Source organism: Dendrobates tinctorius, unplaced genomic scaffold (assembly GCF_039654945.1).
Source record: "Dendrobates tinctorius isolate UK_male_01 unplaced genomic scaffold, ASM3965494v1 ptg000250l, whole genome shotgun sequence".
Classification (NCBI taxonomy): domain Eukaryota; kingdom Metazoa; phylum Chordata; class Amphibia; order Anura; family Dendrobatidae; genus Dendrobates; species Dendrobates tinctorius.
The window spans coordinates 25958408-26221970 of NW_027361917.1; the positions used below are offsets into that span (position 1 = coordinate 25958408).

General features: G+C 45.4%; 1 protein-coding gene across 16 annotated transcripts; it reads left to right on the forward strand.

Annotated features, from left to right (window-relative positions):
* Positions 1–327: 327 nt before the first annotated feature.
* Positions 328–188270, forward strand: LOC141063498 (heterogeneous nuclear ribonucleoprotein L-like). 16 transcript variants are annotated; one of them, XM_073557567.1, is made up of 24 exons: positions 330–1066; positions 21679–21797; positions 63863–64097; positions 67845–67930; positions 69400–69496; positions 69575–69647; positions 86960–87016; positions 88047–88121; positions 88712–88768; positions 95214–95270; positions 96081–96137; positions 105304–105360; positions 116377–116433; positions 117177–117233; positions 119189–119245; positions 124237–124308; positions 133654–133725; positions 141364–141456; positions 142322–142512; positions 164909–165030; positions 171438–171639; positions 171825–171882; positions 172875–172973; positions 183968–188270. In XM_073557567.1, the coding sequence occupies exons 1-24, from the start codon at positions 470–472 to the stop codon at positions 184021–184023; spliced, it is 2703 nt and encodes a 900-aa protein (XP_073413668.1). In that variant the 5' UTR covers positions 330–469; the 3' UTR covers positions 184024–188270. The 16 variants fall into 16 exon arrangements, with proteins under 16 accessions (XP_073413683.1, XP_073413671.1, XP_073413673.1 ...); XM_073557570.1 differs by lacking the exon at positions 96081–96137 and having other exon boundaries at positions 329–1066; XM_073557568.1 differs by lacking the exon at positions 116377–116433.
* The last annotated feature ends 75293 nt before the right edge of the window (positions 188271–263563 follow it).

Genomic DNA, 263563 nt, shown 5'->3' on the forward strand with positions numbered 1-263563 from the left:
TGTGTGTAGGCGCCTCAGGATGGGTCTGTGCGGAGGCGCCTCAGGATGGGTCTGTGCGGAGGCGCCTCAGGATGGGTCTGTGTGGAGGCGCCTGAGGATGGGTCTGTGTGGAGGCGCCTCAGGATGGGTCTGTGTGGAGGCGCCTCAGGATGGGTCTGTGTGGAGGCGCCTCAGGATGGGTCTGTGTGGAGGCGCCTCAGGATGGGTCTGTGTGGAGGTGCCTCAGGATGGGTCTGTGTGGAGGTGCCTCAGGTACGTGTCACCACAGTAACCGAGTAAGCTTTTGATTCTCACAGAAAGCCATCCCTCTCACACCCCGGGCTCACTGTCTTGCGGTTACTTAGCAACAATCTCTTCCGCTTTCCTTGGCGCTGCCTACAGAACTAGCCCTGCCTTTTCCTCTCCGGTCACGTGACCTCTTTGGACCCCATTTTCGTTACAGTGAGCGCGGGACAAAGAGGCCTAAAATATGTCATCACCACCCGCCGAGCAGCCCGAGAAGCTGAAGAGCAGCCCGGAGGACGGGGAGAAAGGAGAGGCAAGCGCTACCGTGGAGAAAGGAGAGGCATGTCATCCTGAGGAGAAAGGAGACGCATGCGCTACCGTGGAGAAAGGAGAGGCAAGCGCTGCCGTGGAGAAAGGAGAGGCAAGCGCTGCCGTGGAGAAAGGAGAGGCAAGCGCTGCCGTGGAGAAAGGAGAGGCAAGCGCTACCGTGGAGAAAGGAGAGGCAAGCGCTACCGTGGAGAAAGGAGAGGCAAGCGCTACCGTGGAGAAAGGAGAGGCAAGCGCTACCGTGGAGAAAGGAGAGGCAAGCGCTACCGTGGAGAAAGGAGAGGCAAGCGCTACCGTGGAGAAAGGAGAGGCAAGCGCTACCGTGGAGAAAGGAGAGGCAAGCGCTACCGTGGAGAGCAGTGTGCAGGCCAAAGAGACCGGAGATATCTCCTCATCAACCTCCAAGCAAACAGAGAGTCAGGCCAAGAAGCTGAAGAGCAGCTCGGAGGACGAGGAGCAAACGGAGGCGTGTGCTGCTGAGGAGGCATGTGCGGCCAGCTCTGCAGGCACCGGGGTAATGTATCCATGTGTCATGTGGGGTCTACAGCACTGGGCTATGTGTATTGTGCTTTGTGTGCGGACGGTGCTGTATGTAATGCTGCTCTATGTATTAATATGGCAGCTATGGGTACAGAGGGGTGCAGGGGCCGGGGCGCTGGCCTCCTCTGGGCCCGTAGCTTGGCGCGGGCCGGGGCGCTGGCCTCCTCTGGGCCCGTAGCTTGGCGCGGGCCGGGGCGCTGGTCTCCTCTGGGCCCGTAGCTTGGCGCGGGCCGGGGCGCTGGTCTCCTCTGGGCCCGTAGCTTGGCGCGGGCCGGGGCGCTGGTCTCCTCTGGGCCCGTAGCTTGGCGCGGGCCGGAGCGCTGGTCTCCTCTGGGCCCGTAGCTTGGCGCGGGCCGGGGCGCTGGTCTCCTCTGGGCCCGTAGCTTGGCGCGGGCCGCGGCGCTGGTCTCCTCTGGGCCCGTAGCTTGGCGCGGGCCGCGGCGCTGGTCTCCTCTGGGCCCGTAGCTTGGCGCGGGCCGGGGCGCTGGCCTCCTCTGGGCCCGTAGCTTGGCGCGGGCCGGGGCGCTGGCCTCCTCTGGGCCCGTAGCTTGGCGCGGGCCGGGGCGCTGGCCTCCTCTGGGCCCGTAGCTTGGCGCGGGCCGGGGCGCTGGCCTCCTCTGGGCCCGTAGCTTGGCGCGGGCCGGGGCGCTGGCCTCCTCTGGGCCCGTAGCTTGGCGCGGGCCGGGGCGCTGGCCACAACTTCACTAACCACAGTGATTTGAGAAAAAATATCCAGTTTGCATGATATTGCACTTGCTCGTTCATTTTTTTATGTGGTCGTCTACACCTGGGGTTTTCAGGTGTCATTAGCACAGTTTATTTTTATGAAAACAAACTGCTTTCTTCACACTACCTGGGTCCAGCGCTGAGTCTCTGCTCCCCGTGTTTGTTATTGTTTGCAGCTCTAATGGCATATCGACAGCGCTGCAGCCAATCATGGTGCCGTCTGTTCAGACAGAGCTGTTGGCTGCATCACTGGTCGGGTAATGTCAGTTCTGCAGACAATAAGACACTTGGGGAGAAAATCAGGGCTGTGGAGTCGGTAAGCCAAACCTGCGACTCCGACTCCTCAATTTCCCTTACACCGACTCCGACTCCCACACATATTGCTTATATTTAAGTGAAAAATTTATTGTAGTACAATGTGAACCTCAGACATTTAATCATTTTTATGATCCAATAATCAAGATATTTAGATAGAACAGAATATATATTGGTGTACTACCCGGTTTTCATTCTTTTTGGTACAGATACGATATGGATAGACAGATATGGATAAATGGATGTATAGATAGAGCAGATTTCTAATCTGCTTTTGCTATTGAAAACATTATCTATGAGCTCAAAAACCTTTCAGGTGATGCGGTTTTTTAAAAAGATGATCAGCTTTTGCAGCGGAAAAACGTATCCTCAAAAAACACAGGAAAAACGCTGTGTGTGAATGTAGCCTTAGATCAGGAATATAACAGCCATTTATAGGACATTTCATAACTTTCCCAAACTCCTATGAAAAAATATTCAGCACATCCTGCATTGAATTACTGTACCCAATTTATTATATATTTTAGGAGTCGGTCCATTTTATACCGACTCCAACTCCGACTCCGACTCCACCAAAATGAGCACCGACTCCGACTCCGACTCCACGACTCCGACTCCGACTCCACAGCCCTGGAGAAAATAATGATTTATAGTCTGTCTTAAAGTTAGGTAATTGCATCCTCAGAAGGACTGCACATGACAAATTACATCCTGTCATTATTTAACAAAGACTAGGGTAGAAAGCAGATGCCTTTTCTGAAAAAATAAGTACACCCAATAAATCTATATAACCACCTGGAGCAGTAATAACTTGAAGTAATCGTTTTCTGTGTGACTTTCAGTCCTGCACATTGTTCTGGAGGATTTTTAGCCCACTCTTCTTTATAACGATGCTTAACCCCTTCCCAACATGCGCCGTACTAGTACTGCTTTGCGGGAGATGCGTTCCCATAAACAGCATTACGAGTACGGCGCACCGATTGCGCGGCTTCATGTTGAGCGCTGTGAGGATCGTGTGCAGGTGTCGGCTGTATGTGAGAGCTGACACCCTGTAGCAATGCCCACAATCGGTCCTAGCACCGAACAAGGGCATTTAACCCCTCTGATACTGCTGTCAATAGTGACAGCGGCATAGAGAACCTTCCATCAGGACAACACAATGCGATCGCGTTGTCCTGATGGCCTCCATGGAGACCCCCGGCTCCAAGATGGCCGCAGGGTCCTGCAGGTAAGGTGGCTCCTGAGCGCCTGCTGGGAGCAGGCAGTGGCATGCTTCCTTCCCTGCCTGTCAGATCATGATCTGATGCTCTGCAGTGCAGTGTCAGATCATCGATCTGATATAAAATAGTAATGTCCCATGCTGAGACAATGTAAAAAAGTTAAAAGAAAAAAAGATTACAAAGTGTACAAATATTTTTTTAAATCCACAGTTTGTACACCTCATCATCACTGTCCCCGATAGGGATTCTAGATTGTGAGCCCCATCAGTACATCTCTGGAATGTGGGAGGAAACCCACACAAACACGGGGAGAACATACAAACTCCTTGCAGATGTTGTCCTTGGTGGGATTTGAATAGCTTTCAGAATAAAGTGATGCAAAAAAATATTTTTTCTAATTTTTGTGTAAAAGCGCCAAAACACAAAAAACGGTGTAAATGTGATATCGCTGTAATCTTACCGACCTGAAGAATAAAGCGGTCTTATCAATTTTACCACTAGTATAAAAAAAAAAAAAAAAAATTCCTGAATTGCTGGTTTTTGTTCATTCTGTCTTGCAAAAATGTCGTGCCTGAAAATGGTACCAATAAAAATGTCGCTCGTCCTGCAAAGAACAAAGCCCTCATGTGACTATCGGCTGAAATATGAAAAAATTATAGCTCTTAAAATATGGTGATGCAAAAACTAGTTTTCGCAATAAAAAGCGTCTTTTAGTGTGTGACAGCTGCCAAACATAAAAACCCAATATAAATCTGGCATCACAGTAATCGTACCGACTTGAAGAATAAAGTTACCTAATCACTTATACTGCTTGAGGAACAATGTAAAAAAATAAAACCAATTCTTCACATGCTGTTGATTTTTTTTTTCATTCTGCTTCCCAAAGACCGCAGTAAGGCTTGGCGCACAGTTATCCTGCACTCTCCGCTGAGCGCTTTCACCGGGGTTTCCATGTAAATATTTCAAATACGTGACTCAGACAGAACCCCCGATGGAAAATTCCATATAATGAGGCACTGTGGACGCCGTCTGACCTGTGAGGCTATGTGCCCACGTTGCGTGTTAAAACGCACACCAAAAACCGGACTCCTTCCCAGAAATCGCGCATTTTTTTCCACGCGATTTCACCGCGATTATGATCGCGATTTTGCCGCGATTTTCGTGTGCGATATTCAAGCACTTTCCAAGCGATTTGAAGCATCGCTTGGAAAGTGATTGACAGGTTGGTCACACTCGTCAAACATAGTGTTTGACAAGTGTCACCAGGCTTTTACTATTGAGGCCGCCTATGCGGCTTCAATAGTAAAAGATAGAATGCTAAAAAAATAAAAAAAAATCGGTGTATATTTACCTTCCGGCGTCCCGCGCTGCCATCCCGGGCCTCAGCGTTCCCAGCGATGCCTTGCGAGACCTGTGATGACGTAGTCTCGCGTTGCTATAGCGATCTCGCGAGACCACGACATCACAGGACCATGCCACACGGCATTACTGGGAACGCTTAGGCCGGGAATGCAGCGCGGGACGCCGGAAGGTAAATATACACCGATTTTTCTTTTTTTTTTTTTTTTACAGGGGTATGGTACCCAGGGCCTGGAGGACAGTCTCCTCTCCTCCACACCGTGGGTACCAACCGCACATGAGACGCTTAACTTCCCGCATGGTGGGCATAGCCACATGCGGGAAGTAAGCGATTCTCATGCATTCCTATGGGTGCGGAATCGCGACAATTTTTTGCGATTCCGCACAAAAGAATGAGCATGCTGCGATTTTTTTTTTTTTTTTTTTTTTTTTTTTTTTTTTTTTTTCCGCGATGCGATTCCGCCGCGGAAAAAAGCGCAGCATTAGCACAGCATGTGCGGAATGCCATAGGAATGCATGGGGGGCGTTCTGTACACGATTTTTAAACGTTTTTGTGCCGAAAATCGCGGCAAAAATGCTTAAAAATCGCTACGTGGGCACACAGCCTGATTCGGCGATGTCCCGTCTTTTAAAGATTGCATAAAAGTGCAGTCGGACATACTTTTGTGCACTTCTGAAAAGGACACTCCTGAACAGAGGCCAGGCAGAGTCCAGAGTATCTCTGCTGCCTCATTATTGTGAATAGATCCCTCGGGGGTTTCATCGGAATCACGTCACTCAGAGATTTAGATGGAAACCACAAAGTAAGTGCTCAGCGTAGAGTGCCGGATAACTGTGATCCCAAACATTATGTAAAATGTTTCCAATAAAAGCTTCCACTCATTCCACAAAAAAATCAAGTCCCCGCTCAGGTCCGTCATCTGTTAACCGAAATATAGTGGGCTTCCACGTTACTGGTAGCACAGCTCTGGAAAAGCGAAATGACTCTCCTCCCGCCAAAAGAAATTCAGCAAATTCTCTGCTCCCAAATCCAAATGCCCCCCCCCCCCCTCCCTTCTGAGCCCCAGTGTGCCTAAACAACATTTAGCGCCTACATGTTTGGCATTTCTGTAGTGATGAGAACCCGGCTAATTTACAGGTGCGTATCTCCAGAAGAATGAGCTGGGCATAATGTACTGGTCACTACGACGGCAGTTTGTCATTTTCACTCGGCAACATCCAATGCTGCCTGTTCATGGAAAGCACCCATGGAGTCAAAATCGTCACTACAGCTGTAAATTCCCAAAGGGTAATAAAATAATTTCCAAAATGGGGTCACTTGAGTGGGGATTCTGCTTCTCTAGCACTTAGGGGCTCTTTATATGGAATCCACAAACTAGTCTAGGAAAATCTGTGCTCCAGGAGGCAAATAGCGCTCTGTCCCTCCCGAGTCACTCCGTGTGGCTAAGGCTAGTTTCACATTAGCGTTTACGGCCGCAGCGTCGGGGTGCGCATGGCCGCCGCTAGCCCCGCCCCTCCGCTGGTAGCTCCGTCTACGGACGCATGACGCTGCATGCGTCCTGCGTCCCCTATCTTTAGCACTGGGGACGCAGGCCGTGCGCAGTATGCGTTTGGCGGCGCATGCGTCCTTTTGACGCTGCGCCAAACGCAACAGGTTGCAATTTGGTGCGCTCGGCGCAGCTTAAAAAGGACGCATGCGCCGTCAAACGCATACTGCGCACGGCCTGCGTCCCCAGTGCTAAAGATAGGGGACGCAGGACACATGCAGCGTCTTGCGTCCGTAGGCGGAGCTACCGGCGGAGGCGGGGCAGGGGCGGGGCTTAGCGGCGGCCGTGCGCAGCCCGACGCTGCAGCCGTAAACGCTAATGTGAAACTAGCCTAAGTAGTACTATATAGCCACATATGGGGTATTTCTACATCCAGCAGAAATTGTGGGACTAATTTTGGTGCCAGTTTTACCCATTTCCCAGTGTGAAAATGTACAACTTGGGGCTAACACACAATCTTGGTGGTAAAGATGTAAATTATTTTTTTATTTTTCACTTCCCAATGCGCGCTGCATGTCCAAACACCCAGTCATCCCAGCCTGCAGCAATACGCCACTCTTGCCTCCTCCAGCAGCAATCCTGGGACCCCGCTTCACTGCAGCCACCACCCCTGGTAAGCAAGAAGAAGCATGGATTATAAGAAGCACCACCATTTTATTTAAATTTTTTTTCCTATTTTTCTCAAATTTTGGGGTTTGCCTTATAATCCGCAAAATACAGTAAATGTATGTTTTTCCTTGCACATTCTAAAAATTCCTGTGACACACCTGAAGGGTTAATAATCTTCTTGAATGTGGTTTTGAGCATCTTGAGGGGTGCAGTTTTTAGAATGGTGTAACTTTTGGGTATTTTCTGTCTTATAGGCCCCTCAAAGTCACTTCAAATGTGATGTGGTTCCTAAAAAAATGGTTTTGCAAACTTTGTTGTAAAAATGAGAAATCGCTGGTCAACTTTTAACCCTTAGCTTCCTAGCAAAAAACAAATTGTTTCCAAAGTTGTGCTGATGTAAAGTAAACTTGTGGGATATGTTATTTAATAACTATTTTGTGTGACACCACTCTCTGATTTAAGGGCATAATAATTAAAAGTTTGAAAATTTCAAAATTTTCTAATTTCCGTTTTTTTTCCCACAAATAAAAGCAACCCGTATCAAAGAAAATTTGCCACTATCAGAAAGTACAATATGTCACAAAAAAACACTCAATCACCGGGATCCGTTGAAGCGTTCCAGAGTTATTACCTCATAAAGGGACCTGGTCAGGAAGGTGAAAACAGGCTTTGGGGTGAAGGGGTTAAAGAAATTGTCTCAAGTTCTTATTGGTTAAACGGAACCTGTCACCCCGTTTTTCAGCTATAAGCTGCGGCCACTGCCTTTCGGGGCTTATCTACAGAATTCTAAAAGGCTGTAGGCAAGCCCCCGATCTGACCTAAAAGAAGGAAAACAAGTTTTATTATACTCACCTGGGGGCGGTCTGGTCTGATGGATGTCGCAGCTCCCATCTTCATGCGATGGCGTCTTCCTTGCTCCGTGTCGTGGCTCCTGCGCAGGCGTACTTCTCTGTCCTGTTGAGGGCAGAGCCCAGTGCTGCAGTGCGCAGGCGCTGGGAAAGGTCAGAGGCCCTGCGCCTGCACACTGCAGTACTTTGCCCTCAACAGGGCAAATCAGTACACGACACGGAGCAAGGAAGATGACGACATCGCTTGAAGATGGGAGGACCCGGACCTGCGACGGCCATCGGACCCCCGGGGAGTATAATCTAACTTGTTTTTCTTCTCTTTCAGGTTAGATCGGGGGCTTATCTACAGCATTACAGAATGCTGTAGATAAGCCCCAAAAGGCAGTGGTCGCAGCTTATTACTGAAAAATGAGGTGGCAGGTTCCCTTTAAGATAGCAAAGTGCTTGGAAAAACAAGTAACTTTGCAATTTATTAAAAATCCTCTCCGTTCTCAAGGACAAAGGAATGGTTAATTTTTTAGTGCACAACTCATTGACTAGGCTGCAGGCCACCCTGCAGTCTGAGTGGCAGGTCTCCCAGCTAAGGGCACAGCGCCCCTAGCAGGCTGTATACGTCAAAGTTTGATCATGGCACTCTGAAGCTGGTGTTATCAGTGGATCCGATGTTCCACTGCGCTTCTCCCATGTTGTTGAGGCCAACTGGTCTCTAATAGACTGGGAGAGCGCTCAGTTTGGACCAGCGATGTGACTGCTGCTCATCCAATCAATCATTCATCATGTCTCCCCTGCTATCTTGTCAGCACACAAGCGAGCACACAAAGCACTTTGTTTGCAGCTGTCATCACTATCCAAACTCATTTTCATCACTCAGATTTTTTTTTTTGTCTGAGAAAATCAAATTATTCTGCTTCAAAAAATTTAAAGATTTAAAAAGAGAAATTGAAATTCTCCTTTCTGACAGTCCATGAACATTTGACCGTATAGTAGTAAGCCGTCAGCAGATTGGTGTCACTATACCCGGTGTGCAGGAGGACTAGCGCTGCCCCCTGCAGGTGACATCACTGGCCTCTGTGGGGAATAGTAACACTACTTGGCTGAATAGTAATAAGCTGTCAGCAGACCGGATACCGCCTTCGTCGTACAGGGCATAGGGGAAAACACTGTGCAAAGGAGTTTACGCTCTGGCATAGACCCCTGAACAGAGCGTCACTGATGATGAATCGTTTCCTAAGGCTATGTGCACACGTAGTTTTAGGTGCTGCGGATTTGGAAAAATCCACAGGTAAATTCTCTGGTCAAAAGACCTGCGGCTTACCTGCGGAATAGCCCTGCAGTTTCACACCTCTACAATGGAGAAGGTGTGAAACCGCTGCGGATTCCACACAAAAAATTGACATGCTGCGGATCTGAACCCGCAGCAAATCCGCGCGGAAAAATCTGCAGCATGTGCACAGTGTTTTCCAGTTTACCATTGAAAACAATGGTACTGTACAACGCAGTACAGTAACTTTATTGTAGGATTTTGGGAGCAGGCATACAGAAGAAGCCCCTTGAGGGTCAGTTTTTAGAATTGTCACTTTTGGGGATTTTCTGTCATATAGACCCTCAGTCACTTCAAATGTGATGTGGCCCCCAAAAATAAAATTTGGTAAGTTTTTTTTTTAAAAATGAATAGTTGCTGGTTAACTTTTCCTCCTAACAAGAAGACATTTTGTTTAAAAAAAACTGTGCTGATGTAAAGTGGTCATGCAGGGAAATGTTATTGATTAACTATTTTGTGTGACAACGCTGATATAAGGGCATAAGAATTCAAAGTTTGAAAATTGCTACATCTTCGCCAAATTTCTGTCCCCCCCCCCTTCACATAAATGAAAGTCATATAGAAGAAATGTTACTACTGTCATGAAGTACAATAAGTCATGAAAAAACATACTCCGAATCGGTGGGATTCGTTGAAACGTTACAAAGTTATTGCCTCATAAATTGACACTGGTGAGAATTGTAAAAATTGGCCTGATCCTTAACATGCAAACCACCTTGGGGTTAAAGGATTAAGTTAATTTGTTAGGTGCCAGATACTTTGTTTGATGTGTGTAATCCCAAAATATAATTAAATGAAAAACGTCATCACTCACCTGAGTAGATTAATTGATAAAAAAGCTAGCCATTATTGAAATACTAGTATATTAAAAAAAAAAAGTAGTTACTTTTCCGCTGCTCTGCAGCCAATATTACATCGTGTGTCCAGTTCAATGTGAAAAAGTTGGTGAAAGGTGCTCTTTAAGCCCTTCATCACCCTGCTGCCTGTTTTCACTTTCACCAGGCCAAATTTGACAATTCTGACTATTGTCACTTTGTGGTATTTACGGTACTCTAGAACACTTCAATGGATCCCAGTGATTCTGAACTTGCTTTTTCATGACATATTGTACTTCATGATGGTGGTAAAAAATTTTTCAATATGACTTGTGTTTTTATTTGTGAAAAAATCGGAAATTTTGTGAAAATGTTGCAATTTTTAAACTTGTCACTCAAAACAGTTAAATAACCTCTCCTACATAATTACCAGCATAATTTTTAAAACATCATTTTATCTAATCCCCTGCACGACAGCACACAGAAGGTTGCCTCCCCATTCTAATTAGGGACAGGAAACAGGTTTAAATAGCCCTCCCCTTCGCGCAATCTCCCGTGTTTTCCTGTCCTTAATCGATGAAGAGGTTTTTTCTGTGTGTTCCTGAGAGCTGGGCCGGCGACACTCTTATATATACCTTTTAAGCCGGGCAGCCTTGGTTGATCGTCCCAGACCTTCCTCCCGCAGCTGCTCCTGCCCCGGGCAGGATCACACCAACCTTCGGCGCCTGCTGGCAATGCTGGATTTTGTGAAGTGGCTGAGGGCCTACCGTAGCCCCCAGCCTCGTAGTTTCTCTCCGCCTCGCACCTGCATTCTGGCGTTGGCTTCCGCGTTCTCTGGCAATCCTGGGCATGTATAGGAAGTGATGTACACTGCCGAGAGAGATGGCGTGACATCACTTCTGCCCTGTGTTCCACTGAACCAATGTGGAAGGAAAAAAAAATGAAACTTTTAACTTTTCACTAAAACGGTACTTTAGACACACATTTTTATAATGGTAACAGGAGAAAAAAGACCCCCACATTTGTTGTGCAATTGCTCTTGAGTACACAGTGCAAAGCTAAAGTAGCCTACTTTATTCTTCAGGTTGGTGCAATTACAGTGATGCCAGATTTGTATATACTCGTGTATAAGCCGTGTTTTTCAGCATTTTTTTGTGTGCTGAAAACGCTCCCCTCTGCTTATACACAAGTCAATTGCCCCAGAGGGCCGGCAGGTGAGGGGGAGCGGCGGGTCACACAGGCAAGAGTCGGCGGCTGCAGCCAAAGCCTGTGCCGCTGCTGTAATGGCGCACTGTGACAGCCACCAGCTTCCAGCACACATCATACTTGCCTACCTGCGCACCCTCGCTGCTGGCACTGCATTTAGTTCGTTCCTGCACCAGCAGCTCTTCTGGCCGAGCGATCACATGGCACCGCTCTTTAAGGTAATGAATACACACGCCTCTCCCATAGGCGTGGAGTGCATATTCATTACCTTAATGAGCGAGGCCAAGTGATCGCTCGGCAGGAAGAGCTGCTGGCGGCCGGAACGAGATGCAATGCCTGTGAGGTGGGCGTGCAGGCAGGTAAATAGGATTTTTTTTTTTTTTTTCCTTTAAAGGGAATTTGTCACCGGAATATGGCAGCCTCTGTAAATAGCCCAGTCTGATGGGCGGTGTTTCGCTGTGTTCCGGGACATAGTGTACCGGCGCATGCGCAGTAATGATTTTCGGCTTTGCCCGCAGTTGGGCAAAGCATATTGAGCGTGTTCGAAGCAAGATTGCCATGCACACGCGCAAACTATGGAGTTGAACTTCTCTAATACCGGCAAAGATCGCGGACGGGGGCCACGGATGGGATGGAGAAAGAAGAAGAAACACAGACCGCACTCAGGCCATTTACAGAGGTCGCCAGCTTCCGGTGACAGATTCCCTTTAACAGGAATCATACATACAAGGATAGGGGATAAGGAGCCAAGCATGCAATGACAGGGGAGGCATGCATACCAAGATGGGGATGGGGGAGCCATGCATACCTGGCTTATACTCGAGTCAATAAGTTTACCCAGTTTTTCGCGGCAAAATTGGTTGCCTCGGCTTATACTCGAGTATGTACGGTATATAGTTTTTTTTTTTTTTTTGTTTTTGTTTTGACGTTACACAATGAAAACTATTTCATACAAAAAAATTCAACGGTTTATTCTGAGAGCTAGAACTTTTTTTTTTTTTTTTTTAATTTTTACGCTGCCTGCGCTGTATGACTGCTTGTTTTGTGGGACAAGATGACATTTTAGCGGTTCCATTTTTATTTTCATTTGTCTTCTTGATCACGTTTTATTCTACTTCTTGTTTGGTGGAATGATGATAAAATATATATATATATATATATATATATATATACTGTATGTATGTATGTGTGTGTGTATATGTATATGTATATATATATATATATATATATATATATATATATATATATATTTATTTATATATATTTATTTATTTTTATTTTTTTTTATTTTTACTGCGTTCACTGAAGGGGTAACCAGTGGGACAGTTTTATAGGTCGGGTCGTTCCGAATGCGACGATATCAAATAAATGTACTTTATTTTTCCCTTTACTTTGTTACATTCTAGCACCCGATCATGGACGTTGCTGCGAGGTGTCAGTTGTCGTATAGAGCTGATACATGTACGTTGCATGTCAGGAAGCGGTTAAGCAATCTAGAAAAGCTATTAAATTCTTATTTCATTTAGCTTTGTATAAATCAATAGTACAGGCTAAAATGATGGCCACTTTAGATGAGCCAGTAATGTTCAAATGAACATTCTCAGGTGCTATAGTTGGATCCTGTTTAGCTAGCCCATCCAAACATGACTGCAATCACCCGACAAACTTATAAAACATACAATTTTCCGTTATGATTTTTATGCAGGGATAAAAATAGCTTTCAATAGCATCGCATTGCCCCGTGTAAACAGGTGAGGAACTGCTATTAATGTGGTGATGTATGCAGAGAGAAAGTTAATCTAATATTTCTAAACATTGTTTTTCGGTTATTCCTTTGTATCCCCGTTCATACTGCACCCACACACACGATACACCATTTGAAAGGTAAACTTGCTCCCTTCAACAAGAAAATGGCCAAACAAACCGCACATTCACGATTTTATCACTGAATACAGTTTAAACATTCATTTTCATAAACCTGCAGAAAGGCACAATGACCTGCAGGTGGCACCGCAACCGGAAAACATTTTTTGCTCTCAACTTATCAAAACAATTTATTGTATTACCAATCTACATATATAAATACCTGTCTGTGTTCATTATCTCATGAAATACATTTACATTCGACCAGCTTGCTTTAGCTGAAATTGCCTGCGCCCCCCGACAACCAGTGTGCGAAAGTTTCGCATGGGCCAAGCTAGTAGGATATAATTTATCATTCTGTGCACGTAGGAAATTCCTTGACCCATCTGATCAGTGTGTGTGTATATATATATATATATATATATATATATATATATATATAATATATATATACAGTGCCTACAAGTAGTATTCAACCCCCTGCAGATTTAGCAGGTTTGATAAGATGCAAATAAGTTAGAGCCTTCAAACTTCACACAAGAGCGGGATTTATTAACAGATGCATAAATCTTACAAACCAAAAAGTTATGTTGCTCAGTTAAATTTTAATAAACTTTAAACATACAAGTGTGGGTCAATTATTATTCAACCCCTAGGTTTAATATTTTGTGGAATAACCCTTGTTTGCAATTACAGCTAATAATCGTCTTTTATAAGACCTGATCAGGCCGACACAGGTCTCTGGAGTTATCTTGGCCCACTCCTCCATGCAGATCTTCTCCAAGTTATCTAGGTTCTTTGGGTGTCTCATGTGGACTTTAATCTTGAGCTCCTTCCACAAGTTTTCAATTGGGTTAAGGTCAGGAGACTGACTAGGCCACTCCAACACCTTGAGTTTTTGCCTCTTGAACCAGGCCTTGGTTTTCTTGGCTGTGTGCTTTGGGTCGTTGTCTTGTTGGAAGATGAAATGACGACCCATCTTAAGATCCTTGATGGAGGAGCGGAGGTTCTTGGCCAAAATCTCCAGGTAGGCCGTGCTATCCATCTTCCCATGGATGCGGACTAGATGGCCAGGCCCCTTGGCTGAGAAACAGCCCCACAGCATGATGCTGCCACCACCATGCTTGACTGTAGGGATGGTATTCTTGGGGTCGTATGCAGTGCCATCCAGTCTCCAAACGTCACGTGTGTGGTTGGCACCAAAGATCTCGATCTTGGTCTCATCAGACCAGAGACCCTTGAACCAGTCTGTCTCAGAGTCCTCCAAGTGATCATGAGCAAACTGTAGACGAGCCTTGACATGACGCTTTGAAAGTAAAGGTACCTTACGGGCTCGTCTGGAACGGAGACCATTGCGGTGGAGTACGTTACTTATGGTATTGACTGAAACCAATGTCCCCACTGCCGTGAGATCTTCCCGGAGCTCCTTCCTTGTTGTCCTTGGGTTAGCCTTGACTCTTCGGACAAGCCTGGCCTCGGCACGGGAGGAAACTTTCAAAGGCTGTCCAGGCCGTGGAAGGCTAACAGTAGTTCCATAAGCCTTCCACTTCTGGATGATGCTCCCAACAGTGGAGACAGTTAGGCCCAACTCCTTGGAAAGGGTTTTGTACCCCTTGCCAGCCTTGTGACCCTCCACGATCTTGTCTCTGATGGCCTTGGAATGCTCCTTTGTCTTTCCCATGTTGACCATGTATGAGTGCTGTTCACAAGTTTGGGGAGGGTCTTAAATAGTTAGAAAAGGCTGGAAAAAGAGATAATTAATCCAAACATGTGAAGCTCATTGTTCTTTGTGCCTGAAATACTTCTTAATACTTTAGGGGAACCAAACAGAATTCTGGTGGCTTGAGGGGTTGAATAATAAATGACCCTCTGAATAAACTTTTCACAATTTAAAAAAAATTAAGCAAAGAAATAACATTCTTTTTTGCTGCAGTGCATTTCACACTTCCAGGCTGATCTACAGTTCAAATGTCACAATGCCAAGTTAATTCCGAATGTGTAAACCTGCTAAATCTGCAGGGGGTTGAATACTACTTGTAGGCACTGTGTATGTGTGTGTATATATATATATATAATATATATAGCAATTGGTAAAACATTTCGAATCTGTCTTGGTTAAATTGCGATGGTCTGACAACACCTATTAGGCTGGGGTCACACTAACCGACGCAAAATACGGTCAGTATTTTACATGCGTAATAAGGATGAATTACCCCTAAATAGTGCTCCGTATGTCATCCGTAATGAAGGTGTGGTCACGTATTTTGCGCATGTCAGCATCCGTATGTAATCCGTATGGCATCCGTATGGCGAGATTTTCTCGCAGGCTTGCAAAATGGACATATAATGGAGCCCTATGACAGGGTTTCTAAACAGAAACTAAAGAATAGATATAGACACATAGAATGTGTGTGTGTGTGTATATGTATGTATGTGTGTATATATATATATATACACACATGTATTCTATGTGTCTAGATCTATTCTTTTGTTTCTTTATTAAATCTGTCAGTGTGAGTTTACTGTATAGCGCACTGAATTGCCGGCTTTGCTAAAAGACACCTGGTGCGTATTTCTCGCAAGTCACGTGTGGTCCGTGTGTAATCCATATTTTTTGCGCACCCATAGACTTGCATTGGCGTACTACGGCCATAGTACGCTGACAATCGCAGCATGCTGCGATTGGCACGGACCGTAGAATACGGATGAGAAATATACGGCTGGTGCGAGGGACCCCATAGAGAATCATTGGTCCGTGTCTAATGTGTGCTTTTAGCGCCTCTCACTCGGCCGTATTCCTCGCCAGTGTGACCCCGGCCTTAAACTCTGAGAAGTGCAATAATGATTGAGGAGCACCCAACACAGTTGGAGATGGATCGATGCAGGCAAACCAAGCTGCAGATTCAAAGAACTACACTGCTCAAAAAATAAAGGGAACACTTAAACAATAGAATATAACTCCAAGTAAATCAAACTGTCCACTGAAGCAACACTTAAACAATAGAATATAACTCCAAGTAAATCAAACTGTCCACTGAAGCAACACTGAGTGACAATCAATTTCACATGATGTTATGCAAATGGAATAGATAACAGATGGAAATTATTGGCAATTATCAAGACACCCTCAATAAAAGAGTGGTTCTGCAAGTGGGGACCACAGTCCACATCTCAGTACCAATGCTTTCTGGCTGATGTTTTGGTCACTTTTGAATGTTGGTTGTGCTTTCACACTCATGGTAGCATGAGACGGACTCTACAACCCATACAAGTGGCTCAGGTAGTGCAGCTCATCCAGGATGGCACATCAATGCGAGCTGTGCCAAGAAGGTTTGCTATGTCTGTCAGCGTAGTGTCCAGAAGCTGGAGACGCAACCAGGAAACAGGCCACTACACCAGTAGACGTGGAGGGGGCCGTAGGAGGGCAACAACCCAGCAGCAGGACCGCTACCTCTGCCTTTGTGCAAGGAGGAACAGGAGGAGTACTGCCAGAGCCCTGCAAACTGACCTCCAGCAGGCCACTAATGTGCATGTGTCTGCACAAACGGTTAGAAACCGACTTCATGAGAATGGTCTGAGTGCCCGGCGTCCACAGATGGGGGTTGTGCTCCACCCGCGCCTATTAGTTAAATGCTGCTGTCAAAATGACAGTGGCATTTAATGCGCGCTTCTGGCCATCGGGCTGGAAATACGAGCGCCACTGACCCCCGTCACGTGATCTGGGGTCATCGGTTCGTTGGCCTAACAACCAGAGGTACCCTGCGCCGCTTTCCAAGACCCGCAGCGTCTCCATTTTTCGTGATCTCTGGTTGGGTGAGGGCTTATTTTTTGCATGCCGAGCTGACGTTTTTAATGCCACTTCTGTGCAGATACATTTTAATGCAATGTCGCAGCGACCAAAAAAACGTAATTCTGGCGTTTTGATTTTTTTTTCTCGCTACGCCGTTTAGGCCAGGTTCACATAACGTTAAACATAGCGCATAGCGTTGACGGGCTGCGTTAACACTATAGCATAACGCGATGTGCATTATGCTATACCGCTAGTGCTGATGATTCATCAGCGCTAGCAGTGACATAGCCTCAGACGCTGCAGCCCGCGTCCGAGGCTCCATCAGTGAATGACGGCACATCGCGAACGCGTGCCGCTTTACGGCATGCGTTACGATGCGCCACATAATGGGGGTCTATGGCAGCGTTAACGGACTGCGTTACACCGCGTTATACCGCGGTGTAACGCAGTTCGTTTAACGGACTGCCATAACGCAGTGTGACCCCGGCCTTAGCGAACAGCTTAATCTATTTTTTTTTTTTTTTTTTTTAATTATTGAAAGATCAGCCGATTCTGAACGCAGCGATACCAAATATGTATGTTTGAATTTTTTTTTTCACTGTTTTGAATGGGGTGAAAGGGGGGTAATTTAATCTTTTTATATTTTTTTAATTTTTTTTATAGTTTTAAAACTATTTTTCTGTAAGTTTTGGCATGCTAGAAGCTGCCACATCTTGATTGGCTCTGCTACATAGAGGCGATGCTCAGATCGGCTCTGTGTTGCAGAATTACTGCATTGCTATGAGCGCTGACCACAGGGTGGCGCTCATAGTAATCCGGTATCAGCAACCATAGAGTTCTCCAGGAGACCCTCTGGTGGTTATGCCGACGAACTGATGACCCCCAATCACGTGACGGGGGTCAGCAGTGCGCGTATTTCTGGCACGATGGCGCGTTAAATACCGCTATCAGATTAACAGCAGCATTTAACTAGTTAATAGGAGCAGGTGGATCGCGATTCCACCCTCGCATATTGCGGGCACATGTCAGCTGTTCAAAACAGCTGACATGTCCCGGCTTTGATGCGGGCTCACCGCCGGAGCCCGCATCGAAGCTGGGGTACTACTATTGGACGTATTATCTTGTCCAATGGCAGTAAGGGGTTAATTATTTATTTTTATTTTTTTGTCTTCTTACCACTGGTGCATAGTCTAAAGCCCCAGCTATGCCGTCTGCCTTTACTAACATTTGTGAAAGAATGGCTTCTTCTAAAGTGTTCACTGAATTTTAGTGTGGTACTGATATAGGAAGCTACAGCAATCAGTACATCAACCATGAAGTGACAGACAACGTAAAGTTCCTGAGTACTGCATGAAAGAGAGCAGAACATTAGCCAATCAGTTTTAGATTTCTAAACCTCCTTTTGGCATCAGCAAAAATCTGCACCAGTAGATTCATTGCATGAGTTTCCAAGGCCAAGCAGCCTCACATCGCCAACGTCTGATTGAATTGAAGCGAAGCTGCTACTGGACTCAACAGGCTTTAGCAAATGCTGGGAGAACGTTGCCTATCTGAATGCATTGTGAAAGCTGTAATGTTTAATGCAGGACTCAACCTTCTGTGAGGTTGTTTTTTAGGGACTGGTCAAGGAAACTTTATTTCAGTGAAAATAAACCTTAATGCTGCAGCATACCTAGATTTTTGGGCAATTGTATTCTAACATTGTGAAATCAGTTTGGGAAAGGCCCTTTTCTGTTTCAGGAGGATTGTGTCCAGTGCACAAAGCTAGGTCCACAAAGACCTGGTTAGATGAGTTTGGTGTGGAAGAACTTGAATGACTGCACAGAGCCCTGGCCTCAACCCCACCTTACACCTTCGATGAACTAGAAAGTTGATTCTTGTCCAACATCGGTGTCTGACCTCACAAATGCTGTTCTGGATGATTGGGCAAAACTTGTCACAGATGCACTCCAAAATCTTATAGAATGTTTTCCTAGAAAAGTGGAAGCTGTTTAGCAGCAGAAGGAGGGCAAACTATGGATTTAGGATAGGAGGTCATACAGTGGGTACGGAAAGTTTTCAGACCCCTTTATTTTTTCACTTTGTTTTATTGCAGCCATTTGGTAAATTCAAAAAACTTAAATTTTTTCTCAGTAATGTACACTCTGCACCCCATCTTGACTGAAAAAAAGAGAAATGAGGTTTTTTTTGCAAATTTATTAAAGAAAAGATGAAATATCACATGATCATGAGTATTCAGACCCTTTGCTCAGACACTCATATTTAAGTCACATGCTGTCCACTTCCTTGTGATCCTCCTTGAGATGGTTCTACTCCTTCATTGGAGTCCAGCTGTGTTTTATTTAAATTGATAGGACTTGATTTGTAAAGGCACACACCTGTCTATATAAGACCTCACAGCTCACAGTGCATGTCAGGTCAGACCGAATGAGAATCATGAGGTGAAAGGAACTGGTCAAGGAGCTCAAAGACAGAATTGTGGCGAGGCACAGAGCTGGCCAAGGTTACAAAAAAATTTCTGCAGTACTCAAGGTTCCTAAGAGCACAGTGGCCTCCATAATCCTTAAATGGAAGAAGTTTGCAACCACCAGAAGTCTCCCTAGACCTGACCATCCAGCCAAACAGAGCAATCATGGGAGAAGAGCCTTGGTGAGAGTGGTAAAGAAGAACCTCAAGATCACTGTAGCTGAGCTCCACAGATGCAGTAGGGAGATTGGAGAAAGTTCCACAAAGTTAACTATCACTGCAGCCCTCCACCAGTTGGGCCTTTATGGCAGAGTGGCCCGACAGAAGCCTCTCCTCAGTGCTGGACATATGAAAGCCTGCATAGAGTTTGCTAAAAAAAACACATGAAGGACCCCCAGACTATGAGAAATAAGAGTCTCTGGTCTGATGAGATGAAGATGGACCTTTTTGGTGATAATTCTAAGCGGTATGTGTGGAGAAAACCAGGCACTGCTCATCACCTGCCCAATACAATCCCAACAGTGGTGGTGGCAGCATCATGCTATGGGGGTGTTTTTCAGCTGCAGGGACAGGACGACTGCTTTCAATTGAAGGAAACATGAATGTGGCCAAGTACAGAGATATCCTGGATGAAAACCTCTTCCAGAATGCTCTGGACCTCAGACTTGGCCAAAGGTTCACCTTCCAACAAGACAATGACCCTAAGTACACAGCTAAAATAACAAAGGAGTGGCTTCAGAACAAGTCTGTTACCATTCTTGACTGGCCCAGCCAGAGCCCTGACCTAAACCCAATTGAGCATCTCTGGAGAGACCTGAAAATGGCTGTCCACCAACGTTCACCATCCAACCTGACGGAACTGGAGAGGATCTGCAAGGAAGAATGGCAGAGGATCCCCAAATCCAGGTTCCCAAGGAGACTCATGGCTGTACTAGCTCAAAAGGGTGCTTCTACTCAATACTGAGCAAAGGGTCTGAATACTTATGACCATGTTATATTTCAGTTTCTTTTTTAATAAATTTTCAAAAACTTCTAAATTTCTTTTTTTTTTTTTTTTCCTTCAATATGGGGTGCAGAGTGTACATTAAAGAGGAAACAAAAATGTTTTTTGAATTTCTAAATGGCTACAATGAAAGAGTGAAAAATTTAAAGGGGTCTGAATACTTTCCATACCCTCTGTAATTGTCCCAGTGTGTGTGCCAATACGCTATAATATATGGATTGTTTTATGGAAAGTGATATAGCTTGGCCTGATGTAAAAATTGATTACTGGAACGTGACTTAATGCTAGACTAACTCCCGCTTCTGATGATTATGTACCTTGAAACTGTTGTAGCAATGTTTTTGGGAAGGTTATTACAGAATTGTCGAGGTTTTATTTTTTTTCGTTTGCTACATTTATTCACATTAGGGTGTTTGGTTACTTGCCCTGATGTGTAGGGGGCAGGTAATCGACAGTACGTTGGATAGAAGAACGAGGAGAAATTTGGCATTATCGATCCAGCAATGTATAAAGTGTTTTTTTTTCTTTATTTGGAAAACATAAAAACTTGGAATCTAATTACATGTTAAAACCTGATGCGTTTCTGACGCACATAAGCACCCTTATTCATAGGATGTAGGAAAGAGTCATTGGGTAAGCTATTTAAGTCCAAACCAATCGTGATATGAGACCACATACTGACATTTAAAAAAAAAAAACTAACACAGGTGTGTGCTGCAAATTAGTTGAACTGAACAAAAATATCACAATAGATAGCAACGGTATAGAAACAGATATATAGGAGATAGTGTATGGATGCTGAAGATCCTGAATGCTTCAAAAAAGAGTAAGCTGTCTGCCAATTAGCACCTCTAGAATGACATGTCACCTTTTCTAAATAATGATCTGTTCTGTATTGTGGATGCTGGATATCTTATTTTCATATCTTGTGTGATATACTTGTTTGGTTTCTGTACTGTTGGTATTTATTGTGTTATTTGTGTTCAGTTCAGCTAATTTCCAGCACACACCTGAAACACTTGTTTCAAATGTCGGTATCTTGTCTCATGTCTTGATTGGTTTTGACTTATTTAATTAGCTTACCCATGAATTTTTCCTTTGACTAAGTGCGCCTGTGTGTGCCAGAAAATCGTTAAGTTTTTAACATGCAGTTGGATTCCAAGTGTTTTCCAAATAGTTTGATTACTTTTTTTTTTTTTTTAAAATGTGCATTACCGGATGGATAGTGCAAAATTGCTCTAGTTCGTCTACAATTGGCTGTGCTTCAACAGCAGGATTGGCGCCACCACACAGACTGCAACCATGATATGTGGACTATACTGCGGGTGAGCTCTATTTTACTTGTTTTCCCAGAACTTTAGTATCTTTCTATTTGTCAGACCTGTCTAGGCTGCATTTGCGCAGGAACTGAAAGTTACATGCAAGTGATTAATGACAAGTACTTGATACCTAGGAAAAATAAGTGTTGCCGTAATTTAACATTTCATGTTGTCTACAGGATACAGGGGAAAACTATCACAAAATGGCAATCTCTCCAGTAGTTCATGTTCAAAACCTCCCGGACTCCGTGTTGGAAGCCGACCTGGTGAAGGCTATCGCTAAATTTGGCACCATATGGTAGGTGAGCTTACATGTATTTTATTATTGATAAGTGAGCGTGCTCGCTACTGCTCCATACTCGATCGAGTATCTCGGCGCTCATTACTTGGTTGAGGGTCTCGAGCGCCGTGCATGGTTTGTGGCTGTTAGACAGCCAATAAACATGCCGGGATTGCCTGGCATACTGTAACGCCATAGCCATGTTGGATACTGGCAGTACTGTGATTGGCTGCATCGGGTCTTATATAAGACCCGATGATACAATCCTTGGCACCACACTCTCCTCTGGAAGTGGTTCAGGGAGAGTTGATCTAGGAGGGAGAGCTTAGATTCGAGCAGGCATACTGGTTGTGCTTAATTGGTGTTGGAGTACTTGTATACCACTGCTGCACCATTAAAACAAAAGTCCTTTTCAGTGCTACATATTGTCCTTACTCTGTAAAACTGCTATTGCCTACTTTAGGGATAGCTTTGGATAAGGAACCATATAGGCACTGTTTATTGCCTTACAGTCTTTCTATAAATATACCGCTACTACAACCTAAAAACCTCCTTTTCAGTTCTACATATTTTCTTTTCCCTATTGATACTGGAAAGTTTGCAGGCATATATTATATACCTGATCTAAAATGTGTAAGATGTGCCGTAAGGGACAGAGGAAGTGCTGATGGTGCACGCCAAGGCTATGGGTCCGGTGAAAATTTGCCTTCTGCGGGACCACAACAAACACGCACATCCATGAGACCTAACTTCCTGTCCCGCTTTGCCGGGGTCTGCGGGACACCAGTCCTGAAGCCAGAACATTGCGAACAGGTGGTCGGTTGGATGGCAGGTAATGATTCCCGTATGTTTTTCAGCACCACCATGTCTTCCACACAGTCCAGTCTTGCTAGCAGAGAATCTGGATCACATAATCGTCACCATGATCCTCCTTCCTCCCACCATAGCAAGTCCCATGAGACAAGTGATCCCACTCTCAGACACATTTCTAATTATTGATTCTAGCCTTCCACCCTGTATGTTACAAGAGGGATTTGAGATCGTGTGTCATGATGCACAAAGATTTAAGCAGCCACAGTCAAAAGAAAATGATGTGGGGGGAATAGCAAATAGCGTCTCGAGGTAGATAATGATGAGACACTGTTGCCAGCAAGTGATGTTAAGTCAACAAGTCAGGAAGACCAGAGTGGGGAAGTGGAAGACAAGGTGGTGGACGATGGAGTCGCTGACCCAACCTGCTATGCAGAGCGATGCCAGCATCGCAGAGGGGAAGTTATCTGCAGCCCCGCAACAGGCACAAAGAGGCAGTGGGGTGGCCAGAGGGAGAAGGCTGAAAACTTTCCCAGAGCACTCACACGCGGCAAATTTCCGGGCCAAGGGTTAGGTATTCCCCAGTGTGGCGCTCTTTTAAAAAAGTACAGACGATAAAAGAACGGTAATTTGCAATCTGTGCCATACCAAGATCACCAGGGGCATGAGCAAATACCTGAATGCTGAGGCACATGTCATCAAAGCACCCGACTAGGTGAACTGAATGCCTGGGTCTATCAGTGTCTGCAGTTGGCACCACTGCCTTTTCCCCTGTGCTAGGTGCTTGTCAATCCCTTATCCAGGATGCAGGTGCGGATGCCTCCTGCCCTGCACCTGTCAATGCACATTTGCAAGCAACATCAGCAACCACGTCCAATTCTTTGTCCCAGCACATCGTTCAGCAGTCCCTACCCCAGACCTTTGGAATGCAAACACGAGACAGGTTTGTGGAGACACGGGGGTCGGTGGGCGCCCCAGGTCCTCTAGCCGGAACCGCATGGACCAGGGATCGTCCCATCGAACGCCCGCATAACACGTGGGCATAACACTACTCAGACAACACAGGGTAAGAGTAAAACAGTGTGGCAATGCTTTATTGAACCACAAAACAGGCAGATAACACAAAGAACTATTCCCAGCACAGTACCCAAGATGGTGCACATTAGAGTCTCTCTCTTCTGTGGATTTCCCGGTTAATAGCAGCTGTTACTTCAGATCTTCCAGGGTCGCTACTCCACCTGTGGCACGCACACAGAGAGGAGGTAACGACAAGCGTAAGATGTGTCCATACAATGTACAATGCCAGCTCCCAATCCTGGCTTTCTCCAATCGTATCCATGGTCCAGTGATGGTCAATGGAATAGATCTGTATTCTTCCAACCGGAGCCAAAATACCCCTAGGTTGTTTCCAATAGAATGATAGATGTCATAATTGGGTCACCGAGGAGGAAAGCAAGACCAAGCTAAGCCACAGGAAACCAGAGAGGTTGGTAACTAAGCGGATTGCAGACCCCTGATCCTGTCCACACAACTAGCGGTAGCTGTGGAGCGTACCTACGATGATCCCTAGACGCTTCAACACAGCCGGAGAACTAAATAAGCCTAAAGCAAGAAAGGGGAAATCTAAACTGCCCCAGAGCAGACCCCAAAGGTATAGACAGCCCCCAAACATATGTTGTCGTTGAGACGAGATGAATACACAAACGCAGGTAGGAAAATAGACTGAGCAAACGATGGGGCCCACACTAACTAGACAGGACAGGAAAGGAAAGACTGTCTGCAATCACGCAAAAAGCCCTGCAAAAAATGCCCAACACGTCTGATAGAAAAATGCTGAAGTCACTAGACTTCGCCCACTATATCATCACTCTGGTATATTCTGAAAGCAGAGCAAAAAGAGGCCAATCTAATAAGGGACAAAAACAATCTGGCACAAGCAGTAACATAAGGATGGAAATTCAGCACAGCACCAGCCGGAGCTGGCTGACCACACAAAACTGAAATAGACAAAACCAGATCAAATGTGAACAATAGCAAAAGAACGCTTAGTTTCCAACTCAGTCCCTGCATGCTCAGCTAAGACCTCAGGAGGCAGGAAAAAATCACCAGCAGGGATAGAGGGAGTTGGCTGTCTTAAATCCAGTCAGAAACCCCAGATCTCCAGTCATCCTCCTCATTATCAGGTGGCAGGCCTCTGTTAATTAGATCAGCTCCATTACCTCCAGTAGCCACCAGAGGGAGCCCGGAAAGAGAACCCGCGACCCCTCCATCAATATAACCAGCTCCACTACGTTCACTAGTAACCAGAGGTAGGCCAGAAAGCGGATTCACAACAGTACCCCCCCCCCCCCCTTGAGGAGGGGTCACCGAACCCTCATCCACGCCACCAGGCTGATCAGGATGGGCCCGGTGAAAAGCCCGAACCAATCTATCGGCATGAATGTCAGAAGCAGAGACCGAAGAATTATCCTCCTCGCCATAACCCTTCCATTTGACCAAGTACTGGAGTCTTCGTCTAGCCAAACGAGAATCCAATATTTTCTTTACCCCATATATTCCATTGCCTTTAACCAATACAGGCTCAGGAGGCGTTGCCATAGGAACTACTGGCTCCACAAACCTCCAACAGATATTTATGAAGCACATTATGGATCTTAAACGTAACTGGAAGAGCCAGTCGAAAAGGAACTGGATTAAGAATCTCCAAAATCTTATAAGGTCCAATGAATCTTGGCTTGAACTTTGGAGACGCAACTTTCATAGGAATATTCTTTGACGACAACCAAACCATATCACCCACTTTAAACCGGGGACCAATGGTCCTATGCCGGTTGAAAAACCGTTGGGCTTTTTCCTGAGAGAGGGACAACTTATCCACCACTTGGTCCAAAATCTGCTGCATTCTGTCTACCACAGTATCCACACTTGGGCAGGTCGAAGATTCCATTTGCCCTGAAGAAAATCGAGGATAAAACACAAAGTTACAGAAAAAGGGCGACATCAAAGTGGCAGAACTAGCTCTATTGTTTAGCGCGAATTCGGCCAAGGGCAAAAATGAGACCCAGTCATCCTGATCAGCAGATATAAAACATCTCAAATAGGACTCCAAAGTCTGGTTTGTTCTCTCAGTTTGCCCATTGGTCTGAGGATGAAATGCAGAGGAGAAAGATAACTGAATTCCCAGTTTGGAACAAAAAGTTCTCCAAAATCTGGAAACAAACTGAACTCCTCTGTCCGACACAATGTTCTCAGGAATCCCATGCAACCGAACCACCTGATGTAAAAACAAGGGCACCAACTCTGAAGACGATGGCAACTTTGGGAGTGGTACAAGATGGATCATCTTAGAAAATCTATCACAAATCACCCAGATCACAGTCTTTCTCTGAGAGACAGGAAGATCAGAAATAAAATCCATTGAGATATGGGTCCATGGCCTCTTGGGCACCAGCAGGGGCATCAACAACCCACTAGAACGAGAACAGGGTTTACACCGAGAACAGGGTTTAGACCGAGAACAAGTCCCACAGGACTGCACAAAATTCCTGACCTCACGAGATAAGGCAGGCCACCAAAAAAACTGACTCACCAAATCTCTGGTACCAAAAATACCTGGATGACCAGCCAACGCGGAACAATGAATTTCAGACATTACTCTCTTCCTCCACTGGTCAGGAACATACAATTTTCCCATAGGGCAAGTTCAGGTTTGTCCTCCTGAAATTCCTCCAGGGCACGTCTCAAATCGGGTGAGATGGCGGAAAGAACTACCCCCTCATTTAGAATGTTAGCAGGGTCGGTCACAATAAGAGAATCTGCAAAGAAACTCCTAGAAAGGGCGTTCGCTTTACCATTCTTAGTGCCCGGAAGAAAAGAGACCACAAAATAAAAAAGGGTGAAAAACAAGGCCCACCTAGCCTGTCTAGGATTCCAGCGTTTGGCTGATTCAAGATAAATCAAATTCTTGTGGTCGATGAGGACCACAACCTGATGTCTAGCTCCCTCCAACCAATGTCTCCACTCTTCAAATGCCCATTTCATGGCCAACAATTCCCGATTCCCCACGTCATAGTTACGTTCAGATGGGGATAATTTTCGAGAAAAGAAGGCACAGGGATTCATTTTAGAAGTCACCGGATCTTTTTGGGACAAAACAGCTCCTGCACCAATCTCCGAAGCATCTACCTCCACCTGAAATGGGAGTGAGACATCAGGTTGCCGTAGAACCGGAGCAGAAGTGAATCTCCGCTTAAGCTCCTGAAATGCAGAGACTGCCTCTGGAGACCATTTCACCACATCAGCGCCCTTTTTGGTCAGATCAGTCAGTGGTTTGACAATACCAGAAAAATTACTTATAAATTTACGATAGAAATTAGCAAAACCCAAAAACTTTTGAAGAGCCTTCAAAGAAGTGGGCTGAACCCAATCATAAATGGCCTGTAACTTGGCCAGGTCCATTTCAGTAACTAACGGGGACAAAATAAATCCCAAAAATGAAATCCTCTGTACACCAAAGAGGCACTTCGATCCCTTAACATGCAGGAAATTTTCCCTCAAAATCCGGAACACAGTCCAGACATGTTCCACATGAGAATCCCAATCACTGGAAAAGATCAAAATATCATCCAGATAAATGATCAAAAACTTATCCACAAAGTCCCGGAAAATATCGTTCATGAAAGATTAGAAGACAGAAGGGGCATTAGTGAGCCCAAAAGGCATCACCAGGTACTCAAAATGTCCCTCCGGAGTATTAAACGCCGTCTTCCATTCATCCCCGTGCTTGATGCGAATAAGATTATACGCCCCCCCCTGAGGTCAAGCTTTGTAAACCAGCAGGCACTTTTAAGGCCTGTTTCACACATCAGTTTTTTTGGTCAGTCAAAATCCGCTAAAATGGCGGATAACAGATCCGTTCCTGTGCTGATGACAACGTTTGGCACCGGACCGTTATTTTAACGGATCCGTCAAAGGAAGAATTTTAAAGGAACCGCTGCCTTGGGAAAGAGAGAGAGAATTTTTCAGCCGGCAGAACAGAGTTTAGGGTTAAATTTGCGGCTGAGTGAAGTCTTTCAGGCATGCGCAGTGACAAATGCGGATCCGGCCGCCCGAAAAAACGTTGCATGGTCCGTTTGGGCATGTTGGCGGACGTGAAAGTTTTGGCGGATCCGCAAAAAAACGGATGCCCATCCGTCAAGATCCGCCGGTAATGCAACTCAATGGGGAAAAAAAACTGATCCGCCAAGAAAAATGGCGGATCCTTTTTTTTGCAAAACGGCGGATTTTGACTGATGGACACAAACGGATGTGTGAAACAGGCCTAACTCTGGAAAATAAATCAAATCAGGGGTAACGGGTACTGATATATAACAGTGATTTTGTTAATGAACCATCTTTCTTGGCCACAAAAAAACCCCAGCACCTAAGGGTGAAGAGGATGGTCTAATATGACCCTTCTCCAAAGACTCCTTGATATAAGATCGCATATCATCATGTTCGGGTACCGATAAGTTGAAAAGCCGACCCTTGGGAAATTTACACCCGGGCATTAACTCAATTGCACAGTTATAACTCCTATGAGGAGGCAAAGCCGCAGACTTAGGCTGGTTTCACATTCGCGTTAAAACGACGCTGCGCACTGCGTCGTTAAGCCCCGCCCCGATCCGGCTCCCTGCCCGCCCCATCCGGGATCACCGCCTACTTTCGCATTTGCACGCATGCGATCGGCGCACCCTATCTTTAGCATAGGGTGCGCAGATCATGCGCTGCCAGTGTGAAAGTAGCGTGCTGCGCACTTTTGACGGTGCGCCGTGCGCGCCGAAGTGCAACATTAGGGGAGTATAATCCCCCTAATTTTCTGAACTATGACATATTGCATACCGTAGTTGACTAATGCCAATAACTACAGCTATTTTGACACTTTAGATACAATGATGGGGTGATATGATATGCATATGCACACATTCAGACCTTTGTGAGAACCTGTGGGACGGATAAAAACCGGGGTGCGTGCCCTGGTGATAATTAGATGGTGCGTCCGTCGATTGAATAATAATCTGGATGGATGCCTGATGAATTTAGGTGCGCACCCAGAATTATTTATAGAGACCCGGCATGCAGTATTATGCTGGAGTAGAGTCTATTGGACATAGTGTGGATCGATAAGATAGGCTGATCACTTGAGTAGGTCTGAATGTGCATTATTGTGCGATGCGCTTCTGAAGGTGGCATACCAGACACGCGCGAGGCTGCGATTTTGTGTGCAGTTGCTGTCAGAGCCTGGACATGCGCATTAGTAGGAGTGACGCGCCGGTGTTGATAACATAGGCGCGGCAGAGCTTGGCCCGACAGGAGGTGATCCTGCGGGCATCCATTGATGGAGACTGGACATGCGCAGTGGCAGAGGAGGGATGCGCTGGTTACAATAACATAAGCGCGGTGGAGCTCTTATCAACAGGAAGTGGAAGTATGGGGGGAAAGTACCTCTAGGGTCCAGACAATCAGCGCAGGCGACTATCAAATGTGGAGACGTGTAGGAGGCACTAATATATTAACCCCATACTCTATTATTTGTTTTAAGTAGCGAGGTAACTATAAATAAGCATCAGCTACTACACTGACACCTGCAACCAGGCGCAACATCTGATGCTCTGAGGGAGCATCTAGGGACATCATGAGCCTCCTGATGAACTCCTTGCATGGGAGGGAAACGCGTTGAGGCGACACCTTAATGGCAACGAGCCAAGTTATACTTATATGATTTTTCGCTGATTTTCATTGTGGGCATAGTGCAATATGTTTGAGCGTGAGGGATATGGGTTACATTGCCAGTGGCCTTTATTTGATGGGGGAAAAATGTTATTAACATGTATATGACCTCTGAATTGGTTGAGACCTGTATTTAGAAAGAGATTTAATCTGATCTCCCATAGAAGTTATCAGTTGCCATTTGATATATGTTGGTAACCCACCCTCATTGGTCTGAGACTTGTGTGGGGGATATTTTTGTGACAGCAATTTTTTAATAGGTTGTAATGTAATTGCTGTTTTTTTTGGTCCTGTATACACCCTTATAGAGAGAGATTGTTGATACCATCATCACAAGGGTAAGTAAGGGATAGCCTACATGGAGCGGGGGCACCAGAGTAACTTAGGGTGAAACAGCTCCGCTATTAGGCAGTGATATCCATAAATAGGGACGGGTAGTGTAGTATAGTTTTTCGCCCATGCACTATGTTCCCATAAAATAATGAATGTTCCAGTTACTGTTTTTCACCCGTATCTAGTTTGGTGGTTTTTGGTATGAGTCTTTTTGAATATGAATTGTTGTACTCAGCCATTTTTTGCTCTGTAAATTGATATACTGTACATAGAGAAATTAACAGGGCGAGTAGGGATAGCCACCGTGGAGCAGGGGCGCCATTTGCGTCCAAGAGGGTGCCAACCTCCGCTGTTAGATAGGGAATAATTATAGGGCCCTATAGGGTCAAATAGAGTATATATCCCTACCTGACGTGGTAATACCATATCATGCAAATTGTGCAGCACCAAAAATTTACAATTTTCTTGGTGGTCCGGGGCGACCCGCATTATCACCTGGGTCCAAAAGTGGGGTTTATTTTCCGACAAAGGAGTAGCATCAATACCCCTCAAAGGCATAGGAGCCCGCAGGGGTATCATAGGAAAGCCACAACGTTTAGCAAAGTCTAAATCCATCAGATTCAAAGCTGCTGCTGAATCTGCAAAAGCCTTAGCGGAAAATGTAGACAAGGAGCAGATCAGAGTAATTGCCAAAAGGAACTTAGGTTTTACACTGCCCACAGCAAATGTGTGCGCAAAACGTTTTTCTCGTCTGGGCAGACAGAAATAGTATGAGAGGCGTCTCCACAGAAAAAACAGCTTATTACGCCTTCTAAACTCCTGACGTTGCGCCCTAGACAAAACCCTATCACGTTGCATGGGTTCAGACGTTTGTTCAAAAAGGGGCAACGCCTCTCGTGTAGTTTTACGTTCACACAAACGCCGATCAACTTGAATGGCTAATGACATAGAATCAAGACCAGAGGGAACAGGAAATCCCACCATAACATCTTTTACGGTTTCTGCCAAACCCTTCCGAAAGAGCGCTGCCAAGGCACCGTCATTCCATGTAGTAAGGACCGCCCACTTTCGGAATTTTTTTTTTTTGTAAATTCTTTATTTTCAAAATTTAAACATCACCATTAAACACAACACCAGTTCTCAGATACATCCGGCGAAAAATTAATTAGGGGTTGGTTTAGGGCGAGGAGGGAGGAAAAAATAAGGGAAAGCAGGCGGGGGAGAGAAGGGAAAAGGAAGGGAAGAGGAGAAAGGGTACATAATCATAAACAGTATCAACAACATTAACAAAATGTGGCTGGCGGTATGAGCACAAGCATTTAATAGGTGCACTTCTGAAAATAACATAACACATGAGGGCTTTCTAATTAGAACAGTGAAGTCAGGAACACTAGTACAGAAGCTATCGGGTCAAGGTAAACTTTAGGGACACTAGATTTTCTCTTAAGGAGGACTGTCTTCTAAATATCTAGTCCACGGGGCCCAAGTCAACACATAAGATCTATGATTAAAAGTCTCCCAGCTAGACAGCTCCTCCAAACGAGCGATTTGATTTATTTTAACGTGCCATTCTCCCAACGTGGGGGGGGCTACATCTTTCCAATGGGCAACTATTAGCTGTCTCGCTGCGCTCAACATCAATGGAAGAAGGCCATGTTTTTTTGGTAAAAAATCCTTCGACGGACATGTGAGAAGAGCTTCTGTAGCTTTAAGATTAACCTTTATTAATTGTAACTTTTTAAGAACTAATTCAACTCCATCCCAAAAGCTTCTCAATCTAGGACAGTCCCAGAATATATGTAAGTGATGTCCTCTAGAATTAAGGCATCGCCAGCAAGCATCATTATCCGCTAGACCCATCTGAAATAACTTTGCTGGAGTTAAATGCCACCTAGTTAATATTTTATAAGAGTTCTCCTGCAGGAGTACACACCTGGAAAAGCCCCGAGCATTTGACAGCATTTTAGATATTTGGTCTTCTGTAAACATGGTATTGAGTTCCATTTCCCAAGAGTATATAAACGAGGGTTTGAAATGCATATTCGGAGAGATAAGGTGTGAATAAATGCGAGATAAAATTTTTAGTCGTGGAGGTGGAAGTTTAAACATAATATCCAACCAGGACCAATTGGATTTGGACGGAAATCTGTCTAAACTGTAAAAGTGTACGGCTAATGTGTTGTTTTTGAAGAAAATTTTTTGGTTGAGTCAATGCATCTGTTGGCCAAACCCCTCCCTACAGGATTCTGTTGCCATAAAAGCCATTCAACGTTTCTCTAGGAAGGTTAGACCATAAATTATATGGGTCCTGAAAATCTAACTCCAACAGATAAGGTATTGAGCCGATCGGTGTTAACGTCGAGGGAAAAGTGTCCACCGGTAGCTCTTCCATCACCAATCTTTTAATACGTAATGTAGTTGAAGTTACCTCGTCTAACCTAAGAGTGATTGGCGGTTTAGCTTTAGTCCAGAGATACGGTAAACCCCTCAGGCCCAATAGAGCCCAGTCAACACTATCCCCTTCCCCACTCTCAGCACAGGACACCACCTTTAACCATCTACTGAGATGAATAGCCCTATAGTATAAAAGGGGGTCCGGGACCCCTAATCCTCCAGAGGAGATGGGGTAAGAAAGAAACTTATATGGCAACCTAGCTGTTTTTGATTTCCAAATCAATTTTCCAATTTGGGATTTTAACACTCCGAAAAAGGTCAGGGGTATCTGAATCGGAACCATGTTCATGGTATACAATATAATAGGCATTATATATGCCTTGAACACATTAATGCGACCCATCCAAGATAAAGTAGGTAGGTTGTATTTTTGCATCAGATTTTTGACCTTTTGGATTAAAGGAATGAAATTACTTTGAAATAAGTTGGCGGGATCTCTAGTTGTTGTTCCCAAATATCTAATAGAGTTGGTAGCCCAAGAGAATGGAGTCTGCGTGCGAATGGTGGAGATCTGAGAGTGGGGGAGAACAACGCTTAACACTTCAGATTTTGTTAAATTAATTTTGAAATTAGAGAGGAGGCCAAATTGATGAAAAGCTTGAAGGATGATTGGGAATGCCTGGGACGGGTTGGAAATAAGGAAAAGCAGATCATCTGCGAAAGCTAAAGTTTTAAATGACCTCCGACCCACCGACAACCCCTCTATGCGTTGATCCTGTCTGATACTTTGTATCAAAGTTTCTATAACCAAAATGAACAAGGATGGCGATAAGGGGCATCCCTGCCTAGTCCCGTTATTAATCCCAAAACTGTTTGACAGGGTGCCGTTAATCCTGACCCTGGCCGTCGGTTGAGAATAAAGTGAGAGAACTGCTGTTATATATTGAGGGGGGAAAGCCAAATTTGATCATTACTTGTTCCATGAACCTCCTGCTCACTCTGTCAAAAGCCTTCTCGGCGTCCGTCGACAGGAGCACTAGAGGAACATCACGGGTCTTGGCAAACATTATGGACTGAATGGCTTTTGTAGAGTTATCTTTCCCTTCCCTGCCTCTCACAAAGCCCGCTTGATCAGCATGAATTAGTTTGGGTAAAAAATTGCTTATTCTGCCCGCTAATATTTTAGCCCACAATTTAATGTCTGCACTCTGCATTAAGCAGTGATATTGGTCTGTAGCTAGCGCACAAATTGGGGTCTTTACCTTCTTTCGTGAGGACTGTAATGTAAGCCTCTAAGGATTGTTTAGGGGGGAGTTGGCCCTCTAAATAGGAATTAAACAAGTCCACCAGTTGAGGTAATAACGGTTTTATAAACTTTTTGTAATAAATAATGGGGAGACCATCTGGGCCCGGTGCCTTTCCATTCGGAATGGTAGAAAGAGTATCTAGAATTTCTTGGGGAGTAACTGGGGCGGTCAGCAGGGATTGGCCCTCAAGAGTTATTTTAGGGACATTTAGTGGGGTCAGGAATTCTTTGATTTTTACTAAAGCTATGGCTGGCTGTTGCATGCTATCTGGTATATTTAAATTGTATAAACTCTCATAAAAGGTTCTAAACTCCCTGGCAATATCTGCGGTCTCAAATTAAAGAGCCATCTAAAGCCCTGAGTTGTCTAATAAACGTCTTGTCTTGTTTCTTAAGTAGGGATGTCATAAGCTTACTACTTTTATTGCCATGAAGATAGAACCTCTGTTTACTTCTCATATAAGTTTTGGCCGATTGGATATTCAGAAGGTTTTTTAGTGAATTCCTCAGATCTGTCAGTTCAGATAATATCGTGTTTACTTGGGATCTCTTATGCAGTCTCTCAAAGGAATTGATTTGATGTAGGATAGACACAACCTGTTTCGTTCTTTCTTTTTTGAGATAGGAGCCTAAGGCTATAAGTTCCCCTCTTATTACTGCTTTATGTGACTCCCATACCATGGACAAGGGCGGGCCTGAGTAAATTAGTTTGGAAAAAGAAATCAAGAGTGCTTGTCAGTTTTGCAATATGGGAATCAGAGTCCAGCAATGTCTCATTTAGTGACCATGACCCTGCTGGCCGTGGTAGGGTTGTTATGTCTATGTCGAGAAAAATGGGAGCGTGATCTGAGAGAGAAATGATATCTATATTCGCACTTTTAACTAGTGGGAGATCAGCTGTACGTGTCAATAAGTAATCAATTCTATGATAGCTATTATTCGGATGGGAATAAAATGTATAATCTCTCCCCGAAGGAAAAAGTGTTCTCCAGGGATCTATCAAATGCAATTTTTGTAAAGAAAGATGTAATTTTCGCAGCGCCCTTTGAGAAAGAGCCGACCTGACCGTCGAAGTGTCTAAAGCTGGATTCAAAGATACATTAAAATCCCCTCCCACCAACAGCAAACCTTCTGTAAAGAGTTCTAGAGTATTCATTGTTTTGCACAGCCAACCTATTTGATTCCTATTTGGAGCATACAAATTACACAGGGTAATCTTAGTGTTAGCCAAAAGACCCTTAATTATAACGTATCTGCCTTCTGAATCAGACAATCACTCAAAACAAAAGGAACATTTTTTTTTTATAGCAATGCTCACTCCACTAGACGCTGAACCGCCCGCACTGTGATACCAGGTCGGGTAACGAGATCTAGACATATCTGGGACTCTACCTTTCTTAAAATGTGTCTCCTGCAGGAAAACTATACTAGATTTCTTTGAATACAGAAGATTCATTACCTGGCTTCTCTTACACGGGGAACGTAAGCCGTTTACATTATACGAGGCCACTGTCATAGTGGCGAGGTTCACCTTATCACCCATAGCTCAATAAGAGAAGCAAAAAGAAAAAAGATGTATATGTGTCCTCTGCCATCAAACCACAAAAATTAAGAAAAATACAAAGAAATGAAAAAAAAAAAAAAAGAAAAAACCTAAAAATTTCTAAGATAAAACAGCAGATATATAACAAGAACCAACTACCTGTCTGTAGCAGAGGCAGGGGGACAAACATGCCTCCCATAACAGAACAGGAGATAACATTTCCAACACACGAGTGGCACATGGTAACTTATACGGCATTTAAGTGACATCAGTAACACATAAGCAAGTATCAATCCTAGCAAGCTAAAGTGATTTGGAACATATCAGAGTGAAGTGAAGTTTCTAACTCCAGGGGTAATAAAATGCAACCGGAAGAAACACAAGAAAGCTCAGGGGGGTATCTCTTTCCCCGTTCCAGATTTCCCTCTTTTAGGAGTCGAGCGTTTCTTTCCTAAGGCCCAGTCACCCTGTCCTCGAGCATAAGCATAGACAGGGGGAGGCGTGCGATGATCCATGTCCAAAGGTAGCCAGGAAGGAATATCAATAGGGGCAATTTCAAAGGTGTCCCATATTTTGGCTAAATCTTCAGGGATCCGAACCATTATTTGCTTGCCGTCACCATGTATAGATATACCAAACGGAAATAGCCATTTATATAAAATTTTACGTGAACGTAGCACCTCCAGGAGGGGCCTTAGGACTCTTCGTTTTGCAAGGGTCGACGGCGCAACATCCTGATAAAGATGAATAACAGTTCCCTCATAAGAAAGATTTTTAACATCTCTTGAGGCAGACAAAATAGTATTGGTATCCAAATAGCTCAACAAACCGCAGATCACATCTCGCGGAGGTTCAGAAGGCTTCGGCTTGGGTCTAAGCGATCTATGTACCCTCTCTATTACAATTTGGTCACATTTTTCTTGTGAGATTAAAAGGGCAAAGATCTCTTTCGTGGATTTTTCTAATATTTCTGTAGAAACGCTTTCCGGCAAACCTTTTATCCATATATTCTTCCTGCGGCTCCGATTTTCCTTGTCTTCCAAAGCCAGAAGAGTTGTTAAGCTTTGTTCTGTGGTAGTCCAGATGCTCTCTCATGGCATTGGAGTGGCTAATGATAGAGGATTGAGATGATTCCAAAGACTCCACTCTATTACCAATATGTAGCAAGTCTGCTCTCATGCCAGATATCTCATTAACTAATGGTTTTATAGCTTGAGCTAATAATTTTTTAAAAACTGATCTAGAAAGTTTCCCAGAGTCCGATTGAGTAGCATCGCTGCCTGAACCATCATCGCTGGAATCCGAGTCTTCGACGCGTTCCTCCTCAGCAACCTCCGTAGGATTCTTTTTAGGAGTGGGCCTAGTCGATGCAGATTTATTTCTCAGGAATTTATCCATTTCACCTTGCTTGCCTCTATATGCTTCAGTAGCCAACGGTTTTGCACGCTCTTTATTGGATTTGACCATTCTGCTTAATTAAAGCGTGTTCTTAATTCACACTCGTGCATCAGGAAAAGTCTAGTAATGCATTTTCCTATGTGTAGATAACCCCATGCAGCTTGGAAGATGAGGAGCCAACATATGTAGGTATCTGAGAGGATCTGTGGGGGTCCACGGGGACAGAGCAATACCAACTCCCTTCTGTGGAGTACTAGGAATAATACAATGTCCCCCTCATTCGTGGCTCAAAAATCTGCAAACAGCAGCACTCAAAGGAGAGGGAGAACAATATCCCCTGACCCAAAAGCGCCCCAGCTCCCAGGTAGAGTCCTCACCCAGTGAGCCAAAGGGCTGTCAGCAATCTGGCCCCACAGACACAGAGTTAATGGTCACCTCTATTTGCAGCAATATCCCCCGCAGGTTCCACAGACAGCTCACCGGGAGCACACAGCGCCGCGGCCCCCTCTCACCGTCTTCTGCACCAGCGGGCGAGACCGCTCCTTATTCCGCGGCCCCACACCTCTAACAAAGACCTCCTGCGGTCTGGTGTCCAGGCCTTATCCGCCGGCACACCGGGTTCTGAAATCCGTCGGCACGACCCACCAAATAAGCACTGCAGGGAGATGTAAAGATGGTGCCCGTCTCCTGTTGGCGCCCCGGCACTCTCCACGAGGCTGCTCCACGTTCCGGTGTCTAGGCAGAGAGCAGCAGCTTTCCTCTCCTCTCCACCGCCTCTCACCCTCTTCTCCAAGCTCGAGACTGTGGGGGGTTTTTACGGTGTCGTCCGGGCCAATATAAGCGAGATTTTATGGCTGGTAGCGGGAGCTGCTGGCAGGCACGTCTTCCCTCCGTGAGATCCAGGCCACGCCCCCACTTTCGGAATTTTTGACAGTATAACTCTGCAGAATCCTGACCCCTGTTCAATGCCAATAGGGTTTTCTCAGCTTGATCAATAGCATTAGGCTCATCATACAACAACCCCAAGGCTTGAAAAAATGCGTCCACATACAGCGCATGCATAATGCCTTTTTGTATGACCAAACAACTCAATCTTTGTTTCATCAGTTCACAGGACCTTCTTCCAAAATGTAACTGGCTTGTCCAAATGCGCTTTTGCATACCTCAGGCGACTGTTTGTGGCGTGCTTGCAGAAACGGCTTCTTTCGCATCACTCTCCCATACAGCTTCTCCTTGTGCAAAGTGCGCTGTATTGTTGACCGATGCACAGTGACACCATCTGCAGCAAGATGATGCTGCAGGTCTTTGGAGGTGGTCTGTGGATTGTCCTTGACTGTTCTCACCATTCTTCTTCTCTGCCTTTCTGATATTTTTCTTGGCCTGCCACTTCTGGGCTTAACAAAAACTGTACCTGTGTTCTTCCATTTCCTTACTATGTTCCTCACAGTGGAAACTGACTGGTTAAATCTCTGAGACAACTTTTTGTATCCTTCCCCTGAAAAGCTATGTTGAATAATCTTTGTTTTTCCATTCTACATGACGGCACCACGAGAGAGGGGATCCGCCCAGCGAGGACAGGAAACCTTCAAGATAAAAGGGGCGGCTCCTCTCTCCGCATCAGTTGGTTTCCTGTCCTCGATGGGAAGCCCTCAAGATGACCCAGCATACCTCCCTAAGGTAGTGTCGAAATTCCACAGAGCTCAGGAAGTAGTCTTGCCATCCTTTTGTCCTAACCCCGGTAACAAGAAGGAGGAGAGGCTACATTGCTTAGATGTTAGGAGATGTATCCTACAATATTTAGAGATGACAAAACCCTGGAGGAAACAGAGGGCCCTGTTTGTTTCATACCAGGGGGCAAGGAAGGGCCTTAAAGCCTCTAAGCAAACTATAGCTAGATGGGTGAGAGAGGCCATCATACTAGCATATGGTAGTGCAGGCAGGGCTGTTCCAGAGGGCCTAAAAGCCCATTCCACGAGGGCCATGGCAACGTCCTGGGCGGAGAGAGCGGACGCCTCCATCGACCAAATCTGTAAGGCGGCCGCTTGGTCCTCTCCGTCTACCTTTTTCAAACATTATAGATTAGACCTATCTGCTACCTCTGATCTCACATTCGGGAGAAGAGTGTTACAAGCAGTGATCCCCCCCTAAAGAGAATACAAATCTCTGTAACTCTCTCGTGGTGCCGTCATGTAGAATGGAAAAACACGGGTATTACATACCTGGTAATGTGTTTTTTCATGAGACATGACGGCACCCTTATATTCCCGCCCTATTGATCACGTCATTAGTTGGGTGCATTATTAGTATTATACACTCCCTTGGTGTCGGAAATTTAACAGTATTAAAGTTGTATTATTTATGTGTACACTAACCTGCGGAGTTCCTCTCGTGCTCTGTAAAACAACTGATGCGGAGAGAGGAGCCGCCCCTTTTATCTTGAAGGTTTCCTGTCCTCGCTGGGCGGATCCCCTCTCTCGTGGTGCCGTCATGTCTCATGAAAAAACACATTACCAGGTATGTAATACCCGTGTTTTCAGATCATTTGAGAGTTGTTTTGAGGAGCCCATGATGCCACTCTTCATAGGAGAATCAAATAGGAGAACTACTTGCAAGTGGCCACTTTAAATACCTTTTCTCATGATTTGATACACCTGGCTATGAAGTTCAAAGCTCAATGAGGTTACAAAACCAATTTAGTGCTTCAGGAAGTCAGTAAAAAGTAGTTAGGAGTGTTCAAATCAAGAAAATGATAAGGGTGCCCATACTTTTGCACCGGTCAAATTTTGTTTAAATGCAGATTGTACATTTTCTGTTAGTACAATAAACCTCATTTGAATCCAGCAATATAACTGAGTCCATCAGTTATTAGATATATGAAACTGAAATACCTGTTGCAAAAACCAAAATTGTTATAAAGAAAAAAGGTTAACATTAATAGGGGTGCCCAAACGTTTACATATGACTGTATAAAAAAAAAATTCTGACACTTTTTTTTTTACAATTCTCTCCTGCTTTTGAGTACCCTAGAACCTGCGGTTTAGGCTGGTGATTCTGTTATGATTGAGTCACCGATTCAATCATAACAGAATCACCAGCCTAACCCGCAGATCAATTGGATTAGTCTCCACTGCCAGACCGCTCTGACCATTTTGCATCTCTCCTGATGAACCCGCAGTAGGGGGAAACGCGTTGAGTGTGCGAACTATATCTGAGGAATGATGTTATCATGGACCTTATGGATATCATTATGAAGGAGTATGTATTCAAAGATAAGTGATTTAAACTAGGGGTACGATATATATCTGATCATAGAATCATAGAACCGTAGAGTTGGAAGGGACCTCCTGGGCCATCTGGTCCAACCCCCTGCTCAAAGCAGGATTCGCTAAATCATCCCAGTCAGATGTCTGTCCAGCCTCTGTTTGAAGACTTCCATTGAAGGAGAACTCACCACTTCTCGTGGCAGCTTGTTCCACTCATTGATCACTCTAACTGTCAAAAAGTTTTTTCTAATATCTAATCTGTGTCTCCTCCCATTCAGTTTCATAGAATCATAGAACCGTAGAGAATCTGGAGTGGCTGTAGCACCCCTACTAATTTACACTGAGACTTGAAAATCTGGTACATTCAGTGGTGTCTTTGTTTGCTTTCATGATTTCTGACAACTTCTTATCAGATAAGCCGTTCCTGTTTACCTACCATTGATTCATCATGTGTCTAATAGGCAGTTTTTTAACTGGGTACTTGATGTGACAATTTTTATATATACTTCATATACATAACATAGTGGTTTTTGGAAAGGGCATAATTTGCTACAAATTTATATGTAACTGGTTCTACTGTGTGTGAGTGTTATGCATCTATTCAGACTGTCTGGACTTTCTACCTTTCCTCACATGCATATATGATTGTATAAATCTACTTTACTGCATTCATGAAGATATTCTAAGCAAATGGATACAGGCCATCTGGCCCTCTGTTTCTAATCTGTCGTCTTATAGGATGATATAGGAGATTAGGGATAGCCATCGCACGAGTGGGGGCGCCATTCTCGTATTTCTTAGGGTGCCAACCTCCGCACCTAGGTAGGTGTTCAGATAGTCATTTTGTATAGGGCCAGGTCACTCTTTTCGTCATATCGGCTGAGTGAAATTATTATCAGATGGTAGCACGTATTATCAATTTTTATACATCTTCTTTATGTCCATTTCCCCTTTATTTCCGTTTTTTGAGGTTTTTGGGCTATAATAGTATTGTGCTGTTTTTAACTGCTATGATTCAGGTTTTTCTGACTACATGATTGGATTGGCAGATTCAGCTGGTTAGATTTGGTTTGACTGCTATACTTTCTCTTTCCAGCAATACAATAGCCCGTTTTTTACTAGGCTTTATAATAGGGGACATCTGTGCAACTTTATATTGTTATTTCTGTACTTCATAAAGGTTTTTTTTTTTCAGTTAGTCGGTTATAGGTAACCCTTGTTCACATTATACTTGTTAGTTTGAGTCACCGAGGAGGAAAGCAAGACCAAGCGAAGCCACAGAAAACCAGAGAGGTTGGTAACTAAGCGAATTGCAGACCCCTGATCCTATCCACACAACTAGCAGTAGCCGTGGAGCATACCTACGATGATCCTAGACGCCTCGACACAGCCGGAGAATTAAATAAGCCTAAAGCAAGAAAGGGGAAATCTAAACTGCCCCAGAGCAGACCCCAAATGAATAGACAGCCCCCAAACATATATTGTCGGTGAGACAAGATGAAAACACAAATGCAGGTAGGAAAATAGACTGAGCAAACGATGGGGCCCACACTAACTAGACAGGAAAGGAAAGACACTGTCTGTATTCACGCAAAAAACCCTGATAGAAAAAATGCTGAAGTCACTAGACTTCGCCCACTATATCAGCACTCTGGTATATTCTGAAAGCAAAGCAAAAAGAGGCCAATCTAATAACGGACAAAAATAAACTAGCACAAACAGTAACATAAGGATGGAAATTCGGCACAGCCCCAGCCGGGGCTGGCTGACCACACAAAACTGAAATAGACAAAACCAAATCAAATGTGAACAATAGCAAAAGAACACTTAGCTTGAGCATGCAGGGACTGAGCTGGAAACTAAGACCTCAGGAGGCAGGAAAAAATCACCAGCAGGGATAGTGAGTCGGCTGTCTTAAATCCAGTCAAAAACTCCAGATCTCCAGTCATCCTCCTCATTATCAGGTGGCAGGCCTCTGTTAATTAGATCAGCTCCATTACCTCCAGTAACCACCAGAGGGAGCCCGGGAAGAGAACTCGCGACCCCTCTGTCAATGTAACCAGCTCCACTACCTTCACTAGTAACCAGACGTAGGCCAGAAAGCGAATTCACAACACACTGTGTTCTTTAGCGCTTGTATCACTTGCAAGACTGCCTTGCTCAGTGCTCGGACTAATCCGTTATGCATGGATTGCGACTTGGCTTGTGCTCAAATGCCATCCGCCGCCGCTGCAATGGTGCTCCCTGCGTTTAGTCCCCCTAAGTGGGCTGCGTCCCTGTCAGTCTGTGGAGTCACTGACCAAGGCTATAGACTCCCTCTGGGAATCCTCTTTAAGTCAGAACGCGTCATTGCCGCCCGAGGAAGGCTCTGGCGACGGCTGGGAACCGTCCACCAGCAGGGGCCGTACTCGTTCAAGGGATCCTCAGGTCTCTAGAAAGCGGACCCACAACGCGTCCCCTGCTCGTGCTTCAGCATCGGTGAATTCTGTCTCTCGCTCTCCCTCTCCTAATGTTCGCAGCGAACATGACTCCGAATTCGAGTCTGACACGTCAGTCCCTCAGAATCCCCCAAATGACCAAGAGTCGAGAGTCAGTCAACAAGATTCTGATGTTGGCCGAGGGAAATATTCCCGATCCGGAACACATTATCTCCTTTAAGAAGACTAAACGTGTACGCAGGGTATTTGCCAGCCACCCGGAGTTTAAGGACATTGTCCAGAAACATAGGGACCGGCCACATAAACTGTTCACAGGGCAAAAGCCTATCGAGGCTAAATACCCCTTTGCTTCAAATCTAATGAAGGATTGGTTACAGTCCACCTCGGTGGATCCTCCTGTATCACCTCTTGCTTCTAAAACGCTTGTATCCGTTTCTGAGGGCTCTTCAGTCAGAAACCCCCTCCGATCATCAAATTGACTACCTCACTCGCTCAGTTTCTTTGAAGCTTTAGGAGCAGCACTTTTTCCATCTTTCGCGGCTAAGCAATGGCCGCTTGGGCAGAAGTCTTAATTACTGTCTTCCAAGATAGCAATCTTCTTCCGGAGGCAGCCAGTGTTGCCAGGCAGTTAATTCACACAGGGGATTTTATAATGGACGCCTCTTTAGATGCTGCTAATTGCGCTGCTCATGCAGCCGCAAATGCAGTCTCCTTTAGAAGAGCCCTATGATTACGCGACTGGCGGGCAGATTCCACATCCAAAGGATTGTTGACGTCTCTGCCCTATCTAACCTGTCCCCTATTTGGAGAGATACTGGACCAGCTCATCTCTGACAGGAGAGGAAGAGTAAGTTCCTTCCCCAACATAAGGCTGTCCGGCCGTTTCGGAATCAACAGCCGACTCATTTTCGACCTTTTCGCAACAGCTCCAGCTGGTCCTCCACAACCTTCTCTTCCAGATCAGGTCGGTTCCCCCGTGGAGACAGAGGTTTCCAGGTCTCTTACAGACCTAACCGCTCTTGGAAACCCAGGCCAAGAGCATCTGGATCTAGGGGAGCCCGATCACATAGATCTTCTATTCAATGACTTGTTGTGGTATCCGGCGGACACTGACAAAGTAGGCGGCCATCTGCTTTCAGTCACAGCCATCCTTCGGGCCGTTTATGCGCTGCAAAGGGACGAAGTCATCATTCCGGTCCCTCAAGACGAAAGGTTCAGGGGTTTTTTATTCAAACCTTTTTGTGGTTCCAAAGAAGGACTGAACGATGCGGTCCATACTGGACCTCAAGCTGTTAAATCAGTTTGTCAAGGTACGGCGATTCCGAATGGAATCACTCCGATCAGTTGTCGCCTCCATAGAAAAAGGAGAGTTCCTAGCATCCATCGATATCAAAGATGCTTACCTTCACATCCCGATTTGCCCATCCCACCAGCAGTTCCTGCGTTGTGCAATTTGCGAGGAACACTTCCAGTTCGTTGCCTTGCCCTTCGGACTCACCACCGCCCCCAGGGTCTTTACCAAGGTCATGGCGGCTGTCATGGCCATTCTTCACACTCAGGGAGGATTGGTGGTACTGCCTTATCTGGATGACCTGCTGATCAAGCTGATATCACAGTAAATACTCTTTCTCTCGTCACCTTCCACGACAGCAGTTATCGGAGGATGTCTCCCCGCCCTACTAGGGGACAGGAAATGCACAAGAGGTTAAATAACCCTCCCCTTCCTATTACCTCCAGTGTTTTTCCTGTCCCCTATGGGGGCATGAGAGGTCCGATGGTGCTGGCGTGGCCGGCGACCAGAGCACCTCATCTCTTACCTGGAGTCGGGCGTCAGATGGTCGGGGACTCGGTTTCCTCCCTCCTCGGTTCTGGCCGCTCCCGTCTCCGCCTGCAGGCCCGACTCGGGACCCCTCTCTCGCCTTTCCTGCGCCCCATCCGCGGGGTAAAGCATGGCGATGACATGCAGCCGGGGTCCTCACGGAGCTTCCCGGCATCCTCCCCACGACGTCGGCGCATCCGCGCACCGGAAGTGACACGGCGCTGCACTTTCGGTTTCGGCGGCCAACATGGTGGCCACCAGGGAACGCGGGCGGTGTCTCTGGGTGGCGAGAGAACGCGCGCCCAGCACTCTGCACGCCCACCCTCCCGACGCTGTCCACCCACCTGAGTCACTCGCCCCCTGACGTGTCACTCGCCGCCCATTCACCCGCCCAGGGATGGGAACTGGGGGGCTAAGGTGATGCAGGGGCGGCACTGGGCGGTGGCTAGGGGTTCGAGGGGGCGGAGGGGCGGAGCGGCGTCCCCAGGCCGCGGACAGCTGAGAAGTGGACGTGAGGAGGGGTGATCATGATTACTCCCACCTGTGGACCAGGGGAGGAGGAGCACGGAAGACGCTGCGGAGCCTCGGCTATTTAAGACCCAGGCAGAGGGCGTCCAGGTAAGGCCATTTCTGCACTGGTGACTGTGACAGACTGACCATGGACGGTGAGAAGCCCTCTCGTTCTGCTTCTGCGGAGCCCAGCGTGCACCCTCCTACTGTAAGTAGCAGGACCGGTCCCCCTTTATTCTGTCCAAATGGCGAGGTGACTTGGTATGCCTTCTCTCTCTATTCTCGGGAGACAAGGCCCCTGACCCCATAAAGAAACCAAGCCGCAAGTGCGTATGCAGTACCAAACTCTCCTCAACATACAGGAAAAAACTATGTCAGCCCTGCACGGATGAAGTAATCCACGCAAAACAATCCTCCCTTCTGGACAGTATAAAATCCCTCATCAAGCAAGAAATGCAATCTTCTAGGATGACGAGTGCCCAAACCCCGACACCACAACCCCCTCCAGCTAAGAAAAGGAAAGCGCCCCCGGCAAAGTAGGACTCAGATTCGGGCGAAATTCATGCCTCTGACTCAGAGGATGTATGGGAAAACGAAAGTTCCACCTCTACCCCCAGACCCGATAACAAAAAATATTACTTTGCATCGGAAGACATTGGGGACTTAGTTAGCATGGTAAGGGGCACCATGGGATTAGAGGAGACAGAGATGGAATACTCAGTTTAGGATGAAATATTTGGGGAATTGAAACCCAAAGACTAAAAAGGGTTCCCGATCCATGAGAACATCCGAAATTTAGTTCTGCAAGAATGGGCCTTTCCTGACAAAAGGCTCACTACCCCATCAGACATGAGTAACAGATTTCCTTTGGAGGGGGATTGCTCCCTATGGGAGATCCCCAAAGTAGACGTGCAGGTATCCAGAGTGACGAAAAGGACGGCTCTTCCCTTCCAAGACTCGTCTCAACTCAAGGATCCTATGGATCGTAAAACAGAAAGCCTACTTAGAAAATCATGGGATGCCTCCACAACCCTGCTCAAGGCTAATATAGCCTCTACGTGTGTGGCGAGGTCCTTATTTCGCTGGCTGCGTACACTGGAGGACCACCTCTCTCAAGGAACCTCCAGGGAAGATATACTCGATTCCCTGCCGCTACTGCAAAAAGCAACAGGGTTCCTAGCCGATGCCTCTGTGGAGTCCATTCAGGTAGCAGCCAAATCGGCAGTCCTCTCCAACTCAGCCAGAAGGACGCTGTGGCTGAAATCGTGGGGAGGAGACATCACGTCAAAGTCAAAACTCTGTGCGATTCCCTTCCAGGGGAAGTACGTATTTGGCCCAGCCCTGGATGATATCCTGGAGAAGGCCACGGATAAAAAGAAGTCGCTACCGGAGCAGCGGAAACCTAGAAGACGGTTTTTTCGTTCCCCCCGTGACCAACCCTCCCAGAGAGAATTTAAAAGGAAAGGTAAAACGGGCAGGTGGAGCTATCCGAAGGGAGGAAGAGGCAGAAATATTCTGGCCTCCCAGTCCCAGCAACAACAAAACCCCACAGAGAAGCAAAGACTGTATTCCAGTCGGGGGCCGACTCTCGAATTTCATAGAGCAATGGCAGTCCATAACATAAAAAAACCCAGTGGGTTCTCAGTACTATTCGCGACGGACTGAGATTGGAATTCGAGAGTCCTCCCCCTCAATGCCTGAGAATAACCTCTCTGCAAGCGCACCTCCAAAGATCCTTGCTGTCAGATGTAAAAACACTCCTGCAAGCAAGAGCAATCTCCCCGGTTCCACAACGAAAAATAGGCAAGGGCCACTACTCTCGCCTCTTCGTGGTGGTAAAACCCTCAGGGAAACACAGGGTCATTATAAACTTGAAACCATTGAACCAGGTGGTAAAATACAGGCGATTCAAGATGGAGTCGGTCAAGACTGCAATCCCTCTTATAGGACAGAATTGGGTGATGGCTACAATAGACCTAAGGGATGCCTATTATCACGTCCCGATCCATCCAGACCACAGAAGATTCCTCAGATTTGCGGTATCTCAGAGGTCCCAGGTCAGACACTACCAATTCAACGTCCTGCCGTTTGGGGTATCATCAGCCCCTCGGGTATTTACCAAGGTGATGGCGGAGTGTTATGAATGGGTCACCGAGGAGGAAAAAAGCAACAAACGCTAAATCTCAGAAAACCAGAGAGGTTGGTAACTATGCAGGCTGCAGAGCCCTGATCTTAACACACAACTAGAAGCAGTCGTGGAGCGTGCCTACGGTGGTCCTGGACGCCTCGCCTCGCTAAATAAGCCTAAAGTAAGAAAAGAGGAAAACGAACTCCCCAGAGCAGACCCCAAAGGAAAGACAGCCCCCCACATGTATTGACGGTGAAGCAAGATGAAAACACAAAGGCAGAAAAATAGGCTGAGCAAACGATGGGGCCAAACTAACTTGGAAAGATACTGTCTGCAATCTGCCAAAAAACCCTACCAAATATAATGTCCAACGCTTCTGATAACAAAATTAACCCTGAAGTCACTAGACTTCTCCCACTATATCAGCACTCTGGAATATTCTGAGACAGAGCAAAAAGAGGCCAATCTAATAAAGGACAAAAAGGCAAATTGGCAAATACAGATAAGAGTGGAAATTCAGCACAGCCCAGCCGGGCTGGCTGACCACAAAAAAACTGAGTTGACCAATAAGAGCAAGTGTGAACATTAGCAAAAAACAAACTTAACTTGAGATGACTGGAGCAGAGCTGAAGACCAAGACCTGAGAAACAGACTGAATCACCAGCAACAGGATAGGGCGTTGGCTGTCTTATATCCAGTCTGATACTCCAGAGATCCAATCACTATCCTCCTCGTCAGGTGGCAGACCATTACCAATTAAACTAACCTCACTACCTCCTGTCACTACCAGAGGGAGAACGGAAGGAGAACTCCCAGCTGGTGGAGCAGAAAATGAGCTCATAACAGCGGAGGCAATAATCTTCTTTCGCCAACAGGGGATCTGCATCGTCCCATATCTGGATGACCTTCTAATAGTAGCTCCATCCAGGCTTCGCCTGAACCAGGACGTAGACAAATCTCTAGAGATTCTGAAATCCTTGGGTTGGATCCCCAACCTAGAGAAGTCAAACCTTCATCCCTCAACAAGGAAAAAGTTCCTAGGGATTCTCCTGGACTCAGAAGGGCGAACATCCTTTTTACCCAGGGAACGGCAACTCGACCTGGTTCAGAGGATCTCCAAGTTCAGGGAACAAAGAGCACCGACCCTGTGAGACTCAATGTCCATGCTGGGATCATTGACGGCATGTATCCAAGCTGTCTCCTGGGCCCAAGCCTATACTCGGACCCTAGAGTCCTACGTTCTTCGGTGTTCAAGGAAGCACCAGAATATATTGTCCAGGAGAACTCTTCCCGGTCATGTGAAGGCCTCCTTTCTATGGTGGTTGAGCTGCCAGAACCTCCAGCAGGGGGTCAGCTGGGATCAGCTGCCCCTAAAGATCATCACCACGGATGCCAGTCAGCGAGGCTGGGGCGCGACGGTGGAAAAATCACACTTCCAGGGGTTATGGGGCCCAGAAGTCAGTTCCAGCTCCTCAAATACAAGAGACCTGATAGCTGTAGAGGAGACACTAAAGGCAGCGACCCTCGTCCAAAACCATCACGTACGTGTCTACTCAGACAATGACTACGGTGTCCTACATCCGCCACCAGGGAGGTACAAAATTCTTCAACCTGAAGCGGGTGGCTGCAAGGATCTTCTCCTGGGCAGAGAAACATCTACTGTCCATATCAGCAGTGCATCTAAGGGCAGTGGACAATGTGGAAGCGGACTTCCTCAGCAGGAGGGACGTTCAGCCCGGGAATGGAGCCTGGACCAGGCAGTATTTTCATCGCTGGTCTCAAGATGGGGATATCCCGAGGTGGACCTGTTCGCCAGTGGTCAGAATGCGAAGATAGAAACATTTCTCCCTCAGCCCCACCGATGGAGCGTGGAAAGTAGACGCCTTCTCCCACCCGTGGCACTTCAACCTAGCCTACGCTTTCCCTCCAATCCCCATGATAGCAAGAACGCTACAGAAGGTACAGGCAGAATGAGTCACTACAATCTTGGTAGCTCCCTTGTTGCCGGGAAGGAGCTGGTACGGAGCCCTGCAAAACATGACTCAGGATGGTCCAATACTCCTGCCCCAGAGGGACAACCTCCTTCCCCAGGGCCGTCTACTGCACCCAGACCTGCGCAAACTGAACCTGACGGCCTGGCTTCTGAAGCCGGAGTTCTAAAAGCTAAGGGCTTATCCGACAGGGTGATCCAAACCCTACAAAGAAGTAGAAAATCGGTGACTAATGCCATTTACGGGAAAATTTGGAAGAAGTTTTCGTCCTGGTGCTCCCCAAATCTTCCAGATCCTTTCCGTCCCAAGATTACACAGATCTTAGAGTTCCTCCAGGACGGCCTAGATCGGGGTCTCACACCCAGTACCTTAAAGGTACAAGTGTCAGCCCTTAGCTCATTCTATGATCAGGACTTGGCTAGCCATCGATGGATTAAACGGTTCATGACCTCGGCGTCTAGGATCCGTCCCAGACTCCGTAGACAGATTCCCCCTTGGTACTTGAACCTGGTACTCAGAAGCTTGATGGCTGAACCGTTTGAACCTCTGGCTTCCACGACGTTGAAAAACTTGACACTAAAAACAGTGTTCCTGGTAGCAATCACTACGGCAAGGCGCATAGGAGAGCTACAGGCTCTTTCGATACAGGAGCCATACTTAACCATCATGGAAGATAGCATCATCCTAAGATTAGATTCCTCCTTTATGCCTAAGGTAGTCTCGAGCTTTCACAGGAGCCAGGACATCGTATTACCCTCCTTCTGTCCAAATCCCTCCAACGCGAAAGAAGGGTTCAATACCCTCAATGTACGCAGAATAGTTCTCTTCTACCTACAGCAGACGGAAAGTTGGAGGGTTGATCAGAACCTATTTGTTCAAATTGCAGGCCGAAATAGAGGTAAAAAGGCGGTAAAAAATACAATTGCCAATTGGATCAAGCAAGCGATCAGCCTCGCCTACTCGTCACAGAACGTTTCCCCTCCTACATCATTAAAAGCCCACTCTACTCGTTCTGTAGCAACATCGTGGGCAGGAAGAGGGGATGCATCTACAGAGCAGATATGCAGAGCCACCACCTGGTCGTCTGTCCACACATTCAGCAGACACTATAGACTAAATTTCAACAGGGATTTAATGCTTAGCAGACGTGTTCTGCAGGCTGTTGTCCCTCCGTAACATATTAGTTGTTGGTATTTCTCCGATAACTGCTGTCGTGGAAGGTGACTAGAGAAAATAGAATTAGTCTTACCGGTAATTCGGTTTCTAGGAACCTTCCACGACAGCACTAATTTCCCTCCCTACCTGATGTTTTACCGGATGATTCCTGCACCTTGGTGGTAACTATACATGCTAGTGTGTACAGAAAAAACACTGGAGGTAATAGGAAGGGGAGGGTTATTTAACCTCTTGTGCATTTCCTGTCCCCTATTAGGGCGTGGAGACATCTTCCGATAACTGCTGTCGTGGAAGGTTCCTAGAAACAGAATTACCGGTAAGACTAATTCTATTTTCTTGCCTGGGATGAAGGATAATCTTCGAAACGTCTTCCCCAACACCGGCCCAGCAGATTTCCTTTTTGGGAATGATCTTGGACACTTCCCGCGGGTTGGTCATTCTCCCTCCAGAAAAGGCCCGAGCCTTACAACAGGCAGCGCAGACTCTTTCCCAACCAGTTTCTCACTCCATACGTTTCAGTATGAGAGTTCTCGGAAAGATGGTGGCAGCGATGGAAGCGGTCCCCTTCACACAGTTCCATCTCTGCCCTTTACAACATGCGTTGCTGTTAACATTGGACAAGAACCCGTTCTCCCTGGACCATCGGTTCCTTCTCTCCATGCGGATCAGACAAGCCCTCAAGTGGTGGACACTGAAATCCTCCCTGAATCAAGGGAAGTCCTTTCTCCCAGTATAATGGCCGGTGGTGACCACCGACGCCAGTCTTCTGGACTGGGGTGCGGTTTTTCGTCACCACACGGCACAGGGTCGTTGGTCAATTCGAGAGTCACGTCTCCCCATCAACATCTTGGAAATACGAGCGATCAGATTAGCCCTACTGAGTTTCCACCATCTCCCCACAGGTCATCCCATCAGGGTCCAATCCGACGCCACGGCTGTGGCGTATATCAACTGTCAGGAGGGTACTCAGAGCAGGATGGCTATGCACGAAGTGAGTCACATCCTCCATTGGGCCGAGACCAATCATTCGCCCATCTCAGCAATCCACATCCCGGGGGTAGACAATTGGGCGGCGGATTTTCTCAGTCGCCAAGGCCTTGCCTCAGGAGAGTGGTCTCTTCATCCGGAAGTCTTTCAGAAGATTTCCATCGCTGGGGGACTCCGGATGTGGATCTCATGGCCTCAAGACTAAACATCAAGGTTCCTCGATTCATTGCCCAATCGCGCGATCCATGCGCCATCAAAGCGGACGCCCTAGTTCTGCCGTAGCACCTGTTCAGGCTCCTGTACTTTTTTCCCCCTCTTCCCTTGCTCCCGAGGGTCATCAAGAAAATCAGAGCAGAGGGAGTACCAGTGACCCTAGTCGTGCCAGATTGGCTGCGCCGGGTATGGTACACAGAACTATTACAACTAGTTGCCGATGTTCCATGGCGACTTCCAGATTGCATGGATCTACTCTCACAGGGCCCTATTTACCACCAGAACTCCGGGGCCCTGTCTTTGACGTCCTGGATTTTAGCACAAGCTGTTTTTTCTCACGACGTGTTCTCCACTATGATTGGTGCTAGGAAGCCCTGTCCTGCCGTCCTCCGTTCCTGAAGTTTCATCAGGACAAGGCAGTTCTCAGGATGTCCTCGTCTTTCCTGCCCAAAGTCGTGTCTTCCTTTCATCTCAATGAGGAAATTATTGTTTTGCCTTCCTTCTGTCCGACACCAGTCCATCACATTGAGAAGGCCCTCCACACCCTGGATGTGGTTAGGGCTCTGAGACGGTACATCTCGTAGACGGCTCCCTTCTGCAAGTCAGATGCCCTGTTCGTACTTCCAGAGGGGCATAGGAAGGGTCTAGCCGCTTCAAAAGCCACGCTAGCCAGGTGGATTCGCTTGGTTATTCAGGAATCCTACTGTGTCAGGGACACACCTGTCCCAGCAGGTATTAAGGCGCTTTCTACCCGATCAGTAGGCGCCTCTTGGGCCTTTCGGCACCAGGCGACGGCAGAACAGGTCTGCAAGGCTGCGACTTGATCCAGTCTCATACCTTTACAAAACATTACCAAAGTCATTCTCCGGCCTCTGCGGATGCAGCTCTTGGCAGACTCATCCTGCAATCGGCAGTGCCACAGTGGTAAGTCAGTGGTACATTGGGTACTAGCAGTTGTATGCTCTCCATCCAGGACGTCCCACGGTCTGTGTCCCCCAATGAGGCATAGGAGAAATAGGGATTTTTGTGTGTACTCACCGTAAAATCATTTTCTCCGAGCCAATCATTGGGGGACACAGCACCCACCCTGTTTAGCCTATTTGCTCACTGTAGCATTCTTAGGTTTTGACAGTTATTTGTTTAATGCTCCTACTGCTTTTTCACCAAACTGGGGAATTCCCAGCCAGCAAGAGGGTGTATGCTGCAGGGGAGGAGTTAACTTTTTTCTGTGTTAACTTGGTGTCCTCCTAGTTGCAAGCAGCATAACACCCACAGTCTGTGTCCCCCAATGATTGGCTTTGAGAAAAGGATTTTACGGTGAGTACACACAAAAATCCCTATTTAAGATCTAACAATTGTCCTTCAGTCCAGCTTCACAGATAAGGGGAACAATGATGATGAGATTAAGTAGCATTACTTGATTATTTAATCTGTTTGCTTAGTTTTTCCCTCTCTGCGTTCGGAGGCAATAAACCGACTCCATAACATAATGCATAATTAGCATATCAGCAAACATCACTAGTCGTCAAAGATAAGAGCACATTATGTTATATGAAATATCAGTTTACAAGTCAATATTACAGGCTTACACACGCAAAAGTTTAGACAGCATATTCTTGATTTGTTAAAAAGTTGTCTGGGTAATTAAGGTATAATCCGGTTTCTTTACAAGGCTCAAACTCTAAACGGGTACATTTCCAAACTGCTTGCCCTAGAAATGTTGCCATTTAGGTTTGTGAACACTAAGGCTTTCTGCAACCTTATGGCGGTGGCCGTCTCTTCATGGTCGAGCCTCTGTCGCCACTATTTTCCCAGTGAGCCGTCCTCTCCTGATACCAGCACGTGTCCCAGAGCATCCCCCGTGCCCTGATCTACGTAGTTACTGGGAAGGTCCACTTAATCACCGACAAGTACTTGTGGCCAGGGACTCAACATTACCTTCACAGCACTTTGGTTGAGCCTTGTGGAGGCCGGGACCGAGTCGGACCCTGGGATGGTACACGTGCTACCGATGCCAAGGATTGCAGACCCTAGTTCCATAAGAGGTTTTCTCTTCCTGCAGCTCTTCATCCTCCATCTCCAAATTGTCATCTTTGAGCACATCGTCCATATCAGTCGCAAGCTGAAAGCACTGCAGCACAGCCTCGGTGAAAGGACAACAGGCTCTGCTGAAACTAGTTTGTTGAGGTGACAAACAGCACACTGCCGCAGAGTTGTGGAAAGGTGTAACAGACCAGACATCTGTAGCTCTCGCCGCTGAACCTACAACCTGGTGGCAGCTCTGAATCTTGGCAAGCTCGCACAGGTACCATGCCGTGCCCACATGCTTAACTTGGTTGTTCAGCTGTTTCTGGAAACCTATCCAGACATGCCTAAGCTACTTGTGAAGGTACACTGCGTGTGCGCCAATTTCTGCAAGTGAGCTACAGATGTCACTGATCTGGCAGTGCTGCAGCAGCACTTGCTAGTGCCAGCTCACCGACTGATGTGTGACGTGATCACATGCTGGAACCCCTTATTACATATGTTGGCAGGGCTTTGTGAGCAGCACAGTTCAGTAGCTGAATACCTACTACAAAATGTCCGTCTGTATTCCGGTCAGCCTCCGAGCATAACAACTGACAAGTAGGCATGGATGTATGACCTCTGTGAGGTTCTACAAAACTTTGAGGAACCAACTAAAATGCTGAGCATCGATGATTCCATCATCGGTGTAATCATACTGCTTCTATGTTTACTCAAACGCTCACTGCTCACAATTAAAGAGAAAGTTTTGAATGTGGAGATGGAGGAAGAAAGTACACAGAGTGATCCAGCGCAGCCTCATTTCATTTTCTCAGTGTGGATTGGGGGTGATGATGAGAAATAGGAGATGGATATTCCTTCTCCTGGTGGGCCCAGGGAAGTCTTGCCTTTTGGCAGTCTGGCACACACATGGCTGACTTCATATCCTGCTGCCTTTTCCGTGACCCTCACGTTTTATAATAATAATAATAATTTTTTTTATTTATATAGCGCCAACATATTCCGCAGCACTTTACAATTAAGCGGGGACATGTACAGACAATAAATTCAATACAAGTTAAGACAATTCAAACAGTGACATTAGGAGTGAGGTCCCTGCTCGCAAGCTTACAATCTACAAGGAAATCGGGGGACACAGTAGGTGAAAAATGCTTGTTAATTCAGGTCTGGCAATTATAATAGGGATTTTCATATAAAGCTGCATGATCCGGTCATCAGCCCGTGTGTTTAAGTGCAATAGACAGTATCAAGTGCAGTTATCATGTGCATGAAGGGTGTGGAGACAGATGAATAGTAGGGTGCAGATTCAGAATAATATTTGGAAGGAGGGAACAGGGCAAAGTTAGCTTGCTGGGTAGTTGATGTGGTAGGCTTGTTTGAAGAGGTGGGTTTTCAAAGCGCGCTTGAATAGGTCAGGGCTAGGTATCAGTCTGATCGCCTGGGGAAGTGCATTCCAGAGAGCTGGAGCAGCACGAGAGAAGTCTTGGAGGCGGAGGTGCGAGGTTCGGATTACGGGGGATGTTAGTCTTAGGTCATTTGTAGAACGGAGGGCACGTGTAGGGCGATAGACAGAGATGAGAGAGGAGATATAAGGCGGTGCAGAACAGTGGAGAGCTTTGTGGGTGAGAGAGATGAGTTTATACTGGACCCTGTAGCGAATAGGTAGCCAGTGTAATGACTGGCACAAGATGGAGGCATCGGTGAATCGGCTGGACAGAAATATGACCCTGGCTGCCGCATTCAAGATGGATTGGAGAGGAGAAAGTTTGGTAAGAGGGAGACCGATCAGAAGAGAGTTGCAGTAGTCCAGGCGAGAATGAATAAGAGCGACAGTAAGAGTCTTAGTAGTTTCAAAGGTGAGAAAAGGTCGGATTCTGGAGATGTTTTTAAGATGCAGGTGACAAGAGCGACTGAGTGATCGGATGTACGGAGTAAAGGAAAGTTCAGTGTCGAATATGACCCCAAGACAGCGGGCATGCTGCTTGGGAGTTATGGTTGAACCCTCCAGGGTTATTTCGATGTTAGGTAGAGTGAGGTTAGTAGAGGGGAGAAACACAAGAAGTTCAGTTTTAGAGAGATTTAGTTTCAGATAGAGGGAGGACATGATGCTAGAGACAGCAGACAGACAATCCTTGGTATTTTGAATTAGGGTAGGGGTGATGTCAGGGGAAGAAGTGTATAATTGGGTGTCATCAGCATAGAGATGATACTGGAACCCAAATCTGCTGATTGTTTGTCCAATAGGGGCAGTGTATAAAGAGAAGAGGAGGGGGCCTAGGACTGAGCCCTGCGGGACCCCGATAGTAAGGGGACGAGAAGAGGAAGAGGAGCCGGAAAAAGATACAGTGAAGGAGCGGTCAGAGAGGTAGGAGGAGAACCAGGAGAGGGCTGTGTCCTTGAGGCCTATAGAGCGGAGCAAAGTGAGGAGGAGCTGGTGATCCACAGTGTCAAATGCGGCAGAGAGATCCAGGAGAATCAGCAGGGAGCAATGACCTTTCGATTTAGCTGTTATTAAATCATTAGAGACTTTAGTGAGGGCAGTTTCAGTAGAGTGTAAAGAGCGGAAACCAGATTGTAAGGGGTCGAGAAGAGAGTTATCCGAGAGATAGCGGATTAGACGGGAGTGGACCAGGCGTTCCAGGAGTTTAGAGATGAAGGGAAGGTTAGAGACAGGTCTGTAGTTAGCAGTGCAGTTCTGGTCCAGGGATGGCTTTTTAAGTAAAGGGGTTATGATGGCATGTTTAAATGAGGAGGGAAATATACCTGAAGAAAGAGAGAGGTTAAATATTTTAGTCAGGTGAGTGGTGACCACTGGTGAGAGAGACTGCAGGAGCTGTGAAGGAATAGGGTCACTGTTGCAGGTTGTACGCCGAGCAGAAGCGAGGAGCTTGGAAACTTCTTCTGAAACAGGCTCAAAGATGTCTAGTGAGCTTGAGGTGCGGCAGGGAAGGGGATCCAGGCACTGAGGAGATAGGGCTGAGATATCCTGATGGATGTGGTTGATTTTTTCTAGGAAATAAGTGGCCAGATCCTCACCGCTGAGGTTGGTGATGGGGGCCTGTACTTTAGGTTTCAGGAGGGAGTTTAAGGTTTCAAAAAGTCGTCTTGGGTTGTTGGATAGTGAGGTGATGAGGGTGGTGAAGTAGGATTGTTTGGCCAGATGAAGGGCAGAGTTATAGGTTTTGAGCATGAACTTATAGTGGATGAAGTCTTCTGCTAAGAGAGATTTTCTCCACTGCCGCTCTGCACACCTCGAGCAGCGCTGAAGAAAGCGTGTTTGCGTTGTGTGCCAGGGCTGCCGTTGTCTGTGTCGGGTCTTTCTGCGTATAGAAGGTGCTGCTTCATCTAGGGCATTCTTCAGTGTATTATTGAAGTGTGACAATGCTATGTCTGGACAGGAGAGGGTGGAGATGGGGGCTAAAGATGTGTGGAGATTGTCCCTAAGCTGTTGGGTATTAATGGTACGTGTATTCCGATAAGTGTGGTAAGTGGGGGTGTTCCGGGTGAGGAGACAATTCTTGACAGAGAAGGAAAGAAGGTTGAGGTCCGAGAGCGGGAGGGGTGAATTAGTAAAGTCGTGCAGCGACTATACGCATTTTTATACGCATTTTGGCCAACACAGATTAGTGGTTCACCCTTCTTTACTCACTCTACAAAGAGAACTTTCCATCCTTCCTTCCTGCGACAAAGAATGCTAATAAAATGATGGCCCTACTCTTTTAACACTGGGTTCAAAAATTCCCATCTGACAGCGATGTCGGCAGAGGTTCCTTGGGTAACCAGGAGGAGACAAGGGAGACACACACCAAGTCCAGCAAAGGTAGGGAAACACTATCAAAGGCTTGGGATAGTTTCATTAGACCCTCCCAGCACCTAGGCCCTGATGCATTGGGTAATCTGACAAGGAGGGAAACGTTTTGGAAAATTGTAACAGAGTACCTAGCTGACCATACCAGCGTCCTCTGATTACTGCGCCTGTACAACTATTGGGTATCCAAGCTAGACATGTGCCCCTCTATGCCTTTTATAGTTGCTGACCTGCCTTATCGCTGGTATTTTGTTAGAGCAGGTTTAGTGCTGCCTGGGGCATATCTGAAAATGCTAGCAGGCTTACTCTCCTAAAAATGAAATAAAAGTTCTGGATTGGCCCAGACTTTACAACTTCCCAGATAACAGCAGCAGAACATAAAGCCAACTCAAATATTCTTTTTTTTATTCCTTCAGGTGTATTCCACTGTACCCCTTCCCACCCAAAAAGTGTATGTTTCATGGTTTTTTTTTTTTTTTTCTTGTCCACCACCACTGTCCTATATAAACGAGGTCATCAGGTGGCCCTCATTCATAATTTTTACAGAGTGTGTATTATGCCCTCCTTCAGAATTTTTTTTTTTTTTTTGAGGGGATGTATGTGAGGCCTAACTCTACACGTCTCATGATATATTTAATATTATATATTAATTACACCCACTATGGGTAAATGTTTTTCAGCCCTTTCACTTAGTGCATAGGCTTTACCAGTCTAGGTGTCTCACTCCTTAAAAATGGGAAAAATTGCTTTCAGAGACCCTCCTCTATATGTCTTCTGGGGTGTATTTCAGTCCTTCCTAATTTTTTGCAGTTCTTGCATTTTCCGCATAGTTATTGTGAGTTTGAGTCACTCCTTCATAAATTAAACAGGATATGTTTGACCATGTCACACACCACATGCCCAGATAAGGTAGTAAAATGTTAAAATTACATTTACTGGTGACTACTACCTGTGGGTGTAGTTTTATTTCCACCTCTACTGTTGTCATAGGCTTGGAGGAAATACAGTGACAGCCCAGTTTGTAAGGAGTGGAGGAGTCTTTTTTTTTTTTTTTTTTTTTTAATTTTGCCTTTTATGCAAGTTATTATACAGGAAAGAATGTCACGCACAGTGTCATCCCCAGCCGCTTGGTTTCTACAGCGGCCTGGCGATCATGTGTGCCTGCTACTTAAGAGAAATGAATATTCTCTTCTTTCCACTCCCATGGGAGTGGAGAGAAGTGAAAATTCATTTCTCTTATGTAGCAGGCACACATGATCACCCCATCGGCTGACACTGTGCGCGCTACTAAGTAGCAATGAATGAGAGAGAATTAGAGATTTTACTTATTTGCGTATGGAATTTGGGATTCAGAATTCTACAAGTATTTACAACTTAGACACGCGTACCAAGCAGAAAGCCTCATTGCAGCAAAACCCATGCAACAGAATAAGATTATATAGCGTATTGAAAAATCCACAGGAACAGCTGGGATGATTTATCATTTATATTGGGACATACTGCATTTGGTGCTTCTGAATCATCCTGTACGTGCGAAGGAGAGGTGGGAGCGAGATATTGGTCCTATTGAGGACAATTTATGGTCAGAAATATTGGAAAGAGTTCCCGGACTCTCGCTGGGAGAAGCCCATCATTTGTCACATTTATAAGTAATTCATCAAGTTTATCGCACTCCCAAGTTTTTGTTCGATATTGGAGTTAGGCCCGCTCCTCTTTGTCCAAGGTGTCGAACAAACACAGCCACCCTACTGCACGTGTTATGGTCGTGTCCAAATCTTGAAGCGTTCTGGAGTGGAGTAATAGGGATCATTAATAGAGTATATTCGGTTGAGCTGAGCAGAACCCCGTTTGTATGTATCCTAGGATATATAGAAGACTTGCCAACAGAAGAGGTTGGGAAGTTAGCTGTATCTAGAATGCTTTTTATGGCCAGAAAATTGATAGCCCAGTATTGGATCTCCCACCAAACCCACTCATTTGCAGAATATGTAATAAAAATTAACTGGTTGGTTAATTTGGAAAGAGGTATATATCACAAGAGAGATTCTATTTCCAAATTTGAAAAAAAATGGGCATGTTGGATTGATCATTCTGGTCTTGCGTCGAGAGAGCTGACCAGGTTCAGGTTGGGTCTATCCTGATACGATGATATAAAGGTGGAACAAGATTTGACTGACAGAGATTATTAAATTATAATTTGATTTGGCTTACAATAAGGAGACTTCAGATATGTAGCTCTTTAACTGAGACTTATATTAACCTGTTGTTGTTATCTTCCTTTGTACTATTGTAACAGTTTTGGGAGCGGCACTATATGTAATCAGCTATACCATTTTACCATTAAAATATTGTTTGCATTGGGGTTGTAAACTGGGGGGTAGGGGGGAGCGGGGTTAGAGGTGTATGTACCCCTATTGCGGGTTGTTTTCTTCGTTTTTCCTTTTTGTATTAAAAATTTCAATAAAATTACTTTACTTTAATTAAAAAAAAAAAAATAAAAATAGCAATGAATACTCACTGCCATCCAAGCACATAGTCCTGGAGAGGAGAGAAGCGATTATTCCGGCAGCTGTGCTCTACTTGTAAGTAGCCCATGACATCCCTGCCATGTGCTACTTACAAGCATAAAGCAGCTGCTGACACTGGAACAAGATGCTGCGAGGGAGCGCAGGAAGGTAAGTATAATGTTTTTTGTTGTTTTTTTTGTTGTTTTTTGATGGGGGAGGTCATGCATACAAGGATGGGGATGAGGGGGCCAATCATACAAGGATGGGGATGAGGGGGCCAATCATACGAGGATGGGGATGAGGGGGCCAATCATACGAGGATGGGGATGAGGGGGCCAATCATACGAGGATGGGGATGAGGGGGCCAATCATACGAGGATGGGGATGAGGGGGCCAATCATACGAGGATGGGGATGAGGGGGCCAATCATACGAGGATGGGGATGAGGGGGCCAATCATACGAGGATGGGGATGAGGGGGCCAATCATACGAGGATGGGGATGAGGGGGCCAATCATACGAGGATGGGGATGAGGGGGCCAATCATACGAGGATGGGGATGAGGGGGCCAATCATACGAGGATGGGGATGAGGGGGCCAATCATACGAGGATGGGGATGAGGGGGCCAATCATACGAGGATGGGGATGAGGGGGCCAATCATACGAGGATGGGGATGAGGGGGCCAATCATACGAGGATGGGGATGAGGGGGCCAATCATACGAGGATGGGGATGAGGGGGCCAATCATACGAGGATGGGGATGAGGGGGCCAATCATACGAGGATGGGGATGAGGGGGCCAATCATACGAGGATGGGGATGAGGGGGCCAATCATACGAGGATGGGGATGAGGGGGCCAATCATACATGGATGGGGATGAGGGGGCCAATCATAGCAGGATGAGGGGGCCATGCAGACCTGGATGGAGATGAGGGGGCCATGCCGACCTTACTTATACGCGATATATGGTATATCGTTTCATCTTCAACTTGCTTAACTGTTCACAACAACAGTAAATTTTCATCAGGGGTGCCCAAAGCCCAAACTTACATGCCACTGTATATATTTAGTAGAGTTTTGACAAGGCAATGGTGTCGCCCATTCCAACAGCATAGTGTTAAATTTTCAAGTGGAATTGCATAACATGGAGCGTTTAAACAATAAAAAAATGCTCTAGAATTATTCTTTTAGGCTGTGTGCCCACGTAGCGATTTTTAAGCGGTTTTGCCGCGAAAACGTTTAAAAATCATGTACAGAACGCCCCCCATGCATTCCTATGGAATTCCGCACATACTGTGCTAATGCTGCGCTTTTTTCCGCGGCGGAATCGCATCGCGGAAAAAATCGCAGCATGCTCCTTTTGTGCGGAATCGCAAAGAATTGCCGCGATTCCGCACCCATGGGAATGCATGAGAATCGCTGACTTCCCGCATGTGGCTATGCCCACCATGCGGGAAGTTAAGCGTCTCATGTGCGGTTGGTACCCACGGTGTGGAGGAGAGGAGACTGTCCTCCAGGCCCTGGGTACCATACCCCTGTAAAAAAAAGAATAAAAAATAAAAAATCGGTGTATATTTACCTTCCGGCGTCCCGCGCTGCATTCCCGGCCTAATCGTTCCCAGTAATGCCTTGCGGCACGGTCCAGTGATGACGTAGTCTCGCGTGACTCTAGCGGTCTCGCGAGATCGCTATAGCAACGCGAGACTACGTCATCAGAGGTCTCGCAAGGCATTACTGGGAACGCTGTGGCCCGGGAATGCAGTGCGGGACGCCGAAAGGTAAATATACACCGATTTTTTTTTTTATTTTTTTTTTTATTTTTTTTTTTAATTTTTTTAGCATTTTAACATTCTATCTTTTACTATTGATGCCGCATAGGCGGCCTCAATAGTAAAAACCTGGTCACACTTGTCAAACACTATGTTTGACGAGTGTGACCAACCGTCAATCACTTTCCAAGCGATGCTTCAAATCGCTTGGAAAGTGCTTGAATATCGCACACGAAAATCACGGCAAAATCGCGCGGAAAAAACTTTGCGATTTCTGGGAAGGAGTCCGGTTTTTGGTGTGCGTTTTAACACGCACCGTGGGCACATAGCCTTAGGCTGCTTTCAGCACATCATTTTTCTCATCCATATGCATTTAATATTATTTTTTATTCTCATTTGCTTCTCTGGAACAGACTTGTCCATCTAAATCTATAGTCCGTGAAAACCATGAAGCATCAAATTGTTTTGCATCCGTTTTTAACTGCGTCTTTGGGAAGTGTCAGCAGTAGAAGAAATATAGACTGTTTGCCCCTTTTTTAAAAGTTTTAAAAAGCATTATGGGGGAGGAGATGGATGCAAAGTGATGTAAAGACACAAGGGCTAAAAAGAGTCCCAATTTTTTGACAGGTGGTAAAGCGTAAATGGATGTTGACAGTTCAAGTATTAAAGAGGTTATCTCATTTTTAATGGATTTTGTTACTTTACATATTAATGAAGAAAAAGAAGCTTTACTTGGCCTCTGTGGGTCAAGCGTCACTGCCTCTTGAGTTGCTGCCCTGGTCTCTGTTTGGCTGCAGCAAATGCAGTGAGGGAAAAAAAAGTATTTAGTCAGTCACCAATTCTGCAAGTTCTCCCACTTAAAAAGATGAGAGAGGCCTGTAATTGACATCATAGGTAGACCACAACTATGAGAGTCAAAATGAGAAAACAAATCCAGAAAATCAACTTGTCTGATTTGGTAAGATTTATTTTGCAAATTATGGTGGAAAATAAGTATTTGGTCATTAGCAAAAGTTCATCTCATTATTTTGTTATATATCATTTGTTGGCAATGACAGAGGTCAAATGTTTTCTGTAAGCCTTCACAAGGTTGGCACACACTGTTGGTGGTATTTTGGCCCATTCCTCCATGCAGATCTCCTCTAGAGCAGTGATGTTTTGGGCTTGTCGCTGGGCAACACAGACTTTCAAGTCCCTCCAAAGGTTTTCTATGGGGTTTAGATCTGGAGACTGACTAGGCCACTCCAGGACCTTCATATGCTTCTTATCAAGCCACTCCTTCGTTGCCCTGGCAATGTGCTTGGGATCATTATCATGCTGAAAGACCCATCCACATTTCATCTTCAATGCCCTAGCTGATGGAAGGAGGTTTGCACTCAAAATCTGACGATACATGGCCCCATTCATAATTTAGATTGTGAGCCCCATCGGGGACAGTGAGGATAATGTATGCAAACTGTAAAGCGCTACGGAATATGTTAGCACTTTATAAAAATAAAGATTATTATTGTTGTTGTTTCTTGTACACGGATCAGTCGTCCTGGTCCCTTTGCAGAAAAACAGCCCCAAAGCATGATGTTGCCACCCCCATGCTTCACAGAAGGTATGGTGTTCTTTGGAAGCAACTCTGCATTCTGTCTCCTCCAAACACTACCTACGAGTTTTGTTTCTACCACACAGTTCTACTTTGGTTTCATCAGACCATATGATATTCTCCCAATACTCTTCTTTATAATCCAAATGAATTCTAGCAAATTTCAGACGGGCCCGGACATGTACTGGCTTAAGCAGGGGGACTCGTCTGGCACTGCAGGATCTGAGTCCGTGGCGGCATAGTGTGTTACTGATGGTAACCTTTGTTACGGTAGTCCCAGCTCTATGCAGGTCATTCACTAGGTCTCCCCGTGTGGTTCTGGGTTTTTTGCTCACCATTCTTGGGATCATTTTGACCCCATGGGGTGAGATCTTGCGTGGAGCCCCAGATCGAGGGATTTTATCAGTGATCTTGTATGTTTTCCATTTTCTTATTATTGTTCCCACAGTTTATTTCATCACACCAAGCTGCTTGCCTATTGCAGATTCAGTCTTCCCAGCCTGGTGCAGGGCTACAATTTTGTTTCTGGTGTCCTCCGACAGCTCTTTGGTCTTCACCATAGTGGAGTTTGGAGTGTGACTGAGGTTGTGGACAGGTGTCTTTTATACTGATAACAAGTTTAAACAGGTGCCATTACTACAGGTAATGAGTGGAGGACAGAGGAGCCTCTTAAAGAAGTTACAGGTCTGTGAGAGCCAGAAAATGTTTGACCTCTGTCATTGCCAACAAAGGATATATAACAAAATATTGAGATGAACTTTTGTTAATGACCAAATACTTATTTTCCCTCCATAATTTGCAAAATAAATCTTGCCAAATCAGACAAGGTGATTTTCTGGATTTGTTTTCTCATTTTGACTCTCAGTTGTGGTCTACCTATGATGTCAGTTACAGGCCTCTCTCATCTTTTTAAGTGGGAGAACTTGCACAATTGGTGGCTGACAAAATAATTTTTTCCGCACTGTGTATGTACATTGATTGTGACCAGTCACTGAGCGCAGAGGACTACGTTGTCTAAATCGCCACTGAGCTCAGTGATTGGCTGCAGTATTGTTGCAACTTTTCAACATGAACTGGGGCAGCTGCAGAAAGGAAGCGTATGAACCAGGGAGGGCAAGTAAAGGTCACGGTGTTATTTTACTTATCACTGAAGATATAGACAAAAAAAATATGAAAGGGGACCAACCCCATTAGTCCAAACATAGCAGGAGAGCTGGCACGTCCAATTATAAATGTTGTGTGTATGATGTATCTGTTTTATAATGATAGTTTACTGTCTATTATATATTTTTTGCCTTTTAGCTATGTGGCGATGATGCCTGTCAAGCAGCAAGCTCTAGTTGAATTTGAAAATATAGAATTTTCGAAAATGTGTGTGACTTCTGCTCAAAAGCAACCCATCTTCTTAGGAGGCCAACAGGCATTATTCAGCTACTCCACAAGCAAAAAGATAACCAGAACAAACGCTGAAGACACCTTTGGTGGGAGTAATGTTCTTCTTATTTCTATCTACAATGCAGCCTATCCAGTTTCAGTGGTAAGTGAGAGAAATTTATGTATGAAACCATATAAGTGGCATGGCCCCTTAAAGGGATTTTTCCACTACTAGGGCAACAACGTCTCCATCTGAACATCTTCCCCTGTGAAAATAACACCACTTTTTCTCCCCTCCCGTGCTGACGTTTTTCCAGCAGTGTTGGTACTAGCATACCTGAGGTTCACAGTGCCCGCCTTCAGATACAGTAGTAACCAAGAGGAAGTGAGCGGCCAGCCGCAGCTCTCACCTTCTCTTGACTACATATACACTCACTGGCCACTTTATTAGGTACACCTGTCCAACTGTGTGTTGACTTAATTTCTAATCAGCCAATCACATGGCGGCAACTCAGTGCATTTAGGCATGTAGACATGGTCAAGACAATCTCCTGCAGTTCAAACCGAGCATCAGTATGGGGAAGAAAGGTGATTTGAGTGCCTTTGAACGTGGCATGATTGTTGGTGCCAGAAGGGCTGGTCTGAGTATTTCAGAAACTGCTGATCTACTGGGATTTTCACGCACAACCATCTCTAGGGTTTACAGAGAATGGTCCGAAAAAGAAAAAAAATCCATTGAGCGGCAGTTCTGTGGCCGGAAATGCCTTGTTGATGCCAGAGGTCAGAGGAGAATGGGCATACTGGTTCGAGCTGATAGAAAGGCAACAGTGACTCAAATTGCCACCCGTTACAACCAAGGTAGGCAGAAGAGCATCTCTGAACGCACAGTGCGTCGAACTTTGAGGCAGATGGGCTACAGCAGCAGAAGACCACACCGGGTACCACTCCTCTCAGCTAAGAACAGGAAACTGAGGCTACAATTTGCACAAGCTCATCGAAATTGGACAGTAGAAGATTGGAAAAACGTTGCCTGGTCTGATGAGTCTCGATTTCTGCTGCGACATTCGGATGGTAGGGTCAGAATTTGGCGTAAACAACATGAAAGCATGGATCCATCCAGCCTTGTATCAACGGTTCAGGCTGGTGGTGGTGGTGTCATGGTGTGGGGAATTTTTTCTGGGCACTCTTTGGGCCCCTTGGTACCAATTGAGCATCGTTGCAACGCCACAGCCTACCTGAGTATTGTTGCTGACCATGTCCATCCCTTTATGACCACAATGTACCCAACATCTGATGGCTACTTTCAGCAGGATAATGCGCCATGTCATAAAGCTCGAATCATCTCAGATTGGTTTCTTGAACATGACAATGAGTTCACTGTACTCAAATGGCCTCCTCAGTCACCAGATCTCAATCCAATAGAGCATCTTTGGGATGTGGTGGAACGGGAGATTCGCATCAGGGATGTGCAGCCGACAAATCTGCGCCAACTGTGTGATGCCATCATGTCAATATGGTCCAAAATCTCTGAGGAATGCTTCCAGCACCTTGTTGAATCTCTGCCACGAAGAATTGAGGCAGTTCTGAAGGCAAAAGGGGGTCCAACCCGTTACTAGCATGGTGTACCTAATAAAGTGGCCAGTGAGTGTACATTAAAAGGCGGGGACAGGGACACCAGTGCTGATGCACACGTGGTCAAAATTGTTGGTACCTCTCCGTCTAATGACAGAAAAACCCACAATGGTGACACAAATAACTTGAGTCTGACAAAAGTGATGATAAAAAAATCTATGAAAAGGAACAAATGAAAGTCTGACATTGCTTTTCAACCATGCTTCCACAGAATTTTTAAAAAAAATAGAACTCATGAAATAGTTCTGGACAGAAATGATGGTGCCCTTAACTTACAGTTCCTGGCGAAAGTATTCGGCCCCCTGGAACTTTTCAACCTTTTTCCAACATATGCTTCAAACATAAAGATACCAAATGTAAATTTTTGGTGAAGATTCAACAACAAATGGAACACAATTGTGAAGTTGAACGAAATTTATTGGTTATTTTTAAATTTTTGTGGAAATTCAAAAACTGAAAAGTGGGGCGTGCAAAATTATTCCCCTTTAAGTTAATACTTTGTGCAGGTATACTTTTGCCGCTGCATGCGTCCTTTTGACGGTGCGGCGATTGCACCAAAATGCAACAAGTTGCGTTTGGCGCAGGTCGCCGCACCTCCAAAAGGACACATGCGGCGGCAGAAGCATACCTGCGCACGGCCTGCGTACTCAATGCTAAGGATGGGGTACGCAGTCCGCATTCAGCGTCATGCGCCCACAGGCGGAGCTGACCGGAGGAGGCGCGGTAGGGGACGGAGCTTCATGGCGAGCATCTGCTGCGCCTCCAAACGCTAATGTGAAACTAGCCTTTGGAGCTCTGTGGGTGCAGTGGTGCTTCTGCTGGGTTCATTATCCTGGTGCCTTAATTCTGTTGTGTGGTGCTTTGCGGCAGAGAAAGCTAATTGTTTATTTCCCCTTCCCTTTCGTGTTTGACACTCTCCCCTGTGTGGAATTATCTGTAGTGGCTAGACTAGTGCCCTACGCTGGCCAGCGCACTAGCCAGAGCAGTGTTGGGTGACAGCGAGGGACAAGGGATCCTGACGGCGGTGGGGGGGGGGGGGGGGAAGGACCCACATAGGGTGTTAGCGTGCAGGGACAGGCTCAGGTTTGAGTTCAGGTGGTGATCATTCCTTATCAGTAGGGCCTTCCTCTCCCCAATTCCATCCCTTTGTGTTAGTGTTGCGCTGTTCGCTGACCGACCACCTGCTGAGTCGAGTCACATCATGACACTTTGAGCTTGAAGTTCACCTTTAATCTGTTTAGAAGTTTTTCTGGGCTCTTTTGTTACTTTTCGTATTATCGGTCCCTTTTGATTTGTCATCAATTTTCCTCCTGCCACCACGTCCAGGGAGGTTGGCTACAATCCCATGAAGCTTAAATTTCTGAATAATATGTGCAGCTGTAGTCACAGGAACATCAAGCTGCTTGGAGGAGGTGGTCTTACAACTTTTACCTTAACATGTTTGTCTATAATTTTCTTTCTAATCTCCTGAGACAACGCTTTCCTTCGCTTCCTCTGGTCCATGTTGAGTGTGATACACACAATGTCACCAAACAGTATCTGTAGCCCTCTATACAGGCCCACTCACTGATTCCAAGATTGTAGACACCTGTGATGCTAATTAGTGAACACACCTTGATTTAACATGTCCCTTTTGTTGCATTATTTTCAGGCGTACCATCATTTCTGTCCAGGCCTTTTTCAGCCGTTTTATTTTTTTTTAAATTCTGTGGAAGCGTGGTTGAAAAGCAATGTCTGACTTTCATTTGTTCATTTTCATAGATTTTTGATTTATTATTACTTTTATCAGATTAAAGTTATTTCTGTGACCATTGTGGGTTTTTCTGTCATTAAACGAAGGGGTACCAACACTTTTGATGACGTGTGTAGATGCAGGGCTCACGTGACATGACATAACCTGACAAGTGAGGAGAGTATAGGTGTTTTTACCAGGACGGCCCTCCTGACAGCACCATCACGAGGTAGTCTATCTTCATATCCTTGAAAGGGACAGGAACACAAGAGGTGAAAAGCACCTCCTTCAAACAACCACCAGGGTTTTTCCTTTCCCTATCAGGGACAGATGCGTGAGAGGAGCGCAGGAGAAATTCTACCATATAGCCGCGAAAGTTGTTTCTTGGATTTTTGTAGTATTTTCATCATTCAGTTTAATTATCAGTGCAAGCAAAAGAAAAGCCTTTTTACCTTACCTTAGTAAATCAACTTCACATGTGTACTTTGATGGTATTTTTGTTAAATTGCCTGTCCTTCCTTTTTTTTTTTTTTTTTTTGTGTGTAGGATATCATTTATTCTGTCTTCAACCCTCTTGGAAAAGTGGAGCGCATAGTGATTTTTAGGAGGAGTGCAATTAAAGCAATGGTGGAATATCCTTTTAATGCAGCGGGGAAATCAATCTGACAGATTATGGGGACTTCACATACAATTTTCTTACACAGTTGACATTGCAGTTTGTAACTTGCTATTTCGTAACAAGGTTATATGAATATACACCTTAAAATACACATCTTGTCTTTTGTCAAAAATTGAGAAAGATGACTGTATACCTGAGCATACACACTTATGCTACCATTTTGCTGTTCTTGCGGCACAATTGGTCCTGTAGTAATGATGTCCCATCTGCAGCCACTTGCCATACATGAAAACTTCACAACTGAGGCCGGTGATTGGCTGCAGTGATCACATGAACAATACATGGGGACGTCATCCTAGCAGGACGGTGAGCGACCCGAGTGATACTTCTGGAGCAGTTGGGGATTTTTTGAGTAAATAATGGTTATTTCTTTATTTCAGAAAATTACTTTTTCTCTATTAACTTTTCTAAAATCCTGGAAAACCCATTTTTGAAATTACCTATTTTCTATGATCTCTGCTCCAGATAGGAAGGAGACTGGCTGATATTTCTGTAAGCTGTGTACAGCAGATAGTGTGTGCTATATAGGATGTAAATCATTATTCCCTCACAGGTGGCTGTAGCAACCAGGGCAATACACTGTAGTACTGGGGAGTGAGACACTAGATCACTTGTAAGAAGTGGAAGCATGTCTCTCTGTGTCTTTTCCTCTCCATCTGCTCCGTCCTCCTCCATAATTGTACATGGGCAACAGATCTCTCCGTAAAACTGATCTGCCGATTTAGTGAATTCAGAGTGACTGATCAGTTGAGGAGGGAGAAGACAGATGTTCGTGCAAAGCGGTCAAAGCACTGACCTTAATGCATGGACTGGCTGCAGGTCTCCCGACCGGAGCGCAACAGCTCCATAACGGTATATTTCTGTATGACTGCCTGCAGCCAATCCATCCATTGTGGACCTATTACAAAGTTCTGCATCTTTGCTTATTTATAGAAAGGTGTTTTTTTATATGATAGACCACATCACAGGAAAATTAAAATGCAGCCCTTGTCCGGCACAAAGTAACAAGTTCATATAATAGTGCAAGTTTGCCCATTTAGAATAGAGTACAGCTTTTTAGTGTGTTAGTATAGATACAAGTCTGGAAGTCTGCAAACTTTCATGCACAGACCGACTGTGAGATAAACAGGCCCCATTTTAAAATGTGAACCACACCCAAGGGTGGAGATGTGGTGTGCAGGTGTCCCGCCCAACTCTTCAGCTTCTCACATTTAACCCAGCCTTGTCATGGCCAATTAAACCCTCTTAGGACTATGTGTGCTAGAGCATTACTCCAGGTTTACCTCACAAAGCACATCCTCTTCTGTGATACATATTTCCCATCCACTATGTGTCCGGCAGCCACCTGCTTGACGTTAGTTTGCTTTGGGGTGTTACCTAGTGTAAGTTTTTCTGCATCCATGTTCCTTAACTCCTTTGGACATTTAAGACGGTGTATGGTGCCCAGAAGGCCAAAGCTGCATTGAATGGAACAGACCTTTTTACCGGATGCGGCAAACTAAACATAGAATACGCCAGGGTAAGTGTTGTTCGCTCTGTCTACACCTTTAGTTTCCACATTTGCAGTGACATTAACCATTTATTTTGTTGCTCACAGCCCTCTCGTCTGAATGTTTATCGGAACAACAATGATAGTTGGGATTACACCATAAGTTCCATGAACAAACCAGGTAGGAGTTTTATAATTAGTTTCAGACATGGGTAAATGTTATGTATGGCTCCATTGTGGTTAAGACCATATGTCGAGTTTTAGGGCAGTTTGGTGAACATTCAGATACCAAGAGAAGCGCCACATGCTGACCTGCCTGCAGTACGGTTTCTCTGAACAGATCTATTCCCTATTTTCCCCTCACTTTCCGTCTGTATCCTGAGGATGTACTAACAATCCATAAACTTGCACACTGCATCTCATTGGACAAGGCATTCAGAAGTCTAGCGGAGGATCATCCAACAGGCTGACTCTTCATGCATCATATCGGCATCAGCTCTCGGGAAATATCCTTCTTAAAACCACAGACTTACAACTCACTGACTGCATTCTGCATGCATCATCATCACCACAGGCTCCTAGAGATAGACATGTGAAAGCCCTCTGCATTCTTGCAAGGATTGAATATGGTGTCATTGCTTCATGAAAGCTGTCACCTGGATGCACATTGACTTAAAGGGCTTTTCCCAGGCACAAAGTACTGATTTTGGAATACAAATGAGTTTCACAATTTGGTGTGTTAGAAAAAAAATTGTGCGGAGATAATCTTATAAATGTGCCCCTGCTGTGTACTGTGTAATGGCCATGTCTGATCATATCACATCTCCTGGGCAGGGGAGGAAGCAAAAGAGAATACAGACAGGGGAGCACAGCTAATTGGTTTATGAGGTAAACATATTTAAAAACAAGCAGCAAACACTTTACCTCACAGAAAGCAGCAGTTGTGATCCCCCTGTCCTGTCTGTATACTCTTTTATGCGTTCTCCCCGACCCAAGAGATGTGGTATGATCAGACTGTTCCTGCACGGTCAGATATGGCCATGATGAAAAAAAACTCAAGTAACCTAACTTAAATACTAGGTGCATAAATTCTGCAACATCAGTAGCTCATCATGGGAATGTAGCCTAACCATAAGGATGTTTAACTCTTATTGATGCATTAGAGATGTAATGTAATCGTTCCCCTTAGTTTGAAAGTTCAATAATTTGTTTATAGAATGCCAACCTATTCAGCAGCACTTTACAATTAAGCGTGGGCGTGTACAGACAATAAAGATATTAGAGTAACACATACAGTGGGTATGGAAAGTATTCAGACCCCTTTAAATTTTTCACTCTGTTTCATTGCAGCCATTTGGTAAACTCAAAAAAAAAAAGTTCATTTTTTTTCTCATTAATGTACACTCTGCACCCCATCTTGACTGAAAAAAGCAGAAATGTAGAAATTTTTGCAAATTTATTAAAAAAAGAAAACCTGAAATATCACATGGTCCTAAGTATTGAGATCCTTTGCTCAGACACTCACATTTCAGTCACATGCTGTCCATTTCCTTGTGATCCTCCTTGAGATGGTTCTACTTCTTCATTTGAGTCCAGCTGTGTTTAAACTGATTGGACTTGATTTGTAAAGGCACACACACCTGTCTATACAAGAGCTCACAGTGCATGTCAGACCGAACGAGAATCCTGAGGTCAAAGGAACTGGCCAAGGAGCTCAGACAGAATTGTGGCAAGGCACACATCTGGCCAAGGTTACAAAAGAATTTCTGCAGTTCTCAAGGTTCCTAAGAGCACAGTGGCCTCCATAATCCTTAAATGGAAGAAGTTTGGGACCACCAGAAGTCTTCCTAGACCTGGCTGTCCAAACATACTGAGCAATCGTGGGAGAAGAGCCTTGGTGAGAGAGGTAAAGAAGAACCCCAAGATCACTGTGGCTGAGCTCCACAGATGCAGTAGGGAGATGGGAGAAAGTTTCACAAAGTCAACTATCACTGCAGCCCTCCACCAGTCAGGCCTTTTATGGCAGAGTGGTCCGACAGAAGCCTCTGCTCAGTGCAAGACATATGAAAGCCCGCATAGAGTTTGCTAAAAAAACACATGAAGGACTCCCAGACTATGAGAAATAAGATTCTCTGGTCTCATGAGACTAAGGTAGACCTTTTTGGTGCTAATTCTAAGCAGTATGTGTGGAGTAAACCAGGCACTGCTCATCACCTGCCCAATACAATCCCAACAGTGAAACGTGGTGGCAGTATCATGCTATGGGGGTGTTTTTCACCTGCAGGGGCAGGACGACTGGTTGCCATTGAAGGAAACGTGAATGTGGCCAAGTACAGAGAGATCCTGGATGAAAACCTCTTCCAGAGTGCTCTGGACCTCAGAGTTGGCTGAAGGTTCAGCTTCCAACAAGGCAATGACCCTAAGCACACAGCTAAAATAACAAAGGAGTAGCTTCAGAATAACTCTGTGACCATTCTTGACTGGCCCAGTCAGAGCACTGACCTAAACCCAATTGAGCATCTCTGGAGAGACCTGAAAATGGCTGTCAACCAACGTTCACCATCCAACCTGATGGAACTGGAGAGGATCTGCAAGGAACAATGGCAGAGGATTCCCAAATTCAGGTGTGGAAAACTTGTGGCATTATTATTATTATTATTATTATTATTATTATTTATTGTTATAGCGCCATTTATTCCATGGCGCTTTACATGTGAGGAGGGGTATACATAAAAACAAGTACAATAATCTTAAACAATACAAGTCATAACTGGTACAGGAGGAGAGAGGACCCTGCCCGCGAGGGCTCACAATCTTCAAGGGATGGGTGGTAATACAGTAGGCGAGGGTAGAGCTGGTCGTGCAGCGGTTTGGTCGATCGGTGGTTACTGCAGGTTATAGGCTTGTCGGAAGAGGTGGGTCTTCAGGCTCTTTTTGAAGGTTTCGATGGTAGGTGAGAGTCTGATATGATGTGGTAGAGAGTTCCAGAGTAGGGGTGATGCGCGAGAGAAATCTTGTATGCGATTGTGGGAAGAGGAGATAAGAGGGGAGTAGAGAAGGAGATCTTGTGAGGATCCGAGGTTGCGTGCAGGAAAGTACCGGGAGACGAGGTCACAGATGTATGGAGGAGACAAGTTGTGGATGGCTTTGTATGTCATGGTTAGGGTTTTGTAATGGAGTCTCTGGGCAATTGGGAGCCAGTGAAGGGATTGACAGAGGGGAGAAGCTGGGGAATAGCGGGGGGACAGGTGGATTAGTCGGGCAGCAGAGTTTAGAATAGATTGGAGGGGTGCGAGAGTGTTTGAGGGGAGGCCACAGAGCATGAGTTTGCAGTAGTCAAGGCGAGAGATGATGAGGGCATGGACTAGGGTTTTTGCAGATTCTTGGGTGAGGAATGAACGGATGCGTGAAATATTTTTGAGTTGAAGTCGGCATGAAGTGGAAAGGGTTTGGATATGTGGTTTGAAGGAGAGATCAGCGTCAAGGATTACTCCGAGGCAGCGAGCTTGTGGGACAAGACTCATGGCTGTACTAGCTCAAAAGGATGCTTCTACTCAATACTGAGCAAAGGGTCTGAATACTTAAGACCATTTTCATATTTCGTTTTTCCTTTTTTAATAAATTTGCAAAAACTTCTACATTTCTGGGTTTTTTTCCGTCAAGATGGGGTGCAGAGAGTACATTAATGAGAAAAAATGAACTTTTTTGAATTTACCAAATGGCTGCAATGAAAGAGTGAAAAAATTAAAGCTGTCTGAATACTTTCTGTACCCACTGTAATTGAACAGTTAGTTACAAGATGAGTGAGACTCCTGCTCGCAAGCTTACAACCGTAGGATATTAGCTACTGTCCAATCATTCCATTAGAGTAACCAGGGCTGTGGAGTCGGTAAGCCAAACTTGTGACTCCGACTCCTGAATTTGCCTGACTCCGACTCCACAACTCCGACTCCCACATATATTGCTTATATTAAAGTGAAAAATTTATTGTAGTACAATGTGAACATCAGACATTTAATCATTTTTATGATACAATAATCAAGATATTTAGAACATAATATATATATATATATATATATATATATATATATATATATATATATATATATATATATGCACAGTCAGTTTTGATGAACGGTTGAATTTTTCTATTTCTTTGAGAGCAAGTGAAACCTTTTGCTGAAATATGGTCAATCTGCTTGCTATAGGAGACGGAGTGAAATCTTTTTCCTTGCGGCAACGCTTTGCTTGCTCCATGTCATCCAAATACTTGTCAAAGTCAAGCTCCTCATCTGATGAGGATGAAGATATGGCAGCAGTAGCACTGTCAGGACCTGAGTCCTCTTGCGCCTGGCAGTCCTCCTGTAGGCCACTCCTCCTAACTGCTACCTCAGTCAGAGCGTCTTTTCCTTTAGTAAGCTGTTGATCATCAAGCAGTATGTGATGACTTGGGTCCACATAAACAGCTGCTAGAAAAATTTTATTTTCCAATAGCTGTGTCTCTCTCCGTTTCATTGAAGCAGAAATGCCATCTGCGATTAAACCTCCTCTTTGGGACAGGCAAAATAGCAAGTTCTTCCACTCCCTTATGAAAATGCCAGGAGTTAAATCCTCAGCTTGTAATTTTTTAATCACGGTAAATGGTGATTAAGCAATTCCTTCAATTCAGCCACCTGTGTCCATTGACCATTATTTGGGGTTACCTGAGGGTTCGTCATAGCTATAAGAAACGGTTGTAGTTCAAGCAATCGCTCAATCATTAAATAAGTGCTGCCCCACCGAGAGGCGTGATCGACAATTGCCCCTTTCCCAGCACGTCTCTTCAAGATGGAATCAATTTTAGGGGTTCTGGCGGCAATAACCAATTTCCTCACTTTTCCAATCAGATTTCCAGCATGTCCCTCTTGCAGACTCTTATTGCCAGCTGCAGCGTGTGCACAACACAGCGCATGTGATGAATATGAAAGTGTTTTGAAGCAGCTTCAACAAGATCATCTATTTCTAAAGTATAATTTTGCTGTTCTTCTGTTGTAATATGTTTGTTCCTCAGTTACATGAACAACACTGTGGCCTTCCATCTCAAACATACTGAATCCTAAATTTTCTTCTAGCTGTTGTTCATTACTCTCATTCATCAGTTTAATTGTACTTATGTTGGAAGCATTGTCCGTTACAATAGCAAGAACCTGTTCTTGTGTGAATGTAGCCTTGGATCAGGAATAGAACAGCCATTTATAGGACATTTCATAACTTTCCCAAATTCCTATGAAAAAATATTCAGCACATTCCGCATTGAACTACTGTACCCAATTTATTTATTTTAGGAGTCGGTCCATTTAATTCCAACTCCACCAAAATGAGCTCCGACTCCACACCCTGAGAGTACCCTTGTTTTTTAAATTTTTATTTCATCAATCAATTGTACATCTCAAAAGATAAAAAATAGATCTTATCAAAGAATTGTTTATCCTGCTAGATTGATGTTTCACTCCGAATTCATGGGTAAACTGTGTGTCCGATGAAGACAGATTTTTACATTTCTTCTAGGAGATGGCAGTTGGTGTTTAAAAGATTTTATGGAGAGTAGAAGGAGGAGCCAGAGGCAGACAGACTTCTTACTGCGAGTTCTCATGAAATGAGTCACAGGTCTCCATAGAACCTCATGAGCACCAACTGCCATCTCTGATCTCAGTTATTGTAATATCTGTGTTCACTGAAATCAGATTTTTACCCATGAATTGAGAATTTTGATGAATGATCAGTCCACGGTGAAGAGGAAGTAGATTTCTATGATAAAACATAATCTAAAGTTTTTTTTTGTTTTTTTTTTAAATGTGCAAATTAAAACAACGGTAACTCTTTAAGGACTGTTGCACCTAACACATACTATATATGGAAAAAACTCAAAGAAATGAACTGTAGTATTAGTTGTATATGGATGCAGTTGCCTTCCCTCATGCAAGTCTAGGGGACCTTTTTAAAGGGTACCTGTCACCTCCCCCCCCGGGCGTTTTTAAGTAAGAGAGCCACCTTGTGCAGCACTAATGCTGCTTTCTCTCAAGGTGGCTCTGTTACTTAGCTTCCGTTCCACCGCAGAAATAATCGTTTATAAAATTGTTAAAAAATACCTGAATTTTGACAGGGGGGCAGGTCTTTCCCCCTCTGACAGACGCCACACATCCATCTGTCATTTCGTATTTGGCGCCGCCTCCTCAGTTTTCTTTTGAAATGCTGGCGCCTGCGTTGTACTATAGTTTCGTGGGCATGCGCAGTTAGCACTTCCCGACGTGCCTGTGCTCTCGGATCACATCCTGGCCTTCATATTGCGTGGCCACAGATCCCGCCCCACAGTCGCTTATGATTTATTCACACTGCGGGGCTGGGAATCTTGGGCATGAGAGCCGCAGAGAACTACTGCGTATGCCCAATTCATGTATAACATATAAGGCTACTTTCACACTAGCGTTGTGCGACGGCCGTCGCCCTGCGTCGGGGCGACGTACCGTCGCACGCTGTGAAAGGAGTGCACAACGGGGGCAGCGGATGCAGTTTTTCATCGCATCCGCTGCCCCATTGTCATGTCCGGGGAGGAGGGGGCGGAGTTTCGGCCACGCATGCGCGGTCGAAAATGGCGGAGACGACACACAAAAACGTTACATGTAACTTTTTTTGTGTGTGTCGCGGCCGCCAAAACACGACGCATCCGTTGCACGACGGATGCGACGTGAGCACAAACGTCGCAATGCGTCGCTAATGTTAGTTTATGGAGAAAAAACGCATCCTGCGGGCAACTTTGCAGGATGCGTTTTTTCTCCAAAACGACGCATTGCGACGTGCGTCGCACGACGCTAGTGTGAATGTAGCCTTAAACAGTCACCTAAAGCATTGTCCATAGTCACACACTTATTTGTCTATGGACAATGCTTTAGGTGACTGTTTAATATGTTATACATGAATTGAAGACAGCTCATGTCATTCATTTTAGATCCATTTCTTGGGCCTTAAAATTGTTTAAATTGGTCTGTCAATTTACTTATCATGTGCCTTTTGTATTATGGCATTTTTCTATGAATGTAAGGCTGTGTGCACACGTAGCGATTTTTAAGCGTTTTTGCCGCGATTTTCGGCGCGAAAACGCTTAAAAATCGTGTACAGAACGCCCCCCATGCATTCCTATGGTATTCCGCACATGCTGTGATAATGCTGCGCTTTTTTCCGCGGCGGAATCGCATCGCGGAAAAAATCGCAGCATGCTCATTCTTTTGTGCGGAATCGCAAAGAATTGCCGCGATTCCGCACCCATAGGAATGCATGAGAATCGCTTACTTCCCGCATGTGGCTATGCCCACCATGCGGGAAGTTAAGCGTCTCATGTGCGGTTGGTACCCATAGTGTGGAGGAGAGGAGACTGTCCTCCAGGCCCTGGGTACCATACCCCTGTAAAAAAAAGAATAAAAAATAAAAAATCGGGGTATATTTACCTTCGGGCGTCACGCGCTGCATTCCCGGCCTAGCGTTCCCAGTAATGCCTTGCGGCAACGCCGTGTAATGACGTAGTGAGATCGCTATAGCAACGCGAGACTACGTCATCACAGGTCTCGCAAGGCATCACTGGGAACGCTGAGGCCCGGGATGGCAGCGCGGGACGCCGGAAGGTAAATATACCCCGATTTTTTTTTTTTTATTTTTTTTTTAGCATTTTAACCCCTTCACTACCAAGGGTGGTTTGCACGTTAACTACCGGGCCAATTTTTACAATTCTGACCACTGTACCTTTATGAGGTCATAACTCTGGAACGCTTCTATGGATCCCGGTGATTCTGACATTGTTTTCTCATGACATATTGTACTTCATGTTAGTGGTAAAATTGCATTCAAATAACTTGCGTTTATTTGTGAAAAAAACAGAAATTTGACGAAAATTTTGAAAATTTCGCAATTTTCCAACTTTGAATTTTTATGCCCTTAAATCACAGCGATACGGCACACAAAAAACTTAATACATAACATTTCCCACATGTTTACTTTACATCAGCACAGTTTTGGAACCAAAATTTTTTTTTGTTAGAAGTTATAAGGGTTAAAAATTGACAAGCGATTTCTCATTTTTGCAACACCATTTTATTTTTAGGGACCACTTCACATTTGAAGCCACTTTGAGGGGTCTATATGATAGAAAATACCCAAAAGTGACACCATTCTAAAAACTGCACCCCTTAAGGTGCTTAAAAGCACATTCAAGAAGTTTATTAACCCTTTAGGTGCGTCACAGGAATTTTTTGAATATTAAAAAAAAAATGAACATTTAACTTTTTTTCACAAAAAAAATACTTCAGGTTCAATTTTCTTTATTTTACCAAGGGTAACAGGAGAAATTGGACTGCAAGACTTATTGTGCAATTTGTCCTGAGTACGCTGATACCTGATATGTGGGGGGGAACCACTGTTTCGGCGCATGGCAGAGCTCAGAATGGAAGGAGCGCCGTTTGACTTTTTCAATGCAAAATTGGCTGGAATTCAGATCGGACGCCATGTCACGTTTGGCGAGCCCCTGATGTACCTAAACAGTGGAAACCCCCCCAAGTGACCCCATTTTGGAAACTAGACCCCCCAAGGAACTTATCTAGATATGTGGTGAGAACTTTGAACCCACAAGGGCTTCACAGAAGTTTATAACGTACAGCGGTACAATTAAAAAATCATATTTTTTCCACAAAAATGATCTTTTCACCCCCAATTTTTATTTTTCCAAGGGTAACAGGACCCTAAAAGTTATTGTGCAATTTGTCCTGAGTACGCTGATACCCCATATGTGGGTGTAAATGACTATTTGGGCGCATAGCAGAGCTCGGAAGGGAAACAGCGCCATTTAACGTTTTTGGCTAGAATTGAGATCGGACAACATGTCGCGATTGGAAAACCCCTGATGTACCAAAACAGTGGAAACCCCCCACAAATGACACCATTTTGGAATCTAGACCCCCCAAGGAACTTATCTAGATGTGTGGTGAGAACTTTGAACCCCCAAGGGCTTCACAGAAGTTTATAACGTACAGCAGTACAATTAAAAAATCATATTTTTTCCACAAAAATGATCTTTTCACCCTCAATTCTTATTTTTCCAAAAGTAACAGGACCCTAAAAGATATTGTGCAATTTATCCTGAGTACGCTGATACCCCACATGTGGGGGTAAACCACTATTTGGGCGTATGGCAGAGCTCGGAAGGGAAGCAGCGCCATTTGACGTTTTTGGCTGGAATTGAGATCGGACACCATGTCGCGTTAGGAAAGCCCCTGATGTACCAAAACAGTAGAAACCCCCCACAAATGACACCATTTTGGAAACTAGACCCCCCAAGGAACTTATCTAGATGTGTGGTGAGCACTTTGAACCCCCCAGTGCTTCACTGAAGTTTATAACGTCCGGGCGTGAAAATAAAAAAAATCGTATTTTTTCCACAAACATGATCTTTTAGTCCCCATTTTTTTATTTTCCCAAGGGTAACAGGAGAAATTGGACCCCAAAAGTTGTTGTCCAATTTGTCCTGAGTACGCTGATACCTCATATGTGGGAGAAAACTACTGTATGGGCACACGTCGGGGCTCGGAAGGGAAGTAGTGACGTTTTGGAATGCAGACTTTGATGGAATGGTCTGCGGGTGTCATGTTGCGTTTGGAGAGCCCCTGATGTACCTAAATAGTGGAAACCCCCCACAAGTGACCCCATTTTGGAAACTAGACCCCCTAATGAACTTATCTAGATGTGTGGTGAGCACTTTGAACCCCCCAGTGCTTCACAGAAGTTTATAACGACCGGGCGTGAAAATAAAAATATCGTATTTTTTCAACAAACATCATCTTTTAGTCCCCATTTTTTTATTTTCCCAAGGGTAACAGGAGAAATTGGACCCCAAAAGTTGTTGTCCAATTTGTCCTGAGTACGCTGATACCTCATATGTGGGAGAAAACTACTGTATGGGCACACGTCGGGGCTCGGAAGGGAAGTAGTGACGTTTTGGAATGCAGACTTTGATGGAATGGTCTGCGGGTGTCATGCTGCGTTTGGAGAGCCCCTGATGTACCTAAACAGTGGAAACCCCCCACAAGTGACCCCATTTTGGAAACTAGACCCCCTAATGAACTTATCTAGATGTGTGGTGAGCACTTTGAACCCCCCAGTGCTTCACAGAAGTTTATAACGACCGGGCGTGAAAATAAAAATATCGTATTTTTTCAACAAACATCATCTTTTAGTCCCCATTTTTTTTATTTTCCCAAGGGTAACAGGAGAAATTGGACCCCAAAACTTGTTGTCCAATTTGTCCTGAGTACGCTGATACCTCATATGTGGGAGAAAACTACTGTATGGGCACACGTCGGGGCTCGGAAGGGAAGTAGTGACGTTTTGGAATGCAGACTTTGATGGATTGGTATGCGGGTGTCATATGCGTTTGGAGAGCCCCTAATGTACCTAAACTATTGAAACTCCCCACAAGTGACCCCATTTTGGAAACTAGACCCCCCACCGAGCTTATCTAGATGTGTGGAGAGCACTTTGAACCCCCAAGTGCTTCACAGAAGTTTATAACGCCTGGGCGTGAAAATAAAAAAAACATTTTTTTCCGCAAAATTATATTTTTGCCCCCAATTTTTTATTTTCCTAAGGGTAACAGGAGAAATTGGACCCCAAAAGTTGTTTTGTAATTTGTCCTGAGTAGGCTGATACCCTACATGTGGGGGTAAAACACTGTTTGGGCACATGGCAGAGCTTGGAAGGGAAGGAGCACCATTTGACTTTTTCAACGCAGAATTGGCTGGAATTGAGATCAGACGCCATGTTGCCTTTGGAGAGCACCTGATGTGCCCAAACAGTGGAAACCCCCAATTATAACTCCAACCCGAACCTCAACACACCCCTAACCCTAATCTGAGCCCTAACCCTAGCCCTAACCCTAGCCCTAACCCTAGCCCTAACCCTAGCCCTAACCCTAGCCCTAACCCTAGCCCTAACCCTAGCCCTAACCCTAGCCCTAACCCTAGCCCTAACCCTAGCCCTAACCCTAGCCCTAACCCTAGCCCTAACCCTAGCCCTAACCCTAGCCCTAACCCTAGCCCTAACCCTAGCCCTAACCCTAGCCCTAACCCTAGCCCTAGCCCTAACCCTAGCCCTAACCCTAGCCCTAACCCTAGCCCTAACCCTAGCCCTAACCCTAGCCCTAACCCTAGCCCTAACCCTAGCCCTAACCCTAGCCCTAACCCTAGCCCTAACCCTAGCCCTAACCCTAGCCCTAACCCTAGCCCTAGCCCTAGCCCTAGCCCTAGCCCTAACCCTAACCCTAGCGGGAAAATGGAAATAAATACATTTTCTTTTAGTTTTATTATTTTTCCCTAACTAAGGGGGTGATAACGGGGGGTTTGATTTACGATTTATGGCGGTTTTTATGTTTGGCGGCTGTCGCACGCTAAAAGACGCTTTTTATTGTAAAAATAGTTTTTGCATCACCACATATTGTGAGCTATAATTTTTCCGTATTTTGACCCACCGAGTCATGTGAGGTCTTATTTTTTGCGGGACGAGTTGACGTTTTTATTGGTACCATTTTCGGGCACGTGACATTTTTTGATCGCTTTTTATTCCGATTTTTGGGACGCAGAATGAACAAAAACCAGCGTTTCATGAATTTCTTTTGGGGGGGGTGCGTTTACACCGTTCCTCGTGCGGTAAAATTGATAAAGCGGTTTTATTCTTCGGGTCAGTACGGTTACAGCGATACCTCATTTAGGTCGTTTTTTTATGTTTTGTCGGTTTTTGCAATGAAAACTATTTTATATAAAAAATAATTATTTTTGTATCGCTTTATTCTGCGAGCTATAACTTTTTTATTTTTTTGCGGATGATGCTGTATGGTGGATCGTTTTTTGCGGGACAAGATGACGTTTTCAGCGGTACCATGCATATTTATATGCGTCTTTTTGATCGCGCGTTATTGCACTTTTTGTTCGGTGGTGTGATAATAAATCATTATTTTTTGCTTCGTTTTTTATTTTTATTTTTTAAGGGGTTCGCTAAAGGGGTTAACTAATGGGACAGTTTTATAGGGCAGGTCATTACGGACGCGGCGATACCAAATATGTGTACTTTTATTGTTTGTTTTTTTTTATTTTGAAAAAATGGATTTATTGGGGAATATTTTTTTTTTTTTTACTGATTTATTTAGCGATTTTTTTTTTTTAAATTATTTTTAACACTTTTTTTTTTTTTTTTACTTTATTACCTTGTCCCAGGTGGGACATCACTGTCCTGTGACAGATCGCTGATCTGTAACATCACAGATCACTGTGACAGATCAGCGATCTGTCACAGGCACTGCTGCAGACTTCCTCATGCCTGCGCTTTGCAGGCAGTGAGGAAGTCAGCTCCCTGCAGGCCCCCGTCGCCATCTTGGATCCGGGGGCCTGTAGGGAAAGAGCCCCCCGCAGCAGCGCTGCATATTGCGCTGCCGTGGGGGGCTCAGGGAAGCACGGAGGGAGCCCCCTCCCTGCCGATGCTTCCCTTTAACCCCCGGTACACCGCGATCGCGTTTGATCGCGGTGTGCAAGGGGTTAACGTGTCGGGGGCGGTCCGTGGCCGCCCCTGACACATTGTGCCGGGTGTCAGCTATGATAATTAGCTGACACTCGGCCGCGATCAGCGGCGCTCACCACGTGTGCGCCGCTGATCGCGATGACGTAATATTCCGTCCATGGTAATTAGGTCCATGGTCACATGGACGGAATATTACGTCAATTGTAGGTAAGGGGTTAACATCCTATCTTTTACTATTGATGCCGCATAGGCAGCCTCAATAGTAAAAACCTGGTCACACTTGTCAAACACTATGTTTGACGAGTGTGACCAAACTGTCAATCACTTTCCAAGCGATGCTTCAAATCGCTTGGAAAGTGCTTGAATATCGCACACGAAAATCGCGGCGAAATCGCGCAGAAAAAAACGCGCGATTTCTGGGAAGGAGTCCGGTTTTTAGTGAGCGTTTTAAAACGCTACGTGTGCACATAGCCTTAATAAGGATTTTTTGATACCTGCATTTATATATATTCTTCTAATCTGTACACAAATAGTCAGCTTGGTGTAATTGTGTTTACAAAGGTCCTTATATGGATCTCTGGTGGTTCTATGTGGGCCTTTTTTAGGCCTTTTTTTAATTGTTTTTATACACTGTTTGTCCATTTTGTGTGGGGTTTTTTGTATAATAAAATCTATATTATTGCTTGATAGCTATTGTGGGTGATCGTGACCCTTATACACACACTACTTCCTCTTATATTTGCAACTAGCTGAAGAGCCCGGCGCTGCCCGGGCATAGTAACTAACTGTGGATAGTTATAACAAATTATAATTTATCCTCCATCCCATAGTCCCGTGCCCATATACCCAACATACCTATCCTCCATCCCATAGTCGAGTGCCCATATACCCATCACACATCCTCCATCCCATAGTCCCGTGCCGATATACCCAACATACCTATTCTCTATCCCATAGTCCCATGCCCATATACCCATCATACATATTCGCCATCCCATAGTCAAGTGCCCATATACCATCACACATCCTTCATCTCATAGTCCCATGCCCATATACCCATCATACATATCCTCCATCCCATAGGCCCGTGCCCATATACCCATCATACATATCCTCCATCCCATAGGGCTGTGCCCATATACCCATCATACATATCCTCCATCCCATAGTCAACCATTATGACATCATAATGAGCGGCGGGGTTTGCAACCTATGATGACATCAGCGTCGCCATGGCAACCATTATGACATCATAATGAGGATCAGGGCTTGATTATACACACACTTTTTCCCCATTATGCAGATAGGGGCAAAATTTTTAGTGAATTGGAACGCGCGGGGTTAAAATTTCGCCTCACAATATAGCCTAGGACGCTCTCTGGGTCCAGACGTGTGACTGTACCAAATTTTGTGGCTATAAATATAAATAATAAACAAGGGAAAGGAAACAATCACACAATGCCTGTATATAATACAATAATCTCAGAGTGTATAATAATAGAAATATCAATATCAAGAGTGTGATAGAACCAATCCCCCAAACAAGGGATGGCAGACCATCCGGGTATAAATAAAAAGAATTCAAAGATGGATTGAAATAAAAATCACCAGGATGGAAAAAATGGTAAGAAAATAATAACAATAATAATAATAAATAATACAATCTGTTAAAAATAGAAATGCCTATATTGAAATATTGGCACAACAATTAAATGCATTAAAAATGTGTGTGTATATGTGTATATATATATATATATATATATATATATATATATATATATATATAATAAGATAATAGCATATACAACCACAAAAGCAATATATTTATGGACAATGGAAAAACCAGTCCATAACAAAAGGCTTAATTAATGATCCAGGTACAAAAAAGTGCATTAATAAAGTGACATAAAATATCTAATGAGTGTGCCCAGAGTGCAAAAAGTGCTATTGTGCAAAGGAATTATACATACAAATCGCCATGAGGCGTGTGCAAAACACAAAATATAAAATACCTGTAAGCCAATTGGCGCTATATGGGTTGTATAAGAACGTGCCCCGACGCGCGTTTTGCAAATAGAATCTCCTTCGTCAGGGGGATAGATACTATCTAGCCCCCTGACGAAGGAGATTCTATTTGCGAAACGCGCGTCGGGGCGCGTTCTTATACAACCCATATAGCGCCAATTTGCTTACAGGTATTTTATATTTTGTGTTTTGCACACGCCTCATGGCGATTTGTATGTATAATTCCTTAGCACAATAGCACTTTTTGCACTCTGGGCACACTCATTAGATATTTTATGTCACTTTATTAATGCACTTTTTTGTACCTGGATCATTAATTAAGCCTTTTGTTATGGACTGGTTTTTCCATTGTCCATAAATATATTGCTTTTGTGGTTGTATATGCTATTATCTTATTTTATTATATATATATATTATATATTATATAAAATGTGTGTGTGTGTGTGTGTGTGTGTATATATATATATATATATATATATATATATATATATATATATATATATATATATATATATATACACACACATTTTTAATGCATTTAATTGTTGTGCCAATATTTCAATAAAGGCATTTCTATTTTTAACAGATTGTATTATTTATTATTATTATTGTTGTTGTTATTTTCTTACCATTTTTTCCATCCTGGTGATTTTTATTTCAATCCATCTTTGAATTCTTTTTACAAATTTTGTGGCTGTAGCTGCGACGGTGCGGATGCCAATCCCGGACATACATACATACAGTTGTGGCCAAAAGTATTGACACCCCTGCAATTCTGTCAGATAATACTCAGTTTCTTCCTGAAAATGATTGCAAACACAAATTCTTTGTTATTATTATCTTCAATTTGTTTTAAATGAAAAAACACAAAAAGAATTGTCCTAAAGCCAAATTGGATATAATTCCACACCAAACATAAAAAAGAGGGTGGACAAAAGTATTGGCACTGTTCGAAAAATCATGTGATGCTTCTCTAATTTGTGTAATTAGCAGCACCTGTAACTACCTGTGGCACCTAACAGGTGTTTGCAATAACTAAATCACACTTGCAGCCAGTTGACATGGATTAAAGTTGACTCAACCTCTGTCCTGTGTCCTTGTGTGTACCACATTGAGCATGGAGAAAAGAAAGAAGACCAAAGAACTGTCTGAGGACTTGAGAAACCAAATTGTGAGGAAGCATGAGCAATCTCAAGGCTACAAGTCCATCTCCAAAGACCTGAATGTTCCTGTGTTTACCGTGCGCAGTGCCATCAAGAAGTTTAAAGCCCATGGCACTGTGGCTAACCTCCCTAGATGTGGACAGAAAAGAAAAATTGACAAGAGATTTCAACGCAAGATTGTGCAGATGTTGGATGAAGAACCTCGACTAACATCCAAACAAGTTCAAGCTGCCCTGCAGTCCGAGGGTACAACAGTGTCAACCCGTACTATCCCTCGTCGTCTGAATGAAAAGGGACTGTATGGTAGGAGACCCAGGAAGACCCCACTTCTTACCCCGAGACATAAAAAAGCCAGGCTGGAGTTTGCCAAAACGTACCTGAAAAAGCCTAAAACGTTTTGGAAGAATGTTCTCTGGTCCGATGAGACAAAAGTAGAGCTTTTTGGGCAAAGGCATCAACATAGAGTTTACAGGAGAAAAAAAAGAGGCATTCAAAGAAAAAAACACGGTCCCTACAGTCAAACATGGCGGAGGTTCCCTGATGTTTTGGGGTTGCTTTGCTGCCTCTGGCACTGGACTGCTTGACCGTGTGCATGGCATTATGAAGTCTAAAGACTACCAACAAATGTTGCAGCATAATGTAGGGCCCAGTGTGAGAAAGCTGGGTCTCCCTCAGAGGTCATGGGTCTTCCAGCAGGATAATGACCCAAAACACACTTCAAAAAGCACTAGAAAATGGTTTGAGAGAAAGCACTGGAGACTTCTAAGGTGGCCAGCAATGAGTCCAGACCTGAATCCCATAGAACACCTGTGGAGAGATCTAAAAATGGCAGTTTGGAGAAGGCACCCTTCTAATATCAGGGACCTGGAGCAGTTTGCCAAAGAAGAATGGTCTAAAATTCCAGCAGAGCATTGTAAGAAACTGATAGTTACCGGAAGCAGTTGGTCGCAGTTATTTTGGCTAAAGGTTGTGCAACCAAGTATTAGGCTGAGGGTGCCAATACTTTTGTCTGGCCCATTTTTTGGAGTTTTGTGTGAAATGATCAATGTTTTGCTTTTTGCTTCATTCTCTTTTGTGTTTTTTCACTTAAGACAAATTAAATGAAGATAATACCAAAGAATGCGTTTGCAATCATTTTCAGGAAGAAACTGAGTATTATCTGACAGAATTGCAGGGGTGTCAATACTTTTGGCCACAACTGTACATACATACATACACACACACACGCACGCACGCTTGAGCTTTATATAATAGATGTGTGCATCCACATATTTAAGGTTTCTGTTCAGGCGTTGCATGGCCAGATTCATTAAGAGGCGTGCGCCTCTTCTAAGTGTGCTGCTCCAGAAATGCTACCTGACTGTGCTTTGCCCCCTGAATTCGGTCATACTGATAAGCACCAAAATGTTGCAAAAAATATGCGCAGCTTTTCTGTTGCACAAAAATATTGTGACTTTATAAAGGTTTTACATCGGTTTTCTGCCGTAAAAACTTTGGGGATGATATTTAATGTATTGTTGTTGATTATAACAATTTGTAAGCAATCGTATTTTCTTAAGTAATATCTTGGCTCTTAATGTTTCTAAAAGTTGTGAGCTACAAAGAGAAACTATTATATTTCTCTTTAATATAAGAAAAAAAGTGAAGATAAGAAACTTTGAGAAATAAAAAATGTTCAGGATCTATGGTCATCGTTATAATTTTATTTCTTTTTCAGACCAGGGAAATGAATCCAAGGGACAAGCCTTTCAAGGAAACCAACCACCATTTCACAGTATGTGATTTCTATATTTCCATTTAATCCATTCAGTGATGACAGACTACTTAAAGACCACCTTTCTTTGGTTTAGTAGATGTTTAAAGAAAACCTGTTGCCACACTTGTACATGTGAAGGCATTCTAAGCAAAAACGTCTGATTCTGTCTAGTTGGATTCGCCTGTTCCAGTATGAGTTGTATTCTTCTTGACAACTGCTTATTCCCCTCACAGACTGAAGTATGCTGACTTCCTCCTATATACCATATGAGTTTGCTCACAGCCCCTCTTTACAGTGTGATCATCCGCATAGTCTTTTATAAATAGCGTGAGCCCCACTTGGCTTCCCCATTTGCAGTGTGAGCCACATAGTCTCCTTATATACAGCATAAGCCCCACATATCCTCCCTGTATATAACATGAGCTCCCACATAGCCTCCCTGTATATAGCATGAGCTCCCACATAGCCTCCTTGTATATAGCGAGAGCCCCCGCCCGGGCCTCCCTGTGGGCAGCGCGAGCCCCCGCCCGGCCTCCCTGTGTGCATTAATACATCTCATACACGCGGAAAAAACTAAAACGCCACATAGTCCCCTCGCTCGTTCCTTTCCGCCAGCGCTCTGCATTGCACAGGTGACTAAATGAAATGTCATCACAACAGCTGGCTCATTGATTGGTGGGAGAAGGTGCCATCCCCCCTGCTACTCCAGTGTATTCACAGATGTCTGCATGCACAGGATGCGGTGACGGTGGGCGAGGGCATCTTGCGGCCCGTGGGCCACAGTTTGAGCTCTTTGAACTGGAGCAGCCAGAAGGCTGGAGGTGTCCCAAGGGCTGCACTTTGTCCAGGTCTGCCTTATACTGATTGAAGCAAGATGTTTTGAATGTTTCCATTTTTTATAATTTGCATACCGCTAACACATCTATCCATCCTGTTTTTTCCTTAATTCTACAACTTCTTGTTGTTGCAATTTTATTGTTATAGGGTATATATATATTTTTTTCTTTTTTAATGGTCGATGATTATCTTTAATATTTTACATTTTCAGACCAGGGCAACGGCCCCCAGAGACCACCCGGCCCCCAGAGACCACCCTTTCAAGGAAACCAACCACCATTTCACAGTATGCTATTTCCATACTTCCATCTAATTCGTTCAGTAATGAGACCGACTACCAAAGACCACCTTTCTTTGGTTTAGTAGGGGTTTAAAGAGAACCTGTTGCCACATTTGTATTTGTGTAGGCATTCTAAGCAAAAAGTCTGATTCTGTCTAATTGAATCTGCTTATTCCAGTATGAGATGTGTTGCCTTTTGACTACTGCTTATTCTCCTCACTCCATTTAAAGAAGCACTACCACCAAAGTTTTGATCCCCCTCAATATATTGCAGTCATCATATTATATGGCACTGTGTACTTACAATTGCTCATTTTGCTTTTCTACCCAGTAAATTCTCTTTTCTCTGCTCTGTAGAAACTCGAAGTCTCTCTTGTCCCTGCAGAAATCATTCCCCTCTTCAACTCCTGACGTCATTGCTCCACTCCTCCCCACTGCCAGAGACTTTTGCAGTGACTTTTATGACTTGTACAGAGAAAATGACCTCCTGTTTCTACATAGAGCTTAGGATTCAGCTACTCAGACAGACTGAAGATGTACAGCTTTCTAGATTTTGGACTCAACTGACAAGTGTATCACACATTTTACTCTTTCAGACCAGGGAAACGGACCCCAGAGACCACCCTTTCAAGGAAACCAACCACGATTTAACAGTATGTTACTTCTATATTTCCATTAAATAGTGCAGTGATGTGATGAGACCGACTACCTAAAGACCACCTTCTTTTGGTTTAGTAGGGGCTTAAGGAGAACCTGTTGCCACATTTGTATGTGTGAAGACATTCTAAGCAAAAATTGTGTGGTTCTGTTTAGGTAGATCCTCTGTTCCACCTTGAGATGTATCTAATTTAACCGCATTTAACTAGATATGCCGACCTATGTGACATGTTTATGGTGCACAAGCAAATCCCCCCCCCCCTTGTAAACTATGCATTACTATGCAATCCTTTTTTTTTTTTTGCTTTTTAACACCTTGGTGACAGAGCCAATTTGGTACTTCATGGCCAGGCCAATTTTTACAATTCTGACCACTTTCAGTTTGAGGTAATAACTCTGGAACCCTTCAACGGATCCCACTGATTCCGAGATTGTTTTTTTCGTGACACATTGTACTTCATGTCAGTGGTAAAATTTCTTCTCTATAACTTGTTTATTTATGAAAAAAACAGAAATTTTGTGAAAATTTAGCAATTTTCAAACTTTTAATCTTTGTACCCTTAAATCAAAGAGTGGACATTATAAGGGTTAAAAGTTGACCAGTGACTTCTCATTTTTCCAAAAAAATTTACGAAACCATTTTTTAGGGACCACCTCACATTTGTAGTAAGTTTGGCGGGTCAATATAACAGAGAATACCCAAAAGTGACATCATTCTAAAAACTGCACCCCTCAAAGGTGCCCAAAGCCACATTCAAGAAGTTATTTAACCCTTCAGGTGCTTCACGAGAACTAAAGCAATGTGGAAGGAAAAAATGAACTTTTCACTTTTTTTCACAAAAAAATTACTGTGGAACCAATCTTTTTAATTTTCACAAGGGTATCCAGAGAAAATGGACCACAAAATTTGTTGTGCTATTTCTCCTGAGTACACCAATACCCCGTATGTGTTTGGGCGCATGGCAGGGCTCAGAAGAGAGGAAGCACCATTTGGCTATTTGAACGCAAAATTGGCTGGAAACAATGGTGGCGCAATGTTGCGTTTGGAGACCCCCTGATATATCTAAACAGTGGAAACACCCCAATTCTAACTCCAACCCTAACCCCAACACACCCGTAACCACAGTCCCCAACGGTAACCACAGTCCCCAACGGTAACCACAGTCCCCAACGGTAACCACAGTCCCCAACGGTAACCACAGTCCCCGCTCTAGCGGAAATAAATAAAATAAAAAAAAAGTATTATTTTTCCCTAACTAAGGGGGTGATAAAGGGCGGTTTGACTTACTATTTTTTTTATTTTGATCACTGTGATAGACCCTATCACACTGATCAAAATGAACTAATAAGAGGGAAATTAAATGGAAAATCTGACTTTTTTTTTTCTTTTTTGCGGTCACCGTTATTCTGGTAGCGGCGATCGCAACGCTGGGGTCTGTAAAAACCGACCCGAATCATGTTCTCTGGGGGGGGGGGGGTCAGCTACCCCGGTAGCTGAGACTCCGGAGAAATTCCGACTTTGGGGGGCGTTATACACTTATTTCTCAGCGCCGTTAAAAAGCGGTGCTGAGGCATAAGTACCCTTAATTAAAAGGTGTAGCAGCAGTTGTTAAGGCGTTAAAGGGGCTCTCAGTCCCTGGTATCATTCAAACTGCTGCCTATCCTACTCGCGTATCAGAACGGGCTGCAGACTGATGACCTACAGCTCCTGAGACCTGTGACTCAACTGATGAGTTGTATCACACATACCCTGTCAGAAGCCGAGGGCACGGCTGCGATATATGAAGCTATGGTTTAACCTACATTTTGCTCAGCATGGAGACTTGGCAAACCCAACTGGAAAGCAAATAAACATTGAGGAGGATGATGCTGGAGCCTCCCCAACATGTTTAACTACACAGGCGTCATCAGGGAGAAGAGGCCTCATTATAGCCCCCTTTTTTTTTTTTTTTCCTCTGATACCTGTGGAGAAACAAGTTGGGGAGGCTAGTACATGACTATTTTTTATATAACCTATGCATAATAGGTTGGATAGTAATAATATGTTAGGGCAATACAGCTGCGTTGTTGACTTCAGAAAAACTAAATAGCTGCCAAAAGCAGTTGGGTAAAAGTGCTATCTAAAATTATAGGATACACCTCGTTCACTTATTCCCTCCCAATAATGGCAATGTGTTTTCAATAATTTATGGTCTTTTCGCTATTAATGATATGAATTTAAAGTAATGTTTCAATTGGGGTCTTTAGTTAGGAGCTCTCTTTTTGACTGTTGCAATCTGTTGATATGATATCCAATACAAAATAATATTGTGGTACTGTGTTAGCCAGAAAAATAGATGTAAATACTTTGGTCCTCCCAAAAAATTGAGAAAAGTATTCAAGGAGTGATACCTTTATTGGCTAACCAGAGAAATTATATTTGCAAGCTTTCTCCTACGCCTCATTGGGGGACACAGAGACAGTGGGGTGTTATGCTGCTGGCCACTAGGAGGACAGTAAACCAGAAAAAAAGTTAGCTCCTCCACTGCAGTATACACCCTCTCGCTGGATGAGACCTCCAGTTCTTTGCTTAGTGTCTGTAGAAGGCACTTGGGTCTGGCTTCAGACCCCACCGTTATTTTATTTTTGAATTTTCTGTAAATTTTTATTTTTTAATTAACGGAGTGAAGGGGGCGACTGTTCCTTTCTACGGCCCGCTCTCCCCCGAACCAACAACAGGCAAGCACGCGGAGTATACCTCCCCGTACACTTTCCAGCGACGAATGGGGCTGATTCCTCTGACGATGGTTCCCTTACAGTCGGTACTCCACGGATACAAGGGCAAGCGCAAAAAGAACGTAGCACAGGAGTGCATGGAAAAGGACGTGAGCAGCGCTTTTTCGGATGTCCTGAATCAGCCCCAGAGCTCTCCATCCCCCTACCACAGGGTGGATCGATTGAGCAATACCCCTTTAAGACCTCCTCCAGCTCTGCTGTATCGCCCGGAGGATGAGACAGCAGGAAGACCCCGGACAGTGACGACCTGCCTGAGCACAGGAGTGGAGGTATGGGGTCGGGCTCTGTCCCCCTGGAGAAGCGCTGACTTAATGTCAGCGGCGGTGCACCGGCGCCCCATCGCACCCCCCCGCGCTCAGGTAGGCCAGAAATTTAGTCCCCGGCTTTTCCGGCATGCTAGGCCGCAATTTGAATGACGCCTACCTCGGGTAGGCCAAAAATTTAGTCCCCGGGTTTTTCGGCCTGCTAGGCCACAATTTGATTAGCGCCGCCCGCGCTAACGTTGCCGTCCCCTCCTCTTGGCGCCTCATTACTTACGAGACACACAATTCTAATCTCGGGGGCCATGTCTTCAGCTGCCGTTAACCCTTTCAAGAGCGCTATGCCTGCTCTGGACAGCCGGATACCGGGTGACACCACAGGGCCACCGCTATTCCTCCCCGGGACACAGCACAGGACCGGGGTAAGCTGCTTCTGCCCTCAGAACAAAGCTTAACCCCTTCCCGGCACATTCCCTGCAGCTGCATACCAGAATCTGCCTTTAACCCTTTCAGGAGCGTTATGTCTCAATCTAAGGAGGCTAAACGGGCTGCTAAGAAGCACACTGCGTTTTTTACCGTGTGTACCACTTGGAAGACTGCCGTGCCCAGACTAATCCGTTATGCACGGACTGCGACCCGGCCTGCGCTCAAACGCCGCCGCTGCTGCGGGGTTTCCTGTGTTAAGTCCCCCTGAGTGGGTTGCGTCCCTGTCACGGTCAGTGGAGTCATTGACCCAGGCCATAGACTCCCTCCGGGAAGTCTCTTTAAGTCAGAAAGCGTCCTTACCGCCCGAGCAGGGCTCTGGCGACGGCGGGGAACCGTCCACCAGCAGGGGCCATTCTCGCTCAAGGGATGGTCAGGCTAGAAAGCGGACCCATGACGCGTCCCCTAGTCACGCTTGCGCTTCAGCACCGGCGAGTTCTGTCTCTCGCTCTCCCTCTCCTACTGTTCGCAGCAAGCACGACTCGCTCCAGCACACGCTATCTCATTTGAGAGGACCAAACGTGTACACAAGTTATTTACCAGCCATCTGGAGTTTAAGGACATTGTCCAGAAACATAGGCATCGGCCACATAAGCGGTTCACAGGGCAAAAGTCTACTGAGACTAAATACCCTTTTGCTCTAGACCTAATGAAGGATTGGTTACAGTCCCCTTCGGTGGACCCTCCGGTATCGCGTCTTGCTTCTAAAACGCTCCTATCCGTCTCTGAGGGCTCCTCAGTCAGAAACCCCTCCGATCCTCAAACTGACTACCTTGCCCGCTCAGTTTTTGAAGCTTCACAAGCGGCACTTTTTCCATCTTTCGCGGCGACTTTGGTCACTAAGGCAATGGCCGCTTGGGCAGAAGTCTTAATTACTGCCTTCAGGTACCAACATTCCTCCGGAGGCAACCAGGGTCGCCAGGCAGATAACTCACGCAGCAGACTTTGTAGTGGACGCTTCTTTAGATGCCGCCAATTGCGCTGCTCAAACTGCCGCTAATGCTATCTCCATTAGAAGAGCCCTATGGCTCCGCGACTGGCGGGCAGATGCCACATCTATAAGAGCGTTTACTTCCCTGCCCTAACAGACTGGTCGCCTTTTTGGAGAGAAACTGGACCAGCTCATTTCTGATACTACCAGGGGGAAAGAGTAAATTCCTTCCTCAATAAAAGGATGTTCGGCCGTTTCGGAGCCAACAGCCGACGCGTATTCGACCTTTTCGCAACAATTCCGGTTGGTCCTCCACTACTTTCTCTTCCGGATCAAGTTGTTCCCCGCGGATTTTCTCAGTCACCAGGGCCTTGCCTCGGGAGAGTGGTCTCATCCGGAAGTCTTTCAGCAGATTTGTCATAGTTGGGGGACTCTGGTTGTGGATCTCATGGCCTCAAGACTAAACAAGGTTCCTCGATTCATTGCCCGATCGCGCAATCCATGCGTCATTGTAGCTGACGCCCTAGTTCTGTCGTGGCACCGGTTCTGGCTCCCGTACATCTTCCCCCCCCCCCCCCTTCCCTTGCTTCCGAGGGTCATCAAGAAAAACAACAGAGGGCGTACCAGTGATCCTAGTCGCGCCAGATTGGCTGCGCTGGGCATGGTACGCAGAACTGATACAACTGGTCGCCGACGTCCCCTGGCGATTTCCAGATCACATGGATCTACTCTCGCAGGGCCCGATTTACCACCAGAACTCCGGGGCCCTGTCTTTGACGTTCCTGAACTTTCAACAGGACAAGGCAGTTCTCAGGACGTCCCCGTCCTTCCAGCCCAAAGTCGTATCCTTTTTTCATCTCAATGAGGAAATTGTTTTGCCTTCCTTTTGTCCGGCACCAGTGCATCACATTGAGAAGGCCCTCCACACCCTGGATGTGGTTAGGGCTTTGAGATGGTACATCTCGCAGACTGCTCCCTTCCGCAAGTCAGATGCCCTGTTCATACTTCCAGAGGGGCATAGGAAGGGTCTAGCCGCTTCAAAAGCAACACTAGCCAGGTGTATTCGCTTGGCAATTCAGGAATACTACCGTGTCAGGAATGCGCCTGTCCCAGTAGGGATAAAGGCGCACTCTACCCGCTTAGTGGGTGCCTCTTCGGCCATTCGGCACCAGGCCTCGGCAGAACAGGTCTGCAAGGCTGCGACTTGGTCCAGTCTGCATACTTTTACAAAACAGTACCAAATTCTTTCTCAGGCCTCTGCGGATGCAGCTCTCGGCAGACGCATCCTGCAATCAGCAGTACCACAGTGTTAAGTCAGTGGTATATGGGGTATTAGCAGATGTATGCTCCCCACCCAGGGACTGCTTTAGGACATCCCACTGTCTGTATCCCCCAATGAGGCGTAGGAGAAATAGGGATTTTTGTGTACTCACCGTAAAATCCTTTTCTCTGAGCCAATCATTGGGGGACACAGCACCCACCCTGTTTATCCTATTGGCTCACTGTAGCATTCATTTTGACATAGTTATGGTTATTGTTGACTGTTTATGCTCCTGCTTTTTTCACCGCACTGGAGAAATCTCATCCAGCAAGGGATGTATACTGCAGGGGAGGAGTTAACTTTTTTTTGGTTTATTTAGTGTCCTCCTAGTGGCAAGCAGCATAACACCCACTGTCTGTGTCACCCAATGATTGGCTCAGGGAAAAAAATTTTTACGGTGAGTACACAAAAATCCCTATGTTAACCTCTTTGATATCTTGCCATGACATGTAAGGGCTTGTATTTCTGTGCGTGGGGCTCACCCTCGATACTGAATGATTTAAGATGCTTTGAAACTTTCCATTTTTCATCCTTTGCATGTAATTACCACGTGTGTCCGTCCTGTGATTTCCTTAATTGTGCAACTTTTCCTTCTTGATGTTACAATTTCAATGTTGAGGTGTATATTTTTTTATGATGTATGATTTATCTTTAATATTTTACGCTTTCAGACCAGGGCAACGTACCCCAGAGACCACCTTTTCCAGGAAACCGACCACCGTTTCACAGTATGTTACTTCTATATTTCCATCACTAAAGAAGGAAAAGTTATGGAATTATGGAGGATCAGTAGACATAATGATCAAATGACAAAAATCTTTTCAGTATTCTATGTAAGTCATGCTCAGAAATACACTTAAACATGGCATGCTATCATGTTATTAATGGTTTCCCGAGGACTGTTCTGCCACTCTGAATGCACTTAGACACGCTAATCAGTGACGTCCCAGATGTGATCTACGGGAGACAAGTGAAGACGCTGCACACTACGGTAATACGTTTAGGCCATGTAGGCTGCTCACAGTAGCACAAGCAACAGGCGGCCTGCCATTGTCATGTTGAAACTTAGCCCCTGACACACTATAGAGAAGTGTCCATACCCTGTGTGGCCTAAATGTGCTGCTATGGTCTGCAGTGTCCCTGGACTACTCTCTCGTCGAGCACATCTGAGTAGTCATTACTTGGTGATTTCAAAGGGAGCTGCCAGCAGCGGATCTTGATGATGTGCTTGCCCAAGTGCATTCAGCATGGCAGAAAATTCCCCAGACAACCGTTAATAACCTCAGTGATATCATACCATGGTAGATCAGTAAATGTATTTCTGTTTATGGGGCTCATACTCTACTGAATGAAACAAAATGTTTTTATGTTTCCATTTTTTCATCATTTGATATCATTAACACGTCTATCTGTCCAGTGATTTCTTTAGTTCTATGATTACTTCTGTGGTGAAATTTTACTGTTGAGGAGTATGTATGTATTACAGAATTTTGTTTTTTTATGGTCGATTGGTTATCTTTAATACTTTACTATTTCAGACCAGGGAAATGGACCACAGAGACCACCCTTTCAAGGAAACCAACCACCATTTCAAAGTATGTTACTTCTATATTTCTATCTTATCACTGCAGTGATGTGATGAGACTGGCTACCTAAATACCACTTTTATTTGTTTAGTGGAAGTTAAAAGAGAACCTGTAGCCTCATTTGTATGTCTGAAGGCTTTCTAAGCAAAAATGTCTGATTCTGTCCAGTTAGATCCTCTTCCACCATGAGATGTGCCTATTCTCCTCACCCCATTTAATTAGCTATATCCACCTATCTGATATGTTAATGGTGGAGTTGAATAAATGGCTATTAGCTGATTGAGCCTTGGAACATTGCAACTGCACAAAGCAAATCTTTATTTTCTTCTTTTTCCCAGTAAATTATGCAATTTTTTTTTAGGGGTTCTTCAAGAGTCAGATCAAATGGCGTCTACCTATCCTACTCGCATATCAGATCGGGCTGCAGACTGAAGACCTATAGCTCTTAGACCTGTGACTCAAATGATGAGTTGTATCACACATAATTCCATCAGCGGCTGGGAGCATGGCTGCCAGATGTGAAGATATATACTTAAACTCACGTTGTACTCGTCAAGAAGACTTACTGCACCCAACTGGAAAACAAATTGTAATGCACCAGGGCAGTGTAGGGCATCGTGGCAGTGACCTAGGCAGACACAGTCCATATAAAGAAAGCATGGAGCTTTATTTTCAGCCAAATGGGTAGCAAACAGTAAAGAAACCAAAAACCACAATGACTTGATCGGCTAGGCCAGGGGTGGGGAACCTCAGGCCCCAGGGCCATTTACGGCCCTCAATGACCTTTTATCAGGCCCCCGGACAGATTCTCAGAAACCGCAGTCTTGGGTAGGGAGCTGTATTTTGATTGCCGCCAGCTCATTAATTTCTTCTTGCTCTGTTAGCACACACACAGTGTTCACTACTGAACACTAAAGGGCTTGCAATAAAAGATTACGTCCTGAAACCAGTGCCAGAGTCAGGATGTACTTTGTGGGCGCAGTTTGTACGGCCCCCGAAGGATGGTATAAATATCCAAATCGCCCTTTGCAGAAAAAAGAGTCCCCACCCCTGGGCTAGGCGCCAGCTAACATACCATACTGCTGACTCGCGCTACCAGGGATGCATACGGGCTTGGCTTTCCAGCAACTCTGCGCTTAGCACATTTAATAGCTGTGCTGAGCAGGAACGCATCATGTCAGTTCAGAGGCTGTGACACTCTGAAGCGTTTCCCTCAGCCTTTTTTGGGTCAGTAATGAGACTTCTCTCAGCTGAGCTGAGTAAGCCTCCAGCAAAACCCATACTGGAGCAGGAATAATGAGATTCAACACTAAATCTTCCTCCTCACCGCAATGAAACTCATCCAGAACTATCATAAACCGGCCAGCACCTAAGCTGCTGCACCAACCAGTACTACCCAGCTTTAACCCCTTAGCGACAGAGCCAGTTTGCAGCTTAAAGACCAGGCCAATTTTTACAATTCTGACCACTGTCCCTTTATGAGGTTATAACTCTGGGACGCTTTAATGGATCCCGCTGATTCTAAGATTGTTTTTTCGTGACATATTGTACTTCATGTTAGTGGTAAAATTTCTTCGATAAGTCTTGTGTTTATTTATGAAAAAAATGGAAATATGGCGAAAATTTTGCAATTTTAAAACTTTAAATTTTTATGCCCTTAAATCAGAGAGATGTGTCACACAAATTTCTTAATAAATAACATTTCCCACATGTCTACTTTACATCAGCACAATTTTGGAAGCAAAATTTTTTTTTGTTAGGAAGTTATAGGGTTAAAAGTTGACCACCGATTTCTCATTTTTACAGCAAAATTTACAAAACCATTTTTTTTAGGGACCACATCATATTTAAAGTCATTTTGAGGGGTGTACATGACAGAAAATACCCAAAAGTGGCACCATTCTAAACACTAGACCCCTCAAGGTGCTCAAAACCACATTCAAGAAGTTTATTAACCCTTTAAGTGCTTCACAGGCACTAAAGCAATGTGGAAGGAAAAAATTAACATTTAACTTTTTTTTGCAAAAAATTTACTTCAGAACCAATTTTTTTTTATTTTCACAAGTGTTAAAAGGGAAAATCAACCACAAAATTTGTTGTACAATTTCTCCTGAATACGCCGATACCCTATATGTGGGGGTAAACCACTTTTTCAGCACACGGCAGAGCTCGCAAGGGATGGAGTGCCGTTTGTCTTTTTCAACGCAGAATTGGCTGGAATTGAGATCGGATGCCATGTTGCGTTCGGAGAGCCCTTAATGTGCCTAAACAGTGGAAACCTCCAACAAGTGACCCCATTTTGGAAACTAGACCCATTAAGGAACTTATCTAGATGTGTGGTGAGCACTTTGAACCCCCAAGGGCTTCACAGAAGTTTATAACGTAGAGCCGTGAGAATAAGAAATCTATTTTTTTCCACAAAAATGATCTTTTCGCCCCCAAATTTTTATTTTTTACAAGGGTAACAGGAGAAATCATACCCGCAAAGTTGTTATGCGATTTGTCCTGAGTACGCCGATACCCCATATGTGGGGGGGAACCACTGTTTGGGTGCATGGGAGAGCTCGGAAGGGAAGGAGTGCCATTTTGGAATGCAGACTTTGATGGAATGGTCTGCGGTCATCATTTTGCGCTTGCAGAGCCCCTGATGGGCCTAAACAGTGGAAATCCCCCACAAGTGACCCCATTTTGGAAACTATACCCATTAAGGAACTTATCTAGATGTGTGGTGAGCACTTTGAACCTTCAAGTGCTTCACAGAAGTTTATAACGTAGAGCCGTGAAAATAAAAAATCCATTTTTTTTTCCACAAAAATGATCTTTTCGCCCCCAAATGTTTATTTTTACAAGGGTAACAGGAGAAATCATACCCGCACAGTTGTTATGCGATTTGTCCTGAGTGCGCCGATACCCCATATGTGGGGGGGAACCACTGTTTGGGCGCATGGGAGAGCTCGGAAGGGAAGGAGTGCCATTTTGGAATGCAGACTTTGATGGATTGGTCTGCGGGCATCATGTTGCGCTTGCAGAGCCCCTGATGGGCCTAAACAGTGGAAACCCCCCACAAGTGACCCCATTTTGGAAATTAGACCCCCTAAGGAACTTATCTAGATATGTGGTGAGCACTTTGAACCCCCAAGCGCTTCAAAAACGTTTATAAACGCAGAGCCGTGAAAATAGTCTTTTTTTTATTTCCACAAAAGTGATTTTTTTAGACCCCAATTTTTAGACCCCCAAAGTTGGCAAATAGTGGAAAGCCCTCAATTCTTGCTCCAACCCTAACCCCAACACACCCCCTAATCCCTAACCCTAATCCCAACCCTAATCCTAACCCTAATCCTAGTTCGCCCTAACCCTAATTCTAACCCTAGCCGTGGCCCTAGCCCTAGCCCAACCCTAACCCTAGCCCAACCCTAACCCTAATGGAAAGCTGAAAAAAAAATTTTTTTCTTTATTTCATTATATTGGCCTATATAAGGGAGTGATAAACGGGGGTGTTATGTACTATTTTTTTTTATTTTGATCACTATGATCGTTTATCATAGTGATCAAAATAATGAATGGAATCTGCCAGCCGGAGCCGGCAGATTCCCGGCGGGCGCACTGCGCATGCGTCCGCCATTTTCAAGATGGCGGCGCCCATCGGAGGATGCCGGCGGGACGTGGGACCACCGGGAGGGCCACGGAGAGGTACCGGGGGGGGGGTCGGGGACCCTATTTCTCTCTCCTCTGATGTGCGATCACATCAGAGGAGAGAGAAATTAAATGTAAGATCGCGGCTTTTTTTTTTTTTTTTTTTGCGGTCGCCGTTATAGAGTTAATAACGGCGATCACAAAAGAGGGGGTCGGTAAAAACCGACCGATTCATGTTCTCTGGGGTCTCGGCTACCCCTGGCACCCGAGACCCCGGAGAAAATCCGACACTGGGGGGCGCTATTCACTTAAATCACAGCGCCGTGAATTAACGGCGCTGTGGTTTTAGTACCCTTAATTACCGCCGTTAAAAGGCGTATCGGCGGTCGTTAAGGGGTTAAATATCTCGACCAGCTTATCTTTCTGTTTTAGATAGTCTTCATCCAGTACCTTCCCTGTTGGTCGCCTACAAAATAAACATTGAGGAGGATGTGACTGGAGATGACCCTTTTTGTGCTCGGCAAGGAAGGAGGTATATTTCATCACATATGACAACCACGATCCCAGCCCACTGAAATATGTGTGATACAGCTCTTGTCAGTTGAGACGCAGGTCTATGGATCTATATGTCTTTAGTCTGTAGCTTGTAAAGGGAAATAAATGCAAAATTGACTCCTCAATATTGAAATTTCAACAACAGAGAAGGAAAATTTGTGGGAACGTGAAAATCACAGGATCGATGGACACAATGATGATATCCTAATGATAAACAATACTGAATAACAAAGATATATTTTTCATGAGTCATGTGCAGAAATACACATTCTCAGCAGATTACCATAGGCAAATAGAGATCCCCTTGCTAAAGACCCTAATTAAAACATAACTTTTAATTCCTATAATTAAAAGCAGAACGACCCTACATTATTAAAAACACTTATGCCATGATTGGGAAGGGAATAAGTGAACCAGATATATCCTAGTATTCTAGATAGGTAAAACCAGAGGAAGAGTCCTGAGAAGAGAATTTGCATCTTCCCAGTGCCTTCTGGGATAAGCGAAGAGTCTCCGCGAGCTCAACGATCACTAGATTTTGGCCATTGCAGCTGAAAAGAGGAAATCTGTAAACCGCACGCCTATTGGCGTGCAAATTTTGGCTAATTTTTCATCGTTTTGAAATCTCTTTAACAATAACAATATGGAAGAGGCCAGGAGCCATTTGGTGAGCTGCATTTCTTGCTACATATTCACAGACTTACCAGTGGAAAAGCCAAACTTCACATGCCACAAATGCAAGCTTGTGTCCCTGTTGGAGGAAAAGTTGCAAAATCTCGAAGAGAGGTTAGCTACATTGAAGATCATTAAGGAAGGTGAGTTCCTAGACAGAGCAGAATTATCTCATCATGTTACAGAAAAAGAAGAAATTCAAAGTGCACCTGAAGAAACAGAGGAATGGAAACATGTGATCCAGAGAAGTCGGAGGATCAGGAGGCAGTCAGCACCCATACTGCTCAGGAACCAGTACCAGGCTCTTACACAGGAGAACGATGAAGAAATACGTCAGGATAAGACTTTGCCCACAAACAGCAACCTTGTACGCCTTCAAAATCCTCCTGGATGGAGAAAGAAAAATGTGAAGAAGAAATGGAGAGTGGTGGTCATGGGGGATTCCCTGTTGAGAGGAACAGAGGCCGCTATCTGCAGACCGGATATAACCTTAAGAGAAATGTGCTGTCTTTCAGGTGCAAAAATTAAAGATGTGTCTGACAGGATATTAGGACTCTTCAGACCTACAGATGACTACCCATTCCTGCTAATACATGTGGGGACAAATGACACCGCAAGAAATGACCTGGAAACCATCTGCAGTGACTTTGAAATCTAAGGTAAGAAAGTGAAAGAACTGGGAGCGCAGGTGGTCTTCTCTTCCATCCTCCCAGTGGATGGCCATGGAACAAGGAGGTGGAATAAGATTCTGCAGGTGAACAACTGGCTACGTCGATGGTGCTGTCAGCAAGGATTGGATTTCTGGATCACGGAGTGAATTACCTATACCGATGGACTACTTGCTAGAGATGGGGTGCACCTTACGAAGACTGGAAAACATGTATTTGGAAGTCGCCTTGCTACACTCATCAGGAGAGCTTTAAACTAGAACAATGTGGGAAGGGAAGCAAAAGGCCAGAAAAATCCATACACCTGACAAATGCTATTGAGAACTCTGCTATTAGAAGTGGGAGGAAAGAACAAAGACAAAAGAATCTAAATAGTAAAAATATTGGAGAAAGAGAAACCAATCACAAGCTAAAATGTTTGTATACTAATGCACAAAGCATGGGCAACAAAGAAGGAGAATTGGAACTACTAACGCAGGAAAAGAAATATGATGTCATTGGAATCACTGAGACTTGGTGGGACAATACACATGATTGGAATACAAGGCTAGAAGGATACAACTTATTTGCAAGAAACAGACTTGATAAACGAGGAGGAGGTGTCGCATTGTATGTTAGAAACGCGTATATCTGCACAGAGATTGAAGCTTCAGAGACTGGGTGTTCTGTGGAAACTGGGTAAGAATACAAGGACAGAACAATGGAAAGGACACCATTGTAGGCATTTACTACTGGCCGCCTATGCAAGCTTAAGATATGGATTAACTCTTTATGCATCAAATGGCCAAGTTCTCCAAAAAATGACATGGTTGTCATGGGAGATTTCAACTATCCTGACATTTGCTGGGAATCTCTCTCAGGCAAAACTAACAGGTCAAGGAAATTCTTATCCTCTCTTGCTGACAACTTTATCTTCCAAAAGGTAGGGGAGAAAACAAAGGGAACTGCTACCTTGGATCTAATCCTTATAAACAGGGAGGAAATGGTTGAGGAGGTAAAAGTGGCTGGGACCCTAGGAGGTAGCGACCATGCTATTTTAGAATTTTGGATAACTAGAAGAGGAAGACCTGTGAATACTCAGACGTCAAGGTTAGATTTCAGAAAGGCAGATTTTAAGGGATTCAGAAAGAGAATTGGAGGGATCCAATGGCTGGATATCCTTAAGGACAAAAATGTCCAGGAAGGATGGGAAATCTTGAAAAATGAAATTCTCAAAGCCCAATTGTTAACAATTCCGAAAACAGGGAAGAATAGGAAGCATTTAAGGAAACCAGGATGGATGAACACAGAACTTAAGCACATGCTAAAAAGGAAGAAAGAAATGTTTATAAAATGGAAAGAGGGAGGCATATCTAAAGAAGAATATAATGCTGTCTGCAGAACCTGCAGGGCACAAATCAGATCTATAGCTGACAATGGATCGAGGCTTGCAAGAGATGTCAAATGCAATAATAAAGGATTTTGGGGATATGACAAAGTAAAAGAAAAGTCAAAAATGCAATAGGATTTACTCTGTCGCCTCATTGGGGGACACAAGACCTTAGTTTTTGCTTAGCTGTGTCCCCCAATTAGAGGCTAAGAGAGAGATTTTACGGTGAGTACACAAAAATCTCCTTTTACTCTGTCGCCTCATTGGGGGACACAGCTAAGCAAAAACTAAGGTCTTGTGTCCCCCAATTAGAGGCTAAGAGAGATTTTACGGTGAGTACACAAAAATCTCCTTTTTACAGGATGAAAATGATGAAATGGTAAGACAAGATGTTGAGAAGGCCGAACTTTTAAATTCCTATTTTGCATCTGTTTTCTCTCAGAAAGGAAATGTAACATCAGCTGTTCTACACTGTCCTATTAAGGGAATAGATGAATCCAGGATATCTATAAATGGAAAGATAGTCAGGAAACACTTAGCTAACCTAAGTGAATTCAAGTCTCCAGGTCCAGATGAAATACACCCCCAGAGTACTGAAGGAGATAGCAGAAGAAATTTTTGAACCCCTCTACATAATCTTTGAAAATTCTTGGAGAACAGAAGTCCCAGAAGACTGGAGAAAAGCAAATGTTGTTCCTATCTTCAAAAAGGGGAAGAAGGTGGACCCAGGCAACTATAGGCCGCTGAGTCTGACTTCTATACCAGGAAAGATCTTTGAACAAATTATTAAACAACATGTATGTAAGTACCTGGATAAGAATGAAGTGATTAAACAGAGTCAGCATGGGTTTGTAACTAATAAGTCATGTCAGACTAACTTAATTTCCTTCTATGACAGAATCACTGATTGGGTGGATCAGGGAAATGGTCAGACCTCATATGGAATACTGTGTCCAGTTTTGGGCACCACATTTTAAAAAAGACCTCAACAAACTGGAGCAAGTTCAGAAAAGAGCGACCAGAATGGTGACCGGTCTTCAAACCCTGTCTTATGAAGAAAGGTTGCAGGATTTGGGAATGAAAGACTAGAAGCAATGGGATGAAACTGAATGGGTGGAAACACAGATTAGATATTAGAAAAAACTTTTTGACAGTGTGTGGAACAGGTTGCCATGAGAGGTGGTGAGTTCTCCTTCAATAGAAGTCTTCAAACAGAGGCTGGACAGACATCTGTCTGGGATGATTTGGTGAATCCTGCTTTGAGCAGGGGGTTGGACCAGATGGCCCAGGAGGTCCTTTCCAACTCCACGATTCTATGATTCTATAAGTACTAAGTGTTTTTGGCTGCTATTTAGTTTTTGTGTGGTCGACAATGCAGGTCGGTTGCAGAGACCCTTACCTCTTGTTACTATCCTCCCTATCGTGCATATACTATATAAAAGTTAGTCAGCTACTAGCCTCCTCAACATGTTTCACCACACAGGCTTCATCGGGGGAAAGAGGCTATATATTATTAAGTTACGTTTTATTTGGAGCCTTTAGTTAGGGGATGTCTATTTGCCTATGGCAATCTGTTGATATAGTAATATAACCCTACGCTGACTGCTAAGCAGTATTGGTTTGTGTTGAAATACATGTACTTGCACAACATAGCATGGTATCAATCAGGTTATTAATGGTTTCCTGAGGAATGTTATGCCTCCACTCTGAATACTCTCGGGCATTGATAACAAGTGATGACAAGTGCAGAGATGCTGCAGATCACAGGAGTATGTTTCGTTGTTTTTTTTGGCGATGTAGGATGATCACAGTAGCACAAGCAACATTGTCACGTTGAAAAATGGTTCCTCTGACACATCCGAGAACTGGCCGTAACGTGTCTAGTCTAAATGTGCTACCATGGTCTGCAACATCTCCGGACTTGTCTCTCATCAAGCACATCTGTGACGGTATTACTCGGCAAATGCTAAGGAAGCTGCCAGCACCAGATCTTTGATTTTCTTGCTCCAGTGCATTCAGCATGGCAGAACATTCCTCAGACAATTATTAATAACATCAATGATATTGTGCTGTGTATTTCTGTGCCTGGGGCTCACCCTCGATACTGAATGAATTCAGTTGTTTTGAAAATATTACCATTCATCATTTGCATATCATTAACACTATCCGTCTATCCGTCCTGTGATTTAATTGTACTACTTTTCCTTTCCGTTGCAGTTTAAATGTTCAGGCTATAGTTTTATGATCTATGGTTACCTTTAATATTTTACTCTTTCAGACCAGGGAAACGTACCCCAGAGACCACCCTTTCAAGGAAACCAACCACCGTTTCACAGTATGTTACGTCTGTATTTCCATTACTAAAGAAGGAAAACTTGGGGAATTATGAAAATCACAGGATCAGTAGACATGATAATATCCAAATTATGAAAAAATCTTTATTCAGTATTCTCTACACATTATGAGCAGAAATACACTTAGCATGCCATGTTATGTAAGTATCAGTTAATTAATGATTTCCCGAGGATTGTTCTGCCAATCTGAATGCACTTAGACACGCTAATCAGTGACGTCCCAGATGTGCTCTATGGGAGACAAGTGTGAAGATGCTGCAATATGTTTAGGCCATGTAGGCTGCTCACAGTAGCACAAGCAATATGCGGCCCACTATTGTCGTGCTGAAAATTGACTCCTGGTCTCTATAGAGAAGTAATCAAGTAAAGAAGTTATGTTCCAGCTCCTATAAAATTCTTGTGCTTTATTAATCCATTAAAAACAATATTTATCTTGGAAAATACTGCAAAAAAGATTGCCAAGTCAGAGCAAAGCGACGCATTTCGATCTAGACCATCTTTATCATAGCTTATACATCTATGGCAACTATCACAATTTATAACGAGACTAAGCCAATAGAAAATTTGATCAAAATCACGTGATATGCGTGAAAGGTCCTGACAGGCAAAATAAATTAGAAAAAAGCTATACAAATAATCAAAATAACCAAAGAGGAAAATATATGGAATAAAAACATACCATATATACTCGCGTATAAGCCGACCCGCGTATAAGCCAACCCCCTAATTTTGCCACAAAAAACTGGAAAAACTTATTGACTCATGTATAAGCCGAAGGTGGTGCTGCACAAGGGTTAATGGTGGTCCAAAAAGATGCTCCATAGATAAATACCCCCATAAAGTGCTGCACAAGGGTTAATGGTGGCCAAACAAGATGCTCCAAGGATAAATGCCCCCCATATATTGCTGCACAAGGCTTAATGGTGGCCCAAGTAGAAGCTCCATACATAAAATACCCCCCATATGCTGCACAAGGGTTAATGGTGGCCAAGTAGAAGCTCCATACATAAAATACCCCCCCGTATGCTGCTGCTGCCGCTATATAAAGAAAAAAAAAGGACTTACAGGTGCCTGTGTAGCCGCTGGCTCAGGCCCCCAGCACTGGCTATATTTACCGTTCCCCGCTCCATCGCTGTCTCCCGGGTCCTGTGCATTGATGTTAGCAGAGGGCTCGCACTGACTACGTCATCGCGCCCTCCGCTGAATGTCACAGCCAGAGGACCTGGGTGACAGCGATGGAGCGGGGACAGGTAAATATTGCTCTGCTCCCCGTCCTCCCCAGTCATACTCACCCCCCTCCTGGCGCACGGTCTCTTCAGCCCCTGCTTCCCGCATGATCTCGGCATCCCAGGCTGTTCCTGCATTCAACGGTCACGTGCTACCGCTCATTAAATATGTGCATATTCATGAGTTTAATGAGCAGTACCACGTGACCGCTGAATGCAGGAACAGCTGGGATGCTGAGATCATGGGGGAAGCAGGGGCTGAAGAGAACGTGCCAGGAGGGGGTGAGTATGGTCTCTGACACCCCCTGCCGACCCCTGTATATGATTCGCGCATAAGCCGGGGGGGGTTGCCTTTCAGCCCCAAAAAATGGGCTGAAAATCTCGGCTTTTACACGTGTGTATACGGTATATAAAATCAACATTCATAATGAAACATTAATTCATTTTGCTTATTTAATCCATTTGGATATCTCATATTGAGACTAAAGCTCCAAAAGTCTTCTCACGTGAGGAGACTCCTTCCAGCATCTCCCCCACGTGAGTGTTGCCAACATTCTCTATGCCGCACACTTGAAAAAATGTGCAGTGATCATGATGAGCAACAAAATGTTTTGCTGCATCAGAAATATTACGGTTAGAATTAGTCACATTTCTCGTTCGCCTTATTGGGGGACACCGAGACCATGGGTGTATGCTGCTGCCACTAGGAGGCTGACACTATGCACAAAAAAAGGTTAGCTCCTCCGCAGTGTACACCCCACCGACCGGCATTGAATTCCTCAGTTTAGCTTAGTGTCAGTAGGAGGTGGACACGGGTCTTTAATTAGACCCATATCTACCTCGATGTGCGTCGTTCCTTTCAGGTTTTCCCGGAGGGATACAGTGTGAACAGTCACATCTGTACTCCCACAAGGAGTCTGTGAGTACGGCGTGTACTGCCACCCCGTATCCTCACAGTTCTCCGTAGCAGGACCACCAGCCTTCCTGGCGGACGCCAACACGAAGATGTGTCAGCGATCCAAGAGGGTCCTCGTCGCCAGTCTCCCACCCACTCGCCTACCAGAGCCTGACGGTTGGTTGAGACGCAGACTCTTCTTGTACAGGTACATTCCTCGGGACGGGTAAGTATGGGGAACCTTTGGCCTGCAGCATTCCTCCCCGAGGCCAAACTCCTGCGCCCATCCTGCTCCTACAGCCAGCCCCTTCACCGCCCTCTTCTACCCCGACTCTCCGATCGGGTATTTCAGGGTCCTCTTGCGGCGGTGCTCACTTTGCGGCACCTCCGCGCCGACCCCGCGCTGACAGGCGGCCGCCGCTACTAATTTAGGCCCCGGCTTCTGTCGGGCCTACCTTAACGTCGCGGCCACGCCCCCCGCCCCTTTCTTCTAAGCGGGCTTCTCTCCCGCCCGTTCCAGACACTCCCACCGCCCTTCTCAGCCTGTTCCTGGCCAGGGGCGGCGCCGGATTCAGCAGGCGCTTAGCTCCGCCCTCCTTCCCCTGGGAGCGCGTTTTTCCCGGTTTCATCTCAGGCGGTCGCCATCTTTGCAGCTGCACAGCCGGACGCCCCTGTCAGCCGGATATCGCTCCCTGGGCCTGCCAGCCGGATATCGCGCTGTCCTGCATCTGCAGAGAGGTGGATACCTTCGTCTCTGGGGTCACCGGACCGTGAGTAGCTCTGCTTCTGCAGGCTGACACCCTTCTCTGCACCCTGTCCCCCAACCTTCCGGCACTACCTCAGGTTTCACTATGTCCTCACTATATCTGAAACTGAACCTGTCAAAGACTGAACTCCTGGTGTTTCCTCCCGCTACTAATGTACCTATACCCGACATTGCTATTTCTGTGTGTGGTTCCACTATTACTCCCCAGCAACATGCCCGCTGTCTTGGGGTCATACTTGATTCCGAGCTTTCCTTTGCCCCCCACATTCGATCACTGGCTCGCTCTTGTCATCTGCACCTCAAAAACATTTCTAGAATTCGACCTTTTCTTACTTTTGACTCTGCAAAAACTCTTACTGTTTCTCTTATTCATTCTCGTCTCGACTATTGTAACTCTCTTCTAATCGGTCTCCCTCTTACCAAACTCTCCCCTCTCCAATCTGTCTTGAATGCTGCAGCCAGGATCATATTCCTCACCAATCGTTACACCGATGCCTCTACCTTGTGCCAGTCATTACACTGGCTACCCATCCACTCCAGAATTCAGTATAAACTTATTACCCTCACGCACAAAGCCCTCCATGGCTCAGCACCACCCTACATCTCCTCCCTTGTTTCAGTATACCACCCTACCCGCGCCCTCCGTTCTGCTGATGACCTGAGGTTAGTATCCTCAATAGTCAGAACCTCCTACTCCCGTCTGCAAGACTTTACACGTGCCGCGCCAATTCTTTGGAATGCACTTCCCAGGTCAATACGATTAGTCCCCAATCCCCACAATTTTAAGCGTGTCCTGAAAACGCATTTATTCAGACTGGCCTATCGCCTCAACACATTAACCTAACCTATCCCTGTGTGGCAGAGCCAAAAGTTTTACCATAACCAGGTTCCCAGCATCATGTTCCCACATGCTTTATGCATCCATTAGCCCTCTGTGTCTGTACTGTTACACACTTAACATTATGGCTGGTCCATACAATCAGAGCAACTGTTACCACCCACCTTTCGTGTCTACCTCTTTCCTCATAGACTGTAAGCTTGCGAGCAGGGCCCTCACTCCTCTTGTTATTTGTTATAATCTACTGTATGTGATTATTGTTATGCTGTAATGTCTATTGTCTGTACAAATCCCCTCTGAAATGTAAAGTGCTGCGGAATATGTCGGCGCTATAAAAATAAAATTTATTATTATTATGTCTAACCCCAAATCTGACCGTAACTTCTTGCAATCGCAAACTTCCCTCAGGTCAGTCCACTTCCCTCTGCCTGGATTGTAGCAATCCTATTCAACCTGACGCCGCTCAGGAGCCATCTAGGGCCCCAGGCGAGAGTGAACCCCCCATGCCCGGCTGGGCCTCGTCTCTATCACAGTCAGTGGCAGACCTCACCAGGGTGTCTCAGTCCCTAGTAGCCGCTCTGGATAAGTTGCCCCTGGACACTTCTGCAGGGTCCAGCAGGCCTCAAGAGGTTCCATCTGAGTCGGCCAGCGTTAGTCGCAAAAGACCCAGGCAGGATCTCCAGCCGGAATCCTCTCCTCGCGCCATGTCACCACATAGTCCTTCTCGGCAGCCTCCCTCCCGGGCCTCCTCTCCCGAGTCAGGTGAAGCGCTCTCGGACAGGTCATCTGAGGGGATCTTAGAGCTGGATTCGGACCAGGATGCGAACATGAGGGTTACTGTACAGAACCTCATTGCAGCAATCCATCAGACCTTCGACATTGCTGACCCCCCTGCGAAATCCTCAGATCAGGAGGTTTCGTTCAGACGGGAGGAAACACCCTCCAGGGTATTCCCTTTACATTCCGAGTTTGGAAAGATTTTTACCAAGGAAAGAGGAGATCCGACCAGACGCGTTCAAAGAGGAAAGCGTCTCGGCGTTCTGTACCCGTTTGCTAAAGAGCTCACGGACAACTGGTCTGCCTCCCCCTCGGTCGACCCGCCCGTGTCCAGGCTTTCTACTAACACGGTTCTCCCACTTTCAGGCGTGGCGTCTCTAAAGGATTCTAATGATAGGATTATAGAATCCCTAGCGAAGTCTGCCTTCGAAGCGGCTTCAATGGCGGTATGCCCAATTTTTGCTTCAGCTTGGGCAGCAAAGGCCATAGCTACTTGGGCAGAGGATCTTCGTCAGGGCATCCTAGAGAAAGCACAACCAGATCGATTGGCCGATCTCGCCAATCAGATTTCCCATGCGGGGGATTATCTGCTTTCTGCTTCTTTGGATGCCGCATCCTGCGCAGTCCAGGCGTCAAGTAACGTTGTGGCAATCAGACATACAATTTGGCTCAAGGCCTGGCAGGCGGACCTGTCTTCTAAAAAGTCTCTTACCAATCTGCCTTTTCAGGGAGGGCGCCTCTTTGGATCCCAACTGGACCAGATTATTAAGGATGCCACCGGTGGCACGAGTTCTCTCCTGCCTCAGTCCAAGCCGCCCAGACCTCCACTAAGGCGTCAGCTTCGACCCTTTCGGGCTTTCCGCCATTTCAATACGGCGGAGAACCCATCCAACCAACAGAGACCGCAGGCGCGCCAAGACAGAAAGAAAGTTTCCTTCAGGCCCACTCCTTCCTGGCGAACCCACTCTGCCCAGGGCAGACCATCCAGATCTGGACGGTCTACATCGGCATGACTATCGTCAGACTCCCGAGGGTCCCTTCCAATTGGGAGGTCGACTTCTCTTCTTCAGGGACGTCTGGCTGGCCTCGGTAGAGGATGCTTGGATCAGGGAAGTTGTATCGTCAGGATACAAGATAGAGTTCGCCTCTCTTCCACGGGATCGTTTCTTCGAATCCCGTCCTCTAAAAGATCCAGCTTTGGTCCCTGGGTTCTTTACGGCCATCGACTCTCTCCTCAGTTCGGGGGTGATTGTGCCCGTGCCCGAATCGGAGCGGTTTACAGGGTTTTATTCAAACCTGTTTGTCGTGCCGAAAAAAGACGGGGCGGTCCGACCCATCTTGGATCTCAAGCTGCTCAACAAGAGAGTCCGTCTTCGCCACTTCCGGATGGAGTCGGTTCGTTCGGTAATTGCTTCCATGGAGGAGCAGGAATTCATGTGTTCAATAGACATCCAAGATGCCTATCTACATGTTCCCATATTCTCCGGACATCAGAAGTTCCTGCGTTTTGCGGTTCGCCTGGAACATTACCAGTTCGTCGCGCTGCCCTTCGGTCTCGCCACCGCTCCCAGAGTCTTCACGAAAATCATGGCTGCGTTGATGGCCTTGTTGAAGATCAGAGGTCTCGTTCTTTTTCCGTACCTCGACGATATTCTGATCAAAGCTCCCTCTTTCCAACAGGCACGCCGAAGTTTGACGATCGTCCTAGACACTCTTTCCAATTTCGGGTGGATCGTCAACAGGAAAAAGTCCTGTCTGGTTCCTACTCAACGTCTTGTGTTCCTGGGCCTCCTGTTCGACACTCGTCGGTCAAGGGTCTTTCTCCCACAAGAGAAGATTCTCTCCCTGCGGCAGGATGTACAATCGCTGCAGACCACACGATTTCCATCCCTCCGAACAACCATGAGGGTCCTGGGAAAGATGGTGGCGGCGATAGAGGCAGTTCCCTTTGCCCAATTTCACGCCAGACCTCTCCAACACGCCATTTTGTCGAGGTGGAACAGGTCGGCTCTGTCCCTGGATCGCCCTGTTCGTCTCTCATGCCGGATCAAGCGGTCACTCAACTGGTGGTTGACGTCACCTCTCATCCTCTTGGGGCGGTCTTTTCTTCCCGTTCACTGGCAGATTGTAACAACGGATGCCAGCCTCCTCGGCTGGGGTGCAGTGTTCCGCCATCACACTGTTCAGGGTCGTTGGTCGACTCAGGAATCTGCTCTGCCGATCAACATTCTAGAGATACGAGCGATCCATCTGGATCTCGTCCACTGGGAGAGGCTCCTCAGGGGCCTGCCTGTCCGGATTCAGACAGACAATGCCACAGCGGTGGCATATGTCAACCGCCAAGGAGGGACACGGAGTGTCTCAGCTCTGGCAGAAGTGTCCAAGATCCTTCAGTGGGTAGAGATTTCTGTACCGACAATCTCCGCGGTACACATTCCCGGTGTAGACAACTGGGCCGCCGATTTTCTCAGCCGCGAGGGTCTCGCGTCAGGAGAGTGGTCCCTACATCCAGAGGTATTTCTTTAGCTCTGCCATCGTTGGGGAACCCCAGACGTCGATCTGCTAGCTTCTCGCCTCAACAGGAAAGTCCCACAGTTTGTATCCAGGGCTCGAGATCCTCTCGCAGTGGGCGCCGACGCTCTGGCCATTCCTTGGTCGCAGTTCGAGCTCCCCTACTGGTTTCCTCCCCTGCCTCTTCTTCCCAAGCTGTTGAAGATCAAAGCAGAATGAATTCCAGTCATTCTCCTCGCCCTGAATTGGCCCAGAAGGTCTTAGTTCGCGGACATTGTCACCCTTCTCGCGGACGCCCCCTGGAAGCTTCCAGACAGGGCAGATCTGCTGTCTCAAGGCCCGATTTGCCACCCCAATTCTCGGCCGATCAATTTGACGGCGTGGCTGTTGAGACCGAGGTTTTGAAACGAGCAGGATTCTCCGGTCGGGTAATTCATACCATGATTCGAGCCAGGAAGCCATCATCTTCCAAAATTTACTACTGTACTTGGAAGGCCTATTTCACTTGGTGTGAGGCCAATAACATCGCGCCCATGTGCTTTTCGCTCCCTTCCGTTCTGGCGTTTCTTCAGGCAGGGCTGGATGCGGGGCTTGCTCTCAGTTCCTTTAAAGGGTCAAGTTTCGGCGCTGTTCATTTTGTTTCAGAAGACGTTTGCCTCCCGCCCTCAGGTCAAAACCTTTCTTCAGGGCGTGGCTCACACGGCTCCTCCGTATCGAGCGCCTGTGGATCCATGGGATCTTAATCTGGTTCTTGAGGTTCTGCAAGGTTCTCCTTTTTGAACCTCTCAGGGATATTTCCCTTTCTCTCCTTTCTTGGAAGGTAGCTTTTCTGGTGGCCATCACTTCCATCCGGCGCGTGTCAGAATTGGCGGCTCTTTCTTGCCGCTCTCCTTTCTTGGTACCTCACCAGGACAAGGTGGTTTTGCGGCCTCCGCTCTCTTTTCTTCCGAAGGTGGTGTCCTTTCACCTCAATGAGGATATTGTTCTGCCGTCCTTCTGTCCGAGTCCAACTCACTCTCGGGAGCGGTCCCTGAACAAACTGGATCTGGTCAGGGCGATGAGAGTCTATCTGTCTAGGACGTCTTCCTTGCGAAAGACAGACTCTCTTTTCATCATTCCAGATGGGGTGCGGAAAGGTCACCCGGCTTCCAAAGCTACTATTGCTCGCTGGATCAGATCGGCAATTTTAGAGGCCTACCGGGTTAAGCATCGAGTGGACCCTTCGGGAATCAGAGCGCACTCTACCCGGGCAGTGGGTGCTTCCTGGGCAGTACGCCACAGAGCCTCCGCGCTGCAGCTTTGCAAAGCTGCAACCTGGTCTTCGGTTCACACGTTTGTGAAATTCTACAAGGTCCACACCTACGCTTCGGCGGACGCCAGCCTAGGTAGAAGGATCCTGCAGGCAGCGGTGGTGAGTCCACTGGCCTGATGGAAGTTTGTTTCCCACCCCAGGTACTGCTTTGGGACGTCCCATGGTCTCTTTGTCCCCCAATAAGGCGAACGAGAAAACAGGATTTTTGGGTTGCTTACCGTAAAATCTGTTTCTCGGAGCCTTCATTGGGGGACACAGCACCCTTCCATGTTCTACAACTCCTGTTCTTACTTTGGTTGATTGGTTACAGTTGAGTTGTTTGTTCTGTTTTCAATCTATTCTGTTACTTCTCCTACTGCTTTCTCACTAAATGAGGAATTCCCTGCCGGTCGGTGGGGTGTACACTGCGGAGGAGGAGCTAACCTTTTTTTGTGCATAGTGTCAGCCTCCTAGTGGCAGCCTCCTAGTGGCAGCAGCATACACCCATGGTCTCTGTGTCCCCCAATGAAGGCTCCGAGAAACAGATTTTACGGTAAGCAACCCAAAAATCCTGTTTTTTTTAATGTCCTATAAATGCTCAGAAACTCAGACTGTTAATTTCCTTGTAGTACACCCAATATATGATAAATAATTAATTTTGTATACCACATGTGTTGAATTGCAATTGATATATTGCTTAATATAACATATAGATTGGTTATCATTATTAAAAGCCTTAGTGACAAGCGCATGTTTACATGTTTTGCAATTAGTTACAACGCATTTAAACCCCCCCCCCCCCAAAAAAAAAAACCCCATGAGATTTAACTAAGTTATGCTTATATTATTCGATCGAAACATGCTAGGTGAAATTTTATTGCCTATAGATGGCGCCCTTCTGGCTACTACATTTACACTCCAGAATGCAAGGTTTCAGCTAAAACCTGGTCCTCATATAGGACTGGCAAAAATTTGGTAATTATTTTCTTAATGTCCCTAAACTGTGGACTGAATTGCAAACTCACAAATGATTTCCCTTAAGAATTATTTTTCTCCTGCATTTGCATACTCTCATTTGCTGGAATATTTAAGTCCTCACGTTGTTTATCAGCAATTTGTCGTACTTTATTAAGTGTCCATTGAGGGTATTTACAATTTATCAATTTGTTATTGAGCATACTATATTCTTTTTCAAGGTCCTCATCTCTTTTTTATTCTTATATATTCCCCGAGGGGAACAGATCTAATGGTATGTTTGGGTTGACTGCTGTTCGCATGAAGAATTGTATTACCTCCAAATGATTTGTAATGCATTTTAGTTGAGATAATTTGACCCTGCATACCATATAAATCAAGATCCAAAAAAGAAATCTTTAAAATCAAATCTGTGGGTGAAGTGAATATTGAAATTATTGGTATTAATGTACTCCATGAAACCCGGTATGGCAGACACACCGTCCTCCCAAATAATTAGGATGTCGTCGATGTATCTGCCATATCAGACCACAGAGTCCAAGAATGGGTTGGCAGCAGAAAAAGTAAATTCTGACTCCCAATAAGCCATAACAAGATTCGCTAAAGAGGCTGAAAATTTGGCACTCATCGCCACTTCCGATCGCTAAAAAAAAAAACCCATTGTCAAAAGAAAAAAAAATTGTGAGTCAACAAAAAATAGGTAACCTGTAAAATAAAATTAATCAAATCATCAGAATAATGGCTGTATTTGATCAGATGAAAATGAAGTGTTGTCATGGCCACATCGTACGGAATACATGTATATAATGATACCGCATCACAGCAAAGTCAAGTGAATTTTGCATCCCGTATTTTTTTTTTTTAGAAAAAGCTCTCTATGTTCTTTGAATCTTTAACATAACCAGGAGTTCTGCGATCCAGGGGTTGTAGCAGTGAGTCAACCCGTTCACCCCGAATGTTCATTGGCTGACCTGATTCCCAATACTATCGGCCTCATGGATGGAATATCCATTTCTTTATGGAGCTTAGGAAGACCATGCATTATTGGGAGAACCGGATGAGAGACCTCAAGATATTCAGCCTGTTTCTTTATCAAGACACCGAGATTGAGACCATCACTGATAATGTCACTAATTTTTTCCTTAAATCTGCTAGAAGGATTCACATCTAACTTTTCATAAGTATTTGTATCACACAAGAGTTCCAACATCTTATCACGATAGTCTTCTTTAAGTATGACAGCCACTCCACCTTTGTCCGACATTTTAATTACTATGTCAGACGTTTTTTTCAGGTCATCCAATGCCAACCTCTGACTGCGTGAAAAATTAGGAAGCATTTTCTTCTTCCCAGTTTTGATATTGTCATATAAGATTTTTAATTCTCTCTCAACAATTTCCTGAAATTTATCCATGCATTCAGATCTAGTCTGAATTGGATAGAACGAATGATTCTTGGTATTAACATTGGATGATGAAATAATATGATCCCGACTTATTTCAGTATCGTGCCATGTATTTCTGTGCGTGGAGCTCACCCTCGATACTGAGTGAATTCAGTTATTTTGAAAATATTTCCATTCATCATTTGCATATTATTAACATGTCTATCCGTCCTGTGATTTAATTGTACAACTTTTCCTTCTTGATGTTGCAGTTTCAATGTTGAGGGTATATTTTTATGATCTATGGTTACCTTTAATAATTTTACTCTTTCAGACCAGGGCAACGTACCCCAGAGACCACCCTTTCAAGGAAACCAACCTCCGTTTCACAGTATGTTACGTCTATATTTCCATTAGTAGAAAAGGAAAAGATGTGGAATTATGAAAATCACAAGATCAGTAGACATGATAATATCCAAATTATGAAAAAATATTTTCAGTATTCTCTATACGTCATGAGCAGAAATACACCTAGCATGTCATGTAAGTATCAGATAATTAATGGTTTCCCGAGGACTGTTCTGCCACTCAGAATGCACTTAAGCACACTGATCAGTGACATTCCAGATGTGCTCTATGGGAGACGAGTGTGAAGATGCTTCAATATGTCTAGGCCATGTAGGCTGCTCACAGTAGCACAAGCAACATACGGCCTACTATTGTCGTGCTGAAAATTGGCTCCTGGTCACTATAGAGAAGTGTCTGTACCCTGGGTGGTCTAAACTTGCTTGTATGGTCTACAGCGTCTCTGGACTTCTCTCATTGAACACATCTGAGACTGCATTTCTTGGCAATTGCAAAGGGAGCTGCCAGCAGCGTAACTTGATGATTTGCTTGCACAAGTGCATTCAGCGTGGCAGAACTATTAATAACCTCAGTGGTATGATGCCATGGGGCACGTGGGGCTTACATTCGATACTGAATGAATTGAGAAACACGTCTTTCCATCCTGTGATTTCGTTAATTCTATAATTTTTCCTCCTTGGTGTTGCAGTTTTATTGTTGAGGAAAATGTGTGTATGTGTAAATGTATATTTTTTATGGTCAATGGTTCTTTAATACTTTCTCTTTCAGACCAGGGAAATGGACCCCAGAGACCACCATTTCAAGGAAACCAACCACGATTTAACAGTATGTTACTTATATGTTTCCATCAAATAGTGCAGTGATGTGATGAGACTGACTACCTAAAAACCACCTATTTTTTTCTTTTTTAATTCTTTTAAAAGACCACCTATCTTTTGTTTAGTAGGGATTTAAAGAGAACCTGTTTCCACATTTGTATGTGTGAAGACATTCTAAGCAAAAACATCTGATTCGCTCTAGTTAAATCCTCTGTTCCATAGTGACGTGTTTATTCCCTTCACCTCATTTACTTGGACATATTTATGGTGGAGTTTGGGTATATCGCTATTAGCTGAATGAGCGTGGGGTCGTTGCTTCTGTTTAGACTGCATAAAGCAAAACTTGTTCCATTAGTAAATTAGGCAATTTTTACTAAGTGAAGGGTATCTCCTCCTCCAGGATGGTGTAGGCGATACCCTTCGCTTAGTTCCGCACCAGGCTTCAGCAGACCTTTCTGTCCCAATGAAACAGGTCTGCTCTGTCCCTGGATCATTCACTCCGGATCTTGTCATAAATCTGGGCATCCCCCAACTGGTGGCTGTCCTCTCCCCTCATTTGTCAGGGTCAATCCTTCCTCCCCATCCACAGGCAAGCGGTTACAAAGGATGCCAGTCTCCTTGGTTGGGGAGCAGTCTTCCGCAACGTAACGGTCCAGGGCAGTTAGTCTCCGGAAGAGACTTGGGTTTCAATCAATATTCTCGATCTGAGCCTTTCTTCTGTGACTTCTCCACTGGCAAGATCTTCTCAGCGGCATACCTGTTCGAGTTCAGACAGACAACTCTATGGCTGTAGCATATATCAACCACCAGGGAGGAACTCCTTGAGTCCTTTGGCCTTGAATGAAGTCTCCTAGATTTTTCTGTGGGTACTGAACTGGGTTCGGACAATATCGGCAGTTCACATTCCCGGTGTAGATAATTAGGCCACCAACTTTCTCAGTCGCAAGGGTCTCACGGCGAAAAAATGGTCTCTGCATCAGGACATCTTCATCAGATTTGTCTGCGGTGGGGCACTCCGTACGTGGATCTCATGACGTCCTGGATGAAGAGAAATTTCTCGCAGTTCGTTTCCAGGTCCAGCGATCCTCTCGCAGTGGGCGTCAACGCTCTGGCGATACTCGCCGTACGTTCTTCCTTATCTGTTCCCAGCCATTTACCTTCTTCCCAGGCTGTTAAAGACGATCAAGGCAGAAGTTGTGCTGATCATCCTAATAGCACCAGATTGGCACAGTAGGGCCTCGTATGCAGAGAGCTTCAATTTATTCGCAGAGATGCCCCTTGGAGGCTTCCGGACAGACCAGAACTGCGTGCCTATGGCAATCTGTTGATATAGTAATTTAACCCTACGCCGACTGCTAAGCAGTGTTGATTTGTGTTGAAATACATGTACTTGCACAACATAGCATGGTATCAATCAGATTGTTATTATTTTCCTGAGGAATGTTATGCCTCCACTCTGAATGCTTTCGGGCATTGAAAGGAGACAAGTGAATGCTCCAGACAACAGGAGTATGTTTGTTTTTTTTTGGTTTTTTTTTTGGGCCATGTAGGCTGACCACAGTAGCTCATTCAACATGCAGCATTGTCATGTTGAAAAACGTTTCCTGAGACACTACAGAGAAATGCTACCATGGTCCGCAACATCTCCGGACTTGTCTCTCTTAAGCACATCTGAGATGGTATTACTCAGCAATTGCCAAGGGAGCTTCCATCACCAGATCTTGGTTTATTTTCTTACTCCAGTGTATTCAGCGTGGCAGAACATTCCTCAGACAATTATTAACCTCAGTGATATCATGCCATGTTGCTCACATTCAATACTGAATGAATCTTTTGCATATATTTAACACGTCTATTCTTCGTGATTTCTTTGTACAAGTTTTTTCTTCTTGATGTTGCAGTTTCAATGTTGAGGGTATATTTTTATGATCTATGGTTACCTTTATTATTTTACTCTTTCAGACCAGGGCAACGTACCCCAGAGACAACCCTTTCACGGAAACCAACCACCGTTTCACAGTATGTTACTTTTTGTAGATTTCCATCACCAGAGAAGGAAAAGTTGTGAAATTATGAAACTTGCAGGCTCAGTAGAAATTATAATAATATCCAACTGATGAAATAAATCTTTATTAAAGGGAATCTGTCACCTCTTTTTTGAGATATCATGTAATGAGATCATTCAATTGTGTGTCACATAAGGATTCTCTTAGTACTTTTGCTTCCCCCTGACCCCGCACCTTTCATGCATAAATACCTTTTTATATCGGTTCAGATGAATGTAAACTGCCGCTGTCCGGTCCGCTGGGCGGGGCTTTTTCAACTGCTCCCCCCTCCCTGTCTTGCTCTACACAAGAAGAAATGCATAGATCAAGACAGGGAGAGGGGGGAACAGTTGAATAAGCCCAGCCGACCGGACAGCGACAGTTTACATACATCTGAACCGATATAAAAAAGGTATTTATGCATGAAAGGTGCGGGGTCAGGGGGAAGCAAAAGTACTAAGAGAATCCTTATGTGACACACAATTGAATGATATCATTATATGATATCTCAAAAAAAGGGTGACAGATTCCCTTCAAGTATTGTCTGTGAGAGTTATGCTCAGAAATACACGTACTTGCACAACATGAATGAATCCGGTTATTAATGGTTTCCCGAGGACTGTCACTCTAATGCACGTAGAGCACATGACTGATTAGCATGCCTATGGGAGACAAGTGCGACGATGCTGCACGCTACGGTAATACGTTTAGGCCATGTAGGCTGCTCACCAGCGTCGGACTGGAACACCTTGGGCCCACCAGAGAAAATCATTCTTGGGGCCCACTATGTAGCTGCATAGAGTTAAATACCATACCACCAATTATGCGGTAAAACACGCTAATATCCGGGTATAATATAAGGTTGTACATGTCTTAATTATGTAGCAGGAGTTGGGGTAGCCCCCTCATAGAATATAAAGCAGCCCCCTCACATAGTATAATGCAGCCATCTCATAGAATATAATGCAGCCATCTCATAGAATATAATACTGCCCCCCTCATAGGGTATAATACTGCCCCCCTCATAGGGTATAATGCACCCCCTCATAGGGTATAATGCACCCCCTCATAGGGTATAATGCACCCCCTCATAGGGTATAATGCACCCCCTCATAGGGTATAATGCACCCCCTCATAGGGTATAATACTGCCCCCCTCATAGGGTATAATACTGCCCCCCTCATAGGGAATAATGCACCCCCTCATAGGGAATAATGCACCCCCTCATAGGGTATAATGCTGCCCCCTCATAGGGTATAATACTGCCCCCCTCATAGGGTATAATACTGCCCCCCTCATAGGGTATAATACTGCCCCCCTCATAGGGTATAATACTGCCCCCCTCATAGGGTATAATACTGCCCCCCTCATAGGGAATAATGCACCCCCTCATAGGGTATAATGCACCCCCTCATAGGGAATAATGCTGCCCTCCTCATAGGGTATAATGCTGCCTCCTCATAGGGTATAATGCTGCCCCCCTCATAGGGAATAATGCACCCCCTCATAGGGTATAATGCTATATAGATATATAGATATAGAGTTAGATAGATATAGATAGAAAGATAGATGTAGAAATAGATAGATATAGAGATAGATAGTAGATAATGGATAGAAAGTAGATAATGGATAGATATAGATAGAAAGATTCATAGAGATAGATATAAAGATAGATAGATATAGAGATAGATAGAAAATAGATAATAGATATAGAGATAGATAGCTATAGATAGAAAGATATAGAGATAGATAGATATATAGATAGAGATAGATAATAGAGATATACAGATATAATAATAATAATAATAATAATAATAATATAGACATATATAGATAGATATAGAGATAAATATATAGATAGATGGCTATAAATAAAAATAGATATAGAGATATATAGAGATAGATGGATATAGAGATAATAGATATAGAGATAGATATAGAGACAGATAGATATAGAAAGATAGATATAGAGATAATAGCTAGATATAGAGATATGTATAGAGATAGATAGATATAGAGTTAGAAAGATAGATATAGAGATAGAAAGATAGATATAGAGATAGATAGAGATAGCTAGATAGATAGATGGATAGATAGATATAGATATAGATAATAGAGAGAATAGATAGATATAATAGATAGATATAGAGATAGATGGATAGATCGATAGATAGATAAAGAGAGAGATAGAGATTGATAGATAATGAGATATAGATATAGAGATATAGTGTTAGATAGAAAGATAGATATATAGATAGATATAGAGATAGATATGGATATAGAGATAACAGATATAGAGATAGATAGATAATATATAGATAGATATAGAGATAATATATAAATAGCTATAGAGAGAGAGATATAGAGAAAGATCTAGAGAGAAACAGATATATAGATAGATATAGAGATAGATAGGTAGATAGATATAGAGATAATAGATATAGAGATAGATAGATATAGATGTAAAGATAGAGAGAGAGAGAGAGAGATAGATACAGAGATCGATAAATAGATAGAGAGATAGATATAGATAATAGATAGAGATAGATAAAGATAGATAATAAATATAGAGATAACAGATATAGAGATAGAGTAAGATAGAAAGATATAGAGATAGGTAGATATAGATAATAGAGATAGCTAGATAGATAGACATAATAGATATAGATAGAAAGATAGATATAGAGATAGATGTAGAGATAGAAAGATAGATATAGAGATAGAGCGATAGATAGATATAGATAATAGATAGAGATAGATAGATATAGAGATAGAAAGATAGATATACAGAGAGATAGATATAGAGATAAATAGATAGATATAGAGAGAGATATAGAGAGATATAGATATAGAGATAATAGATATATAGAGAGATAGATACAGAGAAAAGATATAGAGATAAATAGATAAAGATAGATAGATATATAGATATAGAGATAGAAAGATAGATATAGAGATAGAGCGATAGATATACAGAGAGATAGATATAGAGATAGATAGAGATATATAGATAGTTATAGAGATATAAAGATAGATATAGAGAGAAATAGATATAGAGATATATAGATATAGATATAAAGATAGATATAGAGATAGAGCGATAGAGATATAGATATAGAGATAGATGGATACAGAGAAAAGATATAGAGATAGATAACGGATAGATAAATAGATAGATGGGTATAGAGATAGATAGATATAGATATTAGATAGAGATATATATAGATAAAGATAGATAGATATAGATGGTAGATAGATAATAAATATAGAGATAATATATATAGATATAGAGATAGATAGACATAATAGATAGATATAGAGATATATATAGAAAGATATAGAGATAGATAGATGTAGAGATAGAAAGATAGATATAAAGATAGAGCGATAGAGATAGATATAGAAATAGATATAGATAATAGATAGAGATAGAAAGATAGATATAAGAGAGATAGAGAGACAGATATATAGAGATAGACAGAGAGAGACAGAGAGAGTGAGAGAGATATAAAAAAAAAAACCAAAACACAATACTCACCTCTCCTCCTCGCTCCCACGCTGATCCCGGCTTCAGTGTCAGGAGCTGCCCCCTCTGCCAGACACACAGCGGGTGCGCGATGTAGTGACGTCATCGCGCACTGGCTGTGAGCCAGGAGCAGAGAGGACTGAGGGCGGCGCCGGCCCTGATGCAGAGCGGCTTACTGGGCTGGGGGCGGGGCCTCTGGGGGTGGAGACCTGAAATGAGATTCACTGCTTCGCAGTGAATATTCATTTCTCTTTAGCAGCGGGGACAGGGGCTCCTGCCTCCTGACACCCGCTGCTGCTCCGCTGGCAGGGGCCCCCATAGCAGCTGCATGGTGTGCGACACACCACTGGCTGGGGGCCCCTGGAGCAGCGGGGGCCCTAGGCAACTGCTGGCCCTGTATGCCAGCAGGTGCCAGGGCCCACCAGATGCCAGGGCCCACCGGAGAATCCTCCGGTTCCCCGGTGGGCCAGTCCGACGCTGCTGCTCACATTAGCACAAGCAACATGCGGCCTGCCTTTTTCGTGTTGAATATTGGCTCGAGATACTATAGAGAATTGGCCGTGCCCTGTTTGGCCTAAACGTGCTACTATGGCCTGCAGTGTCTCTGGACTTATCTCTCATTGATAACATGTGGGACAGCATTTTTTGGCAATTGCAAAGAAAGCGGTCAGCAGCGGATCTTGATGATTTGCTTGCTCAGTTGCATTCAATGCGGCAAAAATTCCTTGGACTGATATCCACATTGATATCATGTCATGACACGCAAGTGCTTGTATTCCTGGGCATGAGCTCATACTCAATACTGAATCAAGATGTTTTGAAAATATTTCCATTTTTCAACATTTGCATATCATTAACCCCTTTCTGACATTGGCCTTAATATTCCATCCATGTGACCTGGGCCTATCTGACCAGGTACGGAATATTACATCATCGCACTCGGCCATGCGCACGGGGGGTGAATGAGTTGCTGGGTACGCAGTGTCAGTGGCTGGATGAGACGTCATAGAAGTTATGTCCGGTCACTAGGCTCCGTTTCCAGCCGGGCTGAGCTGCGGTGAGAACCCCGCTAGCACCATGAGCGCTCACAGGGTGGGGGGAATATTACAATGAGAAGAGGAGGCAGGGATTTCTTCCAGGCACTGCATGCCCCAGAGCCTGGAAGAAATCATTAACCTAAAGAAAGAAAGAATATAACATTTCTCAGCATCAAGACCATTAATATGAAGCATACAGGTAGGACTAGTGTAACATTTCTATTACCTAATATGCCCATATTAATAGATCATCTACGTCCTGGGGGTGACAGATTCCGTTTAACACGTCTATTCATCATGTGATTTCCTTGTACAAGTTTTTTCTTCTTAGTGGTGCAATTTCAATGTTGACGGGTATGTTTTTAATGATTTATGGTTATCTTTAATATTTTACTCTTTCAGACCAGGGCAGCGTACCCCAGAGACCACCCTTTCAAGGAAACCAACCACCATTCGGAAGATTTGATGGTTATAGTATGTTGCTTTTAAATTTCCTTTCTAATCCGTGTATTGTTGTGATGAGACCTAGTAGCTTTGATGAGACCACCTTTCTTTGGTTTAGTAGGAAATTAAAGAGAACCTGTTGGCACATTTGCATATGTGTATTATGCTTCAAGACCAGGGATGCACTACGGTTTTTGGTCCAAGAGGCCACATTGCCATACTGAACAAATCTGAACGACTGGAATTTTTTTTTTTTAAAAGGGTTACTTGCATGAATGCACCACAGTCAGTCAGAACCACAGTCAGTAAATTAATGCACCATAAGAACCAAGTTTTCAGTTTTTGAGAAATATTTAGAAATTCTATGCTGAAAAAAAATCAGTGTGAACATATGCTTACTTTCAGTGGGTTTTTGGCCAGAAACTCAACCAAATCCTCGTCATAATCTCAAAACCTAAGTTTTGAGGGCTTTCCATTTCTAACATGAAGTACGTTATGCATTACTTCATGATCAGAAGCCGTCAGTACATGAATGCATCACCAGAACCACAAACTGCAGTTTGAGATCAGTTCTATATACACTTGTATCACGTGAACCTGCAACTTCCTCTATGTCCTTTACAATGGAAAAGGAGATACTGGGTGTTGTTACCAGGCATTGTCAGCCTGCAGACCATACAGGAACCATGCTGTGCCCATGCATAAATTGCACTCACTGTGCTTCCTGCACATATCCCCCCACACTTCCCCTCTCAGTATAGTCCCCACATGACTGCTCTTCTCCATAATAAACCCCCACAATGTTCTTGTCCTTAATGCTCTCTCCATAATATTTCCCTCACACACTGCCCCCTCGCTATAATATACCCAGCACACAGTCTTGGCCCCCTCTATAATGTACCCAGCACACACACTAGCCCTCTCCATAATGTACTCCCCCACACTGCCCCTCTCCATAATATACCCCACACAACACTACCCCTCTGCATAATATACCTCCCCACACACATTACCTCTTTTCATACAGTACTCCCCACACTGCCCCTCTCCATAATCTTTCCGCCCCCACACTGTTCATCTCTATAATGTTGCCCACACACAGCCACTCTGCCTACTGTGTGCCATCACAATACCCCCCCTCCCCCCCTATTGCCCCATAATTGGCTTTCACAGTAACACCAATACACCCCCTCCTATATTCAGGATCTTAAATACTCTGGTCTTTCATGACTCTCTTGCTGTTTCTGTCCGTGTCTTTGCCACCTCTGTGCTGTGGGCGCTGGTGATGGCAGCATTGTAGCTTGATGACCTCATCTTGCCACTGAACATTGGGGCAGGGTCTGACAATTGCTCCTCTGCCCATGACCAGGCGCCAACGTATTCAACTGTATTCGCTTCTGAAAGATGTGAATTCTGTTTAATATGGGAAGATAACCAGTCTCCCGAATCTCTTCGGGCAACACAACATTTTTCGCAGGGCCACATGCCCGTAGGCCACATGTTGAGCAAGCCTGTGCAAGACATTCTCGGCAGTAGTATTGGATTTTTATATCATGGTGATTCCTTTGTTCCACCATGAGATGTGCTTCTTTTTAGTAGCGGCTTATTCCCCTGTGTTCATTTAACCCCGTAATAGTACGCCAATGTCAGATTCCCTCTTTCTGATGTGGAAAAACAAGGGAGGGGGCGCAGACATAGGGCTTCACCTGGTATAAATCAATGAAAATGAAAAAAGTACTCTGAAGTACTCACCCTTTATGGGTTGTGTTCAGACACAACCACTCACAACATTTTTTGCAGTTGTATAGCTGCTGCAGAGCTCGTGCAGGTGGAAACGTCTACTAAGAATCACAAGTTGAGGATCAAGAAAACTGAGCAACCGCGCTGCTACAGTGACACGAATTCTTCAGAAATCCATATAAATCTTTCAAGTTCTTTATTGAATGTACTACAAAAACTACGCGTTTCGAGGAGACAAACCGCACCTCTTCAGGTTACAGTACAGAGTACTGTAACCTGAAGAAGAGGTGCGGTTTGTCTCCTTGAAACGCGAAGTTTACTCTGTCGCCTTATTTGGGGACACAGAACCGTGGGTGTTATGCTGCTGTCCACTAGGAGGCGACACTATGCATAATCTGAAAAAGATTAACTTTGGCTCCTCCTCTGCAGTATACACCCCTGGAGGGCGTCAGCCTTCTCCAGTTTTTGCTTAGTGTCGCAAGGAGGCACACCTAAGATTTTTTTCTCTCTTCCGTTTTTTTCCTTAATTTTTTTCAACGGATTACAGATGAAGAAAAGTGGGTCTCCAGTGAGACTCCCGGCATGGCTCCCTCCTCGGTCCCCTATTAAGGGGTACCCGGTTGAGGTCGAGATGGCTCTTCCCCATGTCGCTCCTTCCCCAGTCCCTCGAGTACTGGTTCGAAGTCGAGGCCCCCCCCTCCTTCCCCAGTTCCTTGGGCTCTGGGTTGAGGTCGAGGGTAGGACGAAGCCCCCTGACGGTGACAGCAGCACCCTCCCTAATTCCCCTCTGGGGGCATTAGGTCGAGACACCGCAGGTAGGGCCTGTACCAGGCACCATTCGGCCACTTACATGTCCAGGGACCCCAGCCCAGCTGCGGGCTCCTGTTTGGACTGGGGAGGTGCAGGCAGGCATGGCCCTTGTCAGAGACAGGGCTCCCGGCACCCCTGTCTCTTCGGCAGCACCAGCTGCATAGCGCCTCTAGCCTACCGTTCAATCCGGGGGGTCTGGTTGGAATCCGACCCTCCCCCGGACAACCGCGCCGTCCTGGAGCCCTTCTGGGCATGAGCTGTGGCCGGTGGCCATCTTGCTGCACCTGAAGAAACTGAAGGCAAGTCTCGGGGGGATTTATCAGCGCTGGACCTAGGGGGAGCACCGGTGGGGTAAGATCACAGCTGGGTTCTTTGTACTCAGCTGTGAGTTCCTGTAACCTATAACGCTCTCCTACTCCTCCTTTCCTCTGTGTAGATACCCCTGTAGGGCCTCTGCGAATGGGTACTACGTCGGGCTCAAGGATCAGGCAAGACTGCTTTTACGCAGTCTGCACAGCCTGCAAGGCCACTCTCCCCAGCGGCAGCACGTACCCGCACTGCCGGGACTGTACCCAAAGAACAGCAACGCTTCTGCGGCCGCTACTGCGCCGGAATGGGTGACTCAGATGTCGCAGTCTATGACAAAGTCTATAGATAACCTGACCATCCACACTACTGCAGGCTCTGCAGGGTCATGTCTCGGCTATGAACGTTACCCAGCAAAGGGACGTCCGGTATCAGGAACAGGCCGCTTACGACAGTTCGAGACGTAAGCGGACCCACAGGTCGCGTTCATCTGCGTCCTCACATAGCACTAGGTCGTCCCCCTCCAGGGAGAGGCACAGTGGCTACAAGTCACCGAGAAAGTCACCTGATAGAGAGAGACAATGTGGATCTCCACAACGATCCTAGACCACAGAACAGCCCTAGTTCGCCCGCTAGGGAGCTCCTTAGCGATGCGCAAGACTCAGAGGGCATATGTGACTCCAACTCAGATAACGAAACAAGGAACGCTCTGCTCCCTTGTCCCCCTAGCAATACTGCGCTAGTTGAGGATATAATCTCTTCCATCCTTCGGGTGCTAGACTTTTCTGATCCAACCCCTGAAGTACCAGAACACAAGATTTCCTTTGAAAGTGTTCAGAAACCATCTGAGGTCTTTCCTGATCACCCGGAATTTCAAAAAATACTTTCTAAGCATTTTTCGCAGCCTGAGAAAAAATTCGCCAATCGCAAATACTTGAAAGCAAAGTACCCCTTCCCACAGAAGGACACTAAGGATTGGACAGATCCGCCTAAAGTGGATCCTCTAGTCTCTAGGCTGGCAGCACAAACGCTTCTCTCGCTGCCGGACAGCTCAACCCTCAAGGACGCAGCAGACAGACAGGTAGAACGCATGGCTCGTTCAATCTTTGAGGCGGCAGGTGCCTCTTTGGCTCCTGCATTTACTTCAGTTTGGGCAGCCAAGGCCATTATGGCCTGGGCTGATCTATTACAACAGGGCCTCCAAGCTTCAAATCCTCAGCTGGCGGACCAGGCGGTGCAAATTGCAGTAGTGGCAGATTACATGGTCCATGCAGCGTTGGATTCTGCAAGAGGGGTAGCGGAAATAGCATCAAACGCCATCACAATCCGGCGTATTCTCTGGCTAAGAGAATGGAAGGCGGATGCGGCCTTAAAAAAGTCCCTAACAAATCTCCCGTACTTCAGGGGCCGTCCTTTCGGTGAAAAGCTGGATACAATGATATACAATGCTACCGGGGGTAAAAGTGCTTCCCTCCCTCAGCTAAAACCAAAACGCACGTTTAAAAGACGTAATCAATCTCGTTTCCGATCCTTTCGGAATTCTTCAGGCTAGTCCGTCTCGCGCCCGGCACAAAATCATAACAGTTCCCCTCGCAGGGACAACACACGGGCGGCACAGAGGCCGGACAGAAACTGGCAGTCAAAGGCAAGCCAGGCAAAATCCAAGGGAGGGAAAGCTCAGACTTTTCATTCATCATTACTCATCCCCTCCGGAAAACACCCCTCTTGTAGGCGGACGACTGCTACTCTTTCAGCGGGTCTGGCTGCCTATTACAGAAGACAGGTGGGTCAAAGAAATAGTGTCTTCAGGATACGAGATCGAGTTACTACCAGCCCACCGCACAGGGTTTTTGTCTGTCCCTCCAAAACCTTCACTCAAAGCTCGAGCGGTTTCTTCCCTCCTGCAAGCAGGAGTCATAATACCGGTTCCAGCAGACGAGCGCTTACGAGGGTTCTACTCCAACCTGTTCGTGGTGCCCAAAAAGGGAGGCAGCGTCCGACCCATACTAGACCTCAAGCAACTCAATAAGTATGTCCGAGTTCGTCACCTTCGCATGGAATCCCTCCGGTCAATCGTTGCGTCCATGGAGGAAGGAGAATATCTCGCCTCCATAGACATACAGGACGCATACCTGCATATACCGATTGCTCCGCCCATCAGAGATTTCTGAAACTCGCAATTAACCAAGACCATTACCAGTTTGTGGCCCTCCCGTTTGGTCTCGCCACGGCTCCCAGAACATTTACAAAGGACATGGCAGCTATCATGGACGTTCTGCACTCCAGAGGCATAGTAGTCGTTCAATACCTGGACGACCTTCTCATCAAGGCCCCCACCTTCAAGGACTGCGAGGTCAACGTCTCAATCACGATCGACACTCTGAGTCGCCTGGGATGGTTAGTCAATTTACAGAAGTCCTCGACTACCCCGAGTCAGTCTCTGACCTTCCTGGGGATGCTATTCGACACCTCCAGGGGTCTGGTGATCCTCCCCAGGGACAAGGCACTGGCCCTCCGTTTGGGAGTTCACACTCTCCTCCGCGGTTCTCCCCGATCTCTCCGGTATGCCACGAGCGGACTGGGCAGGATGGCAGCGGCAATGGAGGCGGTACCGTTTGCCCAGTTTCACCTCAGACCCCATCCTCAAGTCCTGGGACAGGAATCTGTTCTCCCTCAACAGAGTTCCTGTTATCAGCGAAAACCAGGAGGTCCCTGCACTGGTGGCTCCAGCCAACCTCGCTTGCAATGGGAAAATCCTTTCTCTCCGGTCACTGAAAGGTTTTGACCACCGGTGCAAGCCTTACGGGTTGGGGCACGGTACACCTACATCACAGAGCGCAAGGCAAGTGGTCACCAATGGAAGTGACCATGCCCATCAACATCCTGGAAATTCGGGCCATCTTCCTGGCATTGAAAGCCTTCCATCACTTGCTAGCAGACTCTCATATCAGAGTGCAGTCGGACAATGCCACGGCGGTGGCATACGTGAACCATCAAGGCGGCACCCGCAGCATCCAGGCGATGAACGAAGTAACACGTATCCTACACTGGGCGTAGGATGCGAGGTCGGTATTCTCTGCGGTCCACATTCCGGGTGTGGACAACTGGGAAGCCGACTATCTCAGCCGTCAAGGAATGGACTCGGGGGAGTGGTCTCTCCATCCTGAAGTTTTCCATCAGATCTGCCATCGTTGGGGGACCCCGGACGTGGTTCTGATGGCATCCCATCTCAATGCCAAAGTTCCCAATTTCATGGCCAGGACGCGCAATCCGCAGTCGCTCGGAGCAGATGCCCTGGTTCAGGACTGGACCCAGGTCCAGCTTCTGTACATTTTCCACCCCTTCCCCTGATTTCCAGAGTCCTGAGGAAGATCAAACAAGAGGGTGTTCCCACCATCCTATTAGCTCCAGACTGGCCCAGGCGTATATGGTACGCCGACGTAGTGCAACTCACAGCAGACGCTCCCTGGCGTCTCCCCACACGTCCCGACCTTCTGTCACAAGGCCCGTTCTTCCATCAGAAATCAGGGGCTCTCAATTTGACGGCGTGGCCATTGAGACCTGGTTTTTGACCCAAGCAGGTTTTTCATCGGACGTTGTTAAAACCATGATCAGGGCTCGAAAGCCAACTTCAGCCAAGATTTACTATCATACCTGGAAGGCTTTCTTCACATGGTGCGACTCTCGTGGGCAGATCCCACTCCCCTATTCTCTTCCAAAGGTCCTCAGTTTCCGTCAGTCAGGCCTGGACGCCGGGCTATCCCTGGGCTCGCTTAAGAGCCAAGTGTCAGCACTTTCAGTGCTCTTTCAGAGGCATATTGCTAACAAGCCGCAAGTGAAGACTTTTCTCCAAGGGGTTTCTCGATTGGTTCCCCCCTACAAACACCCGTCGGAGACGTGGGACCTCAACCTGGTCTTGACAGCACTACAGACACCTCCTTTTGAACCCCTAAAGGAGGTCTCATTCCGCTTTCTATCACAGAAAGTGGTTTTTCCTGGTGGCAATCACCTCGCTACGCAGGGTGTCCGAACTTTCAGCTCTTTCCTGCAGGCAACCCTTCCTGGTTTTTCATCAGGATAAGGTGGTTCTCCGTACAGTGCCATCCTTCCTTCCGAAGGTTGTGTCCACCTTCCACCTCAATGAGAAAATCTCACTACCATCTCTTTGCCCGGTTCCCGTTCATAGAGTGGAGAAGGCTCTGCATACGCTTGACCTTGTCAGGGCATTGCGTATTTACGTGTCTAGGACTGCTCCCTTCCGGAAGTCTGATTCACTTTTCCTTCTTCCAGATGGCGTTTGCAAGGGCCTACCGGCTTCCAAAGCCACCCTTGCTAGGTGGATCAAGTCCACCATTCAAGAAGCTTACCGCCTTTACAATTCTCCTCTTCCAGCCGGTATCACGGCTCACTCTACGCGGGCGGTAGGGGCCTCTTGGGCCATTCGGCATCAAGCCTCGGCACATCAAGTGTGTAAGGCAGCCACTTGGACTAGCCTGCACACATTTACAAAACACTACAGAGTGCATACCCAGTCCTCAGCGTATGCGAGCCTGGGTAGACGGGTCCTGCAGGCGGCAGTACCTCAAATTTAGGGAACTGTCAGTACAATATTCGTCCACTGCTTCCCACCCAGGGACTGCTTTGGGACGTCCCACGGTTCTGTGTCCCCCAATAAGGCGACAGAGTAAAGGAGATTTTTGTGTACTCACCGTAAAATCTCTTTCTCTTAGCCTTTAATTGGGGGACACAGCTCCCACCCTGTTGCCCTTGTGGGCCGTTGTTACGGTTGGGTTCTCATATTGTTTGAGCTCGTTTATAGTAGCCTTCTTACGGGCATGGTTATGTTTCTGGTATATTCCTCCTAATGCTTTTGCACAAAACTGGAGAAGGCTGACGCCGTCAAGGGGTGTATACTGCAGAGGAGGAGCCAAAGTTAATCTTTTTCAGATTATGCATAGTGTCGCCTCCTAGTGGACAGCAGCATAACACCCACGGTTCTGTGTCCCCCAATTAAAGGCTAAGAGAAAGAGATTTTACGGTGAGTACACAAAAATCTCCTTTTTGTAGTACATTCATTAAAGAACTTGAAAGATTTATATGGATTTCTGAAGAATTCGTGTCACTGTAGCAGCGCGGTTGCTCTGAAGTGCTTTTCTTGATCCTCAACTTGTGACTCTTTCTGATGTGGGCTCTTACGGTGAGCCCACATCTTTCCAAGCACATGGCAGCCGTTTTGAACAGCTGATATGTGCCCAGAACGGCCGCGGGTGGAATCGCGATCCACCCTCGGCTATTAACCCTTTTAAATGCCTCTGTCAAACGCTGACAGCAGCATTTAACATGGGCTTCTGGCAATCACGCCGGAAATCCGTCCAGCGGTGACTCCTGTCACGTGATCGCGGGTCACCATGACAACCAGAGGCCTCTGTGGTTGTCACTGCTGGCTTGCTGTGAGCACCGCCCAGTGGTCGGCGCTCATAGCAAGTGGGTAATTCAGCTACATGTAGGCGATCTGACCAACGCCTCTATGTAGCAGAGCCGATCGAGTTATGGCAGCTTCTAGTCTCCCATGGAGACTATTGAAGCATGCCAAATGTTAACAAAAAAAAAAGAAAAGTTTTTAAAAATATAAAAGTTCATATCACCCCCCCCCCCCCTTTCGCCGCATTCAAAATAAAACCATTAAAATATCAAACATACACATATTAGGTATCGCTACATTCAGAATCGCCCAATGTATATAAAAAAAAAAAATAACTTGATCGCTCTACGGTGTAGCGAGAAAAAAGTCAAAACGCCAGAATCACCTTTTTTTGTCACTTCGAAATTGCATTAAAATGCAATAACTGGCGAGCAAAAGATCGTATCTGCACCAAAATGGTATAGATAAAAATGTCAGCTCTGCGTGCAAAAAATAAGCCCTCACCCGATCCAAGATTACGAAAAATGGAGACGCTACGGGTCTTAGAAAATGTTGCAATTTTTTTAAAATAAAGATTGGAATTTTTTTCACCACTTAGATAAAAAAGAACCTAGACATGTTCGGTGTCCATGAACTCGTAATGACCTGGAGAATCATAGTGGCAGGTCAGTTTTAGCATTTAATGAACCTAGTAAAAAAAGCCAAACAAAAAACAAGTGTGGGATTGCACTTTTTTTTTTTGCAGTTTCACCGCACTTGGAATTTTTTTCCTGTTTTCTAGTACTTGACATGGTAAAACCAATGGTGTCATTCAAAAGTACAACTCGTACCGCAAAATAAACAAGCCATCACATGGCCATATTGACAGAAAAATAAAGTCATGGCTCTTAGAAGAAGGGGAGTGAGAAACGGAAAAAGGAAAATACGTCTGAGTTAAGGGGTTAAGTCAAATCTGTGTTGTTGGGTTTTGTTTTTAAACAGTCCAAGCATGAAATGTTTTAACTGGTCCTTCAGTTTACAGCTAGGTGGGCATATCTATTTAAGGAAAGAAATAACTTTTTTTTTGTCTAATTTTCTTTATTATTTTGCTCTTTCAGACCAAGGAAATGATCCACAAGGACAAGCCTTTCAAGGAAATCATCCACCATTCCCCAGATTTGACGGCTACAGTATGTTACTTATATTTCCCTTTAGGCAATGCAGTGATGTAATAACACTTACTATCTAAAAAGTACCTGTTACACATTTGTACATGTAGATTATGCTTGACAACATTCTTAGCATAAGTATAGGATTCTATCATGTTGATTCCTTTGTGCCATCATGTGAGGTGTTGCTTTTCAACAACAGCTTATTTCCCACATTCCATTTAATAGATATGCCCACTTAGCTGTCCTGTTTATGATGGAGATAGCTGTCAGCTAAATGAGCATTTAGACATTGCGTATTTGATCTTCTTAACTACTTCTGGACTGCCCATAGACTATAAACATCTGGCCAGTCAGTCCATACTTAACCCTGCACTAACCCCCAGCTTGCATGAGATGGCTGGGTTTCCTCCCCTACAGCTACATGATCAGATGCAGCCATACTTTCCAGCTAGAAGATAAACATGGTTTAATCCCGTGTTTACCTTCTCCATCGTTCTAACCATAGCTTACCTAGGTTCTGTATACAGATTAGGAGCCACTGATAGTGCTTCCTCCTCCGGACCAAGTTAACAGGTGGCTGTAGGAAGTTAGCAGGCGCTGGTAGGTTCTAGGAAGCACAGTCGGGTTCAGAAGGCTGAAATGCCCCTGCAGCTGGGGCTAATATACCAGATAAAGGGGAAATTGGCAGGAAAAAAAAATCCCTCCCAAAGGTCTTGTAGGCTTTTATGGGGCCACAATGTATAAAAATTAAACCCTTTTAAAATGTGCCACAAAAAAAATATAACTTTTTAATTTCTGAAAAAATAGTTCTTTAAAAGTGCATGTATTCTAAAATTTCAAAATGTGCTTGGTCAGGAAGCAAGAAAATGTGCAGTCATCACCTTGATAACGCATTCTTGTCGAAGTTTTTCACCTTCATGACCAAACTAAATGTTTCAATACTGACCAGTGTCACTTTATACAGTAATAACTCTGGAACACTTCTATATCCCACTGCTTCTGTATATCCTAGCAATTATTTTACTCTGTCGCCTCATTGGGGGACACAGAATCATGAGTGGTTATGCTGCTGTCCACTAGGAGGCGACACTATGCATAATCTGAAAAAGATTAACTCTGGCTCCTCCTCTGCAGTATACACCCCTGGACGGCGTCAGCCTTCTCCAGTTTTTTCTTAGTGTCGCAAGGAGGCACACCTTTTTTTCTTCCGTTTTTCATTTTTTCGTCCGGAATACAGATGAAGAAAAGTGGGTCTCCAGCGAGACTCCTGGCATGTCTCCTTCCTTGGCCCCCTTTTTAGGGTTGCCCAGTTGAAGTGGAGACTGCTATTCCCCATGTCGCTCCTTCCCCAGTGCCTCGAGTACTGGTCCGAAGTTGAGAAGACCCCCCCCTTCTTCCCCAACCCCTTTGGGGTCTGGGTTGAGGTCGAGGCGAGGATGAAGACCCCCTGACGGTGACAGACGCACCCTCCCTAATCCCCCTCAGGGGGCATTAGGTTGAGACACCTCAGGTAGGGTTGGTGAATAGGTAGCACTCTGCACCAGGGACCCCAGACCAGCTGTGGGATCCTGCTGGGGCCGGGGGAGGGTGCAGGCAGACATGGCACAGCAGAGACAGGGCTTTCTGCGCCCCTGTCTCTGCAGCAGCGGCTCCATAGCGCTTCAGGGGGACCCACCAAACAGGAACCGCTACCCCTGCTGTCCCCACCGCTAGCCAGTCGCCCATTCCGGGGGGGTCTGGTGCAGATCCGACCCCCTCCCGGACTACTGCGCCGCCCTGGAGCCCTCCTGGGCATCAGACTTCTACTTGAGACCGTGGCTTCGGCCTAGCTGAAGCCGCCGCCTTTTCGCCGCCCCCCCCGGCCCGACCCCGGATGACTAAAATGACACTCTATAGTGTCATAGAAGGGGCGGATCGAGGCAGAAAGGGCGCGTTTCTACATAGCCCAGCGCGCCTTTTCATCTCTCCGTCCCCTCCTTCCTCTCCTCAGCGTCCCGGTGGCCATTTTTTTGGCTGCAGACATACCTGACAACGGACGCCTCCAGCAAGAAGGAGAACCACAGCAGTCTCCGGGGGGCACAGAACTGTGATTTTTCGGCGCTGGACCTAGGGGCACACTGGTGGGGTAAGTCCACAGCTGGGATCTCTTTACTCAGCTGTGAATCCATACTACCTATAAGGCTCTCTGTGGGTTCCCTCTGCGTAGCCACCCCTGCAGGATCCCTGATAGCCAGCCTCTGTGCACTATGCCTGGCTCAAGAAAGAGAACCAGGCAGGAATGTTTCTATGCATTCTGCACAGCCTGCAAAACCACGCTCCCAGTGGCAGCACGTATCCGCACTGCCGGGATTGCATCCAGAACTCTGGGTCAGAACCCCAGGGAGTCCCTACCAGCCCTTCAGTGTCGGATACCATGCCAGAATGGGCTACTCAGATGTCGCAGTCTATGACACAGTCCATAGATAACTTAACCGCTACATTGCTGCAAGCTCTGCAGGGTTGTGTCCCGGCTATGAACGTTACCCAGCAAACGGGCAGCTTGTCTCAGAAACATGCTGTTTCTGACACTCACAGACGTAAGCGGACCCACAGGTCGCGATCACCTGAGTCGTCCTATAGCACAAGGTCATCCCCCCCCCCCCCCCCAGGGAGAGACACCGTCATTCCAGGTCTCCTAGGCAGTCCCTTATCAGAGACAGACAATGCAGTTTGCCACAGAGATCCCCCCACCACAGAAGACCTCCGCCCCAGATCGCCCACCAGGGAACACCTTAACGATACACAGGATTCGGAAGGCATCTGTGACTTCGACTCAGACAACGAAACGGAGAGGTCCGTGGTACCTTGTCCCCCTAGCAATACAGCACTAGTTGAGGACATAATCTCTGCCATCCATCGGGTGCTGGAAATTTCAGAGCCAGCCCCGGAAGCCCCAGAACATAAGATTTGCTTTGAAAGTGTTCTGAAACCACCTAAGGTCTTCCTTAATCACCATGAGTTTCAAACGATACTTACTAAGCAGTTTTCGCAGTCTGAGAAAAAATTTGCCAATCGCAAATATTTGGAAGCGAAGTACCCCTTCTCACAGAAGGACACCAAACAGTGGGCAGATCCACCCGAAGTGGACTCCCCGGTATCTAGACTAGCAGCACAGACCCTACTCTCACTTCCAGATCAACCCTCAGGGACGCTGCAGACTGGCAAGTAGAACGCATGGCTTGTTCCATTTTTTGAAGCGGCAGGGGCCTCCCTGACCCCTGCGTTCGCTTCAGTTTGGGCGGCCAAGGCCATCCTGGCTTGGGCCAAAAAACTGCAGGAGGGTCTTCAAGCTTCAAATACTGGGCTCTCGGACCAAGCGGTTCAAATAGTGGTAGAAGACTACATGCTTCATGCAGCCCTAGACTCGGCAAGAGGTTTAGCGGGAATAGCGGCAAACGCCATTACGATTCGGCGTATCCTCTGGCTGCGAGAATGGAAAGCGGATGCGGCCTCAAAGAAGTCCCTCACGCATCTTCCGTACCTTAGTGGAAGGCTTTTCGGCGAAAAGTTGGACACAATGATATCCAATGCCATTGGGGGTAAGAGTACCTCTCTCCCTCAACTGAAACCTAAACGCACTTTTAAACGGAGAAACCAAACACTTTTCCGATCCTTTCGGAACTCTTCGGGCTGGTCCGTCTCGCGCCCAGCGCAAAATCGTAACCGCTCTCTACGCAGGGACAACCCACGGACGGCGCCGAGACCGGACAGGACTTGGCAGTCAAAAGCAGTCCAAGCGAAACCCAAGAGAGGAAAACCTCAGAACTTCGCTTCGTCATGACTCACGAACTCCGGAAGACATCCCACCAGTAGGCGGGTGACTTTTACTCTTTCAGCAAGTCTGGCTGCCTATTACAGAAGACAGGTGGGTCAGGGAAATAGTGTCATCCGGATACAAGATAGAGTTCACTTCCACTCCACCGAACCGGTTCTTTCTCTCTATTCCACCAACACCATCAGACAAGGCTCGTGCCTTCCACCAAGCAGTCTCCTCTCTCCTTCAAGCAGGAGTCGTAGTGCCGGTTCCCGTGAACGAAAGATTCCGAGGGTTCTACTCCAATCTATTTGTAGTTCCCAAGAAAGGAGGCAGCGTCCGGCCCATACTAGACCTAAAACAGCTCAACAAATATGTACGGGTCCGTCATTTCCGCATGGAGTCCCTCCGGTCCATCATAACATCCATGGAGCAGGGAGAATACCTTGCCTCCATAGACATACAAGACGCATATCTGCACATACCAATTGCTCCCGCCCATCAAAGGTTTCTCAGGTTCACGATCAACCAAAAACCACTACCAGTTTGTCGCTCTCCCGTTCGGACTCGCCACGGCTCCAAGAAAGTTTACCAAGGTCATGGCAGCCACCATGGACGTTCTACATTCCAGAGGCATTCTAGTCGTTCCGTACCTGGACGACCTTCTCATCAAGTCTTCCACCTTCAAGGACTGTGAGGTCAGTGTCTCAATCACAATAGATACTGAGTCGTCTGGGATGGTTAACCTACAAAAATCGACTACCCCGAGTCAGACTCTAACCTTCCTGGGGATGTTAATCGACACCTCCAGGGGTCTGGTACTCCTTCCCAAGGACAAGACACTGGCCCTCCGTCTGGGAGTTTGCACACTCCTCCGCAATCCTCCACGATCTCTCCGGTTTGCCATGAGAGTCCTCGGCAGGATGGCAGCAGCAATGGAGGCAGTGCCATTTGCCCAGTTTCACCTCAGGCTTCTTCAACTAGCCATACTCAGATCTTGGGACAGGAACCCCTTCTCCCTCGACAGGGAGTTCCGGTTGACATAGTCAACCAGGAGGTCCCTACATTGGTGGCTCAAGGAGATAAAGGAGATTTTTGTGTACTCACCGTAAAATCTTTCTCTTAGCCTCTAATTGGGGGACACAGCTCCCACCCTGTTGCCCTTACGGGCCGTTGTTTACGGTTGAGTTCTCATATTGTTCTTTGAGCTCGTGCATTGTAGCCTTCTTACAGGCATGGTTAAGTTATTTCTGTTACGTTCCTCCTAATGCTTTTGCACAAAACTGGAGAAGGCTGAAGCCGTCCAGGGGTATATACTGCAGAGGAGGAGCCATAGTTAATCTTTTTCAGATTATGCATAGTGTCGCCTCCTAGTGGACAGCAGCATAACACCCATGGTTCTGTGTCCCCCAATTAGAGGCTAAGAGAAAGAGATTTTACGGTGAGTACACAAAAATCTCCTTTTTTTTCGTGACGTAATTTATTATAGTGCATTTGGGTCAAGATGATTAGCCTATATTGATGAAAAATCTAAAATTTGACAAATCTATAAAAATACATTTTAATCACTGAAATGTTTTAGCCTCTAATTTTACATTTTCATAAGAGGAAATGTGTAGAAATGGTGTTATAATTTGTTACTCAATTTTCCTAAATGTGGTAATACCCCATAAGTGGATTTACCTTACCATTTGCCCACATGGCAGCACTCGGGAGGGAGGATGCCCTATTTGCCTTGTGAAGTGCAGATTTTCCTAGAATGAGTTGCAGACTTCATTTGCAGAGCCCCTAAGTGCCTGCTCAAATGACCCCATTTTGGAAATTACAACCCTCTGGGAATTCATTTAAAGATGTAGTGATGATTTTGATTCCATGGGCGTTTGCAACATCCAATGCATGATTGTTTCTGGAAGAAGGAAAATTGTAATATGCCATTGTAGTGCCTTATGTATTGTGTGTAGCTTGTGGCAACACGCACCCCATTTATTAAGATGACTATTTACTAAGGTAATGTCACACATGAGGATGCTAACTGCGGTTTAGAGGGTTAGGTTCAGAAGGTGGCTGGTATTTGGAAGCTCAGATGATGTTGGATTTCCTTTGGGCAAGGAGTCATGCCACCTTTCCAGAGCCTTTGTCTAGCCAGTAATGTAGGATCCACCCATGTTTCTGTTAATAGATGAGCAACCCAAGTAGGGCTTGATTTTTTTCTGGGTAGAGTTGAAGCTTTTTTTTTTTTTTCTTTTTTTTCGGTATTAATTTGGGGTATAGAACATCTTGGATCCCTTGAGGCTCAGATCATGTTTATCCTGCTCTCTACGCTGAGCACTTACATCAGAGTTAAAATCTACCGTATTTTTCGGACTAGAAGATGCACCGAACCATAAGACGCACCTCAAATTTTGGGGAGGAAAATGGGAAGAAAGTTGTTTGTTTTCTTTTGTTTTTTTTTTTAGTGCCGGTCCATCTTATAGTCCGAATTTAAGGTATCTTATCTGGTGGGCGGCAGCAAAGCAAGGTCACAGGCGGCATGGTCCCCACCTCAGGAAGCTGGCATCAGCAGAAGTGGGCCAATGCTGCGGGCGACCCACTCGGAGAAGTGGGTGCCTCAGCGGTGCGATGTTGTGGGCTCAGTGTTGGCGATGGGCATTGTTTAACCGGCAGCTATTTTTCTCAAGCCGTGGCTGAGATCCCGGTCTGCGCATTCGCTGCCTCTGGTGGCCCACAGCTTCAAGAAAATGGCTGCTAGCAAAGCCATGCTCTCTGCTCTGTCTCACCGCCGACACCAAACCTGCAGCACTGCCCCACCCCATCCCCAGCTAAGCTACATTTGGACTATAAGATGCCCCCCCCCCCCCAATGTTTTTTTGAAAAACTGTTTTACAGTTGGAAAAATAGGGTAAATCTCTGAAATACGTGATTAGGAAGGAACCCCCGAGGGATCCATTTACTGTATTGAGTCAGTAAAAGTTCGAGGAATCTCAAAGTAGAATACATGCTGAAAGATTTTGGGGGCAAGTGCTCAAATAGTGCTAAAAGGATAATTCCCAAAATGCATCCGAGATTTAAATAGTTAATAAACTATGCCTATGGTGTGGCATGCATGTTCAATCTAACTGTGGAGGTATGTAACATACATGTCACATGAGAAAACTGGCTATAGTAATTCCTTTGGATAAGTCGTGCTTAAATGAAAATAAATAACAATGAACATATCATTGGAAGATGGAGAGAAAAAAGTGAGGTGATTTTACCAAAGTGGATGGATGCAACATGGACCACTTATCGATCTACATTTAAAAATTACCTAAGGCCATGTGCACACGTTGCGGATTCTGCTGCGGGTCCGCAGCAGATTTAGGTGCGTTGTACAGTACCATTGTTTTCATTGGTAAACTGAAAAACGCAGTGCACATGCTGCGGATTTGCTGCGGGTTCAAATCCGCAGCATGTCAATTCTTTGTGCGGAATCCGCAGCGGTTTCACACCTTCTCCATTGTACAGGTGTGAAACCGCAGGCTAATCCGCAGGTAAACTGCAGGTCTTTTGACCTGCGGATTTTCCCAAATCCGCGTGGACAAATCTGCAGCACCTAAAACTACGTGTGCACATAGCCTAACTTTTTATCGCCAAGATGTACCAGTTCATTTCTTTGCGGAAATGCACTGCAAAATAGAGCGTACTGGTACTTTTTAATGTCGAGAAGGAATCGAAGCAAATTAGTGTTGTCTTGTTTTTGTTTGGCTTGTTTGCAATTAGCATGTTTTTCCACCTCCCCCACCCCTACAATTCCCTTTTCACATATATTTTTTAGATTTGTAAGATTGAAAGCAATAAAATTTTTTTTTTTTTTGCATTTTCAGACCAAGGAAATGAACAGTGGCAAGCCTTTCAAGGAAACCATCCACCAAACTTTTCACCAAACCAGCCACCTTTCCAGAGATTTGATGGCTACGGTATGTAACCTTTTATAGTTCCTTCTAAACCAGGGCAGTGATTAGATATTAAAGGAAATCTGTTAGCAGAATTCTGACTCCTCCCACCCCTCCCCGAAAAACAAAAGCTATTTATATGCACATGTAACCTTCAAGGACAACTCCAGCAATACCTTTAATACCTTTACATGGCCAGTCTGTTTCTCCTTTACTGAGATATCAGTTTTTTAATTGATATTCAAAAGAAGCCGAAGATCTGAACACTGTGACTCTAGCTCTACTACCTGACCAATGCCACTTTCACGGGTTGTTCTTTTGCTTAAGAGTCACACAGCTGAGGCTGTCCGTCAAGCAGGAAGAGACAAATATGATTGACTTTTTTGAGGGTGGGGAGGGAAGAATTAAGGGTTTTTTTTTATTTATTTTGGTTTTCTTTTCCCCACTGTAACTGGGGCATCCATAGCAGTCCCAGTTACAGGGGAAAAGATCAGTCATTGACAGCACTGATCTGCGTCTGCTAGAAGATGCTGGCGGACACCTGGTGATATGTGATTGCCAGATCCTATTAAAGTATAAGCAATGCCAATGCATCAAATTATCATTGAAAGCCTAGAAGACAGAAGTGGTAATAAACTTCCTCTGTCTTCTCCCCATGTTCCACAGCTGAGTTTGACAGCTGAAGACTACTTGCTCCTGCTAGAATAACAGGATCTTTAAGCCCACATAGAGGTTAAATCCCAGGCGCAGTATATTTTGGCACTTAGTCTTTGTGAGGTTAACTGTGTGGTGTTGTAAAATATCTTGCACAAAAATGGATTTTTCCAAAAGTTATTTTTATAACTCTAAGTATTTTTCAAAAATAACCATCAACTTTGTATCCCTTTAGGAAATCCTTGCCCAATGGGACCTGGAGACAATCCAGAGATGGCTTCTTATCCTTTTCCTCAGGCCTCTCCTTTTATGCAGGGTGGGCCTCCAGGGGTGGGTCTAGTAGCCAAGATCAGTGGCCTCCACCAAGAAAAGATGAACTGTGATCGGGTGTTTAGCTTGTTTTGCTTGTATGGAAACGTTTCAAAGGTGAGGAAGAGCCAAGGAGCTTTGTACACTTTTTTTCTTTTCTTTTTTTTTTTTTTTAAATTCGTTTATTGAACTTCAGGACACAAAGAATGTACAACATACATATTGGCTTATGATATCAAGCATTATACATAGCACACATGTTTCCGTCCATTGTAAAATACAATGCAAAGAAATTGCACACTCTTATAAACAAGGTAATATGTACATATCTTTCCAAGCATACATAAAGGATAATTGGCTATACATTTTCCAGCATGTATATCAATCCAATTTCACAAGCCTTGTCGTATCATTCAGAAATAAAGTCTAACTAAAATTCCTAAAATACAACAACCACTACATTAACTAGTATCTACTATTTCTGCATCCTGGTCTCCTATATCGTCTTATGTTGCATGTGATGTCTCAGCCTTGCAAAGTAAGATGAGAGGAATTTCACCTCTCCCAAATCTTTTCAAATTTACCCGGGCATCCACTATTTTTGTATAATGTGCGCTCATATGGAACAATTGAATTTACCAACTCGATCCAAGATCTAAGGTAAGGACATGAACCCCCCATCCACAGCAATGCCAGCACCTTTAGTGCCATAAACAGTGTTTTGCGCAGGACGACCCCAGTATAGCGATCCCGAATCTCCTCCTCCCATACCCCAAACAAGCAGACCAATGGCTCTAGAGGGATAGAGGTCTGTACCACGGATGTCAGTAGTGTAGTCACCTCTTTCCAGTAATGTAGGATAGTGGGACATTGCCACACCATATGAATAAAATCCGCATCTGGCAAGTGACATCGCAAACATTCTGATGATTGAAGCCGACCCATCCTAAAAAGTCGCATGGGAGTCAAATATGATTGAATTATTATATATAATTGTATCATTCTGTTATTAATAGATGGTGATACTCCGATCGGAGATTCCAGAATCTCATCACACTCCTCTCTTTGCGTATTAGGGATGAGTCGTTCCCACTTCCTCTTAATAGAGCTTATGGCCGATTCTGCCCCTACTGACAGCATGTATGTATACAAAGAGGATATGAGACCCTGGGGACCATACGAATTAAGGATTCCTATCAGAGGTAAAGATGAAATAGTACGGCCCACACCCCTATCCCTCATATGTGATTGAAGAGCCGATCTCAGCTGCAGATAGCGAAAAAATTGAGATCTCGGAATATCATGTGTGACCTGTAATTGTTCAAAAGACTTTACGATCCCCTGGTCATACAAGTCTCCCATTGAAAAGACGCCATACTGAATCCAAAAAACGGATGGGTGATTCAGTAACCCCGGAAAATAGTTATTATTCCAGGGGCATTTCAGCTATAAAATCTTTCAACCCAATTACGTTCTTAATTTGTCTCCATATTAATCGTGCCAGCCGGAGCAGGGGTAGCAGGCGTGGGACATTAGTTTTCTCCAACTCAAGGAATCCCAATGGACAATCTGCTTGTGCAGCGTGAAGCAAGTGACTTTCAGAATTGGGGAGGCAATTACCTGGCATCCATTTACTTAAAGCTTTAGCCTGCCCAGCCAAGTAGTATAGGAAAAAATCTGGCAACGCCGCGCCCCACCTCCTTTCTTTGGTCTTTGTAAAGTGGACAATTTAAGTTTGGGCCTAGTTTTCCCCCATATAAAGGATGTGACCAGGGAATTGAGATTTACAAAAAAGGACCTGGGCGCACCGCTACCGCACTGTGCTGAAGGGAGTAGCTAAATTTAGGGAGCAATATTATTTTAATCAGATTAATGCGGCCAGCCACAGACAATGGGAGCCTACTCCAGGATGCAAATTTACCTTTAACTAGTTCCAGCAGTGGGTGGACATTAAGTTGTTGATCAAGCGTACTATTGTGAGATATGTGGATGCCCAAATATTTAAAACTAGATACAATAGACAGCGAGGAGAGAGCCTCCAGCTGGGGCATGGGAAAGGGGTAACAGGGCAGACTTTTCCTAATTTATATGTAAACCTGAATATTTACTGAATCTATCTATAAGGGATATCACCTGTGGCAAAGTTTCTTCCGCATCATTCAAGAATATCACCATGTCATCGGCATATAGGCCTATGGTATCCACCTGACCTGCTATATCTATACCTTGGATGTTAGGGGAGGACCTTATACGTATAGCTAGTGCCTCAATCGCAAGGGCGAAGAGGGCCGGGAAAGAGGGCAACCCTGACAGGTTCCCCTGTGTATTGCGAAGGACTCAGATATAGAATTATTTATTATAATACGGGCCTTGGTTTTCATATATGATATTTTGATCCATGTTATAAATTTATTGCCAAAGCCATACCTTTGCAAACATGCGGAGAGGAAAAGCCATTCAAGAGAGTCTAACGATGCCAATGCCCATTTGCTGTCTGGCACTAGGGAGCTATATTGGACTATTGACTGGACTCTTCTGATAATGGAAGTACTTTTACCAGACATAAAGCCCGTTTGATCAGGATGTATAAGGTTCAATATTATTGAATTCAGTCTCGTAGCTAGGATCTTGGTGAATATTTTATAGTCCACATTTACTAACGAGATGGGACGATAGGATCCACATTCCAAAGGGTCCTTCCCCTCCTTCCGAAGCACTATGATGTTAGCCTCATAAAAGGACTCAGGCACAGAATTCCCTTCCCAAATTCCCCAAAATACCTTCACCAAAAGTGGCGTCAATATATCCCGGTATTTCCTATATAATTCAATAGGGAACCCATCAGGTCCAGGGGCATTCCCAGAACCCATGTCTGTCATAGCATTTACTCTGTCGCCTTATTGGGGGACACAGAACCGTGGGTGTTATGCTGCTGTCCACTAGGAGGCGATACTATGCATAATCTGAAAAAGATTAACTTTGTCTCCTCCTCTGCAGTATACACCCCTGGACGGCGTCAGCCTTCTCCAGTTTTTGCTTAGTGTCGCAAGGAGGCACGCCTTTTTTCTTTTTTTTTTTTTTTCTTTTTCTTTTCTTTTTTTTTTTTCCTTTCGTCAGAACAGATGAAGAAAAGTGGGTCTCCAGCGAGACTCCCGGCATGGCTCCTTCCTTGGCCCCTTTTTTAGGGGTGCCCAGTTGAAGTGGAGATGGCGGTTCCCCATGTCGCTCCTTCCCCAGTCCCTCGGGTACTGGTCCGAAGTTGAGACCCCCCCCTCCTTCCCCAACCCCCTTCAGGGTCTGGGTTGAGGTTGAGGCAAGGATGAAGACCCCCTGACGGTGACAGACGCACCCTCCCTAATCCCCTGCAGGGGGCATTAGGTTGAGACGCCGCAGGTAGGGTCAGAGTACAGACAGCATTCTGCACCAGGGACCCCAGACCAGCTGTGGGATCCTGCTGGGGCCGGGGGAGGGTGCAGGCAGACGTGGCACAGCAGAGACAGGGCTTTCTGCGCCCCTGCCTCTACAGCAGCAGTGGCTCCATGGCGCTCCAGGGACCCCCCACACAGGAACCGCTAGCCCTGCTGCCCCCACCGCTAGCTAGTCGCCCATTCCGGGGGGGTCCGGTGCAAATCCGACCCCCTCCTGGACTACCGCGCCGCTCTGGAGCCCTCCTGGGCATCAGGCCTCTAATTTAGACCGCGGCTTCGGCCTAGCCGAAGCCGCCGCCTTTTCCCCGCCCCCCCGGCCCGCCCCCCGGATGACGAAAATGACACTGCAGTGTCATAGAAGGGGCGGATCGAGGCAGGAAGGGCGCGCTTTTACATGGCCCAGCGCGCCCTTTTCCAGCTCTCCGCCCCCTTCCCTCTCCACCTCAGAATCCGGTGGCCATCTTGCTGCACCTGGAGGAACGCAGCACAGAGTCTCCGGGGGGCACAGGACGTGGGACTTATCTGCGCTGGACCTAAGGGGAGCACCGGTACGGTAAGATCACAGCTGGGTGCTGGTACTCAGCTGTGAATTCCTATAACCTATAGCGCTCTCCTACTCCTTTCCTCTGCGTAGATACCCCTGTAGGGCCTCTATTAATCAGCCTAGGTACTATGTTGGGCTCAAAGAAAAGAACCAGGCAAGACTGCTTTTATGCAGTCTGCACAGCCTGCAAGGTCACTCTCCCCAGCGGCAGCACGTACCCGCACTGCCAGGACTGTACCCAAAAAACCGGAGCAGAACCCCAAGAAGTCCTACCAATGCTTCTGTGACCGCTACTGCGCCGGAATGGGCAACTCAGATGTCGTAGTCTATGACAGTCTATAGATAACCTGACCTCCACATTACTGCAGGGTCATGTCTCGGCTATGAACGTCACCCAGCAAAGGGACGTCCGGTCTCACGTACAGTTCGAGGCGTAAGCGGACCCACAGGTCGCGTTCATCTGCATCCTCACATAGCAATAGGTCTTTCCCCTCCAGGGAGAGACACAGTGGCCCCAGGTCACCGAGGCCGTCCCCTGATAGGGAAAGACAATGCGGATCTCAACAACGATCCCAGACCAGGGAAAACCTCCGCTCTAGTTCGCCCGCTAGGGAGCTCCTTAGCGAGGCGCAAGACTCAGAGGGCATATGTGACTCCAACTCAGATAACGAAACAAAGACCGCTCTGCTCCCTTGTCCCCCTAGCAATACTGCAATAGTTAAGGATATCGTCTCTTCCATCCTTCGGGTGCTGGACATTTCAGATCCAACCCCGGATGCACCAGAACACAAGATTTCCTTTGAAAGTGTTCAGAAACCATCGAAGGTCTTCCCTAATCACCCGGAATTTCAAAAAAATCTTTTCTAAGCATTTTTCGCAGCCTGAGAAAAAAAACGCCAATCGCAAGTATGTGGAAGCAAAATACCCCTTTCCACAGAAGGACACCAAGGATTGGACAGATCCGCTTGAAGTGGACCCTCCAGTCTCTAGACTAGCAGCACAAACGCTTCTCTCGCTGCCGGACAGTTCAACCCTCAAGGACACAGCAGACAGACAAGTAGAACGCATGGCTCGTTCAATCTTTGAAGCGGAAGGTGCCTCTCTGGCTCCCGCATTTGCTTCCATTTGGGCAGCCAAGGCCATCATGGGCTGGGCTGATCTCTTGCAAAAGGGCCTTCAAGCCTCAAATCCTCAGCTGGCTGACCATGCGGTGCAAATTGCAGTGGTGGCAGATTACATGGTCCATGCAGCGTTGGACTCTGCAAGAGGGGTAGCGGCAAAGGCATCAAACGCCATCACAATCCGGCGTATTCTCTGGCTAAGAGAATGGAAAGCGGATGCGGCCTCAAAAAAGTCCCTAACAAATCTCCCGTACTTCAGTGGCCGTCTTTTCGGTGAAAAGCTGGATACAATGATATCCAATGCTACCGGGGGCAAAAGTACTTCCCTCCCTCAACTAAGACCAAAACGCACGTTTAAAAGACGTAATCAATCTCGTTTCCGATCCTTTCGGAATTCTTCGGGCTGGTCCGTCTCACGCCCAGCACAAAACCGTAGTCGTTCCCCCCCGCAGGGACAACACACGTGCGGCACAGAGGCCGGACAGGAACTGGCAGTCAAAGGCAAGCCAAGCGAAATCTAAAGGAGGAAAACCTCAGACTTTTCCCTCATCTTGACTCATGCCCTCCGGAAGACACCCCACTTGTAGGCGGACGACTGCTACTCTTTCAGCAGGTCTGGCTGCCTATTACAGACGACAAGTGGGTCAAGGAAATAGTGTCTTCAGGATACAAAATCGAATTTACTACCAGCCCACCGCACAGGTTTTTTCCCTCTGTCCCTCCAAAATCCCAGCTCAAAGCTCAGACCTTCCATCAAGCGGTTTCTTCCCTACTGCAAGCAGGAGTCATAGTGCCGGTCCCAGCAGAAGAGCGCTTCCGAGGGTTCTACTCCAACCTGTTCATGGTGCCCAAGAAAGGAGGCAGCGTCCGACCCATACTAGACCTCAAGCAACTCAAAAAGTATGTTCGAGTTCGTCACTTTCAATCGTTGCGTCCATGGAAAAAGAATATCTCGCCTCCATAGACATACAGGACGCATACCTGCATATACCGATTGCTCCCGCCCATCAAAGGTTCCTCAGATTCGCAATCGACCAAGACCATTACCAGTTTGTGGCCCTCCCGTTCGGTCTCGCCACAGCTCCCAGAACATTTACAAAGGTCATGGCAGCTACCATGGACGTTCTGCACTCCAGAGGCATAGTAGTCGTTCCATACCTGGATGACCTTCTCATCAAGGCCCCCACCCTCAAGGACTGCGAGGTCAACGTCTCGATCACGATCGACACTCTGAGGCGCCTGGGATGGTTAGTCAATTTACAGAAGTCCTCGACTACCCTGAGTCAGTCTCTGACCTTTCTGGGGATGTTATTCGACACCTCCAAGGGTCTGGTGATTCTCCCCAGGGACAAGGCACTGGCTCTCCGTCTGGGAGTTCACACACTCCTCCGCAAGTCCCCCAGATCTCTCCGGTATGCCATGAGAGTACTTGGCAGGATGGCAGCAGCAATGGAGGCGGTACCGTTTGCCCAGTTTCACCTCAGACCCCTTCAACTGGCCATCCTCAAGTCCTGGGACAGGAATCCGTTCTCCCTCGACAGGGCATTCCGGTTATCAGCAAAAACCAGGAGGTCCCTGCACTGGTGGCTCGAGCCAACCTTGCTTGCAAGGGGAAAATCCTTTCTCTCCGGTCAATGGAAGGTTTTGACCACCGACGCAAGCCTTATAGGTTGGGGCGCGGTGCACCTGCATCACAGAGCGCAAGGCAGGTGGTCACCAATGGAAGCGACCATGCCCATCAACATCCTGGAAATTCAGGCCATCTTCCTGGCGTTGAAAGCCTTCCATCACTTGCTAGCAGACTCTCATATCAGAGTACAGTCGGACAATGCCACGGCAGTGGCATACGTGAACCATCAAGGCGGCACCCGCAGCATCCAGGCGATGACCGAAGTAACACGTATCCTACAATGGGTGGAGAATGCGAGGTCGGTACTCTCTGCGGTCCACATTCCGGGTGTGGACAACTGGGAAGCAGACTATCTCAGCCGACAAGGAATGGACTCCTGAAGTTTTCTGTCAGATCTGTCATCGTTGGGGCACCCCGGATGTGGATCTAATGGCATCCCATCTCAATGCCAAGGTTCCCAATTTCATGGCCAGGACGCGCGATCCGCGGTCGCTCAGAGCAGATGCCCTGGTTCAGGACTGGACCCAGTTCCAGCTTCTGTACATTTTTCCACCTTTTCCCCTGATCTCCAGAGTCCTGAGGAAGATCAAGCAAGAGGGAGTTCCCACCATCCTGATCGCTCCAGACTGGCCCAGGCGTACATGGTACGCCGACGTCGTGCAACTCACAGCAGACGCTCCCTGGTGTCTCCCCACACGTCCCGACCTTCTGTCACAAGGCCCGTTCTTCCACCAGAACTCAGGAGCTCTCAATTTGACGGCGTGGCCATTGAGACTTGGGTTTTGACCCAAGCAGGTTTTTCACCGGAAGTCGTTAAAACCATGATCAGGGCTCGAAAGCCAACTTCAGCCAGGATTTACTATCGTACCTGGAAGGTTTTCTTCACATGGTGCGAATCTCGTGGGCAGATCCCACTCCCCTATTCTCTTCCAAGGGTCCTCGGTTTCCTTCAGTCAGGCCTGGACGACAGGCTATCCCTGGACTCGCTGAAGAGCCAGGTGTCAGCGCTTTCAGTGCTCTTTCAGAGGCGTATTGCTAACAACCCGCAAGTGAAGACTTTTCTCCAAGGGGTTTCCCAATTGGTTCCCCCCTACAAACGTCCGTTGGAGACGTGGGACCTCAACCTGGTCTTGACAGCACTACAGTCACCTCCTTTTGAACCCCTTAAGGAGGTCTCACTCCGCTTTCTATCACAGAAAGTGGTTTTCCTGGTGGCGATCACCTCGCTACGCAGGGTGTCTGAACTTTCAGCTCTTTCCTGCAGACAACCCTTCCTGGTTTTTCATCAGGACAAGGTGGTTCTACGTACAGTCCCATCCTTCCTTCCGAAGGTTGTATCCAGCTTCCACCTCAATGAGGAAATCTCACTACCGTCCCTTTGCCCGGCTCCCGTTCATAGGGTGGAGAAGGCTCTGCATACGCTTGACCTTGTCAGGGCATTGCGTGTTTTTACGTGTCTAGGACTTCTCCTTTCCGGAAGTCTGATTCACTTTTCCTTCTTCCAGAAGGCGTTCGCAAGGGCCTACCGGCTTCCAAAGCCACCCTTGCTAGGTGGATCAAGTCCACCATTCAAGAGGCTTACCGCCTCAACAATTCTCCTCTTCCGGCCGGTATCACGGCACACTCTACGCGGGTGGTAGGGGCCTCTTGGGCCATTCGGCATCAAACCTCGGCACATCAAGTGTGTAAGGCAGCCACTTGGACTAGCCTGCACACATTTACAAAACACTACCGAGTGCATACCCAGTCCTCAGCGGATGCGAGCCTGGGTAGACGGGTCCTGCAGGCGGCAGTACCCCAAGTCTAGGGGACTGTCAGCACAATATTCGTCCACTGCTTCCCGCCCAGGGACTGCTATGGGACGTCCCACGGTTCTGTGTCCCCCAATAAGGGAACATAGTAAAGGAGATTTTTGTGTACTCACCGTAAAATCTCTTTCTCTTAGCCTTTAATTGGGGGACACAGCTCCCACCCTGTTGCCCTTGTGGGCCGTTGTTACGGTTGGGTTCTCATATTGTTGTTTTGAGCTCGTTTATAGTAGCCTTCTTACAGTGGTTATGTTACATGGTTATGTTTCTGGTATTTTCCTCCTAATGCTTTTGCACAAAACTGGAGAAGGCTGACGCCGTCCAGGGGTGTATACTGCAGAGGAGGAGACAAAGATAATCTTTTTCAGATTATGCATAGTGTTGCCTCCTAGTGGACAGCAGCATAACACCCACGGTTCTGTGTCCCCCAATTAAAGGCTAAGAGAAAGAGATTTTACGGTGAGTACACAAAAATCTCCTTTTCTATCTCCTCTGCGGTGAACACAGCGTCCATAAGGGCTCGCTGCTCAGGAACTAATGTGGGGAATGATACATCTGACAAAGTCTAAACACCCCAAAGTGTCAAAGTCACTTTTAGATTCATATAGTGACCTGTAGAAATCCTGAAAACAGCCAAGAATCTCCTCGGTCAAAGACACCAATATACCATCCACCCTACGAATCTGTAATATTGTGTTAGAGGTGCTATTCAAAAGAAGAAAGAACAAGCTATTGTTCGAAACGCGTAATCCACTACTTGTTACTCATGTGAACACACCTATTTTTGCTCTGTTTTGGACTTGTTTTTAACAATAAATTGGACTTGAATTTGCAAAGCTGGACCTTTTTTTTTCCTTTTCCTTAGAGGTGCTATGTTGGTGCACCAGATAGGCCAAGAATTTGCCCGTCTGGTTCCCCAATTCGAAATAAGATTGACGGGTAAAGATAATAGTTTACGCTTAGATTGTGTCCACATGCTGAGTATATAATCTCTGGGCAGCCAACCACTCAATCCTGTTCCCACTGGTTTGGTTAGATATATATGTAGTCTCTGAGTCTTTCAGTCGTTGGTCCACCTCATCATCCTTTCTTGAGGTTACCCGCTTAATATAAGAGATCGTTGAGGACAAACAGCCTCTCAGGTATGCCTTAAGGGCATTCCAAAATAAATTAATATCTTGAGGTTCCGGGTGGGACGCGATGAAGCAATGTAACTGATCAATCGTTCTGTTATGAGGCCCCATCAATTTTAACCAGAAAGGATTCAACTTCCAAGCTATCCCATTGTTCACTTGCCCATATTTGAGTTTAAGGATGACCGGACTATGGTCTGAGATCCCCCTACTTCCATGCTCTATATCAGCCACCCACATTGCCAGACCGCTCGAACCAAATATATAGTTGTGTGATAGAGAGCGTTTAGTGAATGAGTGGCAAGTATATTCCCTTAACTCAGGGTGACGCATCCTCCACAAATCCAACCACCCGCCACCCCCATAAATAATGACAACGGGGTTGTAGTCGGTGGAGAGGACCCCCCAGTCACTCCATCATCCAACCTCAATTTATCAAGGCAGTTGTTCATGACCATGTTAAAGTCTCCCATACAAATAACATCAGCGTCTGGGTAATTAAGGGCAAAACTCATTGCCTTCTGCAGAATGGATATACGAGCTGGGGGGGGATTATAACTACATAAGACCACATATTTCCTGGTGTTTATCAATGCATGGACAAAAATAAAACGACCCTCAGGGTCCCTCCGAGTTTCCCTGGCTTCCCATCTGACGTATTTATGTACCAACAGTGATACCCCTCTCGAGTAGCTGGTGTGAAATGTATGGACAGACCATTGTACCCAAGGCTTCTGTACACACCGCGCTGTATCCCTAGTCAGGTGCGTCTCCACCAAGGCCACAATGTGAGAGCGATAATGTCTGACCTGTGAGAAAGCCTTGATCTTTTTTCGAGGAGTTTTTATACCCCTCACATTCCATGTCATACATATCAACTCAGACCCCATGTTTTACTCCGCTGAATATGATGCATAATATTACCCGGGCAAAATTTAGAGACATCACCTAGAGACTGAAATTGTTGTCGACTGCGATTACTACCTAAAAAATACAAAAACCCACTACAGAAAATAAAGTGATTAAACAACAAACAACGCGGGAGCAGAGTCCTGTACTCCCATCACGAAGCAAACAAGGGGATACCATCACTGAGCCCAGTGTCCGGTATTGTTGGTAACTTGGACGCTTTCGAGCAAAGCTCCAATCAGCCGATTAATAGAAAAATACCAACTAGTAATAGATGCGTTAGGATTCCTTTGCAGCAGACCCTTTGTGAGACCGTAGCCACTCCGCCGCCTCCGCTGGATCTGTAAAAAACAAAGTAGAACCCTCGTGGACCACCCGGAGCCGGGCCATGTAAATTATCGAGTACATAACTTTCCACTCCCGTAGATGTCTCTTGACCTCCGTAAACTGCGCCCGTTGTTTCTGGAGTTCCATAGAGAAGTCTGGGAAAATCGAGATCATGGCATTGTTAAACTTGATAGGACTCTTTTGCCACGCCAGACGCACGGCCACGTCTCTATCCCTGCAGTTGAGGAGATGCGCCAGAAAAGCTCTAGGTGGGGCTCCAGGAGGAAGAGGCCTAGTAGGGACCCTGTGAGCCCTTTCCACCGCAAAGATTGGGGAGAATTCGTCTCCCAAAGTGGTTTTAAGCCAATCCTATAGGAATTGCTTTGGGTGTTGTCCTTCCGAGCGCTCCGGCAGGCCAATAATTCGGATATTATTCCGATGCATTCTATTCTCCAGGTCATCTGCTTTTTGCCTCCACGCGTTCATAGAGCCTGCCACTTTCATAGTTTGGCTTCCATGGGTGTGATGGTGTCTTCTACATGGGATACCCGCGTCTCCACCTCCGTAATGCAGCCCTTCATGGCTTGCATATCTTGTCGGAGGCGTCCCGCATTGGTGTGCACGTTCTCTATCTTCCTAGACAGAGACGTCCTGGTTAAGGAGATGGCCTGCATAAGTTGTTCAGACACCTGCTTAAGGGTTAATGCCTCTTGCTCACTCTCCTCCCCACCCTCAGAGGGGCGGTTCTTACGCTGGGCCTGTGAGGGATTATTTTTAAGAGATCTTGAGCCTTCAGCATAGTCTATTTTGGCATATTCCTTCATCCTTTCAGCCGTCCCAGACCCCTTGGAACAACTCATTTCAATAGCAATAGGGCACAACCGGATATCAGAGACAGTGCACTCTGGAGTCCCCTGAATCAAGATTATAGACGGAGTAAAATTATCAGATGGTGGCTGCAGGGTCCCTGGAACAGTACAGACCTGCAGAGTCACACAGGGAGGCAATGTCCAGCTCTGAGCAGCAGACAAAGGCCCTTACAACCCGGCGAGAGACCCTCAGCACCCCACAGGGACAGCAGACAGAGAGGGATCCAAGTCCGTACAGTAATGGCGCTGGCAGGCCAGGTGATATAGCAAGAGGGGGGCGCGGGGCCCAATCTTTCAGGGCACACACCACTTGTCCCTCACAAGTATTCAGGGTGTCTGCTCACTGTCCGTCAGCGCTGCAGCGAGGGAACCCGGCGCCGCGTCTCTCACAGGCAAAGCGCGCACCTCCAAGATGGCCACCCCGGTCTTCACAGCCGCAGGCACCCAGGAATCCAGCCCCGCTGTCCCGCGTGGGTCCAGGAGCGCCCCAGAGTCCAGAGGGGTCCGAAGATTAGCAAATGTGCTGCAGAGGTAAGGATCTGCTGGTCGGATGTCTTCAGGATGGCAGGAGCTCTTGCCAAGCGCGTCCTCACGCCGCCACTACATAGCCACGCCCCCACTTTTCTTGCATTAAGGATGCTAGACAACTAAACACGTCATCTTTTTTTCTGTTTAGGGGATGTGATTTTGTTTCACAGGCATTAAAATACTGGTATATGCCTTTACTGAGCTTTCCATGAATATAGTACACTGTCAAATATTGTCAAAGTAACATCTGGCAAGTCTTTGTAATCACAAGTCAATTGTGTACATGGCTACTGGTCTCATAATGCCCCAAAAACAACTGAATATATATCCGGTGTTTTTGAATGGACCAATGTTCAAGCTCAAATGCATTACAAATTATTTCCTAAGTAGCAAAGACTGTTAATGCCAGTGTGCAACTGCATCCTTATAAATCCGCAATCTGTTGTCCTTTTCCAAAGTCTTTTGTGGTCTTTTACTAAAATGTAGAAATTTTCTGCAGGACTAAAACACAGCATAACTATGTTAGGGGAGGAAAAGTCCCCTAGTATGCATTCATACTTTGGTCTTACAAGTCCTTGCTTCCCGTGTACTAGTTACTTCAGGGCACTATTGAAGTACCGCATAACACTACATGAGTGCTATCTATCTGGACACTATGTGAACTTTTTAATTGGGATCTGCGTGATGATATTACTGTGGCTTAATACAAAGGGATTATATTCTAAGTACTGCGGCCACACAATGCATCAGGGGTGAATTCTTCAAATAATTATACATACATACAGATTCAACTTGACAGATGCAGTATAAGTTCCGACCACTTTTTACACAGTGCCAGAGTTGGCTTATAAAACGCCATTGATAAAAGAAAAAGCCAAACTGCATGCCAAGATCAAACACATGGCCCCCCTCTTCTTTCACATCGGTCTTGAATGACAGGGTGTGCTTGAGTCCAGACGCTCCTGTTGCATTAAGAAGAATACACCTCTTAATGAACCAGGTGTGTCTAAGAGGTGGTGTACACCTCAGTGTGCTTTGCCACAAAATCTTTCTCCTGGGAAGATTTCTAGCATAAGAAATGCCACAACTTGCCAAGAATTAGACAAGCTCTTAGCCCCTCTTATTTTGTTGGAGCTTGGCAAATCAGGTGTGAAAATACCAAAAATCGCTGTACTATTTTATTTCAAGTGTACCCAATCTGGACGGTACCTAACTGTTGTAGTTTATCTCACTGTGTCAGCAGATGTCCAAATAGATAAGGGCAGAGGAGGAGTGGGTCCCAATTGTGCAGCCCCCTGTCCGTGGAAATCTATATAAACAAAATGAACAGCCCAAACAGAGGGAGCCGTGTCCTTGTTTGTACAGAGTGCAAAAAAATGAAACAAAACCAATAAATTGAGCCAGGGCATATATTTGTATACGTGCAATGCATAGACGTGCATTCACACGGTGGCTATTTAATAGAACCTAAGACTAGATGAAAAACAAAATGAGCAAATACCCTGTAATAAGTAAATGAATAGCAACAGTATGTAGTGTTAACCAAGTACCCTATTTCATTTACATGTACTATTACTATTTAATTACTTGCATTCATTTATGCAATGCATGAATACCAGCATATGCTGCAGATCATTTTTTGGTTTTGTTTAAACTTTTCAAAGCTTTTTATTTTACACCAGACTTCGGGCTTTAAAGAATCAGGGCAGTGGATTAGTCTGCACGCAGCGGGGCAGATTTGTCAAAGCTTTTACCCACAGAAAACTGTGTCAAAGCTTTGAAAAGTTGCAATATTTGGAGGCAGCGCAGAGTTGCCCAAAAATATTTGTGCTTTTTAACACAGTCTTGTATCAGCCTGCTTAAATGGGCAGAAGTGGCTAGGAGTCAGAATTGGTTGTGACTTCGCTCGCCTGTCCAATTCATTAAAAGCAATGATGTTTTGTACACCAGAAATGCTACTCCAATCGACTGCGCCAGATTCATTAAGTGGCGTGCGCCTCTTAATGAATTCGGCTCCTTGTACTCCATCAAACCAGGCATAGCATGAGCGTGCGTTTTGCCAGTCTTGTCACCATCGTGTATATGATTGCTCTGTTATAGTTTGTGGTTAATAGTTTCCATTTTTACGTATATAAAGATTATCTTGCAATACTGGAAATAACCTTTTATCTCATCTCCTATATAAGGCAGTCAGACAGCTGTATAAATCTGAACAAAATCGGAATGTCGGAATGTGGTGCACCGACTGGCTGGCGGCTTTCCCAACCTGAGAGTGACAGTTGCATAGAAATACATGAAGCTTTCGCGCTTGGGTCGGAAGAGCCGCCGGCCAGTCTGTGCACTGCGTTCCGATTTCTGTCGCCTTCTGGTTGCCCCCTTACTCGGATATTGGAATGCCTTTTGACCGGCTGAGCTGGCTTTTTAAGTTTGAAATCCATTTTATTATCGAGCCCTTTCGTTAGAAATTTATGGTTTCTATTCTACATCAGCGGTAGTTAAACTACCACAAACATCTTTTAAAGGGAATCTGTCACCCTTTTTTTTTGGCTTGCAGCTGCCAGCATAAACATCGGGGGCTTATCTACAGCATTCTGTAATGCTGTAGATAAGCCTCCGATGTAACCTGAAAGATAAGAAAAACGAGTTAGATTATACTCACCGGGTTGGGCGGTCCGGTCCGACGCCTCCCTTCTTCATGCGATGACGTCCTCTTCTCCCGTCCTGTAATGGCTGCAGCACAAGCGCACTGCTCTGCCCTGTTGAGGGCAGAGCAGAGTCCTGCAGTGTGCAGGTGCTGGGAGAGGTCCGGCGCCTGCGCACTGCAGAATTCTCTGCCCTCAACAGGGCAGAGCAGTGCGCTTGCGCCGCAGCCATTACAGGACGGGAGAAGAGTACGTCATCGCATGAAGAAGGGGGGGGCGTCGGACCGGACTGCAACACCCACCGGACCGGACCGCCCACCCCGGTGAGTATAATCTAACTCGTTTTTCTTATCTTTCAGGTTACATCGGAGGCTTATCTACAGCATTACAGAATGCTGTAGATAAGCCCCCGACGTTTAAGCCAGCAGCTGCAAGCCAAAAAAAGGGTGACGGATTCCCTAGGTTCTACCAGCCTTGAGTGGTAACTTGTCACCATTTCTGTTGCCTGTCCATCAAACCCTTAGCTTTTCCTCTTTTTCGTAAGTTTCATTTTTCCCTTCACCCATGACAGCACCACATGAGAGAGGGATCCGCCCCGCCAGGACAGGAACCTACTGAAACATAAGGGGCGGCACCTCTCCCCCGCTTCAGTTGGGTTCCTGTCCTGGAAAGGAATCCCTCTGACAGCGGCGGTGCCTGTCAGGATGAAAAGACCCAGGGCCGTCCCGGCGTGTAAAAATGCAGGGCTGGCTTACCTGCGACGCTGGCCGTCGGCAGCTGGTAGCGCAGTCCCCGGGGTTTTCCTCATACGGGCCCCAGGTTCGTGCGGGCACGTTCCGATGTCCTCCCTTCGGAGGTTCCTCCCTGTGCCGCCCTCCCCCTGCGCGCGCGCCCGTTCCTTCCCCTGCATGCAGGGGAAGCCGGGGGCAGAGACCGGTGTCTGACGTGGGAGCGCGACCGCTGACGTCATCAAGACGCGACGGTCATGGCGCCGGGCGCGACGCCGGCCAGGAGAAGCGGCTGGCGGTCGCGGGGGGGAGGGGTAATGAGGGGCTCACTCACCGCATAAAAGAAGGAGCAGAAGCGGCTGCAGGGGCGACAATGGCGTCTCAGGAGGATCGCTCACCGTCCCCATTGTCTCTGCCCCCATCGCAAGCTTCTGGTCTCAAGAGCCGCTCGAGCGGCAAAAGCAGCAGCCGTCCGAGTCACCGATCGAGGGATTCCTCGAGATCAAAAGAGCGCAGAGCGCACGCTCCTTCGCAGCCCCAGAGCCCGGTATCCGTCTTTCCTGGGTGGTGAGTGATCTCCGTGAAAGTTAGACAATAATAGGCTTTCCTATGTCTTGTCTTTTTTTTTTTTTAGGGAGGCAAAAAAGCTACCAAAAGGACTTATGTGTCAGCTGTATCCAGCGGACTATGGCTGAAGAGGTGCCGAGCCTGGCAACAAACCTCAGATCGATGATAAAATCTGAGGTACAGGGCTCACTTAAAAAATTGTTAAAAAAGAAGAGTAAGAGTAGGAAAGCCTCCCCGAGTTCCTCGTCAGGCTCCTCCTCTTCGGAGTATCAAGTTGAGCACGGGTCATCTTCATCCTCAGACAGTGATACGGGGGGCAGACCTTGCTTTCCCGTAGAAGATACGGACGCTCTCCTTAAAGCCATCAGGTCCACTATGGGCCTGCAAGAGGAGAAGGTAGAGAGATCACTGGAGGATGTAATGTTTGGCGGCCTGCAAGAAAGGAAGAAGCGTACCTTTCCGGTCAATGACAAGGTTCAGGCCCTAATCGAAAAAGAATGGAAGAAACCGGAGAAGTCAGGTAGCCTTCCCTCCTCTTCAAAGCGAAGATACCCCTTTGTGGCTAAAGACACGGACGTCTGGGACAAGGTCCCAAAGATTGACGCAGCAGTGTCTAGGTCTTCCAAGAAGTCGGCCCTGCCCCTGGAGGATTCAGGGGTTTTGAGAGATCCCTTGGATAAAAAAGCGGACTCATACCTAAGGCACACCTGGGAGGCAGCGGCAGGGGGTCTGAAATCGGCAATAGCCGGCACCTGCACAGCCCGGTCATTAATGGTCTGGTTGCAACAACTTGAAGAAAAATTAGTCTCCAAGGTACCAAGAGAGAAAATATTAGGAGAAATGTACTTGCTACACGGAGCTGCCGCTTTCTTGGCTGACACCTCCGCCGACTCGATGAGGTTAACGGCAAGAGCAGCGGGGCTATCGAACGCCGCAAGACGGGCATTATGGCTCAAAGGCTGCCCTGGGGACATTCAATCTAAGGCGAAATTATGCTCGTTACCATGTGATGGGTAGTTCCTGTTTGGGAAAAACCTGGATGACATCTTGGAGAAGGCCGGGGATAAAAAGAAGGGCTTCCCCAGATTCATGGGTGATCAAAGGAGACCGCCCTTTCGGAGGGGAAAGTTCAATCGGGGCCGTCCCCCGGGAGAGCGGAAAAGGTGGGACGACGAGGAAAAAAGAACCAGGGTTCATGTTTGGGGGATCTACCTCAACCGCCAAAAAATCCCCGCAATGACGCCAGCCCTCCGGTGGGGGGAAGATTGAAGCTCTTTTCTCAAGAATGGGAGAAAATATCGGCCAACAATTGGATTCTGAGCATTATAAAGAATGGCCTAAAAATCCCTTTTTTCCAGCATCCAAGAGCTTCATTTGTGGTGACCCCCGTCAGAAAGGAACCAGGGGAGCAATCAGCCATAGAAACAGAAATTTTAGGACTGTTGGAGAAACAAGTTGTAATAGAGGTCCCAAAAGATCAATAGAGAAGGGGGTTCTATTCTCCCCTCTTCCTAATAAGAAAACCAGACCTCTCCTTCAGAACGATAATAAATCTCAGGCGCCTCAATCAATGGATCATGAACCAAACATTCAAAATGGAATCAGTGTCTTCGGCCATAAAGCGGTTACACCACAACTGCTTCATGGCCGTAATAGATTTGAAGGATGCCTATTACCACATCCCGATGCACCCAGAATACCAGAAATACCTGAGGGTAGCCCTATACATCCAGGGCGACCTCAGGCACTTTCAATTTACAGCTCTTCCGTTTGGCATCTCCATAGCGCCAAGGATTTTTACGAAAGTAATAGCGGAAATGACAGCTTTCCTTCGAATCCACAATGTGATTATGGTGCCTTACTTGGACGATTTTTTGGTCATTGGCAATTCAGAACGTCACTGCGCACATCAAGTAGAGAAAATAACAGAAACCCTGCAAAGACTGGGTTGGATGGTAAACTTAAAGAAATCAAAACTTCAACCCCTAAGGAAACAAACATTTCTAGGTTTCGTCTTGGACTCCGACCGTCAAGTTTGTCTCTTGCCAGAGAAAAAACTAGAGAAAGTGAGAGAAATGACCCTTACAGCAATACAACAACCGCGCATGACCCTAAGAAGGGCAATGTCCCTGTTGGGCACGCTAACAGCCTGTATCCCTGCGGTCAACTGGGCACAGTTTCATACCCGACAACTGCAGGCGGAAATCTTGTCAGCCCAGAAACGATTGAAAGGGCGTTTAGAAGGGAAGCTGGAACTTTCCGAAAAGGGGAAAAACTCTCTCACTTGGTGGCTAGACAGCACAAATTTAGCAGGGGGAACTTTGTGGCACAGGCCGGTGTCCGATGTAATATTGACGGACGCAAGCTCCTTGGGGTGGGGGGCACACCTGAGAGAACAAATAGCCCAAGGGTCCTGGGGTCACCTAGAGCAGAAGGCTTCCTCCAACTTAAGAGAGTTAAGAGCGGTAAACAGAGCCTTTGGGAGCATTCATTCCCAGGCTACAGGGTCAAAATGTCCGAATTATGTCAGACAACAGGGTGGCAGTGGCGTATGTCAACCACCAGGGAGGGACAAGGTCAAACTCCCTAATGGACGAAGCCAAAAGAATCTTTCTCAAAGCAGAACAACATCTAACCTCCCTGACGGCCCTACACATCAAAGGGACAGAAAATGTTCAAGCCGACTTTCTAAGCCGCAACAAGTTAAAACGGAGAGTGGGCCTTAAATCGTGTAATATTCCAGAAGATAGTACAGTTATGGGGGCAGCCAGTGATCGACCTCTTTGCCACCAAAAACAACTGGCAGGTGAGGAGGTTCTGCTCATTAAACCCAGGGGAAAACCCGTGGGCAGTAGACGCTCTGGAAATCCCGTGGCTGTTCAAACTGAGCTATGCCTTTCCCCCAGTAGCGTTAATCCCGGCAGTGGTAAAAAAGATAAGAGACGAGCAAGCCAGAGTAATCCTCATAGCCCTGTTCTGGCCAAAAAGACCGTGGTTTTCACTACTGCAAATGATGTCTCTCTCGGACCCGTGGGTACTGCCAGAAATTCCAGATTTATTAGCTCAGGGGCCGATATTCCACAAACAAGTCAAGGGGTTCCATCTGACGGCGTGGAATTTGAGAGGGCACTTTTGAGAGATAAAGGTTTTTCCCCGGGGTTGGTGACTTACTCTAATGAAAAGTAGAAAACCAATAACAACCGACATATATGGCAGGAAGTGGAAGAAATTTCTACAATTCCTGGGAAAACCGTTAGGTCAAGAACCCCCAATCGAGTCCATCTTGGAGTTCTTGCAGACAGGTCTACAGCTAGGCCTGGCGGTTAATACCCTCAAGGTACAGGTTTCAGCGCTGGGTGCATTATACAATTGCAATATAGCGGCAAACAGATGGGTAGCCAGGTTCATAAAATCTTGCCACAGATCTAGGCCAGTTTCCTTACCAAAAATAGCTCCATGGGATCTAAATCTGGTGCTGGAAGCCCTTACGAAGGAGCCGTTTGAACCCATACAGCAGATTTCAACTAAAAACCTCACCCTAAAAACCATCATTTTGGTAGCTCTAACGTCGGCACGTAGAGTTAGTGACTTGCAGGCCCTCTCAGTCAACCCACCATATACCCAGATATACCAGGATAGGGTGGTTATGAGAACAGACCCTGTTTACTTGCCGAAAGTAGTAACTAACTTTCACCGAAACCAAGAAATTGTCCTCCCTTCCTTCTGTGAGAATCCGAAAAACCCAGGAGAGGAGAAATTTCATAGCCTAGACGTTAAAAGAACCCTAGTAGAGTATATGTCTATAACCAGCCAGTGGAGGAGGTCCCAGTCCCTATTCGTAGCCTTCCAGGGGGCTAGGAAAGGTTATGGAGTGTCAAAGGGGACTATTGCCCGATGGATTAGGGAGGCCATTAGTGTAGCCTATTCAGCTAGTGGCGTCCCAGTTCCTGACGGCATCAAGGCTCATTCCACCAGAGCCGTGGCGACCTCCTGGGCTGAGAAAGCAGAGGTATCAATAGAGCAAATTTGTAAGGCCGCTACCTGGGCCTCACCCTCAACTTTCTTTAGACACTATAGACTAAATCTATCCTCCTCTGCTGACTTGACCTTTGGTAGAATGGTGCTGCAAGCGGTGGTCCCTCCCTAAGGTGTTCGAAGTCTCCAGAATCTCTCATGTGGTGCTGTCATGGGTGAAGGGAAAACCACCATGGTTACTTACCGGTAGCCGGTTTTTCTGGAACCCATGATAGCACCCGTATATTTCCCCCCCTTTTTCACCGTTTGGGTGTGCACAATAGTCGGGTGTATTTGTGTGATGTGGTGTTGGATAAATATGTAACTAACCGGGAAGTCCTCTCAAATGCTCTGTAATCCAACTGAAGCGGGGGAGAGGTGCCGCCCCTTATGTTTCAGTAGCTTCCTGTCCTGGCGGGGCGGATCCCTCTCTCATGTGGTGCTGTCATGGGTTCCGGAAAAACCGGCTACCGGTAAGTAACCATGGTGGTTTCTTCTTAATATATGGTAATGACAAAAGATTAGCTTTTTAGTACACATCTCTGTGGTCAAAATGACCCTCCTTCTGAAATTCTATTACTTTGAGATCCTATTGCATACCTAAGCTAACTGCAATACCCTACATGATGCAAGCGACATAGCGAACCTGAAGAACTATACTACATTTCTGATTGCAGGTACTTGTTAATATTACACCTACTGCATATTGGGATAGCATGTTGGCGTTGGGCATACCCCTTTATCATATCTTGTAAGTGCTTTTACTATACTTTGTGGTTACAATATCAGGACTCTTGAACCGTAGAGTAACCACAGCTAGTCTCTAAATCTTGCCCTTCAACCACAGCAGTGATCATTTCTCTGTAGATTATAAATTCCTCCTTTTCATACAGGAATTCTAAATTTAGCTTTTATCACAGTCGTAGATAGATAAATGATTCTGTAAGTGTTTTAGTGCACAAACCCACAGTAGTATTAGTAATGTAGAAGACAAAATGTATAACCTGTTCAGCTGATCTACAACAAATTAGGAATTTGTATTTTAGGATTTTTTTATTTTTGACTTTGCATTACAAGTTCTGATTCAGTTAGAGCTTTTGCTCTGGGGCCCTGTGATAGTTATGTACGCCATTGGAATCGCTTCCTCCATTTTGCATAACTCAAGTTTATAAGATATGTGAATGATACCGCCCTTGGTGTGTCCAATAGACTTATGCACCATTACGTCCATTTCCTTTGCCTGTCCACACCTCTGGTGATTGACAGCACTGGCTAGCTTGAGCTTCCTCTATAGGCTGTGCGTGGTCCAGGCAAGCCAAAGTTGTCAATCAACAGGTTGGGGGGAACAGGAGCATGCAAAATGGTGCACAGAGCCTATGGGCCCGAGCCAAGGGTGCACAAATATTCCAAATTAGTATAGTTAAAACTTCAGTTTCTGCAGCACATAGTCAGTGATTTGAACATGAAGGCTGTGTGTACATAAATTGTAAATGTTGCAGTTTTTTCTGCAGGTGTTCTCACCAAAATGCATAATAAATATCTTCCATGTTCATTGCATTTTTTGCTATTTTTTTTAAGCATTTTCCATGTGACTTGCGTACTGTTTTTTGTTCAGTTTTGAAACGGTGATCTTGAATGAGGTTTTCTTTTCTTTTTATTTTTTTTTAAATTTCTTAATACAAAGATTTGATTCTGTGTTTGAAGACACAACTGTGCTTTTGGGCTCCCCATAAAAGCCTATAGAGAAAAACCCCATAGCTCAACAGTGTCTTTAAATGCACAAAGATAATTTGTTTTCATGAACTTATGTTCACTTTGCGTGCAGCAAATGAGAATATGGTCTAAGCGGGTGTGTGGTGTTGTGTTTTTTTTTTTGTTTGTTTTTTTTTTTTAACTGTTCCTCAGAATAAAAAAATCATGTTGACTGTAGGAATAATCATATTTCCCTTAATCAAAACATAAAGTAAAGCAACAATACAGCAGCATTGAGTCTTTTGAAAAGTTGCAGAAATTGTTGTAAAATAAATGTAGTATACATTTATAAAGCACTTACCCATTATGTGGTCTGCAATTCATTTGGATGGCTGCTATGTAATACTTTTTCTTTGGGGTTTGTAAAGTTAGACTTACAACATTACAATGAGGGATAGTTAATGACGTCTGATCAAGGCTACGAAGTCTATCCAACTTGGTTTATGTGTAAATACTTGAAACTGATAACTATTAATAATAAAGATCTATACAGAATTTTTCTTTTGATTGCAGGTAAAGTTCATGAGGTCTATCCCAGGCACAGCCCTTGTGGAGATGGGTGATGAGTTTTCTGTGCAAAGAGCAGTTGCTGCCCTCAATTTGGTGCAGATTTTCGGAAAAGTGGTAAATGTTTGGTAAGACTGATGTAATTATAGAACTTGCATGTATAGTTATTTATCCTTATTGTACCCAGCCTTCAGACTCTTATCTCCATCTCGTCCTTTATAAGCATTTAAGGGGAATCGGTTAGCAGAATTTTACCACCCTCCACCCTCAAAAACTATTTTATATGCGCATGTAGCTTTTTCAAAGGCAAGTTCAGCAATACCTTTACATGAACAAGTCTGTTCCTCCTTTACTGAGAAATCAGTATTTGAATTGATACGCACATTTTACATTAAAATAGTATGGAAACACATTTTGACTCTCCTGTGATAAATCACAGATGAACATCACCTGTGATTGTGTGTGCCCACGTGACATGAATTAGCTAATGAATGATGACTTCACTGTTTTTTTTAAAGCCATATAGTAGGCTGTTCCTTTTGTCACAATGATGAAGACAAAGGAGGGCAAAGTCCTGTCTGAAGACATCAGAACTGCTATTGACAAACACAAGACTACCAAAGGAAATAAGCCCATATCCAAAGACCTTGGTATCCCAGTTTCAGCAGTGTGCAATTTTATTAAAAAGTTTGCCAAGCATGGAACTGTCAAGAACCTCGCTGGACGTGAGGGAAAGAGGATAATTTACAAGCGATGACTTTGAAGAATGATCCTGACCTGAAGGCCAACCTGCAACAGTCTGGGGTTATGGTTTTAACAAGTACCATACGCCACACACAAAACCAAGCGGAGCTTTGAGTTAAGGCCAAGGATGAAACCATTGCTGAAGAAAAGACATAGAAAGGAACGACTATCCTTTGCCAAAGAGTACCTTCATAAACCACATTCCTTCTGAAAAAATGTTCTGTGGACAGATGAAACAAAAATGGAGCGATTTAGCCCTGCAAAGCAACAGTTTGTTTACAGATGGCACAGTTAGGCTAATAAGGAAAAGAACACCCTACCAACAGTTAAGCATGGTGGCGGAATCATAATGCTGTGGCGTTGCTTTGCTGCGTCTGTTACTGGAGGCCTTGACCATATCACAGGAATTAGGTAATCTGAGAATTATCAAGAGATTTTAGAGCGAAATGTGTAAGAAAACTTGATTTGAGTCGAAGATCATGGATCCTGCAGCAACCCAATGAGCCAAAGTACACATCTAAAAGTTCACAGGGATGGTTGAAAGAAAAAATTGACCTTTTTAAATGGCCATCAATGAGTCCTGACCTCAAAACCATTGAAAGTCTTTGGGGTGAGCTGAAATCTCTACCATTGGAAAAAAGAACCATGCAAACTTTCAAAAGCTTAAAAAAACTGCAAAGGAAGAATGGGTGAAAATGCCAGCTGAAAAGTGCAAGAAGCTTATAGATGCTTCAAGAAATGTTTGGAGGCTGTCATCCATGCCAAAGGGTGTGCAACCAAGTATTAATTAGAGGTGCCTTTATTGCTGCACATGCTGTTTATTCTCTGAAATTGCAACATGTAAGTTGAAAGACAACTGAGGGTACAACTGTTACATTTCCATTTATATCTAAGGCCTCGTTCACACGTACCCTTTTTTTCGCAGCGGTATTTTCCGTACGTTTTTGCCGCGAAAACGCGAAAAATAAGCATCCCATGCATTCCTATGGGATTCCGCAAAGCTGTGCTAATGCTGCGGTTTTTACAGCGGCAGAATGGCTTTGCGGCAAAAAACGCAGCATGCTCATTAATTTTGCAGAATCGCGGCGATCCCGCACCCATAGGAATGCATTGTTCTGCTTACTTTCCGCATGTGGCTGTGCACGCCAAGTAAGTAAGCAGTACATTTGCAGATGGTACCCACGGTTCGGAGGAGAGGAGACTGTCCTCTGGGCTTTGGGTACCATATCCCTTTAAAAAAATAGAATTTAAAATAAAAAATATTGTTATTCTCCAGGGCTGTGGAGTCGGTAAGCCTCAGTTGCGACTCCGACTCCTGGATTTTATCAGGCTCCGACTCCGGCTCCGACTCCGACTCCTTCATAAATGGCCAATTCATAACAACAAATTTACTGTTGTAAAATATTAAACATCGTGCTTATTCAGTTTCTCACCATCATATAAGTAATCAGACCACTTAGAGCAAAAACTACATTTATTAGAATACAATTAGAATATAGCAAATAACTTTTATAAACTTTTCTAAACTGTAAGTAAATATGCAATAAACACTTTTATGCAGTTAATAAGAAGAAATCTATAAATTTGTCCTCAGAAAAAGTATTGCCTCTGTCAGATCCTCCTTCATGGATGCCCTCAAATCTGATCTAATTATTTTGAGAGCATAGAACAACCTCTCTACACTAACTTGTGTTGGTGGCAAAGCAGTAACCACTCGGGCAACATCTCTGACAATGTCAGGATACAGAGGAATCGCTTGTTGCACTGTTATTTTTGATGAACGGTTAAATTTCTCAATTTCTTTTAGTGCACATGAAAAATTCTGCTGAAATGTACTGGCTGTATTCCTTGATGGGGATGACTCATCTTCTATGCGGGAATGCTTTGCACGGTCCTTGTGATCCAAATATTTTTCGAAATTAAATTCTTCATCAGTTGATGATGAGGGTGAAGATGTGGCAGGACGACCAAATTCTTCTTGTTCCTCCTGACTGTTTTGCAACCCTTTCATCCTTACTGCTATTTCAAACAGAGCTTCTTTTCCTTAGCTGTTGATCATCTAGAAGAATCCGATGCATTGGGTCTACATAAACAGCTGCCAAAAGAATGTTATTTTGTAATAGTAGCTCCTCTCTCCATTTCATTGATGTAGCAATGCCACTTGCAATTAACCCTCCTCTTTGGGACAGGCGAAACATCAGGTTCTTTCACTCCTTTAAGAAAATACCTGGAGTTAAGTCCTCTGCTTGTAATTTTTTAGTCACTGTAAATGGGTGCTCTAGCAATTTTTCCAGCTCAGTCACCTGATTCCACTGACTTTCATTTAGCGTCAGTTGAGGGTTAGCCATGTCTAAAAGAAAGGTTTTCAGTTCAACCAAGCGCTGAATCATTAAGTAAGTACTGCCCCATCGTGTGGCTTGATCAATAATTGCCCCTTTTCCAGCACGTCTCTTCAAAATTGAGTCAACTTTAGGGGTTCTGGCAACAGTAGCCAATTTTCTCACCTTGCCAATCAGTGCAGCAGCATGTCCTTCTTGCAGACTGTCTCTTATAGCCAGCTGTAACGTATGCACAACACAGCACATGTGATGAATGAAAGAACATATTGACACAGTTTCAACAAGATCATCTAAACTATCATGTTGCTGTTCATCTGAAGCAACTTCAGTTTGCTCCTCAGTTACAATACTGTGTTCCTCTATTTCAAACATTTCTGTGTCTGTGGACCCAGAATGTTCTTCTAGCTGCTGGTCACCATAATTACTCTCATTCATTAGCTTAATAGTACTTATCATATTTGAAGCATTGTCAGTTACGACAGAAAGAACTTGCTCTTTTTTAAGTTCATAGTCTTGCAGAACCTTTTCCACCAAGACCTGGAGAAACTCACTGGTGTGATGAGCTTTGGTGTCTTTTACTGCCAATGTCTTGGTAACTATTTCATTTTTGTCACAAACAAATCGGACATTGATGGCAAAATAGTTCACTCTGTGACGTGTGCAGGCATCCATTTTAAGAAACAGAAAGCGTCCCTTGAGAGTTTTTTTAAGTTCTTCCTTTTGTTTAAAAGCTTCTTCGATTACTAATTTTCTAATACTCTCTCTCTCTCCAGAGAAACACCAAGCTTGCGGGCCATTTCTCCATTCAGACACATAAAAGCTGGTCGTGAAAATAATGAAATAGGCACACTATCCTTTACAACAAGCTCTATGATCTGTTTTTTAAATGTATCTACTGTCATTGTCACAGTAACTTTGTCACTGACAAAATATCTTGCAACTGACGGCTGCAAAGTTCTCTGCTCCTTTGTTTGGCTGAAAGAGCTGGGCACTGGTTCATTGGTTTGGATGCAGTCTTTCTCATCCACTGCTTTCAGTACTTCTGGATGAAAGCGCTGTAAATGTCTCTTTAGATTAGAAGCTCTGGTAGGAGCATTTTTATCTTTGCCTGAATATGCACTCATCTTGGCTTCACAGCATTTATTTTCGTCTGGATCATTTGTCATACACTGACAGACATAATGTTTTCTATCTTGAGTGATGGTGAAATGTTCAAATACAGCTGATTTAATGTGATGCTTCTTTGACATTCTCAGGTTTTTAATTCTGCATTCACAATCCAAATGACAATTGTTTTTCCTAAAAACAATTGTACAAAATTATTGCCAGGTCGTACAACTGATATAGTGGTCAGTAATACTGTTATTATTCCTCATGTACTCACAGTTAACTGATGCAAAGTTTGTTGAAAGGATAATACTTCTTACAGTCTTCCTCTTCTGAGTAGCAGGCAGTTGTGAGATGCTTGGAAGACGCACACCTAGTATGATCTAGTCTAGAGGAGGAGCTTTACTACTAAGAATTTGCAACACATTTTCACTTTCAGTTTCATACATTGTAAGTAGGGGGGTTGGGGCAGCATGAGGTTAACCAAGTATAAGATTAGATAAGGGCAGTGGAGAACAGTGACACACAAGAAGTAAGAAATGTCTCTATCTCCAGCAGAACTGCTTATCACTGTTGTTCATAGTTTGATAGAACATATATATTTGAGTAACATTTATAAAATTCATATGAAAGTTCAATTATGAAATATTAATACATTTTTTTTTTTTAAAGCTGGAGTTGGTACATTTCTACCGACTCCGACTCCAACCAAAACTAACTCCGACTCCGACTCCACAGCCCGGTTATTCTCACCTTCCGACGTCCCGCGCAGCCTTCCCGCCTCTCTCCACGCTCCCGGTCCCAGTAAGCCTTTGCGAGCGATGACGTCCGTTCTCGCGGGATCGCAAAGTCTCGCGGTCATTCGCGCGACGTCATCGCGAATGACCGCGAGACGTCGCAATCCCGTGAGAACGGACGTCATCGCGGTAATTGTCGCAAAGGATTACTGGGATCGGGAGCGTGGAGAGAGGCAGGAAGGCTGCGCGGGACGTCGGACGGTGAGAATAACAATATTTTTTTTTTTATTATTATTATTTTTTACATTCTATCTTTTACTATTGATGCCGCATAGGCAGCCTCAATAATAAAAAGTTGGTCACACTCGTCAAACACTATGTTTGACGAGTGTGACCAACCTGTCAATCAGTTCTCCAAGCGATGCTACAGATCGCTTGGAAAACGCTAGCAATTCTGCAAGGTAATTACACTTGCAAAATGCTAGTTTTTCCGCGGGAAAATCGCGGGAATTTAAAATGCGATTTTCCCGCGGAATGGAATTCCGGAATTCTTGCGGTAATTTCCGCGAGAGTTCCGCTACGTGTGAACCCAGCCTAAAGATGCTGTACAGTCTATGGAAAAAAAATGAAGGGGTGCAATAATGGTGACCAGCACTGTAAATATATCAGCATTGATGTCTTGCTCTTTAGACCCCTGAGCTTTCAGCCGCTTTACGTCTGCACTCGTCCCAACATCTCTGAGAGCTTTCTCTTCATGTGACTGGACACAGAGGGAGTGCACGCTTTCTGATTCTCGAAAGGAAGGAGAAAATGCAGTGGTAGGGATTGGGAGAACTGGTTTAAAATTTATATTAGTTAGTAACAATCTGAAGGCACAATTTCAATATTAAGGCTTAGAACATAATCAAGTGTGGTTCCCCCTGAAAATAGTTTAGAAAAATTAGAAATAAGGCGGAATACTCCAATAACCACTTAGAAACCAAAACAGAAGGGGTATTCAAGCAAGCCACCAAAAATTTGTACACAATATATCAAATTTATTACACAAATGACAACCATATTAAAATGACAATAAAAACTATGCACTTTCTTGCTCTACCTTTTGACTATGGGCATGTGTTTTGGTCTAGTTTACTGATTTCACTCAGCTTTTGGTGCTGTCTGTCCCTCCCTGTCTACCTCCATGTCTCCTTTATATGTTTCCAGTTTTACCTTGGATACATATTTATTTTCATTTTAATATGGTTGTCATTTGTGTACTTGTAAATTTGATATATTGCTGTATACAAATTTTTGTTGGCTTGCTTGTATACTCCTTCTGCTTTGGTTTCTAAAATTATATTGGTGCAGATTTCATAATATATTGGTAAGTTCAATCAATTTCTGTTTGCTCAATAATTAAATAATCTGTTGTGGACACAGAAAAACTTCACTTGGTGTGAAAAAATTTCCATTTCTCATTGGATGGGTGACCAATTTGTAACCATTGGAACTGTATTAAACTGTATTGAAAAGTCGAAAAATAAAAGTAGTAGAACATACTTTATCAAAAATATTACCATGTGGTTTATATATTTTTTTTTTTTTTTTTCCCCCCCTCTCCTCCAGTGTATCAAAACAGTTCTCTGTACTTCCGCTTCACGTGTTTGAGCTTTTTGATGGCACACCCAGTTACACAGAGTTTACAATGAGCAAACTTAATAGATTTACTATCGCCACCCAACCTTCAAAAAATCTAATGCAGCCGCCATCTTGTGTTCTGCGCTACTATAATGTTCCATTGAACACGACAGAAAAGAACTTCCAGAAGGTAAGTCAATTTACAATATGGTGCTCCAAAGTACAGTTCAGTCAAACCCTACAGCATATTTTACACTTCTCCCAACCCACACAGCGTCACAACATTCAGTGTGAATAGGAGTAAAACATCCTTATTGTCCTTATTTAATAACCTTTCTACATGCATATATGCTAATTTTTTTTTTCTTTTTGCAGCTCTGTGAAGAAATGAAAGTTCCACAGTTCATCAAGTATAGAGCATTTGATCCCAGACGTTAGTATAATCCAGTATCACGAATGTTACAGCTACCATAAGAACTAAAAAATAGTTTTGAGACTTAAAATCACCTTTTTCCTCTGTTCTACACCAACTTAAGGCTAGAACTACATTTTGACCCAAAGCAAAAGCCTGTAAAATTGAGGCGGCCAGGTCAGAGTACGAGGAACCACTATGCCATTCACATTCTGTATACAATCCATTCCTTTTCCTCTGCCCCCAAGATAATTAGTATGCCCCAAAGAGGAGACTCTCACCAGATATTTGGACTCCCTCTAGTGAAGTGAAAAGTTTGATTTCAGAAATATCATCCATAGAGATTTTCTCATTACTAATAGGTTCTCTAGTAATTTGTACCAACAAATGACCTTGAATGACTAGTACTACATTTCTTTTAGACCTTTTAGTTTTGACACCTATTAAGGATCCAAGGGGTATGGCCTAAATTGAGATATTGTACATCAAAATTGTGCCATAATTTTGGCATAACCTTGTGGACCAAAGTAAGCCAAATAACAAATGGTTTGAACTTAGTCTGCACAGCGTAAAGATGACCCATATTTATGAAATGGCACGAGACACTGATCTATTTGGTTAGACTGCCCAACTCTCTAAGTTTGTATTAGCGAAAAGTAAGTCCGCTTTTAGGAAATCAACCCTAATATTTCAAGCAAAAAGCTATTCAAATCGGTTGCATTTTGTTAGGAGTCTTTTGCCAGAATTGTAGATTTAGAAATCCCTGATCCAGTACACGGGGGTTACATTCTCTGTAGAATCCTTTCATTTTAGAGATCAGTGGTCTCCTGTGAACAGTCGCAGTTTATATGCCAGATGGCCCTGTCTGTGTCAGGGAATTTGACAAAGTCTAGTGTATGTTCCAAGCTATTACTCAGTATTGTCCTTCCATTAAATTGCTTTTATTTATAATCCTGTTAATGGCTTTTGTTTTCACTGCCTATTGAATCTTACATTCTGTATGTCTTCTACAGCACCATCGAAAAATGGATCCGGTCTCCTTCATTGGAGTACAAAGGCTGAAGCGATGGAAGCACTCATAGTATTAAATCACTACCAAATAAAAGTACCTTGTAAGTGCTTCTATGTCCATAAATGTTCTGCACTGTAGTTACACCAGACCTTCATCGGATACAATGTCTTTGTCTAAAAACACAAGCATGTAAAACTATGAAGCCTCCTCCATACACATAATATCAGCAAGTTCGACTGACAGTGTTATCAGGTCAAGGCAACAGTTCAATGTGTACAGGGGCCTTGAGCAATCCTTTTGTTCTCATTGATATAAGCCAGTACCAGACATGTCTTGCAGCAGCGCTCTCATAAAAAACACACCAACATTCGGCAGAGTGAGCGCCCTTGTGTATGAGAGAGACTATCAACTGAACCATCATCTGGCCGACAGCCTTTAATATTTGTGGCCCAGTGAAAAGCAAAGTTAAAGGGACTCTGTCAGCACAGAATGACTGTTAAACGAATTACAGGCGCTCGGTACATCATGGCTGGGCCAGACCCTTAAAGAAGTTGTCCGCTACTTGGACAACTTCTTTTCATACCCAACGTTTGTCCCTGATTTAAAAAAGAAAAAAAGAGATTATACTCCTCTCCTGGTGATAATGCTGTTCCCGCGGTGTCGGCACTTGCTTTCCCTGAGGCTCCCTAGCTGCTGTTGACACGTGACTCCAGTGCCCAATTAGCGCTTGCGTCGTTGTCCCTGCTGCCTGTTAAATTTAACATGAAGTAAGAACAGCTGCAGCCTTGACTTCCTCTTGTTCGATTTGTCCAATGGCAGGGACAGTGACGCCAGCGATGATTGGGTCACATGTCACAACAACCGCACGATAGCCCCAGGACTGTGAGTGTTGGCACTGCTGGAAGGGCATCAGTTCGGGAGGTGAGGATGATTTTTTTTTTTTTTTTTCTTTCATTTTATCGGGGCCAAACATTAAGATCAAGAAGTGTACAACCCCTTCAAAGCACTTTCCTACCTGCTTGTTTTCCCCCTTTTTTTTCTACTCCCCTCTTTGATTAACTGCTGTGGCTTCATAATCAGAAAAGGGCATATATAGATGGGAGAATAAGCAGATGTGAAGGTGTAATTAAATGTTTGACCACGTCACAATGCACCAAGCATACTTGGTTTGAACAGTCATTCTGTACTAATAGACTCCCATTTAAAAGGGTTCTCTTATACAGAGTATATGCATGTAATAGAGGTGGGTGGGCACCTGCTTTGTTTTGGTGGAATATGCATTACCCACAAAAAATATTTTTATGCATTTCTCTATGGAGCGTGATAAAGCAATTCTCTTTGTGGGCCATGTTATTATTTCACTTCCAGTTCTTCCAGTAGGGGATTTTATTTTGCAGTGAGTAAACAGTGTGCTATCTTTTCCTCATTGCACAGTACTTTGTGTACAAGCTAAGATTAATACATTCTGGTCAGTGAGAACTGCAGTAATGTCCTTTTTTGAATGACGCAGAAAAAAATCATAATTTAATATACAAGATATGTTATCTGTTACAAAAGTCTGTTAACAGACTAAAAATCAATATACCTGTATTCCTGGAGAGAGTACACCTGAAAATGATCAGACTGCATGGGTGCTTGTAGTCTGTAACATGGAGATACATTGTTGTGTAGTTCTGCTTTAATATATAGATAGATATTAAAAAAAAGTTGGTGATCCAAGAAGCAAAGAAAGATGTGAACTATATACAGAATAATAATAGTGATGGAATGGTCTAGTGCACACCACTGTTACTAGGCTGTGATGAAGGTTACTTGCATGGATACAGACACTATTTCTCGTTCGCCTTATTGGGGGACACAGAGACCATGGGTGTATGCTGCTGCCACTAGGAGGCTGACACTATGCACAAAAAAAGGTTAGCTCCTCCTCCGCAGTGTACACCCCACCGACCGGCAGGAAGTTCCTCAGTTTAGCTTAGTGTCAGTAGGAGGTGGACATGGGTCTTTGATTAGACCCATATCTACCTCGATGTGCGTCGTTTCTTTTCAGGTTTTTCCGGAGGGATACAGTGTGAATAGTCACATCTGTAGTCCCACAAAGAGACTATGAGTATGGCGTGTACTGCCACCCCGTATCCTCATAAGTCTACAGCAGGACCAAGACCCCTAACATGGATGTGGCGTTCCAGATGGTCCTCGCTCCCCGTCTCCCACCCACTCGCCTACCAGAGCGGTCGGTCGGTTGAGGCGCAGGATACTCTCCTTGAAACAGTACGCTGGATGAAACGGATCAGGAGGGTAAGTATGAGACCTGAGTCCCATTCTCCCCTGCGGGTTCCACGCCAGGCCACTCCATGGATTCTTCGGCAGCGGTCGCTGTGACAGTGCTGCGACGCCTCCAGGCGGCCGCTGCAGCTATTTAGGCCCTGGCTGGTTATCGGACAGCTCTTCCCCCCCCCCCCCCTCTGCCGGGTCCTAGCTGTCCTCAGTAGCAGCCACCGCGGCGTTTCTGCGACGCCTCCGCGCCGCCCTGTGCTGACAGGCGGCCGCCTCTTCTAATCCAGGCCCCGGCTTCATCTGGGGCCTTGTCCGGCGTCGCGGCCACGCCCCCCTTCTCCATTCTCGGGCGGGCTTCCCTCCCGCCCGCTCTAAGCCCGCCCACGGCCTTCTCCCCTCAGGTTGAGCGTCCCGGAGGCGGCGCCGTCCCTCCCACCCTACCATCTTAGCGGGCGGCACCATTTTTATCATCGGCGCTTAGCCCCGCCTACCTCCCTCCTCTGCATCTGCAGGAAAGCGCGCGCTTCCTGCTCGGCTCCTCTCTGGCTGCCGCCATTTTCGCAGCCTGTCAGCCGGACGCTGTTCCCTCAGCCGTGCCCCTGCAAGCCGGACGAACCGTGCATCTCCATTTATTGGAAGCTGTGATAGGACACCGGACCGTGAGTAGCTCTGCATACTGCAGATTGACACCCTCCTCTGCCTCCTGTCCCCCAACCTTCCGGCAAGGCTTCAGTGACTGTCCGTCAGTATGTCTAATTCTAAGTCTGACCGCACTCGTCCCCCTGCCTCCTCTGGCACCTTAGTCAAGTACTTTGCGTGCTCTTCTTGCAATCGCAAACTTCCCTCAGGTCAGTCCACTTCCCTCTGCCTGGACTGTACCAATCCAATCCAGTCCGACGCCGCTCAGGAGCCATCCATAGCCCCAGTGGTGAGTGAGCCCCCCATGCCGGGCTGGGCCTCCTCTCTATCACAGTCAGTGGCAGACCTCACCAAGGTGTCTCAGTCCCTAGTAGCCGTTCTGGACAAGTTGCCCTTGGGAGCTTCGGCGGGACCCAGCACGTCTCAGGACGTCCCATCTGAGCCAGCCAGCGGCAGTCGCAAGAGGCCCAGGCAGGACCTCCAGGCGGAATCGTCCCCTCGTCCTACCTCACCCCATAGTCCCCAGCAGTCTCCCTCTCGGGCCTCCTCTCCCGAGTCAGGCGAAGCGCTTTCGGAATCGGAAGGGGTCTTAGAGCTGGATTCGGACCAGGATGCGAACATGAAGGTTACGGTGCAAAACCTCATTGCCGCGATTCACCATACCTTTGACATCGCTGACGCCCCTGCGAAATCCTCAGATCAGGAGGTTTCGTTCAGACGGGCGGAAACACCATGCAGGGTGTTTCCCTTCCATTCTGAGTTTGGAAAGATTTTTACAAAGGAGAGAGCAGATCCGACCAGACGCTTTCAAAGAGGAAAGCGTCTCGGCGTACTGTACCCGTTTGCTAAGGAGCTCACGGACAACTGGGCCGCTTCTCCCTCGGTGGACCCTCCCGTGTCCAGACTTTCTAATAATACGGTCCTTCCGCTGTCAGGTGTGGCGTCTCTAAAAGATTCTAATGATAGGATCATAGAATCTCTAGCAAAATCTGCCTTCGAAGCGGCATCCGCAGCGGTATGTCCAGTCTTTGCTTCTTCTTGGGCAGCAAAGGCCATATCCACTTGGGCAGACGACCTTCGGCAGGGCATTCTGGATAAGGCACGACCAGAGCATTTGGCCGATATCGCCAATCAGATTTCCCATGCGGGGGATTATCTGCTTTCTGCCTCCCTGGATGCCGCATCTTGCGCAGTTCAGGCGTCAAGTAACATCGTGGCAATCCGACGTACAATTTGGCTCAAGGCCTGGCAGGCGGACTTGTCCTCTAAAAAGTCTCTGACCAATCTGCCTTTTCAGGGAGTGCGTCTCTTCGGATCACAATTGGATCAGATTATTAAGGACGCTACCGGAGGTACGAGTTCTCTTCTCCCCTCCAAGCCTCGCAGACCTCCTCCAAGGCGTCAGTTTCGTCCCTTTCGGACTTTCCGCCGTTTCAATACGGCGGAAAACCCTTCCAACCAGCAAAGGCCACAGGCACGTCAGGAAAGAAAGAAGGTTTCCTTCAGGCCCACTCCGTCCTGGCGGTCCCACTCTTCCCAGGGAAGACCGTCCAGATCTAGATCTGGACGGTCTACATCCGCATGACTACCATCGGTCTCCCGTGGGTCCCTTCCAATTGGGAGGTCGACTTCTTTTCTTCAGCGACGTCTGGCTCGCCTCAGTAGAGGACGCTTGGGTCAGAGAGGTGGTATCAACAGGATACAAAATAGAGTTCATTTCTCTTCCACGGGATCGCTTCTTCCAATCCCGTCCGCCGAGGGATCCGGCCTTGGTCCCGGGGTTCTGTTCGGCCATCGCCTCTCTTCTCAGTTCCGGGGTGATTGTGCCTGTTCCCGAATCGGAACGCTTCACAGGGTTTTATTCAAATCTGTTTGTGGTGCCGAAAAAGGACGGGGCAGTTCGGCCCATTTTGGATCTCAAGTTACTCAACAAGAGAGTTCGCCTTCGCCATTTCCGGATGGAGTCTGTACGCTCGGTAATTGCTTCCATGGAGGAGCAGGAATTCATGGGTTCCATAGACATCCAAGATGCCTATCTACATGTGCCCATATTTCCCGGACATCAGAAGTTCCTGCGGTTTGCGATTCACCACGAACATTACCAGTTCGTTGCGCTTCCTTTCGGGCTCGCCACCGCTCCCAGAGTCTTCACGAAGATTATGGCGGCGTTGATGGCCTTGTTGAGAATCAGAGGTCTCGTTCTTTTTCCGTACCTCGACGATATCCTGATCAAGGCTCCCTCCTTTCAACAGGCCCGCCTAAGTGTGGCGATCGTTCTAGACACCCTGTCCAGTTTTGGGTGGATCGTCAACCGGAAAAAGTCCTGTCTGGTCCCTACTCAACGCCTTGTGTTTCTGGGCCTTCTGTTCGACACTCGTCGGTCAAGGGTATTTCTCCCACAAGACAAGATCCTTTCCCTGCAGCAGGGCGTGCGATCATTACAGATCACACGATTTCCATCCCTCAGGACAGCCATGAGGGTCCTGGGGAAGATGGTGGCGGCGATAGAGGCAGTTCCCTTTGCCCAATTTCACGCCAGGCCACTCCAGCAGGCCATTTTGTCCAGGTGGAACAGGTAGGCTCTGTCTCTGGATCGTCCGGTTCGCCTTTCATGCCGGATCAAGCGGTCTCTCAACTGGTGGTTGACGTCTCCCCTCATTCTCTTGGGGCGGTCTTTTCTTCCCGTTCACTGGCAGATTGTCACTACGGACGCCAGCCTCATCGGCTGGGGTGCAGTGTTCCGCAATCACACTGTTCAGGGTCGATGGTCGACTCAGGAATCAGCTCTGCAGATCAATGTTCTAGAGATACGAGCGATCCATCTAGCTCTCGTCCACTGGGAAAGGCGCCTCAAGGGCCTGCCTGTCAGGATTCAGACAGACAATGCCACAGCGGTGGCGTATATCAACCGCCAAGGGGGGACACGGAGTGTCTCAGCTCTGGCGGAAGTGTCCAGAATTCTTCAATGGGCAGAGACCTTTGTTCCAACGATTTCCGCGGTTCACATTCCCGGCGTGGACAACTGGGCCGCCGATTTCCTCAGCCGCGAGGGTCTCGCGGCAGGGGAATGGTCCCTACATCCGGAGGTGTTTCATCTGCTCTGCCGTCGGTGGGGAACTCCGGATGTAGACCTCATGGCATCTCGCCTCAACAGGAAAGTCCCACAATTCGTGTCCAGGTCTCGGGACCCTCTGGCAGTGGGCGCCGACGCTCTGGCCGTCCCTTGGTCACAGTTCGAGCTCCCCTACCTGTTCCCTCCTCTGCCTCTTCTTCCCAAGTTGTTGAAGAAAATCAAAGCAGAGGGGATTCCAGTCATCCTCATCGCCCCGAATTGGCCCAGAAGGTCTTGGTTCGCGGACATTGTCAACCTTCTCGCGGACGCTCCCTGGAAGCTTCCCGACAGGGCAGATCTGTTGTCTCAAGGCCCGATTTGCCACCCCAATTCTCGGTCGCTCAATTTAACGGCGTGGCTGTTGAGACCGAGGTTTTGAGACGGGCAGGATTCTCTGATCGGGTGATTCATACCATGATCCACGCCAGAAAGCCTTCTTCTTCGAAGATCTATTACCGTACTTGGAAAGCCTATTTCTCCTGGTGTGAGACCAATGACATCGCGCCCTTGGTTTTTTCGCTCCCTTCTATTCTGGCGTTTCTGCAGGCAGGGCTGGATGCGGGGCTTGCTCTCAGTTCCTTGAAGGGTCAAGTTTCGGCACTGTCCATTTTATTTCAGAAAACGCTGGCCTCCCGGCCCCAGGTCAAAACCTTCCTCCAGGGTGTGGCTCACACGGTTCCTCCGTACTCAGCGCCCGTGGATCCTTGGGATCTTAATTTGGTTCTTCAGGTTCTGCAGGGTCCTCCTTTTGAACCTCTCAGGGACGTTTCCCTTTCCCTCCTTTCTTGGAAAGTGGCCTTTCTGGTGGCCATTACCTCCATCCGGCGCGTGTCGGAATTAGCAGCACTTTCTTGCCGCTCTCCTTTTTTGGTCCTTCATCAGGACAAGGTAGTTCTGCGGCCTCCGCCCTCTTTTCTTCCGAAGGTGGTATCTTCGTTTCACCTCAATGAGGACATTGTTCTGCCATCCTTCTGCCCGAGCCCAGCTCACCCTCGGGAGCGGTCCTTGAACAAGCTGGACCTAGTCAGGGCATTGAGAGTCTATCTAGCCCGGACGACTTCCTTGCGGAAGTCAGACTCTCTGTTCATCATTCCTGATGGGGCGAGGAAAGGTCACCCAGCCTCAAAGGCCACTATTGCGCGCTGGATCAGATCGGCAATTTTGGAGGCATACCGGGTCAAGCATCGAGTGGCCCCTCCAGGGATCAGAGCGCACTCTACCCGAGCGGTGGGTGCCTCCTGGGCGGTGCGCCACAGAGCTTCCGCGCTGCAGCTTTGCAAGGCTGCAACGTGGTCATAGGTTCACACCTTTGTGAAATTCTACAGGGTCCACACCTACGCTTCGGCGGACGCCAGCCTAGGTAGAAGGATTCTGCAGGCTGCGGTGGCGAGTCCACTGGCCTGATGGAAGTTTGTTTCCCACCCCAGGGACTGCTTTGGGACGTCCCATGGTCTCTGTGTCCCCCAATAAGGCGAACGAGAAAACAGGATTTTTTTGGGTTGCTTACCGTAAAATCTTTTTCTCGGAGCCTTCATTGGGGGACACAGCACCCTCCCATGTTCTACAACTCCTGTTCTTATGTTTGTCGGTTTGTTACAGTTGTTTGTTCTGTTTTCAATCTATTCTGTTACTTCTCCTACTGCTTTCTCACTAACTGAGGAACTTCCTGCCGGTCGGTGGGGTGTACACTGCGGAGGAGGAGCTAACCTTTTTTTGTGCATAGTGTCAGCCTCCTAGTGGCAGCAGCATACACCCATGGTCTCTGTGTCCCCCAATGAAGGCTCCGAGAAACAGATTTTACGGTAAGCAACCCAAAAAATCCTGTTTTCTTACCCAAGTTCATTGGAGGGGTGAACTTGGTATAACAATGGTATTATCTCTTTAGGCTGAATTAATGCTTTTCTAATAATTTATAGTCCTCACCACCAGTGAGTGCTTGTATCATGACGGAGAAAGTTAATTTGCAACAGCCATACTGTGAAGAATGATCTCCTCCTCTACTCAGCTATCTGCTGGCAAGAATTAAAACTACAGATTTATACTGTGTACCTTGGGATTGGTATAGAACGGTGGTTCCCAAACTCCAGTCCTCACGGACCCCAACAGGTCATGTTTTCAGGATTTCCATAGTGTTACACATGTGAGAGAATTCCTGATGCCTTGATGATACTTCCATCACCTGTGAAATACTAAGGAAATCCTGAAAACATGACCTGTTGGGGTCCGTGAGGACTGGAGCTTGGGAACCACTGGTATAGATGGAGGAATAGTTACTAGTGATGGGCAAGTAGCATCGTTGCTCGGGTGATCTGAGTATTTTGGAGTGCTCTGTGATTTATTCTTCGTTGTCGCAGCTGCATGATTTGCGACTTGTAGACAGGCTGAATACATGTGGGAATTCCCTAACAAACAGTCATTCCTCACATGTATTCAGGCTGTCTAGCAGCCGCAAATCATGCAGCTGAGACGACGAAAACGAAATCTCTGAGCACATTCAAATACTCGGAGACCACCCAAGCAACGAGTATACTCACTCATCACTACTAGTTAAACCTGATGATATGAGGCTCAAAACAGCCGAGCATTGCAATATATTTTCTCATGTAAGTCTCTTGGCAGAGCTGATGAACAATAAAACACCCATCGCTATATTTGTATGTAAGCCGAACCACATCCTCCATGTGGAGAGGTAAAATAACGCTCTGGAAATATCAGTTAAGGTACTGACTTTAGTGACGAGATAAAGTCAGAAATGTAACTGCACATCTGCATCGAGGATTGTGTCTGAGTACAAATTAAAATCTCCACTAGACGCTATACTTTGAATGGATTCACACGTTTTTTGACAAAACAATGCCGAAATGGATATTAATAGCAATGTGGGGAAATGCTGTTCAGTTGCAAAACCGTACAGGTGATCAAACAGCTCTGCTGCAAACTCTATGGCAGTGTGGTTTCAACACATCGGCTCCAGCGTGTGAACCCAGCATTCGCAAAAGCAAGTGTGCAAGCTTGTTGTGTGCAGGAAAATTCTTTTAATTTCATTCTGCATTCGGTTTTGAAACTCTTAAAAATAGTTAAGCAGCTTTAATGCACACAGAATGTGGATTCCCTTTTTTTGTTTTTTTGCGGATTCTGAAGCAGCAGTTGTTTTTAAAAGGCAAAATTAGAATTAAAAGGCAAAATTAGAAATCCACTATACCTGCAGTTTTTTTTTTATATACAAATATACAAGTTGGGCCATGTATATGGATACACCTAAATAAAATGGGAATGGTTGGTGATATCAACTTCCTGTTTGTGGCACATTAGTATATGGGAGGGGGGAAACTTTTCAAGATGGGTGGTGGCCCACCCAGGTGTATCCATATACCGTATATACTTGAGTATAAGCCGACCCCCTAATTTTGCCACAAAAACTGGGAAAACTTATTGACTTGAGCATAAGCCTAGGGTGGAAAATGCACCAGCTACTGGTGAATTTAAAAAATAAAAATAGATGCCAATAAAAGTAAAATTAATTGAGACATCAGTAGGTTAAATGTTTTTGAATATCCATATTGAATCAGGAGCCCCACATAATGTTCCATACAGTTCATGATGGCCCCATAAGATGCTCCATACAAAATACACCCCATATAATGCTGCACAAAGGTTATTAATGGCCCCATAAGATGCTCCATAGAATAATATGCCCCATATGCTGCTCCATATGCTGCTCCATAAAGGTTTTGGCCCCATAAGATGCTCCATAGATTATTCCTCCATAAGATGCTCCATAGATTATTCCCCCATATGCTGCCCCCATAAGATGCTCCATAGATTATTCCCCCATATGCTGCCCCCATAAGATGCTCCATAGATTATTCCTCCATATACTGCCCCCATAAGATGCTCCATACATTATTCCCCCATATGCTGCCCCCATAAGATGCTCCATAAATTATTCCCCCATATGCTGCCCCAGTAAGATGCTCCATAGATTATGGCCCCATATGCTGCCGCTGCTGCATTTAAAAATAAAAAAATCACATACTCACCTCTCCGTCGCTGGGGGCCAGGTGCCGGTGTCACTGCTGGCACCTGAGATATTCACCTGTCCTGCGTCCATGGCTGCTTGCTGCTGTCTGGCATGTTATCTGTCAGTGACGTTCAGACTGCAGGGGGCGCGGCACGCACTAACCACGTCACCGCGCCCTCTGCTGTCTGAATGTCACTGACAGATGACGTGCCAGACAGCAGCAAGCAGCCATGGACGCAGGACAGGTGAGTATCGCTATACTTGCCCGTCCTGGCGCTGTCTCTTCAGCCCCCCGCTTCTCCGCAATCTCCGTTCCTGCCTTCAGCAGTCATGTTGTACCGCGCATTAAAACTCATGAATATGCGCATATTCATGAGTTTAATGAGCGGTACCATGTGACCGCTGAAGGAAGGAATGGAGATCGCGGAGAAGCTGGGGGCTGAAGAGACAGTGCCAGGATGGGTAAGTATGACCTCACACCCCCGCCCCCCCCTCTCCCTCTGACCCCCTGGTGTATATGACTCGAATATAAGCAGAGGGGGGGACTTTCAGCCCAAAAAAATGGGCTGAAAATTTCGGCTTATATACGGTAAATTGCCGACCCTGTATACTCACGTGTGTGATACCCCAACCGATCGCTTCATTCTGGCATGAAACAACGTGATCATGGGTTGCACTGTGGGCCCTGATATTTTTAATGCAATAATGCTCATTCCATATACACTTGAAGAGATTGTTGAAGGTTAGAAAATTTTTTTTTTTTTTTTTTTTTTTTTTTTTAAACCTTAGATTTTCTCTTCCACCATTCTATCCTGCAGGTGACAAAAACAGACTTCTTTCAATCATTAAAATCCCTTGTGTCGTTTTTCACACTTTTATGTTAAATTTTTACACATGTAAAGTGTAACTTTACCATAGAGTCAAGTCACAGAATTCTCGAGTAAATCTTCATACTCAATTACATGTTTTTGTTTTTTTGGCACTTCAATGTTTATTTTGTTATTGTAAAAATGCCTAATTATTTTTTTTTTTTTTCTTTCCACAGATAATTTAAATCCTTACACACTGAAATTGTCTTTCTATACCCTCCCCAACCTGTGAAACCTGTGTCTAGAGGAGATTGTTCACCTGTTCTTTTTTTTTTTTTGTACTCTGATTACCAATGCCTTGCAATGATTGAATATTTTTGGGTGTTTTAAGCAGCATTGCAGGTTTTATTCTGATTTTTTTGAATCATATTTTAGTGTTTGAATACGATGCACAAATTCCGTCTTTAATAAATGAGAAATAAGATATCCCTGCTGACATTGGGAGTTTTGAACATGTCCCTGTTGGCAAAGAGGAAGGAAGAAGTTACCACGTGGCTGTCGCTGTAACAGCACCAAATGTGTTGTGCATTAGTGATACAAGTACACATGTGGCCCCAAGGGTGGAATGCTGCTCTTGTATAGTCATTTCGTATGGAAGCCAAATTTTGGATGGGATTGCAACTCGAAATAATTAATACAGAGAACAGTTTGTGACCTTTACAAAGTAATTTCTCTTGCAAATTGCACAAAAAATGATGTGCATCAATGTGTAGGGGGAGAGGAATGTGTCTACAATATCTAGAAATTGGCTATTTGGCTCACTGTGTTCCCCTGATTTGTAAATCTCCCCTGATAACATTGCTCCATATAGATGCTATATGTATGTGTACATAAAGAAATGCATTTCTCCAACCTTTAGCCACAGTCCCTGAGTTTATAGTGCTTCAAGACTCCATTTTCTGGTCCCACAGGGTTGCTAATGTGTTTTTAGAGTGAAAAAAATAAAACTGAGCTGTACTTGCCTTCCCTGGGTCCAGTGACCTAGATGATTCGATCTTTGATGTAAATTTACGTCATGACTCAATCGATGCAGCTCATCACTGACCTGCGCCTTTCAACAAAAACGGGAATTCTTAGAGTAGCATCACTGGACCTGGGAAGGGAAGTATTGTTTTTTTTGTTTGTTTTCTGCAAGTGCAACCCTAACAAAAATTTCATTCCTGCCGCCCCCCTTTAAATTACTGATACAGCACATATCTCCTTTACAACTGATTTTAGCAATTATTTGATTTATTTTTAATCACAATACTGCACACACAAGCTTTGTCAGATCCTATTGCGGAAGGACTGTATGAGATTGCGTGAGCCATTAATCTAATAGACATCACACACAGCAGAGCAGGGGCTGTCAGATTTCATGTGTGTGTGAGATCACCTCTCCAAGCATTGATTCTAGGGGAGATGAACACCATGCATACTAGGACAAATGGAGAATAGCACATATTTTTCAGAGAGAGATATCCTCTGCATGAAATCCGAGATATATGGAGTTACACTAGAGGCCTTATGGAGTCCATAGCTGCCCAACTACAATTCTGTACAAAACTGTCTGCGAACTCTGGGTGTAGCTATTGCTACAGTGACATGTAAAAGTGTGGGCACCCCTGGTCAAAATTACTGTTGTGAACAGTTAAGCAAGTTGAAGATGAAATGATCGCAAAAAAGGCCTAAAGTTAAAGATGACACATTTTCTGTGTATTTAAGGCTGGTTTCACACTTGCGTTTTTTTTGCGCTGTTTTAGTGCAAAAAAAAAGCATGCGTTTTTTTCCCTATACTTTAACAAGGGTGTGCATATGTGCGCATACACACGCGTTTGTACGCGTGTGTATGCGCATGCGTTTTTTGTAGTGTGCGCTCGGGCGCACAAAGTGCATCCTGTTGCAATTTTTGTGCGTCCGACTTGCTCCAAAAAACCGCATGCGCACGCAATGCATTTTTTACAGCAAATCACCCATTCTAGTCTATGGGTGCGCATACGTGCACATTGTAATGCGCACGTATGCGCAAAAAAAAGCATGCGTGTTTTTTTTTTTTTAAAATGCTCCAAACCCCCAAAAAAGCACACAAAAGCATGATGCGTTTTTTTCATGCGTTTGTGTGCGCAAAAAACACGCAGCAAAAAAACGCAAGTGTGAAAGTAGCCTTACGTAGAAAAAGTGTACATATATAATTTTCATCTTTTTAAATTTTAAAAATTACAAAAAGGAAAATAGGCCGCTGCTAAAGTTTGAGCACCCTGCATGGTTGATACCTAGTAGCACCCCCATTTGAAAGTATGACAGCTTGAAAATGTTTTTTGTAGCCCTACAAGAATCTTTCAATTCTTGTTTGAAGGATTTTCATCCATACTTTCTTGGAAAATTCTTAATGTTGTGAAATTCCTGGGTCGTCTTGCATGCCCTAGCCACACGGATCATTATCCATTTGTTGAAGCCATTCTCTTTTCAACTTCAGCTTATTTTTTATTTTTTTTAACAGATGGTGTTATGTTTGCATCAAGAATTTGTTGAAATTTCATTGAATCCATTCTTTCCTCCATCTGTGAAATGTTCCTCTTGCCATTGGCTGCAATACAACCCCAAAGCATGGTTGATCTAGCCCCATGCTTAAGAGTTGGTGAGATGTTCTTTTCCTGAAACTCTGGTGTCCTTTTTTTTCCCACACATACCGTTTGATCATTGTGGCCAAACAGTTCTATTTTAACCTCATCGGTCCACAGGATTTGTTTCTAAAATGCACTAGGATTGTTTAGATGTTCTTTTGAATACTTCTGATGGTGAATTTTATAGTGAGGATGCAGGAGATTTTTTTTTTTTTTTTTTTTTCTGGTGACACTTCCATGAAGATCATATTTCTGTAGGTGTCTCTGAACAGTAGAACAATATACCACAACTCCAGAATCTGCAAAATCTTTCTGAAGGTCTTTTGCAGTCAAGCAGGTGTTCAGATTTTCCTCTCTAGCAATCCTACAAGCGGCTCTCACTGAAATTTTGCTTGATCTTCTAGACCTTATCTTGACTTCCACTGTTTCTGTTAACTGACATTTCTTAATTACATTTCAAACTGAGGAAAGGGCAACTTGATAATGCTTTGCTATCTTCTTATAGCCTTCTCCTGCTTTGTGGGCCTCCACAATTTTCATTTTCAGAGTGCTAAGCAGCTGCTTAGAAGAACCCATGGGTGCTGTTTTTTTTGGCACAAGGTTATAGGAGGCTGGGCTTCTATAAAGTTGGGAAATTTCCATCACCTAGTGAACAAGTCATAACTCTTAACATGCTATTTAAGGTCTGAAACCTTGGTGATTTTTCTGAGTGCAGACATCTCCAAGGGTGGCCAAACTTTTGCATTGGACTATTTCCTTTTTGGAATTAAAAAATGACATATTTCTTTTTTTTGCTTACAATACAAAGGAAATGTGTCATCTTTTAACTTTAGGTCTTTTAGAGATTATTTCAACAAATTGCTTAACTGTTCACAATAACAGTAATTTTGACCAGGGGTGCCCAAATTGTTACATGCCATGATGTATATATTAAACCCTATTTGTAGTGCATAAAATGCATCATTTATTTTATATCTGCTAAATATCCAAGTCACATCCACTTATAAATGATTTACGGTTTATATAAAAAAGTTTCAATATTTGAGAGTATGTGAGCCATGCAGATATTACAGTTTATGAATAATCTTTCCTTCAATTACAACATTACCATTATAAACTTTTAGTTTAGTTTTTATTAAAATGGTCTTGCCTTTTGGGATCCTTCTCCCTTTCATTATCCATAGAGGGATGCTGCAAAAAGGATATATTAATTACAAAGCTGCTTACATCCATTATGTTCATAGAATCCATCTGACATCATTTTATAACATGTTTTCTCAGATCTGTAGCTGAAAAGGAGAATAAGAAAATTTAGTCTGAGCGTTCATGAGTTTTTTGGAACATTCCGTGGATTTTTATTTTCTCTCCACTCACAAGATCATGGTTTACATGGCCCATTTTTATTTTCCAGCATCTTGTATAATGATCCTTTCCATTTGATTGAGTTCTATAAAAGCACATACATGCCAGAAGTTGCCCGTTATAGATACTATTAGTATGATATTCTAACATAGACAATCGAAGTCCCATTTTGACCCTTCTCATAAGAGTTAATTGTGAAAAAAAACAGACTACTTGCAACTATACTTCCACAAAAAAATTCAAATTGCTGCATTATACACCCATAAAAGAAATGAATAGGGCATGAGGTCCAGGGACTTCTGGATCTGATCATTTCCATACTTTTTGTTATTGCATTGTGATGAGGAGTTGCCTCTTATATTGTAACCACAAGTTTTACTTTTGTATGTTCCATAATTCTAAATAGAATTCCCATTTGTGTATATTTCCCTATTTGCTATATTACATGTGATGTATAGCATTAGTTCAACTGATAATGCATTGAATAAATGTGGACTAGATGTTTTCTTTTTAATTGTGTGACTCTATCTGCAGTGTTTAGACACTTTTACTGCCATATACTATATATTTACTATTCAGATATGTAATGAAGTCAAATCTGCCTGAACCGTTCTTCAAACCACTTTCCAAAAATTTGTTCAGAGGCTGTGGTATTGAATACGGCAGTATGTGCCAATAGCTCTTCTGGCAAATCACACTACCAGTGTCTCTAGCAGGCAATGCCAAGCCACATGCCGTGTTCTGTATGTTTTCCCTTATGGTAAACAGCGTTTCTAGAAGACATACTATTAGTGATGCAAGGAAAAAATAAATTGCATAGTGAGTACAGTCATGGCCAAAAGTTTAGAGAATGACACAAATACTAATTTTTACAAAGTCTACTGCTTCATTTTTTCTAATGGCAATTTGCATATACTCCAGAATGTTATAGTGATCAGCTTAACAGCAATTACTTGCAAAGTCAATATTTGCCTAGAAAATGAACTTTATCCCGCAAAACACATTTCAACATCATTGCAGCCCTGCCTTAAAAGGACCAGCTAACATCGTTTCAGTGATTGCTCCGTTAACACAGGTGTGGGTGTTGATGAGGACAGGGCTGGAGATCAATCTGTCATGATTAAGTAACACCACTGGACACTTTAAAAGGAGGCTGGTGCTTGGCATCATTGTTTCTCTTCTGTTAACCATGGTTATCTCTAAAGAAACACGTGCAGTCATCATTGCACTGCACAAAAATGGCCTAACAGGGAAGAGTATCGCAGCTAGAAAGATTGCACCTCAGTCAACAATCTATCGCATCATCAAGAACTTCAAGGAGAGAGGTTCCCTTGTTGCCAAAAAGGCTCCAGGGCGCCCAAGAAAGACCAGCAAGCGCCAGGACCGTCTCTTAAGTGTTTCAGCTGCGGGATCGGGCTACCAGCAGTGCAGAGCTTGCTCAGGAATGGCAGCAGGCAGGTGTGAGTGCATCTGCACGCACTGTGAGGCGGAGACTCTTAGAGCAAGGCCTGGTCTCAAGGAGGGCAGCAAAAAAGCCACTTCTCTCCAGAAAAAACATCATGGACAGACTGATATTCTGCAAGAGGTACAGGGAGTGGACTGCTGAGGACTGGGGTAAAGTCATTTTCTCTGATGAATCCCCTTTTCGATTGTTTGGGACATCTGGAAAACGGCTTATTCGGAGAAGACCAGGTGAGCGCTACCACGTCTTGTCTCATGCCAGCTGTCAAGCATCCTGAAACCATTCATGTGTGGGGTTGCTTCTCAGCCAAGGGAACGGGCTCTCTCTCAGTCTTGCCTAAAAACACAGCCATGAATAAAGAATGGTACCAGAATGTCCTCCAAGAGCAACTTCTCCCAACCGTCCAAGAGCAGTTTGGCGATCAACAATGCCTTTTTCAACATGATGGAGCACCTTGCCATAAAGCAAAGGTGATAACTAAATGGCTCAGGGAACAAAACAGAGATTTTGGGACCATGGCCTGGAAACTCCCCAGATCTTAATCCCATTGAGAACTTGTGGTCAATCATCAAGAGACGGGTGGACAAACAAAATCCTTCAAATTCAGACAAAATAAAAGCATTGATTTTGCAAGAATGGACTGCTATCAGTCAGGATTTGATCCAGAAGTTGATTGAGAGCATGCCAGGGAGAATTGCTGAGGTCCTGAAGAAGGGTCAACACTGCAAATATTGACTTGCTGCATTAACTCATTCTGTCAATATAACCTTTTGTTACTCATAATATGATTGCAATTATATTTCTGTATGTGATAAAAACATCTGACAAACACACACAAAAACCAGAGGGCAGCAGATCATGTGAAAATATAATATTTGTGTCATTCTCTAAACTTTTGGCCATGACTAGTACACAAATAAGTCAGTTTTTTTTACTTTATACCCTATTAAAAGTGGAAATTTGGAGATTGAGGATATGTTCACTTAACTATATTTTTGGTCCAAGTACTGTCCATGAAATATAAGAACTGACCTCATATAGACAACACTAGGACCAATTACTCTGTCGCCTAATTGGGGGACACAGAACCGTGGGTGTTATGCTGATGTCCACTAGGAGGCGACACTATGCATAATCTGAAAAAGATCAATTTTGGCTCCTCCTCTGCAGTATACACCCCTGGACGGCGTCAGCCTTCTCCAGTTTTTGCTTAGTGTCGCAAGGAGGCATACCTAAGATTTTTTTTTTTAATCCGTTTTTTCCTTGATTTTTTTTCAACGGACTACAGATGAAGAAAAGCGGGTCTCCAGCGAGACTCCCGGCATGGCTCCCTCCTCGGTCCCCTATTAAGGGGTACCCGGTTGCGGTCGAGATGACTCTTCCCCATGTCGCTCCTTCCCCAGTCCCTCGGGTACTGGTTCGAAGTCGAGACCCCCCTCCTTCCCCAGTTCCCTTGGGCTCTGGGTTGAGGATAGGATGAAGCCCCCTGACTGTGACAGCAGCACCCTCCCTAATCCCCCTTTGGGGGCATTAGGTTGAGACACCGCAAGTAGGGCCTGTACCAGGCACCATTCGACAACTTATAAGTCAAGGGACCCCAGCTCAGCTGTGGGCTCCTGATGGGACTGGGGGAGGTGCTAGCAGGCATGGCACTTGTCAGAGACAGGGCTCCCTGCGTACGCGGCAGCATCAGCTGCATGGCGCCTCAAAGGGACCCCTCACAGGGCCCAGGTTGCGCTCATGACCCCACCGCTAGCCTACCGTTCAATCCGGGGGGGGGTCTGGTTTGAATCCAACTCCCCCGGACAACCGCGCCGTCCTGGAGCCCTTCTGGGCATGAGGTATCAAATTTAGGCCGCGGCTTCGGCCTAGCCGAAGTCGCCGCCTTATGCCCGCCCCCCGGATGACGAAAATGACACTGCAGTGTCATGGAAGGGGCGGATCGAGACAGGAAGGGCACGCTTTTACATAGCTCCGCGCACCCTTTTCAGCTCTCCGCCCCTTCCCCCTCCACCTCAGAATTCCAGTGGCCATCTTGCTGCACCTGAAGACATAGCTGAAGGCAGCACAGCGGTCTCTGGGGGGCACAGGACTGGGATTTATCAGCGCTGGACCTAGGGGGCGCACCGGTGGGGTAAGATCACAGCTGGGTTCTTTGTACTCAGCTGTGAGTTCATATAACCTATAACGCTCCCCTACTCCTTTTCCTCTGCGTAGATGCCCCTGTAGGGCCTCTGCTAATCAGCCTCTAGGCACTATGTCGGGCTCAAGGAAAAGGACCAGGCAAGACTGTTTTTATGCAGTCTGCAAGGCCACTCTCCCCAGCGGCAGCACATACCCGCACTGCCGGGACTGTACCCAAAACACAGGATCAGAACCCCAAGAAGTCTCTACCAACGCTTCTGCGACCGCTACTGCGCCAGAATGGGCGACTCAGATGTCACAGTCTATGAGTGTCTATAGATAACCTGACCTCCACACTACTGCAGGGTCATGTCTCGGCTATGAACGTTACCCAGCAAAGGGACATCCGGTCTCAGGGACAGGCCGCTTCCGACAGTTTGAGACGTAAGCGGACCCACAGGTCGCGTTCATCTGCGTCCTCACATAGCACTAGGTCATCCCCCTCCAGGGAGAAACACAGTGGCTCCAGGTCACCGAGATCGTCCCCTGATAGAGAAAGATAATGCGGATCTCCACAACGATCCCAGACCACAGAACACCTCCGCCCTAGTTCGCCCGCTAGGGAGCTCCTTAGCGATGCGCAAGACTCAGAGGGCATATGTGATTCTAACTCAGATAATGAAACAGAACCTTCTGGTCCCTTGTCCCCCTAGCAATATGGCGCTAGTTGAGGATATAATCTCTTCCATCCTTCGGGTGCTGGACATTTCTGATCCAACCCCGGAAGCACCAGAACACAAGATTTCCTTCGAAAGTGTTCAGAAACCATCTCAGGTCGTCCCTAATCACACGGAATTTCAAAAAATACTTTCTAAGCATTTTTCGCAGCCTGAGAAAAAATTTGCCAATCCCAAATACTTGGAAGCAAAGTACCCCTTCCCACAGAAGGACACTAAGGATTGGACAGATCCGCCTGAAGTGGACCCTCCAGTCTCTAGGCTGGCAGCACAAACACTTCTCTCACTGCCGGACAGCTCAACCCTCAAGGACGCAGCAGACAGGTAGAACGCATGGCTCGTTCAATCTTCGAAGCGGCGGGTGCCTCTCTGGCTCCCGCATTTGCTTCAGTTTGGGCAGCCAAGGCCATTATGGCTGGGCTAATCTCTTGCAACAGGGCCTCCAAGCTTCAAACCCTCAGCTGGCGGACCAGGCGGTGCAAATTGCAGTAGTGGCAGATTACATGGTCCATGCAGCGTTGGATTCTGCAAGAGGGAATAGCATCAAACGCCATCACAATCCGGTATATTCTCTGGCTGAGAGAATGGAAGGCAGATGCGGCCTCAAAAAAGTCCCTAACAAATCTCCCGTACTTCAGTGGACGTCTTTTCGGTGAAAAGCTGGATACAATGATATCCAATGCTACCGGGGGTAAAAGTACTCTCCCTCAACTAAAACCAAAACGCACGTTTAAAAGACGTAATCAATATGGTTTCCAATCCTTTCGGAATTCTTCAGGCTGGTCCGTTTCGCGCCCAGCACAAAATTGTAACCGCTCCCCCTGCAGAGACAACACACGGGCGGCACAGAGGCCGGACAGGAACTGGCAGTCAAAAGCAAGCCAGGCAAAATCCAAAAGGAGGAAAAGCTCAGACTTTCCCCTCATCATGACTCATGCCCCTCCTGAAGACACCCCACTTGTAGGCGGACGACTGCTCTTTCAGCAGGTCTGGCTGCCTATTACAGAAGACAAGTGGGTCAAGGAAATAGTGTCTTCAGGATACAAGATCGAGTTTACTACCAGCCCACCGCACAGGTTCTTTCTCTTCGTTCCCCCAAAACCTCCACTCAAAGCTCAAGCCTTCCATCAATCTGTTTCTTCCCTCCTGCAAGCAGGAGTCATAGTACCGGTTCCAGCAGATGAGCGCTTCCGAGGGTTCTACTCCAATCTGTTCGTGGTGCCCAAGAAGGGAGGCAGCGTCTGACCCATACTAGACCTCAAGCAACTCAACAAGTATGTTCGAGTTGGTCACTTTGACCGGAGGGATTCCATGCGAATCGTTGCGTCCATGGACAAAGGAGAATATCTCGCCTCCATAGACATACAGGACGCATACCTGCATATACCGATTGCTCCCGCCCTTCAGAGATTTCTCAGATTCGCAATCAACCAAGACCATTACCAGTTTGTGGCCCTCCCGTTCGGTCTCGCCATGGCTCCCAGAACATTTACAAAGGTCACGGCAGCTACCATGGACGTTTTACACTCCAGAGGCATAGTAGTCATTCCATACCTGGACAACCTTCTCATCTAGGCCCCCACCCTCAAGGACTGAGAGGTCAACGTCTCAATCACAATCGACACTGAGTCGCCTGGGATGGTTAGTCAATTTACAGAAGTCCTCGACTACCCCGAGTCAGTCTCTGGCCTTCCTGGGGATGCTATTCGACACCTCCAGGGGTCTGGAGATCCTCCCCAGGGACAAGGCACTGGCCCTCCGTTTGGGAGTTCGCACTCTCGTCCGCAAGTCCCTCCGATCTCTCTGGTATGCCATGAGAGTACTTGGCAGGATGGCAGCAGCAATGGAGGCGGTACCATTTGCCCAGTTTCACCTCAGACCCCTTCAACTTGCTATCAAGTCCTGGGACAGGAATCCGTTCTCCCTTGACAGGGAGTTTCGGTTATCATCGAAAACCAGGAGGTCCCTGCACTGGTGGCTCAAGCCAACCTCACTTGCAAGGGGAAAATCCTCTCTCTCCCGTCAATGGAAGGTTTTGACCACCGACGCAAGCCTTACGGTTTGGGGCGCAGTGCACCTACATCAGAGCGCAAGGCAAGTGGTCACCAATGGAAGCGACCATTCCCATCAACATCCTGGAAATCCGGGCCATCTTCCTGGCATTGAAAGCCTTTCATCACTTGCTAGCAGACTCATCAGAGTACAGTTGGACAATGCCACGGCAGTGGCATACGTGAACCATCAAGGCGGGACCCGCAGCATCCAGGCGATGACCGAAGTAACACGTATCCTACACTGGGCAGAGGATGCGAGGTCGGTACTCTCTGCGGTCCACATTCCGGGTGTGGACAACTGGGAAGCCGACTATCTCAGCAGACAAGGAATGGACTCGGGGGAGTGGTCTCTCCATCCCGAAGTTTTTTGTCAGATCTGCCACTGCTGGGGGACCCCGGACATGGATCTGATGGCATCCCATCTCAATTCCAAGGTTCCCAATTTCATGGCCAGGATGCGCGATCCACAGTCGCTCGGAGCAGATGCCCTGGTTCAGGACTGGACCCAGTTACAGCTTCTGTACATTTTTCCACCCCTCCTCCTGATCTCCAGAGTCCTGAGGAAGATCAAACAAGAGGGAGTTCCCACCATCCTGATCGCTCCAGACTGCCCCAGGCGTACATGGTACGCAGACGTCGTGCAACTCACAGCAGACGCTCCCTGGCGTCTCCCCACACGTCCCGACCTGTCACAAGGCCCGTTCTTCCACCAGAACTCAGGGGCTCTCAATTTGACGGCATGGCCATTGAGATCTGGGTTTTGACCCAAGCAGGTTTTTCACCAGACGTCGTTAAAACCATGATCAGGGCTCGAAAGCCAGCTTCAGCCAGGATTTACTATCGTACCTGGAAGGCTTTCTTCACATGGTGCGAATCTCGTGGACAGATCCCACTCCCCTTCTCTCTTCCAAAGGTCCTCGGTTTCCTTCAGTCAGGCCTGGACGCCAGGCTATCCCTGGGCTCGCTTAAGAGCCAGGTGTCAGCGCTTTCAGTGCTCTTTCAGAGGCTTATTGCTAACAAGCCGCAAGTGAGGACTTTTCTCCAAGGGGTTTCCCGATTGGTTCCCCCCTACAAACATCCATTGGAGACGTTGGACCTCAACCTGGTCTTGACAGCATTGCAGACACCTCCTTTCGAACCCCTTAAGGAGGTCTCACTCCGCCTTCTATCACAGAAGGTGGTTTTTCTGGTGGCAGTCACCTCGCTACGCAGGGTGTCCGAACTTTCAGCACTTTCCTGCAGGCAACCCTTCCTGGTTTTCCATCTGGACAAGGTGGTTCTCCGTACAGTCCCATCCTTCCTTCTGAAGGTTGTGTCCAGCTTCCACCTCAATGAGGAAATCTCACTACCATCTCTTTGCCCGGTTCCCGTTCATAGAGTGGAGAAGGCTCTGCATACGCTTGACCTTGTCAGGGCATTGCGTATTTACGTGTCTAGGACTGCTCCCTTCCGGAAGTCTGATTCACTTTTCCTTCTTCCGGAAGGCGTTCACAAGGGCCTACCGGCTTCCAAGGCCACCCTTGCTAAGTGGATCAAGTCCACCATACAAGAGGCTTACCGCCTTAACAATTCTCTTCCGGCCGGTATCACGGCACACTTACGCGGGCGGTAGGGGCCTCTTGGGCCATTCGGCATCAAGCCTCGGCACATCAAGTGTGTAAGGCAGCCACTTGGACTAGCCTGCACACATTTACAAAACACTATAGAGGGCATACGCAGTCCTCAGCAGATATGAGCCTGGGTAGACTGGTCCTGCATGCGGCAGTACCCCAAATCTATGGGACTGTCAGCACAATATTCGTCCACTGCTTCCCACCCAGGGACTGCTTTGGGATGTCCCACGGTTCTGTGTCCCCCAATTAGGCGACAGTAAATGAGATTTTTGTGTACTCACCGTAAAATCTCTTTCTCTTAGCCTTTAATTGGGGGACACATTTCCCACCCTGTTGCCCTTGCGGGCTGTTGTTACTGTTGGGTTCTCATTGTTGTTTGAGCTTGTTTATAATAGCCTTTTTACATTCATGGTTATGTTTCTGGTATATTCCTCCTAATGCTTTTGCACAAAACTGGAGAAGGCTGATGCCGTCCAGGGGTGTATACTGCAGAGGAGGAGCCAAAGTTAATCTTTTTCAGATTATGCATAGTGTCGCCTCCTAGTGGACAGCAGCATAACACCCACGGTTCTGTGTCCCCCAATTAAAGGCTAAGAGAAAGAGATTTTATGGTGAGTACACAAAAATCTCCTTTTTTCTTCTTAATTGGGCTGTTTACATGACAAGTAACCCTTCACAACAGCACTATAGGGAGGCTGAGTCCAGGCCCTAATGCGGACTAGATATGAACATAAGGATGAGTGACCTCATGGAGATCAACATCCAACACTGCGGAGACACCATCACATGTTTCTCAACGCAGTGATCTAGAGCAATGCCCCCATCCCTTATGGGAAATATGCAAAAGCATGTAAATCAACAGCCGCGGAGACACCATCACATGTTTCTCAACGCAAGCAATGACTAGCCTGGTCTTTCCCCGGGAAGGAACAACCACGGGAAGGGCAGTCTCCAATGAAGGAAACCACCTATGCCAAAACATGGTATCCATCCACAGACAGCTGTTTCGGGGTATTGCCCCTCATCAGTGTGGAGTAGGAAACTGGCTAGTAGGAGCAATGCCTAGTGAAAGGCTATGAACATAAGGATGAGTGACCTCATGGAGATCAACATCCAACACTGCGGAGACACCATCACATGTTTCTCAACGCAGTGATCTAGAGCAATGCCCCCATCCCTTATGGGAAATATGCAAAAGCATGTAAATCAACAGCCGCGGAGACACCATCACATGTTTCTCAACGCAAGCAATGACTAGCCAGGTCTTTCCCCGGGAAGGAACAACCACGGGAAGGGCAGTCTCCAATGAAGGAAACCACCTATGCCAAAACATGGTATCCATCCACAGACAGCTGTTTCGGGGTATTGCCCCTCATCAGTGTGGAGTAGGAAACTGGCTAGTAGGAGCAATGCCTAGTGAAAGGCTATGAATATAAGGATGAGTGACCTCATGGAGATCAACATCCAACACTGCGGAGACACCATCACATGTTTCTCAACGCAGTGATCTAGAGCAATGCCCCCATCCCTTATGGGAAATATGCAAAAGCATGTAAATCAACAGCCGCGGAGACACCATCACATGTTTCTCAACGCAAGCAATGACTAGCCAGGTCTTTCCCCGGGAAGGAACAACCACGGGAAGGGCAGTCTCCAATGAAGGAAACCACCTATGCCAAAACATGGTATCCATCCACAGACAGCTGTTTCGGGGTATTGCCCCTCCTCAGTGTGGAGTAGGAAACTGGCTAGTAGGAGCAATGCCTAGTGAAAGGCTATGAACATAAGGATGAGTGACCTCATGGAGATCAACATCCAACACTGCGGAGACACCATCACATGTTTCTCAACGCAGTGATCTAGAGCAATGCCCCCATCCCTTATGGGAAATATGCAAAAGCATGTAAATCAACAGCCGCGGAGACACCATCACATGTTTCTCAACGCAAGCAATGACTAGCCAGGTCTTTCCCCGGGAAGGAACAACCACGGGAAGGGCAGTCTCCAATGAAGGAAACCACCTATGCCAAAACATGGTATCCATCCACAGACAGCTGTTTCGGGGTATTGCCCCTCATCAGTGTGGAGTAGGAAACTGGCTAGTAGGAGCAATGCCTAGTGAAAGGCTATGAACATAAGGATGAGTGACCTCATGGAGATCAACATCCAACACTGCGGAGACACCATCACATGTTTCTCAACGCAGTGATCTAGAGCAATGCCCCCATCCCTTATGGGAAATATGCAAAAGCATGTAAATCAACAGCCGCGGAGACACCATCACATGTTTCTCAACGCAAGCAATGACTAGCCAGGTCTTTCCCCGGGAAGGAACAACCACGGGAAGGGCAGTCTCCAATGAAGGAAACCACCTATGCCAAAACATGGTATCCATCCACAGACAGCTGTTTCGGGGTATTGCCCCTCATCAGTGTGGAGTAGGAAACTGGCTAGTAGGAGCAATGCCTAGTGAAAGGCTATGAACATAAGGATGAGTGACCTCATGGAGATCAACATCCAACACTGCGGAGACACCATCACATGTTTCTCAACGCAGTGATCTAGAGCAATGCCCCCATCCCTTATGGGAAATATGCAAAAGCATGTAAATCAACAGCCGCGGAGACACCATCACATGTTTCTCAACGCAAGCAATGACTAGCCAGGTCTTTCCCCGGGAAGGAACAACCACGGGAAGGGCAGTCTCCAATGAAGGAAACCACCTATGCCAAAACATGGTATCCATCCACAGACAGCTGTTTCGGGGTATTGCCCCTCATCAGTGTGGAGTAGGAAACTGGCTAGTAGGAGCAATGCCTAGTGAAAGGCTATGAACATAAGGATGAGTGACCTCATGGAGATCAACATCCAACACTGCGGAGACACCATCACATGTTTCTCAACGCAGTGATCTAGAGCAATGCCCCCATCCCTTATGGGAAATATGCAAAAGCATGTAAATCAACAGCCGCGGAGACACCATCACATGTTTCTCAACGCAAGCAATGACTAGCCAGGTCTTTCCCCGGGAAGGAACAACCACGGGAAGGGCAGTCTCCAATGAAGGAAACCACCTATGCCAAAACATGGTATCCATCCACAGACAGCTGTTTCGGGGTATTGCCCCTCATCAGTGTGGAGTAGGAAACTGGCTAGTAGGAGCAATGCCTAGTGAAAGGCTATGAATATAAGGATGAGTGACCTCATGGAGATCAACATCCAACACTGCGGAGACACCATCACATGTTTCTCAACGCAGTGATCTAGAGCAATGCCCCCATCCCTTATGGGAAATATGCAAAAGCATGTAAATCAACAGCCGCGGAGACACCATCACATGTTTCTCAACGCAAGCAATGACTAGCCAGGTCTTTCCCCGGGAAGGAACAACCACGGGAAGGGCAGTCTCCAATGAAGGAAACCACCTATGCCAAAACATGGTATCCATCCACAGACAGCTGTTTCGGGGTATTGCCCCTCCTCAGTGTGGAGTAGGAAACTGGCTAGTAGGAGCAATGCCTAGTGAAAGGCTATGAACATAAGGATGAGTGACCTCATGGAGATCAACATCCAACACTGCGGAGACACCATCACATGTTTCTCAACGCAGTGATCTAGAGCAATGCCCCCATCCCTTATGGGAAATATGCAAAAGCATGTAAATCAACAGCCGCGGAGACACCATCACATGTTTCTCAACGCAAGCAATGACTAGCCAGGTCTTTCCCCGGGAAGGAACAACCACGGGAAGGGCAGTCTCCAATGAAGGAAACCACCTATGCCAAAACATGGTATCCATCCACAGACAGCTGTTTCGGGGTATTGCCCCTCATCAGTGTGGAGTAGGAAACTGGCTAGTAGGAGCAATGCCTAGTGAAAGGCTATGAACATAAGGATGAGTGACCTCATGGAGATCAACATCCAACACTGCGGAGACACCATCACATGTTTCTCAACGCAGTGATCTAGAGCAATGCCCCCATCCCTTATGGGAAATATGCAAAAGCATGTAAATCAACAGCCGCGGAGACACCATCACATGTTTCTCAACGCAAGCAATGACTAGCCAGGTCTTTCCCCGGGAAGGAACAACCACGGGAAGGGCAGTCTCCAATGAAGGAAACCACCTATGCCAAAACATGGTATCCATCCACAGACAGCTGTTTCGGGGTATTGCCCCTCATCAGTGTGGAGTAGGAAACTGGCTAGTAGGAGCAATGCCTAGTGAAAGGCTATGAATATAAGGATGAGTGACCTCATGGAGATCAACATCCAACACTGCGGAGACACCATCACATGTTTCTCAACGCAGTGATCTAGAGCAATGCCCCCATCCCTTATGGGAAATATGCAAAAGCATGTAAATCAACAGCCGCGGAGACACCATCACATGTTTCTCAACGCAAGCAATGACTAGCCAGGTCTTTCCCCGGGAAGGAACAACCACGGGAAGGGCAGTCTCCAATGAAGGAAACCACCTATGCCAAAACATGGTATCCATCCACAGACAGCTGTTTCGGGGTATTGCCCCTCCTCAGTGTGGAGTAGGAAACTGGCTAGTAGGAGCAATGCCTAGTGAAAGGCTATGAACATAAGGATGAGTGACCTCATGGAGATCAACATCCAACACTGCGGAGACACCATCACATGTTTCTCAACGCAGTGATCTAGAGCAATGCCCCCATCCCTTATGGGAAATATGCAAAAGCATGTAAATCAACAGCCGCGGAGACACCATCACATGTTTCTCAACGCAAGCAATGACTAGCCAGGTCTTTCCCCGGGAAGGAACAACCACGGGAAGGGCAGTCTCCAATGAAGGAAACCACCTATGCCAAAACATGGTATCCATCCACAGACAGCTGTTTCGGGGTATTGCCCCTCATCAGTGTGGAGTAGGAAACTGGCTAGTAGGAGCAATGCCTAGTGAAAGGCTATGAACATAAGGATGAGTGACCTCATGGAGATCAACATCCAACACTGCGGAGACACCATCACATGTTTCTCAACGCAGTGATCTAGAGCAATGCCCCCATCCCTTATGGGAAATATGCGGACTAGAAACACAGAGGTTCAATTGCCACTCTCCATATCCTACCTTCAGTGTTTTTCCTGTACCTATAGCACATGAAGTGTCTATCCAGCAGGACTTTGCTGCCAGTAGGCAGAGACTGTTCCCCATCTATTTAACGCTTTCTATACCATCAGTTAAGGTCAGTCATGTTGCCTTCCTCCTCTTTAGAAATGCCTCTGCCTGATGGTTTCTTCTTCCTACTCCACATTGGCAAAGATTATCACCAGCCCAGGCCCACTAAGTATTTCTTGGTATCGGTAGCCCGTTTTAGTACATGTGGCTGGTGATGAGCGAGTATACTTGTTGCTTGGGGTTTCCCGAGCATGCTCAGGTGTCCTCTGATTATTTTGGCGTGCTCTGAGATTTAGTTTTCATCGCTTCAGCTGCATGATTTGCGACTTGTAGACAGCCTGGATACATGTGGGAAATCCCTAACAAACAGGCATTCACATATGTATTCAAGCTGTCTAGCAGTCACATATCATGCAGCTGAGGTGATGAAAACGAATTCTCCGAGCACGCCAAAATACTCGAAGATCACCCGAGCATGCTCGGGAAAATCTGAGAGACGAATATACTCAACCATCACTAGTGACTGATATTCATTCCTTCTCCTCCATTTCTTTATAGGGGTAGAAGTATCCTGCACCAAAAACTAAAGATAAAACTACTAATTGTAAATGTGCTATTTGCTGTATAAAGCTGACAACTCTCATAAAATATGGTTGTCAATAATGCACTAAAAAGTACAACATTCCCTAATTTGATAAATAAAGGGCATGGTACATCAGGCATCTTAGGCCTGTTTCACACTTCCGTTTGTGACCATCAGTCAAGATCCGCCGATTTGAAAAAAAAACGGATCCGCCATTTTTCTTGGCGGATCCGTTTTTTTCCTCAGACTTGCATTATCGGCGTATCTTGACGGATGGTCGTCCATTCGATCCGCTTTTGTACGGATCCGCCAAGATTTTGGCGTCCGCTCAGCGGCCCGGACGGAGCATGTAACGTTATTTTGTTCTCCGTATCTGCTATTTACTAATCCCGCATTTCTGTCTGGTTGCTGGATAAAATATTCTCTCTCTCATCGCCGCTCCTTTACGGCAACTTCACCACTGCGCACCTACTGATGCCGCGACCACCGCTGCTGATCCCGCTGTGCCCACAGCTCCCGCGTCACCATGCCCGCTCACAGACAGCACTACATCGCCGGTATTTTTACTTTTTTTTTTTTTCCCCAGGCGCGGTTCCTTTAATTTTTCAACTTCGGCGGATCCGTATATCCGCCGATCCGATGCCACCCGTTCCTGACAGGAAAAACTGAAGTGTGAAACAGGCCTTAGACTTCAATGTCGTCCTCCTCAATCTCTTTCTCTGGTACTATCTGATGCCAAGACGAAGATCAGGATTCATATAATATCGCTGACTCGATTTCTGAGGATATGATGGAAGAAGGCTTTAATTCTTGTTCCCTTTATTTTTCCAAGAAAGTAAAATATTTTTTGTCCGAGGACATGGAAGAGCTTCTTACTGTTGTGAGAAGCATTATGGATGTGGAAGAAGTGAAAATAACGGACAGCCCAAGATGAATGATTTGGTGGGTTAACCCCCCTTCACCTCTCCAAGCTGGTTTTCACCTTCATGGCCAGGCCAAATTTTACAATTCTGACCAGCATCGCTTTATATGGTAACTAGCTGAAGAGCCCGGCGCTGCCCAGGCATAGTAACTAACTACGGTTAGTTATAACAAATTAAAATGAATATATATATATATATAAAGCTGAGTGTATAGCCCCGCCCACTCCGCATAGCCACATTTACTATAATGTCCCTCACAGTCCCTTCAGACAGCTACCGGACTACTACCCCTAATATCCCACATCGTCTCATCACCCAGAGCCACCGGACTACTACCCCTAGTATCCCACATCCCGTCAAAGCCACATGACTACTATCCCTAATATCCCACATCAGCCAGAGCAACCGGACAACTACCACTAATATCCCACATCATCCCGTCTGCCAGAGCTACCGGACTACTACCCTTAATATCCCACATCCCGTCCAAAGCCAGTAAAAGTAGAATAGTGAAATTGCACAGAAACATCATTCACTAAGATCCCAGGTTTTCTACTGATCAGGCTGATATTTTCACTTATCTGCCACCATAAATATCACAGTCATGCTTTTCACCAATGGACAGGTTACAAAACTTATACATTAGTACAGTAGAGAAACCTTCACACACATTTTCATGCACCGTCAACTTGTAATTTGTCCGGCTGAGTTGCTCATGGATGTACAGCATCTGTATGCAGGTATAGTATATTTAATGGGTTGTTATGGGAAAAGCATTACGTGTTATATGGGTATATTCAAGTGAATTATGGGGAAAGCAGCACTTTAAAAAAAAAACTCACAGCATCAGAGCACAGTAACATCAATAATGCATAAGTGTCTGTGAAAATATTAAATCCACATGACATTTAATTATGTGCACTTTCCTACATTCATGCGTTTCACTTAATGATACCACACGGGAGGGGGGGATTCACTTGTCGTGTACTCACTGCTCCTTTTTGGGGGACAGACGATGGCTGGAGCTTATGTTCCTGGGGATGCTAGATTTCTCCCACCATGTCAGTGTCTGCTGAGGTGTTGTCAAGTGGGAAAACTTGCTCATAGCAACCAATCTCAGCTTCTTTTAACCAGCTTAAGTGAAATGAGAGATGCTTAGTGATTGGTTGCAAGGAAAACTGTTGGTCATAGCAACCAATCACAGCTCACCTTTTGAACAGCTCTGGTGAAATGAAAGATTCTGCGTGATTGGCTGGTGATACACACACACACACATTCATTTTTATATATAGAGATAACTCTGGAATGCTTCAATGGATCCCACTGATTCTGAGGCTGTTTTTCCTGACATTGTACTTCATGATAGTGGTAAAATTTCTTCAATATAACTTATTTGTTTGGGAAACAAAATTGAAATTTGGTGAAAATTTAGCAATTTTTAACGTATATTTTTATGCCTTTAAATCAGAGTTTTGTCACATACAATTGTTAAATATTTTCCACATGTCTACTTTACATCTGCACAGTTTTTGAAAGAAATAATAAAAAACAAATTTTTTAAGGGACCGCATTGCATTTGAAGTGACATGGAAGGGGCTATATGGCAAAAAAAGAAACACTACATGCAGCTGAACGCTCCACACCTGAGTGCCGGCGGCAGTACCGGGTTTTACATGCGAGGCTCTGCCGTGTTTCTCGCATGTGTGATCCCCGCCTAATAACGAGTGTATTACTTTTGGGATATTACTAGCACTTGTTTTGCCATCCAGCTTGTCCTATTGTAAGAGGATTGTGAACACCACAGCAGGGTTTTTTATATTTTCCTTTGTTAAATAAGATTTGGTTCAAGTGAGATCAGCTAATCAGAAGCACATTAAGCAGAATGAGGTGTACTCTGGTTGGAATTCAACTGACATGGAATGGCTGTCAGACATGTAGAGAAGCTGATTTTTATAAAACTGCAGTGGTCTCTTAATTTTTGCCAGAGCTGTATGTATTGGAAAAAAAATTCACCAGCACGCAGGCGGCGGCATGTGCTTTGCAGCATGATGGTATGTGTAATTTGCAGTTCATTTTTTTTGTACCATGCTATGAATAAATTAATCGGGGAAAAAAATGTGTCTGAAAATGGCGCCTGGCCATCGTGCCTGCGCAGTGGCAGCTATCGGCGATCCGATAGCTGCTACCGCGCAGGTGCCAGTGGTGCCACACATGCCTTTTTAACAGACTCTATATTATGTGAAGATAGTGAGAAAGTGGCTGGCAGCTCAAACCCCAACCATAATTTAATTGATTTTTCTCATTAATGCTAAGGGTATCCCATAAGAAATAGCGGTACCATCACTGGCATTACCCTGGACAATTCTATAAAATTTGACACACATGGTTTAAAGGCCCTCATTCTGCTATAGGGTCCTGTTTATCATACTGATTTTTTAATTTTCCAGGAGAGGTAACTTGTTCCCATGGTAATGGCCAAAAGTGATAGCACCCTTGAAATTGTTCCATAAAAAAAAAATTCTTCCAGAAAATTATAGCAATTGCACATGTCTTGTTATACACACACATTTATTTACTTTGTGTGTATTGGAATAACAAAGAACAGGGGGGAAAAAGGCAAATTGAAAATAATTTCACAATAAACCCCAAAAATGAGCCAGACAAAGTTGTTGGCACCTTTCCTAAATTGTGGGTAAACAATTTTGTTTCAAACATCTAATTTTTGTTTAAACTCACCTGCAGCAAGTAAAAGGCATGTGCAATATGAAAATGACACCTGAAACCAGATAAAAGGGGAGAAGTTGATTCAATATTTGCATTGCGTGTCTGTGTGCCACACTAAGCATGGTGAGCAGAAAGAGAAGAGAACTGTCTGAGGCCTTGAGAACCAAAATTGTTGAAAAATATCAACAATATTCAAGGTTACAAGTCTATATTGATGTTCCTTTATCCACGGAGCGCAACATAATCAAGAAGTTTACAACCCATGGCATTGTATCTAATCTTGTGAAGGAGAGAATGGCTAATTAAATCAATTATTAAACCTTATAAGCCAGTTCAGATATGGTGTAGCAGGAATCTTTGGAATGTGAAAGTGGAGACACATTGAAGACACTATATATGGAGTGGAGTTGGCATCGACCTATAATAGACTGACACTGGCTGTTTAGAAAATTGTGTGATGCCCTTTTCCTGTCTGTTAGTAGATTCTTTGTTTTAAGAATAAAGTTCAGTTGTGTGCCAGCTGTTGCTGAGAAAGGAGTATAAATATAACTGTTTGGTGTGTCTCTTTTATACTCCTCCTCTGATCAGGGATTGACAGGGGAACTTGATTGTCTGACATACCCTGGTGTGCTAGGCAATTGGTAATTTATCCCAAATCACTTCCCGCAATCCATCTCACCTGATCCTCTACTCAGTCCTATATATTTAGATGCCTTCTAGGGGGGCACGTGTACCGGTCAGGCACGTGTGTCTCCCTGCAGCATAAGTATCACTGCAGCAAAAGTATCGTGAAAATGCAGTTATTACTACGGCAGTTAGTCTCGGCAGTAGTCGGGACCCCACACTATCTACCTGTCTCTTTTGGGTATGTCTGCTGAGTAAGCCCTTATTACTTCTATCCAGTTTTTCTATTCACCCTCCTACTCCTTCACCATGTTTACATATGCCCTCACAGTGCTTGCTCCTTTAGTCCTCACTCTCCTTCGCTATCCCCAAACCCCAGCACCCTCTAACCAAATAATCATCTCCCCTTCCCTCTTTCCTCTCCACCTGACCTCCTCTGCTGAACTGCTCCTCAACCTCAAATCTGTCCGAATGAAACATAAAACAAGCTGCCCACTCTCCTCCCATCTGCTCTCCCTTTCTCTGCTTCTCACTGCTGGTGACATATCTCCCAATCCTGGACCCCCACAGCTCTTACCCACCCACTACTTCCCCTTCCTACCGCTCCCTATCTTATAAGAACTACCACAATCTTTCCAACTTAAAACCTGTGCCATTGACACCCAACCCCCTGCTCCATCTCTCGGGAGCATTTTGGAATGCCTCTCCATATGCTATAAGCTCCATGTGATTCATGACCTCTTTCTCACAATCTTGCCTTCCTCGGCCTCAGAAACATGGCTGACACCCTCTGACACCGCCTCCCCTGTGTTACGGCGGCCTCCACTTTACCCACACTCCTTGCCCTGGCAACAGACATGGTGGAGGAGTGGGTCTTCTTTCTTCCAATTGCACCTTCAACCCAACCCCACCTCTTCCCTCCCTAATCCTCCCCTCTTTTGAAGTCCACTCTGTCCGCATCTCTCCCTCCAACCTCCAAGTGGCCGTCATATACCGACCTCCAGGCCCGACCACTGCCTTCATTGACCAATTCTCTACCTGGCTTCATTTTCTTTCAACTGACACCCCCACTATCATCATGGGTGACTTCAACATCCCCACTGATACCCTTCAGTCAGCAGCCTCCAAACTCCTGTCCCTTACTTTATCCTTTGGACTTACTCAGTGGTCCTCCTCAGCCACCCAAACAGATGGACACACATTAGACCTGGTCTTCACCCGTCTCTGCTCTCTTTCTAACTTCACCAACTTCCCTCTCTATCTGACCACCATTTACTCACTTTCTCATTCCTGTCCTCACCTGGCACCGATGTCCAGCAACACGCACACCCCCGCAGAAACCTTGCACACCTAAACACCCACGCGCTCTCTGACTCTATTCTACCACTGGCATCCATATCCTCACTCCATGACACAGACGGTGCCACTGCTTTCTACAATGCCACTCTTGCATCAGCTATTGACACGGTTGCCCCTCTCATTCATGGCAGAATGCGACGTATCAACAGACAACCCTGGCACAATAACACCACTAAAAAGCTCTGGCAAGTGTCCAGGATTGCAGAGCGGTGCTGGAAGAAAACAAATTCGCAAGATGATTTCACCACATTCAAACAGGCAACGCTCGATTTCAAATCTGCCCTCACCTCTGCTAAACAGGCCTACTTCACAACCCTCGTATCTTCCCTATCTTACAACCCAAAACAGTTATTCAAAACTTTTAACTCCCTCCGCCCACCACTGCCTCCTCCAACCTCCCTCATCTCTGTTGAGAACTTTGCCAGACACTTCAAAAACAAGATTGACCAAACAAGGCAAGTCTTCATCACTCAACCACCACAACCCCTTTGTATACCAGACCAATGCCCAAACCCCATAACCTCACTCTCCAACATCAATGAAGGGGAGCTTAATCACCTCTTCTCCAAATCGCACCTCACAACCTGTGCACTTGACCCCATCCCACCTCCTCCCCAACCTCACCACCACACTTATCCCATCCCTAACCCACCTCTTCAACCTATCACTAACATCCGGTACCTTTTTGCAATACAAAAACATGTTGCAGTCGTGACATCAAATGAATGGTGTGTCAGGAGGCAAGTAAAATATTCAGGATTGAGAGTCCTCAGTAGTTGATGCCATCTTTTCAGTTAGCCATTAAAAGGTAACACATTGCAAACTTTCGAGACTACTCAGGTCTCTTCATCAGGCTAGACTAATACAAAATCTGAAGTCTAGCCTGATGAAGAGACCTGAGTAGTCTCAAAAGCTTGCAATGTGTTACCATCTTTTCAGTTAGCCATTAAAAGTTAACTACTGAGGACTCTCAATCCTGAATATTTTTCTATCCACTGGCTAACACGGTACAAAGATATACATCTTTCCTGTATCAAAAAGGAGGCAAGTAGTGATGAACAAGTATACTCGTTACTTGAGATTTTCCGAGCATGCTCAGGTGGTCTCCAAGTATTTTGGTGTGCTCGGAGATTTAGTTTCTGTCACGTAGCTGCATGATTTGCGGCTGCTAACCAGCCTGAATACATGTGGGGGTTGCCTTCTTGTTAGGAAATCCCCACATGTATTCAGGCTGTCTCGCAGAAGCAAATCATGCAGCTACAGCAACAGAAACTAAGTCTCCGAGCACGCCAAAATACTCGATCACCCGAGCATGCTCGGAAAATCTCAAGTAACAAGTATACTCGCTCATCACTAGAGGCAAGGAGAAATCACTGCTAACAATGGGCACCAGTACTATGATGGCACAATCAAGAGCATATAAAATCAAGAAAAGAGATAAAGGAGAAAGAATGGGGAAAAATGTACTGTTATTTTTTGCAAAAAATATAAAATATTATTTGCACAACTTTAATTGAAATTGGAAACGAAAAGTCGCAATTGATTGCCATCACCTGGTAATCAGATTGGGTACTAATGATGGGTTTAAACTGCATGATTGTGGTCTTAAAATGACTGCTGGTTAAAGAGTAACTAAACCTTTACAAGGTTTTTTCATATCGGAGCGCTTTTATAATTTTAAGCAGTCTACATATATTGAATTTGTACCCCTGTCTGTATCCGTGCATACTCAGCCAGTCCGCTCCTTTATGCTTAGCTGTTCATCTCTTGGGGAAAGGGGGGCTTGAGCGATCAGTGGGTGTATCATGAGTTGGACCGCCACCGATCTGCTTAAGATTATAAGGGTACTCAAATATGAAATAACATTGTAAAGGTTAATGTACTTAGCTAGGCCTATCAAATTCTGTTGTACATTCGGAGCCCATAGAATACAATGTTATTGACAGCAAAACCCTTTTTTATTCTATTTTTTTTTAATAATGATTGCTTTGCTTGCTTGTCCTTTTTTACCAGAAGCACGGGCCACAAAACGTCCGGCACCTGGATGACACACTGGTATGTCATCCGTGTGACATGTACAGGTGCCTGAGAAGCAGCGGTAGAGTAATCGCTGTTCCCCGGAGCCAGGTGCTGAAGACTGCTCTTATTTTCTCCTGCTCTCTATTGCTGCATACCCTCATACTAGACAGGGATAATGTCGTAGCTGTTTTATTAGCCATATATTTACTTGTCCAGACATCAAAGATCTTAGTAAATGGGATTAGTCAGATATGCAATAACATTGATGATCGTGGCATGAATCCTACAGTTCACTGGCTCTTACCCATATTTATATCTGTGGTGCCACACATGCTGCCTCAACGTGTGTTTCACGTCGGGTTCCTCACATCTTTACTCCCTAGGAAGCCGATGCGAAACGCGTGTTGAGGCAGCGTGTGTGGCACCACAGATATGAATATGGGTAAGAGCCAGTGAATCTCAACATATGCTTCTGCTTGATGTCATACTGGAACACTATGCTGTCCTTTTCATACCCATAGTCCTTGAGTGTACGAAGTAACTCCTCTTGTAGAATACTCTCATATAGCTCAGCATTGAGACCACCATTGATCCTGGTAAAGTATCCAATGCCTTTGGTTGTGAAATAATCTCATCATCAGGCTTCCTTCACCGAACTTGACAGTTCCTTCAATTTCTCAATCTGTTTGCCCTATTTTCCAATGTTTCTTCCAGACCATTTGCACCCATCAGAGCCTAGTTTATTGACTTTCATCTCATCACTCCAAATCACCCGTTTCCAATCTTCCACTGTCCACTTTTTGTACTTTTTTGTAAACTTGATCAGATATTTCTTATAATGATATTGAAGTCGAGACTTCGCCTTTTTACGACTTATGTAATGTGCATCACATGGTGCTTGCATGGACGTCTATGATCTCACTATTACAAAACATATGAGCCATCTCCACTGCCATGTTTCTCGCCCCAGAGCTGATAGACCTTGTGATGAGCCGACTTGTCGACACCGATATTTTGCTTGGACGTCCTCCTCTTGGCTTTTGAATGGTTGGACAAACGGACTTAATTTTATATTCTTCCAGCTGTCCTGTCACTCACATGGTGCAGTTTGGCAATTTTATTGGCTGAGAGACCGGTATAGATGAGCTGTATGATTCTGTTTCTCTTTTCTTGGGAAATCTTCTTCATGGCTGCTCCTTGAGTCAAACCAGTGACCTTTCGCTTGGGAATCAACCTAATAGCACACTGAGCTATTAGGGAATAGGAGAGCAGGTTGTATTTTGCAGTATACAGGAAGAAAAAGATTTTTCCAAAACCATGAACAAAACAGTAACAAAGCAGTTAAAAGACAAGAATCTGCATAACTAATCATATACAAAATAGTTGCAAGTCAAATTTATTTATAAGATAGCCAAGATGATTGTCTATAAAATGATGGTTGTTTCACGTTGGAAGCAGTAGAGGATGCTGAAATATGGAGCCTGAAAGTCAAAAGTTCAAAACATTGTTACCCTTTTGCTCATCAGTGTATCTTCATTGTTTTTGGAAGTTGAAGAGGGAAAACTACTTTGCTATGGTAACTTGTCCAATACTTTTGAAAAAAACAGATACCTGGGCTGGATTTAAGAGGTGGGAGGCCCGGGGCCCATTTTGGAGGGAGGTTCATTTTTCAAGGTGTTGCAATATGTAATGCAAAAACACAAAATAAAACGAACGCAAGTTTATTTACAAAAATCATTTACGGAGAGTAATTGAGGTAAAATCATTCATTTTTTTTTTACAATCCAGGCACTTTCCTGGATTTTCATGCTGCAAAATCATTAATGATATCGCTAAACTCCAATTCACGCAGTATATCTGACTCGATGCTCATGATAGCCAAATTTACAAGTCATTCCTGATTCATGGATGTCCTTAATCGGTTTTCAGCTAATTTGTTTTGAGAAGGAACGCTCACCACTGCAGTTTGTTACCATCAAAATTAGATATATCCTTAGAGCTATCTCAATATTTGGGAAAGTGTCCTGCATACCCTTTTCCATGATAAGCTTGTACATGAAAAGTTCAGTGCTGATATCTTTTGGCTCCTCATCTGTGAATAAATTGGCAAATGTTACAAACTGACACAGTTCATCGATAAATGTAATGTCCAAGTCATCTGAATAAGACCTGACGAGTTGCTCTGCTGTGGCCTTAAACTCGTCTGAAGACAGTTCTTTCAGATGGATAAAAAAAGCTAAATTTCCTTGATATATCTTTATATGCCTGAAGACGTTGGTCAAGAGAAGCGATAAACTGATCAATGATAGGCAAGAAAGCTTCTGTTCTGTATTTTTCAGAAGGGCTGAGTTGTACTTCTTCCGTCTGGCCATAATCCAATGGATTGAGACACACGTTTCAGCGCCTGTGTCGAGTTATTGTCTGAACATACTCATGAACCAAACAGCTCTTCACCTTGCTTCTCATAAATTTTGAAGGAGTCATGCTTTGATGCGACATAGTTTTTTTTTTAAGCTGGTCAGTGACGCCACAGCAGTGTTTAGCTTTGCAGAACATCATTCCCGAAGGTGTTGTTAATACCAATTTCAATCTGATTCATTTGTCTTAACAGTCCTTCTGCTTCACACCGTACACAGCTTTTTTCTTCAAAGTCATCAGCAGTCTGTTTAAGTACATCTTTAATCTGCTGATAGTCATGCTTAAGGACCTTAGTAGTGTCAGCTTTGCAGGATCAATGCGTTGTTATGTGAGAGTCAATGCTAAGTCAATATTTTTCAAAGCCTCAGTCAGGAGCTGATGCCAATGTGTTGAAACTGTGAAGAAGAGGAGCAGCTTTTCAAGGAAGTCAAAAAAATGTACAGCACTCAAGCAGCTTTCTACAGCATTTTTAGCAACCAAATTTAAAGAGTGTGCCATACAAGGAATTCAGGATGCAAGATTGTTCTTTTCTCTCATTTTGGTTTGCAAGTAGTTGTATTTGCCACTCATTGCAGATGCATTGTCATAACTTTGATTGTGGCAATTTCCCAGGTCTAGGTCATGTCTCTTTAAAAATTCCAACAAGGCATTGAACATGTCTTGAGCGCCATGGCTTCTGTTTGCCATGTATGTTATAAAGTGTTCCACAGGGCCATCTTTCTCCATATACCTCAATACAAGGGTTAGTTGGTCAACATGAGCTGCATCAGGTGTTGAGTCCAAAGAGATGGAGTAGTATTTTGATTTGTTAACTTGAGAAATAATTTCTGAGGACTTGTTCACCCATTACATTGATAATTTCTTCCATAATTGTAGATGACAGTTTGTATGACCCTTGCGGGGAATTGGCTTGAGTTTTGATATGCTTTGCAGGAAAGTCGTCGTACTGGGTGATGAGTTCAAGAATGCCCAGAAAGTTTCCATTTCTAGGTGATCCAACCAATTTGTTATCTCCTCTAAATGCTAAGCCACACTCGGCAATAATCTGAATAACATTTACTACTCGTTTCAATACTGACCTCCAATAATGCTCCTGAGCATCAACCTGTTGTGTTAGCTCCGTATCAATTCGCCAAATCGCTTTTAACCTCATATTGAAAGCAATTGTAGAGTTAAGATGCTCCGCTGACTGCTCATGACATTTTATACGTTCTTGTGAATATATTTCCAATCACAGAATCCATTAGACGAAAGCGGAGAAGACTCAGATGCTGTAATAAAGCACATCAATCTGCACGTGAAGCAGTAAATGCGCCCTTTAAAGGGAGAGAAGCATAACCAATTCCTCGTTATGACTTCTCCATTATGATTTTGACGACGGAAAAGCCCAAGTCTGCACATTCTTGGAATATTGCAGTCCTTTCTAGGTTGCTGAGCCGAGTGTGCAATGAACAAACTTTCATCACAGTGCTGGATTGTTGATACACCCCTTTTCAGCCAGTAATCATGCATCTGCTCTGAAATAATGCATGGCCAAAGTCCAATGTCATCGCCCCCTGGTGGGCCCTCAACTTTACCTTCTTTATAAGATGTGCCACTATCATTCTCCTTTTCTTTGCGTTCTTCAGTTGTACACGTTACTACGTCAGCCTTTTCTTTGCCAGGATCAACAACCATTTCCACAGAAGCATTGTCAGGTTGATCAGATTGTAGGTCATTGCTCCTTTCCGACACTTGCCTTGAATGAACAGTGAAGAACTCGTCCAATTTTCTTGTCTTCACTATCTCTTCTGTTGATTTCATTGTTGCTTCTTTTGCCTTATGTCTTTTAGAAGCCCCAGACTCCCAAATTCTTGTGATGTCTGTGCCTATCTCCTTCATGATTGTCCATGATGGTAATCTAAAAGTAACAAAATGACCTTGTCAACCCTTGGTCCTGAAAGGGAATTAAAGATTAAAATATGCGCAACAATATTGTATCTTACAGTTATTGTTAGGTTCTTTAGAAGGAGGTAGATCTGGGGATTTATTCGGACAGAATTTTATAGGCTGAACTGGATGGACTAATGTCTTTTCTCGGCCTTACTAACTATGTTACATATGTATGTATATTGTAGAAATTTGGGCTGTTTATATCAAAGACTGCTGCTTGGCTCTATATGTCAGAGGCTGCTGCTGGGCTGTATATGTATGAGAGGCTTCTGCTGGGCTGTGTGTGTATATATATATATATATATATATAACTATATATATATATATATATATATATATATGAGGGGCTGCTGCTGGGCAGAATATATTAGAAGCTGCTGCTGGGCTGTATATATATATATATATATATATATATAGGGCTGCTGTTGGGCTGTATATATCAGAGGCTGTCTATATATCAGAAGCTGTTGCTGTGCTGGCTGCATATAGAATATAGGCTATGGGGCTGTATAAAGTGTATACACAGCACTGTACTGTAAACAGGTCCACACTATATACATACAGTATACACAGACACTAATGCAGGATATAGCGTGGACCTGTATATACAGTATGGTACTGTGTAGGACAGGAGCTGCAAGAAAGATACACAGACACACACACTGACAGACAGAGATCATACTCGCCCACCGCGATACTGTGAAGGCTAAACCATTTCACTCTGGATCTTCAGTGACTGAGGGAAGTCCTGCCGCGCTCCGCAGTGGAGAATCCTCTTCTCGCGCTGACATCGTGCCTCCGCCTCCTTCCTCGAAGGTAGCTGAACTGAACAAACTCTCATCTGATCTAATCCGAGGGAGCGATATAGCTGAATAAGTAGAGCAGCGCGCCTCGAAGCTTCTGTTGGGATCGGAGAAGGCTACCCCATGCCATAAGCTAATATCCTCAAGGAGTTGTCCACTCAAATTACTAATCTCCAATGAAGAGTGACATACCACAATACTAACAATATCACCTTTATGGTAGCCTAAATCAGAAAAAGGTAACACAAAATGGTATAGCCATTAAAAATATTTGTTGTATTGAACAATTAATACATGATGAAAAGAAAGGTGCTGGACCAATTAAGAGGGACTCCATAGGTGTACCCACAACAGTTCACAGATATACAATTATCATTGAACACAATCAATTGCATAAAGGGAAAGGCACAAAACTATTCTGTCCACCTATATTTTAATCAACCACCCTTAGGCATGTTATACTGATGAAAAAATAATGTGCAATAATTCCCAATCATTGCTCCTGTATATGCTACGTGTGTCACAATGAAAAAAGTATGCAGGCATTAGCCCTAACTACATACCGTCTGCGGCAGGTGGAGCTTCCTGGGTGTCCCTCTGCCCCAACGAGCATTTCGCACTGCTGCTTTCCGCACTGCTTTACCTTTCTTTTCATCATGTATTAATTGTTCAATAAAACAAATATTTTTAATGGATATACCATTGTGTAGTACCTTTTTCTGATTTAGGCTACCACAAAAATGCCATAAGCTAAGTATTAGGTACAAGTACTAAGGAAGTCTGGCTAGCCAGGTCAGTAGATGCTGATGCAGGTGCCATGACTCTGCCGCTCTGCGCCAGCCACTGAGATGTAGGACCATAGCCAGGTCCCTACACTTTCAATTGTTTCTCTTTTGTTAAATGTTCCTTATCATTAGAAACAGTTCACAGCAAAGAGAGATGTGTATTTTACATGTTTTGAGATATTTATCCCTATATTGGTGGGAGGCCCCCGCTTGGTGGGTGGCCCAGGGCCCGGGCCCCATGGGCCCTCCCTAAATCCGGGCCTGAATTTTACCCAGTTTCAGTGAACGTAAATGAAGTTTCAAATTCTTGGAGAAGGTCTGCTTATATTTCTCCTTGGCAGTTCTTAACCTGTCTTTTAGCAGGATGTTTCCATTCCTTGAAAGCAGTAAATGATAGCTAGGAGCTCTTTGTTCCCCATATAATAGTTCCTTTCTGACACAGTCACACGTGGGGAAAAATAAGCACAAGGATATAACATCTTTTATCCCTGTTCTTTGTGATGGAATAGCCCCACCATTCCATCTGAAGCATCCACTTCTACAATAAAGACACGTTCAGGATTGGGATAAATCAGTATAGGAGCTATAGTGAACTTTGTATTTGTCACGTACCCGCTTCGCAGCATGTGAATTGGGGTTGCGCCTGCAAGGGTTATTCTGTCTCCTCTCAGTCCAGCATTCAACCTCTGTTCTATGCTGCAGTGGGAGCATAAATCACACCCCGACACAGACCACACACCCCTCTCATACACGCTGCCACCACTCATGGAACACACAGGCGATGAGTCCCAGAAGTACTACTACTATGTGCCAATCACCAGGAGCACACACGCTAAGGCTATGGCTTCTTTAGAGCATACAAGGTTCAGACTTATTAAAGTTTTAAGCTTTAATATAAAAGCTACAGTGTTTACAATAAAAAGGATATAAAAATGGAAATAAGAAGTGACATACAAATAAGAAAAAACAGTGATAAAATGGAGAAAACTTACAAAAATATCTGGTACTCTGTCCCTGAGGGAGGGAGAAATATGGAATGGTTCATATCAGCTTTCCAGGCTGCCCTCACATGTGAACATCTTTCTTTGTGTGTAGGCCTAATTTATAGACTTACTCTAGAGATCATATTGCTTGACCAGCCTCTCATGTTAATATTCTAATTGCTGGTTTGTGACTGGACCATGGCTATTTTACCAATGAATACATTATTTTTCTCTGAAACTCTTTGTGTAACCTTACTCATAGATAGTCTCAGGCTGTAATTGGCATCTCTCTTCAAAAGAGCCAGAAGGTGTGTAATGTTTCCACTTTGTGGTTCTCCGCAAAGCCCCCTGTGAGATTGGAGACAGGAGACTGCCTTCTTGGGATAACATATGCTGTGACCCCTGTGAGATCTGTAGCCTTGAAACAGATGGTAATTACTGCCAGTCATACATCCATACCTATACATATTTCACTACAGTATTCAAGCAAGAAAAAGCATCTTTTCATCAACCTGGAAGCTGCGCATGGGACGTACTTGGACGTTTCGACATGAAAACGATCCAAAACACTAGGCCAAGTCGCCCTGTCATTGGCTACAGCAGAACAAAGTGAAGGTTTCTGGAGTGGCCATCTCAGTCTTCTGACCTCAATATCATTGAGCCACTCTAGGTAGATCTCAAGCACGCAGTTTATGCTAGACAACCCAGGAGTTTACAGGAACTGGAGGATTTTTGCAAAGAGTGGGCAGCTTTACCATCTGAGAAAATAACCTCATCCACAACTACCACAAAAGACTTCAAGCTGTCATTGATGTTAGAGTGGAAAATACAAGGTATTAAGAAATGGGGTATGCAAACTTTTTATCAGGGTCATTTGGATGTTTTGGGTTGCCATTATGATTTAAAAAGAGAAAGCACAGTAGTTTGACAATAAATGGCTTCACCCAACCACTAACCATGAGTGGAGAAAACATTTTATCATTCATATTCTCTGAAAAAAGGCCAAGAAAGCAAAACATTCTGCCAGGGTATGTCAACTTTTGAGCACAGCTATATAATATACAGGGCAACAAAGGAGTGGCTTCGTAAGAAGCACATGAAGGTCCTGGAGTGGCCTAGCCAGTCTCCAGATCTCAACCCCATAGAAAACCTTTGGAGCGATTTGAAAGTCTGTGTTGCCCAGCGACAGGCCCAAAACATCACTGCTCTAGAGGAGATCTGCATGGAGGAATGGGCCAACATACCACCAATAGTGTGTGCCAACATTGTGAAGACTTACAGAAAACATTTGACCTCTGTTATTGCCAGCAAAGGATATATAATAAAATATTGAGATGGACTTTTGTTAATGACCAAATACTTATTTTCCACCATAATTTGCTAAATAAATCTTGACAAATCAGACAAGGTGATTTTCTGGATTTGTTTTCTCAGTTTGACTCTCATAGTTGTGGTCTACCTATGATGTCAATTACAGGCCTCTCATCTTTTTAAGTGGGAGAACTTGGACAGTTGGTGGCTGACAAAATACGTTTTTCCCCCCATCAGTAGCAGTATCGCCTATATAATGTATATAGAGACTGCTGTACAAACATTATATAGGTGATACTGCAATTATACACTATGTAAGGCAGTGATAGCACCAGACGTAGTGATGAAGCAGTGACCCACAAAATTCAAACACAAAAGTCTCTCTAATGTGTTATCTTCACAGCATTAAAGTTCAAGTTCACACAAGTGCATATCATTAGTGCTCAGTTCACACCAGTCTATAGCACTACATAGTACACAGCTTAAAATCACAGTCCCCAAACACGCCGGACTTCCCTGTGTCCAGTTTCTGTGGACTACTGCACGCTGTGACAAAGTCTCTTATACACATAGCTTAACTTCATTAGTTTGCCGTCACTATACACACCAGGCCTCCTCTGAAGAGTTACCGTGGGTGACCGCATCGCTGTGTCAATGTCTCTTTACTCACACAGCTTTACTCGGTTAGTTTGCAATCACTACACACGCCAGTCCTCCTATGACCAGTTACCATGAGTGACCGCACCGCTGTGTCAATGTCTCTTTATTCACGCACAAAGCTATACACAGTACTTGATATCCTCCGGATCGCAGCCAGGCACCATATCCACCTGTTTGCTGCCACTACACACGCCAGTCCTCATTCAGGCACAGGAACTGTCTACCTCCGGTTCACCTCCAGGCACAAGAGATCCACATACAATATCAGCCACCGTGGATGGCAGCACCACTGTGTACGCTGTGGGTGCCAGGCCTATTGGCTCCGATTACAGGCCGTGCTCTGCACAGTAACAAGCGCCAACTCACTCTGGCTCTGACGCTGACACACCCTTCCCTGACACTAGTCACAACCCACAGCTAGGCCGTGAATAAGCGCAGTCAGACTTTCCGGGGTCAATACCAAAAGATCACGTAATAAACCAAGGGGAAATACTAAGTCACAAGTCAGGTCACATGCCAGGGTCAGAATGCCAGAGAAACAGCGGATAAGCAAAGGGGATATAACAAACGGGTAAGTCTGCACACTATCCAAAGGTCAGCAACGGAATATCAGATGCAAAGGGCCAATAACAAATGGGTAGTCTGAACACGGTCCAAAGGTCAGCAGCAGAAGGAGATCAGAACTTACAGCATAGGGTGCAGGCGTACCCACTAGAGATCACCATCTTAGAACAAGCCTTTGACTGACAATGATCTGGGCGAGAGAACTCAACCTAAATAGCAAGGCAATTACCAAGAATATGGAGCACCTGTGGAAGTCTCTGCACCTTCCATTCAGATAGGTCAACCAAACTGTCAATCAAAGCACCGACAACTCAGCATGCCCCAGCACAGGATAGGATGCCAGAGCTGTCCATCACAGAGTCCCAGACACTCTGAGCAGAGGAATCATGACAGAAAACTGTGGCTTCAACCACATGGAAAACCAGACCGAAAATGAAATAGACTGCACCACTAACATACTGCAGTTTCAAAACACACATTCCAGAGCAGATTTTCCCTACATCTGCCTTGGACACTAGCATGTCCAAGTCTAACACTTATTTTTATTATTTTTAGTCTGTATTGCAGTCCCAGCTACGCCCGTGACTGCCATGCACTCCTATGGCCTTCATATGCCTCCGTGCACATCCTGGGGAGAACACAGACAGTGACTCCTACCTGTGACATAAGTCACCGCTTCACCATTGCAATCATAGCTACGCTTGTGACTGCAATGCCCCCTCATGGCCTCAATACACCTCTGCGCATCCTGGGAAGAACAAACAGCGACTCCTACCTGTAACACGGGTCAATGCCTCACAACAGCAGTATCACCTTTATATTTTACATACAGCAGTCTATATACACTGCTCAAAATAATAAAGGGAACACTTAAACAACAGAATATAACTCCAAGTGAATCAAACTTCTGTGAAATCAAACTGTCTACTTAGGAAGCAACACTGATTGACAATCAATTTCACATGCTGTTGTGCAAATGGAATAGACAACAGATGGAAATTATTGGCAATTAACAAGACACGCTCAATAAAGGAGTATTTCTGCAGGTCTGGACCACAGATCACATCTCAGTACCAATGCTTTCTGGCTGATGTTTTGGTCACTTTTGAATGTTGGTTGTGCTTTCACACTCGTGGTAGCATGAGACAGACTCTACAACCCACACAATTGGCTCAGGTAGTTCAGCTCATCCAGGATGGCACATCAATGCGAGCTGTGGCAAGAAGGCTTGCTGTGTTTGTCAGTGTTGATCTCCAGAGGCTGGAGGCACTACCAGGAGACAGGCCAGTACACCAGGAGACATGGAGGGGGCCGTAGGAGGGCAACAACCTAGCAGCAGGACCGCTACCTTAGCCTTTGTGCAAGGAGGTACAGGAAAAGCACTGCCAGAGCCCTGCAAAATGACCTCCTGCTTCCCTGTGCTGACAAGGGCTGCAGCCGCGCACATGCATGAATGACGGCCACTGCCATGCTTGAACACTGATGCAGGTGTCCACCACAAAGTGGGCCGCTGGCTCTTTAAATCTTCTGGGTGAAGGCCCTGTATGCGCGCTGTCTAGTTACACGCACTGATAAGGACCTCCATTCATTATCATCTTCTCTCCCCCACATTAAATACATAATTTACTCTCCCCCACCCTCAAAATGCCTCATTTGCTATACCCTCAGGTCATTATTTGCTTTCTCCACCCTCCACTTCAATTCATCATGTGTAGTCCCTCCTCACTTCATCATGTGCCTTCCCCAATCCCACCTTCAATTCATTATTTGCAGTCCTCTACCCCACTTCATTTGCAGTCCTCCTTCCACTCCATCATTTGCAGTCCCACTCCCCCTTCATCAATTGCAGTTCCCCATCTCATCATTTGCAGTCCTCCTCCCACAACTTCATCATGTGCAGTCCCCCTCCCACCACTTCATCATTAACAGTCCCTGTCCACCTCCACTTCATCATTTGTATTCCCCTCTTCCCACTTCATCATTTGCAGTCCCCCTCATTGTATCATTTGCAGTCCCCCTCCCCACTTCATTATTTGCAGTCTCCCCCAGTTCATCATTTGCAGTCCCCTTCCCCCTCACTTCATTATTTGTTTTTTTTTTAAATCAGATAATTTTTTATTAACAAGATTCAAAATGACATTGCACACAATTGTGCCCAAAAAAGGAGCATAGACATATTTACAAACATTATAAAACCAATCCCCCATTTCCCTCCCTCCACCCCCCCTCCCTTAAATCCTCAATAGCCAATAATGAGACATTAGCATCCATTGCTTACACGTGTAAACAGCATTCCTCCGGAATCAGTTTCTCTCCACCCATGGTTTCCAAAGTGATTCAAAAGATTTCACACTTTTCCTTTTCTTATAAATATCCTTTTCCATTTTAACAACTACATCAGACTGTCTATAAAATTCCCGCAGAGCCGGCGGCTCTCCACTCAACCAATGTCTGGCAATCAATTTACGTGCAACATACAATAATCTAGCTATGGCCAGTTTATGATGATTTTGAACTTGGATCTCCTCTACATAACCCAAAATGCATACCACAGGATCCCATGTGATTGTACATCCATACGATTTCCCAATTGCTTCTCCCACCTCCAACCAGTATGCATTCAGTCTCGTACATTGCCATAACATATGCAGAATCCCCGCTCCCTCAGACCGACACCTAGGACATTCAGAAGTCTGTCTCAACCCTGCCCTATAAAGCCTATCTGGAGTTCTATATACTCTGTGAAGTACATAATATTGTGAAAGTCTACCCGGCTCACTTAATGATAACTGAGGAATATATGTCATGATATCTTCTCATATATCCTCCTCTATCCTTCCCACCTCTTCCTCCCATTTCTCTTTTGCTTTAATGGGAAATCTATTAAGAAAGGTATGTAACAAATCCCTGTAAATATTTGAAACTACCCCCTTCGTTCCACCCACCGCACATACATAGTCCACCAGAATATCTCTACAAATTTTCATATCAACCATTTTACTCTGCGCCTGATAGGCATGTCTCAGCTGTCCATATTGAAACCAACTGGTCTCCCGCAACCCATACCTCCCCCGCAGTGTCTCAAAGGACAATAACCCCCGTTTGTCCTGTATCTGATCCACATATAGTATACCTAGTGATATCCAATTTTTAAATTCCCCCATTTTAACAAATTCAGGCAGTACTTCATTGTTCCAAATTGGGGAGAGATTTGTTAATGCTCCCACTTCTCTTGTCCTTTTAATTGCCTCCCAAACTCTGTGGATTAGCATCAAAGTAGGATAGGTCCCACCCAGCTTCCCAAAATTCCCTGCCTCCAGACCTTGAACCAATGGGTCCCTTCCCACCAACCAAACCATAATCCTTTGAACCGAACCCAGTTCTTTCTCCTCACTCCATCCTCTTAACTGCTGACCCTGTGCCGCCAAAAAATAAATCCAGGGATTCGGAAGAGCCAATCCGCCCCATCCTTAGGCCTCTGCATGAGTTCCAGCCTGATTCTTGGCTGTTTTTTCCCCCATACCAGGTCTCGAAATATAGAGTTAATGGTACGAAACCACTTTCGGGGCAGCCAAACAGGGGAGTTATGCAATATATATAACAATTGGGGCATAAGAATCATTTTAGCCAGGTTTATCCTACCCACCACAGAGAGGCACAACCTGCACCACACCCCTACTTTCTTCCTAAATTTGTCCAGTAATGGGGACAGATTTAAATCAATATAACTCGAAAGAGGAAGGGACACCTGAACTCCCAGATATTTGAACCGCTGAACCACCGGCAACCTACTACCCTCCAGTGCCGTCGGAATCTCCCCACCCCCCTCATCTACCAGCAAAATATTTGACTTTGCCCAATTGATCTCCAGACCCGAAACCACCCCAAATGCCCCAAGAATGTTCATCGCCCCCTCCAAGGCCCCTCCAGAATTTTCTAAAAATAATAGCATGTCATCTGCGTATAAGGCTATTTTCTCCTCTATCATACCATACCGGAACCCCTTAACCAAAGTCGAGTTCCTGATTGTCTGCGTCAGGGGCTCCACTGCCAACGCAAAAAGCAGCGGCGACAGCGGACACCCCTGCCTAGTCCCCCTATGTAAACCAAAATTTCCAGAAACCTCCCCATTAACTCTCACCCTAGCAGTCGGAGAAAAATACAATAACCTCACCCACGAGACAAAAATTGGTCCAAAACCAAAAGATCTCAACACTTCCCAAAGATAGCACCATTCAACACTATCAAATGCCTTACGCGCATCCAAGGAGACTACAATTCTATCCCCTTCATTATCCGACGGCACCTGCAAGTTCAAGAATAATCTACGTAGATTTATCGCTGTAGACTTATTTGGCATAAAGCCAGACTGATCCGAATGTACCAAACCCTGAACCACACTTGCCAGCCGGCCGGCCAAAACTTTAGCCAAAATCTTAACGTCCGCCGACAACAATGAAACTGGCCTATACGATTCCGCCAATTCCGGGTCCTTTCCTTCCTTTAAAATGACTACTATTATCGCCTCTCTCATGGACACCGGCAGCTCTCCCACCCCTAACGCCTCCTCAAAGACTTTTTTTAATTTGGCCACTGAGATGTCCATTAAATTCTTATATATCTCAACCGGGAGTCCATCAGCCCCAGGAGCCTTGTTATTAGCCATTGACATAATAGCAGATCTAATCTCCTCCTCCGTTATAGGTTCCTCCAACCTTCCCCTATCATCGTCCCCAATCCTAGGCAGTTTCGCCTTACCCAGGAAACTTTCAATATTCCCCATTATATCTCCCACCCCTGACGTATACAGCTGCTCATAAAAACTTTTAAACTCCCCTAAAATATCCTCTACTTCCGTCAATACAGTCCCCTCTCCCGTTCTTAGTTTGTATACGTACCCCGATTCCCTCTGTGCAGCAGCTTCCACCGAAAGTAAGTGTCCCACTCTTTCCCCATCCTCAAAAAACTGTACTTTCTGAAAAGCTCTTCTTCTCTCCGCCTTTTTTATATATATAGCTTATTAACCGCTTCCTGAGCTTCCTTTAAACTACATTTAGTTATCTCTGATGGGTCCGACACCATATCCCTTTCTGCTCTTTCCAAATCCTCTATGATCTCCTTATCTTCCAACCTAGTCCTGGATTTACATCTAGAAATTTCCCTAAAAAGAAGACCCCTCAGAAAAGCTTTCATTGCGTCCCACACCACCCGCCCCTCCACACTTTCCTCATTAAACTGCCAGTACTCTGTGATTTCCTTCTTAATGATATCCATATCAATATGTTCAAGCCACAAGGGGTGCAATTTCCATCCCACTCCCCGTCCATGCCTCCCACCTGCCCGTCTAATCAAGAGCTCTATAGGCCTATGGTCTGAAATCACCCTCGGCAGATATTCAATTCCACAGACCATACGCGTCATTAAATCATTTCCCAGTGCCAGGTCAATCCTGGAGAGGGAGCCATAAGTTGCCGAATAGCAGGAGTAGCAAACTACGCTCTCATTCCTCACCCTCCAGAAGTCCACCATCCCCATCTCCGTCATATAATTCCCAAACTTCGACAGTTTTTTAATACCTTTGCTTGAATCTTTCTTATGTCTATCCCACCCTTCATCCATCACATTATTGACATCTCCAATGATTAACATGGGAAACCCCATACCCCTTTTATACAATTCAAATATTTATTGTACCTTTTTCCCCGAGTATTGGGGTGGGAAGTAAACAGCCGCAAGACATACTGACTGCCCATAGAGTTTACAGAATAATAGAACATATTGCCCATCCCTATCTACATGGCACTCAATTTCTTCAAAGGGCGTGGACGCCCCAATCAACACCGATACCCCCCTAGCATACGAGGAATACGTAGAATGGTAAGACCTCCCTATCCACCTTCTTTTTAGCACATCTACTTTTTCTGCAAGCAAATGTGTCTCTTGGAGACAGATGACATCCGGGCCCCGTTTTCTCACATACTCCATTATTGCCGTTCTCCGGTTCCCCTCCGACAGTCCTCTTATATTCCAGCTAACGACTTTAATTGTGTCTCTCACCATGATACCTCCCAAGTACCAATTCCTGACCCCTTAAGATAGGACACTGTTCCCAGCAAATTGTAAGTCTCACTTCCCCGCAACAATCCCCAACCCTACCCTCCCATCTCCCCCCCCCATATTCTTTAACACAGTAACCCATAACTAATCCGCTGTTGTCGTTCACCTCTCTTATCAGAGAGTAGGTAGTCCAGCGTCTAGCTACCTCTTCCATAGTACCTTAATCCGCTGTTACTAAAACACCTCCCCAGCCCCTCCGCATATAAAACAACATTTTGACAATAACTCCTCCGGAAACCACAATAAATTGTGAACTCAAAGTCCAAAGGCAGCAATATGGCAGCAACTTCTTCACTTCCGGCCTCATCCCTTCACTTCCCTCTTTCTTTATTAGCCGAGAGCTTCTGCTGATTTAAGTCCAGCCACTTAGTGGCGTCTTCTGGTGTTGGAAAAAAATGAACCGTCCCCAGTGCTACAACTCTCAATTTCGCTGGGTAGAGAGTAGAATACACCAATTTCAAATCTCTCAGTCTCCTTTTAACCCCTCCATAGCTCATCCTCTGTTTTTGTACCTCAGCCGAATAGTCTGGGTAAATAGAGATCTTCTGGCCATTAATACACGTCTTCAGCCGTACGAGCACACCTCAATATGGCATCTCTATCTCTATAGTTCAGGATCCTGGCAAGGACCGTACGAGGGGGGGATCCCATCGGAAGGGGTTTCATAGGAACTCGATGAGCCCTTTCCACCACAAACATCTTAGAAAGGTTATCACCACCTATCTTGTCCTGGAGCCATTTTTCAATAAATTTTGTAGTGTCATTTCCTTCAGTCTTCTCAGGGATACCCACTAATCTTACATTGTTCCTCCGTGAACGATTCTCCAGATCATCAGTCTTATTAATCAGAGCAGCACATTTTTGCAAACACTGAGTGTGGGCCTTTTGCATTTTAGAGATATGGTCTTCCAACACACTCACTCTCTCCTCCACCTCTCCCACTCTCTTATCCATTTTGCCCATGTCTGCCTTTATTGTAGTAACTTCTGCTATAGTTCCATCCACTCTGTGAGTTAACGTTGTTATCGCAATTTTGCATGATCTGATCAGCCCATAAATGTCCCGCAAAGTGGGCTCCCCTATAATCAACTCCTCCACATTCTCTTGTTCCACACCATCATTCCCCCTTCCATCTTCTTCCCCCTCCGGCCCCACCTGTACCGTATCATCCTCAGAGCCTTCTCCTTGCTCATTCCTCCGTTCTCCAGCCTGTTCCTCCTTCTCTTCAGCCATCTCCTGCCGTGCTCCCTCCACCCAGGCATATTTCTCCAGCTTGGCCGCCACTTCTAGCCTCTTTGCATAAGAGGCATTTGCCGCGTCCGCTCTCTCAGCCGCCTCCACGCTGTCGGCGCCATCTTGGGTGCGGATCCCCGCTCCTGCCTTGGCGTCCTGCTGCCTTCTCCGGACCATCGCTGCAGCTCCGCACCACTTCACCCATCGGGGCCGACCTCCTGAGTCTCTTCTCAGCCGCCCAGAGATTCACCAGCCTCCAGAGGAGTCCTATCGTCAGGATAATTGCCGGTCTCAGCGGAGGAGCTCCAGAAGCCGACCGCTCACATCAGGTGCTAGGCCACGCCCCCACTTCATTATTTGTAGTCCCCCTCCCCTTCATCATTTGGAGTCCTTCTCCCCTCACCCATTTAATTTATTTTATTAAAAAAAAAAAAACGTTTTTCATACTTACCTCACTGACCATCCCCTGCAGGTGCAGCTCTGCTTCTGGCACCCTCATTAATGACAAACGTCACCTGATCGGAAGACTATAGAAGGCGAAGGGAGCGTGAGCTGCATAGCCATCAAGGTTAGAAAGGCATGGGGTTCCAAGAAAGCTCCCAGGCCCCAGCGCTGAGGTGTGCGCCCCAGCGCACAGCACTTTAGTGCACGATGGGGCCCGGTGAACAGAAGTATAAGAGACGGGGCCTGGGCCCTCCTCTGTACTGCTGCTCACTGGGTCCCATACAGCAGTAAGGGCAGTAATGACCTGAAGGCGGCTCTGGGAATAACCCTAAATGTCCGAGGCCTACAGCCTGGTAAGGAATGGAAGAGCCATTTCTCGACTTCACTTTTAAAGAGGGAAGCAGGCAGGGAACTCCTGAAGCGGGTTAGTGTGACCAGTGAGGAAGCTGCGAGACTGGCAGATATGGCAGATATTTCTGGATGAGTGAGGGACAGTACAGGGAACGGAATGGTGATATTCTACGAAGAATCTTGTGCTGTTTCTGTGCCTAAACTCGACGAGCTGAGTAAAATTGTTTTGTTGAAGATGAACCTGGACTATGACTGTCATTGTGTGGTGTTAAAGGAAAAGGACTCCCGGCAGTGTGAAACGGACCCTGACTTGCAAGTGAGTGAAGTACCGTGTGCTAATAGAGCGGAGGGCCAGGGTGTGCCAGTGCTCCCACTCTCAACCACTACTATCCCCCTTGACTCTGTTTCAAAGTCATTAGGGTTTGTAGGGGCATCAAGCAGTTCTAACTCTTCTGTAAGTAAACTGGGTAGTCTATTCTTAACAAAAGATAATTTTCGAGCATTATTGCATTCAGTATCAATCGGCAATCTGAGTTCTCTGGCGTATTTTGCGACAAATTGTCTATCCTGACATAAAGCCAACAATGTAGCTGAAGATGTTGCACAATGATTAGGGTAATCAAATATCTGTGTCATGGCTGTTAGGATCCGAGTCTTCAAGCTTAAAATCGTGAGTTTCCGAATGGGGGCTGGCCCAAGCAAAAGCTTTATGTGTCAGTAGCATAATGATACACAGCACTTTCGATTAGTCAGTAGGGAAGTGAGAAGGGTACGCACTGAAGTATAATCTGCACTGGTTAATAAATCTGCAATACTTATAACTGTCTCCACCAAACGTGAAAGGTGGAAATGGAAATGTGGGTGGAGGAGCTGAAGCCAAACCTTAATTTTGAAACTTAAATATCAGCTCTGCCTGTTGAGTAACAATGTGCTGCAGATCCAGTACAGCTTGAACACTGTGGGATGTCTGTGCTTCAAATGCAGTATATTTCATCTTCAATTTTCGCATGGATGCATAGATGTCAGTAAGCAAACAGTTCATTTTCTTTCAAAAAATCTCCAAACTTGTTCTCTCTGTAGCCTTCCATAGTAAGGCTTGAGAATAATATGATACTGGTGGAAACGACTGCAATCCTGAGGATGAAGGAGCACAAGCAGGGAACAGCAAGCGGTGGTAGAAATCCTTGGACATAGCAATGGAAGTTGTGGGAACAGTGTGGGTAAGACAATTCTGGAGATGGAGACTAGAATTAGACAACAGCTAGACAAAATATACTCAAGCAATGAGTGAATGTTCCATGTGATTTTAACCCATTCACCACCAAGCCTGTTTTCATCTTCCTGACCAGGCCTTTTTTCAATTCTGACTATTGTCACGTTATGAGGTAATAGCTCTGGAACGCTTCAAAAATTCCCAGAAACACTGAGATAGTTTTTTCGTGACATATTGTACTTCATGATAATGACAAATTTAGGCTGATTTTTTTGCGAAAATTTCTGAGTTGTCAAACTTTTAATTTTTATGACCTTAAACCAGACAGTTATATCACACAAACAACATTTACCACATATCTACTTGACATCTGCTTCATTTTTTATTGTGAACAACCTCAAAAATATATAATAAAATATATTAATTTTATTGAATCATAGTATTTAAAAACAAATAGTGGATAGGGGGTAACCAAAAAACAAGAGCATAAACCACAACAACAAAAAAACATTATGCATGGGAATACATACAAAAATAACATGATTCAGGTATAAGAAAAATCCCATCAGTATTGTGCAAAAGTCTAGTAGACAAACATGTCTAAAAGTGCATAAAGAGTATATAAGCAAGGGATTAAATAAAATATACCCATAGTCAGCAACCCGTGGCTCCTGTGACTCCAGCTGTACGTTTCGCCCACTGGCTGTAACGTCCGTCTGTGGTTCTGGGCTGCAGCCAGGCAACACCCTGAGAAACACTGATACCCTTTACCCCTATACAGGGATCTGGATTTACAACAGAGCCCAGGAGGTACTGTCTGAATAGGATCAGCGGCCAGAGCAGGTCGGTCGTCAGAGTGAAGTACAAAAACGGCAGGCAATAGCAGAGTCAATTTCAGGCCAAGGTCAGAGTCAAAAACCAGGAGGGTGGCAGAGGTACAAAATCGTTAGGAAGTAGCAGAGTCAGGATATCCAGGCCAAGGTCACAAACCAGGAGAGTAGCAGAAGTACAGAATCGTCAGGCAAAAGAGGGGTCAGAAATCCAGGCTGAGGTCAGAGTCAAACAGAAATCAATCACTAAGTAACACACAGGGGAACCAAGAATATATCCGGCGGCTTGCAAGACCAGTCCCAAGGTATTTGAGGGATCAGGTCATCCCTCACAGGTTCCTGGACTGGTGATGTCATTAGGGCCGCCCCCAGAACCAGGCCAGACGGTGATGCAGTAACCCCCTGATGACTGACAGAGGGGCGGAGCCTGCGCCCATCAGATGCCTGCGCATGAGCCACTTCTCTGTCACTACCATAACTCACGGGTGGACCACGGCGCCTCCCAGTGGCCGAGGCAGGAACAGCCATCCCCGAGTCTGACGGTGAAGTGGCGGTCCGGCGCCTCCTAGTGGCCGTGACCGGAACAGCAGGCCTCGAATCCAACGGTGATGTGACAGACCGGCGCCTCCTAGTGGCTAAAGCTGGGACCATAGGCCCTGAGTCTGACGGCGATGTAATAGAACCACGGCGCCTCCCAGTGGCCGAGGCAGGAACAGCCGTCCCCGAGTCTGACGGCGAAGTGGCGGTCCGGCACCTCCTAGTGGCTGCGACCGGAACAGCAGGCCCCAAATCTGATGGAGACGTGACAGTACCCCCCCTTCCAAGAGGGGCCTCCGGACCCTCAAAACCTGGTTTGTCAGGGTGAAGGAGGTGAAACCTTCTAATTAGTGCTTTTGCATGGATGTCCCTCGCAGGGACCCAGGACCTCTCCTCCGGGCCGTAGCCCTTCCAGTGTACCAGATACTGTACGGACCCTCTTACAAGGCGGGAGTCAAGGACACCCTGGACTTCATACTCCAAGGACCCTCCGACCGAAACGGGAGGAGGAGGGGACGGGACAGGGTGAATTGGGGAGCGATACAACTTGAGGAGACTTGTGGAAGACATTGGGTAATTTGAAAGACTGAGGGAGTTTTAAACGGAAGGCCACCGGGTTAATCACCTCTATAATCTCGTATGGACCAATAAATCTGGGACCCAGTTTGGCAGATGGTACTTTAAGCTTGATGTTTTTGGTGGAGAGCCAAACCTTGTCTCCAACTCCCAGGTGTGGTCCTTTGGATTGCCGTTTGTTCGCTGCCGAGGTCTGTCTAACCTGGGCCCCTTTCAAGTTCGAGTTTACCTCAGACCAAATGGTTTTTAAACGATGTATATTTTTCTCTACCCCAGGAAGCTCCGACATTCTGGCCGAGAATGAGCCAAAGCGCGGATGCAGCCCATGGTTGCAGAAAAAGGCGGTAGACTTAATGGAGTCCTGATACTGATTATTTAGGGCAAACTCGGCTAGTGGCAGATGTTCTGCCCAATCAGACTGGTGTTCTGAGACGTAGCAACGAAGGTATTGCTCCAGAGCCTGGTTGACACGTTCGGTTTGACCATTGGTTTCAGGGTGGTAAGCCGAGGAACAAGATAGCTCAATACCAATGCATTTACAGAACGCCCTCCAGAACTTTGACACGAATTGGGTACCCCTGTCAGACACAATATTGACCGGGGCACCGTGTAAACGTACCACATGTACAATAAATAGTTTATTCAACGTTTCCGAGTTAGGTAACCCCGACAGGGGGACAAAATGACATTGTTTACTGAACCTGTCCACCACCACCCAGATACACGTCTTTCCATCTGAGGACGGTAGGTCCGTAATGAAGTCCATGGAGATGTGGGTCCATGGACTCTCGGGGGTGGGCAAGGACTGGAGCCAGCCGGCAGGGCGACTATGGGAGGACTTGGCGCGGGCACAGACCTCACATGCTAAGACATATTCTTTGCAGTCCTTAACCACCGTCGGCCACCAAAAATTCCTAGTTATCAATCTGGCGGTATTATTGAGACCAGGATGGCCTGCCAAGACAGAGTCATGTGATTCTCTAAGCACTTGTAGGCGAAACGCAGGCGGAACAAACAATTTGTTGGGTGGCGTAGTGTCAGGGACTTGTTCTGGGGATTTACGGATCTCCTCCAGAAGGTCCAATGACACTGCGGACACAACAATCCCAGTGGCCAATATCGGAACTGGTTCACAGTCCTCAGCTTGTGAGGGGCAGAAACTGCGAGAGAGGGCATCGGCCCTCATATTTTTTGTACCAGGGCGGAAGGTGATTATAAAATTAAACCTAGAGAAAAACAATGCCCACCTTGCTTGTCTAGGATTTAACCTTTTTGCTGATTCTAGGTATGTCAGGTTCTTATGATCGGTAATTACCGTGATCTTGTGTTTGGCACCCTCGAGGAAGTGACACCATTCCTCGAAGGCCCATTTAAATTCCAATAGTTCCCGATTCCCTATATCATAGTTTTTCTCCGTGGAAGAGAATTTGCGGGAAAAAAACGCACATGGACGATGCTGAGCGAGGGATGTAGTGCCTTGTGATAGCACTGGTCCCACTCCGACTTCAGAGGCATCCACCTCCACAATAAATGGACGGTCCAGATCCGGCTGAACCAAAACTGGGTTGGCCACAAAGCACTCTTTTAACGTAAGAAACGCCTGAATTGCCTCAGGATTCCAGTTGGCCACGTCCGCCCCTTTCCGGGTCAGATCCGTGAGTGGCTTGGCAATCTCTGAGAAACCTCTAATAAACTTGCGGTAATAATTAGCGAACCCCAAAAATCGCTGCAGTGCTTTCAGCGATTTGGGTTGCACCCAAGCCTTAATAGGCTGGACCTTGGCAGGATCCATGCGGAAGCCTTTACCTGAAACCATGTATCCTAAAAACTGTACCTCCTCAGCAAAAAAGACACATTTCTCCAGTTTCACAAACAAGGAGTGTTCACGTAGTCTTTGTAGCACAGAACAGACGTGTTGAGAGTGTGTCACAGGGTCAGCAGAGTAAATCAGAATGTCATCTAAATACACCACGACATACACCCCACAAATGTCTCTAAAAATATAATTAACAAAGTGCTGAAACACGGCAGGTGCGTTGCTGAGTCCGAACGGCATTACCAGGTACTCAAAATGGCCAAGGGGTGTATTGAAGGCCGTTTTCCACTCATCTCCCTTTCTTATGCGGACCAGATTATATGCCCCCCGGAGGTCAAGTTTAGTAAACCAACGGGCTCCTGTTAGCTGATTAAAAAGATCAGGGATGAGTGGAAGTGGATACTGATTTTTTATAGTGATTGCATTCAACTCCCGATAATCAATGCAGGGTCTGAGACCACCATCTTTCTTCTCCACAAAGAAGAACCCGGCCCCAACTGGAGAAATGGACGGTCTGATAAACCCTTTTTTTTAGGCTATCTGCAATATAGTCATTCATGGCCTGACGCTCTGGGCCAGAGAGATTAAATATTCTTCCCTTAGGGAGACGGGCATCCGGAATTAGATCAATAGGGCAATCATACTCTCTGTGAGGGGGTAGCTTTTCAGATTCTACAATCGAAAAGACATCCTCAAAATCTCTGAAAGCAAACGGTATGTGGGGGGTTTTAACCTTAACTTGGTTTACTGCCAAGGATATGCAATTTTTCTGACACTGTGGGCTCCAGCGTACAACGTCACCCAAGTGCCAGTCGATGACAGGATTGTGCTGGCGTAGCCATGGCATACCCAGAATAACTGCAGAGGTTAAATTGTCCATCACAAAAAATGACACAAGCTCAGTGTGTAAGGCTCCCACAGACATAGCAACCTTGGCAGTAACAAACTTAACCCCCTCCTGAATAATGGATGTGCCATTAATAGCCATGGTTTTAATAGGGGCATTAAGTTTTAGTAGTGTTACACCCAGATTCCTAGCAGTCAAGGAATCCATAAAATTTCCTTCAGAGCCACTATCCACATACGCGTTTAAACACAGCGTTTTCTGACCACATGAAACTGAAATGAGTAATAAAACTTTAGCCGCATCTGCGGGCAATACCTGAACCTCTGGGCAACCATAGCCAGAGTAGTTGCCCAGAGGTCGACGTGCCAGGAGCATGGATCTCTGAGGTGCAGCTCTCTCCCTGAAGACTCCAGACTGCCGCATAGTTGTCCAGGAAAATGAGAGTGATCTTCCAGGCTGTGCAATGCCACAGGTGTTCAGGCTAACAGCTCAGTCAGAAGAAGGGACAAAAAAAAAAAAAAAAGGTTCAGGGAGACTGCTTTTGTATATGTTGGGTATATACACAAGAAGCAGTTAATTGTTTGGGCCGGATATAATGAAACGTCAGTCTGTGGTTCTGGGCTGCAGCCAGGCAACACCCCGAGAAACACTGATACCCTTTACCCCTATACAGGGATCTGGATTTACAACAGAGCCCAGGAGGTAGCTGTCTGAATAAGAGCAGTGGCCAGAGCAGGACGGTCGTCAGAGTGAAGTACAAAAACGGCAGGCAATAGCAGAGTCAAATTCAGGCCAAGGTCAGAGTCAAAAACCAGGAGGGCGGCAGAGGTACAGAATCGTTAGGAAGTAGCAGAGTCAGGATATCCAGGCCAAGGTCACAAACCAGGAGAGTAGCAGAAGTACAGAATCGTCAGGCAAAAGAGGGGTCAGAAATCCAGGCTGAGGTCAGAGTCAAACAGAAATCAATCACTAAGTAACACACAGGGGAAACAAGAATATATCCAGCGGCTTGCAAGACCAGTCCCAAGGTATTTGAGGGATCAGGTCATCCCTCACAGGTTCCTGGACTGGTGATGTCATTAGGGCCGCCCCCAGAACCAGGCCAGACGGTGATGCAGTAACCCCCTGATGACTGACAGAGGGGCGGAGCCTGCGCCCACCAGATGCCTGCGCAGGAGCCACTTCTCTGTCACCACCATAACTCACGGGTGGACCACGGCGCCTCCCAGTGGCCGAGGCAGGAACAGCCGTCCCCGAGTCTGACGGTGAAGTGGTGGTCCGGCGCCTCCTAGTGGCCGTGACCGGAACAGCAGGCCTCGAATCCAACGGTGATGTGACAGACCGGCGCCTGCTAGTGGCTAAAGCTGTGACCATAGGCCCTGAGTCTGACGGCGATGTAATAGAACCACGGCGCCTCCTAGTGGCCGAGGCAGGAACAGCCGTCCCCGAGTCTGACGGCGAAGTGGCGGTCCGGCACCTCCTAGTGGCTGCGACCGGAACAGCAGGCCCCAAATCTGACGGAGACGTGACACTGGCTTTCTCAAGGAGTGTCAGTATTCCCATGCATAATATTTTTACTTGCTGTGGTTTATGCTCTTGTTTTTTGGTTACCCCTATCCACTATTTGTTTTTAAATATTATGATTCAATAAAATTATTTTATTATAAATTTTTTGTGTTGATCACTTTATTCTGAGGAGGTTTTAGGTTGCTTTTTGTGAATATCCCAATTGTTATTGCTTAATTAGTGAGAGTTTATCTCATTTGTTGTTGTGTCATAATTTTTTATTGTTAGGAAGTTAGAAGGTGTGAAGACACGAGGGTCAGTGGGTGCTCTTGTCCACTGGCCCAGCTGTCTTTAGAAAGACCATATGGACCATGGCTCATCCCACCAAATTTCCCGTGAGCAAAATACTACCCAGAAAGCATAGGATGAGGGTAAAACAATCTGGCAATAATTTATTGAACCACCAATAGACAATAACATATAGAACAGTCCCAGAAAATACCCAAGATGGTGCAAATTACAGAGTCTCATCCTTCCGCTCATGGGAATTAGAGCAGCTGCAACTTTGGGGATTCCAGGGCAAACTACTCCCACCAGGGGCAACCCGTTTTTGACTGACACCTACAGACAGGAGGTAATGGCAAGCTTAGGAAGCCAACAGTCTATTGAGGTACGTGGCCAGGTGACCTAATTGTCCCAACCTGGATTCTCGAACTTCTTTGAGGGTTCATTAATGGTCAATGGAGCAGATCTGTATTCCTCCAGCTAGGGTCGTGGTCTTTTAAGCTGGCATCCTGTAAAATCAGACTGGGAACAGAAGCAGATCCCTTTTATAGTTTATAATTGTCCTTCTGGCATCATCCACAGATCAGGGGGAGGTGGGATGAAATTAACTCTCATTATTTGAGCTTTTAATCAATCTGCATAGTTTTCCCTATACTGTTTTGCAGGTCAACAAGCTACATGGACTTATACAATGGGTAATCAACATATTAGCAAACATCGATTGTTCAATTACTCTGCGTCCCTGTCCTCCAAAGATAGCAGACAATAACTTGTAGGAGTTTATACAAAGATGTAAACAGCAGGTATTCAACAATTCACAAACATCAATTCAAGAATCAACGTTCAGACTCATACAAACAATAGTAACCAAATAAATAAGGTCAATAATAGCACACACTTCCAATAATCTATCACTCTATACTAGAAGGAAGCAAAAAGGCATAGAGGTGTGTAGAGTAAAAAAATATATCCTTTAGTGACACAAAATACACAACCATAAAATTAAAATAAAATCAGAGAGAAGAATTAGAAGTAAATACAGCACCAGGAAAATGTATAGCATAAACCACACAAATGCAGGTATATGGTATCAAGCAATACAATGGCCTGCAGATAGTCGGGAGCACCCCCAGGTTGATGTGCTAAATGTACAGGGACAAGGGTGACCTACAAAGACAAATAATTACAGATACTGATACTAGAATCAATACATAGCCAAATGTATAGTTCTCAGCTGAATAGGGAATGTTCCCAGAGCACAGAAAGGTACTACATCAGTTCACTTCACAGTGTCCATAGTAAAGTCAGCCTGCCATGATCCTTGTTGATGTGTATACTGAAGTCCCAATGAAACACTAAACTCAAGGCAAAGTGCAAACAAATTAATACTGTGGGGTAGCAACATGGCTGTGATGATGAGTGGACCTCCAAGGGTGGACCCGCTGGACCGTGATAACGAACCTCCCCCGGACGAGCGGACCAGGTGGACCAGCCCCTATACAGGGAGCGTTAGGGGCAGGCCCGAGGGAGACTATCACCACGGCAGCTGGTACCCGGGGACGAAAAACAGATCTAAACGAAGGACGAGGCAGACTGGTGGCAGACAGACAGGACTGCGACACTGGAACACGGAGAGGGTGGTGACACTGGCAGGGAGACACGGCTGAGATGCAGGAACACGGACAGGTGGAAGTCACTGGCGGGAAGACACGGCTGGAACACAGATACGGGAACACGGGCAGGATACAGAGACACTGGAGAGCAGGCACTAGGAGAAAGCACACGGAGGGCGTAAGGTCAAAGACAAGGTGGCAGGGCTAACAACAGAGAAGGCAAGGAGCGTAAGAGGACGTGGGGCCAGAATCACTTGTAATGCACAAATGACGATCCGGCACAGCCCGGATGAAGGGGCGGCCTGATAAGTAGAGTGCGCAGAGGACTTCCGGGTCAGGAACCTCCAAGCCATAGAGCAGGCTGAGGAGGAGGCTGGGTTGACAGGCATGGTTGCCTAGGAACGGGGTTGCACATGTGCCACTGAACTCAGTGCGCGCGCACCCCCGACGGAAGACAGGAGCAGGGACGAGGGCCGGTAAGTACAGCAGGGCTCGGGGGGAGGCAGCGGGATGGACACAGGCAGCGGCAGAGAGGCAGGAGCTGGAGGCGGCGGCAGAGAGGCAGAAGCTGGAGGCGGCTGCGACGGCATGACAGTACCCCCCTCCTTATGTGCCCCCCTCCTACGGCTGGAAAGAAATTTAGCCAGGAGTTGAGGCGCCTGGATGTTCTCCCGGGGTTCCCAAGATCTCTCCTCAGGGCCAAAACCCTTCCAATCAACCAGAAAAAAGGTTTTGCCTCTTCGCTTTTTCATGTCGAGGATGTTCTTGACCTCAAAAACATCATCAGAGGAGACCGGTAGAGGCGAAAGAGTGGTAGAAGCATGAAACATTGAGGATGACTGGTTTCAGAAGAGAAACGTGGAATGAATTGGGGATACGGAGCGAGGCGGGTAGCCTCAACTTGTAGGAGACATCATTGATGCGAGCCAAGACCTCGAAGGATCCAATGTACCGGGGGCCCAGCTTATGTGAAGGGATCTTTAGGCGGATGAATTTAGAAGACAGCCAGACCTTATCTCCCAGATGATATAGTGGAGGGTCTAGGCACCTCTTGTCCGCGTGTCTCTTCATTCTGTCCCGAGCTTGTTCGAGAGTGGTCCTGGTCTCCTGCCAGATCCTGGAGAACTCCCCAGACAGTAGATCAGCAGCAGGCACACCCGAGACAGGAGGCACCGGCAGGGGTACACCAGGATGTTGCCCGTGGATGACAAAGAAGGGTGACTTGGACGAAGATTCGCTGGCGTGATTGTTGTAAGCGAATTCAGCCCAAGGGAGTAAGTTGGTCCAGTCGTTCTGGTGGGCATTAGAAAAATGTCGGAGATAGGTTACCAGAGTCTGGTTAGTGCGTTCTACTTGACCATTGGTTTTCGTGTGGTAGGCCGAGGAGAAGTCAAGCGTGACGTTCATACTCTTGCAGAGAGACCTCCAGAACCGCGAAGTGAATTGAACTCCCCTGTCCGAAACAATATGTTGTAGAAGACCATGAACACGAAAAACATGATGGACAAAAATCTTCGCCAGCTCGGGTGCTGAGGGTAAACCTGGAAGCGAGATGAAGTGAGCCATCTTGGAAAACTTGTCCACTACCACGAGTATGACTGTGCAGCCCGAAGACTGAGGCAGATCGGTAATAAAGTCCATGGCAATGTGCTGCCAAGTAGCGGAGGGAACTGGAAGCGGGTGTAAAAGACCGGATGAAAGCTGTCTAGGGACCTTGTTCTTGGCACAAGACGGACAGGAGGCAATAAGGTTACGGACATCTTGGGGAAGGGTCGGCCACCTGTAGTAGCGGGACACGAGGGTGATAGTCTTTTTGAGACCTACATGACCTGCCAGTTTGGAGGCATGACCCCAGCGCAGGACTCGCCTTCTGTTGTTCACGGGAACAAAGGTCTTATCCGGAGGCAGGGAAGACAAACTGATGGGTGCTAGCGTGATGACCTCGGAAGGGTCCAAGATGTGTGTGGGCTCCTCCTCGGTATCCACCGACAAAAAGGACCTGGACAGTGCATCAGCTTTGAGGTTTTTATTGCCAGGACTGAAGTGGAGCTCAAAATCGAAACGAGCAAAGAATAAAGCCCATCTAGCTTGCTGGGGGTTAAGTCTCTGTGCCGACTGGATATATGACAAGTTTTTATGGTCCGTAAAGATCTTAAAAGGATATACGGCCCCCTCCAGTAGGTACCTCCATTCTTGCAACGCTAGCTTGATAGCCAACAGCTCTCTGTCACCAATGGAGTAGCTCCGTTCCGAGGAGGAAAAGGATTTGGAGAAAATGCAGGTGACAAGCCGACCGGTGGTACACCTCTGCGAAAGTACCGCTCTGGCCCCGGTGGCTAAGGCATCTACCTCCAGAATGAAAGGTTTGTTGGCCTCAGGACGGTGGAGGACGAGTGCTGTGGCAAAGGCTTCTTTCAGAGACAAGAAGGCATTTTCCGCCTCTGATGACCAGGCGTGAGGATTGGCCCCCTTGCGGATTAGAGAGGAGATGGAACTGGTCAGCGAGGAAGATTGAGGGATGAACTGTCGATAGCAATTCGCGAAGCCAAGAAATCGCTGAATCGCCTTGACACCATGAGGACGCGGCCAATTGAGCACAGCAGACACTTTCTCCGGGTCCATGCGCAAGCCGGAGTCGAATATGATGTACCCCAGGAACGGGAGAGACGATTGCTCAAAGGCGCACTTTTCAAGCTTGGCATAGAGGCGATTCTCCCTCAGGCGCTGCAGTACAAGACGAACGTTCCTTCGATGGGTAGGCAGGTCAGGCGAGAAAACTAGAATATCGTCCAGGTATACCACTACACACGAATGCAGTAGATCTCGGAAAATATCATTCACAAATTCCTGGAACACTGCGGGGGCATTGCACAAGCCAAAGGGCATCACGAGGTACTCGTAGTGGCCGTCCCGGGTGTTGAACGCGGTCTTCCATTCATCACCGGAACGGATACGGATGAGATTGTAGGCTCCACGGAGATCCAGTTTGGTAAAGATTTGTGCTCCCCGCAGCCGGTCAAACAACTCTGGAATGAGAGGGAGCGGATACTTGTTCTTTACCGTAATAGCGTTGAGACCCCGGTAGTTGATGCAGGGGCGAAGAGACCCGTCCTTCTTGACAAAAAAGAACCCCGCACCTGCGGGTGACGAAGACTTCCGAATAAAACCCTTAGCCAGATTTTCCTGCACGTACTCGGTCATGGCTTGGGATTCGAGAGGATTTAACGGGTAAATACGACCTCTGGGCGGAGTGGAACCTGGAAGCAGATCAATTGGGCAATCATAAGGATGATGCGGGGGCAGACTCTCAGCTTCCTTTTTATTGAAGACATCAGTGAAGGACCAGTAAGGTGGAGGTAAATCTGTAGGTACCGTGGCGGAGGGAGGAGATTTTAACAGCCGAACGGGAAGCAGGCACTTGGTTTGGCAAGGTTGACCCCAGCGTAGGATGTCACCAGACCGCCAATGAAGGATGGGTTCGTGGATTCTCAACCATGGAAGGCCTAATAATAACGTATGAGACAACGAGGGGAGCATGTAGAAGGCTATGTTCTCCCGATGCAGGGCTCTGATCTGTAGCTCCACCTCCTCGGTGACCTGGGTGACAATCTCCCGCAAAGGCTTGCCGTGAACCGAAGCTATCCGCCGAGTAGTCTCCAAGGACCTGACAGGAATCCGGAGTGTTTTAACCGCCTCGAGCTGAATAAAGCTCCCTGCTGCCCCAGAATCAATGTAGGTGACCTCCGAGAAGCGACAAGAGCCCAGATTCAATAAAACAGAGAGGGTTAAGGGTAGAGAGGTTTCAGTGGCACCTAGGGAGGCCTCTCTTACCTGACCTAGGCGGAGGCGTTTCCCGGCCTCTCCGGACAGGAACGTAGCAGGTGGGCGGCGCTGCCACAGTAGAAGCAGAGACCCTGAGCGACTCTCTCTCTCTGTGACGCTGCTCTGCTGGCTTGAGGCGGTCTACCTGCATGGGTTCAGGTGCCGAGGCGGCAGAAGCGAGTCACGGACAGGGAGGACTGCGTGTGACCAAGGATAGACGGGGGGTCTCCTCTCCCTGGTGGCTTCACGGGAGTGTTCCTGGAAACACAAGCCAATGCACGTTGCCAGGGAAATTAGGTCCTCTAAAGACGTTGGCGTTTCCCGACCTGCCAGCTCGTCCTTGATCCGGGCAGACAAACCGCGCCAAAAAGCTCCCACCAAGGCCTTCCCACCAAGGGCTCGTTATTCCATCCCAGCTCGGAGGACAGGGTACGGAAGCGAATGGCATACTGGCCAACCGAGAGGGTGCCCTGGTGGAGATTAAAAAGGGACTCGGCACGCGTCCGGGCTCGTCAAAGACTTTGCGAAAAGTCTCGAGAAAAGTGGCGAGCTGGGAGACCAGAGGGTCATCTCCCTCCCAGAGGGGGTTCACCCAGGCCAGAGCCTCGCCCTCCAGGTGGGACACTACGAAGGCCACCTTAGCCCGATCGGTGGGGTATTGTAGTGGCAGTAATTCAAAGTGCAATTGGCACTGATTGAGGAACCCCCGGCATAATTTGGGGTCTCCGCTATACCACGGAGGTCTGGCCAGGCAGGGCGGTGGGTGTGACGCAGGAGACTGGACAGGGATTGAGGCGGCGGACTGCAGGGATAAAAGATGGTTATCCACGGAAGCCATGTAATTTAAGATGTGGGCCTGGGTGTCACGTTGTTGGGCCAGTTCCTGCTGGAGACTAGCCAGCTGGGACACGTTCCCTGGATCAGTGGGTTGTAAAGTTGAAATACGGGACTCCATGGACTTTAGAAAAGCCATGATCCGGGTTTGGTTTTCCCGTAGGAACAGCAGTTCCTTCTGGGCGGGGGAAGAGGTACCAGCGGAGTCCATGGCCTGACCGTGTTGTGATGATGAGTGGACCTCCAAGGGTGGACCCGCTGGACCGTGATAACGAACCTCCCCCGGACGAGCGGACCAGGTGGACCGCCCCCTATACAGGGAGCGTTAGGGGCAGGCCCAAGGGAGACTATCACCATGGCAGCTGGTACCCGGGGACGAACAACAGATCTAAGCGAAGGACGAGGCAGACTGGTGGTAGACAGACAGGACTGCGACACGGGAACACGGAGAGGGTGGTGACACTGGCAGGGAGACATGGCTGAGACGCAGGAACAATGACAGGTGGAAGTCACTGGCGGGAAGACACGGCTGGAACACAGGTACGGGAACACGGGCAGGATACGGAGACACTGGAGAGCAGGCACTAGGAGAAAGCACACGGAGGGCGTAAGGTCAAAGACAAGGCGACAGGGCTAACAACAGAGAAGGCAAGGAGCGTAAGAGGACGTGGGGCCAGAATCACTTGTAATGCACAAATGACGGTCAGGCACAGCCCGGAGGAAAGGGCGGGCTGATAAGTAGAGTGCGCAGAGGACTTCTGGGTCAGGAACCTCCAAGCCATAGAGCAGGCTGGGGAGGAGGCTGGGCTGACAGACATAAATGCCTAGGAACGGGGTGCGCGTGTGCCACTGAACTCAGTGCGTGCGCGCCCCCGACAGAAGACAGGAGCAGGGACCAGGGCGGGCACGCGCTGAGACGCCGAGGGCCGGTAAGTACAGCGGGGCTCGGGGGAGGCGGCGCGATGGACGGAGGCAGTGGCAGAGAGGCAGGAGCTGGAGGCGGCGGCAGAGAGGCAGGAGCTGGAGGCGGCGGCAGAGAGGCAGGAGTTGGAGGCGGCCGCAGCGGCGGCATGGCAGTGTCAAGATAAAGTAATAAACACTGACAGTGCACCCATGGATAGATATGGAGGACAACTCAGAATTACAATGGACAGCAAAAGAAAAAAAAACAAAAAAAGTCCTAATGTTGCAAAAAACAGAAATTTTATTGGAAAATTTACAACAAAAACAGAAAGGGGCAGGGAGCCAATACCAAAGAAAAGGGGCACAACACAGGGGACAATACTGACTGCAAAAATAGATAGGTGAGTACAAAGTGTGTCAACAAAAAATAGAGGTATGAATACAATAAGAAAAAATTATAATAGTGTGCTAATCTGAGGTAGGATATAGAAAACTAAAAAGTGCAAGTGCATAAATAGGATATCAATGCATAAATTGGATATCAGAGGTTCATATTAAACAGCAGCGGAAACAGTATATGTAGCCATAATAGCAACATTATACATAGCTGAATTATACATAGCTAATTAAAAATGCCACAAAAAAGCCATCCAACATTGTATTAACTCATGCAAATGTAGAGAGGGTCCCCAGGATGCTCCCAGCCCCGACGCGCATTTCGGCATCTACCTTCATCAGGTCGTGGAGTCATCCAGAGAACCCCTTCATCCAGAGAAGGGGAGGTAAAAGAAAGTTCATCCTCCGGACCCTCTTTACATGTGCATGAGGTAATGCAATGTTGGATGGCTTTTTGTGGCATTTTTAATTAGCTATGTATAATTCAGCTACAGTGCCTCGCGAAAGTATTCAGCTCCCTGGAAATTTTCAACCTTTTCCCACATATCATGCTTCAAACATAAAGATACCAAATGTAAATTTTTGGTGAAAAATCAACAACAAGTGGGACACAATTGTGAAGTTGAACGAAATTTATTGGTTATTTAAAATTTTTGCGGAAATTCAAAAGTCGGCGTGCAATATTATTCGGCCCCTTTACTTTCAGTGCAGCAAACTCACTCCAGAAGTTAATTGTGGATCTCTGAATGATCCAATGTTGTCCTAAATGACTAATGATGATAAATGTAATCCACCTGTGTGTAATCAAGTCTCCGTATAAATGTACCTGCTCTGTGATAGTCTCAGGGTTCTGTTTGAAGCAAGGCACTGTATATATAATGTTGCTATCATGGCTAGATATACTGTTTCCACTGCTGTTTAACCCCAGTGACAAAGCCAATTTGCAGCTTAATGACCAGGCCAATTTTTACAATTCTGACCACTGTCACTTTCTGAGGATATAGCTGACCAGCGATTTCTAATTTTTACAACAAAATTTACAAAACCATTTTTTTTAGGGACCACATCACATTTGAAGTCACTTTGAGGTGCTTATATGACAGAAAATGCACAAAAGTGACACCATTCTAAAAACTGCACCCCTCAAGGTGCTCAAAACCACATTCAAGAAGTTTATTATCCCTTTATGTGCTACACAGGAACTGAAGCAACGTGGAAGGAAAAAATTAACATTTAACTTTTTTTTTACAAACATTTTACTTTAGAACCAATTTTTTTAATTTTAACAAGTGTAAAAAGAGAAAATTAACCACAAAATTTTAAATTAGTTTATGAAGCAAAATAAAATAGAATTTACACAATTGTATATAGTATTAAACAGGAAGCAGAATGTATATGTTTGTATATCATACAAAGCATTTACAGATGGACAATAAGTTTTGCACAATAAACTAAGGTTATACAAGTTTCATGTTATTACATAAGTAATAAACCAAATAACAATTGAACAAGGAACATAGAACATTGAGTATTATTCAATCTTATACATGCCCGGTAGTGCACAACTCATCGGAGTTCCTTAAACTATAACTACAACTACTTCTATCTCGCCACCTAGCACTTTATACCACATTGTCCCCATGTGATGCCCCAAAATGTAAAGTTTAACATTTTACAGTGGTGTTGAGTCATTATGTGTTGATAAAGTAAGATGAGAAGAGTTCCACCTATCCCAGATTCTGTCAAATTTTTCTGGATAACCCCTATTCTGATACAATGTACGCTCGTATGGAATGACCGAGTTCACCAATTCAATCCATGCTCTAAGAGACATTAGGGTACCACAAACATGTAGATCACCCACCGAGGAGACTCCATACTGAATCCAGAAGCCAGTAGACGGGTGGTTTAACAGTACTGGAAAATAATTGTTGTTCCATAAGGGCATTTCAGCTATGATGTCCTCATATCTGACAACTTTGTTAATTTGTCTCCAAACTGATCGTGCTAATCGAAGTAGGGGTAATAAACGAGGGACATTAAAGGGAATCTGTCACCACCTTTTTTTAGATATCATATAATGATATCATTCAATTGTGTGTCACATAAAGATTCTTTTAGTACTTTTGCTTCCCCCTGACAACGCACCCTTGATGCATAAATACCTTTTTTATATCGGTTCAGATGTATGTAAACTGCCACTGTCCGGTCCGCTGGGCGGGGCTTATTCACCTGCTCCCCCCCTCCCTGTCTTGCTCTACGCATTTCTTCTTGTGTAAAGCAAGACAGGGAGGGGGGAGCAGTTGAATAAGCCCCGCCCATCGGACTGGACTGTGGCAGTTTACATACATCTGAACTGATATAAAAAAGGTATTTATGCATGAAAGGTGCGGGGTCAGGGGGAAGCAAAAGTACTAAGAGAATCCTTATGTGACACACAATTGAATGATATCATTATATGATATCTCAAAAAAGGGGTGACAGATTCCCTTTAACTTTATCTGATTCTAGGAAACCCAGTGGGCAGTCAATCCGCGCAGCATGAATCAAATGAATTTCAGAGTTAGGAAACTGGTTATCGGGCATCCACTTACTCAGTGCTTTAACCTGCCCAGCTAAGTAATAAAAAAAAAAATCTGGTAATGCCGCCCCACCCCCCAGTTTAGGTCTCTGCAGGACAGATAACTTAAGTTTGGGCCTAGTTTTCCCTCATATAAAAGATGTAGTCTGAGAATTTACATTTCCAAAGAAGGCTTTAGGTATCAATACAGCACTCTGCTGAAGGGAATAATTGAGTTTAGGAAGCAAAATCATCTTGATTAAATTTATGCGACCGGCTACGGATAATGGAAGTTTACCCCAAGCGCAAATTTAGACTTGACTAGCTCTAACAATGGGTAAATATGGAGTTGTAGGTCAAGGTCTACTGCAGTTACAGTTAGGTCCATATATATTTGGACAGAGACAACATTTTTCTAATTTTGGTTCTAGACATTACCACAATGAATTTTAAACAAAACAATTCAGATGCAGTTGAAGTTCAGACTTTCAGCTTTCATTTGAGGGTATCCACATTAAAATTGGATGATGGGTTTAGGAGTTTCAGCTCCTTAACATGTGCCACCCTGTTTTTAAAGGGACCAAAAGTAATTGGACAGATTAAATAATTGTAAATAAAATGCTCATTTCTAGTACTTCGTTGAAAACCCTATGTTGGCAATGACTGCCTGAAGTCTTGAACTTATGGACATCACCAGACGCTGTGTTTCCTCCTTTTTGATGCTCTGCCAGGACTTCACTGCGGTGGTTTTCAGTTGCTGCTTGTTTGTGGGACTTTCTGTCTGAAGTTTAGTCTTTAATAAGTGAAATGCATGCTCAATTGGGTTGAAATCGGGTGACTGTTCTTCGCTTCTCTACGTGCAGCAGCGCAATCAGTTTGATCCATCTTTACAATGTTGCCTCACACTGTTACCTGAGTGTTTCCTCCCAATGTTGCCTCACAGTGTTGCCTCACAGGCTAACGTTCAAAAAAGGCTTATGTTTTAACTCGTCACCAGGGAGAGCTCCTCTCCTTATTAGATATGTCACTTAACTCCTATACAGGACCTTACAGTACTTACGTATCCATGTTTACGCCCACATATATAGCTGCTAGTGGTAGTAACTATTGATAACTTAGTTACTGTTGAGCTGTGGATGATTCATTGCGCCCAGACAGATGGTTGGGATGTGGATGACTCATTGTGCACAGACACACGGACATGTCCAAATTAGGTATATGGATTTTACAGTCTACGTTTACTAGCGATATGGGGCGGTATGATCCACATTCCAGAGGGTCCTTCCCCTCTTTTTTGAGTACAATAATATTTGCCTCGTAAAAGGATTCAGGCAAAGATCCATCCCCACAAATGTCCCGAAACACCTTTATAAGAAGTGGTGCCAATATGTCCGTACATCTCCTGTGTAATTCAATAGGAAACCCGTCAGGCCCAGGGGCCTTCCTGGAAGCCATATCCGCTATGGCATTCTCTATCTTTTCTATAGTAATCTCGGCGTCCATAAAGGCCCACTGGGCAGGACTCAATGTAGGAAATGTGATTTCTGACAAATAATTTAGACATTCTAAAGTATCAGAATCACTATTAGATTTATATAATAGCCTGTAATAATCGTGAAAACTATGGAGTATATCTTCTGACAAGAATACCAACGAACCATCTGGGCTGCGGATCTGAAGTATAGCATTAGATGTATTAAAAAAATTTACTTGCCTGGTTTCCCAGTTCAAAATAGGACTGATGGGAAAATAATAATTTACGTTTAGACTTGGTATCTGTGTATTGGGTATATAACCTTTGAGAAGCTAACCACTCAATTCTATTTCCATTGGTCTGAATAGATATGTATGCAGCTTCCGAATCTTTCAGTCGTTGCTTCATCTCATCATCCTCCCTCAAGGTTACTCTTTTAATATAAGAAATTGTAGAAGACAGACATCCCCTTAAATATGCCTTAAGGGTATCCCAAAATAGATTAATATTCTGAGGCTCTGGATGGGACGAGATGAAGCAATTTAGCTGATTGATCGTTCTATCATAAGGCCATTCAATTTCAACCAGAAAGGGATCATCTTCCAGACTATGTCACTATGCAGTTGCCCATGTTTAAGCGTAAGTACAACCTGACAATGATCCGAGATCCCTCTACTACCATGTTCTATATTGTCCACCCACATTGCCAGACCATAGGATCTGAATATGTAATCTATACGTGACAGAGAGCGCCTGGTAGATGAGTGACAAATGTATTCCTTCACCTCAGGGTGACGAACCCTCCACAGATCCAACCATCCACTACCCTCCATGAATAATGCCAACTGAGATGGAGCCGAAGGGAGGGGCCCCCAAATATCTCATCACGCAATCTCAATCTATCGAGACCGTTATCCATGGCTAGATTGAAGTCTCCCATGCAAATGACGTCTGCGTCCGGATAATTTAAGTCATCTTAAGGATTGATGTTTTAGCTGGGGGTGGGTTATAGACACATAATATGACGTATTTCCTTGAGTTTATCAGTGCGTATACCAAAACAAAGCGACCCTCAGGATCCCTCCAAGCCTCCCTGGCCCCCAACCTGACGTCTCTATGTATTAATAGTGAGACCCCTCTCGAGTAACTAGTATGGAACACGTGATTGAACCATTGTACACATGGTTTCTGTACGCATCGTGCTGTATCCCTGGTCGGGTGCATCTCCACCAAAGCCACAATGTGAGGATGATAGCGCTTGACCTGCGAAAATACCTTGATCTTCATTCGGGGGGGATTTAAGACCCCTCACATTTCAGGTCATACATATTATTTGAGACCCCATACTTTCCCATCCAAGTATGTTATTCTCCCACATAAGCAAAATTTAGAAGCATCAGACAGAAAATGCTGTTGGCGGCGGCCTCTACATAAACAAGAACTAATAAAACTAATGTAAAAGGAAGAACAGAGCAAAAACCAAACAGTATAGGAGCAGAGTCCTGTGCTCCTATCATAAGGTAATTAAGGAGATACCATCACTGAATAGAGTGTCCGGTATTGTTGTTAAACTGGACACCTGTAGAAAGAGCTCCAGTCATACCATTGTAAGGAGAGTTCTGCTTGATAGCAAGCATTTTAGGATTTCTTCTCGTGAGACCCCCTATGGGACCGCAGCAAGTCAGTTGCTTCTGCTGGATCCGTAAAGAATATTGAGGAACCCTCGTGGACAATCTGCAGTTTAGCTGAATAAATCATTGAATACATAACATTCTTTTCTCTAAGTTGCTTCTTAATTTCCATAAACTGTGCCCGTTGTTTCTGGAGTTCCTAGAGAAATCAGGAAAGATCAAAATCGTAGCATTATTGAACATAATAGGGCTTTTTTGCCGTGCCAAATGTAGAATAGCATCCCTGTCTCTACAGTTGAGGAGGAGTTTCAGGAAAGGTCTGGGTGGAGCAACCAGAGGAAGAGGTTTTGTAGGGACCCTATGAGCCCTTTCCACAGAGAACGAAGGAGAGAATTCATCCCCTAGAGAAGCTTTAAGCCAGCCTTCCAGAAATTGTTGAGGCTGCTGACCTTCCGAGCGTTCCGGCAGACCAATGATTCGGATATTATTCAGATGTAGTCTATTTTCCCGATCGTCCGCTTTTTGTTTCCAGGTATTTATGGAGCCAGCCACTTTTGCCAACTTAACCTCCTTAGGCGCAATAGTGTCTTCTATATCGGACACTCGTGTTTCAACTTCTGAAATGCTCCCCCCATGGCCTGCATGTCATTCCGAAGACACCCCACCTCAGTGTGCATATCCTCTATTTTCCCAGTCAGGGATGTTCTGGTCAGGGATATGGCCTGCATCAACTGTTCAGACGCTTGTTAAGAGTCAATTCTTTTTGTTCACCTCCCTCCTCAGAGGCAAGGTTTTTCTGCTGATCTGCACTCCTAGCCTGTGGGGGATTATTTCTGAGGGACCGTGCACAGATGGATCAGTTCTGGCAAACTCTTTTAATTTATCGGCTACTCCCGATTCCCTTGAATGATTCATGGTTTATAACAATATGGTGCAACAGGATGACTGAACTTATATCCAAGGGGGTTTCTCACTCCCGGCCAGAGACACAGCAGGGCTTTTTGTATGATATATAAGTCCTGAAACAACTCTGCGCAGATGCGGCATACAGGGTTATCAAGAATGTGATGTGATAGACTCTGGACTGTTACCAGGATCTTATGCAACAATGAGAATCTGCAGCGCCTGCAGAGACAGCAGTGAGGGTCCAGAGACCCTTAAAGTGGCGGTACCGACAGATCCGGCGTATTAGATGTGGGGGAGTGCGGGGCCCGTCTCCCAGAGCACACACCGCACGTCCCTCTTAGATGTCCCCAGAGTACCTTCTCAGCGCCTGAACGGCCCTTCTGGAATAAAATTCGGCGTCACCTCTTCTCCTGACAGAGCGCGCCTCAGAAAATGGCCGCCGCCTCACACAGGATCCGCTGTCTGCCCAGGTTTCCTCAGCCTCGGTGCACCGGAGCCTCGCTCCGCTCTCCCGTGGGGGGCCAAAGGTTTCCAGGAGTCCAGAGGATCCCAGTGCTGTAAAGTATAACTCTCCAGAGGGAGTTTCAGATACAGGATGGCTACAGGATTGCAGGAGCTCAGCCAGGATGCGTCCTCTTCGCACCGCTACATAGCCATGCCCCATGAACCACAAAATTTGTTTTGCAATTTATCCTGAATACGCCGACACCCCATATGTGGGGGTAGACCACTGTTTGGGCACATGGCAGGGCTTGGAACGGAAGGAGCGCTGTTTGACTTTTTCAATGCAGAATTGTCTGGAATTGAGATCGGACGCCATGTTGCGTTGGAAGAGCCCCTGATGTGCCTAAACAGAGGAAACCCCCAACAAGTGACCCCATTTTGGAAACTATACCCCTTAAGGAACTTATCTAGATGTGGGGTGAGCACTTTCAACCTCCAAGTGCTTCACAGAAGTTTATAACGTAGAGTAGTGAAAATAAAAAATCATTTTTTTTCTTCACAAAAGTGATTTTTTAGCCTCCAATTTTTTTTATTTTCCCAAGGGTAACAGGAGAAATTAGACCCCCAATGTTGGTGTGCAATTTGTCCTGAGTACGCTGATGCCCCATATGTTGGGGTAAACCAATGTTTGGGCACACATCTGGGCTCGGAAGGGAAGGAGCACCATTTGACTTTTTGAACGCAAAATTGGCTGGAATCAATGGTGACGCCATGTCGCGTTTGGAGACCCCCTGATGTGCCTCAATAGGGGAAACCCCTCAATTCTAGCTCCAACCCTAACCCCAACACACCCCTAACCCTAATCCCAACCCTAATCCCAACCCTAACCCTAATCCAAATTCCTAACCCTAATCCTAACCCTAATTCCAAAGCTAAACCTAATTCTAACTCTAACCCTTATGGAAAAATGAAAATAAATATATCTTATTTATTTTATTATATTTCCCAAACTAAGTGGGTGATAAAGGGGGGGTTATTATTCTTTTATTTTGATCACTGTATAGGGTTTATCACAGTGATCAAAATGTACGTTGAATGAATGAAATCTGCCGGCCGATTCGGCGGGCACACTGTGCATGCGCCCGCCATTTTCTTCCCAGAAGAAGAAGAAGGCGCACACCAGAGGATGCAGGAGGGCCTGAGGACCACCGAGAGGTCCTGGGGGGATCGGGGACCCTATATCTCTCTCCTGTGATGTGCAATCACATCAGAGGACAGAGAAAGTAAATGCAAAATTGCGGCTTTTTTTGCGGTCGCCGTTAAACGGTTAATAACGGCGAATGCAAAAGCAGGGTCGGTAAAAACCGACCCGAATCATGTTCTCTGGGGTCTTGGCTACCGCCCGCAGCCAAGACCCCAGAGAAAATCCGTCTCTGGAGGGCGCTATACACTTTTTCCACAGAGCCGTTATTTAACAGCACTGTGGTTTAAGTACCCTTAACTGCCACCGTTAAAAGGCATATCGGCGGTCATTAAGGGGTTAATATGAGCCTCTGATATCCAATTTATGCATTGATATCCTATTTATGCACTTGTACTTTATTTCCTACCTCAGTTTAGCACACTATTATTATAATTTTTTCTGATTGTATTGATACCTCTATTTTTTGTTGATACACCTTGTCATCACCTATTTATTTTTGCAATCAGTATTGTCCCCTGTGTTGTGCCCCTTTTCTTTGGTATTGGCTCCCCGCCCCTTTTTGATTTTGTTGTAAATTTTCCAATAAAATTTCTATATTTTGCAACATTAGGACATTTTTTTTTGTTTTTCTTTTGAGGTCCCAATGAGCTGTAGTGCTCAAAAGTAGGTATCAGATATTACCTGGTGCTGGAAGATGACAAACCCCAACATGCATTTTGTATCAGCTTCTTCGGGGGGGGGGGGCGTGACCATACATACCATAGTCAGTGCTTCTTAACCTACTGAAAATATATGTCGTCAGAGATGGGGAAAAAGTTGATCAACAATTTCTCAATTTTCCAACAAAATTTACAAAACCAGGGACCACACCAAATTTGAAGTGGCTTTGAGGGGCCCCTATGACAGAAAGTACCCAAAAATGACTCTATTTTAAAAATTGCACTCCTCACATACTCAAAACCACATTGAATAAGTTTATTAACCATTCAGGTGCTTCACAAGAATAAAAGCAATGTGAAAAGAAAAATTAAAATTTTAGTTTTTCCAGCAAAAATGTTGGTTTTGCCCCAAATTTTTCATTTTAACAAGGGTAACAGGAAAAAATAGATAGTATAATTTGTTGAGCATTTTTTTCTGAGTATGCTGATGCCACATATGTGGTGGAAAACTACTGTTTGGGTGCATGGCAGGGCTCGAAAGGGAAGGAACACCTTTTGACTTTTGAAATGCTAAATTGGCTGGAATAGATAGCGGGTTAAGAGTACCTGATGTGCTTAAAAAGTGTAAACCTCCCATAAATAACCCAATTTTGGAAACTACACCCCTTAAGGAATTCATCTAGAGGTGTGGTAAGCACGTTGAATCAACAGGTACTTCACAGAATTTTATAATGTTGAGCTGTGAAAATAAAAAAATATTTTTTTTCCCACAAAAATGTTGGGTTTTGCCCAAAATTTTTCATTTTCACAAGTGTAACAGGAGCAAAATGGACCATACAATCTGTTGTGCAATTTCTCCTGAGCACACCAATAACCTATATGTGATTAAAAACTACTGTTTGGGTGCATGGCAGGGCTTGGAAGGGAAGAAGTGCCAACTGAATTCTGGAGCTCAATTTTGGCTGAAATACATAGCGGACACCATGTCATATTTGACAAACCCCTGACATGCCAAAACAGCTGAAACCCCCACAAGTGACCCCATTTTGGAAACTACACATCTTGAAGAATTCTTCTAGGGGTGTAGTAAGCATTTTGAACCTTCAGGCGATTCACAGAGTTGTATAACATTATGCTGAGTGAATAGAAAATAACAATTTTTTTTACTAAAATGTTGCTTTGACACCAAGTTTTTATTTTCAAAAGGGATAATAGGAGAAAATAAATGGTACAATTTGTTACACAAGTTCTCCTGAGTGTTCTAATACCCTATGTTTTGTTGTAACTAGAGATAGCGAATTTGATTGGGTCCCTGCTTATTTGGCAAGCTACAGCTCTTAACTAATAAGCTACAGCGTGAACCCGAATACATGGAACGCTCAGGCCTCCTCCAGCAGCGACCCTGGAACCCTTCTCTGCAGCCACCACCCCCGGTAAGCAATAAGACTCATGGATTATAAGAAGCACCGCCATTTTATTTAAAATAATTAGGAGGAGGCAGGAGTGGGGTGATGTTGCAGGCCGCAAGCTGTGAGGAGGCGGTGTCCGATGTGCGGCACGCCACTTCAGGGGTGTCCAGAGTTGTGGGTGCTCGGCCTGTGCTGCGGGGGGCTCCAGCGGTGCTGCGGGGGGTTCTGCTGACATTTTGTGAAAGGCCAGAGCCCCCAAACAGTTCCGTGGCTTCTTGTGAGGTGGACTCTGGGAAAATGGCTACCGGGGGGCGGCGCATGCGCAAATGGAGATCTCGGCATCAAGGTCATCGGAGACCCCAGCAGCAGCACCGCAGATCCCCACAGCAGTGTGGGAGACGCCCCACAGCACCGAAGGGCACTCCAACAGTACCACCGGCCACACCCTCATCCCCCAGCCTGCAGTAACAGTACCGGTAAGGTATAAACGCATTATAAGACACACCCCCATTTCCCTCCCAAATTTGAGGGGAATAAATGTATCTTATAATCCGTAAAATACAGCACATTTTTTCCACAAAAATGTACTTTAGCCTTAGATTTTACATTTTTACAAGTTAAAATGATTAAAAATGGCACCAAAATTTGTCACAAAATTGCTGCTGAGAATAGCAAATCTGTCAATGTAGTGCCCAGTACATTGTGGTGCCCAGTATGTTGTACATACATTGTGCCCAGCTAATGCTTCTGGAGACATGAACCCCATAACTTAAGCGGGCTCTCATCGCTGTAGAAATGCCAAACATGTGGATTCCAACTTATGTTTAGTTAAAGAACAAAATATCCATAATATCCAAATTGTATTAATTAGCTACAACTATACTCAGATAGTAAAGAAAAAAAAACACTTAAAAAAATTACCCCAGAAAAAAAAAGAGCAGGCAGTGTGGTAATTAGGGACCAATTCTATTTTTCAATGTCCTTATAAACTCTATAATTAATGCTTATTAATGTATTTCCCTATACTCTCATTATTCTGATGTACTAATACATTTTTACTTGTCATAATATTAATTAACATTTATTTTTGACCACACTGCTTTTTTATCTAGGTTTTTATGTGTTTTTACGTTTTTTTCTTTAGTATTTGTGTATTTTTATTGCTAATCAATATAATGTTGATATAATTTTATGGCTGATAGATTTTTATGGTTGTTTGGCACCCCAAAATGTAAGCTATATTATATGCAAGTTATCTTGAATATGGGTCTGATTTTCCAATTTTGGTTAACTTAACTGCGGTTTAGGCACACGGTGGGGCTCGGAAGAGACGGGGCATTAGGATTTAGGAGTACAAAGTTTGCTGGATTTCTTTTGAGAGGTGAGGAGCCATTTTACTTTTCCAGTAACGTGGAAGCCCCCTATATTTCTATTGATAGATGACAGATTTGAGTGGGGAGTTATTTCTTTTTTTGTGTGTGGATTGAGTTGAAGCTTTTATTGGGAACATTTTACATAACATTTTGGATCACATTTATCCGGTGCTCTACGCTGAGCACTTACATTGAGGTTTCCATCTAAATATCTGAGTGACGTGATTCAGATGAAACCCCTGACGAATCCTTTCACTATAATGAGGCAGCAGAGTTACTCTGGACCCTGTCTGTCCTCTGTTCAGCATTGTCCATGTTTTCAGAGGTGTACAAAACAACTGTGGGCGATTGTGCTTTTAAGCATACCTAAAAAGACGGACAATGCCGAATCATAGGACAGACAACGTTCACAGTGCCTCCATGTGCCTAATTCTAGAGAATCCTCCGCCGGGGGTTCCGTCTGAATGACGTATTTCAGAAATTTACGCGGAAAGCATTTAGCGTAGAGAGCAGAATATATATGAGCCGAGCATTACTGCGATCTTTCTTTGGGAAGCAGAATGAACAAATCAACAGAAGGTCAAGAATTGGTTTAATTTCTTCTTTTTGCCTTTCCTCGTGCGGTATAAGTGATTAGATGGATTTAGTCTTCGGGTATGTGCAATTACATTGATACCAGATTTACATAGTTTTTTTCAGATTTGGCTGCTGTCAGACACTAAAAGACTGTTTGTTTAACAAAAAATATGTTTGCATTGCCATATTTGAGAGATATAAATTTTCTAAATTTCTGCTAACAGAGTCATGGGAGGGCTTATTTTTTTGCTGAACAAGCTGTTGCTTTTATTGGTAGTACCATGTCTGGGTACATAACGCTTCTTCATTGCTTTTTATTTCAATTTCTGGGAGGCAGAATAAGATTGATTGGTTTTTATTACTTTTTTTCGGTGGGGGAAGTGCAGCGAATGAAAAATGGAAATTCTAGAGTTTAAATTTTTTCTTTGTTTTGAAGTTTGATGTACAGTTTAAATAATTTTATATTTTTATAGACAGGGTGTTTTCAGACACAATGATACCACATTTTTTATTTATTTTTTTTGAAAGTGAAAAAAGAGGGTGATATAAATTTTTCCATAAAAAAATGTTTTAAATATTTTTCCTTTTCTGTTTAAAACTTCTAAGAGGACTTGAACCTGCGATTATCGGAATGCTTATAATATATACTACAATACTACTGTAATGCAGTACAAGAAATTGTAGTTCTCCTATGAAGCTCAGCCTGTGGTGGAATAATGTAGGGAGGTTGACCGGACTGTGGGTACCTGCATTCTGGATCCGGAACTGAAGAGGCTGCATCCACTGTTCCCGTGGGGAAGCCTGAATGAGAAGGACCTTCCCCTACTGCCTGGGGGAAGCGCTAGTGAAGCGGACATTCCGGCAGTCCCAGAAGGGCAGGGAGAGACAGAAAAGCACGTGCAGCAGCAGAGGGATAAAAGGAAAAAGCGAGCGCAGGAGGGGAGTTTGGCACCAGGGCAGAGCAGCATGCAGTCGGGTGAGCAGCGCGCTCCGCTCCCCATCCTGAGACAGAGTATCAGCACTGCGACGGGCTGTGCTGCAGTTGAACAAAAGGTCCGGGACATCGTTCTGTAGTGAGAGCCGTGCAGTGCGGAGGAAAGCCGCACAGAGCAGAGTTGTACAGAGCAGAGCCGTACAGAGCAAAGTTGTACAGAGCAGAGCCGTGCGGAGCAGAGCCGTGCAGAACAGAAATGTGCAGAGCCGTGCACACAGAGCGGAGCAGAGCCGTACAGAGCAGAGTTGTACAAAGCAGAGCAGTGCGGATCAGAACTGTGCAGAACAGAGGCAGCGTCAGACTGGAGCACCTTGGACTCACCAGAGAAAGTCATTCTTCGGGCCCACTATGTAGCTACATAGAAATAAATACAAAACCACCAATTGTGTGGTAAAACGCGCTAATATCAGGGTATAATATAAGGGAGTACACATCTTAATTATGTAGCAGGGGTTGAGGTAGAATCATAGAGGGGTAGCCCCCTCATAGAATATAATGTAGCCCCCTCATCGAATATAATGTAGACTCCCTCATAGAATATAATGCAGCCCCCCTCATAAAATAATGTAGCTCCCCTCATAAAATATAATGCAGCCCCCTCTCATAGAATATAATGCAGCAACCCACAAAATATAATGCAACCCCCTCATAAGGTATAACGCAGTCCCCACCATAGAATATAATGTAGCACCCACATAGGGTATAATGCAGCCATCCTAATATAGTATAATGCAGCCCCCCATAGAGTATACTGTAGCCCCTTCATAGGGTATAATGCAGCCCCCCTCATATAGTAAGATGTAGCCCCCCAGAATATAATGTAGTCCCCTGAGAGAATAATGCAGCCCCACCACAGAATATAATGCAGCCCCCCATTGAGTATACTGTAGCCCCCTCATATAGTATGATGTAGGCCCCAGAATATAATGTAGTCCCCTGAGAATAATGCCTCCCCCACCACCATCATTGACCATCACCTCTATCATTGCCTCCCCCACCACCATCATTGCCCATCACCTCCATTATTGCCTCCCCCCACCATCATTGCCCATCACCTCCATCATTGCCTCCCCCATCATTGCCCATCACCTCCATCATTGCCTCCCCCCACCATCATTGCCCATCACCTCCATCATTGCCTCCCCCCACCGCCATCATTGTCTATCACCTCCATCATTGCCTGCCCCCACCAATATCATTGTCCTTCCCCACCACCCCTCTCTCACACACACAAAGCACCGCATCACTCTCTCACACAAAGCACTGAACCACATACACAGACACACAGCACAGCTCACCTTCCCGCAGCAGCACATCCCGGCAGCCTCTTCCTTGCCGGCAGCTTTCTGTCTGAGACAGCGCGCTGGATGATGACATCATCCAGCTGGGTTGTCTCAGACAGAAAGCGCCGGGCAGGAAGCTGGGATGTGCTGCACTGTGTGTCTGTGTGCCTGCGTGTGTGTATGTGGTGTGGTGCTTTGTGTGTGTGTGTGGTGCAGTGCTTTGTGTGTGTGTGGTGCAGTGGGGGGCTTTACATGTGGGCAGTGCTAGCTGCAGCCTGCGGCTAAAGCTGCCCTCTATTAAAGAGAAATGGTATTCACACATCTCGACGCCCCTAGGGACGTGGGGAAGCGTGAATATTCATTTAGCTTTAGCAGCAGGGACAGTATCCTGTCTCCAGCTGCTGCTACGCTGGCACAGGGCGGGCCCCTTTGACTCAGGGATCCCATAATCACTGGCTGGTGGCCCCTGGAGCAGTGGGGGCCCTAGGCAGCTGCTGGCCAGTATGCCAGCAGGTGTCAGTGCCTGGACCCACCTGAGAATCATCCGGTTCTCTGGTGGGCCAGTCCGAGCCTGAACAGAGGTGTGCAGAGCCGTGCACACAGAGCGGAGCTTGGTGTCACAGAAGCCACAGAGAGGAGTGCTCTGGCCGGGAGCATTAACGCCAAGCAGCTTGGTGTCACCCACTGCCAACAGCAGGGACCCGGGAGAGCGGGACGTGCGGTGTTTGTCCAGTGACCGCCTGAAAGAACCAGGTGCCATACACTACGTGACCATGAGTACCACACACTTGCTGACCAAGAGAGACCACATACAGAACTAACACTTGCACCCTGACGTGGACCCAGAACAGTTGTCCTGACCCTTGTTATCTGAATACACCAGTTAAGGTGCCACGTTGGGCTTCTACAGGTCTGTGGCCCGTACCTCTATTAGCCACATCAGTATATGGACAAGGGGCAGTGGAAGGTACTGGAGACCGACCACTGTCACCAGAAGACGGGGTATTGTCATTTACTTGACCCCAATAGAAAGGATATTGCGCCAGCCGCTTTCGGCGCAATTGAGTTCGCAGCTAGAGCTGCAGTTTTAGGACTTCCTGGTACTCTTGTTACTGAACTGCCATTAACTGTACCTTTGTATTTCATCTTGCAAAATCCATTGCCATTCATATGGTTTAACCCTTTGCCTCCCTGCGTGGAGTATTCCCCTCTAACTAAACCTGTTAACCCTGACGAAGAAGGGATTTCTATGTCTCCTCAGGTATAGCTCAGGAGGAGCTTTTGCCTAGGTACCTAGGATTGGGAGAAATAAAACGAGAGACACAGGTTGCTTGTCTTTCAAGTAAATCTCCTTTATTGGGAGGGTCAGGGTAGATCTTTTAAAGCTCATCAGAAGAGGAAATGGACAAATATGGACAATTCCGTAACATTGTGTAACAATTGGCAAAATGCAGAAGAGATTATACAATAATTGGCAAGAAAGATACGTTATATAACAATATGTCAACTATATCATGAATTATGAGATATATTTAATTGGATGTGGTGGGAGCATGGTTTTTTTTTGGCATTTCCTTTAGGTAAATTTAACAATTCGTGGAAACATATCCTGTTAGTGCATTTGACCAAGAAGATATTTGGCCTCGACATATTTAGACATCTTTCAAATATAGAAGAGGGGAATTTGGAACTGACCACTGGCAGAAGTATTCAACCACGTAGACAGATGATAACAATTAAAATGGTGTCATGGGTTACAAGACTTGTTTTTCTGATATTTTCCTAGACTTTAGAGAACTAAGATTAACCATTTCTTTGACAACTCCCCTCTTTTTATCATTTTGCCCTAGCCTTTATCTGAGGTCTGCAAGATAACCTACTTCACAAAATACACAGCTTGTCCTATGTATATCATGGGATACCAGTCCTGCTGTGTATCCATTCAGATTATACCTGTGAATCAGACCTCCTTTCCCTACTTCTCTTCTACTTATTGCCCTATCTCAGAGGAATACAGATTTTATTGAGGGGAGTTATGTCTGTTTTGTATGTAATGTGTTAATAAGATATAGTAAATTCATACTTATTGTAATACTCTGTAACATATAGTTTAATATATTAGTATATATTTATTTTATATCTTTATTTGTTAGTAAGTGTTAATCATTTAAAATCCATAATGCATATAAATCTTCATGGTTGTAGTTCTTTGAAGAGCTTTTGTCTTTGTTTTGTTTTGCTTGTTGCAGAATATACATTCACAGTAAAGTCCAGTTATCAGGGTACTCATCACTTGGGTTTGCTTTATATCAGAGTCAGTATTGATTCTAGTTTTATGTTTACCTGGAAAATATTTACAGTTAGAACAGAGAACTTTATAACCATAACAAATAACTTTATCATCACTGCAATGATCAATATCACAAAAACTGCTTGAATTAGGAAATGATTTACACAAGATATTCATCCACCTATTCCTGTAAACAAATTCAAAGGATTTAACCATGCGAGCCATTCAGGGAGGGGTAGGTCATCTAGTGAATTAACTTTCCATATTCCTTCCTTTATCAGCGTTGCTTGTTCTATGTCATGAGTGACTCTCATCAGTCTGGATGGATCTATATAATGACAACAGGCAGGTCCCACTACCTGACAGAATCCCCCTTGAGATGCTGTTAGATAGTCAAGCACCATAGAGTGCTGGTTTGTTATGACTATGAGCTGTCTCATATAAGCAGATTCTACATTAATGGCATCAAATAAATGCTCTGTCACATTATCAAAGATATCACCTAATTCTTCTATCATCTGAGCATTTCTTAGAGTTCCGAACATAACTCCCAGAGGTCCAGTGAGGACAATCCCAGTTTTAATCTTAAAACTGGGATGGTCCTCACTGGACCATCACCACACCATGGAGTGTGCATTAAATGTTTGGGTGGCTATGGAGAGGGTGCACTAAGTTTTGCTATCATGTGGCTAAGGACATTTTTATAAGGAAAGTGATTCTCATTCCATACCCAGGTGGCTGGCTCTAATCTAGCCAGTGTACATGCACTTTCAGCTCCTTTAGGAATCCTCCTATATGCATTGCTCCCGCATACTATGTTTATAAACTGAAATTCATTAAGGAAAGCTATCGCTATTGAAACTAACCGGGTAGTGGCAGTGTAAAGACACCAAGAGTCTTCCAGGTCTGTAGTGACTGCCCTATAATATCGTAATGGCTGACATTCTGGGTCAGTATTTATACTTATAGACACCTCAGCAGCTCCATCTCCATACTGACCTTCTCTAGTTTCTTCATCTACATGAGCTGCCTCTCTTTCTGTGCATTGTGCTGTATTATCATCAATGAATAAGCAATTCCTGGACCAATTAGAATCATGTAGAGTTTGTTTTAAACACATCTGGTCACTGCAGATTTGCTTACCTCCTAGAGAAAAAGGGGTCTACTGCGAAACTAAGCTTTAGCTCTTGATCTGGCACTTTAATTATGGAACTGGACAAATTTATTTACCCACTGTTTTGACACATCACTATCCCATGGTTCAAAGACATCATTATCTTTTTTACACTGAATAGATACAATCACAGTGAGAAGCAAGAATGGATAGCACTTCCCAAATTCCATTCTCCTTTAGTTCTTGTGAAATTTCTTGCAGTGAGATATGTGAATCCAGACAGACTTTCCTTCCAGCTTCACAGATATGGGCGTGATCAGCTGGACTTGATAGGGTCCCTCAAAGTGAGGATCTAGACTTTTCCTCAGGTGCTTTTGCATCACCACCCAGTCTCCAGGCTTAAGGTCATGCGAGCCTGATAAGGAGGATGGATCTGGAAAGGAACTGAAAACACGCATATGAATTTGCTGCAATACCTGTTGCAATGCACCCACATAGACCGTCATATTTGAGAGGCCTGCATCTGCTGAGGAAAGTACAATCCTGTCTTGGGAGGGCTCAGAAACAATACCTCATATGGACTCAAACTTGTCTTTTTGTTGGGAGTTACCCTTACAGTGTACTATGCAATGGGAAGACACTTAGTCCATGGTTTATCTGTTTCTGCCATTGCTTTCTGAATTTTCAATTTCAGTGTACCATTTAACCTTTCCACCCTGCCACTGCTCTGAGGATGATAGGGAGTGTGAAATGATTGCTCCATCCCTAAGGTTCGGGTGATTCCTTGGCACACCTGTGACATGAAATGACTACCTCGGTCACTTTCAATTACCTCTGGCACTCCAAACCTGCAAAAAACTTCTGAAAGTAGCTTTTTAACCACAGTACGTACATTTGCATGAGCACAGGGCCATGCCTCTGGCCAATTGGAGAAAAGATCCACACATACCAGCGCACATTCATAGTTACCTACTCTTGGAAGCTGAATGAAATCAATCTGCAGTCGCTGAAAAGGGTACAATGGCTTGAGGGTGCACTTTGGTGGCACCTTCACCATTTTTCCTACATTATGGCATGCGTAGAGTACACATCCCTGTACAAATTTTGCAGCAGCATAATGGAACCCTGGTGCGACCCAACTTGCTTTTACCTGGCTTACCATTGCATCCTTGGATTGATGTGTTAATCCATGGTAGAGGGAGCACACCATAGGGAACAATGCCCAAAGCAAGCAATACTTACCGTTTGCTCTCCACAATCCATCTTCTTCCTTCGCACCTGCGTGCCTTTGCCATTTTTCTTTTTCTGGTGCAGAGGCCTGTTCTTGCAGGCTCTGGAGTAATTGAAGATCCACCTCCCCCGACACCTGTACAGTGTATGTTCCTGCGGGAAGAGGGAACAAAGCAGCAGCCTTGGCTGCAATATCAGCTCGGTTATTACCTTCGGCTTCCTTAGTGCGCTCTTTAGTGTGAGCTTGCACTTTCACTATAGCAACTTTTTTAGGCAGCTCCAATGCTTTGAGAAGCTGAGCCACCAAATCTGCATTTTTAATGGGCTTACCGGAGGAACCAACAAACTTTCTGCTTTTCCATATGGGACCATAATCATGGCAGATGCCAAATGCATAGCGGCTATCTGTAAAAGCATTTTCTGTCAAATGTTCAGCGATTACACACGCCTCAGTGAGTGCTTTCAATTCAGCTTCTCAAGTAGACCTCCTAGAAGGCAAAGCTTTACTTTGTACCACCTTATGTTGATCAACTATTGAATAAATAACCTGTATAAGGTACTTCATTTTGGTAAACCTGTGACACATCTACATAAAACTCTGGATCTACATTTGGAATCGGTGTCTCTTGCACATTGGGAAGCGGTTGTGTCTCTGCCTCCATGAGCTCAAAGCAATCATGCTGAGCTTCAATTGTTTCAGAGTCATCAGTCTCCGGCAGCAAAGTTGCGTGGTTTAATACTGTACACCTTTTTATAGTCACATTTAGAGGTGTAAGTAAAGCCACTTTGTACTTTGTCAACCTGTTCATGGACAAATGTTTTGTCCTCGCCTGGAGCAACAGCTCCTGCACAGAGTGTGGCACTAGAATTTCCAAGGGATTGTCTAGCACCAAGTCTGCAACTTTTTTCTTCAGGATTGCACAAGCAGCAACTGCTCTGATGCATGTTGGTGCTTTCTGCGCAATCCTGCTCTGCCTGCGTCCCGTCACTGCATCCCGTGTTCCTGCGAGCATCTAACACTGTCACAGGAGGACATAGATAGCAATTGCAGGCATCTTCAGCAGGTCCCTGGCTGCCATGTTTGGTTCTCCATGATTGCTCCACGGTGGCTAATGGGAGCCAGTGTGCAACATGCACAGAAAGAAATCAGTTGTGATCCCATACTGTCCTGTCTGTATCCTCTCTTTTGCCTCCTCCCCTGCCCAGGATCTGTGGTATGATCAGACCATGTTCATGCACGGTCAGACACGGCCTTTACACAGCAGGGGCACATGGCCATTACACAGCAGGGGCACATTTATAACATTATATCAGCACAGGAACACTATGTATTAACGCATCCAATTGTGCAACTTATTATTATTCCAAGATCTATTGATTAACCCCTTAATGACCGTCAATACGTCTTTTAACTGACCTGAGATATAAGAGACTAGCATCCCCATACAAGTAACAATCCAGCAGCTGTCAGCTGTACACTATAGCTGATAACTTGCTGCATCAGCCACGATCAGTGTTGTCACCGTCCATATCTGTTTAACCCCTTAGATGCTGCTGACAATACTGACTACTTCATATAAATATTTAAAAGAGTGTGGCTTCTCCCTCTTTATCCCTATTGGCAATCTGAGATCATGATTGTGTGGTCCTGATGTTTGCCATGGCAATTCACTAGCAAATAGCGGCCTTAGAAGTCAGTGACAAAGTCACTTCAAACCTGGATAGGTCACTAAAAAAATAATTTTGTAAATTTCCTTGAAAAAATGAAAAATTGCTGCTACATTTTTAAAGCTCCTAAAATGCTAACAAAATAAAATACAGTTTTAACAAATGGTGCTGATGTTAAGCAGACATGTGGGAATTATTTATTATTTTTTTGCTATGGTATGACTGTCTGAATTAAAGGGATAATCATTCAAAGTTTGAAAATTGCCTTTTCTTTACATTCTTGTCAAATTTCTGATATTTTTTATAAATAAACACAAAACATATCAACCTAAATTTACCATATATCATAAAGTATAATGTGTCACGAAAAAACAATCTCAAAATCACCGGAATTTGTTGAAGCGTCCCACAGTTATTACAACATAAAGTGACACTGGTCAGATTTTTAAAATTTGGCTCTGTCACTTAGGGGTTAAAATATACTTTTTGGGGAAAACCCCCTTCGAGTAAACATAGACTGAAGCTCACCATACGAGATTAGATTGTTCAGCAGTCATCTCATTTATAACCATCATCTGACTTCATTTACCGTACATAATCGTGTATAAGCCGAGTTTTTCAGCACATTTTTTGTGCTGAAAACGCCCCCCTCGGCTTATACACGAATCAATTTTCCCAGAAAACTGGCAGCGGAGGGGCAGCAGCAGAGCAGCGGGTCACAGAGGCAGGAGACGGTGGCTGTGGCTAAAGCCTGTGCTGCTGCTAAAGAGAAATGAATATTAATTTCTATTATAGCGTGCACAGTTACAGCCTCAGCATTCCAGCACACATCCTACTTACCTTCC

Bases quoted from the DNA above. Each gene is read 5' to 3' on its own strand.
- LOC141063498 (XM_073557567.1), top strand. From the start codon at position 470: ATGTCATCACCACCCGCCGAGCAGCCCGAGAAGCTGAAGAGCAGCCCG. The intron at 1,067-21,678 runs GTAATGTATCCA...TGTTGTCTACAG, and splicing joins CCAGCTCTGCAGGCACCGGG to GATACAGGGGAAAACTATCA. The intron at 105,361-116,376 runs GTATGTTACGTC...TTACTCTTTCAG, and splicing joins AAACCAACCACCGTTTCACA to ACCAGGGCAACGTACCCCAG.